The sequence below is a fragment of the Choloepus didactylus genome, chromosome 14, assembly GCF_015220235.1.
Source record: "Choloepus didactylus isolate mChoDid1 chromosome 14, mChoDid1.pri, whole genome shotgun sequence".
NCBI lineage: Eukaryota > Metazoa > Chordata > Mammalia > Pilosa > Megalonychidae > Choloepus > Choloepus didactylus.
Genome location: NC_051320.1, coordinates 99,632,315 through 99,915,781, shown reverse-complemented (window position 1 = coordinate 99,915,781; position 283,467 = coordinate 99,632,315). Strand labels below are relative to the sequence as shown.

Genomic DNA, 283,467 nt, shown 5'->3' with positions numbered 1-283,467 from the left:
CCTGGAGACGGTCTCAGATAGCTCCGACTTGTCCCCCATGCTGCTGCCGGAATCATACTTTGGAACAACCTTAGGACCAGGCTGTTCCCCCCAGCCCTCGGTTTCCAGGCAGGGGAAGTTATTTTAGAGGCGCACCTTGCCTTCTCCACCTCCCTCAACTCATTTCTCTGCAAGGCAGGAAGAGATCATCTGAGTTTAGAGAAGGAACTGGGAATGTATGGCTTGGGCTCTTCTGGACTTCTTTCCCCTTCAGATCTGCCTGCCTGCAGACGTCCTGAGTTAGCGGTCAGCCTGTGAACGGGTGGGTCAGTCTTCTAAGGATGATTAGCTGGGCCTTTTGGCTGCAGATCCAAAATCATGGTCTCTAAGTGGCTTTATCGGTAATAATGATACTTAAAAAACAAAACAAAACAAAACAAAACCTCTATGTGCCTGAATTCTTGTGTGTTTCCTATATGCAGACTGGAAATGCAAGTCCACCATGTACCTCACACAGCTGGTGAGGAAAGACAGATCCTTGTCCACTTTGTGCAGTGGCTCTCCCTTGGTTAACGTTTCCTAGTGGATGTCTGGCCCCTCCAACCACCCTTCCTGACTGGGGGAGGGGGTGGAAAGAAGGGCCCGAATCTTCCTCCCCAGCATTTCCCAAGAGGTAGGTGTGTTTGGCATAAATGTAAGGAATGAGAATAAGAGTCTGCCCTGACCCCCGGTCCATATTGCTCTGTGTCCCCTTGCTTGTTTTGGATGTTGGTCTCAGTGGACATGGCAGTTATTTTACAGATTTGGATGGTCTGGTGTGGAGATGTTTTTTAAATTGGGAAATTTACACATAAATCATAATTGAAGAAATGGGATAGAGTAAGCTTTCTTAGGGAAAAATGTAGAGTATGATAAGGAGAAAGCTCAGGGCAGATGTGGGTAGATGAAAAGGAGGTTGAAAAAGGTCAGCAGAAGCGAGTGAATTTGTTGTAGTATCATTGAAGAAAAGGAAATAGAGTATTTCAAGAAGGATGGGGAGTTCATTGTGTCAAATGCTGCTGAAAAATAAGGTGAAAAGTAAAACATGCTACAAAGTTGTAGAAAGAGGGAAGTCATTAGTGTAGGGAACCAGCTCTGCCATGGTGCCCTGAGAACCGTGCACATGTCCACATGGGCTGCGTAGACAAGCCTTCATTGCCTTGCTGAAGTTGGAATTGGCTTCTCCACAGCAGAGACCCATTTCCTGTGGCTCATCTCATTCTGGTTCATCTTGTGGGACTAGTGACACAGGGAGCTGACACCATGCTGATCCTGCATGTTCTGTTTGAATACAGATTGGTATCCTTTGGGCTCATTGTCTCCTTACTGATCAAATCCATGAAAAAGTGGCAAGGCAACCCAGAAGCTATGAAAGTGACAGTTGCGGCTTTGCTAGCTGTTCTAGTTTGCTAATGCTGCCAGAATGCAAAACACCAGAAATGGATTGGCTTTTATAAAAGGGGGTTTATTTGGTTACACAGTTAGTCTTAAGGTCGTAAAGTGTCCAAGGTAATACATCAGCAATCAGGTATCTTCACTGGAGGATGGCCAATGGCATCCAGAAAACCTCTGTTAGCTTGGAAGGCACGTGGCTGGAGGCTGCTCCAAAGTTCTGGTTTCAAAATGGCTTTCTCCCAGGACATTCCTCTCTAGGCTGCAGTTCCTCAAAAATGTCACTATTAGTTGCTCTTGGGGCATTTTTCGTCTCACAGCTTCTCTGGAGCAGAAGTCTGCTTTCACGGCTGTCTTCAGACTGTCCCGTCATCTGCAGCTCCTCTCTCAGTTCCTGTGCATTCTTCAAAGTGTCCCTCTTGGCTGTAGCTCCTCTTCAAAATGTCACTCACAGCTGCACTGAGTTCCCTCTGCCCATCAGCTCATTTTTATGGCTCCACTGATCAAGGCCCACCCTAAATCGGTGGGGCCACACCTCCATGGAAATATCCAATCAGAGTCATCACCCACATCTGGGTGGGGCGTATCTCCAAAGAAACACTCAAGGAAATCTAATCAAAACTGATAACGCCTGCCAACACAAGATTACATCAAAGATAATGGTGTTTGGGGGACAAAATACATTCAGACTGGCACACTAGCACTCTGGTACTACTTTAGGTCTGCTTGACTCCTTGACAATTGTTAACCCTATGAATAGGAGGTATATCACTTCAGGAATGCTTTCAGCCACAAATCACAATGTGTTATATGCTCATTGTAGGAGATATGAAAAGAAAAAGAAAATTAGAAAATTGAATATTCTGCAACATCAGAAGTAGTGGTCTGTATATCCTTCTAGTCGTGTATATTTTCACTCACGCACTCACCAAGTGTTTACAGTGATTTCCTGGAACTCTTTTTCTGATGGGCACAGATACCCACATATACAATGGAGATCACCTCATAGATATGATGTTGAGTCCATTTTTACATATTATTTCATAAGCATTTCCTGCTGCCAGTAAAACTATTTTTAAAACCACAATTATAGCTGCACAATGTTCAACTGAGTGGAGAGAAGACAATTGCTTTACCTATTTCTCCATTGTAAAAATCTTAGGTGTTTCCTGAATTTTTCCATTTATAAGTAACTAGGTATTTCCCAAATTTTGCCCATTATAATAAATTCTGAGAAGGAAGATGGTCCCACCCCTCAAGACGGCAGAGTGAGACACTCCAGGGCTCCAATTCCCCATAGAATCTGTGTACAGCAAGCAGAAACTGACAGAAAGAACTTTCTGAAAGCTCCAGAAAACAGTTAAAGAATTGCAGTAATAGGGCAAGCATCAAATCAAGAAAGGGTGTTGCAGAGTAGGTTAGGGCTAGGGCTAGGAACCCCTGTGACTGAACCCGGCAGCCAGCAGGTACTCTCCCCCAACGGAAGTGGCGGGGGTGGTGGTGAACCGGTGAGAAGCAAGGAAGGGAGACATGCCACACTGTCACCAGGAGCCCCTCCCACACCCCAAACAGCGGGACACAAGGCAGGCAGGGAGCCGGCAGGCACGGCCCACGCTGGCAGGGCCCACGCTCAACCTGCGTGGTACCCTCGATCGGATTCCCTGCCTGCCTGCTCAGGGCCGGCATCATGGCCCCAGGCCAGGCATTCCCCGGAGCAAATGGAGATCTGATGCACTGATGGGTTCCCCACCCGGTTTGGACTCCGCCCACCACACCGAAGGTCTGGGAAGACCTCCTCAAGAGCGCCACCTGCTTGTAGGTTGGGGATCTTCACTCCTGCCAGCTGTGCCTCAAGAGCGCCACTTGCTGGTAGGATTGGGAAACTGCACTCAAGCAAACCAAATTATATATAAATGCCCAAATAATTCTGCACTTCCCCAAATAACCCTATCAAGACAAGGAAATGCCCCAAAGCCAAAGAAAATTACAAAGCACTCAAAGGCTCTAGAAGATATAGACAAGCCAAATGAACAAATTAAAAAGTGCAAGAGACAAAAAATTTGGAGCAATTAGTTAAAAAAGTGCAAACCAATCTTCAAAACAACTTCAACGATATGGCTAAAGACACAAAAGAAATCAAGAAGACTCTACAAAGGCATAAAAAAGAATTTGAAAGAGTAAACTAAAAAAAAAAAAATAGCAGATCTTATGGAAATAAAAGACACTGTGGATCAAATTAAAAATATACCAGAGACACACAATAGTAGATTTGAAGAGGCAGAAGAAAAGGTAAGTGAACTTGAGGACAGCATGATTGAATGCCAGCACACCAAAGAACAAATGGGGGAAAAAAAAATTTGAAAAATTAAAAATTTGAAACAGATCTCAGGGAAATGATGAAGCAAACAAATATAAATCACTGGTGTCCCAGAAGGAGAAGAAAAGGGTAAAGGGCTAGGAAGAGTGTTTCAAGACATAGTGGGGAAAACTTCTCAAGCCTTCTAAATGACATAAACATGCAACTAAGATGCAAAACAAAACCCAAATAGAATAAATCCAAATAAACCTACTCTGAGACATATACTGATTAGATTGTCAAATGCTGAAGAGGAGAAACTTCTGAAAGAACCAAGAGAGAAGTGATTCACCACATACAAGGAAAACAACATAAGACTAAGTACTGACAAATCAGTGGGCACCATGCAGACACGAAGACATATTCAAGTTTCTGAAATCTTATGACATATTTAAGATTCTGAAAGAGAAAAATTGCCAAGCAAGAATTCTTTATCCAGCAAAGCTCTCCTTCAAAATTGAGGGAGAGTTTAAAATTTTCACAGACAAACAAATGCTGAGAGTATTTGTTAACAAGAGACGTGCCCTCACTGCAAGAAATATTAAAGGGAGCTCTGCCAGCTGAGAAAAAAAAGAGAGAAAGGTCTGGATAGAAATACAGAACTGAAGAGTATTAGTGAGAGTAACTTAAAGGGAAAAAAGAGAGAGGGAAAAAATAATAGATCTAAAAACTAAAAACCAAAAGACAAGATGGCTGGTTCAAGAACTCCCTTCCCAGTAACAACTTTGAATGTGAATGGATTAAACTCTCCAATAAAAAGATACAGACTGCTAGAATGGTTTAAAAAGTATGACCCATCAATATGCTGTACAAGAGACTCATCTTAGACCCTGTGACACAAAGAGACTGAAAGTGAAAGTATGCAAAAAAAAAAAAAATCCTAATCCTCAGCAGACACATTCTGCAGTCATAGGAATAGTGAAAGGAAAATTTGGCCCTAATTTCTCCATTACTAAACAATGGAGATTTCCCTTAGGGGATCATACCGCACAATATACTGAATTTGCTGTCAAAGGACAAAGGGCCAATTTTAATAGTTCCTCTAAATCAAGGGCTATAAATTTTCTGTAACTGAGACAATGGGGAGCGCTCTCTGATTTTATGTCCAGCTACATCTGGAGAAGGAGGGGCTACCAGGCTTGGTAATATATCAATTAATTTTTACATTGTTGACTTGTTCCTTTTACTTTACATGTTCCTTGTAGTAAAAATGTGTTAAAGGTGAAGTCTTGTCTTGAGTGCTCTTTACTTTTAAACTATCGTCTGCCCGTTTACTCTTTTTTTTTTTAATCATCATTTTATTGAGATATATTCACATACCACGCAGTCATACAAAACAAATCGTACTTTCGATTGTTTACAGTACCATTACATAGTTGTACATTCATCACCTAAATCAATCCCTGACACCTTCATTAGCACACACACAAAAATAACAAGAATAATAATTAGAGTGAAAAAGAGCAATTGAAGTAAAAAAGAACACTGGGTACCTTTGTCTGTTTGTTTCCTTCCCCTATTTTTCTACTCATCCATCCATAAACTAGACAAGTGGAGTGTGGTCCTTATGGCTTTCCCAATCCCATTGTCACCCCTCATAAGCTACATTTTTATACAACTGTCTTCGAGATTCATGGGTTCTGGGTTGTAGTTTGATAGTTTCAGGTATCCACCACCAGCTACCCCAATTCTTTAGAACCTAAAAAGGGTTGTCTAAAGTGTGCGTAAGAGTGCCCTCCAGAGTGACCTCTCGGCTCGTTTTGGAATCGCTCTGCCACTGAAGCTTATTTCATTTCCTTTCACATCCCTCTTTTGGTCAAGAAGATGTTCTCTGTCCCACGATGCCAGGTCTACATTCCTCCCCGGGAGTCATATTCCACGTTGCCAGGGAGATTCACTCCCCTGGGTGTCTGATCCCACGTAGGGGGGAGGGCAGTGATTTCACCTTTCAAGTTGGCTTAGCCAGAGAGAGAGGGCCACATCTGAGCAACAAAGAGGCATTCAGGAGGAGACTCTTAGGCACAAATATAGGGAGGCCTAGCCTCTCCTTTGCAGCAACCGTCTTCCCAAGGGTAAAACTTATGGTAGAGGGCTCAACCCATCAAACCACCAGTCCCCTATGTCTGTGGTCATGTTAGCAACCATGGAGGTGGGTTAGGCGAATACCCCTGCACTCTCCACAGGCTCCTCAAGGGGGCACTACATCTTTTTTTTTTCCTTGTTTTTCTTTCTTTTTTTTTTTTTTTACTTTCCCTTCTTTTTTATTTTTTTTTTTTTTACTGTTATCTACTTTATTTTTTTTTTAAATCATCATTTTATTGAGATATATTCACATACCACGCAGTCATACAAAACAAATTGTACTTTCGATTGTTTACAGTACCATTACATAGTTGTACATTCATCACCTAAATCAATCCCTGACACCTTCATTAGCACACACACAAAAATAACAAGAATAATAATTAGAGTGAAAAAGAGCAATTGAAGTAAAAAAGAACACTGGGTACCTTTGTCTGTCTGTTTCCCTCCCCTACTTTTCTACACATCCATCCATAAACTAGACAAAGTGGTGTTTGGTCCTTATGGCTTTCCCAATCCCATTGTCACCCCTCATAAGCTACATTTTTATACAACTGTCTTCGAGATTCATGGGTTCTGGGTTGTAGTTTGATAGTTTCAGGTATCCACCACCAGCTACCCCAATTCTTTAGAACCTAAAAAGGGTTGTCTAAAGTGTGCATAAGAGTGCCCACCAGAGTGACCTCTCGGCTCCTTTTGGAATCTCTCTGCCACTGAAGCTTATTTCATTTCCTTTCACATCCCCCTTTTGGTCAAGAAGATGTTCTCCGTCCCACGGTGCCAGGTCTACATTCCTCCCTGGGAGTCATATTCCACGTTGCCAGGGAGATTCACTTCCCTGGGTGTCTGATCCCACGTAGGGGGGAGGGCAGTGATTTCACCTTTCAAGTTGGCTTAGCCAGAGAGAGAGGGCCACATCTGAGCAACAAAGAGGCATTCAGGAGGAGACTCTTAGGCACAAATACAGGGAGGCCTAGCCTCTCCTTTGCAGCAACCGTCTTCCCAAGGGTAAAACTTATGGTAGAGGGCTCAACCCATCAAACCACCAGTCCCCTATGTCTGTGGTCATGTTAGCAACCATGGAGGTGGGGTAGGCGAATACCCCTGCATTCTCCACAGGCTCCTCAAGGGGGCACTACATCTTTTTTTTTTTTTTTTTTAACTTTCCCTTCTTTTTTAAATCAACTGTATGAAAAAAAAAGTTAAAAAGAAAACAAACATACAATAAAAGAACATTTCAAAGAGACCATAACAAGGGAGTAAGAAAAAGACAACTAACCTAAGATAACTGCTTAACTTCCAACATGTTCCTACTTTACCCCAAGAAAGTTACATAATATAGCAACATTACTGTGAACTTGTTCCTACTATATCCATCAGAAATTAACAGACCATAGTCATTTCTGGGCATCCCCAGAACGTTAAATAGCTTATCTGTTCTTCTTGGATTATTGTTCCCCCTTCCTTAATTGCTCTCTACTGCTAGTTCCTCTACATTCTACATTATAAACCATTTGTTTTACATTTTTCAAAGTTCACATTAGTGGTAGCATATAATATTTCTCTTTTTGTGCCTGGCTTATTTCGCTCAGCGTTATGTCTTCAAGGTTCATCCATGTTGTCATATGTTTCACGAGATCGTTCCTTCTTACTGCCACGTAGTATTCCATCGTGTGTATATACCACATTTTATTTATCCACTCATCTGTTGAAGGACATTTGGGTTGTTTCCATCTCTTGGCAATTGTGAATAATGCTGCTATGAACATTGGCGTGCAGATATCTGTTCGTGTCACTGCTTTCCGATCTTCCGGGTATATACCGAGAAGTGCAATCCCTGGATCGAATGGTAGCTCTATATCTAATTTTCTAAGGAACTGCCAGACTGACTTCCAGAGTGGCTGAACCATTATACAGTCCCACCAACAATGAATAAGAGTTCCAATTTCTCCACATCCCCTCCAGCATTTGTAGTTTCCTGTTTGTTTAATGGCAGCCATTCTAACCGGTGTTAGATGGTATCTCATTGTGGCCTTAATTTGCATCTCTCTAATAGCTAGTGAAGCTGAAAATTTTTGCATGTGTTTCTTGGCCATTTGTATTTCCTCTTCAGAGAACTGTCTCTTCATATCTTTTGCCCATTTTCTAATTGGGCTGTCTGTACTATTGTCATTGAGTTGTAGGATTTCTTTGTATATGCAAGATATCAGTCTTTTGTCAGATACATGGTTTCCAAAAATTTTTTCCCATTGAGTTGGCTGCCTCTTTAACTTTTTGAGAAATTCCTTTGAAGTGCAGAAACTTTTAAGCTTGAGGAGTTCCCATTTATCTATTTTCTCTTTTGTTGCTTGTGATTTGGGTGTAAAGTCTAGGAAGTGGCCGCCTAATACAAGGTCTTGAAGATGTTTTCCTACATTATCTTCTAGGAGTTTTATGGTACTTTCTTTTATATTGAGATCTTTCGTCCACTTTGAGTTAATTTTTGTGTAGGGGGTGAGGTAGGGGTCCTCTTTCATTCTTTTGGATATGGATATCCAACTCTCCCAGCCCCATTTGTTGAAAAGACCATTATGACTCAGTTCAGTGACTTTGGGGGCCTTATCAAAGATCAGTCAGCCATAGATCTGAGGGTCTATCTCTGAATTCTCAATTCGATTCCATTGATCTATATGTCTGTCTTTGTGCCAGTACCATGCTGTTTTGGCAACTGTGGCTTTATAATAAGCTTCAAAGTCAGGGAGTGTAAGTCCTCCCACTTCGTTTTTCTGTTTTAGAGTGTCTTTAGCAATTCGAGGCATCTTCCCTTTCCAAATAAATTTGATAACTAGCTTTTCCAAGTCTGCAAAGTAGGTTGTTGGAATTTTGATTGGGATTGCATTGAATCTGTAGATGAGTTTGCGTAGAATTGACATCTTAATGACATTTAGCCTTCCTATCCATGAACATGGAATATTTTTCCATATTTTAAGGTCCCCTTCTATTTCTTTTAGTAGAGTTATGTAGTTTTCTTTGTATAGGTCTTTCACATCTTTGGTTAAGTTTATTCCTAGGTACTTGATTTTTTTAGTTGCTATTGAAAATGGTATCTTTTTCTTGAGTGTCTCTTCAGTTTGTTCATTTCTAGCATATAGAAACATTACTGACTTATGTGCATTAATCTTGTATCCCGCTACTTTGCTAAATTTGTTTATTAGCTCTAGTAGCTGTATCGTCGATTTCTCAGGGTTTTCTAGATATAAGATCATATCATGTGCAAACAATGACAGTTTTACTTCTTCTTTTCCAATTTGGATGCCTTTTATTTCTTTGTCTTGCCGGATTGCCCTGGCTAGCACTTCCAGCACAATGTTGAATAACAGTGGTGACAGCGGACATCCTTGTCTTGTTCCTGATCTTAGAGGGAAGGCTTTCAGTCTCTCACCATTGAGTACCATGCTGGCTGTGGGTTTCTCATATATGCTCTTTATCATGTTGAGGAAGTTTCCTTCAATTCCTACCTTTTGAAGTGTTTTTATCAAAAACGGATGTTGGATTTTGTCAAATGCTGGCATCTATTGAGATGATCAATTGATTTTTCCCTTTTGACTTGTTAATGTGTTGTAATACATTGATTGTTTTTCTTATGTTGAACCATCCTTGCATGCCTGGAATGAACCCCACTTGGTCATGGTGTATGATTTTTTAATGTGTCTTTGGATTCGATTTGCAAGTATTTTGTTGAGGATTTTTGCATCTATATTCATTAGGGAGATTGGCCGGTAGTTTTCCTTTTTTGTAGCATCTTTGCCTGGTTTTGGTATTAGATTGATGTTAGCTTCATAGAATGAGTTAGGTAGTGTTCCATTTTCTTCAATGTTTTGAAAGAGTTTGAGTAAGATTGGTGTCAGTTCTTTCTGGAAAGTTTGGTAGAATTCCCCTGTGAAGCCATCAGGCCCTGGGCATTTATTTGTGGGAAGATTTTTGATGACTGATTGGATCTCTTTGCTTGTGATGGGTTGGTTGAGGTGTTCTATTTCTTCTCTGGTCGGTCTAGGTTGTTCATATGTTTCCAGGAAATTGTCCATTTCTTCTACATTGTCCAGTTTGTTGCCATACAGTTGTTCATAATATCCTCTTATAATTTTTTAAATTTCTTCAGGATCTGCAGTTATGTCACCTTTTTCATTCATTATTTTGTTTATATGGGTCTTCTCTCTTTTTGATTTTGTCAGTCTAGCTAGGGGCTTGTCAATCTTGTTGATCTTCTCAAAGAACCAACTTTTGGTGATATTTATCCTCTCTATTGTTTTTTTGTTCTCTATGTCATTTATTTCTGCTTTAATCCTTGTTATTTCTTTTCTTCTACTTGGTTTAGGATTGGTTTGCTGTTCATTTTCTAGCTTCTTCAGTTGATCCATTAGTTCTTTGATTTTGGCTCTTTCTTCCTTTTTAATATATGCGTTTAGTGCTATAAATTTCCCCCTGAGCACTGCTTTTGCTGCATCCCATAGGTTTTGGTATGTTGTGTTCTCATTTTCATTCATCTCTATATATTCAGCAATTTCTCTTGCTATTTCTTCTTTAACCCACTGATTGTTTAGGAGTGTGTTGTTTAACCTCCAGGTATTTGTGAATTTTCTAAGTCTCTGATGGTTATTGACTTCTAATTGTATTCCATTGTGGTCAGAGAATGTGCTTTGAATAATTTCAATCTTTTTAAATTTATTGAGGCTTGTTTTATGTCCCAGCATATGATCTATTCTGGAGAAAGTTCCCTGAGCACTAGAAAAGTATGTGTATCCTGGTGATTTGGGATGTAATGTCCTGTATATGTCTGTTAAATCTAATTCATTTATCAGATTGTTCAGGTTTTCAATTTCCTTATTGGTCTTCTGTCTGGTTGATCTATCTATAGGAGAGAGTGATGTGTTGCAGTCTCCCACAATTATTGTGGAAACATCAATTGCTTCCTTTAGTTTTGCCAGTGTTTCTCTCATGTATTTTGTGGCACCTTGATTGGGTGCATAGACATTTACGATTGTTATTTCTTCTTGCTGAATTGCCCCTTTTATTAGTATGTAGTGGCCTTCTTTGTCTCTCAAAACATCCCTGCATTTGAAGTCTATTTTATCTGAGATTAATATTGCTACACCTGCTTTCTTTTGGCTGTAGCTTGCATGAAATATTTTTTTCCATCCTTTCACTTTCAGTTTCTTCGTGTCCCTGTGTCTAAGATGAGTCTCTTGTATGCAACATATTGATGGTTCATTTTTTTTTGATCCATTCTGCGAATCTATATCTTTTAATTGGGGAGTTTAATCCATTTACATTCAACGTTATAACCGTGAAGGCATTTCTTGAATCGGCCATCTTATCCTTTGGTTTATGTTTGTCATATTTTTCCCCTCTCTCTATTAATATCCTTTATTGTACCCATACCGAATCTCTTTAGTACTGAACCTTTCTCCAAGTCTCTCTGTCCTTTCTTTGTTTCTCTGTCTGTAGGGCTCCCTTTAGTATCTCCAGTAGGGCAGGTCTCTTGTTAGCAAATTCTCTCAGCATTTGTTTGTCTGTGAAAAATTTAAGCTCTCCCTCAAATTTGAAGGAGAGCTTTGCTGGATAAAGTATTCTTGGTTGAAAATTTTTCTCACTCAGAATTTTAAATATATCGTGCCACTGCCTTCTCGCCTCCATGGTAGCTGCTGAGTAGTCACTACTTAGTCTTATGCTGTTTCCTTTGTATGTGGTGAATTGCTTTTCTCTTGCTGCTTTCAGAACTTGCTCCTTCTCTTCTGTGTTTGACAGTGTGATCAGTATATGTCTCAGAGTGGGTTTATTTGGATTTATTCTATTTGGGGTTCGCTGAGCATTTATGATTTGTGTATTTATGTTGTTTAGAAGATTTGGGAAGTTTTCCCCAACAATTTCTTTGAATACTCTTCCTAGACCTTTACCCTTTTCTTCCCCTTCTGGTACACCAATGAGTCTTATATTTGGATGTTTCATATTATCTATCATATCCCTGAGGTCCATTTCGATTTTTTCAATTTTTTCCCCATTCTTTCTTTTATGCTTTCATTTTCCATTCTGTCATCTTCCAGGTCACTGATTCATTGTTCAACTTCCTCTAGTCTTGTACTATGAGTGTCCAGAATCTTTTTAATTTGGTCAACAGTTTCTTTAATTTCCATAAGATCATCCATTTTTTTATTTAGTCTTGCAATGTCTTCTTTATGCTCTTCTAGGGTCTTCTTGATTTCCTTTGTCTCCTGTACTATGGTCTCATTGTTCATCTTTAGTTCTTTGAGTAGCTGCTCTAGGTGCTGTGTCTCTTCTGATCTTTTGATTTGGGTGCTTGGACTTGGGTTATCCATATCGTCTGGTTTTTTCATATGCTTTATAATTTTCTGTTGTTTTTGGCCTCGTGGCATTTGCTGAACTTGATAGGGTTCTTTTAGGATTTGTAGACCAATTGAAGTCCTTATCTCTAATTTATCAGATCTACAGCTTCATGAAGAACACTTTCTCTAACTAACCAGCAGCTGGCGTCCACGAGCCACCTGTTCTCCCCAAGCCAGTTCTGCCCTGCTTAGCCTTTTTGGTGAGTGGGGGAGTGAGTCTTGTGGGGTCCAATTGGTGTACCAAGCTTGCGTGTGTAGTTGGTGTTGCCTGCCCTGTATGTGGGGCGTGTTTCTGGGCAGTCAGGGAGCGGGGGGTGGCTCTAACAATCAAATCTCCCTGGTGATCCTAGAGTTTTAAAGCTGCTGCAATAGTCTAATCCTTCAGTTCAGTCCTGCCACAGTTTGTCTCTGCCACTGACCCACAAGTCCTTGGTATTGGCGTATGGCTCCTGAGACTTGCAAGTGGGCCCCTCTTCCAGGCCGTGCACCCCGGGTCCTCTGTTGAGGGATGACTGTGCTATGTCACAGGTGAGTGCCGTCCCCCCAGGGCAGTTCTGGGCTGCTGGGCTGTGTAGGGAGGCTCCCAGTCTGCTGAAATGATGGCTGAATGGGGCTTTGTTAATTCACACTGCTCTACGTTCCCAACTCTGGGACAATCAGCTGAGGTTGCAGGGAAGGCTAATGTCCACGCCCAGTTTTGTGGTGTGTGCCTGTTATTTGAAGCACTTCCGTCACACTGGGTTGTCTGGGGCAGTTCTGGGCTATGGGGCTGGCGACGGGCAGGAGTGTTTCCTGTCCACCAGGATGATGGCTGTGAGCGGACACCCCCCTTTTCTTGGGAAGTTGTGGTGTTTAGTGAATTTTCTCAGCCACTGGATTATTGTGTTTTGTCTCAGAGCTCTCCTAGTTCTGCTCTTGACTTGACCTGCCCAAATTGCAGGTCTTTGAAGCTTTCTGTATTGGGCTTCTTAGAGTAATTGTTTTAGAAAAAGAAAAAAGGATTAAAAAAAAAAAAAAAAAAAAAAGGCCCTCCTCAGAGATCTAATGGGTTATTGAAATGCTAAGAGACAAAGCAACCAGGGCCATTAAGGAAAGGTCCACAGGGCAGAGAGATCAGCTTTTCTTCGGGATTTGCATATGCGCCACAGGGCCTGAGCTCAGGTCTGAGCTCTGCCCTTCCCCCTTCTATGTTCACCAGAACTCCAAAAATCCTCCGCTTTTATTTTGGAGTTTTTCGTGTTGTTTTTTTTCTCTATGCCTGTCTCCTCTCTGTTGGGCTGGCTGCTCTCAGATTCTCTGGTGTCTGGTCTCTGTCTATCTATGGTTGGAGTTTGGATCAGCAGAGTGAGTTTCCAATAAGGGCTGCCACTGCAGTTCTCCCTTCTCCTTCCCGGAGCTGACAGCCCCTCCTCCCATGGGACTGAGCCTGGCAGGGAGGGGCGCGGGTCCCCTGGCCGCAAAAACTTACAGATTTCACTGATCTCAGCAGTTCCACGTTTTCATGAGTGTTGTATGAAGTATGCCCAAAGTCAGATTGCTCTGTGGTGTCCAGTCCACGCAGTTCCTGGCTTTCTACCTACTTTCCTGGAGGAGTAACTAAAACATACAGCTCACCAGTCTGCCATCTTGCCCCGCTAACCTCTCACTTTCCTCCACCAGGAGAGTGGCTGCTGCAACAGCCCAAACACATTTAGGGTACCCTCTAGAGACAGGGCCCAAAATTTTAGAAAAGAAGGCTACAGGTCTCTTGGCCTCCCCAGGATGAAGGCTGTTCCTTCACCCACTGTAACAAACAGGCAGAAAGGCCCCTTGAGGGAGGGAAGGGCCAGAACAGGAGCCCACACTGGCACCAGCACCAGTCTGAGCACCCTCAAAGCCTCCATCTCCCCCTCCCTCCACTCCAATCCACCAGGTTCCTTTTCCAACAGTTCCTGGCACAGCCCCCTAGCTCCAGACACACAAGAGTCCACCCAAAATCTACAGCACTCCACCAATCCCAGAAACCTCCCCAGCCCCCCCTTCTTTCTTTAAACTCGGGGACTCCCTTTTGAAATGACCACGTTTCCCACAGTGATAGCACCATGCAAAGGTTTGTGTTCTCTTCCCTTCTTCTTTTCAACTGGTTCTGACTACTTCCTTATCTCACCTCTGTTTGCCTCTTCCCTGCTTTATCCCTAATCTTTCCTTTGACCGTGTGGTCAACTGCACTCATCATGACCTTGGCTTTCTGCTTCTGTTTTTTCTCCTCCCTTCTTACAAACACTTTCTGAGACTCTTTTAATAACTCCTTCAATGGCTTATTTAGCCATCCATTCATTTTCTGGATCTTTTTCTGAATATCAAGCCAAGACCCCTTCACATAGCTGATTTTTAACATTCCCTGGGCCACAGGGTCATCAGGTTCATTCCTGAGTACGTCCTCTGAAAGGGCATAGGGGCTCAGTGGGGTTCTGTTCCCTTACATTTCTCTGCTCAAGAGTTTTTGGAAATGGAAAATTTCATATAACTTTTTTTTTTTACAGTGTGCCAATCCCTTCCCTAACAGTTGGTGGGTCATCTCCGGTGGAACGGTTGGCACTGATTGGCTTTTTGGCTCCCCAGGGGCTTGAGGAGGTTCTACTGGGCTCTCTGGGTTTAGCAGTTCCTGCCCTTGGAGGGGAGGGGGAACATAGGAGGAAGGAGGTTTAATAAAGGATCCCAGGCTTTAGTTTCTAAAGATTCAGTCTCTGGGTCTGGAGTTTTAACTTTCATGGGGTAAAAACTGGTCTCTTTTCCCTGCAGCCAGGACATGGCATAGTTAGATTCCTCCTTAGAAAAAGGTTTCTTTTTATTAACATAAAGTGCAAGGTTGGCACAGAGTCAATCCTCATCTGCCCCACATTTTGGCCAGAATACATTGGGTGGCAAAATGCTTTCTTTTTTTTCCCAAACATAATGATATTTGATCACTTTCTTTTTATCCTTTCCCTTGGTTTGATCACTATTGGATCAATGTTTCAACATCCTCTCCAATGGACTATTTGGAGGAATGTCCCTGGGGGACCCTACAGGTACTCCCTTTTCTTTTTCCCCAGCCAGCTGATTGCCTCTATTCCCAATTCTGAGTCTTGTCTGAGCATCTTTCCCTCAGAACAGCCTCAGACTCATCAGAATGTCCCAATCACCAATGCAATACATAATAGTCCTTTTTTTCCTTACCTTGGTCTATGCACAGAGTTACCTGGTCACTGCAAGGCACATTTTTTCCTTCTCCTTTTTTGTCCACAATTGGCAAACCTATGCATCTGATTGCAGGTCTCACCAGGAGCCAGAGGCAGGCCCCCAACAACGGAGTCCAAGACCACTCAAACAGTGTGGCACACCTTCCCTTCTTCCATCCCAGGGGTCCCCCTTGATGCCTTGGATCCCAGACAAGCCCCCAAATTGTTAGAAATGGTGTACCTGGAAGAAAACAAAGGCTTACCCAATTGTGGAGGAGAAAATAAATTTATTATCATTCTTGCAAGAGTAGGTGCATGACCAAAAGAAAATGAAATGGTCATTGCACCAAAGGAAAGTAGCACAATTTATTTCCAAAGCCTAACATGCAGGTCCCTCCCCTGATTCCCTGTTGACTGGGTACTCCAGAGGTTACAGTTTATCTGAGAGAGCTGACTGACCCACCTTTGATTGCCCCTCATATTCTTTCACATTTCAGTGACCTTGGTTGTTACTGGCATTAACTCTAGGCTGATGTCAGAGGCCCTTTCTTTCCCTCCTATCGCAGAGTCAGTTTGTGCTAGTTGTGTTTAGCTTCTTTTTCCCCTATTCCACATCACCTTTATGTGAAAACTAAACTTAACACTTTTCTTACAAGACCTGTATCCTTCCTTTCTAAAATTGTAGGCCCTGTCTCTGGCGGATAACCTGGATGTGTCTGGGCTGGTGAAACCTCAAGAGCCCTATAATCTTCCAAACAGAGCAGCAGCAACAGAGATGATAACATGTTTCAGATTGGGAAAATGAGGTATGTCAGTGTTCAAGACTTTAAAGGGAAAGTCCTAATTGACATTAGAGAATATTGGATGGATCCAGAAGGTGAAATGAAACCAGGAAGAAAAGGTATTTCCTTAAATCCCAAGCAATGGAGTCAGCTGAAGGAACAGATTTCTGACATTGATGATGCAGTAAGAAAACTGTAAAATCAGAGCCATATAAAACCTGTACTGTTCTAATTGTTTTGATCTTTTTACATTGGCTTTTCTTTTCTAAACATTGTTTTTCAAGCTATCAGTGAAACTGTCAAAATGTTAGTTATCTTAGTATGGCACTTGTAATTAAAATAATATATGGGAACTACAATCATGAATTTTACTGTATTAAATATTAGGAGGTATAGTTTGATAAACAATACGGCTCTTATGAAAACTGAGCAAGTATATAGTGTTCTGTGTAGTTGTTACCTTATTGTTTAGTCTGAAGAAAACAATGGCTTAGATGTCTGATTTGCTTTCACTTATTAAATATATTCACCATGGGGATGATGTCTATAAAATCAGATATTGTTAAATTAGACTAGGATTTAATAAAAATTATGAAAGCTCACTGGCCTAACATTTTATTTTATAACATTGAGTATGGATTATACATAGCCAGAGATTTCATTGAGCTTTACTGTCATAGCAGGGAATGCCAGTTTTTAGGGGAAAGAGCATATCTTTGTGGGTTTTGGGGAGGTTTTGGTTTTTTCATTTTGTTTTGTTTTGTTTTGTATTTTGTTGTTTTTGTTTGTTTGTTTGTCTGGTCTTTCCTTCAGTAGACTTGGTTATTTTGCAGTTAATCTACTGGACAATGGCATTCTAGACTTGATGTCTACATTAAATTCTTAATCTTTTTTGAGTGTAGGAAAGAATATGAGAACTGGGATAAAAGAAGAAACAAATGAACTTGTACTGATAAGAAAGGATAAGGAACTTTTGTTTTCTGTTTAAACTTTATCTTCTTAGGATTTCTCCCAGAAGGAAAGCTCAGCATTTTGAAATCAGTATCATACTTACCTTGTAATGCCCAAATGAATTAAATTAATGCCACTACTCAGGTTTTGTCCTTAAACATATATACTCAGAAGCAGGGATTTCTAATGGGTTTTCCTTCTTTGTCTTTTAAAGTATGAGCAACATTTGACCAATTTCCATTTCTCTTGCATTTTATTTAAAGAACAAATACTGAACAAGAAAAGCTCTTTAAAATTTGATTATTGTCTTTTGCTCTGCTTCATAAATGACTATGAACTTCTTTTGAAGAATACCTCCTACCTCATTAGCTAGGCAAGGTGCTGCAATGATAAACTTATTCTACATAATTTGTTTAGAAAAAGAGTTAAGAAAAAGCAAAAGAAAGTACATCCTCGCTTGGCTATTGGGAGAAAAGAGAAAGAATTGAGTATTAAGTGTTTCTGAGAGAAGTATGGTGTTAGAAGAGTACTATAAAAGATGGAAATTTTTTAAAAGTGCTGAATAAACTTATGTATGTCTCCTGAAATTCTTTGCAGCCCACTTTCTATGGAAATTAATGCAGTGAATAGCTCAATGTTGTTTTTTTAAAATACACTTTCATTGAGATATATTCACATACAATACAATCATCCATGGTGTACAATCAACTGTTCACAGTACCATCATATAGTTGTGTATTCATCACCCCAATCTATTTTTGGACATTTTCCTTATACCAGAAAGAATAAAAATAAGGATAAAAATAAAAGTAAAAAGGAATGCCCAAATCATCCCCCCATCCCACCATATTTTTCATTTAGTTTTTGTGCCCATTTTTCTACTCCACCATCCACACATCCATGAATAAAGGAAGTGTGATCCACAAGGTTTTCACAATCACACTGTCACCCCTTGTAAGCTACATAGCTATACAATCATCTTTGAGTCAAGGCTACTGGGTTGGATTGTGATAGTTTCAGGTATTCTAGCTCTTCCAATACACTAAAACCTAAAAGGAATATCTATATAGCACATAAGAATGCCAACCAGAGTGACCTCTTGATTCCATTTGAAATCTTTCAGTCACTGAAACTTTATTTTGTTTCATTTTGGTTCCCCCTTTTGGTCAAGAAGATGTTCTCAATCCCATGATGCTGGGTCCAGGTTCATCCCTGGGAGTCATATCCTGCATTGCCAAGGAGATTTACTCCCCTAGGAGTCAGGTCCCATGTAGGGAGGAGAGGTCAGTGAGTTCACCTGCCAAGTTGGCTTAGCTAAAGAGAGAGGGCCACATCTGAGCAACAAAGAGGTACTCAGGGGGAGACTCTTGGGCTCAATTATAAGCAGGTTTAGCCTCTCCTTTGCAGCAGCGAGCTTCATAAGGGCAAGCCCCAAGATAGAGGTCTCAGATGTCAATCCTCAATGTTTGTGGGAACATCAGCAACAACCCAGGTGAAGAAGTCCAACACTTCCACATTTCCGCCAGCTCCTCAGGGGGGCCTTGTATATATATTTTCATTCTATGCCCAAATTACTTTGGGATGTGTTATTTCACACTAACATGTGCAAACCTACCAGATCTTACTTCCTATTCAAAATTCCATGTAATTATGGTGTTTGAACAAGCTGACTGCACAAGTTAAATTGTTTAGTGTACTACAGAAAATATAGATCCTGCACCAAATAAACATCTCTTCCCCTGGTCTCACACAGAAGTTGAAGTTTTAAAACACAGTCAGTATTACCCTTTACCCTTTGGCCAAATTTGCCTCATTCCTAACCAGATCTGCTTCATTCATATCTCTAACTGAAGTCTGGACTCTTTTTCAGCTTTTTAAACAGTTGCTGTAAGTGCTAATACTGACTTTTTTTTAATGTGGTGTTTTTCCAGATAAATTCTAGAGATAAACATTTACATAGTCACAAAATGTAATTCTATAATTGTGGAATGCCTATATGCTTTGTTTTGTACATCTTTCACAGAGATTTCAATGAATCTAATACTACCATCTGTGAATATTTTAAATGTTGAAATAAAAATAAGAAGTGTGAAAAAGAGAAAAGAAAAGTGGTGTCAACATTATCAGGAAGGGAGCAGCATCTGACTGTTGTTCTTAAAGAGGCTGTTCCAGTTTGCTGATGCTACCATTATGCAAAACACAAGAAAAGGATTGGCTTTTATACAGGGGGTTTATTTGGTTACAAAGTTACAGTCTTATGGCCATGAAAATGTCCAAATAAAGGCATTAACAATAGGATACTGTTCTAGTTTGCTAATGCTGCTGGAATGCAAAACACCAGAGATGAATAGGCTTTTATAGAAGCAGGTTTATTTGGTTACACAGTTACAGTCTTAAGGCCATAAAGTGTCCAAGGTAACACATCAGCAATAGGGTACCTTTGCTGGAGGATGGCCAATGGTGTCCAGAAAACCTCTGTTAGCTGGAAAGGCATGTGGCTGGTATCTGCTCCAAAGTTGTGGTTTCAAAATGGCTTTCTCCCAGGATGTTCCTCTCTAGGCTGCAGTTCCTCAAAAATGTCACTGTTAGTTGCACTTGGAATATTTTTCCTCTCTCAGCTTCTCTGGAGCAAGAGTCAGCTTTCAATGGCCATCTTCAAATTGTCTCTCATTTGCAGCTCCTGTGCTTTCTTCAAAGTGTCCCTCTTGGCTGTAGTTCCTTTTCAAAACGTCATGCATAGCTGCACCCCATGAGTTCCCTCTGCCCATCAGCTTATTTATATGGCTCCACTGATCAAGGCCCACCCTGAATGGGTGGGGCCATGCCTCCATGGAAATATCTCATCAGAGTTATCACCTATAGTTGGTTGGGACGCATTTCCATGCAAATGTAATCAGCACCAAAACATCTGCCCTCCAAGACTGCATCAAAGAATATGGCTTTTTCTGGGGGACATAATACATTCAAACTGTCACATTCCACCCCCTGGACCCCAGAAAAACATATTCTTTCCAAATACAAAATACGTTCATCCCATCACAATATCACAAAAACTTTTTCTCATTTCAGTAACAATAGTTAAGTAGAAGAGTCCATCAAAATCAATTATAGGTGTGGTCAGTCCTAAGGCATAATTATCCTTTAGCTGTGGATCTGTAAACTTAGAACAAGTTATGTGCTTCCAATATACAAAGGGGGGACAGTCATAGGATAAATGTTCCCACTGCCATAAGGAGAAACAGTAAGGAAAATGGGGTTAACAGGATCTATACAGTTCCCAAAACCCACAGGACAAACTCCATTAGATTTCAAAGTCTGAGAGTCATTAACAGAATGATGTTGCATCCTTGGGGCTTGAGAGAGCGGGAGTCTAACCCTTCCTAAGGGCGTCTGTGGCAGCCCTTTCCTCTCCAAACACTGGGGTGAGTTCTCCAACATGTCCACACATTGGGAAGACCACCATCTTGGCCCCACCCTCCTCAAACATCAGGGCAGCTCCCGGATTCCCTTCCATCTCCAGGGCACATGCTCAACCCCTTCAGAACAGTGTGGTGGCAGCCAGGCTCTCCCCAATTCCCTGGGAATGTGCTCCACCCTCTTTGGGGCTTGGGGTTGCAGAACATTTCCTGAGCATAGAGGCAGAAGGCCCGCCCTCGACCTCCAGGGCAAACTCACCCTTTCCATGCGTGTGGGCCACTCCGCTCTCCCAGCCTGAGACCTCTTGACTCCAGACCTCAACCTCCACGGCTCTGTCTTTGAAGAAAATTTTCCTTCAGTTTGTTCCTTGTCTGTCTCCTCCAGTCCAGACCAGCAATGGCTCTGTCTATAAAGATCTTGCAAAAATTCTGTTGGCTTCACATGAAGAACACAGGGGTCAAAGCCATCAGACAATAGGACTTTCCACAAATCCTTTCTGCTTAACTCCTTTTCCAATCTTAGCTTGTACTGAAATGGCGGCCGAGTTCCATGTTTGGTTACATCCTCATGTTGGGCTGCAGCTTCTGGGATTCCACCCCCTGGAAGCCTGTAATTTTCCAAGCCATCATCTTCTGGTTTCTTTGAACCCAAGAGTTCAGTTCTGAGTTTATCTCTCTCTGTTCGCATTTTACTATAAGCTGCAAGGAGAAGCCTGGGTGCATCCTCCACACATAGTCTGGAGATCTCCTCAGCTAAGTATTCCAGGTTGCCACTTTTAAATTCTTCCTTCCACCTGACACCAGGACTCAATTTTGCCAAATTCTCTGCCACCTTGAAACAAGGATCACCTTTCTTCCAGTTTGCAACAACACATTCATCATTTCTGTTCAAGGCCTTGTCAGAAATATCTTTAGAGTCCATATTTCCACAAACAGTCTCTTCAAAGCAGTTTAGGCCTTTTCTATCAAACTCCTCAGAATTCTTCCAGAATCTTTCCCTTATCCATTTAAAAAGCCACACTAACATGTTTGGTATTTACACACTCAGCAGCAAAAGCACCCCACTTCCAGTATCAAAATCTGTTCTAGTTTGCTAATGCTGCTGGGATGCAAAACACCAGACATGGATTGGCTTTTATAAAGGGGGTTTATTTGGTTACACAGTTACAGTCTTAAGGCCATAAAGTGTCCAAGTAACACATCAGCAATCAGGTACCTTTGCTGGAGGATGGCCAATGGCGTCCGGAAAACCTCTGTTAGCTGGGAAGGAACATGGCTGGTGTCTGCTCCAAAGTTGTAGTTTCAAAATGCCTTTCTCCCAGGATGTTCCTCTCTAGGCTGCCGTTCCTCAAAAATGTCACTGTTAGTCGCACTTGGGATATTTTTCCTCTCTCAGCTTCTCTGGAGCAAGAGTCTGCTTTCAATGGCCATCTTCAAACTTTCTCTCATTTGCAGCTCCTGTGCTTTCTTCAAAGTGTCCCTCTTGGCTGTAGCTCCTTTTCAAAATGTCACGCATAGCTGCACCCCATGAGTCCCTCTGCCCATCAGCTTATTTATATGGCTCCACTGATCAAGGCCCACCCTGAATGGGTGGGGCCATGCCTCCATGGAAATATCTCATCAGAGTTATCACCTACAGTTGGGTGGGGTGCATTTCCATGCAAATCTAATCAGCACCAAAATGTCTGCCCCACAAGACTGCATCAAAGAATATGGTCTTTTCTGGGGGACACAATATATTCAAACTGGCACAGATACCTTCACTGAAGTACACCGATGACATTTGGAAAACTTCTGTTAGCTGGGAAGGCATGTGGCTGGTGTCTGCTTGCTCCTAGGTTGCATTTCAAAATGGTGTTCTCCAAAATGTCTCTCTAAACTGCAGCAGTGTCTGGGCCTGTGTGTCACTTTTTAAGGTACTCCAGTAAATCTATCAAGACCCATACCTCCATGGAAATAATCTCATCAAAGTTATTGCCCACAGTTAGATGGGTCACATCTCCATGGAAAAAACCTAATCCAAAGATTCCAACCTAATCAACACTAACAGATCTGCCCCCACAAGATTGCATTAAAGAACATGGCATTTTGGGGGACATAATACATCCAAACTGGCACAAAGGCTGTTGCCTCTGGGTTTTAGGCCTTGTATTGGATAGGAACACCCTCATGGATTTAAGTTTCTAGAGATAAACTTAGTGAGTGATGGGGACCTAAGTATTTTGGGACCACTGTTGGGCACGGCATTTGGGGTATCTAGCTGGAGCTTGCATGAGTGAAACCTCAAGGATAGCCTCTTGACTCTTTGTAATCTCTCAGCTACTGTACCCTTATGTGGTTACCTTTCTTTCACCCATTTTTGTCAAGAAGGTATTTTCAATCTCTAGATGCCAGGACCAGGCTTGTTCCTGGGATTCATGTCCTGTGTTGCCAGGGAGGTTCACTCCCCTGGGAGTCATGTCCCACATAAGGGGGAGGTGAAATATGTATTTTCCAATTTCAGCTCAGAGAGAGAAAGGCCACATCTGAGCAACAGAAGAGGTTCTCTGGAGATGTCTCTTAGGCATAATTATAGGAAAGCTAGTGTGCCAGTTTGAATGTATTATGTCCCCCAAAATGACATTATCTTTGATGTAATCTTGTGTGGACAGATGTATCAGTGTTGATTAGATTGTAATTCTGGACTTCCAGTGGGTGGAACCCCAGAAGCTACAGCCCAACATGAGGATTTAACCAAACGTGGAACCCAACTGCCATTCCAGTACAAGCCAAAATGGGAGATGGAGTTATCCAGAAAGGATTTGTGGAAAGTCCTATTGTCTGACAGCTTTGACCCCTGTGTGCTTCATGTGATGCCAACAAAATATTTGTGAGATCTTTATAGATGGAACTTCTGCTGGTCTGGACTGGAGGAGACAGACAAGGAACAAATTGAAGGAAAATTTCTTCAAAGACAGAGCCATGGAGGTTGAGCTCTGGAGTCAAGAGGTCTCAGGCTGGGAGAGCAGAGTGGTCCATATGCATGGAAAGGGTGAGTTTGCCCCGGAGGTTGAGGGTGGGCCTTCCACTTCAATGTTCAGGAAACTTGCCACCTCAGGCCTCAAAGAGAGTGGAGCACATTCTCAGGGGACTGGGGAGAGCCTGGCCACCACCCCATTGATCTGAAGGGGTTGAGCATGTGCCCTGGAGATGGAAGAGAATCTGGGTGATGCGCCAATGTTTGAGGAGGGTGGGGCCAAGACGGTGGTCTCCCCAATGTGTGGATATGTTGGAGCACTCACCCCAGTGTTCGGACAGAAAAGGGCTGCTGCAAAGGCCCTTAGGAAGAGTTAGACTCTCACTCTCTCAAGCCCCAAGGATACAATGTTGTTCTGTTAATGACTCTCAGACTTTGAAATCTAATGGAGCTTGCCCTGTGGGTTTTAGGAACTGTTTTGGTCCTGTTAACCTTGTTTTCCTTTCAGTTTCTCCTTATGGCAATGGGAATGTTTACCCTGTGACTGTCCCTCTTTTGTATGTTGACAGTACATAACTTGTTCTAAGTTTCACAGGTCCACAGCTAGATGGGAATTATGTCTTAGGATAGAACATGTCTGTAACTGATTTTAATGGGATCTTGTACTTAACTATTGTTACTGAAATTATTTAAGTTTCTGTGATATTGTTGTGGGATGAATGTATTTGTATATGGAAATCTCATGTCATTTTGGGGTCCAGGGGGTGGAATGTGGCATTTTGAGTGTATTATGTCTCCCAAAATGCCATTATCTTTGATGTAATCTTGTATGTGCAGACATATCAGTGTTGATTAGATTGTAATTCTTTGAGTGTTTCCATGGAGATATGCCCCACCCAACTGTGGGTGATGACTTTGATTGGGTAGTTTCCATGGAGGTGTTACCCCACCCATTCAGCATGGGCCTTGATTAGTTTACTAGAGCACTATATAAGCTCAGACAGAAGGAGCAAGCTTTCTACAGCCAAGAGGGACACTTTGAAGAATGCATGTAAGCTGAGAGAGGCTGAAGCTTACAGAGACATTTTGGAGATGGCCTTTGAAAGCAGACTTTTGCTCCTGAGAAGCTAAGAGAGGACAAATGCCCCAAGAGCAACTGAGGGTGACATTTTGGAGAGAAGCTGAAGCCTAGAGAGGAACTCCCTGGGAGAAAGCCATTTTGAAACCAGAACTCTGGAGCAGATGCCAGCCACATGTCTTCTCAGCTAACAGAGGTTTTCCAGATGCCATTGGCCATTCTCCAGTGAAGGTACCCGATTGTTGATGTGTTACCTTGGACACTTTATGGCTTCAAGACTGTAACTGTGTAACCAAATAAACCCCCTTGTATAAAAGACAATCCATTTCTGGTGTTTTGCATTCTGGCAGCATTAGCAAACTAGAACAGCTAGCCTCCCATTTACAGCCCTAAGTTTCACAAGAGCAAGCCTCAACTTTGAGGGCTTGACCTATTAGGCAGGGGGTTCCTAATTTCACATAGCATATATTCTGTTCAAGATAAACAATCAGTGTCTAACATTATCTTCCCTTAGTTGTACAATCATCATCACTCTCAATTTTAAGCAATTATCATAACATAAAACATCCCAGAGCTCTTGTGTTTACTCTATGACTGTCCCTCCTTTGTATGTTGACAGTACATAACTTGTTCTAAGTTTCACAGGTCCACAGCTAGATGGGAATTATGTCTTAGGACAGAACATGTCTGTAACTGTAATTATTTTTATAATTATTTTTAATTATTCATCATTGGTATTAGTGTACTGCTGGTAAGATATTCCTGTTAAAGATAGTCTATAATATGTAATGGGTGGTTTTTCAATATGCCACTCTGTTGTTAACGCTTTGCACCAGTGTCAGACCTTAGAAGTATATCGTACAAAAAGTTATTTATATTTGTAGTGCTACTCTGTGGGTACCTGCCTTTAAACAACCCCTTCCAATCACGTTCACCTTCAGTGTGGCAGACACTTATGATCCCATTAATGAACCATAATCACACCTGTCCATTCCTATACCTTTAGGTTCACCCTCACTATCATGTCTGTGCCTATTAGATTACCATTCCCCCATCACTAGTTTCTGTTTGTCTCTGTTTATTCTACATTATAAGGCACTGATTTTCCATTGTTCTGGGAGCTCACATTAGTGGTGACATGCAATATCTCCCCTTTTGCGTCTGGCTTATTTCACTCAGCATTATGTCTTCAAGGTTCATCTATGTTGTCATTTGTTTCAGGACTTTTTTTCCTTCTTACTGCTGCATAATATCCGTCATATGTATATACCACATTTTGTTTATCCACTCATCTGTTGAAAGACACTTGAATTATTTCCATCTCTTGGCAATTGTGAACAATGCTGCTATGAACATTGGTGTGCAAATGTCTGTGACACTGCTTTTGGATCTTTTGGGTATACACGGAGAAGTGAAACTACTGGATCATAAGGTACCTTGTTATCTAGTTTTCTGAGAAACTGCCAAACTGTCTTAAACAGTGGCTGTACAATTATACACTCCCACCAGCAATGAATAAGAGTTCCAACTTCTCCACATCCTCTCCAGTATTTGTTTAATGGCAGCCATTCTTACTAGTATGAGATGATATCTCATTGTGGTCTTGATTGGCATTTCCCTAATAGTTACAGTGAATAGGAACATGTTTTCATGTGTTTTTTAGCCACTTGTATTTCCTTTTTGGAAAAAAAGTCTTTTTATATCTTTTGCCCATTTTATAATTGGGCTTTTTGTACTACCACCATTGAGTTGTAGGATTTCTTCATATATGCAAGATATCAGTCTCTTATCAGATATATTTTCTCCCATTGAGCTGGCTGCCTCTTCACCTTTTTTTAAATTTTAAAATGTAACATATTATACATAGAAGTGATAATTTTCCACGTGCAATTTAACAAGTAGTTAGAGAGCAAATTTCAAAGAACATTATGGGTTACAGTTCCACAGTTTCAGTTATTTCCTTAATGTGAAATATAACATATATACAAAAAGTAAATATTTCAAAGTATGACTTAACAAGAGTTTATATAGGAAATTTCCAAAGTTGTTATGAATTATAGTACCACAGTTTCAGTTATTTCCTTATTGTGAAATATAACATATATACAAAAAAGTGAAAGCTTTCAAATTACAAGTAACTATAGAACAAATTCCAAAGGATGCTATGTATTACAGTTCCACCATTTCAATTCTTTCCTTCTAGCTATTCTAACACCCTAGCAACTATGAAAAAGAAAATTACATAAAGATTCAGTATCCATAATCCTGTGTTAAATTCCATCTGACAAGATGGATACCTCTTCCTATAGTTGATACCCCTTCCTATAGTTGAATCACTTTTCCATCTTCAGGGATGTCTAGGCAGTGCCAACCGTAACCTGCTCATGTTGAAAATGGGTGTCAACATTATGAGAAAAGAGAACCAATCTAGTTGATGTTCTTGAAGAGGCTATTGCCTCAGGATTTGGGGACATAGCTGGCATAGTAGTTGTCTGAAAGATTTAAATTTCTGAAGAATAAACTTAGTGACTGAAACTTTTATAGAGTCTCAGATAAGGATCTTGGTGTTCTTAAATTTTTCAGGACTACTGTTGACTTGGGCTTATCATACTGTGGTCATTTGGCATGTCTAGCTGAAGCTTGCATAGCAGTAACCTCCAGGACAGCCTCTTGACTCTATCTAATACTCTTAGCCACTGAAACCTTATTTTGTTGGTTTCCTTTTCCTCCTTTTGATCAAAAGGCATTCTCAACCCCTCAATGCTAGGGTCAGGGTCATTCCTGGAATCTGTCCCACATAGCCAGGGAGACTCATTCATCTGGGGGGTGGGGTCCTGTACCATGTTGTGGGGAGGGTGATGAATTTATTTGTAGGGTTAGGATTAGAGAAAGAAAGTCCACATTTGAACAACAAAAAAGATTCTCTGAGGTGACTCCTAGGCATAATTATAGGTGGGCTTATCCTCCCCTTTACAACCATAATTTTCACTCAAGCAAGCCTCAAGATCGAGGGCTTGACTTAAAAACTATGGGGTTCCTAAGTTCATATAGCATATGTTATGTCCACGATAATCCATCCATATCTCATGTCATTATCACTTAGTTTTACTCATCACTCTCCATTTTAAACAATTCTCATGACCAAAACATTTCATACTCTTGTCAGCCCTTAATTATTTGTCCCTAGAATTTGTTTTGTACTAGTATGCTATTTCTATTAATTATAGTCCCTAGTATTCAACATGCATATTTTCCCGTATACCCTTATGTTGTCCATCTCTGTGCTAGTGTCATACCTTATCAGTATATCATGCAAGCACCTGTCTATAATTGTGATGCTGATCTGTGGGAAACATGCCTTTAAACAACCCTTTTCAATCCTGTTCACCTTCAACACAACTCTGATACCTATAATCCCATAAACAATCATCATCCCTATCCATTACTATACCTTTGAATTCACCATTGTTAATGTATCCGAGCATGTTAGATTATCATTTGCTCTCACTAGCTACTGTCTATCACTAGGTCCCCCATATTTTATATTATAGGACATTGGTTTTACATTGTTTAGAGAGTTCATAGAAGTGGTAACATACAATATCTCTCCTTTTGTGTCTGACTTATTTCCCTCATCATTATATCATCAAAGTTTGTCCATGCTGCCATATATTTCAGGACCTTCTTCCTTCTTATTGCTGCATAGTTTCCCATTGTATGTATATACCACATTTTGTTTATCCACTCATCTGTTGAAGACACTTAGATTGTTTCCATCTCTTGGCAATTGTGAACAATGCTGCTATGAACATCGGTGTACAAATGTCTGTTCATGTCACTGTTTTCAAACCTTCTGGGTATATATCAAGAAGTGGAATCACCAGATCATAGGGTAATTCAATATCTAGTTTACTGAGAAACTGCCAAACTGTCTTCCACAGTGGATGTATCATCATACATTCCCAACAGCAATGAATAAGAGTTACAATTTATCCTCATCCTCTCCAGCATTTATTGTTTCCTATTTGTTCAATAGCAGCCATTCTTATTGGTGTGAGATGGTATCTCATTGTGGTTTTGGTTTGCATTTCCATAGTAGCTAGTGAAGATGAACATTTTTTCATGTGTTTTTTAGCTATTTGTATTTCCTCTTCAGAAAAATACCTTTTCATATCTTTTGCCCATTTAATAATTGGTTTTTTTTTGTACTACTGTTGTTGCATTGTAGGATTTCATTATATATATATATCAGTCTCTTATCAATATCTGGTTTCCAAATATTTTCTCCACTTGAGTTGGCTACCTCTTCACCTTTTTGACAAAGTTTTTTGAGATGCAGAAGCTTTTGATTTTGAGGAGTTCCCATTTATCAGATTTTTCTTTTGTTGCTTGTGCTTTGGGTATAAGGTCTAAGAAGCTACCTTATAACATTAGGTCTTGAAGATGTTTCCCTACATTATCTTCTAAGTGTTTTATGGTACTGCCTTTTATATTGAGGTCATTGATCCAATTTGAGTTAATTTTTGTTTAGGATGTGAGATAGGGACTCTCTTTCATTCTTCTGGATATGGATATCGGGTTTTCCCATCCCATTTTTTGAAGACTGTTCTGTCCAAGTTCAGTGGATATGGGGACTTAAAGAATCAGTCAACCATAGATCTGGGAGGTCTGTTTCTGCAGCCTTGATTCAATTCCATTGATCAATATGTCTGTCTTTGTGACACTACCATGCTCTTTTGACTACTATGGCTTGATAGTAGGCCTCAAAGTCAGGAAGTGTAGTGTAAGTCTTCCCTCTTTGTTCTTCCTTTTCAGAATGTTTTTAGCAATTTGAGACCCCTTTCCCTTCCAAAAATAAATTTGAAAACTAGCTTTTCCAAGTCTGCAAATTAGGTTGTTGGGATTTTGATAGGAATTGTGTTGAATCTGTTTATCAGTTTGGGTAGATTTGACATCCTAATGACATTTAGCCTTCCTATCCATGAACACAATCTTTCCACCTATTTAGGTCCCTTTTTATTTCTTTTGGTAAAATGTTGTAATTTTCTGTGTAGAGGTCTTTTACATTCTTTGTTAAGTTTATTCTTGGGTACCTGATTTTTTTTTAGTTGCTATTGTGAATGGAATTTTTTCTTGAGTGTCTCTTCTGTTAGGTCATTTCTAGTATATAGGAATATTACTGACTTATGTGCATTAATCTTGTATCCCACATGTGCCAGTTTGTATATATTACATCCCCCAGAAAAAGCCATGTTGTTTGATGTAATCTTGTGGGGGAAGTTTGATTAATCTTTTTGATTAGGGTGTAACCTCTTGATTGGATGTTTCCATGGAGATGTGACCCACCCATCTGTGGGTAATAACTTTGGTTAGGTTATTTCTGTGGAGATATAGATCCCACCCATTCAGAATGGGTCTTGATTTAATCACTGGAGTCTTATAAAAGAGCTCACAAACAGAAGGACTGCAAAGCAGCTGAGAGTGACATTTTGGAGAGCAGATCAGAAAGACATTTTGGAGATGGCTGCTGAAAGCAGACTGTTGCTGAAACTTTGGAGATGGTAGCCCAGAGTTTGCTCCAGAGAAGCTAAGAGAGGACAAAATGCCCTAAGAGCAACATTTTGAAGAATGCACAGGAGCTGACAGAGGAGCTGGAACACAACCTGGGATCAGCAGACACCAGCCATGCACCTTCCAGCTAACAGAGGTTTTCTGGATGTCATTGGCCTTCCTTTGGTGAAGGTATACTAGTGTTGATGTCTTAATGTGGACATTTTCATGGCCTTCAGACTGTAATTTTGTAACCAAATAAATCCCCTTTATAAAATCCAATCCATTTCTGGTATTTTGCATAATGGCAACATTAGCAAACCAGAACAGATTTTGGTGCCAAAGACGTGGGGTTCTGCTGCTGCTGAGTTTGCAAATACCAAACATGTTGGAATGGCTTTTTAAATTGATAAGGGAAAGATTCTGGAAGAATTTTGAGGAGCCTGATAGAAAATGCCTAGACTGCTTTGAAGAGACTGTTTGTGGAAATATGGACTCTAAAGATACTTCCAATGAGGCATTGAGCAGAAATGTTGAATGTGTTTTTGCAGACTGGAAGAAAGGTGATCTTTGTTTTAAAGTGGCAGAGAATTTGGTAAAATTGTGTCCTGGATAGGGATAGAAGGCAGAACTTGAAAGTGATGAGCTCCAAATTATATCTGAAAGATATAGCCTGGTTTTTCCTTACAGCTCATGTTAAATGTGAAAGGAAAGAGACAAGCCAAAAACTGAACTCTTGGGTACAAAGAAATCAGAAATTGATAGTTTGGAAAATTCTGGGCTTCCAGAAAGTGAGACTGCAGAGGCTACAGCCTCACATGAGGATATAACCAAACATGGAAACCAACCACCTTTTTAGTACAAGCCAGGATTGGAGATGGAGTTATCCAGAAAGGATTATGGAAAGTCCTATTGTCTGATGGCTTTGAACCTTGTAAACTGCATGCCAAGCCTACAAATTTTTTGTGAGATCTGTATAGACAGAATTACAGCCTGTCTGGACTGGTGGGGATGGAAAGGGACAAATTGAAGGAAAAATTTCTTCAAAGACAGAACCATGGAAATTGAGGTCTGGAGTCAAGGAATCTTGGGCAAGGAGAGCAGAACAGCCCATGCAAGTGGAAAGGGTGCGTTTGCCCTGGAATCAGACTGTGAGACTCCCACCTCAGTGTTCAGGAAGAGTGCTGCCACCCCAGGACTCAGAGAGGGTGGAGCACATTCCTCGGGAATTGGGGAGAGCCTGGCCACCACCCCATTGTTCTGAATGGGTTGATTGTGTGCCCTGGAGACAGAAGAGAGTCCAATTGCCGCCCCAATGTTTGAGGAGGGTGGAGCTGAGAAGGTGGTCTTCCCAATGCGTGAATATGTGGGAGCACTCACCCCAGCATTTGGAGAGAAAAGAGCTGCTGCATAAGCCTTTGGAAAGTGAGGGACTCCCTCCCTCTCAAGCCTGTAGGATACAACGTCATGTTATAAGTGACACAGACTTTGAAATCTAATGGAGTTTGCCCTGAGGGTTTTAGGAACTGTTTTGGTCTCTTGAACCCTGTTTTCCTTTTGGTTTCTCCCTATGGCAATGAGAATATTTATCCTATGACTGTCCCTCCTTTGTATATTGGAAGAGATAACTTGCTGTAAGTTTCACAAGTCCACAGCCAGAGGAGAAATTTGCCTTAGGACAGACCATGCCTGTAAATGATTTTGATGGGATCTTACACTTAACTATTGTTAGTGAAATGATTGAAGTTTTTGTGATATTATGATGGGATTTATGTGTTTTGTGTATGGAAAGATCACATTTTTCTGGGGTCCAGGGGGTGTAATGTGCCAGTTTGTATATATTATGTCCCCCAGAAAAAGTCATGTTCTTTGATGCAATCTTGTGGAGGTAGATTGATTAATCTTTTTGATTATGGTGTGACTTATTGATTGGATGCTTCCATGGAGATCTGACCCACCCAACTGTGGGTAATACCTTTGGTTAGATTATTTTCATGGAGATATGGACCCACCCATTCATGGGGGGGTTTATTTAATTACTGGAGTCCTATAAAAGAGCTCACAAACAGAAGGACCTCAGAGCAGCTAAGAGTGACATTTTGGAGAACAGCTGAGAAAGACAATTTGGGAAAGGCTGCTGAACGCACACTGTTGCTGAAACTTTGGAGATGCTAGCCCAGAGTTTGCTCCAGAGAAGCTAAGAGAGGACAAATTCCCCAAGAGCAACATTTTAAAGAGTGCACAGGAGCTGAGAGAGGAGCTGGAACAAACCTGGGATCAGGAGATGCCAGCCACATGCCTTCCCAGCTAACAGAGGGTTTCCAGATGCCATTGGCCTCCTTTGGTGAAAGTATACTCATGTTGATGTCTAATTTGGACATTTTCATGGCCTTCAGGCTGTAAATTTGTAACCAAATAAACCCCCTTTATAAAATCCAATCCATTTCTGGTATTTTGCCTAATGGCAGAATTAACAAAGCAGAATACCACCACTTTGCTAAATCTGTTGATTAGCTCAAGTTGTTCTGTCATCAATTTCTCAGGATTTTCCAAATATATGATCATATCTTCTTCAAATAATGACGGTTTTCCTTCTTCTTTTCCAATTTGGATGCCTTGTATTTCTTTGTCTTTCTGGATTGCTCTAGCTAGAACTTTTAGCACAATGTTGAATAATAGGGTGACAACGGGCATGCTTGTCTTGTTTCCAATTTTAGAGGGAAGGCTTTCAGGCTATCACCATTGAGTACTATGCTGGCTGTGTGTTTTCATATATGGCCTTTATCATATTGAGGAAATTTCCTTCAATTCCTACCTTTTGAAGTGTTTTATCAAAAAAAGAGATGCTGAATTTTGTCAAATGCTTTTGCAACATGTATTGAGTTGATCATTTGGTTTTTTCCTTTTGATTTGTTATGTGTTGTATTACATTGATTGATTTTCTTATGTTGAACCCTCCTTGCATGCCTGGAATGAACCCCACTAGGTCATGGTGTATAATTCTTTTAATGTGCCTTTGGATTCAATTTGCAAGTATTTTGTTCAGGATTTTTGCATCTATATTCATTAGGGAGATGGGCCTATAGTTTTCCTTTTTTGTAATATCTTTACCTGGTTTTGGTATCAGAGTGATACTATAAAATGAGTTAGGTAGTGTTCCTTTTTCTTCAGTTTTTTGAAAAAGTTTGAGCAGGGATGGTGTCTGTTCTTTATGGAAAGTTTGGTAAGTTTCTGCTGTGAAGCCAACTGTTCAGGGACTTTTATTTGTAGGTAGATTTTTGATGACTGATTGAATCTCTTTGCTTGTGATTGGTTTGTTGAGGTCTTCTATTTCTTCTTGGGTCACTCTAGATTGTTCATATGTTTCCAGGACACTGTCCATTTCCTCTAAATTGTCTAGCTTGTTGGTATACAGTTGTTCATAGTATCCTTTTATGGTTTTTTTTTTTTCTTCAGGATCCATAAGAATTATCCCACTTTCATTTCTGATTCTGTTTATTTTGGTCTTCTCTCTTTTTGACTCTGTCAGTCTAGTTAAGGGTCTGTCAATCTTGTTGATCTTCTCAAATAATCAACTTTGGGTTTTATTTATTCTTTCTATTGTTTTTTTCTTCTCCAGCACATTTATTTCTGCTTTAATCTTTGTTATTTCATTTCTACTACTTGCTTTAGGGTTAGTTTGCTGATCATTCTCTAACCTCTTCAGTTGTTCAGTTAGGTCTTTGGTTTTAGCTCTTTCTTGCTTTCTGATGCATGCATTTAGAGTTATAAATTTCCCTCTCAGCACCACCTTTGCTACATCCCAGAGGTTTTGATATGTTGTGTTCTCATTTTCATTCATCTTTAGATATTTACCTGTTTCTGTCACATTTTTTCTTTGATCCACTGGTTGTATAGGAGTGTGTATATATTTGTGAAAAATCTGGTTCTTTGGTGGTTATTTCTAGTTGCATTCCATTATGGTCAGAGAATGTGCTTTGAATGATTTCAATCTTTCAAAATTTATTAAGGCTTGTTTTGTGTCCCAGCATATAATCTATCATGGAGAATGTTCCATGGGTGCCAGAGAAGAATGTGTATCCTGGTACTTTGGGATGTAACAATCTGTATATGTCTGTTAAGTCTAATTCATTTATCATATTCTTTAGGTTCTCAGTTTCCTTACTGATTTTCTGTCTAGTTGTTCTATCTACAGAAAACAGTTGTGTATTGAAGTCTCCCACTATTATTGTAGACATGTCTATTGCTCCTTTCAGTTTAGCCAATGTTTGTCTCATGTACTTTGGAGCTCCTTGATTGGGTGCATAAAGACTTATGATTATTATTTCTTCTTGGTGAATTGTCCCTTTCTATTAATATATAGTGTCCTTCTTTGTCTCTTATGACATCTTTGCATTTAAAGTCTATTTTATCTCAAATTACTATTGCTACCCCTGCTTTCTTTTGTCTGTGGCTTGCATGGAATATATTTTCCATCACTTCACTTTCAGTCTCTTTGTGTCTCAGGGTCAAAGATGAGTCTCTTGTAAACAGCATATTGATGGGTCATACTTTTTAATCCATTCTATCAGTCTGTATCTTTTAATTGGAGAGTTTAATCCATTCACATTCAAGGTTATTACTTGAAGGGAACCCTTGAGCCAATCATCTTATCCTTTGGTTTTTAGTTGTCATATCTTTTTTCACCCACTTTTTTTCCTTTACGTTACCCTTATCAATACACTTCAGTTCTGTGCCCTTCTCCAAACCTCTCTCTCCTATCTTTTTTTCTCAGCTGGTAGAGCACCCTTTAGTGTTTCTTGCAGGGCAGGTCTCTTGTTAACAAATTCTCTCAGCATTTGTTTGTCTGTGAAAATTTTAAACTCTCCCTCAATTTTGAAGGAGAATTTTGCTGGATAAAGAATTCTTGGCTGGCAATTTTTCTCTTTCAGAATCTTAAATATGTCATACCACTGCCTTCTCACCTCCATGGTGCCTGCTGAGTTGTCAGAATTTAGTCTTAACTTGTTTCCTTTGTATGTGCTGACTTTCTTCTCTCTTGCTGCTTTCAGAACTTTCTCCTTCTCTTCAGCATTTGACAATCTGATCAGTATATGCCTTGGAGTGGGTTTATTTGGATTTATTCTATTTGGGGTTCATTGGGCATTTTTGATTTGCATATTCATGTTGCTTAGAAGGGTTGGGAAGTTTTCCCCAACTGTATCTTGAAACACTTTTCCCACCCCTTTACTCTTCTCTTCTACTGGGACACAAATGTTTCTTATATTTGTTCACTTCATGTTGCCCATCTTTTCCCTGAGATCCATTTCAAAATTTTTTATTATTTTCACCATTTGTTCCTTTGTGCATTCACATTCAATTTCCCTGTCCTGTAGTTCACCTATTCTTTCTTCTGTTGCTTCGATTCTGCTGTTGTGTATCTTTAGTATATTTTTAGTTTTATCAAAAATATCTTTTATTTCTGTAAAGTCTACTATTTTTTATTTACTCTTTCAAGTTCTTCTTTGTGCTCTTCTAGAGTCTTCTTGATTTCCTTTTTGTCTTTAGCTATTTCATTGAAGTTGGAGATTTGTGTGCAGTTTCTTTAATTAATTGCTCCAAATTCTGTGTCTCCTCTGGCTTTTTAATTTTTTTCATTTGGCATGTCCATGTCTTCTTGAGTCTTCAGGTGTTTTATGATTTTCTATTGGCTTCAGGGCATTTGCTTGTCTTATAAGGTTATTTTCAGAAGTGCAGGATTATTTGAGTATTTATATATAATTTGGTAGAGCTACAACTTGCTCAAGTGCACTTTCCCTATCCTTCCAGCAGGTGGCACTCTTGAGCCACCTCTTTACTCTCAAGCCAGCCTCCCCTGAACTTCTCCTGTGCACTGGGGACCACCTACTCTGAGGGTGCAATGTGGGCCCTGTGCAGTTCATCAGTGAGTCCACTCAAGGGCACCTTCCAGCTCAAGCATGCTCTGCTTCCTTCCTGCCATGCACCCATGAGCCTCTGTGGTGTGGGAGGGGCTCCTGATACATCTGTATGGTACCCTCTCCCATCCCCACTTCTTGCCAGTGCACACCCAGATTTCCATGGGGGGAGAGTAAATGCTGCCTCCTGGGTTCCCTCTTGGGAGCCCCTGCCATATGGCTGTGGAGGATCACCTCCCCAGCTAACTGTCAAGCTAGGTGTATGGGGGTGGAGAGCTGCTGATCACTCCATTGCCCAGCAGCCATCTCACCACTGCTGGCCTAGGGAGGCAGTTCTGGCCAAACTCAACCTGTCCCTCGAGGAGCAGTCACTCCACATTTTTGTCCACATCCCCAGCATGTACTGTAGGGGTCCCTCTGTGGACAATCACACCCCAAATCTGCAGTCTGGGCATCATCCAGCCCCTCTCTCATTCCTTTCATGGAGGAAGAGGCCACTTCACCTCACCCATTCTGCTATCTTTGCAGAAGTCATATCATTTGGTTTCTTCTTTTGTTTTGTTTTCTTTGGGGGGGGGGCTTACAATTTAGTGAGGGAATATTGGCACTAAACAAATGTCAGGTGATAATAAGTGCTACAAAGAAAAACAAAGCAGGGAAAGGGTGGAATGTGGCAGAGCTGCTATTTTATATAGCATGGTTAACACAGACAACACTGCAGTGACTGGTTAGTTCATAATGCTTTTCAGTAATTTGGTTTTATTGTGAAGTTTTAGAAAGTTCAAAATAGTTCAAATTCAATATTATAAACCAAAGATCAATCTGATAATTGACATAAAGCAAAATTTAAGGTCAAAATTATGAGTTTATTTTAATTAATTAATTGGTTTCCAAAATGAAAATCCACTCTGAAGTGGGGGTTGGGAAATACTTTTGATGAGTTTTTTGCTCTATTTACTGAAACCTGCATTGGGATATGTAGTGTGAAGGAGAACAGACCCTTTCATGTTCTGCATTCTCCCCCAGGAAGCCCTTTTATGGCTTCAAACCCTCTTCCCATCAGCAAGAGGACAGTCAGCACTTGTGCCAGGGAGTGGGTGGATGCTTTTTTTTTTTTTTTTTTTTTTTTTTTTTTTAATTTTTGGGTAAAAATATATTTCCCCCTGCTTTAGATCTTGGCACTGTTGATATATGCATAGATTACCTGTCCGCCACTCTCCTACCTTAACAGACACCACATTACTGAGCATGGTTGCTGAGTGATTACTTTCATACTTGAAAAAGTGATATGCTTCACATTAATACAATTATTTTAGTTTTCTTAAAAAAGACAAGTGTCTAACATGCAGCTTACATATATGACAATTCTGCATTAACACAGAAAGTAGATTACACAAGTTTTAGAAAACACATTGGTTATTTTCAAACAGCAAAATGACAATGATCTACAGCTACAGTTTAAGGCATATCAGCATATTTAAAAATTAATAGACAAAGTTCTAATGCTGTTCACAGCTTAATTTTCAATTTATTTTAAAAATTCCCTTCATACCTACATACAATCTAGACTTTGTAGGTCAAAATTTCTACTAAAGAGTCATCATATACATGTCCTGTAAATGGAACCAGGACTTTCAGAAGTTGAGACTTGACAGTTTCAGACGGTCGCAAATGGCAAAATAAAGAATTTGAATGGACACTTTCTGTAGGACCACACAGAGACAGTATGACGTGGATTGGTAAATAGCTGAAAAATCTGATGCAGCAGTTTGTATGTGAAACACTCATGGGTACGTCAAGAAAGTGAGGAAACCAAGTCCATTTGAGATGCATAAGATATGGACAATAAATGTTATTGCTGGTGAGATTACAAAGCATAGAAGGATGATAAGTAACCTATGCCCAGTGTTACATTAAATGATTCCCCCAGTTGGACAAGATCTTGGTGAATTAATAGAGTCTAAGCTGGGAAAACATAGTCTCTGAACAGCCAATAAATTCTCAAAGGGCTTTTCCATCACATCTGACAGCACATAAAATTGTTAGTGATCGCTAAACTAAACTCCTGAAGAAGTAAAAAGATGGTCATTACGGTTGAAAAAAAGATGGGAGAGACCAGTTGGAGTGGTCTGGTGCACACACACACACACACACACACACACACAAAGAGAAAGAGATGACCACTGATACCAGTTAGCATGAGGGAGAGACCTTGAAACTAAGATCACCAAAAAATTAAGCAGGGATGATTTTTGATTTTCTCTAGTGGAAGGTAGTAGTTTCTCATTCTGGCTTTTATCAACATTATCAGAACCAAGGACTTGATGTAATATCCACTGATGTCCAAAAACACAGGCTGAGATTAGTAATTTCTGATTGTCTACATTGATAGTAAAGGGTAACATGAATTTTTGTGGTTCTTGTGAAAGATATAAATGTAGCCATTTAAAATATATTTATAGTTGTCATTACCTTCCTACCCAACTCAAAAAGAATGAAAGAAAAAATCCATCCATCCCATTTGTTTTTCCTAATTAAAAAAAATCAGAAAGATCTCAAAGATATCTTACTACTGTACTTACATGCAGAGGCGAAAGCACATCCAATTAGACTGAGGGGATCATTTATTCCGTGCAGAGCCAAGGACTACTGTGAAAAAAGGCATAGATACAGAAAGAAAAGAGAAGAGCAGCAATAACAAACTAAATAGGGCTAGGGAAAGGTGGTAAAAAAAAACTGCAGAAGCAATACGTCGGGGAAAAAAAGGCTCTGTATCTTTCTTTTGACTTTTTATTCCCTGACTCTCCATATGTTTTACTTTATTTTGAAAATTTTAATGCAAAAAAAAAAAAATCCAATCAATAATCTTGGAATTAAAAAGTCGTTGGATACCTTTCACTGCTAGGCTCATTTTAATAAGGTTTTAGTGATGCAGAAACTATTTAAAATTGTATTTTCTCTTACTTGGCACCAAAATGCTAACACAAGCAGTGGTGGGAACAAGCACATGACATGAGTATTCAGGCTTTTGTCTGGTGCATGGTGGTGAGCAAATTAAGCCGATGGTTAGAAATCAGCATGCCATCTCAGCTTTGGCTGCTCCGCAGCTAGCCTCAAGACTCGAATCATTAAACAAACAAGCAAACAGACAAAAACACTTAGTCCAGTAGCTCCTAAACCTGTCTTTCTATCATTACTGCTAACTTAGTTTGGGCTTCAATAACTGATTTCCTAACTTAGCCTAATTAAGACCAAATCAGTTCATGGAAGACCATTCCTTCTTTCTCCTAAGAATATGACTGAGGACAAAAAGGAAAAAAATCCTTGTTGGAACCAATGGAAGACTTACTAATTGGAAAAAAAAAAAGTGTGAGAGTGAGTGTTTACTTGATATATGACTAGTGATGGTCAGAAAGAAGTTGCAGGGATGAATCATTGGGTCATGAGAAATATCCTTTCAAGTAAGAAACAGGAGACTACAGAGTTAGAAAGCTGGGAGAATTTTGTTAGTAGAGAGAGTAAAAAAATCAAGATGAGGATAAGCATCAGAAAGGAATGGTACAGAAAACAGATTAAATACACGTAATTTTTCTATGCAAAATACACGTAATTTTTCTATGCAAATTAGGCACACAGTTCACATCGTGGTATATAGGATACTCTCACCCTCACTGCTGAGGCTTTGGGGCATCAGCTCAATGGGCCTTGGACAGAGAGAGCAGGTGAAGCTAGTCGTGGATTCCAAGATAACTGGATTTGAGAAACCAATTGTTCTATTTCTTCTTCCCTTTATCGCCAAATATTGAAGGGAACTAAGTAAGGAAGCCAGATGTAAAGTTGAATTTCTACTTTCCTGATTCATGCGTTTGTGTTCTGTTCTTCCCCATTTTCCCCTCAAACTTGTGCTGCAGATGACACACAGTTTATAACAAATTTTCTACTTGAAGCATTTCTGGAAATTTTCTCCTCTTCGTTAGTTAAAAATTTTATTAGAAGTTGTACTTATATCCTGGAATCAGTTATTAGACCCTCCCCACCCAACTCACTGAGAACAAATTTAGGTGTATTTATGAACAATTATCTTAGGTAGAAAATAGGTTGAGAAAACCATCATCCTTTGTAGAAGGGTGTATGGTCCAAACTTTGAGATCACTATCTGTGAAACAAACAAGGTTGCACTGATAAAAGTGAACATAATCATAAGTTTTCTGTGACAGTCCTCCCACTCCAACTTGGCCAGGATTTGAGAGATAGGTGTTCAGATGCAGTTTAAAACCATCAAGAGGAAACAGTCTGAACAGACCCACAATTCCAGGCCAAATAATATTATTGATTAAAATGAAAAATTCATATAATGCTTACCCACAGTTCTGCCTATACACAAATCTACCTTAGTTTGGGGTAATGTGGAGAAGAGACAGGGTGAGTTCACGGATTTTGCGATCACTGAGATGAATAATCAAGACAATGCAAGATGTTGTCATGGCTGTTCTGGTTTTTAGTTGAGTGCTGAGGTGGTGAGAAGTTTTCGCGTCAGACGTACACAAAGCATTTCAACCTCCTTTCCTCAGTCCAAAGCAACATACAAGTAACAGGCATGCTTCCTGCTGCCATTCTGAACAGGCATAACAGACAAACCATTTGCTTTCTAGAAACAAAGTCCAGCTGCACATAGCTTTTGCTGTCATTCCCTTGTTCTACCATTTTCCACCACCCAACAACATTCAGTAAAATGAGTTAATAGTTATTGGTGTTTGAGGAAGAGTAAAAAAAATAAAAATAAAAATAAAAGGACACAGATGGCAAAGACACAATATTACTGCAAAAGCAGGTGAATGCGGGAACATCCTTGGCTTGCCAGGCTTTATGTGAAGCTTGCATTTTTCTTATCCTTGTCTTTCTTGGTTTGCTGGGCCCCAGACTGCTGGGCCTGGGACTGTAGTAATTGAGCTGCTGCTTTCTTCTTCTGGAAATTGTTCACCTCTTCCTCAAGCTCCTTCTTTTTGTCTTCCACTTTCTTCTTCTCTTCTTGGTGTGTCCGCTTTAGGAGGTCAAACTTCTCATGAAGCTCTTTCTCTGCCTCTTTGAGTTCAGCTTCTTTCTCTTTCACTCTCATAACAAACATTTGTCTCATTTCTTCTTCTTTCTTCTGAAGTTCTCCCAAGAATTCATTCCGCTTTGCTTCATATGTTTCCTGAAGACTGAAGGGCTTGCTGTCAGGATCAGTGTCTTTGAAGCCCATCTCCTCGAGCTTACAGTGCCGATACAGTTCATAGTGGCGGGTGTGAGTCTGTTCCCGCAAATCTTCCATGTTCACTCGGATCAGCATCTCCCGGAGTTTCACAAAATCACAATGGTTTTCATTCTCAACCTGCACCACACCCCAGGGGTACTGCCTGGCTTTTGCCATCTTGTTGCCAATCTTCACCTCTTCTGTGCTGCCAACCACTGCAAATGGGAGATGGACACTCATTGTTGCATTAATCTCTGCCACCGTTTCTTCATCTGTGGGGAACTGATATATCTGGACACCATTGCTGACTAGTTCACTCATGATCTTGCTCTTGAATTTGTGTAATTCATTCTTGGCAATGGTATCAGCTTTTGCAATTATTGGAATGATGTTCACCTTACTGTCCAGCTTTTTCATGGTGACCAGGTCCAGGGACTTGAGTGAATGTCCTGTAGGGGCGATGAAGTAGAGGCAGGCATGGATCCTTGTATCGTGGTAGTTGAAGAGAGAACGTTTGATCTTCAATTCCTCTTGCAGGTAGGCCTCAAATTGGGCATCAATGTACTCCACTATTGGCTTATAGCTGTCATCTTTATTTATCTGGTCTCCAAATCCCACGGTGTCAACAATGGTTAACTTCAGCCGTACATTGCTCTCCTGAAGTTCATAACTTCTGGCTTTTAACCGCACACCTGGTTCATTGTGAGAAGCCGGGTCACTTTCAAATTTGGTGTTGAATAAAGTGTCCATTAGTGTGGATTTGCCAATACCTGTCTCACCAACACACAGGATGTTAAAACAGAATCCTTGAGAAGTAGACTTGTTGACCAGCTGGTCAGGGAGACTGTCAAATCCAACATGGCCAGAAAGGGACAAGTTTCGAAGATCTTCATTAGAGGGTCTTCCCACCGCCACGGCCATCGCGGCTGCGGCTCCGGCTCCGACTGCACCCGGGTGCTTTCGGCGGACACAGACTGCTACTCTGGCTCCGGCTCGCCTCCCCCGCGCCTTTCTTGCGGCTGCGCTCTGCTGGCGGCCGGCTCGCGCTCCCAGCCAGCGGCATCTGCTCCCCCCACGCCACCGCCCCTCCCGCTTTATCGGGTGGATGCTTTTTAAGTGCTACTGAGATCTCAACACAAACCTGTGAAGTCACTCAACTTTAAAATATTTACTTGTCATGGTCAACATTGTCCACATTTTCTGACTCCTTCCTTGATCTTCACCAGCCTCAGAAAGCAAGCCTGTCTCATACATTGTGATTTGGGGTAGAAGATTAAGCCTATCTTCATCAAAGATGGACTTTTTTTTTTCCATTTCTGTTGCTTGTTCTTTTGGTTAATGTATAATTTCCAAGATGAGAAGGGGCAATATTGAGTGTAGTCTACCATTCAAAATCCAGAAGTTGTGGAATATTTTACATTTTTACATTTACCAAGCTACTGTTTTTATCTTATACACAAAAATCACTTTCTATAATGGTACTAATCAATGAGGCCAAGTTTTTAAAAACATGTCATTTTATGGGTGAGGAAGCAAGCTCAGAGAGATTCAGTAACTTTTCCAAGGTCACACTGCTAGGAAGTGACAGCACCACCTTGTCATGCCTGGTGGTACAGCCCCCTCCTGCCCAGAGCTCACACTCTTGGCTGACACTGAGCTGGCTCATGAAAATCATGAATCTTCTCCACATGGACAGCAGTTAAGAAAGGACCGGCCTTCTGCAGTTGGTGTTCATTAGACTAGAATGTAGGATTTTAGATTTATTTCTATTGAATTGACCACACTACCTCATTCTCAGTTGTATTGGGACATTTAACTGAATGAGGCTCTAAAATAGTTACTGAAGTTGGACAGGCTAGCATAGTAAAGAACATTGATGTTGTAGCATGAAAGCAGCCAGGTGCAGTACAGAGGCAAATGGGCGTGGCTGTGTCCCAATAGAAGCCTACTTTTGCACACTGAAATTTGAATTTTATATAATTTTCAAATGTCACAAAATATTCGTTTGTTTTTTTCCCCAACTACTGAAAAATGTAAAAGCCATCCTTACTTTACTTCTTTTTTTATGCATGTCTTTATTTTATTACTCATCTACCCATACACTGGATAAAGGGAGTGTCAGTCACAAGGTTTTTATGATCACACAGTCACATGATAAAAGCTATATAGTTATGCTATCATTGTCAAAGTTTATGTCTACTGGATTACAGTTCAGCAATTTCAGGTATTTCCTTTGGCTATTCTATTACAATAGAAACTAAAAAGAAATATCTATATAATGAGTCAGTAGTCATAATCATTTGTTAAATCCTAATTGCTCAGTTACACCTCCTCCCTCTCATTTGATCATTCTCTCAATCTTCAGAGATACCTGCGCAATGACCATTTTAATTCTTCTTGCTGAAAAGGGGTGATGACCTTATGGGGTAGAGGAATGAAACTGATTTGTGTTCTTGGAGAGACTGGTACCTCTGGGTTTCAGGGCTTATCTGGCATAGGAAAAATCTGAAGGCCTAAAATTTCTGGAAAAATAAAGCTTACTAAGTAACATTTTTAGAGTCTTAGATAAAGCTCAGGGTATTCTTTAGAGTTTTCAGGAATACTGTTGATTGGGGCTTGGTATACTGTGGCAATTTGTAATATCTGGCTGAAGCTTGCATAAGAGTAACTTCTGGAATGGCCTTTTTATTCTATTTGAACTCTCTAAGTCACTGAAACTTTATTTTGTTTATTTTCCCCCACCTTGGTTAAGATGGCATTCTCAATCCTATGATGCCAGGGCCAGACTCATATCTGGGAGTCATGTCCCATGTTTCCAGGGAGACTTACACTCCTGGCAGTCATATCACATATGGGGCATTCTTACTTCTTAGGCTGTATAAAAGCAGGTGACTGGATTTAGCCCACAGGCTAAACCAACCCCTGACCTAAGACCTTGTCAATCTAATAAAAGAATCCAGGTGCTGAATCAGAATTAGCTTGGAATCCTATAGGTCCCTTTTGGGCTGGACTTCAGTTGCTGAAAGGGGAAAGAAAGAAGCATATCCAGGGCAGAATCCAGAATTTTCAAAATAGTCTTGATAACCTTCTACCCTTTTGTCCTGATCATTATCCAAAAAGTGGCTGGGAGATGATTCTTTTCTGGGGACAGCTGCATTCAGTGAATGAACTGCCTCACTAAGGTATGTGGACCAGGAAGGGGCAAAGGAGGGAGAGTCAGAAATATTTGTAAGCTGATTTTTGAAGTGGCCCTTTCAATCCTCAACAGAAGCAGATGCCTGCAGATGGTAGGTAGTGTCGAATGTCCGTCAAGCACCTTCCTTATTGTTCCCTTGAGTTAAGGAGCAGCAGCTGGCAGTGAATCTGATCCACTGCTGGGTTTAGCAGCCCAACCACATGCCCTAAAGTCAGAACTCATGTGACAGGTCCTGAACCGTTCTGCTGTGCCTGAGACCATCAGCAATAGCTCCCGAACTCCCCTAGGACATGTGTAAATGCACCGACCATCACAGCTTTATCAACCTGATGCAAATTCATAAGCGTCTCCTGAACCTGAGCAGCCTTGGGTTAAGCTATGTATGGCAACTGAAGTGGCATCTATGAGTCTGCCTTTGGGGCTTAACCAAACCAGTGTGGTGGCTATCCAAATCAAGTGTCACAAATCCTGAACTGGAGAAAGCTGTGCCCTCTAGGGTTATATTTCTGTGTGGAGGAAATGGGCTACAAAGTGTCTTCCCAGCAGGGATGGGAGTGCTTCTGGCCCAAATATGCCCCTACAATCACTGACAATAATGCCAATGAGCACCAGGCGTTGTATGGGTTGTAATGGACAACAGACGGGCCTTAGACCACATGCTGCTATCTGAAGACCTACTGGTCCCCCTGAATGTGATCATAGTTGGATGAGTCAGGACCTGTGATGAGTGGCAGACCCAAGTGAAAGTTGGAGTTTAGCCAAGAAGGCATCAGGCCAAGTGGTGAGTTTTTGGAAGAGGTGATCTGGCTTGGGGCCCAAGCATCTCTGCATATTATTGCTGTGTGTACCAATGCAAGGCCCTGACCATTCCTTAGCTGGACCATTTCACAAGCTTATGTTGGCAGCAGGCAACCTTGAGGGATGAGGTAATATCCCTCACCCCATGGATACAGAGACGACTTGCTCACTGCTCAGTATAAAAGCAGTGAGTCCCCCAGGTTCAGTGTTCTTTTGCTATGACCTAAACCTGCCACACGCATAGCACCCATCCAGGCCCCTCTATGTTGCCCTGTGGGACTTCGTGGGATGTGAGGGGAATCTATGTGACTGCGCTAACACCTTGACTCCCATTTCTGCCTTGTATCTTCAACCAGCATCCAGGAAACAGCAATTGTCTTGTAAAAAGGGGGAAATATCAGACATTTCACTTAGGCTGAGTTTTGAGGTAATTTGTTATGCAGCAAATAATAGCACATGTCCTAACCTCTCTGAGAGGCATCTTCTCGAAAAGCTGGGAGACTCGAACAATACTAAATGGGTCATCTGGCCCAGAAGTCTGAATGTGAGTTGGGGTTTAGCTGGAAAATGCTGGCTTGGGTGGTGTGGTGGTTTGAAGCTGTATGTACCCCAGAAAAATGTTCTTAGATCTAATCCATTCCTGAGTGTGAACCCATTGTAAGCAGGACCTTTTGATGAGGTTACTGCAATTAAGGTGTGGCCCAGCCCAAGCAGGATCTTAATCTTATTATTGGAGTCCTTTATAAATGGAATGAATGCAGAGAGAGAAAGCCAGGGAAGCAAGAAGCTAAACATCAATAGAGCCTGGAAGAAAAGGGAGACCAGGAGTTGCTGCCATGTGCCTTTTCATGTGACAAACTAAGGTGCAAGATTTGCCAGCAGCCAGCCCCAGAACACCAGTCTTCAGACTATGGTGATCAGAACACTACCTTAATTTGGACTTTTTCTCTGTTTCAAACTTTAAGCAAATACATCCCCATTGTTTCACACAACCATTTCGTGGTATTTGCTTGAGCAGCTTGGCCTCAGGCTTGTTGGTGTGGGAGTAGGAGGGGAAAGGGAGCATGATGCAATGGATTACACATTCATTCCAGTGTTTACTCTCTGCCAGGCTCAGGAAGAGGTTTTCTCATACACTATTTTAAAATAACTACCCTATAGGGATGCATACTTTCAGATAAGTGGTCTCTGAATTTCAGGGAAGGCAAGTGATGTCCCAGGGTCAAACAGCATGTTCCTGAATCCCAGGTGTGGCTTCAAAGACCATTATCATGATACCAGGGTTGTTTTTCTGCAGTGAGCAGCCAAGAATATGCTCAGTAAATGACAACCACGTTGATAACGCACTTTGCCAGCCCAGCCTTGTGCTGCAGGTATTGCAGGACTGCACCTCTGCTGAGGAATCTGATAATGAAGACGCTGACTCTTTCCTTCTACTTAAGGATCAGATAACTGTGGAGACTAGCTGGTCTCATACCACCTGAAGCCTTCTGTTCTGATAGTGAAGAACCAGTTATTCCTTCTGATATAGAAGCCTACTTAACAGAGCCTTTACCCCCAAACACCCAAGTACAATTTTCAAATAATAGAAAATGGAAAGGTTTTACTATAACTGGGACAGATGATTCATGTCCTTCAAATCTATATTAGAGGATTGCACCAAGGAGAGGCTAAACAGGTCCAAGCAGAAAAGGAGGATGTGAGGGACATATGATGTAATGACTAGACTAATTCTAGAATGAAACAAGAAAACTATACTAGTAAGTTAGAATAGTAACCTCTCTTCTAATTTTTTAAGTAAAAGGTGTGTTATATTACTCTTACAGTAGTCAGACCTGAAAGAAATATTTTCAGTAAAGTTTCGCAAACATTCAAGGTTAAGCTTGAATCTCTGGTAGTGCTGTAAATAACCTCCTTTGTTATTCATCACTCATAATTCACCATACGCAACTCGCCACCTGAAGTTGAGCTGTAGTTTACAACCTGTAGTTCATCACCCATGGTTCAAACATAAAAATAGAATATGATTTAACTGAATGTATCCTATATCAAAGTTTCTATAAATACATTGTAACTTATGCTGGGGGGGGGGACTTCTGATCTCATATCCAGCTGTGCCTGGAAGGGGCACAAGTCCCCATGCTTGGTAATGTATCAACTTATTTTTACATTATAAACTTGTTCCTTTAACCCTATGTGCTCCTTTAGTAAATATGTGTTGAATTTGAATTCTTGTCTTGAGTGCTCTTTACTTTTAAACTACTGTCTGTCCCCATACTCTTATTTGAGTAGGAGGGTACTTGAAGCTCAAACCAACTGAATCATGACCTGATAAGGCTCAGTCCTTTTCTAACAGAGATCACAGCTTTCAGGTGTAGAGACAAACCTGTGACACTTGCTTCTCAAGAGGCCTTTGGACCTAGGTGGCTGTACCTCTGGGTTGCTCCAATGTGGGGAGAGTTTTAAAGAAAAGGAGTTAAGTGAAGATAAGACAAGGAAATTCTAGGCAGTCCTTTCTAGACTTCCTCTTATGTAAGCTACTAAACTGCCCTATTGTTCAAACAAGTTTGAGTAACTTCTTTTAACCTACTCAGAGCTCAACAGTATTTCTCACACCAGGAGTCTTCTTTCGGGGATCTCAAAACTTTACAGATGGCACCCTGAAGTGAGGGGCACAGGCTGTATTGAATGGAATAAGGTCTAACATATTGGCAAATAAACAATTTGTATTAACTTGGATATTCTCTTTCTTTAGAGAGCAATAATGAATCTTTCCCAACATTCTAAATTCTTATCAGTATAAATGATCTCATATGAAATAACCAAGGCTGTAAATTTATTCACATTTATACACATTTATAAATGTAAATGGTCTATTCCATGTGAATTTTCTGATGTTGAGTAAGTCTTGAACTCCGATTAAAAGCTTTCCCACATTCATTACATTTATAAGGTTTCTCTCCAGTGTGAATTCTCTGATGTATAATTAGGTGTGAGCGCCACCTGAATATTTTCTCACATTCATTACATTTATGCAGTTTCTTTACAGTATTAACCTTTTTACGGCTCACAAAGGTTGAACCTTCCAGGGTATTCCCATATTCATAATACCACTGGGCTCTTGTGTGAATTCTCTGGTGTTCAATAAGATAGGAACTCCGACTAAATGCTTTCCCACATTCACTACATTCATAGGGTTTCACTCCAGCATGAATGATCTGGTGTTGGAAAAGAGTTGAATTCTGACTGAAGGCTTTCCCACATTCATTACATTTATACGGTCTCTCTCCAGTGTGAATCCTTTGATGTATTGTAAGTTGTGTACTCATACTGAAAGCTTTCCCGCATTCGAGGCATTCATAGGGCTTCTCTCCTTTATGGATCCTCTGATGGTAAATTAGGCTGGAGCTCTGACTAAAGGCTTTTCCACAGTCATTACATGAATAAGGTTTCTCTCCAGTGTGAATTCTCTGATGCTGAATAAGGTGTGACCCCTGGACAAAGCCTTTCCCACACTCATCACATTTAAATGGTTTTTCTCCAGTGTGAGTTCTTTGATGGCGAATAAGCCGTGAGCTACAACCAAAGGCTTTTGTACATTTGTTACATTTGTAAGGTTTTTCTCCAGTATGAATTAGCTGATGTTGACTAAGGCGAGAGCTCCACCTAAAAGCTTTCCCACACACATCACATTTAAATGGTTTCTCTATACCATGGATTCTTTGATGTGCAACAAGGTTTGGATTATCTGAGGTTCTTGAGATTTGAGATTTCTCCCCAGTGTGCATTCTCTGATGTTGAGCTAAAGTTGAGCTCTGGCTGAAGGCCTTCCCACATTCCTTACACATGTAGGGCCTCTCTCCAGTGTGAGTTCGCTGATGCCTGATCAGCTGTGATTGTTGACTGAAGGCTTTACCACACTCACGACAACCATAGGGCCTCTCTCCTGTATGAATTCTCTGATGATGGATGAGGCTTGAGCTCTGACCAAAGGCTTTTCCACATTCCTCACACCTGTATGGTTTCTCTCCAGTATGAATTCTTTGATGCTGAATAAGTTTTGAGCTCAGGCGGAAGGCTTTTCCACATTCAATGCATTTAAATGGTTTCTCTCCAGTGTGGATTCTCTGATGTTGATGAAGCTGTGAGCACAACCTGAAGACTTTTCCACATTCCTCACATTCATATGGTTTATCTCCATGGCAATTAGTTTGAAGTTTCCCCTGTAAGCAATGAGGCAATTTTTTTTGGCAATCTTGACATTGGTTAGGTTTCTTCTGTGTACTAATTTTCCAATGCAGAGCAATATCTGAAGTGGATCTGAAACATCTGCCACACATATCACAATTCTGGGATATCTCTTCTATAGCATCTCTCTGATTTTTACTAAATTTACAATCCAGGCTGCCACTGGTCACAAAGTCATTACATTTCTGGGAATTCTCCTTGGTAAAGGTCTTCTTGTGAGTCACAGTCCCTTTATTTAAACAGTTTTTGTGGAAGAGAGAGTTCATCATTTTTGGCCCAGGAGAACTGCTCCAATTACTGTCTGACCAGAACTCAGACTCCCCAGTATCTCCAAAGCCAAAACTTTGAGGAAAATCCTGTAGGGGGATTTTGATCATCATTCCAAGTGATTCTGGTTTTAGAATATCCATGTCTTCACAAGCCTGTTCATTACCAGTCTTAATCATGGAACCTGAAATAAACAGAAAATAGAATTACTCCTTATTCTGTGTGCTCAAAGAAAAAGACTACTGGAGGTGGGTGGGGAGGGGGTGGGTCATCACTGGGGGAAATGGGTTCCCCTCCCATGACAGACTGCATCAAGCTATACCCAAGTGGAAACACACAAGAAATCAACACCTTGGATGGTTCTCAAAATCTGGCTTCACTCGTCAATGATTAAGTGCATACATTGTGTACTAGCAGACTGCTAAAGTGAGGAGAACCCTATAATGAAGGCAAAGTGAAAACAGCCAAAGTAGGCCTAAGAGGGTGGGAGTTCTACCAAGAGAAAGGATTAGACTAAGGTCAGAGGTCCAAACACCCAAAGGAAGTGAGAGATGTCAGATGGAGTGGGAGAGCAGGAAGGAAAGGAGGAGGGAATGAGGAGGTAATGAGAAAGACGGAGGCTGAACAGCTACAGGGAGATTTGTAAGGGGTATGCCCAAAAGAGTGCTGGGTACTTGGGGTCAACCCCCATCTGAGCAGCCCTGGTGACAATTACTCATTTAAGTGGGGTTCTCTGACCATGACCCCAGGCCTGAACCCTATGCTTCCTCTCTAGTTGCCTCCAAGACCTACTCCCTCTCAACTTACACCTCATCACAACCCTCACTAGCCTGCCCCTTAGCTTCCAAGTAGCCACATCCCACTAAACCACACTGACTTCTCTTTCCTTTGGCCTTCAAGTTTCTGAAGAGGTCTACCTACTTCTACCTGTCCCCCATGAGGCCTTCCTGCTATCTACTTTCCTTCTGGACTCTCCAAATAATTGCCAGCTTCTTTCCTACTGTGCAACCTCAGAGACCATCTCTGCTCAACACTGGCTCAACTCTATCCCTACAGTGAAATCCAGGAGCCTAGTTACAAGAGCTTCAACCTCTCTGTTTCTGCTACCATGGACCATGGCCTACTCCTAAACTTCAGTGGCTGGGTCTCATGTGATTTGCAATCTCCCTCTCCATCCTGGAATGTCTCTTTGTGAGGAAAGAAGCTACCATTTACTAAGCATCTTTTATGTATAAGGAACAGTTCCTGGGTATGCCTCAATTAATCTTTACAACATCCCAATGAGGTCAGTAATAGTAGTATTCCCATTCCACAGATAAGGAGACTGTGGCTCAAAGAGGTTAAGCAGCTTGCCCACGTCATACAACTAAAGAGGGAATCAGTCAGAACCCAGGCCTATCTATCTCCCAAACTTCTGCCAGCTCAGACCTCCTGTTACATGAAGTAACCTGCACCCCAAAGCAGTGCTGACTGAAGTATTAGTAAGTCACAAATCCACTAGACTATTCTGAAATTTCTCCCTCATGGTGATTGCCTGTAACTAGAAGATGCTTAGATTAGGATTTAAAGTTGTTACCTCCTAACTAAGAAGCGTGAAACCAGAACTGCTCTCTTCTGTCAAACAATACCTTGCAACTGCTGTCATCTGGTCCTCTCAGTAATGCAACTTTGGTGGCCACCACCTCTCCTGACATAGAACCAGCTACAGACCTGCTTCTTTGCTGCCAGACTTTTACAACTGACTGGTTCTCCACAGCCCTTGGAGTTGTCATGCCTCAGTTCACACATATCCTCACATCCTTCTGTCCCCCAACAGACCAGCACAGCCTATTTCCTTCTGTCTCTACTTATCAAGAACAGCCCCACCACTCAGGCTGGGCTCTGGCCAGTTTCTCTGACACAGTGGTTCCTCAGAGGCCTGTGATTTAAGCCCAAGGTTCTCATTTCTTCCCTGGAGCACAAAAACTTTTCTCCAGCAAGCCTTGGATAACCTCTGAGAAGAGGCAAGCATATATTTAAAAAACAAAAATCTCATTATGGAAATGGTTTTCCTTCAGAGAGAGGGCACATGTCCTTACCACAAAGCAAAGGCAGACTGAGGCCACTCTTTCTGGGACAGGTCTCTCCCAGGCATGCTAGGAACCACCCAGCACGGGTTTTGAAAGTAGGCAAGGGTACAGTGAGGGGACCACTGCAGACCCAGTCGTCCTCCCCAACTGGGGACCAACATGGCTTAACTGATCTATTTCCATGGATATATGCAACTTGGAGTTTCACTTCCTGTACCAGCCATGTGCAAATGACATGACTGGGCATTTTTTTCTCCATACATTCTAGTTTATATTAGTGTATATTTTGATCTAAGATGTCAAACTTTTGCACTGTGAGCACCAGGGGTGGTAGACCGCAGCTCTAGGTCTGCACTGAAAACTTTTTACATTGTTGCTTTATCACAGGTACCACTTCATATAAACCCAATGAACATCTAATTTTGCTTTCCTGCAATGGTGCACTTTTTCAACCTTGAAAAAATTGGGGACTGGCTTGTTTATAGCTTTACCCCCTTCCCAGAGAGGATGAGAAATGAGTCTGAATAAGAAGGCAGTAGAGAAGGTGGCAGGGACCAGGCCAGTAGAGCAGGGCAGGTGGGGCTGTGGTCAAAATCCCCTATGGGAGGTGGGGCTCCCGACCCTCTCCTCTTCACAGCAGACCCAGCCTTTACCGGCTAGCTGTGGCACCTACACTGTAAACAAGGGGTGTGTGTGTGAAGAAGCTGCAGCAGAATCAGCAGAGCCTAAGTTTTAAAGGTCCCTTTGGGCCCTGCCAAGCCCCATGGGGATGTGTGTATGGAAGGAAGAGCACAGCTCTCACTTTTCACAATTCTGGATTGTCCTACTACACGTCCAGATGGCTCTACAAGATGACAGCATCTCTGCAGGCCAGGCCCTGCCCTGCTTCAGTAGGGACATGTGGACATGGCAGCCAGAGGAGAGGGGTATTCCTGTCTGCTACTAAGACGGCTGCAAACCCATCTCAGGGCTGAAACTAGGCAATATGGGGAGGCCTCAGAGCAAAGCACTTGGACAGGGCAGGAGGCAACTGCATCTCTGACAGGGGCTAAGGAAAGGACACCACCTTGTATAACAAACGCCCCTGGAGGCAACCAGCGTCCAGAGAAGTTCTGGAGGGAGCTGTTGGGTGGGGGTTTGTATCAGGGGGATGGTTGCCTAAGGGAAGGCTGCAAAGAGCCAAATTCAACAACAAATGTGCTTCACTTATATGAGTATAAAGTATTAGTAAAAATGAAAAATTGAACAAAACATGGTATGACTTCAAATAAAATTCCCTCTGCCAAAATGCAGGTGTTTTGGGTCCTTGTTTTCTCCAGATCAGTCTTGAACCCCACAACTCGTCTGTTCCCTCCAACAGGTCTGCTGCTGCCTCCCTGATGATGTGCCCAGAGCCCAGCCTGAGACCCCAAGGGTGGCCACTGGTATCCGCCTCCAGGGTTGGCCTCCAGCCTCCTCCTGCTGCAAGGCAGCAACACCTTGCACGGCCCCGCCCCCAACAGCAGCACTGGGGGCCCTGTCTTAGGTGCAGTATCTCTGAACCCCTCTTCATCCTCTCCTGCCTAGTGGGGTTCTGTATAGTGCTGTCTTGAGGGCTCAGGGCCTGAGTCTCACCTGTCTGGGAGGTCCTTGGCATCTCTCTCCCTTCTGCTCCTTGCAGGTCCAGAACCCACGGCTCCTGCCCCTGTTCCAGCCGGGATATCAGCTCAGGCTTGAAGGCCAGGAAGCCTGCTGTGGGGGCTGGCAGAGAAGGAGACGGAGTGTTGGCATAGTGGGGTACATCAGTGTTCAACCTCCCCACTGGTTCCAGGTGTAAAGGGGTGGGGGCGGTGCTTGGGCACACAAGTACCCCCTCTCCAAATCAGGCCAGCCCCTGAGACTGGACAGCGAGGGACAACTGCACTCCCAGTCATTTCCCTGTCCACAGCAGGGCCACTACCCCAAGGGGCCCATCATCAAAAGAGTCTGCTCTAACCCTGAGGACTCAGGGGTGAGAGAAGGCCAGGCCCACTGCCAGCTTCACTCAGCAGACAGGACTGCCACCTCAGCACAGGAACGGGAACACTCTAAAAGGAAGGGGTGGTTAAAGACATGACAAAAACAACCACAAAAATAAACTGATGAAGCATGTTTTAAATCAGAAGGCGCTTGGTGCAAGTCCCCACTGGTCACCTCCCCATCTGGGGCCGGTGCAGTCCTTCTGGAGCTTGTTGGCGCCCACCTGGGCTTGGCACCACCTACCTTCCTGGTACCACTAGCCCCCATGCTGTGGCTCACTCTGGAGGTTATTCTTATGCAATTATATAAACATCCCTTTTTAGGTTTTAGTGTATTGGAACAGCTGGAAGGAAATACCTGAAACTGTTGAACTGCAACCCAGTAGCCTTGATTCCTGAAGACGATTGTGTAACTATATAGCTTACACTGTGTGACTGTGATTATGAAAACTTTGTAGCTTCCACTCCCTTTATACAGTGTATGGACAGACGAATAGAAAAATGAGGACAAAAAGTAAATGAATAGGGAGAGACGGAGGGTATGGGATGTTGTGGGTGTTCTTTTTTACTTCAACTTTTTTCTTATTCTTTTTTGTGTATGGTAACTAAAATGTTCAAAAATCAATTGTGGTGATGAAAGCACAACTATATTAATAGTACTGTGAACAACTGACTGTACAACATGGATGACAGTATGGTATGTGAATATCTCAATAAAATTGAATTTAAAAAAATTATGTGAAAGATTTATCCTATTACCCATAAAGGGGTAAGTGGACCTTTAAAAAGACGAGAAACGGGACCTGCCCTGCCAGGTGTTGAGATACTACAAAACCAAGTGAAAAAGAGAAGTAGGGACTAGCCGATGAGAGAGATTCAGGGACGAACACAGAGCACACAAACATCCATACTCCTCAATGGGAAAAGGACGCACTGCTCAGTAGATGATGATCAGGAAATGGCTCAGCATGGAGGCAAAAACAAAACAGTATTCTCTCTAACTCCACACACCAATGTGGATCCCCAATCAAAATGTGAAAGACACTGTAAAGTTCAAAGGAGAAAACGTAGGCCATCTTGATGACCTGGAGTAGGGAAGATTCTCTCTAACTCCACACACCAATGTGGGTCCCCAATCAAAATGTGGAAGACACTGTAAAGTTCAAAGGAGAAAACGTAGGCCATCTTGATGACCTGGAGTAGGGAAGATTCTCTCTAACTCCACACACCAATGTGGGTCCCCAATCAAAATGTGGAAGACACACTGTAAAGTTCAAAGGAGAAAACGTAGGTCATCTTGATGACCTGGAGTAGGGAAGATTCTCTCTAACTCCACACACCAATGTGGATCCCCAATCAAAATGTGGAAGACACTGTAAAGTTCAAAGGAGAAAACGCAGGCCATCTTGATGACCTGGAGTAGGGAAGAACTTTTAAATAAAACTTCAAAGGCACAACCCTTGGTGGGGGGAGGGGGTAATCAATTACATTAAAATCCGATATCAAGAAGTTAACACAAGAAATGGAAGAAGATATTTACAATTCACAAAATCCCGGAGGTATGATCATGTTTGATGTATTCTAAGACAAGCTTTTAAATAACACTTTCGTATCCCTGAACTTGGGATGCACCTTGGAATGGATGTTTTCTCACAGCTGTCATCCTTGCCTGCAGAGGTGTGAATCCAGTCACAGCTGCTCATGTCACAGCTTTGGTCGAGTCATGTGCATTGTTGGTGCAACACAGTGAGTTTAACCACTCCTTACGATGCCTCCAAAAAGCATATCCCAAGACTTGGTACAGAAGCAGGAAGTTACCACATAAGCAGAAGGCCACGGCAGAAGAGCAGCAGTCCTAACTTTGAGATTAGAGAAGTAAACTGTGTGCCGCTGGAGAAGGGACCACAATTCCAGACACTGGCAAATCAGGAAGTGCACGTTTGCAAGGCCTGAGAAAGTGGGACAGGTGCTAAGGGATGAAGCTGGGCAAGAAAGCTCAAGCACCAAACCACACTGGAAGAAAGGAAACCTCAACACTCTTAAGAAAGGTGGCCTCCTCATGTCCCAGTGGCCTGCAGGACACAGTCACGAGGAAAAGCAGACACAGACCACTCTGACCCGAAGTGTAACTAACTCCCTAGAGCATGGGAAGAAATGTCAGGAAAACCCCAACCACTTATTTCTTGTACCTTTTCCTTTCTATTTGAGCGACACATAACAAACACCTAAACGAGTCTAAACGAGAACTTTAAAAAGTATAATAAAAAAACTTATATAAGAAAATATTGTGGTGAAGTATAATTGCCAGCATTCTACCTTTCTTAATGGTCCACAAACTAATGATGAGTTTTACCAATCTGCATATTATCTGACTAAACCTAACATAAGGAATAATATAAGAACACCATCAAATCAACAGGAAACAGCAGCCTCAGTAGAAAATGGACAAAGGCTCTGAGCAGACATTTTACGGAAGAAACCAGCAGGCTTGAAACAAGAGTGTCAAAAGCTTAGTAGTAACCAGAGAAATCCAAACTCAAACCACAGTAGGCTCCCCCTTTACACTTATTTGAGTGGCAAAGCATTATCAAGCTGGCCGGTGCCAATGTGGCCAAACGGAAGGGTGCTGGAGGGCCCTTCATCCCAGGAGAGGTGCCTGGATCAGCATCCTGGGAAGCACCCACAGACCAAGGACCTCCCTGCCTACCCCAGAACCTAGAAACCCCACCTGATCCTCCAGCCCAGACACTCTCAGGGGCCAGGAAGATCGTGGGACCACAGAGCCAACTGGGCAGAGGGCTCGGGGGCAGGCAGGAGCAGCGCAGTGCAGAGCAGGTAAGACACCTTTTGATGGTTACCTGAGCATTCCAAGCAACAGGCACATCTTGCCAGAACACAAACAAAAAGGCAGACATTAAGCACACCCAAGTGGCTGCCTATGGTGGTGATGGTAGGGGGGAACGGGAAAGACAGCAGGACAGACGAGGCGAAGTGCATCTGATAGTCCCGTGTATCTGCGCACAGTGGTCCCAGGGACATCTCTGCTGCCCCTTGATTTGGTTCTACAACCATTTCCTCAGATCCCATGAGCCAATGATTTCTCTTCCTTTGTCTAAGCTACTTCAGATTAATTTATTAGCCTATCCAAAAAGGAGGCTTTACTAGCTCCCACAATTCCACTCACCCCATGGGGATTACATCACATGTCATGTGCAAAGCACAGGTCTGACTGGCACATGGTACCCCTGCCAGCCCAGCTCTGGACCATAGCTCCCACCCTGCGGGTGGCCACACAGAGCACAAGGACTCACAGGCCAAGGCCTCACTTAGGTCATGAGGGCCTGAGCACCCCCAGCCCCTGGTACAGGCCTGGGTGGGCTGGGTGCTGACTGGTGATGGGAAGAGGGTCCCAAGGTACAGCCTCACCTAGCCCGGCCACGCTGCTGTGGTTCTCCAGCATCACCTCCCTGTAGAGGGCTCTCTGGCCAGGGTCCAGACACTGCCACTCCTCCCGCGAGAAGTGCACAGCCACATCACCAAACGTCACGGCCTCCTGCAAAAACACACATCAGCACCCCATGGAGAGCTGGTGCCAGCCTCATTCTGCATAGCCACAGGGCCTCTCATGCAGGTGTACCACAGGGTGAGGCAAGGTGGTTGCAACCCCTTTGGCACTAAAATCCTGAGGAAGGCAGCCAGGGGCCAGGGGAGGGGGGACCCAGCCCATGTCTATGGCACAGACCCTCCTCCACCCCCAAGAGCCTCGGGTTGGTCTGGAGAGGGGTATGCTTGCTTTCTTAGGGATAGGAGCAAAGGGGGCATGCCTGCAGGGTTTGGGCCCAGGGCCCAGGGTGTAGGGTAGGATGGAGGCAGAGGGCCTCACGGAACAAGGGCAGAACCCAATCAGGTTTCCTACCATGAGGCTGGGTGGGCGTCCACGTGTCTTGGCCACAACCCCTGCTGACAGTTATGAAAGAAAAGAGAGATCAGGGCCCTGGAGACCATCAACTTCCAGTATAATCAACAGGTACTGTTTTCTCCATTCCTTTACCCCCAATTCCAGATGTTCTCTGGCAGGGACGTGGTCTCATTCATCTTCCTGTGTGTGTGTGACACCCCACAAACATGTAATGTTGCCATATGGCAGGCACTCAACCAAAGCTACGGGAGTGAATAAAAGGACAACGACTCTGTCCTCACAAAGCAGTCTGGAGCAAAGGATTCAATAATCATAGAAATAAACACAAATCTGTAACCATGTGTGTACAGGGGACTATGACAGCATTTATAGCAGGAAGGTGACTTAGTGTGATGTGTCACCTCCCTAAGGATGTGATCAGACCTACAGGCTGAACAAAGGTGATGGAGATGGGGAAAGTGCTCCAGGAAATAGGAACAGCACTGCAAAGTGCCTGAAGCAAGGAGGCTTGGGGTTGAACTTAGTCTGTGTGGCTAGATCACAGGCAGCAGGGGAAGCAGGGAGTAGCTGGAGGCTGCAGTAGACAGAAGCCACAGTGATGGGCTATAGGGAGGGCTGGGTACAGGAATTCCAGGAATCAAGAAAGCTGCAGGTGGAGGCCAGTCACAGAACCAGAAGAGCTCAAGGAACTCCTCCCTCCCCCCCACATACACTACGTAAACTCCAGGCTCCAGCCAAAGCGCCCACCAAAGCCATCAGATCCTTGAAAGGGACACCGAGACTGCACCAGTTCCAGAGCTGTGATATGATATGGACCACCCACCTCAATGGAACCAATGACCCAGGCCGGCCCCCCCGGGAAAGCCTTGGGAGGTCAGAATGAGGAGTAAGAAGAGGCTTCCTTGGGGCGCTTACAGCTCAGAAAGCGGCGCCAGCACCGGGCAGTAGTGGGGCAGGCCCTGTGCAGCAGCCAGAATTCAAAGGCACAGAAACGCGCGTGGAAACCGCCTACTCCACCCAAGACTCCGCCCTTTTTGCACCGTCACAAATTCTAGGCCTTCAAGAAGCAATAGGTGAGGAAAAGAGGACCCTAAGACAGGGTGAAATGAAGGCCGCGGCTGGTGCCCGCCTAGCTCAGGCCTCAGGGCCCCGGAGCCGACCACCTCCCCGCCAGGCGCTCAGGGCCCCTCCAGGCCCGCCCGCGCCCGGGGAAAGCCGGGGGAGGACATGGGAGAAGGGGGTCCTCGGGCGGGGAGGAAAGGCCCAGGGCGCGCGGGGGGTGGGAGGCCCGGGAGGCCGGCGGCCACTAAGCCCGAGGGCGGGAAGCAGCGGATCCCTCGGACTGGCCACCGCGCCCGCCGCCCCGACTCACCCTCCCAGAGGAGCGCCAGAGGCTCGCGAGCGCTCGACGACGGCGGAAACGGGCCTCGGACGCCCGCCCCCGCCCTACGGACTTCCGGCTGCTCTGGGCCGCTGGAAGGGTGGCCGTCTCTGTGGTTTCCCATCCCGCCGCCCGGGCACAGAGGACGGGGCGGAGCCAGAGCCAGGGGAGGAGCTCAGAGCCTTGGGGGCGGGGCCAGAGCCCTGGCAGGCTGGACCCCGCCCCGCGTCTGCAGGAGCCCACCAGCGCGAGGCCGGGGCGGGATCCCGGGTCGCCCTGGCCGTCCGGAGACGTTGGTTCCCCACATCCGACCGGGTTCCCGGCACGGCACAACCCGTCAGCTTCTCTGAATCAAAAAACACATGTTGTGTGCCTAAGAGCCTCCTCCCGAATGCCTCTTTGTTGCTCAGATGTGGCCTCTCTCTCTGGCTAAGCCAACTTGAAAGGTGAAATCACTGCCCTCCCCGCTACGTGGGATCAGATACCCAGGGGAGTGAATCTCCCTGGCAACGTAGAATATGACTCCCGGGGAGGAATGCAGACCTGGCATCGTGGGACGGAGAACATCTTCTTGACCAAAAGGGGGATGTGAAAGGAAATGAAATGAGCTTCAGTGGCAGAGAGATTCCAAAAGGAGCCAAGAGGTCACTCTGGTGGGCACTCTTACGCACACTTTAGACAACCCTTTTTAGGTTCTAAAGAATTGGGGTAGCTGGTGTTGCAGGGGAAAGGCAGGGACAAACGACGTGGAAGCCCATCTTGGCCTTCAGGGTGTCCAAGAGGGTGGGCGGCCCTGCCGAGGGGCTTCTGATCCATCCATCCTTCCTCAGGCAGGCGCTGGATGTGCTGTCATCCCAGAGGAGAGAAGCCCTAGGTGACTTCTCTGGGGCTTTTGATGCTCAGACCCTAGTCCAGGGTTAACCTGGACTTTTGTGTTCCTGGAGCTGTGGGAAGGCAATGTGAGCCTCAGGGCTGACAGGAAGGCAAGGCATCACCTGGGTGGATGACCTCAGGGTCTGGAGCTGACACAGTACAAGAGGCTTCAGCAACTGAAGTGATGGTCCCTGGGTTTTGTCCCCTTTTGCATGTGTCGCTTCCTGGAAGGGCAAATAGCCAGAGCTCCCAGAGAAGCAGGGGTAACTAACCCAAGGAGAGGTCCCAGCAGGTGACACAGGATACAGCCCCTCTTCTGTCTCTTGCAGAGAACTCATGGACATCTGTGCTGGGGAAGCAGAGAGCTGAGAGGCCATCTGCAGAAGCCCCTGGAGCCCTCTAGGACCCAGCATGCCGGCCCAGTGTGACCGATTTGCCACCTTCCATTTGTGCTCAGGTCAGAGACTGGGCACTGGTGTGGGGAGGGTCAGCAGCCCAGGCTCAGCCACGTCCCCCACCTCTGAGTCTCTGCCCAAGGAAGGGAATGTCACAGGATAATCTCTCTACTGAGGAATCTGATGATGAGGACGCGGCCTCTTTCTCTCCACGCTGCTCTCATAGACCACCTGATGCTTTCCGTTCTCATAGTGAAGAACCAGCTATTCCTTCTGATACAGAAGCATATTTAACAGAATTTTTACCTAAAAACACTCAAGTACAATTTCCAAATGATGAAAAGTGGAAAGGCCTCACTATAATAACTGGGACAGATGATTCATACCCTTCAAGTCCCATATTAGAAAATTATACTGAAGAAGCTAAACAGTTAAAAGAACTGTGAATATTTTCAAGAAAGCAGAACAGCTTCTCAACCTTCTTAGATAGATAACATGTAATCACCTGGTTCTCTGTGAGAACAGGATGGGCTGCAGCTGTTACTTTAATCATAGAGAAATCATAAATAATGTAGCAAGGTTGAATATAGTCCAATCAAATGTATGTTTATCAATATGATGTGATGGCCAAACTAATCAATAGAATAAAATGAATAAAACTATATTAACAAGTTAGAAACAAGTAATAGAAATCTCTTTTCTAATTTTTAGTCTTTATACAAGTAAAATTATGTTATATTGCTCTTACAGAAATCATAGCTTAATTAGTAAAAATATTATCAGTAGAGTTTTATGGGCATTCAAGGCTAAGTCTCTAACAACGTGGATACCCTCCTTTGAACCACTTGTGGATCAAGATGTTTTGCTTTGTGAGTCATTAGTGTTCACAAAGCATCATTTAATGTAAAAATAGAATATGACTTAATTATGGTTACTCTAAATCAAGAAGCTATAAATTCTCTGTAACTGAGACAAGGGGGAGCTCTCTGATCTCATGTGCAGCTGCGTCTGGAGGAGTAGGGGCTCCCAGGCTTGGTAATGTATAAAGTAATTTTTACATTATAAACTTGTTCCTTTTACCTTAAATGCTCCTTTTAGTACAAATGTGTTGAAGTTGAATTCTTGTCTTGAGTGCTCTTTATTTTTCAATTATTGTCTGTCCCTAGAATCTTATTTGAGTGGGGGGTCACTTGATGAAGCACAAAACCACTGAATCAGACCTGATGAGGCTTCAGCCTTTTCTAACAGAGATCACGGGTTTGACACGTAGAGACGAACACGTGACAGGAGCCCCCACGCCCCCACAAGGCTGGCACATTGCAGGTCACTGGATGCTGTCCCCTGCAGGTGTCTGTGGCAGTGAGGATGTGGCCAGGCCACTGCCACTGCAGGAGGGAGCAGGTTGTCCTTGCTCTGTGTCTCATCAGGGAGGGTGCCAGCAGCATTGATCAGATTTCTGAGCTGTTCTCCTTTGACCACAGAGTGGACTGTCCCTCGTGGAGTTTCAGGAGGGTCAGCCATGCAGTATGGGCTTTGCTAGTCAATTCTCACAAGGTTAATGTCACATTTTACTGGGAGTCTGTGGTGGTTTGGAGCTGTTATGTACCCTGGAAAAGGCCATGTTCTTTTAATCCATCCCTGTGGGTGCAGACCTGTTGTGGGTAGGACCTCTTGATTAGGTTGTTTCACTTGAGTTGTGACCCACCCCATTCAAGGTAGATCTTAATCCCCTTACTGGAGTCCTTTATAAGAGGATAAAGGACACACAGAAAACTCCCAGAGAGCTCAGAGAAGCTGAGAGATGAAACCAGAAGGTCACAGAGAGAAAAGCCCTGGAGAAGCCAAGAGAGGACCTGCAAGCCGAGAGAGAAGGCCACTGGAACCAGAAGCTGAAAGCAACAAAACCCAGGAGTGCAGGTCCAGCAGATGCCGCCATGCGCCTTCCCAGGTGACAGCGGTGAGTCCCGGATGCCAGCAGCCTGTCGTCAGAGTCCAGGCATCGTCTTGTTGATGCCGTGAGTTGGATAGTTTCAGGGTCTTAGAACTGTAAATCGTAAGTTAATAAATCCCCACTGTAAAAGCCAACCCATTTCTGGTATGTTGCGTCCCAGCAGCTTTAGCAAACCAAAACAGAGTCTCACTGTAGCCGAACACACTGACCCTGGAGCCCAGGCTGCCTTTTGCTGGAAGCGTGTTCTCTTCATGTGGACTGTGGGGAGCTTCATGCGCTGCTGCCCATTTTGGTCTGTCTTCAGCTTGAATCCACTGCCTGTTACTTTTTCAGTCTAAATGCAGAAATCTTCGTACATTCAGCAAGTGCTTTTTTTAAAATGTAATTTTATTGAAATATATTCACATTCCATTCAGTCACCCAAGCATACAATCAGTAGTTCACAGTATTATCATACAGTTGTGCATTCATCTCCACAATCAATTTTTGAACATTTTCATACATCCCTAGGTGTGGAAAACAGAGCCTGAAGTTTCTCCTCTCCTTCCCACATACTTGAGGCGGGGGCCTGGAATGCTGGGCTCCTGCCGAGATAGAGCACTGTCACAGCACATCTCGTTGAAGTATGCGTGGACGTGAGAATGCAGCTGGGGAACGGGTTTTCTGTTATTGTCCTCGAGAATAAGATAAGACCCATTTTGCAGACAGATGTAAACAACCATGTGAAAATGTCTACGTGCACAGTAAAGCATTGCTGTACCCTTAAAGCATGATAAAAAGGGTCTTGGAAAGGGGACTCACACACTCACCCGACAGGCAGTGTGTCCCCTGCTCTCAAAGATATTTTTGTCTCTAATCTTAATTTCTGCGTCACCCCCAGCAACACCTAGGAGTCATGTCCCACGTGGGGGGAGGGCAGTAAGTTCACCTGCTGAGTGGGCTTAGCGAGAGAGGCCACATCTGAGCAACAAAAGGTGTTCTCTGAGGGTAACCCTTAGGCACCATCATAAGTAGGTTTAGCCTCTCCTTTGCAGCAAAAAGCTTCACAAGGGCAAGTGCCAAGACCAAGGGCTCGGCCTACTAAACTAGTAGTCCCCAATGCAGCAAGCACTTTTGAAAGCCATGTATGTACGAGTAACAGTGGATATAGCAGTGGCCCAAATCCACATAGGTGGGTGTGTGAGCTGTTGGGTGGCACTAAGGCCAAGGCTGGGGGGTGGGCAGAGCTGGGGTGCTGTAACTCTAAACCACTGCCCACACTGGTACTGAGCTTCAGGGTTGGAATCAGCTCTGCACAGCAGGGCTGTGTGGCCCTGGGACAGTTGACTTACGTCTCCTGAGTTTTAATTTCCTCCCCTGTAAAATGAGATGAAAGTCATACTCGCCTGATAGGGCTGGGTGAGGATGGAAGGCAGTGGTGTGTGTGAAGGGCTCAGCGCGGCAGCTGCTGAGCAGTGAGCACGCAGTTCCGCTCGCTGTGCTGACTTGGAGCAACCTTCCTGCCCGATTGGCATAGTGTGGAATCCTAGTGATTATCCGTGCTCTCTCGCTCTGCTCCCAGGTTTCTCCTCATCTGCAGATTTGGGCAATGGGAACTTTCTGAGTCTTCACCTGGGTAAATGATGACAGTTACTGAGCAGATCAGGGCTGAGGACGGTCCTGAAGCAAGCCCGGGGTCCTCTTTGTAGTCTCGTCCTCCTCCTCGTCCCACTGTCATCCCCCAGAATGGGGGGTTGCCCTGCACAGGCCTCTGTCCCTCCGTCTCTGCGTCCTCACGTGCTGGTTGGGATGGTCACAGCGGTGCCTGCCCCTGGGGCTGTCAGGGTTCCCTGCGGTTATCTCTGCGGGGTGCTAGGCCTGGGCCCAGCAGGCCGCCCTCCTTGCAGGGCTGCACAAAGGTCAGTGGAGAGGGTGAGTGCTGTGCAGGGCTGCGTTCCACGTTTCTCTGCACATAAAGACATTGTGACTTTGTCAGATGCCTCGTAGAAATCAAGGAACAGTGTGGGAAAATAAGCACGGGCTGCTCTTCTTAGACCTGTGTCGCGAAAGGAGAGATGAACAAGTCACGTTGGCAGTGCTGAGGGGACACTGGGCCTGGTGGAGGTGGGAGCCGGGACAGCCGACGGAGCAGGGACGCAGGGACACAGGGACAGTGGAGTCAAGAGCAAAGGGGGTGGTTTTAGGAAGAGAAGAGGAAACAGGTGAAAATGCAGAGGTTTCTGTGGGCTTGTGTGGGGGCTGTTGGAGGTCATAGGAGGGAAGTGAAGAGAATTTGGCTGCATGGTCTCTTCCTCCTCAGGAGGACGGGCGGAGACGGCCGCCTGTCCTGAGGGGCCTGGGGCATGGTTGGTGGGCACTGGACGGCGGAAGGTCAACCAGGACGCAGTATAGCTGCTCTGATGTTCTTCCCTGAAGCTCCCCAAACTTTCAAGCTTAGGGCAAAGGCAGCAGCGTGACTGGTGACTCCGTTTACAGGCAGCACCAAGCCCAGGAGCACCAGGAAATCTCTGAGCCGTCATCCTGCAGTTACAGGGAGGCCATTCTGGCTGGTGGTGGCTCCTCAGAAATAAGCACAGCTCTTACAGAACGTTGAACAACCCGAGAACCAGACGCTGCCCCAGATAGAACTTCCTGATGAGAGCGGCCCAGATGCTTCAGAAGCAGCCAGAGGCGGGAGGTGTGCAGGTCAAGGCTGTGTCCACAAGGCGGGCGAGAAGGTCCTTCCACATCAGTGCTCTCCAGGGTGGGGCAGGAGGCCACGACGCCCCCTCTCAGCAGCGCACGGCTGCCAAAGTGTCAATGTCACGGGAAGATTTTTGTAAAACAAAACTACCTTTGATTCTGTGAAAACAGTCAAGGATATATTATGGGGTAGAATGCAAAATTGCATGAGATTGACAGAAAGAAACATGTCACACTGCAGTTTATTCAAGGTTTCATCCTCAGTCCCCACGGGGTACCTTTCGATTCTGCCTGTCTTTGGTGGAGAGTTTTGGGAAACATCTACTTTCTAAGCAGCAAAATGACTTAAAAGAGTTTCGGCACTGGCCAGTGAAGTGTTGTTCGGCTTTACAGTGAGGGTCGCGGGCTGGGGGCTCTGGCTGCATTCTGGAGGCTCTGGGAGGGATGGACTGTGAGGAGGTGCTGCAGGGAAAGGCCCAGGCTGGGCCTAGAAGACAAAAGGGGACCCAGGGAGGTCCAGTGCTTGCTTAGAGCTGTGATGGAGTCTGCTGTGTGAGCCGAAAATTCTCAGAGGGCAAATGGCTGAAGGTCGGGGGTTAACTGGGAGGGGATGGAGCCTTGAGGACCACGCTCTCTCTCTGCCGGTGTGCGTGGAAGGGGTGACAGGCCTCCTGGAGGGGATTGTAAGCCTTCTCCATGCACCACTCAGAGCACCCCGGAGGTGACTGCTGTGGGCCATGCCGAGAGAGGAGCTCCCGTTGCCCCTTCTTCGCTATCGTGGGGGTCTTTGCCCCTCTCCGGCACTCACTTGCTCAGTTTTGGGCATATCTCCTGCTTTTCTTACCAGTGCATCTCCTGCTTGCATGACCTTTGCCTTCTACCCTTTTAGGTTTTTAAATGAGTTGTTTGGGTTTGCTAGAGCTGCCGGGATGCAACATACCAGAAATGTCTCATGGGAAGGCACATGCCAGTGTCTGCTTCCCCTTTGCTCCTGGGTTTTGTTGCTTTCACTCCTGGTTCCAGTGGCCTCCTCTCTGAGCCTCTGTGGGGCCTCTCTTAGCTTCTCTGGGGCTTTTCTCTGTGAGCTTCTGTTAATTTCATCTCTTGCTTCTCTGGGGCTTCTCTGAGCTCTGTGGGGCTTTTTGCTTGTCCTTTATCCTCTCATAAAGAACTCCAGTAAAAGGATTAAGACCCACCTTGAATGGGGTGGGTCACGTCTCAGTTGAAATAACCTAATCAAAAGGTCCCACCCACAACAGGTCTGCCCCCACAGGAATGGTTTAAAAGAACACAGTCTTTTCTGGGGTACATAACAGCTCCAAGCCACCACAGTCCTCCCTTTGGACTCCAAAAAGATATGTTCTTTCCATATGCAAAATACATTCATTGTTGGAGGAATGAAAATGTTCTAAAATTGATTGTGGTGAGGAAGCACAGCTATACAATGGTTCTGTGAACAATTGATTGTACACTGTAAGTGACTGCATGGTATGTGAATATATCTCAATAAAACTGAATTAAAAAATAAAAAATATATTCATTCCATCACAATATCACAAAGGCTTAAATCATTTCAATTTGCAGTATTAAGTACAAAGTCTCATCAAAATCAGTTACAGATGTGGTCTGTCCTGGGGCAAAGTTCCCCTTAGGCTATGGACCTGTGAAACTCATAGCAAGTTATTTGCCTCCAATATACAAAGGAAGGACAGTCATAGAGTGATCATTTCCATTTCCATAGGGAGAAGCAGAATGGAAAACAGAGGTCACTGGAACAGTTCCCAAAACCTGCAGGACATACTTCATTAGATTCCCAGGTGTTGAGTCATCTCTAGGATGCTGTCTTCTCCTTGGGGCTTGATAGGGCAGCAGCCCCATTCTTTCCAAAGGCTCATGCAGTGGCCCTGCCCTCTACAAACACTGGGGGAGAGGCCGTGCTCTTGGCTCCACCCTCTTCAATCACTGGGTTAGAAGCCAAAGTCTAGGCCCCACCCTCCTCAAGCATTGGGGTGGGGTCAGACTCCGCCATCTCCAGGAACAGGCTCAGCCCCCTCAGAACAGGGGGTGGCAGCCAGACTCTGCCCAGTCCCCTGGGAATGTGCTCCACCCTCTCTGAAGCCCAGGGCAGCAGTCCTCCTCCTGAACAGTGGCATGGCCAAGCTCTCCTCAGTCCCCCGGGCATCTGAGAGCTCTGGGGTGGTAACATTCTTCCTGAACAACAGGACGGAGGCAAGTTGCAGGGCACACTCACCCTCTCAGCCTACATGGGTGGGTCTGCTCTCCTGGCCTGACGCATAGTTGCTTCAGACCTAAGCTTCCATGGTTCTGTGTTTGAAGTCATTTTTCCTTAAATCTGTCCCCTTTCTGTCTCTTTTAGTCCAGACTGGCAGTGGTTCCATTCATACAGATCTCAAAACAAACTTACTGGTTTTGAAGTCACAACCATCAGACAATAGGACTTTCCACAAATCCTTTCTTGATAACTCCATCTCCAATCCTGACTTGATCTGAATGGCTGACTGTTTCCATATTCAATTAAATCATCACATGGGAAACTATTCTCTGGGGACTCACTTTCCAGAAGCTCAGAACTTTCCAAACCATCAATTTCTGGTTCCTTTGTACCCAGGAATTTGGCTCTCAGCATATCCCTTTCCTCTCGCATTTTACTATAAGCTGCAAGGAGAATCCAGGCTGCATTTTCCACGTTTAGTTTGGAAATTTCCTCAGCTAAATATCCAAGTTCATCACTTTCAAATTCTGCCTTCCATCCTACACTAAGACTCAATTTGCCAAATTCTCTGCCACTTTCAAACAAGGATTGTCTTTGTTCCAGTTTGCAATGACACACTCATCATTTCTGTTTAAGTCCTCATTGGAAGTACCTTTAGCATCCATATTTCTACCAACAGTCTCTTCAGAGCAATCCAGGCCTTATCTATCAAGCTCCTCACAATTTTTTCAGAATCTTCCTCATACCCATTTATAAAGGTGCTCCAGAATTTTTGGTATTTGCATCTTGCAGTGCCCCAATTCTCAGTATCAAAATCTGTTTCTGTTTGCTAAAGCCACTGGAATGCAATATACCAGAAATGGGTTGGGTTTTACAATGGGGATTTATTAACTTACAATTTACAGTTCTTAGACTGTGAAAATGTCCAACTCATGGCATCAACAGGATGATACCTGGACTCTGAAGACAGGCTGCTGGCATCTGGGACACTTCTGTCACATGGGAAGGCACATGGCTGGCATCTGCTAATCCTTTGCTCCCAGGTTTCATTGCTTTCAGCTTCTAGTTCCAGTGGCCTCCTCTGAGCCTCTGTGGGACCTCTTCTAGCTTCTCTGGGGCTTTTCTCTATAAGCTTCTCTTAATTTCATCTTTCAGCTTCTCTGGGGTCTTCTCTGAGCTCTCTGGGGTTTTTCTGTGTGTCCTTTATCCTCTTATAAAGGACTCCATTAAGGAGATTAAGACCCACCTTGAATGGTCTGGTCACATCTCAATTGAAATAACCTAATCAACAGGTCCCACCCACAATAGGTCTGCACACACAGGAACAGATTAAAAGAACATGGCCTTTACTGGGGTACATAACAGCTTCAAACCACCACACCAATTTTTATTAATTTTCATAAAATTTAACCTTGTTTACTTTAAAAATGAAAATACTATATTTCTGACAGGTGGTACCCTTACATAGTAACATTGGAAAATGTAAAAAGGGTACACAGAAAAAAGTCTTCCTTGCAGCCCCTGTCTCTGCCACCCACTTGCCCTCCCAGGGGCAGCCATTGTTCTCAGTTACTTGTCTGTCTTTTCAGAGGTGTTCCATGAGGCCAGCAGTGCAGAATGTGCACTAAACCCTGTTCAAAGAGCTTTTACAAAGGTAATGCTCTTAGACTTGAATGTCAGTGCTCTTATTTCCGCTTTACAGTTTCTTTTTTTTTTTTTTCAGTAAAGAAAGCAGGCAATGTTTTATATTTGTTTATTTTTCAGTTTCTGAGATGCAAGTTGAAAATGAACAGTTTTATGAAAAACAATGTGTGAAGGTATGGAATTAGGAGTATTAATAGAAATTATCCTAAAAGCTATTTCTCAGGATCTTTGTGTCAGAGAAACTTATAAATACGAAGGGACTTCAGAGGGAAACTCAACTTAGCTAATTTCAAGGGGATCCTTTTCTCTGGAGAAGTATCTTGGCCAATTGATCATGGCCTTCAAGAAAATGCAGAGGAGATACAACCCAGGAATGCAATAAATTTGAGATAAATTTCAGTCTGGATTCAAGACTTGTTAGATATCAAAGAAATTGTATAGAAAAGAGAGTCCAGGTACCATCCTGTTGATGCCATGAGTTGGACATTTTCACAGTCTAAGAACTGTAAATTGTAAGTTAATAAATCCCCATTGTATATCCCCATATATACTTATATGTGGGGAAATCTTCAAGCACAGTTTAGATTTATTTTATGTCAGAGAATTGATAGAAAGCTTGTGGAATTCAATAGTGTAGAATAAAGCCACAAGTCTGTAATTAGGGTTTACATCTGAAAATCCATAGTGGAGAGAATCCTTACACATGCGATGGATATGGGAAATGCCTCATCTGAGCTCAAACCTTAATCATCAAGGAGACTCCATAGAGGAGAGAAAACCTATAAAAATGGTTTGAATATGGCAAATCCTTCAGTCACAGAGCAGATCTTGTTAAACAGGAGATAATTCACACAAGAGAGAACTACAGATGTAACCAGTGTTGTAAGACCTTTAAATAGGGCTTACTTCTTATGGTGCATCAGAGAATTCATACTAGGGAGAAACTCTATCAATGTCATAAAGGTGGAATAAAAGCCTCTTTTGGAGCTCAGCCTTTATTCGGCATCAGACTATTCATACTGGAATAATGTGATGAATGTGGGAAAGCCTTCAGCCTAAACTAACAACCTGTTAGACACCAGAGGACTCACACTGGAGAGAAACTCCATCAATGCCATAAATGTGGGAAAGTCTTTGCTCAAAGTTCACTACTTATTTGACATCAGAGTACACATAGAGGAGGAAAAAAACTGTAAATGGAGTGAATGCTCAAAAGGCTTCAGTCAGAGAGCGAATCTTATTCAGCACCAGAGAATTCATACTGGCAAGAAACCCCATGAATGTTATGGATGTGGGAGGGACTTTGGTTGGAGTTCATGATTCATTCAACATCAGAATACTCCTACAGGTGAGAAATCTTACAAATGTAAGGACTGTGGCAAAGTTTTTAGTTGGAACGCAAACATTTTCAGCTTTGGAGAATTCACACTAGGAGAAACCCTATGGGTGTTGAGTGTGGCAAAGCTTTAGTCGGAGCTCTTGCCTGGGGGGAAACCCTACCACTGTCATGAGTGTGGAAAATGCTTCATTCAAAGTTCATTGCTAACCCAGCAGGAGAGCATTCACTTTGGAGAGAAACCCAATAAATGTCTGAACTATGGGAAAGCCTGTAGTCATAAAGACCAGAGGCTTCATCCTGAAAGAGTTGATGTTAAAGGAACACCTTTAAATCTCTTGAATATGGAAAAACAAAAGCTAAGATGGTGCTCATGGTTATTGCATCCCAGGGAATTCATGCGTGAGAGAGACCCCAGGATTATCCTGGGAAAAGTGTCAATATTTCCTGGAAATGTGGTAGTGGTGTGTTGCAGGATAATATCTCCACTGAGGAATCTCGTAATGAAGATGCTGCCTCCTTCCCTCCAGGTAAGGATCAGATGCTGCTCTCATAGACCTCCTGGAGCTTTCTGTTCTGATAGTAAAGAACCAGTTATTCCTTCTGATATAGAAGCATATTTAACAGAACTTTCACCCCAAAACACACAAATACAATTTCCAAATGATAAAAAAGTGGAAAGGCCTTAGTATAATAACTGAGACAGATGATTCATATCCTTTGAGCCCTATTTTAGAAGATTGTTCTGAGGGAGAAGCTAAACTTGCCCAAGTTAAAAAGGAGAAAATGAGGGACATGATGTAATTGCTAAAGTAACTATTGAATGAAATAAGAAAACTATAGTAATAAGTTTAAGATAAGTAATAGTAATCTCTCTTCTAATTTTTAGTTTTTGTATAAGTAAAAAGTATGTTATATTGCTCTTACAGAAGTCATAGCTTACTTAGAAATATTTTCAGTAAACTCTTGCAGACATTCAAGGTTAAGTTTGAATCTCTGATGAAGCTGTGAGTACCCTCCTTTGATCTTGATTTACTCATGGTTCACCCTGCGTGGTTCACCATCCATCATTCACCACTTATAGTTCAAATGTAAAAATAGAATATGACTTAACTGAATGTGCTCTAAATCAGAAGTGCTATAAATACTCTGTACCTGAGACAAGGGGGAGCTCTCTGATCTCATGTCCAGCTGCATCTGGAGGAGTGGGGGCTCCCAGGCTTGATAATGTATCAATTAATTTTTACACTGTAAACATGTTCCTGTTACCTTAAATGCTCCTTTAGTAAAAATGTGTTAAAGGTGAATTATTGTCCTGAGTGAACTTTATTTTTAAACTATTGTCTGTCCCTATACTCTTAATTGAGTGGGAGGTCACTTGATGGAGCCCAAACTGACTGAATCAGACCTGATAAGTCTCAGGCCTTTTCTAATGGAGATCACAGGTTTGAGGTGTAAAGAGATGAACCTGTGACAGGTATCAATCTCATGGCCTCAGCTCAGAGGACTTCAACTTGGCCAATTTAGCAAGCCTAAATACAGGTGTGGGAATTTCTCTGCTACCACCTTACACCTACTTCAGGGTCACCTTCCCTTTGAATCTGAAAGTTCTGGTGGCATTGGGAGAAGAGCACATATGAGTAATTGGGCAGAACCCAAGCAAAGTCTTGTGCAAAGAAGGGGTGACACCCCTGAGGAGTCTCTGAGCAGAGTTCTCTGCTACCAAAGGAGGCAGAGGCTTCACAGTCAAGTGAAGGCTGGGCAGTTAGGTTGTGTTGATTCAAGTTGTTGTAGCCCTCGGGCACTCACAGTTCCCTTTGGGGTGCTTCACCAGGCCTCTCCCTTCTTGGAATACATCCCTGGGATCAGTTCCCTGGATTGTAGTATCCCACCAGGTTCCCACTCCACTCCCACCTTGTTCCCTCTTCCAAGTTCTGTCTCAGTGCCCTTCCCTATTGCCTCTATATCCTACCCTCCAACAAAACTACACAGCAATAACAAAAATCCATTCTCTTCTTCTGCCACATCAGACACTTTTAGCAAATGTTAAAGACCAGAGAATCTTAAGAATGGTCCAAAGCTTAAATTAGACTTGCCAACTTTGTATTTGATTATAGTAACCCTGAGGGAAAAATCTATTTCCATTTAGAATTTCCTGCAAAGTTATTAAAGCCTTCTTAACCACGAGCCATCCATGGCCTTTGGCAATAGCCTGGCTGTTAAATAAAACTTTGTCTTTGGTTGATGGTGTGTTTATATGTAGTGAAGCTTCATTTTTCACCTAGTCTATCCAACATAGCTGAAAACTCAGTGAAGTTGAGCTGGGGGCCCAGATGGTGGGGTAGCTCTTAGTGGTTGAGAGCAAGGGCTTTAAACCAGTCAGACCTTGGATGTGAGTCCTGCTCTGCTGCTCACAATCTGAGTGACCTTGAGCAAATAAGGTAACTTCTCTAGATAATAGCACATATTTTCTAAGGGGTCACACAGGTTAAATAAGGAAGGCTGTTACAGTGTTTGGACCTGTGCTCAGCACATGGGAAGTCCTTCCTGTGAGTTGTTGAGGAAAAGGTAAAGTTTAGGGGATATTTTAGGGTATTACCTCCTGCTAGGATGCCACCTTGAGAATCACTTCTTTTCCCTTGAGATTCCCAAAGGCAGGTGTGTCAATAAAGTTCCACCTTGTTACAAACTAGGTCAGCACCTGACACCCCGGTGCAGAGCTCTGATAAAGTGGGACTTGCTTGCAGGGCTTGGGCCTGAAGCTCAAAGGGGACTTCCCGCCACCCTGTTGCTGCCATCCAAACCCTGGAATCTGCTAATGTGTAACTGAATGGATGAAGGATCTAAGAGCTGCAGAGTCATCCAGGGGAAATCTCTGCATTCTTTTGCTCACCTGGTTGCATGGAAGAGGAGCAAAAGAGATCCCATAGGGAATATGGTGACTCTGACCCAAGGATTTGGGTCTGTCTCCACTTACCCACTAGATTCAGTGGAAGAGAAGTACAACAGAGGGAGCCTGGTTTATCTGGTGTTCCGGTTTGCTAGAGCTGCCATTATGCAAAATACCAAAAATGGATTGGCTTTTATGAAGGGGATTTATTAGGTTGCAAATCTACAGTTCTAAGGCCATTAAAGTGTCCAAAGTAAGGCATCAACAAGAGGATACCTTCAATGAAGAAAGGCTGATGGCATCCAGAACACCTCGGTCAGCTGGGCAGGCACATGGCTAGCATCCACTGGTCCTTTGCTCCTGGGTTGCGTTTCAAAATGGCTTTCTTCAAAATGTCTCTGGGCTTCTGTCTGTCTTAGCTTCTCTCTCTCAGCTCCTGTGCATCCTTGCTTGTTTCTCTCTAAGCATCTGGGGGTCCTCTCTTGGCTCCTCTGGGGAAAACTCTGGGCTTCATCTCTTAGCTTAGCATTTCCAGACATCTTTCTGTATGCATCTCCCAGTGTCTCAAGTGTCTGGGTCTGTGTGGGCTCTCAGCTCTCTTAAGGACTCCAGTGAACTAATCAAGACCCATCCTGAATGGGCGGTGTCACACCTCCTTGGAAATAATCTAATCAAAAGGTCTCACCCACAGTTGGGTGGATCACATCTCTACAAAAACAACCTAATCAAAAGGTCCCACCCACAATAAGTCCCCATCCTCATGGCCCTTCCTGGGGACATCGTTTCCCCCAGAAGCTGTGTGTGCCTCCATGACCTTGTGCCAGGGCAGAGAAATCTCAGGGTCAGTTCTCCCCACTCATGTTTCACACAGAATTTCCCAAATCCTCTTTACTTTTGGCTTTGTAGTCAGTAAGTCCCTGAGGACTGAAGCACCTGGTGACAGGTCCTTTTCCTAAATTATGTTGTATATAAGCAGCCAGCTTGTTATTAACTGCTGGACCCAAGCAGCTAGCCGCAAGGAAGCTGTGAATTTCCATCAGGCTGCACTTGGGTGGTGTTTCCTGCTCTCCTGATGACTGGAGGCAGAGTCAGCAACATCAATGGTGCCAAGGATGGTTCCTAAGTCACCATCAGCATTCCACCACCACTGGGAGGGCACAAGGATGGGATGGGGGAGAAGACAAGGAACCGAGTGGAGGTATGGGGTGCAGGGCCTACCCTTGGGGAGGGAGTACAACTCATGTCCCCTGCAGAGAGCAGGAATGTGGCGTTGAGTCGGAGGGAGCACAATCCACAAGACTGTCCTCACTTCTGACACCGATTACAAGGTTGGAGTTCCCAAGACTCAGTAATTCTCTAAAGTTCTCACAGAGCCCATGAAAGCCATTACACTCACAGGCTTCAGCTCATTGCAGGGAAAGGACACCAGGGAAGAGAGCACAGGCGAGAGTCCAGGAAAAGTACCAAATGCAGAACTTCCATCGTCCGCTCCCAGTGGAGTCAGCCCAGTGTTTCCCAGTGTCACGGGTTGGTCTCTTTACACCTCAAACCCGTGATCCCCGTTAGGAAAGGCCTGAGCCTCATCAGGTCTGATTCAGTCGGTTTGTGCTTCAAGTGACCTCCCACTCAATCACGAGTATAGGGGCAGACAGTAGTTTAAAAGTAAAGAGCACTCGAGACAAGAATTCACCTTTAACACATTTTTACTAAAAGGAGCACTTTAGGTAAAAGGAACAAGTTTACAATGTGAAAATTACTTGATACATTACCAAGCCTGGGAGCCCCCACTCCTCCTGATGCAGCTGGACACGAGTTCAGAGTTCCCTCTTGTCACAGTTACAGAGAATTTATAGTGTCTTGGTTTAGAGTAACCATAATTAAGTCATATGCCATTTTTACATTAAATGATGCTTCGTGAACACAAATGTCTCACAAAGCGAAGCATCTTGATCCATGAGTGGTTCAAGATCAAAGGAAGGTGTCCTCATTACCAGAGACGTAGCCTTGAATGCCTGTAAAACTCTACTGATAATATTTTTACTAATTAAGCTATGATTTCTGTAAGAGCAATATAACATACTTTTACTTGTATAAAAATTAGAATAGAGATTACTATTACTTGTCTTTAATAGTTTTTTTCATTTTATTCTATTGATTAGTATAGCCATTACATCATATTGATAAACACACATTTGATTAGGACTGTATTCAGCCTTGCTACATTATTTATAACTTATCTATGATGAAAGTAACAGCTGCAGCCCATCCTGTTCTCACAGAGGACCAGGTGATTACATGTTCTCTATATCTAAGAAGGTTGAGAGGGCCGTTCTGCTTTCCTGAAAATATTCACAGCTTTTTAAACTGTTTAGCTTTTCATTCAGCATAATTTGCTAATATGGGACTTGAAGGGTATGAATCATCTGTCCTGGTTGTTATAGTGAGGCCTTTCCACTTTTTATCATTTGGAAATTGTACTTGAGTGTTTTGGGGTAAAAGTTCTGTTAAATGTGCTTCTGTGTCAGAAGGAATAGCTGGTTCTTCTCCATCAGAACAGAAAGCACCAGGTGGTCTGTGAGAGCAGCGTGGAGAGGAGGCCGTGTCCTCACTGTCAGGTTCCTCAGTGGAGAGATTACCCTGCGATACCAACTACGGTGACAACACACACAGAGTATTGCCAAGCAGAGAGCTCCCTGAAGCCCTGGTGTCCAGCATCTTCAGTCCTTCACGTAGGCGCATTGGCTGTCCACGCAGCTGATCTCAGCTTCCAGCCACTGAGGAGGTCAAGGTGCTACCACATGACCCGAAGCCGCCACCTAAATCGAGTTGTTACTATCTGGCTGGTCCAAGGCCTCCCCGGTAAACACAGACGCTCCTATCAGGCGTGACCTTCCGGGGGCTTGGGGAGCACCTCCCAGAAGCCAAGGGCAAAGGCAAGACCTTTTCTGGGTAAGGTTAAATTCTTTACTACACAGGAAGGCATAGGGAGAACTCCTGGACAGTCCTAAAGGATCTTTCCTATCGCACCCCAGACAACCAGACTTCTTTTCACATTCTTTTGTCTGGGGTCTTAGACTGAGGATGGCTGAAAGGCCAAGTGTTCATTCTCACACATGTTGTTTGAGAAAGCGGTTGCTGGCAGTGACCATGAAGAGGTGAAAGTGAGGAGCACTGGCGTAACACGAGCACAGCAAGCAGGTGTGGAAAAAGACATTCTGTCTCAGGACACGGGCAAACGCAAGGAAGAATGCCTTGGCCAAGCAAGAGAAGGCCGCCTGCTCCTGTTTCGTCCTCCCAATCTCTGGCCTCTGTGCCTCTGCGCCAGCAGCCTGACTGGAGTGGACCACGGGGCACATTCATGTCCTCGAGCTCCCAGCTGGGTTGGACCGAGGCGCAGCCCTGGCAGGAGACTGGAGGGAGGATATTTATTTATTAACTTTTTATTTTGAAATAGCTTCAAATTTACAATATAGTTGCAAAAATAAAACAAACCACATCCAGAGAAATCCAAGATACACATCCCATACCCAGGTCCACCAATTTTAATGTTTTGCCACATTTGCCATATTACTTTTTCTATCCATTTGTCAATCCATCTATCTACTTAACATCTGAGAGTAGGTTGTACACATCATGCTCCTTGAACACGTAATTCCATGTGCATTTCCTAAGAACAAGAATACTCACTGATGTAACCACATTAAGTACAGTTATCAAGTACAAGAAATTTAACACTGATATAAGGCTTACAGTCTATGTCCCAGTTTTTTCAAATCCCAAAAATGCTCCAGTGGGACTGTTCTTGCAGGGGAGGCATTCGGCCCCTGGGCTGCCTCCTTGTAAGGTCACTGTGGGTGGGTTGTGTCCTGCCACTGGAGCACTTGCCCTCTCCCTGTGGCTCCTTACACAACCTTCTCCCTGCCCGTCGCTGTTCTCCTCCCGGCGTCCCTGCGGGCCTCAGGCTGGTACCATCTGTGGTGCTGACTCCCGGTTCCCACAGCAGCCCGCAGGGTTCCCTCCCCGCTGTGCTGTCTTTGAAACTAGTCGTCCTGGAATTACCCAGTTGGAGTCTGTTGTCCATTTCTTGTTGGTATCCTGACAAGACACTGTTCATGACAGAACACAGCAGAGCAACGTTCAGTGGCGCTGGCTGAACAGAGGGTTAGCAACTTGGTAGATCTTCTGTGGACTGCCAGTTCTTTGCCCATTTTTTTTTTTTTTTTTTGGCAAAAATTTTTCCCCCAAATTTCAAGAGATACTTCCTCTAACATTTGTCTTGCAAATATTTTTTTCCCAGGTAATAATTTTAAAAATTTGTGTTGAAAATAAAAATTAAGAAATTGAACATATTTCTCTTTAGGTGGTCTTGTTCAGGAAACCTCCCCAATGCTGAGAATATAAATTTTCACTTGTATATTTTGTTACTGTTAAAATTATTTGGAACACATCAGTGTAAAGAATGAAGTGGGAATCCAACTTCTCCAGTAGCAGCCAGTTGTCCCATTTATTTCTACAGTAACTTATATTTCTGTTGCTAATTTGAAATCCTGTTTTCAGAGATCTTTAAAACTCATAGCAACTCCCTTAAAGAAGATGAACCACTTACTGCTTCCTCTTCCTGCTAAGCACAACTTATTAATAAATGACTTCTGACAAACTTTGTTTTTTTTCTTATACAGTGGTACCAACACAGGAATAGGTTGATGGAAACAGATCCAAGAATACACAGGTTTGGACATAACAAAGGCCCTGAGCTCTCGCTCTCCTCTCCGTGGGTGTCTCCCACCGCGCCCCGAGGCTGCTCCCCGGGTGGCACCAGGTGAAGCCCCTGCAGGTCCCAGGCCCCCATCTGTGCACCCACTTACCTCGGCCCCGACTCGTCCTGCCCCTGCCCCCGCCTGCCCTCCTGTTCCTCTCCCGCCCTCATCCATCCCTACAGATTTGGGGACCTCCGTTCTGCCCTGGAACAGGGAAAAACCTTTCAGCACCTCCAGGGAGATGAGGCTAGGAATCCTCCCCGGGGCCTTTGCTGCCTTTAACACAAAACAAACAAAAAAAGCAGGTGCTGCCGGAGTACGTCCAGGCGGGGGAGCCTCTTACCTGAGCCAGCAGTTCTAAACAAACGGTCAAAGCCGGGGAATCAAAAAGCAATACTTGCTGTGTGCGTTCAAATTGACCTTAAAGCGCATCAGTGGACTTTGTTCGTGACGACCTTCTGATGCAGATCAGAAGCCACCTGAGTCCCAGTCCACTGACCCTTGCTCCTCATCGTCTTGCCAAAACCACCCTCGCCAGTGTGATTCACTTCACTTTCTTCAAAGTTGAGAGAAAGCTTTAAATCACCTTCGAGGTCATGTCAGTGCAGGATCCTTCTACGTTTTCCAGTTTCTCCTAATCTTTACAGTTTACAACTAATTTGACAGTAACTCATTTTGATAATTCCTTTGAGTCCTCCCAGAGGGCAACTTAATTTTCGGAGACTAATAATTTCACCCTCATGTTTAATCATTTCACCCAGCACTTAGGGGAAAACAATTTTATTTAATTGGCACTTGCAGGCTTGGGATGGACTCGTGAGCCTGGCAGCAGACACAGAACCAGGGGAGCAAACCAGCTGGGTTGCAGTCGGCTCATCTGAAGATGGAGACCCATTTCCTGGCTAACCCAGCAGGTGAGAGGGTTAAAAGATGTTCGACTGGTTAACAAGCCCCTAACTCGCCCACACCAGCGGCTCTCGCCCTAGGCCACTCGGCAGCACGTGGGAGACCAAGGCAGCTTGGGGCAGAGGCCAGAGGCTTTGCAAAACCCCATCCTCTGAGGACCAGCAACTAAACCTTTAGGACTCTGGCCCTTGAGTCTACAGGGACGACCTAAAGCGCCCGCTGCGGCCTCCTGTGCTGAGTGGGGCGGGCAGTGGGGGCCCTGTGCAGTCGTCACAGAGAACGAGGTGTCCTGTGGGCACCTGCATGGAAGGACACTGTCACATGCTGGGTAGAAAAGCAAAGTTGCAAAAAGTTGTATTCAGGGTTCCACCAAGAAGCAGAACCAGGAGACGCTGGTCTCCCAGCCTCGGGCAGCCACACCACTTTTAAAGGCCTCCAACTGATGGTGGATAATCTCCCTTTGACCAACTTCAAGTCAACTCTGAGGGACGTCAATCACAGGACACATGGGCTTGTGCTTGGAGAAGCGGCCCCGCGCTGTCAGAGAATCTCCCTAGGCGCCCACACGACTGGAAACGCGAGAAAGGGAGTTCTGGGGCTGTGGCTCGGCCGAGCCGAGAGAACACAACACATGGAGGAAAATCCTGCCTGTAAAAAGAAACATGGATATTGAACATGTTTGTAAATACAGAGAACATCTGGAGTGAGACACCCCAAACTGTTGACAAGGCCACGTCTGGGAGGGGCCTTCATTTCCTATTTCTATACTGTTTGAGGGTGTTTTGGATTTTGTTTGTTTTTTGACTATCAATCTTCAGTCAAAAAAAAAATATGTACAAGAACATGTTATAAGATCTGGAGTGGGGAAGGCTTTTCTAATCATATCAGGACATTTTCACTACAGGAGCAACTCATTTTTTATATTAAAAATTATATAACAAAAAGCACTGAAAGAACTGGGGGAAATGTTTGTAAAACATAATTTCCTCAATTCCAAGATGCAGTTTTCTTTTCCAGCCCCTCCCCCCAAAAAAAACCCCTGTGATTCCTATCACAATTGAGGAAACGGATATTAGGGAAAAGAGACTGGAATCCTAGACATATAAAGAGATCTTACAAACCCAGTAAAAACAGGCACAGGACATTTACACTGAATTCACTCGTCAAAAGGTCAAGAAATGCAAATTAAAACAAACTGCTAGTTTTCATGATTAATGAAACGAGTTTGCACACCAACATCTAACCCTAATCCCTCAACAGCAGGACGTGCTCGAGAACCCAGAGATTCTCCCATGCCCTCCTTGCAAAGATCCAGCTACACTGCTGACCTGACAAGAATGCTTTGTGCAGCCATCACGTGGTTTCAACCCCTACCCCCTTTCCTTTACCTACAGAAACCTGGACTCACATCCTATCTTTGAACTGGTTTGGGGATTTCCCCCAGCTCCTTGCCAGTGCACCTGCAATAACATCACCTTCTCACTGAGAGATGTATTTCTTCTCTGTAGCGCCACAGCGGAAACACTGTGCTTGCGGGATCCAAAGCACCACCCCCGGTGCCCCTGACCGGGAAGCCCACTTGCAAACCCAAGGAAGTCACCAGATTCATCCCCCGGTGCGCACGCAGCGTCTACAGGGGTGTCAGCCACAAACAAAACAGGAGACATACACGGACTGGTGTCCAATCGTAAGGTACAGATTTCCCAGCAAAGCATAATTCTGATTCTGTAAGATAAATATCCATACATGTACGCTAGAGACTAAGAAAATACACCCGAACATCAACAGCACCTGCCCCTGGAGAATGGGATAAAGGGAATTTTTTTATGTTTCTTCCTTATAAATTTCTTCATTTTATAAATGTTATACAATAATACTCTATTTAGGAAGAAAAACATGTTACTTTAAAAATAAATTTAAAGATAAGCTCTGGGCTAGGCAGCTTCCTTTCTGGTGCAAGTTTCATAGAAGACTCGAGCTGCAGCAGAATCTGTCCATGCTTGCGGGCTGCCAGAGGGGAGGTCCTGATGGTGAGGAGGGGCTGCCCACATTCCTGACGCCTCACGGCTTGCTCGGCTGAGCTCACAGAATGCTGGATGCTCAGACCCCTTCCTGGTCCAGAGCAGGGAGACCTGGGGGCATATCGGAAGGGTCTCCCACATGGGGAGGTCTGTCCCCGCTAAGCAGCCTCTGCTCACAGGCCCAGAGCCGCAGCGTCCTGGGTGAGTGCAGGTCCCTGCTGGCATGGCCCTGCCCGCTGGGGGCTCCTGCAGTGATGCCCTGCTTAGCCAGGGCCACGGGGAGTGTGGGCCAGCTTGTGCCAGGGCAGCCACCACCAGTCCACCTGGCCCGGCTCACCCACACACCACACTGGAGGGGCTGCAGGGGGCTTTATCCTTGTGCTCCCCCCACTACCGGGGAGCTGGACTCAAAATGGTTTGTCACTTCCGTTCTTCTTCCCTTCCAGACAAGGTCTGGTCCTCTTGGCCAATCTTAAAAACAAACAAATGAAGGAACAACAACAAAGCATCATCACAAGTCAATATTTGGAAAAACAAATATTTTTGAAGAAGACAACAAAACCCATGCTCAGCCCATCCCCACTGTGTACATGGACCTCAGTGTGCGTCTCCAGCCTGGTTGAGTTGGGTTAGAAACTGGAACCCTGTGTGTGTCCCGGCTCAGCCTTGCTCCTCCTCTCCCTTGGGCTTGGGATGTAGACGAGTCCCAGGGGCTCTGGACTCAAGCCTTTTATACCGTCCTTCCCTCAGGCCACGTGGCCACCGCCACCAACCCTGGGGAGACCCTCCTGGGCCACCCTCCCACACCCAGACTTCTGCGTCCTGGGAGCCCCTGGGTGGGGTAGGCTCTCTGCCCGGCTGTCACGTCAGCGGGGAGCCCAGAGGGGTACCCTCCTGCACTCCTGGCTGTGCACTTTCTGGTGCTGGATCAGTGCAGACAGCCGGCTGCAGGCTTTGCCGCAGGCCCTGCACCGGTACGGCTTCTCGCCACTGTGGAGCCGGTAGTGCTCACTGAGGGTGTAACTCCGACGAAATGCCTTGCCACACTCTGTGCACTCGAAGGGCTTCTCCTTGGTGTGGGTTTTCTGGTGCAGAGTGAGGTTGGACTTGCGACTGAAGGCTCTGCCGCATTCCCAACACGCGAACGGCTTCTCGCCCGTGTGCAGCCTCTGGTGCAGCAAGAGCAGGGAGTTGTGTTTGAAGGGTTTCTGGCACACGGTGCACTTGTAGGGCTTGTCCCCTGTGGGGGTCTTCTGGGCTTGCCCAAGCAGAGGGCTCTGGCTGTTTCCCTGGGGTTGCTCCTCGGCATGCAGCTTGTGATGCTTCACCAGCGAGGACCCCCGGATGAAGCACTGCCCGCATCGCAGGCACTTGTAGGGCTTCTCACCGCTGTGGAGGCGGCCATGCTCATTCAGGGTGAACCTGCGGCAAAAGGCCTTCCCGCACTCACCGCACTCATAGGCCTTCTCGCCCGAGTGGAATTTCTGGTGCTGCAGCAGCCGGGAACTTCGGCTGAAGGCTTTCCCACAGGCACTGCACTCGAAGGGCCTCTCCTGGGTGTGGATCCTGTGGTGTGCGATCAACTGCGTGCTCTGCCGGAAGGTCTTCCCGCACTCGCTGCACTGGAAGGGCTTCTCCTCGGTGTGGATGAGCTGGTGCCTAAGCAGGATCGAGCTCTGCTTGAAGGCTTTCCCGCACTCGGTACACTGGAAGGGCTTGGCCCCTGTGTGGATGATCTGGTGCCTGAGCAGGAGTGAATTGTACTTGAAGGCCTTGCCGCATGCGCACTGATAGACTCTCTCCGCTGCCGTGTCCAGGCCAGCCGTGCCGTGGGCTGCACTCAGATGGGTCGCTTGGCCAGCCCACCCTACACCACAGCGGCTGCCGGGTGTGCTCAGGCCCTGCCCCAGGGAGCTGAGGAGTCGCTCGCCCACCAGGGCCTTGGGACTGCTGTTACTTTCAGGTAACTCAGGGTCACCCCTGGGGAGGCCCCGCAAAACAGTGCCTGATGATCCCACTGGCTTGGAGCATTCCCTCTTCAGAGAAGACTCCTTGAGCCCAGCCTCCACTCGGGAACCTGAAACAATGAACAGAAAATGGAAGGATGTTCTTGTCTCCACACTCACAAATGCAACTCACTGACATGAAGACGGAAACTTCCTGCCAGAGGACAGAGCTTTGAAAAACTCTCAGAAGAATACTCAAACAAAGGGAAGAAACAGGGAGAATAAGGGCGTGGCACTGTGGGGGGCCAACTTGGGAGGGTAGGGAGAACCACGGCAGGGGGAAAGGTAGGGGGTGCCCAGGGGCAGGGCTATGGGGCCGACGTCTCCCCTCTGCCTCCAAGCACCCACAGCACTTCACTCAGCAAACAGGCAGGAGCCCTGCCAGGGCCCCAGGGACTTGCAGGCCGCAGCCCTCTCCCAAGAGCTCCGGGGACAGTTTCCACAGCCCTGAGTGCAGTCCCTGGCCCACTGGCCTTGTGGAACCAGGTAAATAAAAAGTCTCCAGGGTCCCGCCCTGCCAATGCTCCTCAAGCATCCGCTGCCCCCAAAGACCAGCCCAACACCATGGGTGCCAGGATGGAGCATCAGAAGGGTTTGCTCTTATACAAGTTAGCCTTGGATGACCTTGGACTTCACCAGCAAGGTTTTTGTAGGAAACTGGGTCCTGTCATGAGGAGCCGAACACACATCCCCTGTCCCAGAGCGAGGCCCAGGCTGGCCTCCAGGAGCCTGTGGGAGCTGCATGCAGCCCGAGGCCCAGCCCCACAGGGCGTCCTGCACCGAGCCACAGCCATGGTCACTCTGGGTCTCGTGCTCACCTGGGCAGGGGCTGGCCTTGGTCCCTCTCCCCTCAGCCACCTGCAGAATCAAGGCTCCCGGCTCCTCCCCTTGCTCTAGAAGAGAGATCAGGGCTGGTTTGGAGATGAGAAAGCCTGTGTGCAGAGGAGAGCAGCACGGTCAGGGCAGCGGGAGGGAAGAGGATGGCCAGCTGCCTGGCCAGGGCCCCAGGGGATGTGGGCAGGACATGAGGGCTCAGGGGCACTAAGTCTTCCAGAAGGAAGGAGCTGGCTGAGGGGGAGGAGGAGAGGCTCTTCCCCTGGAGAAGCAGGAAGCTGGGCAGCAGGTACCCGTGGGGGGCAGGGAGGCACTCCCTGAGGGAGCCAGGGCCTCCAGCTTCCCCTCTAAGCAAGCTGCACGTCCCACTAAACAGGAAGCAGCTCCTGGCCTGGGGCCAGGGCGGTGGGGGCTTTGAGGCAGGATCGACCCTAGGTCCCAACTCAGGGTAGCACTTCCCAGCACCGGGACCGGCCACGGACAGCGCTCACCCAGGGAGGCCACATTCCCGTAGTTCTCCAACATCACGTCCCGGTAGAGCGCCCGCTGGTCAGGAACCAGGCAATTCCACTCTATCCTCGTGAAGTACACGGCCACATCCTCAAATACGACAGCCTCCTGCAAGCATACCCTGCTGTCCTAGGGATGACCAGTGGCCTGGGAACGCTCGGCGTCCCGCTGGGCTCTGGGGCTCAAGGCCTGCCCCTGCAGGTAACTGTTATACCCCTAGGTACCAGGAGACTCCCCAGTACTCCCCAGGGTGATGGTCTTGCCTCAATAGGGACCCCAGGGAGAGCGCAAGTCAATGGGGAGAAGCGAGGCCACGGGTGGGGTGAGGGCCTCAAGTTGGCCCAGCCCTTCTCCTCAGGCCACCAAGGATGTGGGGAGGGGGCAGCCCAGGGATGCTGGGGGCGGAGGCAGTGGCCGGGTCTGCAGGACCTGTGTGTGGGGGGGTGTCAAAGGCAGCCTCCTGGGAAGGGCATTTACCTGGGGAGGGGAGAGCTCACCTGGAGTCTGGATGTCGGGCACTCAACCGCCATTCCAGGGCAGCCGTCCTGGGGGGAGGGCAGTTAGTGCTGAGTGAACATACAGCTCAGGAGTGGGAGATGCCCAGGCCTCAGCCCCCTGCCCTGGCTACCTCTGCAGGGGCCACTGGGGTCCAGAGGAGAGCAGGAAGGGCCAGACACTAGCCTCCCAGTCACCCCCCGCACCCAAGGCCTGCATTCCACACTGCGCTGCTCCTCTCCTGATTCTTGCTGGAATGTCTTCTTTCCAAGATCACCTTATTTAAAATCGCTGCCCCCACCCCAGAATCCCCTGGCCTCATTCCTGGCTTTATTTTTGCCCACAGCACCTACCAACTCCTGTCACTTGTTATCTGTCTCCCCTCAGGAGGTCAGGCCCTCAGTCTGCATTGTTCAAGGCTGCATCCTAAAAGGAGTGAACGGACCTGTGAGGCAGTTACCTGCAACCGGTAAACCCATTTTGTAGGAAGTCAGAAAACATTCCTGCTGAGTTACTAAATGCAACAAACAGACTATAAAAACAGCGAGCACAGGACTTTTGCTTATGAAAATAAACACACACCATAATCAGATGAAATCCTGGCAGCACACACACCCCTGCGTTAACAGCAGTTCTTTAGAGGTTAGAGAATTACTGGCAATTTTTGTTTTTCTGATTTTTTTAAGACTTTATTTATTTATAACTACATTATTATCTTTGCGATTGGGGAAATGTTATTTAAAAACCAATGAACACCAGGCAGTCTTGTCTTGTGCCTCCCTTAACTGGTGCTTGTTATCTGTGTTTGAGGGAAAGCCCCTGGGGCCACCCTTCTCCGTGGGGATCGAGCCCCCACTTTGTAGAGTATTCTCCTAAAGCCTACAGGCAGGGGCAGTGTGGCCACCTGGTGACATGTGAGGGAACACTGGCTGTGAGGTCATCTGTGCGGCTGGGAGATCTGAACATGACCACCCCTATCAGCGCCCTGGGGGGCGTCTGTCTGGACAGCCTGTGGGCAGGACCCACCTGGGCTGTGGCTGCTGCACCTGCCGACAGACCCGTTGATCTCCCCAACTTGAGGCAACTCGGGCATCTCAGGTTGGAGGCTGCGGGAACGACCTGGACTCACCCCTTACCCCTCCACGTACCACCCTCCCCTGTGGTAAGAACTGCCGCCCTGGGACAGGGAGCGGCGGAGTTGGGATGACTTACTTTTGTTAACTCGCACGTCAGGGGATATCATGTCCTCAGCGAAGGGCTGCCTGGTTAGAGCCAAAGAAACTGTGTTTAGCCCTACCGTTGGAACCAGCTGTCTTCAATCAGATGAAAACAGGGCTGAGTTAAAACGAATGGAGCAGGGGATTTGCCAGTGGAAAATAACAACAGATCAAGTTCCAACACATGGCACTGGGAGAGAAAATAACAGGGGTGTGGGGAGGGCTAATTCTGAGGGAGGTTCTGGGAGGGAGATACCGTTTAATCCAGGCCAGGAGGACCAAGGGCACCACTCCCTCACTTCTGCCCTTGCTCCCCGCGTTCCACACGCTGCCATGGCCACTCCCGGCTCCAGGCCTTGACACCCTGATCCCTTCGCCTGGCAGGTCCTCAGGAACCCGCAAAGCCGGCTCCCTCCCAGCCTAAGGTCACCTGAGAGGCTTCCCTGACCACCCGCGGCTACTACTAATCCCTCACTGCTCACGGTTCTGGCCCCTTGGTTTGTTTCCTCCGAAGCCTTGTGGCTGTCGAGAATGCCGTGCTTACCTGCTCACCGCCGTCTCTCCTCTGTGGTAGCACAGTCCCCGGAGGACAGCGAGGGGCCCGTCCTCTGCGGTATCCGCAGCACCAGAAGAGCTCTCAGGACAGTCAGCTCAGCAGCTTCTCGCGGAACGACTACTGTTCAGCGACTAAGCCCAGGGGCGGGAAACACCAGGGTACAGCGTGAGAGCGAGAGCGCGTCGGCCTGGCCGTTTTTCTCGCGGGAACCGGGGAGCTGGGGAGTCTACAGCCGGCACCTGCTGCTCCCGCGCTGGGGGAGGCCTCGGGGGCTGTAAACTGGACAAGCCGGGTCCTCCCAGCGGGAGCCGCCACCTCGCCGGGCCTGGCTCCCCCGGGCACGCAGGGTTTGGGGCGGCGGCCTTCACACCTCCCACCGCAGCCGGCGGGGGTCCCAGACTCGGGACCCACAACGGGGGCGTGGGACGCGCCTTCGGCGGCCATGACCCTCCGCCCGGCCGGGAGCCGCAGAAGAGAGGGGCTCTGCGAGGCGCGGGCCGCCGCCTCCGCCGCACCGGACCGGAACGCCGCGGCCCTCCCCGGGGCCCGCCCCTCGGCCGCGACCACCAACCCCGCGCCGCCGCCCGGGTCCTCGGGCTCCGGCCCGCCCCCGGAAGCGGGCTGCGCCTCCGTGCCGCTCTAGGACGCTCGGAGGAGCGAGCGCCTCGATAGCGCCCCCTTGCCTGTCCCCCAGCAGCCGGCGACCTTTGGCGGGACTATCGCGAGAGCAGCTGAGGGGCGGGGCGCGCGGGGAAGGGGTCCCGCGTGGACTCCAGCGCCGCCCCGCCCCGCCTCTGGGGTCACAGCTGCGCATGTGCGGCCTTGCGGGGGTGGGACTGCGCGCGGCGGTCTGGGGCGGGGGCGCGGGGTTTGGGTCGGGCGTGTGGACGCCGCTGCCCCAGCCGGTGAGTCCCTGCGCCGTCAGAGCTGCTCCTGAGCCCCCGACTTCGAGACCCCGAGGAAGGGGCCGCGGGGCGCGCCGGGCACCCGGGTTCCCCGGCCTCAGGGCGGTCCGGAGCGGTGCTCCCCGGGGGGCGCTGCCCAAGCGCGGGCCTGGACGCGGAGGCCGAGTCGGCCGTAGAGGCAAAGCAGACTCGTTCTGGAGACTGGAGGAAGGGCCAGGGAAGCCCAGGGAAGCCACGCGAACTTCCAGGACCGTTCGAGGCCGCCAGTTCCGAGGCCCCTTTCTCCCTGCCCGTGTTGGTTTGTGGAGAGGGCCAGGACTTCTCCCCTCCCTTTCTTTAACTTTTTACTTTGAAATCATAAAAAAATCACAGAAAATTGCAAAGATGATACAGCGTGGTCCCATGTGCCCATTTCCACTTTCCCCCTTACTTTCCCCTTCTGATAAAAGCCCCTCCACAGTGGTGTCTTTCAAGGTTTTCTGACAATCGCAGTAAAAAAGAATGCTCTACTTTATGACCCAGCACACACACATCCATATTTATATATAAATGCTATGTATGTCGTTTTTAAAAGCTTTCAAAGAACGATTTACTCTTATGACATGGGATGCAATCTCAAATGTTTTTCTTTTTTTCATTATCCAAAAAAGTGCCTAAAAACCCATGAAATGGAGTTCACAGCTTACTAATGGGTTGCAACCTGGAATTGGAAAAACTGCTCCAGCATTATAGCTTGCAAAGTTAGAAATTTATATTTGATACTTAATGTGTGGCCCATTTTTTTCTGAGGTTTTTCTCGAAGTTGAGTTTTTGGAAGCCTAGCATTTGCATACAACTTTATATTGTTCAATATGATTTTTCAGATGTTAACTAATGTTACGCATACCTCCTGGAAAGAACACTTACATATACATTTCAGTCCTCATGACCCAACTTTAAGATGGACTGAAAAATGTAGTCTACAATGGAAGCAATGTGTGAGCTAAAAATCAAGATTCTGGGGCAAGATGGCAGCATAGGAGTGGAAGCTAAGTAGTCCCCCGGGAACAACTACAAAAAACCAGAAACAACAAGTAAATAATCCAGAATAACTGCGGGGGGACAAACGAGACCATCCACTCACCATACACCAACCTGAATTGGGAGGAATGCCCGAGAACACAGCATAAAATCTGTAAAACCTGCAGAACCAAGTCGTGAGACCCCCTCCCCCATAGCCTGAGCTGCAAAGCTCTCTCCCAGCAAGCAAATATAGCTCAGCCGAGCTCCAACTGGGGTTTTAAGTACCAAGTGTGAACTGCTCACTACAGGTACGCATCCCCAAAAACAGACAGAGGCTTTGGGTGACGACTGACCTGGGAGAGCCAGAGGGTCGCCTTGGACTGGGTCTGAAGGGGACTGTTTCTTTTTTGGCTCACTGGAGAAAGCCCCAGTCATTTTCAGTTTCCAGGGCTGTGACTCAGGGAAGGGTGGAGACAGCACAAGCAGAGAGCAAGACCACTGAAATGCTAATGACCTCCACCTGGAGGGTCAGTCTTCTCTAGGAGGAAAGGGGTGGGGCCCTTTCCATTCAGAACCAGACCCCAGAGCCTGGGGGAACATGGCCACACCTCCTCACACCAGTCAAGAATTATAGGCTAACAGGCATCACCTGCTGGGCAGAAAAGCACAGTGACCTGAGGCATCAAAGGGTGGAGCAATTTTCTAAGACACACCCGCAGGGAAACCAGATACTGAATATTTCTTCCCTCTGGGACCTGAGCCTGTTCTGGTCTGGGAAAACCTGATTTGGATAACCAGGGAAACCATGCCTAGACAACAGAAAATTAAAACCTACACTAAGAAAAACAAAGTTATGGCCCAGTCAAAGGAACAAACGTACACTTCAACTGAGATACAGGAATTTAAACAACTAATGCTAAATCAGTTCAAAAAGTTTAGAGAAGATATTGCAAAAGAGATAGAGGCTGTAAAGGAAGCACTGGACATGTATACGGCAGAAATCAAAAGTTCAAAAAAACAACTAGAAGAATCTATGGAAATGAAAGGCACAACACAAGAGATGAAAGACACAATGGAAACATACAACAGCAGATCTCAAGAGGCAGAAGAAAACACCCAGGAACTGGAGAACCAAACACCTGAAAGCCTACACGCAAAGGAGCAGATGGAGAAAAGAACGAAAAAATATGAGCAACGTCTCCGGGAACTCAAGGATGAAACAAAGTACAATAATGTATGTATCATTGGTGTCCCAGAAGGAGAAGAGAAGGGAAAGGGGGCAGAAGCAATAATAGAGGAAATAATTAATGAAAATTTCTCATCTCTTATGAAAGACATAAAATTACAGATCCAAGAAGCGCAGCGTACTCCAAACAGAAGAGATATGAATAGGCCTACGCCAAGACACTTAATAATCAGATTATCAAGTGTCAAAGACAAAGAGAGAATCCTGAAAGCAGCAAGAGAAAAGCAATCCATTACATACAAAGGAAGCTTCATAAGACTATGTGCGGATCTCTCAGCAGAAACCATGGAGGCAAGAAGGAAGTGGTGTGATATATTTAAGATACTGAAAGAGAAAAACCGCCAACCAAGAATCCTGTATCCAGCAAAGCTGTCCTTCAAATATGAGGGAGATCTCAGAATATTTTCTGACAAACAGACAATGAGAGACTTTGTGAACAAGACACCTGTCCTACAGGAAATACTAAAGGGAGCACTACAGGGTGATAAGAAGACAGGAGTGTGTGGTTTGGAACACAATTTTAGGAGATGGTAGCACAACAATGTAAGTACACTGAACAAAGGTAACTATGAATACGGTTGAGAGAGGAAGATGGGGAGCATGTGAGACACCACAAGAAAGAAGGAAAGATAACGACTGGGACTGTGTAACTTGGTGAAATCTAGCGTATTCAACAATTGTGATAAAATGTACAAATATGTTCTTTTACGAGGGAGAGCAAGCAAATGTCAACCTTGCAAAGTGTTAAAAATGGGGAGGCATTGGGGGAGGGATGCAATCAGCATAAACTAGAGACTGTAACTAATAGAATCATTGTATTATGCTTCCTTTAATGTAACAAAGGTGATATACCAAGGTGAATGCACATAAGAGGGGGGGATAGGGGAGGCATGTTAGACACTTGACATTGGTGGTATTGTCTGATTCTTTATTCTACTTTGATTTAAGGTTATTTTTCCTTTTGCTGCCTCCTAGCTGTCATTTTTTTTTTTTTTCCTCTTTCTTTTGCCTCTCTACCTTCTTTGACTCTCCCTCCTGCCTTGTGGAAGAAATGTAGATGCTCTTGCTTAGTATGAGCAGAATGTTCAATTAGGATGAACTTAAATGTTTGGAAATGAACAGGGGTGTCGGTAGCAAGATGTGAGAATAACTAACAGCGCCGAATGGTGTGTGAATGAAGTGGAAAGGGGAAGCTCAGAGTCATATATGTCACCAGAAGGAAAGCTGGAGGTCAAAAGATGGGAATGTATAAAACTGAATCCTATGGTGGGCAATGTCCATGATCAACTGTACAAATACTAGAAATCACTTCCATGAACCAGAACAAATGTATGACAATACAATTAGAAGTTAAAAATAGAGGGGCATATAGGGAAGAACTATATACCTATTACAAACTATATACTACAGTTAGTAGTATTTCAACACTTTTTCATAAACAGTAACAAATGTACTATATCAATACTAGGAGTCAACAATTGAGGGGGGTTGGTTAGGGATGGGGAGGTTTAGAGTTTCCTTTTCTTTTTTTCTTTTTTCATGTTTCACTTTATTTCTTGTCTGGAGTAATGAAAAGTTTCTAAAAATTGAACAAAAATTAAGTGTGATGGATGCACAGCTGTATGAGGGTACCCAGGGGCAAGTGATTGTACACTTCGGATCTTTGGATAATTGTATGGTATCTGAACAATCTCAATAAAAATGAAAAAAAAATCAAGATTCTTATTGCTGAAGAAGGCAAGAGTAGCTATTGGGAAGGGAACCAATCTTTTCCTCCTGCCACACTACACAAATATGAAAAAGAAACTGGGGTAGCAGTTTTAGTATCAGTCAGATAGAAATTAAGGCAAAAAACTATAAAGGATTAAGGGCATAAAAGGAAGTTATAACAACCAAAAACATACATGCATTTAATAACACAGCCTCAAAACACTGAAAGCGAGAGGGGACTGTGGGAAGTTGGGCGGGGGGTGGGGAGTAGGAATCTCCAGGAATCAGCCCCTCCACCAAAACAACTATTGAACTCGAAAAAACTCTGGAGTCTACTGCAACACTGCAGCAGTCACGGAAGAGCAGGAGGAAGAGGCTGGTAAATTGTAAATACTGGTGAATTTCTCTCTGTGCAGTGGCTACCACCCCCCACCACCACCACCTAGCCATGGCAGGCAGTGTGGGAGAAAGCAGTGGGAGAAGTGACTTGTCACATACAAGGGGTCCCCAATAAGACTAAGAGTGGATTTCTCATCAGAAACCATGGAGGTCAGAATACGGGAAAAAAAAAAGCCTGTCAACCAAGAAGCCTATATCTGGCATAAGTATCTTTCAAAAATGAAGGCGAAATTAAGGCACCTACAGATAAAAGCTGAAAGAGTTCATTACCAGAAGACCTGCCTTACAAAAAAAAATGCTGTAGGGAGTCCTTCAGGCTGAATTACAGGGACACCAGATAATAATTCAAAGTCATAAGAAGAAATGAAGAAAACTGGTAAAGGTAATTACATAGGTACAGGCGTACCTCAGAGCTATCGTGGGTTTGGTTGCAGACCATTGCAATAAAGTGAATACACAATGAAGCAAGTCATGAATATTTTGTTTCCCTAGTGCATATAAAAGTTCACACTATACTGTAGTCCCTTAATTGTGCAACAGCAATATGTCTTTAAAAAAAGTACATACCCTAATTTAAAAATACTTTATTACTAAAAAATGCTTGTGCAAAGCAGCAGGATAAAGAATTAGAAACCATCAATGAGGAATACTGAAACTTGGACATACCAGACACAGACTTTAAAAATTGTCCTAATTATGCTCAAAGAGCTAAAGGAAAACATGGACAAAGAACTAAAGGAAATTAGGAAAATGGTAGTTTAATACAAAGAGAATGTCGATAAAGAGATAGGAATTATGAAAAGGAACCAAACAGAGCTGAAGATCACAGTAACAGAAATATAAAATTCCTTGATAGGATCAACAGCAGATAGGACCTGGCAGAAGGAAAAATTGGTGAAATAAGGCAATTGAAATTATTTAGTCTGAGGAGCAGAAAGACAAAAGAACAAAGAAAAGTGAACAGAACCTGAGAGACCTGGGGACACCATCAAGCATACCAATGCATGCTTTGTGGGACTCCCAGGAGAAGAAAGATAGAAAGGGACAGAGAGAATATTTGAAAAAATAATAGCTGAAAACTTACCAAAATTGATGAAAGACATGAATATACACATCCAAACAGGATGTGATGGTTAAGTTCATATGTTAATTTGTCCAGGTGTCCATTTGTTTAGTCAAGCAAGCACTGGCCTAATTATTACTGTGAGGATATTTCACATCAGGAAGTTGACTGCATCTATGGCTGATGACATCTACAATCAACTAAGGAGATCGCCTTCAATAATGAGAGAAGTCTCATCCAATCAGTTGAAAGCCTTAAAAGGAGAAGTGAAGATTTCAACAGTCAGAAGAGAAAATTTCCATCTCTACTTCAGCCAGCCAGCTTCTCCTGGGGAATTCATAAAAACCTTCATCAGAGTTCCCAGCTTAAACAGCCTGCCCTATGGAATTTGGACTAGCCCATCCCCACAGTTGCATGAAACAATTCTTACAAAAATCTCATGTTTACATTCTATCTATCTATCTATCTATCTATCTATCTATCTACTGTTGGTTATATGTTCCTAGAGAACCCCGGCTAATACACAGGATAAACCCAAACAGATCCACATGGAGACATATGACAATTAAACTGTCAATGCCAAAGATAAAGCGAGAATTGTGAGAGTCACAAGAGAGAGGCAACATGCCACGTACACAGAGCCTCAATAAAGCTAAGTGCTGATCTCTTATCAGAAACCGCAGAGGCAAGAAGGCAGTGAGATGTCATGTTTAGGTGCTGAAAGGACAATATTACCAAACAAGAATTCTGTATCTCCAAACTATCTTTAAAAATTGAGGGAGAGATTAAGATATTGCTAGATAAACAAAAGCTGAAGAAGTTTGTTAGCATTTGACTGGCCCTATGAGAAATGTTAAGGGGAGTACTTCAGGTTGAAAGGAAAGGATCTCTAGGCAATAGAGTGAAATTCTGTGGGGCAATGAAGATGTCCAGTAAAGGTAATGGCATGGGTTATATTTGCAAAGTCGGTACTATTTTATTGTTGGTTTGTAAGCCCACTTTTTACTTTCTACAGGATCTAAAAAGCAAATGCATAAAAAGTAATGATAAATTAAAGGTTCTGCACTTATAATGTATAAATATGTTACTTGTGACAAGCTAGACATGAAGGTGGGGGTGAAGCGGTATGGGAACATGGTGTGGGTATGCTATCAAAGTTCAGTTGGTATCAAACTAAATGAGACTGTTACAGATTTAGGATGTGAAATTTAAACCCCGTGGTTACCACAAAGAAAATATTGGCAAATATGCACAGAAAAGAAATGAGAAGGGATTCTAAAGAGTTCATATAAAAGTGGGCAAAAGACTTGAATAGACATTACTTCAAAGATACACAAATAAGCACATGAAAAGAAGCTCAGTATCATTAATCATTAGGGACATGCAAATCAAAAGCACTGAAATTTCTCCCCACACCCATTGGAATGAGTATTATTTTAAAACAACAACAGAAAGTAGCAAGTGCCGGCCAGGACGAGAACAGACATACAGACGGGGACAGATGTACTCAGGCTCCTTGCTGGTGGAAATGCAAATCGGTTCAGGGGCTTGGGAAATAGCCTGGGGGGTCCTCAGAAAGTTAAACACGGAACTGCCCTATGTCCTGGCAATCCCAGTCCTATTTATATACCCCAAAGAATCGAAAGCAGGACTTGGACAGACATTTATACACCAATGTTCTCAGCAGCATTATTCACAATAGCTAAATGTGGAAGCAACTGCAAGGTCCATCAGCAGGTGACTGGATAAATACAGTGTGGCCCATCCATGCAATGGAGTGTTACTCAGCCATGAAAAGGAATGAAGTGCTGGTACATGCTACAACATGGATGGCCCTGGACGACATCATGTTGACTACAAAAAGTCATTCCACTTATTTGAAATTGCTAGAATACGTAAATTCATAGAGATAGAAGGTAGAATACATGTTACTAGGGTGGGGGAGGTGGGAAAAGAGGACGTCAGTGCATAATGGATGCAGGGTGTCTGGGGTGACGGGCGACTTGTGGTAGTGGATGGTGGTGAGGGTAGCAATACTGTGTACGTGATTAATCACACTGAATTTTATGTTTGGGAGTGGTTGCAATGGGAAGGTTTATATTGTATATATGCTTCCATAATTTAAAAAAAAGAGGGAGAGATTAAAGAGACAATAACAACTAAAGTCAATACATGATTCTGATTGGATCTAATAATGGAGGAGAAAAGCCCCAAAAGAACACTTTTAGGACATAGGAAATAATTGGAGTATAGAATGTAAACTTTATATCAATGTTAAATTTCTCTAATTTAATATACTTAAGTTGTGTGTGTAAGTGAATATCCTTTTTCTTAGGAAATATACATGAAAGTATTAAGTGTTCAAGGAGCATGCTTAATACAACTTACTCTCAAATGTTTAGAAAAATAGATAAATTCGTAGAAAGATAGAATGATAAGGCAAATGTGGCAAGACATTAAAAGTTGGTGGATCTGGGTATCTGGGTGGGGTGTATGTTGAAATTCTCTATATAGGTTTTGTATTATATTTGGAGTTCTTTGTAAAGGGTTTGTAATAATTTGAAATTATTTCAAACTAAAAGGTTAAAAAAATATAATGGCACAAACAAGGAAATAGACACCATAAGTGAAAGCCTATCAAGCATCAGAGACCCCAGATAATGGAATATACAAAAAGCATCATGTAAGTATGTTTTGCATACTTCAAGAAGAGTCTGAAACATCTGAGAAAAGAACAACTCAATTTGAGAAAGAACCAGATGAACTGAGAAATAGAATTAAAATTAAAAACCCAGTTGATGCTTTGTTGCTCAGATGTGGCCCTCTCTCTCTGGCTAAGCCAACTTGAAAGGTGAAATCACTGCCCTCCCCCCTACGTGGGATCAGACACCCAGGGAAGTGAATCTCCCTGGCAACGTGGAATATGACTCCCAGGGAGGAATGTAGACCTGGCACCGTGGGACGGAGAACATCTTCTTGACCAAAAGGGGGATGTGAAAGGAAATGAAATAAGCTTCAGTGGCAGAGAGATTCCAAAAGGAGCCGAGAGGTCACTCTGGTGGGCACTCTTATACACACTTTAGACAACCCTTTTTAGGTTCTAAAGAATTGGGGTAGCTGGTGGTGGGTACCTGAAACTATCAAACTACAACCCAGAACCCATGAATCTCGAAGACAGTTGTATAAAAATGTAGCTTATGAGGGGTGACAATGGGATTGGGAAAGCCATAAGGACCAAACACCACTTTGTCTAGTTTATGGATGGATGTGTAGAAAAGTAGGGGAAGGAAACAAACAGACAAAGGTACCCAGTGTTCTTTTTTACTTCAATTGCTCTTTTTCACTCCAATTATTATTCTTGTTATTTTTGTGTGTGTGCTAATGAAGGTGTCAGGGATTGATTTAGGTGATGAATGTACAACTATGTAATGGTACTGTAAACAATCGAAAGTACAATTTGTTTTGTATGACTGCGTGGTATGTGAATATATCTCAATAAAATGATGATTAAAAAAAAAAAAAAAAAAAAAAAAAAAAAAAAAAAACCCAGTTGATGGATTTAAGAGATTAGTCCCAATAACAGAGATGTAAAAACATGAATCTCAGAATCAAAGAAATGCAACAGGGTTGCGTAAGAGTTGCTGAAGTGGACACTGTGTGGACCACGTTCTTCAATCTTCTTCAGCCTCAAGACAAACGAGGTCTTGGAAGTGGCCCATCATGTACCCATACAAAATTCCCTGGCTGCCAGTGCATGTTTGACAGATTGGCTGAGCAAAATAAAAGTATTAATACTGTTTTTGTGGATAACAAATCCAAGGAAGCATGGATTATTAGAAACCACTGGTTGCTTGTGGTAACTGTTACTACTACCAAAGAAGTAGCCAAAACCAACCTTACTGAGCAACCTCACTGGGGTGTGAGGCTGGCCCCAGACAGCCTTCTCTGTGCTGAGCCCTCCTGCTCACACCTTAGCTCTGGGCCTCCCCACCCACCAAGTGGGAAAGGCTGAAGCAGGACAAACAAAACTGGCCTAACCAGGATTCCGCTCCAGAGATCCTCCCGCTTCTGGCACCAGTCCTATGCGGTGATTTGCCCTGTGTCTCTCCCCTTCTTGCTGAGTGTTTTCAACAGTGTGGTGTCCTGGTCTCGGGCAGCCCGCTTCATTGGCATGTGAAGCTGCCACTGCAAGGAGGAGTTTCCTGCAGAGCAGCTTGATGTGGCCGCCCCATAGGAGTCAGGGACCAGGGATGGGACCTCAGTGAGGGTGCTCCAGGTGCTGGCTTCTGGTCACCTCGGACATGCCCCTCGGTGCACTCAGGACAGCTCCTGTGCCCCCTCTCTTGGTTCTTTCTCCCTCCCTGGGGTCCTGCTCTTTCAGTCAATAGATATCAAATTTCTGTCAACAAATAACCTGGTTAGCTGTACCAGGATGCAGTCAGGTCCAGGGGGGAGCGGGACGGGGCACGGAATGCTTAAATACAATGCTGGCCCTGTGTGGATGGGGAAGCACATGGAGGCACATGGATGCAGACTGGGAGGGTGAAGGTGGGTCAAATGGCTTCCTGGAGGACCTGGGCAAAGACAGAGGGGAGGGCAACCCCAGGTGGTGGGAGCTGCATGGGCAAAGGTCAGGAGGGAAGCGAGCATGTGCTGGGGCCCTCACAGGGAGCTAAGGAGCTGAGCCACAGCTCTCAGCAACATGGAGGGGAGGGCACTGGTCAGGACCCCTTACCTTGTTTGAGTGACTGCACATCCCAGTCCACAACTGCCACCTCCAGGTGAGCCTGACTCACAGGCTGAGGGCACAGACACCCCTGGGAAGCAAGGCCCCATGGGAGCAGGGCATCCTGGTCTCACCATAGACCATGACATTGACCATTTAAGGGACTCATCTGGTTCCTGACCTAATTCAGTGTCAGCGAGGCCCTGGACGCATGCCCTGAGGTGGGCCTGGTCTGCCAGCTTCTAGCTGCATCCCAGGGCCTAGAGTGGGGGACTGGCTGCCTCCCAACCAGTCACATCCCATCCTGGGGACCCATAGGACCATCTCAAGGACTCTATAGTCCACGTCTCCAAGCACAGTTCCCAGTTCTGTCCCTCTGGACCTTGGGGTCTATTGCCAGCTGACCCAGAACTCCTCACCCCACCCCAAGGAGGTCCAGCTCTGCCCTGAAGCTCTTGAGCCCTGTACCAGTTTGAATGTATTATGTCCCCCAAAACACCATTACCTCTGATGCAGTTTTGTGTGGGCAGATGTATTAGTGCTGACTAGGTTGTAATTCTTTGATTGAGTGTTTCCATGGAAATACGACCCACCCAACTGTAGGTGATAACTCTGATTGGATAGTTTCCATGGATGTGCCGCCCCAGCCATTCAGCATGCGCCTTGATTAGTTTACTAGAGCACTATATAAGCTCAGACAGGAGCGAGCTGGCTACAGCCAAGAGGGACACTTTGAAGAATGCACACAAGCTGAGAGAGGAGTTGCAACTTACAGAGATATTTTGGAAATGGCCTTTGAAAGCAGATTTCTGCTCCAGAGAAGCTAAGAGAGGACAAACGCTCCGTTCCGCAAGCCCGGCCGCCCCAGGGCGCCTGCGGGGCGACCACAGCGGCGAGGGAGGACGTCGGGAGGGCCGCGGAGGACTACACTTCCCAGCGTGCACCGCTCGACGGCGGGCCGCAGCGTCCGCCCCGGAAGGTAAAGCGACCCGAAAGCCCCGCCCCGGAAGATAAGGCGGCTCGAGGGCGTCGCGTTTCCTTTTTCGGCCGCGCTTGTTAACAGGTAGGACGTGCTGGTTGCGCTGGGGCCCAGCCAGTATCTGCGGTCATCCGCCGCCATCCGCTGCCATCCGCCGCCGTCCGCTGCACCCGGGCCCGGGAGGGTCCAGACCGATTGTCTTAAGAGGGCTCCGCGGTGCACTCCTGGGGCTGGGGGCCCGGAGGGGCCGAGGGATGAGGGAGCCGGACTGGCGGGGGTGCCCGGCCCTCCCGCGAGCTGACTGTGAGCCCCCTTCCCTCCAGGCCCGCCGCCATGGGCCGCGTGATCCGTGGGCAGAGGAAGGGCGCGGGCTCCGTGTTCCGAGCGCACGTGAAACACCGCAAGGGCGCCGCGCGCCTGCGCGCCGTGGACTTCGCCGAGCGGCACGGCTACATTAAGGGCATCGTGAAGGTGCGGGGCGTCGGCCGGGGCCGGGCGGGCGGCGGGGGCGGGCCGCCGCGCCGGGACCTCGCGCTCACAACGCCTCGGCCCGCAGGACATCATCCACGACCCGGGCCGCGGCGCACCTCTCGCCAAGGTGGTCTTCCGGGACCCATATCGGTTTAAGAAGCGGACGGAACTGTTCATCGCCGCCGAGGGCATCCACACGGGCCAGTTCGTGTACTGCGGCAAGAAGGGTGAGTGGTGAATGCGAAGGACGGACTGAGTGTGGGGGCACTGGGGGCTGCCTCGGGAGGTTACTTCCCTAAGCCGGGGGGAGGAGCATTCCGGGCACAGGCCTCACCCGGGGAGCTCTAGCAGACTGGGCGTTGGGTGCGTCCCTGGACATCCACCTAGAGCGTGTGAGTTTGCATTGCTTTCCTTGCTCTTCGGCTGTTAAGATGGTTTGCAGTGCTGCCGTGACCACCCTGTGCTCCTTCCCTTGCAGCCCAGCTCAATATCGGTAATGTGCTCCCCGTGGGCACCATGCCCGAGGGTACCATCGTGTGCTGCCTGGAGGAGAAGCCTGGTGACCGGGGCAAACTAGCCCGGGCCTCCGGGAACTATGCCACTGTCATTTCCCACAACCCTGAGACCAAGAAGACCCGGGTGAAGCTGCCCTCAGGCTCCAAGAAGGTCATTTCCTCAGCGAACAGAGCTGTGGTTGGTGAGTGATGGCTGGTGGGTGGGCAGACTGAGCCTCCGCATAAATCAGTCGCTAGATCTGGGCCCTGGAATCCATGTGACTGCCACTTTGTGAGTTCCATTTCTCTTGTCTGTGGGTTCTGTGACTGAGCACTAGTGGAATCAGTCATCTTATCTGGAAAGTGGGCACAGTAGTAGCTGCTTCCCAGCTTCTTTGGAGTTGGATTAGACAGTGGGATTAACCACCCTGTGGTTGACTTGTTACACGCATGTTTGCACTCTGAGGTGTTTCTGTGATTCCTGCAATTACATCCAGCTGGTGAACAGCTTTTTCAGAGAAAACAGGGTCAGAGGTTGTGAGTTGCTCTACAAGTAAGTAGAAAAACCAGGATTTGAACTGAGGATTGTCTGTTCACCTTGCTGTTGTTGGGCAATGCTTTCAAATCCCTGTGCCACCCCAACCATGTCTGGAGGAGGCTCTGAAGGGCTAGAGGCTTGCTTGCTTGGTGGGATTGGAGGCCGAGGATGCAGCACCCTGCGCCTGGCACAGGGTCGAGTTGTGGCAGGCCTGGGATAGCTGCCCTGTGGGGGATTTGGAAATTGAGTGACTTAGTGTCTCAAATGACTAGGGGAGTGCTAAGAATGAAAGCTTTCCTGGGGTGCTTTGGAGTCTGTTTGGTACCACAGATAATGGGGTGAGGGCCTGGCACAGTTGCTCGGGGGAACATGACAGCTTACCACTGAGGCGCTTGGGGAACAGTGTGTATTTCGGTGGGCAAGGACCCAGCTGGGGAGCTCTGGATAATGGGGAGGGACCTGAGGTGCCTGCTCTCCCTTCAGGTGTGGTGGCTGGGGGTGGCCGCATTGACAAACCCATCCTGAAGGCTGGCCGTGCCTACCACAAGTACAAGGCAAAGAGGAATTGCTGGCCTCGCGTCCGGGGTGTGGCCATGAACGTAAGTAGCCCAGCAGTGGGGTTTGAGGCATATGGGGTACAGGCACTTTCCACTCATGGAAGGTGAATGATTTGTAGCTGGAGGCCATAGGTGATGGTTTGTATGTCTCAGACCAGTCTGTCCTGCCTCTGAGCCACTGGTAGTCCTGGGAGCCCCTGGGTCCTTGGCACATGGAGTCACCCCCCACTAATGCCACTGCTCTCTGCCTGCAGCCTGTGGAACATCCCTTCGGAGGTGGCAACCACCAGCACATTGGCAAGCCCTCCACCATCCGCAGAGACGCTCCTGCTGGCCGCAAAGTGGGTCTCATCGCTGCCCGTCGGACTGGGCGACTCCGGGGAACCAAGACTGTGCAGGAGAAAGAGAACTAGGGCTGATGGCTTTAATAAAGATTATTCTACCATTGAGCTATTAGCGGTGCATGCCCATGGTTTCAGAGGGAAGGTCCTGCGGGGTGGCCCATGGAGGTCACGTGCAGTGAGAAGATGGAGATTCCCGGGAATGGCAGATTGGAACGTCCACAGCTGAAGGGCTAGAGCCTTGCTTGTTTGGTGGGATGGGAGGCCGAGGATGCAGCACCCTGCGCCTGGCACCACAGGACTCTGGGTCTGCGAGTTGTCTGGGTTGGCTCAGCTTTCCCATTGCCCAGGCTTGGCGCTTATTTCCTGGCTCTCCAAATTGTGTGCTACCTTCTCAAGTGTTCCTGCAAGGTCACAGCCTGAAGGTGCGTCACTTGAGAGCAAAGTGGGACATCCTTATTACAGCAAGGAAGGGCAGGCCTTGGTCTGCGCAGAGCTGGTCCCCCATGCTGGGTGTGGTGGGGTCAGTGGTCACTGCCATGTTGAGTCCCAGTCCTGTGTACCTTCCTCTCTAGGTTGGGCCTGTTCTGCAAGCCTAATACATGAAATTCAAGTCGGTAATTATGGTTATGGGGGTTTCCAGGTCCCCCAAACATGCTGGGACCACCTGACTGCTTTGTTGAACAAACAAAAGAATGAAGTCTTGAGGGCTACCTGCCTGCCCAAAACCCCAGATTCCACCACAGCTGCAGGTAGGTACCCTTAGCAGCCCTGCATGGGCATCTGTTCTCCAGGGTCTCTTGTGGCCTCACACGACCTTGAGCATTATGGAGAGCTCTGGAAAGGAGTAAATTGCCAACAGCAGTGTCTACTCACCTGGCCTTGCTAGCAGCCAGCCTGTGGAGGACGTGCAAGCTGGAGATTCCTTCCTGGCAGGGTCTCTGCGACCAGGCCGCTGCACCAGCCTGATCTTCATGCATGAGGACTGCTGTCGGGTGTTTATGGGATGTGCAGTAACGGGCAGGTCCTTGGCAGGTGGACAGGGCCTTTATGTGGTACCAGGTAGGCTCTTTGCTCTCAGGGTTCCTTCCCATGAATGGTACATACTTTGCCCAGTGGTTCTGGCTCCAATCTTGCCATCCTGCTGGTGGGGTCCCCACCTGCCCCTGGGCTCTCAGCCCACCCCAAGCAGGGCTGGGACCTCATCCTGACCAGGGCTGGCCCCATCATTTGAGTTTGGAAGTAAAGGCAGGAGGGGCATCTACCAAAATTGTGTGTTGGGGAAGTTCTAGACTGGGTTGCCTCAGCCATGGGCTGCCATTGTTTCCCTCTGGGCAAAGTGGGCTGGGGACTTGGGCAAGCGACAGCCATCAGGGAGGGCTTGCTCCAGGAGCAACCCAGATGCATAAGGAGGCTGAGGCAGAGCCAGGAGCAGCCTCAGTGGATGCAGGATGGGATGCAACAGACTGCACACCTATGGAGCTTTGCCTTGCACCTTCGGGTGGAGGGAAAATACAGGTGAAAGTGTGTTTATGACTTTTTTTCCCCTCTGGGTGTAAAGCTCATGCTCATTCTGGCTCGAATTCATTGAGTGGCTAAGGAACTTGAGCTTCCTCCAACTTTGTTTTCATAATTTTGTAAGCTCCAGTGCCTATACTGGATTTTCAACTTTTGGAAAATATGGAAAAGTTCACAGAGGAAAACCACCCCACAAAATCCCCAGGTGGCCACCACTAATGTTTTGGATTGTTTTTTTCAGTATCTTTGTTCAGTTTATTATCTGTATAACTGTCTTGTATGTCTTGGCTCCTTGGATATGTGACAGGTCAACATTCAGACTTACTCCCAAGACCATGGGTATCAACTCTTCCCCTATTAGTGTTGCTAAAAACAACCCTGGGAGGGTCAGCTGGGTTTGGCCCAGCACTCCTACAGAGCTGGACACCACCCCTCAGTGTGGCCCTGTGGCTAGTCCGGGGTGGCGTGGTGAGACCTCCCAGCCACCAGCTAGCAGGAGCCTCTGGCTGGATTCAGGGCCTGGCCTGTTTGGCATCACAGGGCTGAGGGGACCCCTGGAGCCACTGGAGGTGAGACAGCTGGGGATAGACCTGAGCTCTCACGGGTACACAGCGCTCCCTTAAAAACCCTTTCACGGGTGGAGTAGGGGGCAATGGAGTAAACTCTAAAGCAGGGTTTGTGGACCAGAGCATCTTTCGCTTCTCCTGGGTGAGCACGTGGTCTTGAGGAAGGGTGGGGTTTCTGCGGCCTTTCCCTGTAAAGGCAAGGGACTATTGGTTAGTCTTGTGCCTCCAATTGCTCATTAAGGGGAGATTTTCCCCGAAAAAGAGTTAGTGTGAATTGCTCATCTTCAAGTTGGCCACCAAAGCCTCTGTTGCCTCTGTTCAGAGGTCTCGGGGTCCTGGCTACACTGCACCTGGCGGCAGCGGTCCCGACTTAAACGGCATTGCTCTTGACCTTTCCCCGAGGACCTACCGGGAGGACCTACCCGGAGCATGTCAGGCCAACCATCGAGATGCTGAGTCTTCCCGCGGCCCAGAGCGGCTCGGGCGGGTCCTGTCAGGACGGGGGCTCGGCCTTACCTCACTTCCGGCCAGGTTCCGATTGGCGGGGCAGGCGAGGCTGGGCAGGCGGCCGCTCCTCTGCGCCGCTCAGGTGAGTGTGGGCCCCACTGGGCCGGGGGCGCCTCCGGTACCCTCTCCGTAGAAAGAGCTCGGCTTCCCGTCGCCCGCGGGTCCAGCGTCTGCTGTGTTCCGGTCACCAGCCCCTGTTCCGGGGGTTCCAGGACAGCCCCCGTCCCCGCTCGTCTCTCCCTCACCTGCCTCCGGCTGGTTAACGCAGCACACGCGCGCGCACCTGCACTCACGCACACACCGACGCACTCGCTGTGCCTCCGCGCCCTGCAGGTGCTGCCCCTCTGCTTGCCTCGAGCACTCAGGTGGCGCCGCCTCCGCCCTCCGAGCCCGCCCGCCCCGCAGCCCGGCGGCGCGTTTGGTTCTTCCCTTAGGGGCCTTCTTCCACGGTCCGAAATTTTATTTGCCCCGTGGTTTTGGGGGTTTTAATATAAAAATTTAAAAAGTTTTTAAAGAATATTTTATTTAAAAAGTCAAATACTGAGACCGAGTGAACAAACACGAGTAAATGTGTTCCCATTTTGCCACATTTGTTTCAAGCCTTTGTTTTTTGTTTGTTTTGTTTTTCTAGAGAAAAAACAATTACTGGTAAGTTGACTCAGGTCCCGTTTGCCTCCCCAGAGATAACCCCTACTCTGACCAATATCCTTTCAGCTCACTTTCTTACACCTTTGTTTTTGTCTTTAGAAAATCCACACTTAGCGTTTTTGTTCAACCTCGTGTTCTTGACATTGATGTGGTTCATTCCTTTGAATCCCTGTGACTCCAGTTCGCTTGCCCCTTACTCTGACAACGGACCCTGAGGTGGTTGCTTTTTCTTCTTGTATGTCGGCATATGCCACGACCGTCTTGTGTGTCTCCTTGTTTGCTTTAGCAGGCGTTCCTATAGGGCACATACCTAGAAATAGGATTCCTGAGTCAGAAGTATGCGGGGTTTCGGCTCCACCGGGGCTGCAAACGGATTTCTAGGGTGACTGGTTGCATTCTGACAGTCTTCATGTTTCCTCCTGTTCTCAAAAATATTCAGTCTCTGGGGAAAGAAGGCCTACAACACGGTTTTAACTTGCTGTTCTCTAATTCATAATGACATGGAAAATCTTTTCTGATGTTTGTTGGACTCTGGATTTCTTTATATATGATTTACCAGTTCATATCCTTTGTCCATTTGTTTTTTTGAGTAATTTGTCTTTTTCTTCATTTTTTTGTATTCATTATATATTCTGTTACATGTTGCAGATATCTTCTTTCACTCTACACTTTTTAACTTTGTTGTGACTTTTACAGGATTTTCAAAACAAAATTTTTGATGGCATCAAACAACCTTTTCCTTTATGGACTGTACTTTTAATACATTATTTTCTTATAATAATTGCAGACTTTTTTTTAACATTTAGGTCTTTAACCCGCTTGAAATCTATTTTTGCTTACTGTAGGAGGCAAGGATCTAATTTTATTTTATTTTTCCTATGGAATACAAGTTGTATGAATATCATTTATTGAAAATTGCCACTAACATTGTAGATATGTCATCATGGATGACCCTGTTCCGTTATCCTTTTTTCCTAGGCCAGTGCTTCTCTTTTCATCACCATAGCCTTATTACAAACCTTGATTTCTGGTAGGGCAATCCCCCGCTTCCTTTAGTTCTGTTTTTGGCATTGTCTTTGTTGAATCATTTTTCTTTCATGTGATATTGGGAGTCATTTTGGGCAAGTTTCATATGTCCTCTTGAAATTTTGATTGTAATTGCACTGAATTAATAGACTAATTTAGGGAGAGTTGACATCTTTGTGGTACTAGGTCTTCACATCGTTGAATACTGCTGTTTCTCCATTTATTAAGGTCTTTTTAAAGCCTTTCAATACAGTTTTGTAATTCTGTCTATAAAGTATTTGCATAGTTTTTGTAGCTGTTGTGAATGCCATTTTTTGGTTGTGCATTGCTAGTATATTGAAGCAGTATTGATTATTCATTGTTGACCTTGTACATGGGAATCCTGTTGAAGTCTTATCATCCCAATAATGGGTTGATACTCTTGGATTTTCTATGTAGACAATCTTGTTATTCTCAAACAATGGCTATTTTTTCTCTTCCCCTCAGATCCTTACACCTCATATGTCATTTTTGGTGTCTTACTGCATTTGTTTGGATTGTTGGTTAGTGCGGACCAGCGGCAGGGAGGGGAGTCTGTCTTATTCTTGACTCCTGTGGGAATGCTTCTAATATGTCACCATCCAATATGATGTTTAGTATCGATTTCTGATAATAGCCTTTATCAAATTAAGAATGTAACTTTCTATTCCTAGTTTAAGATTTTTAGATAGTGGATGTCAATTCATTTTTAGTCTCTATATACATAGTAAATTACATTTATGTATTTGAATTGCTCATGTTTTTTAACTAAGCTTTATTCACATACCATACAATCATCCAAAGTATATAATCCATTGACCACATTATCATCATATAGTTATTCATTTTTTTAAACATTTTCCTTGTACCAGGAAAAGTGAAAGCAAGAATAAAAAAAAACAAGAGTAAAAAAAGAACACCCAAATTGTGCCCCCCCATTCTTCCTTTGTTTTTTTTTTTTTTTTTTTTTTTTGGCCCCCGTTTTTCTACTCATCCATCCATGCACTGGACAAGGGAGTGTGATCCACATGGGTTTCCCAATCACATTGTCACCCCTCATAAGCTACATTGTTATATACTTATGTTTTATTAAGGATTTTTACATCTATGTTCATCAAATGAGGTTGGCTTCTAATTTCCTGTATTTTCCTTGTCTAGTTTTATTAACATCAGAAAATGAATTGGGAAGCATTTGCTATTTTGTTGTTGTTCTGGAACAACTTGAATAAAGATAGGATTATATTTATTGAAGGATTTGTAAAATCTCCCCCATAAAATTATCTGGGCTGTCTACCTCTTAGCTAGGAGAGATCTTTTACTAATTCAGTTTATTTAATGGTTATTGATCTAGTCAGGTTTTTATTTATTCCTGAGTCTATTGTCTGTGTTACCTATTTTAAATTGTTTTTATTGTTATTTATAGTATTATTGTTTTTAAGTCTCTGTGTAATGGGTTCTTAGGACCCCATTACACTCTTAGCAAGTGTGTGGTTTGTATATTTATCTCCCCCAGAAAAAGCCATATTCTTTAATGCATTCTTTTGGGGGGGCAGACTTATTAGTGTGGATTGGGTTGGAACCTATCGCTTCAGTGTCCATGGAGATGCACCCCACCCAACTGTGGGTGATAACTCTGACTGGATAATTTCCACGGAGGCGTGGCCCTGCCCATTCAGCGTGGGCCTTGATTAGTTTACTAGAGCACTATATAAGCTCAGACAGAAGGAGCTCACAGCTGGCTGGGAGTTGAGAGACATTTTGAAGATGGCGGTCAGAAGCTGATGCAGATATTTTGGAGAATGCCATTTTGAAACACAACCTGGGGTCAAGCAGACGGCAGCCACATGCCTTCCCAGCTAACAGAGGTTTTCCAGATGCCAATGGCCTTTCTGCAGTGAAGGTACCCTTTGTTGATGGACACTTTATGGCCTTAGGACTGTAACTGTGTAACCCAATAAACCCCCTTTATAAAAGCCAGTCCATCTCTGGTATTTTGCATTGAGGCAGCATTAGCAAACTAAAACAGCGAGGGGCCCAAAGAGCTTTTCTTCATGTGTGTTATATCTGTCAAGATTTAGTATATTAGAAATTAAGATAGAAAATTTTTTGTATGTTTTTTTAATGGTTTTGCCTATGAACCCTTCCCCCCCTGCAATTTTATTGAGATATATTCACATACCATACGTCATCCACAGTGTACAATCAGTTGTTCAAAGTATCATTATATAGTTGTATATTCATCACCACAATCAGCCCTTGAAAACATTCATTACTCCCCCCCACCCAAAATAAAATTAAGAATAAAAGGAAAAAGAAAAGTAAAAAAGAACACCCAAAACATCCCATACCCCAATCCCCTCCTATTATTCATTTATATTTTGTCCCCATTTCTCTACTCATCTGCCCATACACTGGATAAAGGGAGTGTGAGTCACAGGGTTTTCATAATCACATGGTCACGCCATATAAGCTATGTGGTTACATGATCATCTTCAAGAATCAAGGCTACTGGGTTGCAGTTCAACAGTTTCAGGTATTTCCTTCTAGCTATTCCAATACACTAAAACCTAAAAAGGGATATCTATATACTGCATAAGAATAGCCTCCAGAGTGACCTCTCGACTCCGTTTGAAATCTCCCAGTCACTGAAACTTTATTTTGTTTCATTTCTCTTTCCCCTTTTGAAGACAGAAAATTTTAAAGCCCAAGAATAAACCACACAGAGTCTGTTCAGCGCCATCATGTGTCATGGAGCTTTGGGGCACTCCATTGTGTAGTTGCGAGAGAACAAGAGTGAAGGAGCAGCAACATGTTAATTAGGAGAACAGGCCCCAGCGCACAGAGCCCCGGGGGTCCCTGGGCCACATCTGAGCTTCAGGGCTTCATGGTATCTGAAGTTAGGTCCCCTTTTTTGTTCCTAATAGTATTTGCTTTGCCAACTCTTTTCCTCCTTGCTTGGACTTGCCAAATGTTTGTATACTCTATTAGCATTTTTTAAGAACCAATGTTTAGATTATCTGGTTCTTTAAATTATTTTTATTTTTTTCATCTTCTTTCCTTGTATTATCTTCTTATACTGTTTCTAGTTTCTTGTCGAATGTTTAGATAATTTTTTTTTCAGTCTATCATTAAAATTCTTGCAGTAAGGCTATACATTTTCCCTCAAGTAGACTTTGTTCCATTTTCACGTTAGTTTCCATTTCTTTGTTTTGTGGTAGAGGTATTTTTCTTATCATATATTTCTACTATGACAGTACTATGGTTAGAGAATATTTTACCAAATGAAATTAGCCTTGGGAATTTGTTGCTACTTCCTTTGTTGCATGGTACGTGGTTACTTTTTGCAATATTCAGTAAGCATCTTGAAAAAATGTGTATTCTCCATATTTTAGGTGCAGGATTTGCTACTCAGTCCACTCATTTCTGAGGGAAGTGGTAACAATCCCTCATTCCAGAGGAGGATGTGCCAGTTCCTTTGGAAGTTCAGTTAGCTTTGGCTTTATACATTTTGAGGGTTTGTTGTTAGGTACATTCATGTTGATAAGTATTATAGCTTTTTGGTGGATCTCTCCTTTTATTTATATGGAATGTCTGTCTTTATTCCTATTAATGATTTTTGCTTTAAATTCTGTTTTGACTGGTGTTAGTGTTGCTAAACCGCATGCTGCAATGTGTCTGAAATTCGCAAACACCATGCTGAGCGGTAGAATCTGGCACAGAGGAGTGTGGACTGCATAACCCTCTGCATGAAGTTCAGAACAGGCACAGCTGGTGTGCTGGGGGTTGCCTTGAGGGTGCAGGGGCTTCAGGGTGTCTGCGAGCTGATCTGTTCTCTTTCTTGATGTGAGTGCTGATTATGCGTGCAGTTTGTGATTGTCCTTCAGACTGTACCCTTAGGAGTTGTCTCTTTCTGCAAAAATGTCATAATGATAAAAAGCTTAAAGAATACAAGGAAAGGTATGTAGCTGCAACGGCTTTATTTGTGTGTCTGCTCTCTTTGTTTACTCATATTCAGCTTTTCTGTGTTGTTATATTTTAGGTTAAATAGCTGCATTTTGTGTATCTGAAAGTCTTGTGCTTCTAATAGGTGAGTTTAATCCTTTTATATATATTCCCCTACTCAGACATTTGGACTTGTTTGTACTACTCTGTGCTTTTTATATCTTCCTGAATGGGATACTGTCTTCACCTGCCGGGAGGAGGTGGGGCAGCCTGTGGGGCCACCCCCTGAGCAGTGGGGCTGGGGGGGGGAAGCCTGAGGCAGGGAGCAGCGTCCTGTGCCTGGGGGACCGCTGGTGCCCACTGTGGGATGGGCACTGGGAGCAGCAGTGGCAGGGAGATGGGCCCAGGGTCAGTCGTGACAGGGGGGGCCAGCGATGGGCAGGGCCGTTTACAGCCGCACAAGGGGGCCAAGCCGTGGACCAAGGAGGCCAGGTTGGGCCACCACGCGTTCCTTTCTCTCCCCTCAGCACCTGAGTGACTGGGTCCTGCCCACCACCCACGGGAAGCCCAGGGCACGGGGCAATGGCAGCCGAACTCCCGTCTGCCCGGCCCCAGGTGAGCATCTGTCCTCCCTGGGAGTTGTGAGGTCTCAGCTGAGGGCTCCTGTGCCAAGCATCTCAGCTCTGGGGCGACGCTGGGTCTTCCCCACCTACTCCCAAGCCGGCCTCTGTGTGGGACCCAGCCTGGCTCAGCAGCAGGAGGGTTAGGTTACCCCCTGGGCCATGGTGAGTTTCGTGTCTGCAAGGTCCCCCTGTGCAACTGCTCCCGGCCCACCGCCTCTGGCCGCTCTGCTCCAGGGACCCACCCTGGGCCTGACCCAGGCTTCCAGCAGGGTTCTGTCGTTCCAGGCCTTGGTGACCTTTGAGGACGTGGCTGTGCTCCTCTCCCGGGAGGAGTGGGGCCGTCTGGGCCCTCCTCAGCGGGGCCTCTACAGGGACGTGATGCTGGAGACCTATGGGAACCTGGTCTCTCTGGGTAAGGCCCCTCTCCAGGACTCAGCTCCCTGCATAGCCCTGGGGACTGAGGCTCAGCTGAGGCTGGGCTCAGAGGCTCCCCCTCGCCTGGGCCCAGAGACTGGCGGTTCTGACCTTGGTCCTGGGCAGGCCTGGTCAGCACAAAGGCTGGGAGCCCTCCCCGAGTCAGACCCCCTTTCCTCCCAGCTCCTGGAAGAATCGGCTTCCCTGTCCCAGGCCCGGGGTGGATCCCTCTCCTGGGGGAGTTTCCCTGTCCTGGTTCAGGAAGCCCCTTGAGCTCTTATGCCTTGTTCTCAGATCTTCCTCTTTGTGATCATCCCTAGCCCAGTCTCGAACCCCTCTAGAGGGTGTCCAGACTTCCTGGGTCTTCCCATGGCATCGCCCCTCTGTGTGCCTGGGCTTCCCCTCTCAGCTGCCACTTGCAGACCTCATTGCTGGACTGTGCTCGGTTCAGCCATGTGTCCTTGGTACCAACCCCCAGACCCTGTCTGCTTCCCAGGAGCGGGACTCACAGGTCCTAAACCTGCAGTGATCTCGCATTTGGAGCGAGGGGATGAGCCGTGGGTCCTGGACACACAAGGTGCTGAGGGGAAAGAACGACTGCGAATCGACAGCTCAGGTGAGTGAGGGGGCGCTTCAGTCGTTGAATGAGCACTTGTTGGAGTTTGAGGTGTTTGGGGAACAACGTGTCAGTCCAGCACAGGAGGCCTGAGACGGGCATGTGGTTATGGAGACCATTCCTGCCTGCTCTGCTCTGCTAAATTAACCCACCTGATGATCAGGTACCGTTATGGGGTCAGCTCCTTTTGGGCACTATCTTTGTCACAGCTGTACACAAACATTGCTTATTAGCAGGGGTGTAGTGACTCCAGGCTCGCTGTTGTGTTGCCCACTTTTCGGTACACACTGGTCTCCGTCACTGTTCTCGGTGGCCATGTGCTGGTGCCCGCTCCTGAGCGCCAACCTGGAGGTTGATCTGGGGTTTCCACTGTCCCGCACGGTTCTGATGATCATGGTGTACACCTGTCTGATACTGTCCCAGGAGGGGACTGCTGGCTCAAAGGACTTGAATTTTTCTTTTGTAGATTTGTTTATTCAAATATAAATACTTACAGAAGTGGCACCAACCCTAAGTTTACAGCTCAGTGAATTTTTACAGATAGCCATTTTCAGATCAGGAAATGGAATGTTTCCAGCTCTCCAGGAGCCCCTGTGCCTCCTCCCACCCCTTCTCTCCACTCCTCCCAGGGCCCCTCTTCCTGATCCTCTCACTACAGGTTTGCATCACCCACTTTGGATCTTGTGTCTGGACGCATGTCTGTCTTCTTTCACTCATCACTGTGAGATTCCTCCGTGTTGCCGTGGGCAGCAGCAGTTTGTTCTGTCCTGTTGTTGTATTGTGGGAATATGCTGCGATTTCTTTTCTAGTTTACTTGTGGAGACATTCGGTTGTTCCCAGTTTGGACTGTTGTGCATCAACTGCTGTGACGTTCTTGTGCATGTGTGTCTCTTGGTGCACAGAGTACACTTCTGTTAGGTGTATACCCAGCAGTGGAGTCACTGGTCGTAGGCCATGCACAGAATCAGCATTAAACGATGTTGCCAAACAGCTTTCCAAAGTGGTGGGTCCAGCCTGCAGAGAGCAAGCTGCATCTGCAGCACATTCTGGCCAGTTGTCTTTTTTTTTTTTTCCCTCTCTTTTTCTTTTTTACCCAGTCTGGTGGATATGCTGTGGGTAGCAACCTGTACTTTCCCTTTTTTTCTTTTTTTCAATGAATTTGTGTAGTCTATTTATTTCATATAAATTAGATCATGCAATATTTGTCCTTTAGTGTCTTGTTTATTTCACTCAACGTGTCTTCAAGGTTCATCCATGTTGTAGCAGGTATCAAAACCTCATTCCTTTTTACAGCTGAATAATATTCCATTGTATGTCTATACCACATTGCCTCTATCCACTCATCCATTGATGGACACTTGGGTTGCTTCCACCTGTTGGTTATTGTAAATAATGCCCCTATGAACATTGGTGTGCAAATAACTATTTGAGTTTTGGCTTTCAATTCTTTTGGGTATATACCTAGTGGGATTGCTGGATCATATGGTAATTATTTTTAACTTTGAGGAACCGCCAAACTGTTTTCCACAGTGGCTGCACCATTCAACATTCCCACCAGCAATGTACGAGGGTTCTTATGTCTTCACATCCTTGCTGAAACTTATTTTGAGTTTTTAAAATAATAGCCATCCTAGTGGGTGTGAAGGGTATTCATTGTAGTTTTAATTTGCATTTCTTTAATGGCTAATGATGTTGAGCATGTTTTCAAATAATTATTGGCCATTTGAATGTCTTCTTTGGAGAAATGTCTATTCAAATCCTTGCTAGTTTTTAAAATTGGGTTGTTTGTCTTTTTGTTGGTCAGTTGTAGGAGTTCTTTATATATCTGGATATGAAACATTTATCAGTTATGTAGTTTCCAAATATTTTCTCCCATTCTGAGCTTGTCTTTTCACTTTCTTGATAACGTGCTTTGATGCACAAAAGTTTTTAATTTTGATGAAATCCATTTTATCTATTTTTTATTTGGTTGCTTGTGCTTTTGGTATAAAATCTAAAAATCCATTTCCTACTGCAAGGTCCTAATGATATTTCCTTATGCTTCCTTGTAAGAGTTTCATGATATTAGCTCTTATATATAGGTTGCTGATCCATTTGGAATTAGTTTTTGTGTATGGTGTGAGGTAGGTGTCCACATTCATTCTTTTGCCTGTGGATTTCCAGTTATCCCAGCCCCGTGTGTTGAAGAGACCGCTCTTTCCCATTGAGTGGGATTCGGCACCTTTGTCGAAAATAACTGACAAATGGCCATAGATGGATATTTTTCTCTGAACTCCCAATTCTGTTCTATTGTTCTGTATGTCTGTCCTTATGCTATTTTGATTACTGCAGCTTTGAAATAACTTTTGAAATCAGAAAGTGTGTGAGTCCTTCAACTTTGTTCTTGACTATCTGTGATTGCATATGAACTTGAACATCAGCTTTTCCATTTCTGCAAAAAAGGCTGCTGGAATTCTCATAGGGATTGCATTGAATTTGTAGATCACTTTAGGTGGAATTGGTATCTTAACAATAATAAGTCTTCCATTATGGGATGTTTTTCCATTTATTTAGGTTGTCTTTAATTTCTTTCAGCAACGTTCTATAGTTTTCAGTGTACCAGTCTTTCACCTCCTTGGTTAAATTTTATTTCTAGATATTTTATTCTTTTAGATATCATTGTAAATGGAATTGTTTTCTTGATTTCCTTTTCAGATTGTTCATTACTGGTGTATAGAAACCCAACTGCCTTCTGTGTGTTTTCTTGTATCCTGCAACTTTCCTGAAATCATTTATTAGTTCCCATAGCTTTCCTGTGAATTATTTGGGATTTCCTATATATAGGATCATGCCATCTGCAAATAGGGATAATTTGACATCTTCCTTTCCAATTGGGATGGATTTTCTTTCTTTCTCTTGCCTGATTGCTCTGGCTACAACTTTCAGTATGATGTTGAATATCAGTGGTGAAAGTGGACATCCTTGTCTTGTTCCTGATCTTAGGAGGAAAGCGTTTATGTTTGTTGTGGGTTTTTCATAAGTGTCCTTTATCTGGTTGAGAAAGTTTCCTTCTGTTCCTACTTTCTGAATGTTTGGATGTTGGGTTTTGTCAAGTGTCTTTTCTGCATCAATTGAGATGATCATGTGTTTTTTTCCTTCATTCTATTAATGTGGTGTATTACACTGATTGGTTTTCTTCTGTTGAACCATCCTTGCTTTCCTGGAATAAATCTCAGTTGGTCATGGTTTATAATCCTTTTAACATACTGTTAGATTCAGTTTGCCAGTATTTTGTTGAGGGTTTTTGCATCTATATTTATTTATAAGGGATATTGGCCTGTAATTTTCTTTCCTTGTGCTGCCTTTACCTGGCTTTGGTATCAGGGTAATGCTGGCCTCATATAATGAGTTAGGAAGTAATCCTTTACCTTTTTTTTTTTTTTTTAATATTCATTTTATTGAGATGTAGTCACAAAAATATGGAACGCTTCACGAATTTGCGTGTCATCCTTACACATGCTAATCTTCTCTGTATCGTTCCAATTTTAGTATATGTGCTGCCGAAGCAAGCACAATCCTTTACCTTTTAAAATCCTTTGCTTTTTAAATTGGATTGTCTTTTTGTTGTTGAGGCATTTTTAAAATATATTTGGAATCTTAAGCCTTTATCAGAGATATGGTTTCCAAATATTTTCTTCCATTCTGTAGCTTGAATTTTTAGTTTCTTGATATGTCCTTCCATGCACAAAAGTTTTAAATTTTGATGAAGTCAATTTATTGTTTCTTTTGTTGTGCATGCTTTTGTTCTAAAGTCTAGGAATCCATTGCCTAATACAAGGTCCTAAAGATGTTTCCCTTTGTTGTCTTCTAGGAGTTTTATAGTTTCAATTCTTATATTTAGGTCATTGATCCATTTTGAGTTAATATTATGTGTGGTGTGAGGTAGGGGTCCACTTTTATTCTGTTGTATGTGTATATCCAGTTTTCCCAGTACCATTTGTTGAAGAAATTCTTCTTTACCTACTCAGTGGCCTTGGCACCCTTACCAGAAATCGGTTGGCTGTAGATGTGAGGGTTTAATTCTGAACTCTCAATTCTATTCCATTGCCCTATATGTCAGTCCTTGTGCTGGTCACCCCCTGCTTTCATCTGCACTTCTCTGAGGACTGAGGTGGTTCAGCACCTTTCTGTATGCTAATTGGCCATTTGCACCAGAGGGGCGGATTGGAGGGGTGATGGGCAGGACCCTTCAGGACTGGGAAGGGAGCAGTGAATGACAGTAGCAGTTGTACAGCTGCCTCTTTTAGACTTATTTTGCTGGGTGCTGGGCTGAGTGCTTTAGGGTCATTTTGTTGTTTAATTCCATTCTATTCTTAGAACAGAGCTATAAAGTAGTGGCTGGCATGACCTCTATTTTTCAGATGGGGGAACTGAGGCTTAGGGAGGTGGGTAAGTTGCTGTAGGTCACTCAGCTGGCAAGGGGGGGCTCCTGGCATCGGTTTCTGAGGGGCCACACACAGGTATCTTCCTGGGAGTTTGTCACTCTCTGTCCTCTTGGGAGTCGCCACCTTGGAAGAGCTTGGATTTGTGTGCTGAGTCAAGGAAGGGAGGAATGGAGGTTTGAGGGCATTATGAAACATTCTTTATGAGTATCTTGAGTTTGAAATGCTGATGGCTTACCCAGCTGGTCCGTCACATGCTCATGGGAGTGGATGTGACCAGCTAGGGAGAACATAGGAGGCCCCTGGACCTTAAAAGAGTAGAGGCACCCCAGGCCTATGCATGCTTCTGCCCCTTCTACAGGGTTGGCATTTTCTTTGGCCCTCTACTGGGAAGGCCAGTGGTTTTCCTCCCATGGTTTTGGGGGTGGATTAGCTGTTGTTAGGCAGCTTTAGATTCACTTGGCCTTAGTTTCTTTGTTTCCTCCTTGCTCTGGTTTCCATGGTGCTGTGAAGCTTCCATCTTCTGTCCTTTTGGCAATGGTGAGGGCAGCCTCCTACACTGAGTCAGTCAAGTTTTATGGGCAGAAGGCAGAAAGGAAGATCAGGGGTGAGTGATAGAAGGGCACGAATGGAAATGGTCAATCTGGGTTTAAATCCTTGCACTGCTGCATAAATCCTTGCACTGCTGCATAACTGGCCCTGGGTGAGGTCCTAAGTCTCTCACCTCCAAGCTCTCATCTCTGTAAGACTATTGCAGCTTTGGAGATGACCAAGTTGGTACTAGGTTGTAGACACCATCTTCTAACATTCCTCCAGAGTCAGAATAGGTGACCCTGCGATATTCTGTTTGTTGTTTCAGATCATGGAACCAGAACTGAGATCAATGAATTGACTTCACAGGAGATGTTTGATGGGAAAGAACTGGACCGACTCAGGGGGTCTGTTCCCCGGGTACCTGAGGTGAGAGAAGCCCATGACCATGTTGGGGAGCCACAGGAGTGCCCAGACAAGCCAGTGAGGCAGAGAGGCCCCAGGCCAGTCATGGTGACTGGTGAGGAGAGCGACTGGGAGCCTGGAGGAAGCCTCAGGAATGGGTCAAGTCCTAATCTGGATCAGAGACCTCACAAATGTGATATATGTGAGCAGAGTTTTGAACAGAGATCATACCTCAACAACCATAAGCGCGTACACAAGTCAAAAAAAACAGATACAGTTCACGGTTCTGGGGAAATTTGCAGTGCAAATGTAATTGTTAATGAAGAACACAAAATTCCTATTGGGAAAAAATTGCATTATTGTAGTTACTGCAGGAAAACTTTCAGGTACAGTGCTAACCTTGTCAAGCATCAGAGGCTTCACAGTGAAGAGAAGCCCTACAAGTGTGATGAGTGTGGAAAAGCCTTCAGCCAGAGCTGCGAGTTCATCAATCACCGGAGGATACACTCTGGGGAGATCCCCTACAGGTGTGATGAGTGTGGGAAAACATTCAATAGGAGGCCCAACCTCATGAAGCATCAGAGAATTCACACTGGGGAAAAGCCCTACAAGTGTGGTGAGTGTGGGAAGCATTTTAGTGCCTACTCTTCCCTTATTTATCACCAGAGAATCCACACTGGAGAGAAACCCTATAAATGTAATGACTGTGGGAAAGCCTTCAGTGATAGCTCAATCCTTATCCGACATCGTCGAACTCACACTGGAGAGAAGCCATTTGAGTGTAAAGAATGTGGCAAAGGCTTTACCCAGAGTTCTAACCTTATCCAACATCAGAGAATTCATACTGGAGAGAAACCCTACAAATGTAACGAATGCGAGAAAGCCTTCATCCAAAAAACCAAACTGGTCGAACATCAGAGAAGCCACACTGGAGAAAAGCCCTATGAATGTAATGACTGTGGCAAAGTCTTCAGCCAGAGCACACATCTTATTCAGCATCAGAGAATCCACACTGGCGAGAAGCCCTACAAGTGCAGTGAGTGTGGGAAGGCCTTTCACAACAGTTCCAGACTTATTCACCATCAGAGATCACATCACGGAGAGAAGCCGTACAAATGCTCCGACTGCAAGAAAGCCTTCAGCCAGAGCACTTATCTCATACAGCACCAGAGAATCCACACTGGTGAGAAGCCCTACAGGTGCAGTGAGTGTGGGAAGGCCTTCCGGCACAGCTCCAATGTTTTCCAGCATCAGAGGATTCACCTCCGGGAAGACTTCTCCATGTGAGAGCAGAGGCGAGCCCATGAGTGCCGAGTCCTACTGTGTGCTTCCTCCCAGGCTCCTCTGCACTGCCCACCTCCCTTTATTTATTGTTCACACAGTGTTGCCACAGGGTGAAAGGGCATTTCTCCTTAATTAAACCTCTTTTCTTAACCCAAAAGCAGTGCATGTTCATTTTAGAGAAACAGAGGAAGTGGAGCAAAAAAGAGAAGCTTCTGTAATGTCTTTACTTAGAAAAGAAAAAGGAATTCACCACTGTTGTTTTGGTATATGTTTCCTTCCAGACCCATTGAAGAACATTTTAAAATGAAAATACTGTTAGGCCTGTGATCACAGCACCTTAGCGCTTCAAATTTGCTAGTTCCTCAATGTCAGAAAACTCACTGGAGAGAATTCGCATATTTCATATTTTTATGTGTTGTAAATTTTTAAAAATTAACGTATCATTTATACTTTTCTATGTTAATTAGCAACATAATTTCTTTCCAGTTGACATTTTAGTTCATAAAACTTAGCATTTGGACATATATTATTTCTTAGTGATGAATTTCAAGTCTTTAGCTTACTCTTTTAAATTATGTTTGTAAGATAAACATTTTTAGGGATATTGATGCATATATCCAAATGTTTTCTGTAATGTACAAATACATAATGACACCAGCACTAATTCATTGGAAAACCGTTTATCGAGGACATCCTGCCTATCAGGATGCAAAGCTGAGTCAAGCTGTGTGGACAGTCTGATTTTCACCCCACCTCCCCACACTGGATGTTGTGATCTTAACCTCTGTTTGCTAATTGTGTAGACACGACTCTACAGCTGGTATTGCATTTGCCTGTCTCTGATTCTTTGGCAAGCTTGTACCCCTCTCTTCACGTCCTTTGCCCTGTCACTGCTTGTGGCCCTGGTGCTTTTTCGTTGGGTTGTTTGATAACCGTGCTCAGGTGTCTCTTCGCTCCATCAGTGTGGATGCCCCGAGTCAGTGGCATCCCCGGGGACTATGGCTTCCTTGAGGTGAGCTTCTCATGCTTTCCTGCTCGCCTGGAGAGGACGGCTGGAGAAGTGAAGAGAAAGTGGTGTGGAGGGGAAAATGCAGCCTGAAGAACCATATTTATATATAGCTAGGAAAGGAAAAATATGCTGGTTATTTTCATAATGTAAGCCACAGAAAATATGGTTTGACAAAGCGTTCTTGGGTGTTGGGGTTTGCCTCAGAAGGGCTGGGAGTACCTGTTGGTGGTATGCTATTATAGTGGCTGAGCATCCTGCTCACCCAAGGACTAGGATGGATGAGGGAGGGAGCACGGTCAAATGGCCCCATTGGTTCTAGATGTTTCCATTGGGCTCTTCTGGCTTTTCAAGGTCATGACCATCTTCTCAGTCACTGGCGGCTGACTCCTTACAGTTGCCCCAGTGTGCTCTCAGCTCATGGGATGTGGAACCAGACCGATGTGAGCTTGCCGAGGACAGAGGGTCTCTGGGAGCCATGCCGTCATCCCAGACCATGGGCTGCTTGCTGATTCCGGTGCCCGGGATGCCGTGGGTGAAGCAGCAGAGTTGGGGAGGCCTCTGGAGTCAGAGTCAGACCGCGGCCTCCTAAGTGAGACTTGACTCAGTATCCCCGTGTAAAACGGAGTAAATGGCACCCACCAGACCCACCCTGGAGAGTGTGGAAAGAGGTACTGTTTGCAGCGGTGTGCAGGCGTGGTTACATGTCTTTTGGTTTGTGTGGCTGGCACACAAGGGACCCACGCAGGGCGTCAGGTCCGTATCAGAGGGTGGCCTCCGCCCTGTCCCAGCCGGTCCCTGCTTTAGCACCCACAGACCTCTGCTCCCAGCTTTTCCCTGCACTCGCCTGGGCCGCCAGCGCCGCGCGCTGAGCCTCCCCAGGCATCGTTGGGGTCGTGGGTTTGGGCGCGGGGGGGCTTGTGCGGCCGCCCTGGCGGGGGTGGGGGCACCGGGCGGGGAAGGGGCCTTCCGGAAACGGGGAGGGGGCGTCGGCGCGGCCTCGGCTGTGCGACCTGGTATAACCCGTGGGCCTCCTCCGCCGTGTTTCCGTCTGACTTGGTAAGGTTTGCGGTTTTTCTTTTTTTCATGAAACCACGTGTTTAATTCAGTAGCTAGTTTTCCCATTTTACTTTTTCTAATTTTGTGATTATTTCCGTGTCCTTCCTGGTTTCCTTCTGTGACCCCCACCCCGACCCCCAGACTGGTGCTGCCCCCGGGCTGGTGAACACCTTTTGCTCCGACCCGGCGGCCGCCCCCGGGCGCCCCTCCGTCCGCTGCACTTCGGGCTTTGCTGTGGCTCCGGGGGCGCTTCTGGGGGGGGGGCGCTCCGGGCCGGCGGCTGGAAGTGGGGACGCGGGGTCCGGGAGGTCGTCCCTGGGGCTCCTCCCGCCCGTGGGCCCACCCCCACGTCCTTTCCGCGCCCTCTCCTGCTCCACCCCCGGCAACTGCCCCTTCGGGGCCCCCTCCTTCGACTCCAGGCCGGGGGTCGCGGGCCCCGCACCCTCCTCCTGCCCTGACGCGCCCGGCCCCCGCCCCGCAGTCAGGGCATCTTCCTGAGCCAAACCTGGCCCTGCCCCTCGCGAACCCTCCCGACTCGCCAAGGCCTCTGGGACGGGGTCTCAGCGCCCTGCTTGGCCTTCAGGCCTGGGCTCTGCCCCAGCGGTTCGTGCACCTGACCCTTCAGCGCCGTGGGCGCCCACCTGCCTTCGGAAAGACCCCAGGCTCTTTCCCAGCCCCAGGCTTCTGCAGCCACCATCTCTGGCCTGAGAACCAGCCCTGGACGCCAGGGGGTGGGGCCATCTTTGTAAGCCCGCCCTCCACGGTGTCCACAGCTCATGGAAGCTGAGGTGATTTGCCTCTTCACCTGTGACAGTTATTCCTGTCCCGTGTTAGTCTAGGGAAGGATGAGGGCACTTTTTAGGAAGATCAGGGAGTTAGGAATAACTGCTGCAATACAGTTGTCCAATAATGGAGCTAAAGGGTTCAGAACAAGAGAGTGGGCTCAGCTCATCAACCAGGGTTGTGTTCACAGTAAGGCACCTGAAGGACAAGGAGCAGGCTTGGTTACAGCTTGCTATAAAAGAGGTGGTTTCTCCTGCTGTGATGCAAACCCACTGCGAAGTGCAGCATCCATCTCAGCATCCCTGCATCGCTTCCACTGGACTTACGGGAAAGGGAAACCAACGCAAATAGGCTGATGCTCGCTGCGCTTTCTGTGCCATAAGTAATAAAGTTTTGCCTCTGACCCAGGAGTTTTGTGTCTTCTGGAGCATCCATAAAGCACAGCAGCCTAGCTTGTTAGTTTGCAAGTAGAGTAAAATTGAATTCCAGACTGGACAACAAGCAGCTCATCATGGGACCCCTGAGGAGAGGCTGACCAGCTGCAGGGCAGCTGGGGGAGCCTGTGCTGCACTGGGGTTCCAGGGACATCCCTGTGCCAACCCTCCAGCCCAGCAGCAGCCCAGAGGCGGGCACAGGAAGTTCTGGGTTACCAGGCACTCAGCTGTGTCCCGGGTGCTGGGCTGGGCCTCCTGCGGTGATTTCACATACTCTTCGCAGTAGCCCGTTAACACAGATGGCATGACTCTCATCTACAAATGAGAACCTGGGGCTCAGGGAGGATAGTGACTTGCCTGATGTCACAGAGCACTTTGAGGCAGGGCTGGGCTCTGTCTGACTTTTGATCACCTCACCTGCCTCTATCAGCTCTGGGAACATTTAAATGCAGAAACAAAATGTGCTCCAATTTTCACACAGCTGAGCCAGGGCAGAGACACCCCCCCCCCCAACCCCCATACAATATGCTGCTCCTACCCCACAAGTCCAACTCCCAGGCAAAACCCTCCTGGCCTCCATCACCAGCCCCTCTGCCCACTGAGCGGCATTTGGTGGCCTGAGCTTGCTCAGCCTGTCTCCAAAAGTGCTCCTGTTTTCAGAGCTGCTACTAGGTGGCTTGGCACTTGCCAAGCCAAGTCCTGATGTACTGTCATCTTCCTTCAGAGAAGGGACAGGTTGTGCCACTGTGTCCCCACACTTGTCACAGGCTGGACAGAGCAGAGGCCATCTTGTGGCCCCAAAGCTTGGTTAGAAAAAATAGGAGTTAAGATTTGTCAAGAGGAAAACTTGAGAGACAAATTACACGTAGCTATTTGACCTACTTTTGTTCAGTAATTTTGTTACCTGAGGAGAAAGGATTGTATTGATAAATTATCAGCAATGCAAGGAAGTACCCATTTTCCCTGGGCATTACGGGATAATCTTCACTGACTGATGAGGAAGTGAAACATTTTTGTTTTTGGATTGGCACACTTGAGCATTTTCCAGGTTTTCCTGGTTGTATTTTCCCTTGTTGGGAATTGCCTGTTCATATCCTATGGTATTTGATTTGTAGGCGGCCTTTGTGCTAGGGCATACTGACCTGCCTTCAGCCACAAACATTTGCTCCAGTCATTGCTTTTTCATTTGAAAATGGCAGATTACACACAATACACAAAAATAAATTCCAGATGGTCTAAAATGTATTCAAAAATCATAGAAAAACTTCAAGAGAACCAAAGATTAAATTCTTGGTAGCTGTAAGGAGAGAGGGAATAAAAAGATTTAAATACTTAAAATATAAAGACTTATGAATAAAAAATTAAAATCCAAAGTAAGTGTGGAATGTTGCTGATAAATCAGAGGTGGGAGGGAATGGCTGAGCTGGCTGTTGCTGGGCTGAGGGATATCCGTCCAATGCCATTTCCCAGCAGGGCAGATGGCCCACAGGTCCTGGAAGGGCACATGCTGCCTCCTGCTCCTTGAAGAAGTGAGTGGCGAGGAGGAGGGACACTACAGTTTACTTCCTGGCCCTGTTCCTATCTGAGCCTGCTCACCAAAGGCTCAATGACAGCCCTAGACAGCAAGAGAAGGCAGAATGATATTAAGCACACTCTGTTTAAGAAGGCAGGAAAGTGAACTCTGCATTTTGGGAAAATTTTCCTGCAAACCACTTGGAATCAACCTTAGTTACTGGATTTAGTAACGAATGAATGACTTGTACTATGTAACTTAAGGCATCGTTTGATACACAAGTATCCTGTGTATTGAGTCGAATCCACTCATTCTGATGGACTGTTTTGTCTCTTACTCTAAGGCTCCATAGGATGTAGATTTTTGTAGCCTAAGTTGTGGTGGGCTGTGAGGACCAGCCACTGATTCAGATGCTAGCTGTGGATTCCACCCAGGAAGGGTTTCTGGCTTTCCTTTTAGGGGGAATTTATGAGATAACACCTCACCGACCTCACATCCTCTCTGAAGTAACATCTCAGAGAAGTCAGCCACTGTCTGAGGAAAACTTGAGTAACCTCATCTCCCTTCTACAAAAACATCTGAAGTTAGTTCATCTCCTTTTTGAAGTAACACCTCAATAACCAGCCTTTCTTTAAAGTAGTGCCAGAGTCATGTCAGCTCCCCTCCTGAACTAAAACCTCAGTGACCTCATGTCCTCCGTAAGTAGCATTCGGCGACCTTATCTCCACTCTGAAGAAACACATTGTGTTTCAGCTTCTCGTTGAAGTAACACCTCAGTGGCCAGTTACTCCCTGATAATGCCTGTTCAGCCAGCCCGGTTTCTGAGGTAAACCTCAATTTCAGTATCTCCTCTTTGAGGCCACAACTCAGTGACTGCAGCGCCTCTCCGAGGGAACGCCTGTGATCCCGTGTCCTTCCTGAGCACACTCACTGTCTCACGTCCTCCTGAACACACACCTCAGACTCAGCTCCTCTGTGGAGTAATTCCTAGGCTTTGTCAGCTTCCCTTTTGAAGTAAATCTCAACGTTCTTATTTCCTCCCTGACATACAACCTCAACGTCACCTCCTCTCTGAAGTAACATCCATTTCAAGTCCTCTCTCAATTACATTTAATGATCACATATCCCCTCACAAGAAACACCTTGTGTCCCAGACTCTGAAGTAATGCCTCAGTCATGTCAGCTCTCACTCTGTATAAAACATTACTGCTCTTACCTCTTCTCCGCAAGGGCACCTCAGTGATCTTAGCTCATCTCTAAAGTAAAACTCAGTCATTTCAGGTCCTTTAAGATAATTCTTCAGTGTCCAAAGCTAGTTGTTTGTGAGCAGAAAGACTTAGGTAATGGAAATATAAATAAGAATGTTTAGCATAATAAACTGAAAATATTTTCATATTTAAATAACATATACAAAAGGAGTGCTTTCTGTGTTTTATATTTTCTTGCAAATCCTTTTTCCCTTTAAGAAGCTGAAAATCTTGCCATCTGACTTAACCACTTTAGTGTTATAGTGGCATTTTTGTACGAAACAGTCTATTCAGTTTACTTATTAATTCAATACACATTCATTGAGTGCCTGCTGGGTGCAGCGGATTCAATGTCTGCCAATCACTATTTGCGGACCAAGACACCAGTTTAGTGAAATACTTTTCCCTGAAATCTGTTAGAAAACACTTTGAAATACATAAATGCTAAATTTTGTGTGTAAAATTTAGTTATATCTTCATCATCACATGAAGTTTTCAAGCACTCTGAAGTTCTCTATTGCCAACAGATTTAATGTTTTATGTGCTGCCAATTCTTGTGACTACCCTAACAAACCTGTGGGTTGCAAATAAGAAAATTCTAAGCATGTTTCAAAGAGGAATATTTTTGTTAAGACCCCTATTACCTCTTCTTCATGTGCATTGTATTTAAGACTTTTTTTTAAGGCACTTTTCCACTGTATGTCTGCATTCCCATTGGAAATGTGTTTAGCTTTAGAAAACATTTTGCTGAAACATAAATTTAGCCTTACAATTAAGTGCTTCTCGCAGCAGGTGATCAAAGAAAAGAGCAACTGATAGGACCTGTTAGAGTAACCGATGTCTGGACCATTCCTGACGTTTCTCTCTGACAATACCTTCGGGCCTTGAGTGTTCTTTTCTCCCAAGTGCTATTCCATAAACATGAGGGTTCACCAATTGCCTAATTATGCAGTAACAGTTGCTCTGAGACAGCCAACTGCCCACAAAAAGAAAACTGGTGAAAAACAAATTTGAATTACTTATAAAATAACTTTCTTCCCACGTTCATATTTGATGAAAAGACGTACCTGGTGTGCCAGTTTGAATGTATTATGTCCCCCAAAGCCATTATCTTTGATGTAATCTTGTGTGGGCAGACTTATTGGTGTTGAATAGATTGTAATTCTATTGATTGTTTCCATGGAGATGTGACTACCCAACTGTAAATAACTCTGATTGGATGATTTCCATGGAGGTGTGGCCCCACCCATTCAGCGTGGTCCTTGATTAGTTCACTAGGGCACTATATAAGCTCAGACAGAAGGGGCGAGCTTGCTATAGCCAAGAGGGACACTTTGAAGAAAGCACAGGAGCTGAGAGAGGAGCTGAAGATGAGAGACAGTTTGAAGATGGCTGTTGAAAGCAGACTCTTGCTCTGGAGAAGCTAAGAGAGGACACACACCCCAAGAGCAACTAAGAGTGACATTGTTGAGGAACTGCAGCCTAGAGAGGAATGTCCTGGAAGAAAGCCATTTTGAACCCAGAACTCCAGAGCAGACATCAGCCACATGCCTTTCCAGCTAACAGAGGTTTTCCAGACACCACTGGCCATCCTCCAGTGAAGGTACCTGATTCTTGATGACTTACCTTGGACATTTATGGCCTTAAGACTAACTTTGTAACCAATTAACCCCACTTTATAAAAGCTGATCCATTTCTGGTATTTTGCATTCCAGCAGCATTAGCAAACTAGTACACCTGGGAAGCAGGTGTCCACCCACTCAATTTTTCAGACATTTTGAAAAGATGACAATTATGTTAACTAGATGGGTAAACTTCTATACTCATAAGTTATGAATCTCTCATAATGGGGGATTTAAACATAATTAAAAAGACATTGCCCTCTAAAATTTTCCTTACATCTCTTAAGAGTGGTCTTGGTCCTGAATATACAGTGTTATTCTCTATGTTTAAAAGGATGATCCAGACATGCGAAGTAACTAGTTAATGCATAAGGCGACTCTACCTAGCTATCTCACATCTACTTAAAATTGATTTTTAAAAAGTTTTAGGTCAGCAAATATTATGCAGCTTTGCTCCTTCTAGTGCAAGAAACTGCAGGCTAGATCAGTAGTTCAACAGCCAAAAGTCACAAAGTAGTCATTGTGCATGTTACATTTCTTTAAACTATAAAACAAATTCCAATTTCTATGTACTTATTCATTGTGACAGTATTACTAAACAGATAAGGATGGGAATATTTTGTTATACCATGTATAGTGAATGTATTGTACTATGTCTGTGAAAACTGTGCTTTAAATTATATTTTCATATATTTTGTTGGAGATGGAGCACCTAAGTTTGAAACAGAGATTTTTTTTAACTGAAGGCAACTTAATAAAAATTCCTGTCAAGAAAAGCTGCTTATAAATGTAAATGAAATCACACTTGAAAGTGCCTCTGACCACCCACCCCCCAAAAAAGCTAATGTGCCATCTTACCTCAGTGTCATGAAACTACTATTACTGAGGCAAAACCTCAATAATGTCCACTTTTCTGAGGCATCACCTTAGTGATTCTCTGATGTAACTGGTCTGTAGTCCTTTCTGAAGTAACACCTCAGTAATCTGATTTCTCCTAAGTGACACTTCGGTCATCTTATCTCCCCTTTGAAATATTACTTGTTCAATCCCAGCTCCTCCTCAAATAATACTTCAATGATTTCAGCTCCTCTCTAATGTACCACAATGAGCTACCTCTTCCTTGGAATTAAAATCACCATTTTTTCTGCTTTTGTTAATATCTCAGTAATCTCAGCTCTTTTCTGAAGAAACACATCAGTGATCCCAGCTTCTCTTAAGAAACATCTTAGTCATCGTCTTTACCCTGTAGTAACTTCTCAGTGACCTCCATCTCTCTGAAGTAACACTCAGTCATATCACTCCTAGGAGTAAAACCTTATTGCTAGTAGCTCTTCTGAAGTAATGCCTCAGTGATACAAGTCCTACTGGTGTAACTTATATCTCATCTCCCTCTGAGGCAATACCTCAATGATGCAGCTCCTCAGCACTTCAGTGAGCCCAGCCCTTCACTGAAAGATGGCCTCAGTCACTTCATCATACTCTGAAGTATCTCCTCTTATTTCATATTCCCTGAATTATTACTTAGTGATTGCATCCCCCCTCTGAAGACACAATTTCTATTTCAGCTCCTCTCTGGAGTAAGACATCACTGATGAGCAGTCATCACACATCCTTTGTGAAGTTAAGTCTGTGATTTCATCTCCCCTCTGACAATCACCCGTTTCAGCTCCTCTTTGAAGGAACACCTCAATGATCACCTGGTCTCTGAGATAATGCCTCAGTTATGTCAGCCTTCATTTGAAAATATCAGTGATTTTATCTCCTCCAACACCTCAGTGATCTCAGTTCATCTCTGAAGCAGTATCACTCTTACCTCATATCCTCTCAGAGCACAAGAGCCATCTTATTTCACCTGTGAGATAACAACTCAGTGCTTTCAGCTCATTTCTGAAGAACAACTCAGTGATGTCAGGTCCTTTCAAACAATTCTTCAGTGTGATAAGCTAATGTGATGTAATAACTCAGAGTTCCCAAACCACTGTGCAGGACACCAAGTATTCAGCACTTTTCTCAAGTATCACCTCAGTCATCTCAGCTCCTCTCTCAAGGACCAGTGATCTCAGCTGCATTTGAAGATCTCAGTCATCTCCATCCTCTCTGAAGTAACGTCTGTGCTGGTTTGAAGCTGTTATGTACCCCAGAAGTGGCCATGTTCTTTTAATCCATTCCGTGGATGCAGACCTGTTGTGTGTGGAACCTTCTGGTTAGGTTATTTCAATTTGAGGTGTGGGTCTTAATCCTTTTACTGAAGTCCTTTGTGAGAGGATGAAGGAAAAAGGTGGGACAACTTAGAAAAAGCCCCCAGAGAAGCTGAGAGACAAAAACACCACCACAGAAGCTGAGAGAGCCACCGAAGCCAGCAGCTGAAAGCAACAAAACCTGGGGGAGAAGGAGCAGCAGATGCCAGTCATGTGCCTTCCCGTGTGACAGAGGTGTCCCAGATGTGGCAGCCTCTCTTCAGAGAAGGTATCCTCCTGATGATGCTTTAATTTGGACATTTGCTTGGTCTTAGAACTGTAAATTGTAAATTATTAAATCCCCATTGTAAAAGCCAACCCATTTCTGGTATATTGCATTCCAGCAGCTTTAGCAAACCAAAACACAGTCCGTCATCTCATCTGCCCTGACAAACACCTTATATTTCAACTTGTATCTGAGGTAACACATCAGTGATAAACTGCTCTCTGAAGTATTGCTTCAGTTATGACAGTGCTTCTTTTGAAGCAAAATCTCAGTGATCTTATCTCCTCTCTGGAACAGTTCAGTGATCTCAGATCCACACTCAGGTATAACCACAGATATCTCAGGTCCTCCAGGAAGTGACACCTCAGTTATGAAGGTAATCCTTTAATAATCTTATGCCACCTGTGAAATAACACCTCAGTGATCTCGGCTCATTTCTGAAATGATCTCAGGTCCTTAAAGCAATTCCTCAGTGTCATAAGCTACCGTAACACCTCAGTGTTCCTAAGACACTCTGTGGCAACATCTCAGTAATATCCACTATTCTAATGTACTACCTTAATGATATCAACTTCTCTGAAAAACTGGTCTGTAGTCCTTTTTGAAATAATACCTCAGTAAACTTAATTTCTCCTAATTAATACCTCAGTCATGTTATCTTTTCTTTGAAGTATTACCTCAGCAATCACAGTTCTCTCAAATAAAATGCCAATGATCTGTACTTCTAACACTTCAGTGCTCTCAGCTCATTTCTGAAGTAAACCTCAATGACTTCAAGTCCTTAAAGCAATTCTTCAGCGTCATAAGCTGATATAATGTAGCACCTCAGCATCCCTAAACCACTCTGTGGCAACACCTCAGTAATCTCCACTTTTCTGAGGTACTTAGTATCAGCTCCTCTGACATAACTGGTCTGGAGGTCTTTTATGAAATATTACCTCAGTAACTTGATTTGTTCTACATAACATCTCAGTCATTTTATCTTTGAAGTATTAACTCAGCAATCATAGTTCTCTCAAATAACACATCAACGATGGGCTTGTTAAAAACTCAGTGATCCCAGCTTCTCTTTGGAATCATGTCATTCTATCTCCTCCCCCACCTCCTCCCACTGTAGCACCTCAGTGACATCATGTTGTGTCTGAAATAACACTCAGAGATATCAGTCTCTCTGAATACTGTAGTCATCTTCGCTCCTCTTTGAGCAAACACATCAATGATCTCAAGTATTTCTGAAGGAAGACCTCACTCATCTCACATCTTCTCTGAAGTAACAGTACATGATCTCATCCGCCTTCTGATGGAGCTGTTTCACTTTGTCTCTGAAGCAACTCCTGCCTCTGAAATATTGCTTCAGTTATGAAAGTGCTCCTTTTGAAGCAAAATCTTAGTGACCTTCTCTCTGTAACAGCTCAGCGTTCTCAGGTCATTACATTTATCTCCTGTCCTCTCTGAAGTGACAGCTCAGTTATTTCATTAACTCTGAGGTTATCCTTTAATAAACTTATGTCACCTGTGAGATAAAACCTCAGTGATTTCAGGTTCTTTTTAAGACAAATCTTCAGTGTCATAAGCTGTGATGTAATACCTCAGTTTCATAAATTACGCTGTGGCAACACCTTGGCAATCTCTACTTTTCTTAGGTATCGCCTTGGCAATATCAGCTTCTCTGATATAAGTGGTCTGTAGTCTTTGCTGAAATAATACCTCAATAAACTTGATTTCTCATCAGTAACAGGTCAGTCATCTTACCTTTTTTTTTTTTTTTTTTTGAAGTATACCCTCACTTATCAGTTTTCTCAAGTAATACCTCAGTGATCTGTGCTCCTGTTAAGTAACACCTCAGCAATATCAGCTCCAATCTGAAGTAGTATCAGCAATTCCAGCTTTTCTTAAGAAACACTTCATTCATCTTACCTCCCCTGTAAAACCTCAGTGATTTCATGTTGTCTTTTAAGTAACAGTGATCTCAGCTCCTTTCTAAGGAATACTCCAGTGATCTCAGCTATTTTGAAGGAACATCTCAGTCTCTCACACCCTCTGAAATAACACCTCAGTGATCAGCTGCTCTCTGAAGCCATGTGTCTTCTCAACTCCATTTCTCACATAAAACTTCAGTTTTCATATTTCCTCTCAGTATTCTTAGCTATTCTATGAATACTTAGTGATCTTATCTCCTCATTGAAGAAACATCAGTTCTTTTTTTTCCTTGTATCAACACCATTAATCTCTCCTCCGTCAGTAGGAACCCTCAATAAGCTCCCTTCTGAAAGAACAAGTTAGTAATCATATCTCCTCCTCAAAGAAACACCTCAGCGATTTCTTTTGCTCCTGAAGTAACATTCAGTAAATGATTGCCCCTTCTGAAGTAACACCTCCATCTCAGCTCATCTTGAATTAAGAACTAAGTTGTTGTGAACTCTTCTGAAATAACACCTCAGTGATTTCTGCTTTTTCATTAATGTCTTCAAATGGAGGTTGTTCTAGTTTGCTAATGCTGCCAGAATGCAAAACACCAGAAATGGATTGGCTTTTATAAAAGGGGGTTTATTTGGTTACACAGTTACAGTCTTAAGGCCATAAAGTGTCCAAGGTAACACATCAGTAATCGGGTACCTTCACTGGAGGATGGCCAATGGCGTCCGGAAAACCTCTGTTAGCTGGGAAGGCACGTGGCTGGCATCTGCTCCAAAGTTCTGGTTTCAAAATGCCTTTCTCCCAGGACGTTCCTCTCTAGGCTGCAGTTCCTCAAAAATGTCACTCGTAGTTGCACTTGGGATATTTGTCCTCTCTCAGCTTCTCTGGACCAAGAGCCTGCTTTCAATGGCCATCTTCAAACTGTCTCTCATCTGCAGCTCCTGTGCTTTCTTCAAAGTGTCCCTCTTGGCTGTAGCTCCTCTTCAAAATGTCACTCTCAGCTGCACTGACTTCCTTCTGTTTGTCAGCTCATTTATATGGTTCCAGTGATTTAATTTAGACCCACCCTGAATGGGCAGGGCCACACCTCCATGCAAATTATCCAATCAGAGTCACCACCCACAGTTGGGTGGGGCGCATTTCCATGCAAACAACCTAATCCAAACATTCCAACTTAATCCCCACTAATACATCTGTCCCCACAAGATTACATCAAAGAACATGGCTTTTTCTGGGGGACATAATATATACAAACCAGTACAGAGGTGAATGCAAACTCTGTCTGAAACTTAGCATGCAGTCCCTCATTTTTTCCTTATACTGATAACTCAATTTTTTTCAAAAGAGGAAAACAAAAGCATTGTATTTTTTTACCAGTAGTCAACATTTTAGCAGAAGCAAAAGAAACCTGAATCTCATGCAGTATCTGCTTCCTCTCCGTCTGGACATTATCAGAAATGGCTTTGTTATAAATTCAGTTTAAAGGACTGTATTTCTTAAAACAGAACAAATCATTTTGAACACATTAAACACAAAATTTTAATTGCCATTAAGCCAGATTCATCACAATATATGGAAAAGGGTACTAGACTCTCTTGAATATAAGAATAAAATATTTAAAAAACCCAACCCTCAAATAGAAGAACAGAACAGTAAAGACAATTAAAAAAAGAGCTATTGGAATTTCAGAGAATTTGGTTGTTTATAATGTATGCACTAACTTACTCTCTTTTGTAACATTTTATGAAAAACAATTAAGGCATAGAGAGGACCCACTTGGTATAGCAACTCTGAGATCTGGGGCTTTCGGGATGGGGCTGTCCTCCTATGACCACATAGGGACCCACATGGTCTCTACGATGCAGGGACTGTAGGTCATAGGGGCAGTTTTGAGGAAAAAAAAATTAATTTCCACTACAAAGTTTAAACATCCCCTCTAAGTTTGAATAAAGTTAAAGCACCAGATAAAGGGTATTCTAGATTTACCCTGTTTCTTCCTAATGTGTATTTAGACTTTCTTCATTTTTTATACTAAATAGATAGCTTTACACATTTAGGATTTCCAGTCATTTACAGAACAATTGATAACTATATTTTATATCACTTTATACACAAAGCACTTTAGTGTTTTAACACGATACTAAAAATAGCCACAATTCTATTTTAAGTGCAGTAATTAGAATGGTCTAATTCATTATATTTAGGAAAAGCATGAAATGTTCCAAGCAAAAAGTTTTATTTGGAATGTAAAAAATTTATCATGACCATAGTCCTTATGCCTTAATGTTCCTTAGTTACTCTGAATAAACCCTCTGAAGTTAAATAATTGTGACTAAATCTTTACCAAAATTCACTACAATATTATGGTTATGCTCCAATATAATTTTGAGATGTAGGGAAAAAACAGGCATCACTGAAGTATTTTAATAGGAAGAACATGCCCAATGTGTGTCAATGGAATTATTCTTTGATACCAAATCACAACAGAAGAGCTTTCTGGCGAGTTAACAGAAGGTTCTCCCGGGTTGAAGGTTTCTCACGGTCCTGTGTGCAGTTTCCGGCGTGGCTTCCTCTCTTGGCAGCCGAGGGTCACAGCTTCTTGTGCACTTTCTGGTGCTGGATCAGGTGCCCGTGCTGGTTGAAGGCACGCCCACATTCCCCACACTCATAGGGCTTCTCGCCCGTGTGAATCCGCTGATGCTGGATGAGCACTGAATACTGACTGAAGGCCTTTCCACAGCTGTTGCACTCATAGGGCTTCTCGCCTGTGTGGGTCCTTAGGTGCACAATCAGAGTTGCTTTCAGGCTGAAGGCTTTGCCACATTCTGTGCACTCAAAAGGCTTCTCACCTGTATGAATTCTCTCATGCTGAATCAGAGATCTGCGTGCACTGAAGGCATGCCCACATTCGCTGCACACGTAGGGCTTCTCCCCGGTGTGGATCCTCTGGTGTTGAATCAGGTGTGAATGCTGAACAAAGGCCTTCCCACATTCATAGCATTCATAGGGCTTCTCTTCAGTGTGAATTCGCTCATGGTTCATTAAGGTGGATCGGTGGCTGAAGGTCTTCCCACACTCACTGCACTCGTAAGGCTTCTCCCCAGTGTGCACGTTGTGATGTTGAATAAGGACCGAGCGGTCACTGAAGGCCTTCCCACACTCACTACAGGTGTAAGGCTTCTCTCCAGTGTGGATTCTTTGATGCTGGATGAGTGTCCTCTTCACACTGAAGGTTTTCCCACACTCACTGCACTCATGAGGCTTCTCTCCAGTGTGCACCCTCTGATGGCTCCGCAGGACGGTGCTGTGGTTGAAGGCTTTCCCACACAATGTGCACACATATGGCCTTTCTCCAGTGTGGATCCGCTGGTGCTGAATAAGATGTGAGAGCTGAGTGAAGGCTTTCCGACATTCGAGACATTCATGGGGCTTCTCTCCTGTGTGTATTTTATGATGCTGAGCTAGATCTGAGCTCACTCTAAAGGCTTTCCCACACTCATTACACTCATAGGGTTTCTCTCCTGTGTGAATTCTCCTGTGTTTACTGAGGACTGAGCTCTGGCTGAAGGCTTTCCCACATATGCCACACACATAGGGCTTCTCTCCAGTGTGGATTCGCTGATGTTGAAGGAGATGGGAGCTCCGACCAAAGGATTTCCCACACTCAATGCACCTGTAGGGTTTATCTCCATGAGGAATCACTGGGTGCTGAGTTGGTGGTGCATTGTGGCTCAAGACCTGAACCTCTTGATGGCCAACTGGGTTTGAACCCAGACAGAAGCTTTGATCATTACATTCTTGATCAATCTTTCCCATGGGAGTTTTTCCCAGAACCACTGCTATTTCCTCTGAAATTAATGGCTTCAGACTCAAATCCCTATTTTGTTTCTTGCCTTTGGTTTCATATTCTGAAACAAAGTGAAAGTGGAAATGTTAACACCACTCAGATAGCAGAGCAAGCCAACCCTTAACTAGCTTTGCTGATGAAGGGGCTGCTGGCAAGGATGTGGTTCCTTGAATACATGTAACTGTGTGAGGAAGCGAAGGGCACGGAAAAACCCCAACTGTCTTAGTCAACTAGAAATGGGAAGGTAACATGCATCCAAACAGGAACACACTGAGGATAATAGCACAGTGTGGGTATGGCGCAAACCCTAGTTCGAATGCATGGCATGGGGGTGGGGAGGCACGAGCAGCAGCCAGGTAAGAGCTCATTGACTCCCTGGAGTCTTGTGTGTGGGCTCGCTTCCAGAGGCCATTTTGGAGTGGGAAATGCTAGGACCACAAGCATGATCCTGGGGAAACTGCACAGCCACAAAGTCTGGCCTCGGAGTGGAGGGAGGTGCAAGCTCTCATTGGAAATCAGGAATGGAAGCTTTCCGTGTGAATTGAATATTTCCCTAAAATCACTAGGAGCAGAGAGGTTTAGCATGAATGACCACATCAGCCTCAGTTACCATCTCCAGATGCACCTGTGCTGCTTCTTTCACATCTTTGGCTGCTGGTAAAGACATCTTTGTTTGTTTATCACTGCCACTTTCTTAGCATTTTAATGAAATTTTTCCCAGAAAATGATTTGCTTTACTGTGTGTGTGTGTGTGTGTGTGTGTGTGTGTGTGTGTGTGTGTATGCTGGGACCTCTCCTTTGAGGAAGATAATTTAGTGTGGAGACAGCAGTAGCTGAGCCAAGACTGGAGAAGAGAGAAATGATGGGAATCTGTTGCCAAGTTTAGAGCAGAGATGAGGCCTGCATGGGAGTGGTAGTGTGGATACAGAGCAGGGCTGCAACAGAGACATTTTCACAGTAAAGTCAAGGGGCTCTATGGGCTGTGTGTGAAGTCAGACAGAGCTAAGGATGATTGTTTTTACATCTCAGAGACTGAGCTGTTGAGATTACAGGATGCTGCTCAGAAGTCAAGAATGATGAGGGGAACAGATACTGTTTATGGAGGATGGGCTGTGATCTTCATAAAGCCACACAATATATGGAACTAGGCCCAAGGGTCAGGACTAAAAGGAGTAAGAGGCTGACTCTCTAGGACAGCAGGAAATGTAGCTAGGCCCTTTGAATCTTCCTGAAAGCAAAGAATCCACGGGCCTCCTCTGCAGGATAGGACAATGGCCTCAGCACACCAATCCCACCCTCACTGCTGTCACCACTGCCTTTCCAAAGCCCTGTGTTAGGAGCAGCACTAAAACAAAAAAGTTGTATTGTCATGTTACTGTTGCAGAAGACGGTCATGGGAAAGCCTCTCTTTTCTCCTGTTAAAGGGAGCACAAACCCAGGGAACGAGTCAGGCACCTATCAACAACCCATGGGGGAACCCCAACATTGCACACTCTAACCCAGAGACACTCAGGGGTCAGGGGCTAGTGCAGGATCAAAGTGTGTGTCCGAGGTGACTACTTCCCTGTTCCTTCTGTTTGCTTCCATGCTCACGGGCTCCACTGGTACACCCCTCACTCCTCATTCCACAGGAGGAATGACTTAATTGACTGGCTTGTCTGGGTAAGAACTGGGCATTCTCAGCTCAGCCTCTCTTATCTTGGGAGCCAGTCTGGTCCCAGTAAGCCCACACTCTCCTCTGCTCCTCCACGTTCAAAGGCCTACAGAGGTAGGCCCCCAACATGGGGAGTCTGTGGTGGTCCCTCACTGCCTGATGGTGGTATGTCTGCCTGATTCTGTAGAGTATCAGGAAGCCAATTTGAATGGCAATAAATTACATTTCCCCAATGGTGCTTCATCTGTACTAAGGGTATTTTCATGTCATACCAGTCTTACTTTCTAATTGGTCCAGAACTTGGTTGGTTAGTGCTGAGTAATAGGTCTCCTCAACCCCCAACAAAGGCATTTGAAAAATAATAGAATGAGAATTCCATACCCAATTCCAGGGAACCTTCTAAGATGGGCACAAACATCCAAGAAGTGTCTTCTAATTAAAGTGTTTTGAAGACGACCAATAAATAAAACGTGTGCTTGATTTGATCTGTGAGGTCTTTTGATAGCCAAGGAATGGTTATCTTGGAAGGACTAAGACAAGCCAAATGCTAACACTTCTTGCAAAAGGATGGAGGCAGCTGCAGACTGTAGCAAGCCATCAGCAGATTCATCTGGGAAAGAGGTGGGTGTGGGAAGGGGAGACTTCCTCAGGGATGCTCTCAGGGATGCCCTCCAGAAATAACACTGAGGATGTGGTAACTCAGAGGCCAGAGTCCCATTCCAGGTCTGATTAACCAGCCAGTTCCCTGAGATTTGCTATCCCCACTCTCACTCTGAGCTTCTCGACATGAGGACACCGATTTTCACAGCCCCAACTGCTCTCCAGGGCTCAGGTGGGCCCTCTGCCCTCTACCAGACCTCTCCCTGAGATGTCCCACCAGAATCTCCAATTCAAGAGTCCAAAATAAATCTTTGGCTCTTCTCCTAGAATGAGCACCTCTTCAGGATCAGGATGGGGGCTTCTCTGTTGATTCTTCATCTTCCTCTTTTCCCACATCTACATCCAAGCCCTTGCTCCTATCACCAGACAACCATTCCACAGCTCACTGTTGCCAATTCAGTTGACGTTCTCCTCAGTGTTACCCGGTCACTCAGAGGCACTGAATTACTTCTCACTGTGACCAACAGAGGCACACGATGCCACGGGCACACTAACCAACCCAGCCGCATCACCCATGTCCCCTTTACGTATACATTGACCTCTTTCCCCCAGGAGGCAGAGCTGGACAAAGCATCATTCCCACCCTAGCAACCAGGAGCCAGATAATCTACAAAATGCAAAGTACCTAAAGCAGGCAAAACAACTTTCTACTGTACGTTCATCAACAATAACGGTTTCTTGCAATGTCTTCGTAAGCTTTTGATAACACAGTAACACTGGCCTCACAGAATGAGTTCACAAGTGTTCTCTCCAGCATTCTGGAAGGATGTGTAAGAACCAACATTATTCCCCCCTTAAATGCTCGGCAGAGTTCACCAGAGAAGTCATCCATGACTGGTGTTTTCTTGTGTGTGAGACTTTTAACTACAAGCTCAGTTTACTGAGCTAATTTAGAACTAATTCAGGTTATCTGTTTCTTCTTCAGGGAGCTTCAGTGTCTTACGTCTCTCAAGAAATTATCCATTTTCACCTCAGTTACCAAATTGGAGAACAACTGGTCATAATTCTCCTTCTATACCTGTAGAATCTGTAGTCACGTCACCTCTTTCATTCCTGGGATCGGAAATTTACATCTTTTCTCTGATCACTTTGACTAGGTTTATCAATTTTATTGATCTTTTCAAAAGAACCCTTTTGGGTATCAAGGGTTTCCTCCCTATGACCTTGTTTTCCATTCCACTGACTTCCGCTGTCAAGCTTATTACCCCCTTTCTTCTGCTAACTTTGGATTTCACTCGAGCTTTTCTAGTTTCTTATGCTGAAAGCTGAGGCCACTGATTTGAGACCTTATTTTCTAATACAGGTGTTTTAACGCTATATAAAAATCTCTAAGTACTGCTTTAGCTGTATAGCACAAATTTTGATATGCTGTATTTATATTTTCTCAGTTCAATATTTCTTTTAATTTTTGGCCCATGAATTATTTAGAATGATTTCTAATTTCCAACTATTTGGGGATTTTTCCAGAGCTTTCTATTATTGATTTCTAATTTAATTCCATTGTGGACAGAGAGCATACTTTATTTGACTTGACTCTTTTTAAACTCATTGAGGGCTTTTGTTTTTTTCTTTTTCCTTTTTTGAATGGTCCACAATATTTTCTATCTGTCTAGGCCAATCCAATGTTCCATGTGCACCTGACAAGACTGTATATTCTGTTGTTGGGTGAAGGGTTCTATAAATGCCAATCAAGTTGGGTTGTTTGATGTTCAAATTTAATGTATCTTTGATGATTTTTTTCCTACTTCGTCTATCAATTATTGAGAATAGTTTGGAAATATGACCATAATCATGAATTGTCTATTACTCCTCGAGATTCCATCAGTTTTTATTTCATGTACTTTGAAGTTCTATAATTAGATGCATAAATGCTTAATATTGTTATATTCTCTTGAATAATTGACCCCTTTGTCATTACGACTTTCTTTACCTTTGGTAATATTCTTTGCTCTGAAATCTATTTGTCTGATATCAAAATAGCCATTTTAGCTTTCTTTGCTAGCAATCAGAGCTAGAACAAATTTTTCCATCATTTTATTTTTAATGTATTTTTGTCTTTATACTTAAAGAGCATTTCTTGTAGGCCACATATAGTTGGGTATTTGTTTTTTTTAAATCCAATCTGACAATCTCTGCTTTTAAATGACGTGTTTAGCCCATCTGCATATGGTCAGAACAAGCATATTATCCTGCTATTTCTTTCGTATTTGTTCCATTTGTTCTTTGTTCCTCGTTCTACTCTGGACCACATAAAGTGATGTACATTAGTGGTTATGATTCCCATCTCACTGCTGACTAACGAGGGAAGAACTTTCTCATGTTTACCGGCCATGTGGTTTTCTCTTCTCTCAGGAAATTGTTCAAGGTTTTTGTTCACTTTTCTTGTTGGGTATTTCTACATCTTTTATTCTCTTCAGAGCAGTTTACTTATTACTTATATACTATACTGATAAATTGATACAGCAATTATTTAACAGGTTATTAAAAAAAAAAAACACCTGAATCATCATGTTTAATAAAATTATAGATCTTAAAGTTATACTATGAGTTTTTTAAACTTGCAGACAAGTTTTAGTTCTTTGTTTTGTGACTTATAAGCTCATCTTCACAGAATAAAGCCTGAAGGCCAAAGAAATAATTACTCATTTGCACTGAAAACTATCTTTTCTATTATTTGAAGCTTCCTGAATGGATGACTTCTGAACTGATGCCAAAGTAACAAGACGAGCAAGATGACTTCAATGGTAAATAAGAAACAGATTGTACAAGATGTTACTCATATCAATCATTCATAGCATAAAAGCCACTTATGACTATCTGCTAGGCAGATTCAAGCTTCTTGTAAACCCTGGCAAGGCGTGCACCTGCCCTGCCATCTCACATCCACGCTGTGCAAGGGCATGGCTTCAGCGAAGAATCACTCGCTTTCAGAATAACGGCTTTAGTTGTTTTAAGTATCTGATAGGGAAGTGTATTTCATGTGTGATAAATAAAGGGAAAAAAGCAATTTCACTGAAATAAAATTTTAATTAAAAAACCCCTCCCTAGTATTTTGGAGAGATCATGTATATCATATAAGGATGACACACAGTTTCAGAGTGCACCAGGGAATATCTTCACATTCTAGTGGAACACGATACACCTTCAGGGACTATACTGGATTAAAAAGAAGTTGAAACATGCACTTAACCCATGGACAAAATAAACTGTCTTGGTATGTACAAGCTATACAAATGTGTAGTGCTATCACATTTAAAGTTTGCAAAAGGAACATACAGTTGAAGTGACAACAAAGCACTTATCTTGAGAGTGGAAAAATCCTTTCATTTGCTGTTACAACACATAAATAATTGCAATTCACTGAATGGAACACAGCAAGGGCAGGTGGGTGGGTGCAAACACTTATTCATCCTCAGGTGCCTCTGGGACGCGGCACTGGCTTTAATGCCACACAGCCCCAGGCTGCCTCTGTTTAAATGCACATCGCTGACCAAAAGGCAAAAAGCACACTCCAGATGTCCCCGCCACGGCCTGAGCATGAGACAGAGCAACCAACCAGCTACCTCTGTGCAAAAACTTCCTCTCTATCTCCAACCCATCACGCTGGTGGAGACATTTCACAAACACTTCTGCATCAAATTTGAATGGCTCTCGTCTAAGACGTCTCTTGGTCAGGTAAGACTTCAGACAGCCACCACAGAGCCCACTGTCTGGTTCCGCAGCAGCAAAATGTGCCCCGTATTTTCTCAACCATTACAGCTGCAAACAGTTCAAAGCTATCAGTGTAAGATTCCCACGACGTAATATGGTAATGTTCCTTCTTTTACGTTCATTGGAAAATTAAACTCTTCTGAGGCTGGCATATTCACTGTTCCTCTAAGAAAAAGGTCTCTCTGGATATCCGACTTTGCAGGCCAGTTAAGAGGTGGACTGTCTGTCTACACATCATTAAGAAACAAGTTGCTGCTTTCAAGTCTAAAACTGTGGCACCCAAGAGCAGAATCCAGTAGAGGAACTACCATGTGCACCCAGTGACCTGTGCTGGGCCCGGGCCCGGGCCCTGCCGATGGAGGCTTTCCTGAAGCTCAGTGTCACTTCCCTGCAGCTGGATGCTCTCTGCCTGAAGCAAGTGCTGAATGCTGCTTCTGGGGTTGGATTATCTGTATCTTCTGTCATCTTCCCTTTTATAATTTTCTCTACAAAGGTCTTGCACATCTTTTGTTGATAAAATTCTCAGTACTTTATATTTCTAATGTTGTATTGCTGTAACATTATCTGTTTTTTAAATTTACACCTCTGTTGCTGATTAACAGAAATACAAGTTATTTTTCCCCTCCTGGCTATTTTAGTAAGAGAAAGACTACACACAGAAGTTCAGGTATAGTGTGTGTTTTTTTTTTTTCATACTGGAAAACTGGTTGAGAATAGGTCATATAGAACAATTGTTACCGTTGGCTGATTTGAGTGGAATTAAGTCTGTTTCCAACCAGTTTTTCATTTGAGAAAAGACACTACAATTGATTTTTCACCCAGTCACGTTAAAAATTTCTTGTTAACTTTAATAAATCTTCTGGGAATTCTTTTGGGTTTTCTAAGTATACAATCACATAAACTGCAAATAACTTTTCCTTTTCCTTTCCAGCTCTTATTGCCTTAGTTTTGTTGCACTTTTCGGTTTTTTTCCTTAATTCACATGTGGGACACATGGTTCAATGTTAATCAGATATGAAGTTACGTTCTCCTGCCTTGTTCTCAATCTCAAACAGTACACTTTCAGCACTTCATCAGTAAGTCTCATGGTAAGACGTTTCCCTTCTACACTTAGCATGCTTCGTATTTTTCTAAATCAATCACATAACCCCCTGAATGTGCCATAAGAATAGGGACCTGCCTAATCAGGTGTTGTCCCTCTGGGCAGGACAGAGTCAGTACATCTGTGATCAGGACCCGTTCCTGTGCCTCAGCTGCCCTCAGCCTGGCTCTGGACACTGCCTTCTTCTGCCCAACTCTACTGCTCACCCATTTTCAGGGCTGCGTCCTCCAACGCACGGGCTCCTTGCCCAGCAGCCCTCCGGCCCACGGCTCCAGCACACCCAGCTTGGGCCTGCCTTTGCCAGGGAAGGCCTGACAAGGTCTCATACCTCATGGGGGCCACCCACAGTGGTGTCCATCAGCAGCTCAATCTCACTCCTACACAGGAGTGAGGGGCTGGGCAAAGGGGGTCTTCGCCCAGGCTGCCCCGCTCACTCACCGGAGTGGTCATTCCACGGGTGCTTGTGCTCATCAGCCGCCTGTGCATCCAGGACCCATGGCTCTTCTCCTCGCTCCAGCTGGGAGATCACATCAGGCTTGGATCCTGGAAGTCCTGCTCAGGGGAAGGGAAGCCCTTTCAATAACCCACACCAAGTCTCCCAACCTCCCCCAACCTGCATGTGGGGATACAAAGATGGACAAAGTGCCCTGGAGACGAGCACCCACTGGGAGGCCAACAGGGGAATTCATGCCTGATAGGTGCAAATGCCAGGGAGCCCAGGAGTCTATGGCCCACCAGCCCCTGGGAGGCCCCAACCCCACCCCCCTCCGGCCTTGCCCCCTGCTCCCTCCCAGCACAGATGCACCCGGAGTGCACACCCCACACACAGGCCCGGCTCACTGCACAGATGCACATGGAGTACACACCCCACACACAGGCCCGGCTCACTGCACAAATGCACACAGAGTGCACACCCCATGCACAGGCCCGGCTCACTGCACAGATGCACCCGGAGTACACACCCCACACACAGGCCCGGCTCACTGCACAAATGCACACAGAGTGCACACCCCATGCACAGGCCCAGCTCACTGCACAGATGCACACAGAGTACACACCCCACGCACGGGCCTGGCTCACTGCACAGATGCACATAGAGCGCACACCCCACACACAGGCCCGGCTCACTGCCGCCCCTGGGGGCCTCACCGAGTGCAACCACATTCCCGTAGGTCTCCATCATCACGTGCCGATAGAGGCCCCTCTGTGCGGGACCCAGGCGGGCCCATTCCTCCTGGGAGAGGAGCACGGCCACGTCCTCGAAGGTTACTGAGGCCTGGAACGACAAGGGCCGCTCTAGGGTGGCACAAAGCCTTCCACCCTCGCAATGGGGAGTAGATGTCAACAGGTACAGCAGAGGGAGTAGTCTGGTGGGCTGAGAGCTGGGGCTGAATGAAGGGGAGGGGCCTGGCAGGATCCAGGGGTCCCACGTGTGAGAAGACTGGGAGGAGCCTGCTGGCCACAGGGGCTCTGGGCTGCACTGGCTGTGGGGACACTTACCTGGGGTCCTGCCGGTGGCAGGAGCCTGGCTGCTGCCATGGCCAGGTCTCCCGGGGCCTCTGAAGATGATGAAAAGCCAAGAAGCAGGTGGGGCTGAGGGAGAGGAAGGAGCACATGAGGGCCCAGCTTTGCTCCTTGCAACCCCAACTTCCTGGGGGGCCTCAGGGGGGAGGGGGTCTCTGGTCCCTTTGGGCAGGTAGTTGGCAAGGGGCACGGCAGGGCAGGGCCTCTCACACCCCTGCCGCACCCCCAGCTCCCTGGCCCCCATGGACTCTGAGCCCGTGGTCCCAGGAGCTGTGTCCAGGCACGAACGACAGGCGGTCCTCAGGCCTGCTCTGGCCAGCGCCGCCCAGGAAGGTCATGTTTACTGTGCCCAGGGGCTTGGGGGCAGCAAGCGCAGGTATCCCTTCAGACACCTGTGGACACACATGTACCCGCTGGACCCTGGGGCCCCAGGACCCCGGGACTCTCCTCTCCACTTTTGGATGAGGCTGGAGAGGCTCAGGCCATTGGCCATGGCTCACCGCTGGCCCATCTCATCCCGCTAGCCAGGAGTCCACAAGATGCCACCAGGGCAGGGTCGGGATGGCGCTGGCCTCCACTTCTGCTCAAGGCCCGGAGGCATGGCCTGCTGCTCCCTCAGGGCACGGACTAAAAATTTGGGACCAATAATGGCCTTGGGGGGAAAGTCCAGACCCTGAGTGGCCTCCGCCCAAGACCCCTGGTGAGCCTGAGTTGGGGCTTCTCTGTCGACTAGGGTTCCAATTTCAGGTCACTGGAGGCACCACAGCGACCCCCCAGCCCTGCAGGGCATGAGAAACTGCCAGAGTCCAGAGAGCCCCAGCCGGCCCCCCACCCGCCTCGCTCACTGCTGCCCGGGGTTCTGCTCCCCACGACCGGACTGGGAGCTCACGCTCACCTGACCAGTGTATGCAGAGCCTGTGCCCGGTGCACGTATGAATGAGAGACAACCTGCTTTTGACTTAAAGGTGCCACTTCACAGAAAAAGTGTATCCGTTTGTAGCAACCTAACATGCCTGGCTCCTGCACCTTAAACATATGATGAAATGCTGTAAAATGAGGAAAATGTGACAAAACTCCAAGATAAAAGTGTACAATGCACACCACTAAGCACAATATGGTACAAATCTCACAAAATAGCACCGTGAAAGGAAGCGGGCACCATGTGGCTCCATTTACACAAAGTTCGGGAAAAGGCACCACTAATCGAGGTGATCAGGTCTGAGGGGTCTTATGCCAAGGGGTTTCCTTTGAGAAGATGCAGATGCATTAAACTTCAAAAAAAGACTCTACGTGAAACAAAAGCTCATGTGGTAGAACTCGTGGAGGACGCGAGGTAATGGCAACAAGCCGAGCAGGCCCCGCGTGAGAGCCGGCGGCCGATGGCCCCGCAGGGGCGCAGGCAGCAGAGGAGGGCGGCGGCCGCGGTCGGGATGAGCCCTGGGTGGCGTCCCAGGGTCTGTGGACAGGAGAAGCCAAGGGTGACCCAGGGATTTGGCCAAAGCCACTGGAAAGACCTGCTGACAAAGGGACAGGGACGCTGCGGCGGGCAGCCTCTGGGGAGGCACCTGGGCTTCGGGTTCAGACAAGCCGCGGCGTCTGTCACACCCAAACTGCCAGGGACGGGGGCGCTGGGAACCGCCCCGGTGCATCTGTCCAAGGAAGACGGGTGCCTGAGGGCTCCGCGGCGGCAGGACCAGAAAGCCACAGGGCGGCTCGAGGACACACCGGCCTCTGCGCGCTCTCAGCGGGGACCTGGGTGACCACAGGGTTTGTCAGACACCTCAAGAGCGCGTGGGGCGCTCACGATGCGGGTGTGGCGGCCGCCCCGGGACGGGCCTGGGAGGAAGTCGGCCGACACCGCAGCCGCCTTCTTTGACTTATAAAACATCACAGACATGCCTGTTTGCACAGACAATTTTCAGAAAGATACACAAAAAACTTCTAGCGGCAGCTCCCTCTGAGGAGGAGGATGGGGACTTGGGGGTGGAGAGACCAAGGCTCAGCTTCCCCCATCCCTGCATTTTCCCCAAATCTCAGTTCCCTCCAAACCTGTGTGCGTTTGAGTGTTTCAGGGCAATGGAATCCCAATTAGATTTCCTACAGGTCTTATAAAGGAATGAATGAAACTATCTTAAAATTCACGTGAAGAATCAGTGCTGGTGAACAGCCAAGACTGGGATTTGCGAGAACAGGGTGGGACCCGCATCCCCAGCCCGCAGCCATCCTGGGGAAGGGCAGAGAACCCACACACAGTCCCGCACGCGTGAGCTGAAGAGGTGACAAAGGCGGCAAACTGCTAGCCAGTGGGAAACCGACGGTTTCTTTACTAACCTGTGCTGGCGCAAGCAGCTGCCCAGATGGGACACACAATAATAAACTTCAGGTAAGGTTAAGCATAAGTGTAACGTGGTCCCATGGCTGCCACTGACCATGCGGCCGCCCCCTCGCCCACCTTCGCAAGGCCCAGCTGTCCTGCGGCCGCACCCAGTCTCTCCTCCTGTGGGGCCATCAGCACACAGACCTGCTGTGTCTCAGCTTCACTCCACCCACCTTCAGGTCTCCGACAATCTGCATGTGGCCAAAGCCAGGGCAATCCCCAGTCCTGGCCCACTGTGGGCAGCAGGGGCAGGTCAGTCACCCCCTCCTGCAGCCGTCTCCCCACCAGGTCTCCCAGGCACTGCTCCTGAGCAGAGTCCGCTGCTGGGGGGCCTTCCCCACGCGCCACTCCCCCCACCCAGGTGCACGGGCCGCCCACCACCAACCTTCCTGGTGAGGGACCCTGACCTCCGGTGAACGTCCACCCCTGATCTCTCTGGAACCCAGAGACGGACGGTCTTCCACGCCACGAGGCAACCATGCTTGTGGCAGAAGTGACCCCGGGCACCTGAGTGACCACAACCATGAGGGTGCAGCTCGCCTCCCAGCTGCTTCTCACCTGTGTCCTCAGCCACCCTGGAGCCAGTCTGAATGCTGAGCTGAACAGAAGGCGCCTTTGGGTGCTGTGGGCTCCTGCGCCCAACCTGCAACTCCCCATCTCCGTGCTGGCGCATCCGGGAGGGTGACAGCCCCCAGCCTGCACTGCTCCTGCCCTCAGTCAACCCTCCTCTGCTCAGAGGCCCTCCCAGGGCCACGCCCTTGAGACCCACTTGGACCCTGACCTTCCTCAGATCCTGGTGGAGTAGCCCCGCGCCACTCCCTGCCCAGCCTGCAGCCCTCACTCCACTCCCTGGTCTGTTTTCTGTGCCCCCGACACCGCAGACAAGTCCTGTCCACCCAGCTCCTGCTGCACCATCAGGCCCAGACTAAGCTCAGAGAGCAGCAGAGGGCTGAATGTTTGTTGACTGAATGAATGAAAGTAAGGGGCAATGAGGTCACAGTCTAGACCCTTAACAGCAACATGTAAAGAGTGATGGCAGCTTCTGCTGGCAGGGATGGGGCACAGATTCTCTCATACATTCCTTTTCGGATGCACCCTGGTGTGGAGAGCCGCTTCCCGGGTTGGGGCCTAGTGAACGAGCCGCGACCTGCTCTAGAGTTAGGGCCTGTTGGACATGCCGAGACCTGCTCTCGAGTTACCCCCGCCCATCGAGTGAGCCAAGATGGCGCCTGCATCCCGTTTCCGCATATGACGCTTAGGGCGGCGGCTGCCTGCTAGCCTATTGTACACGCTTACGTAGTGCCTGCACATTGGTTGTAACTATCGTATATAAGAAAGTGCCCGCGCTAGCCTCGGAGAGACAGCCCACAGGGAGCCGTGCCTGACGGCCGCATAGAGGTTGTTCTCCCGCGGGGTGTAGGGCCTCGTGTGGAATATGTAACAGAGAAAGTTTTCTTCCTGGCTCCAGTAAAAGGCTTGCATTCACTGCCGCTGTGTGCCTCAAGTGTCAGTTTGTCTGTGTCTCTCCCTCTTTCCCTCTGTTCTCCTTGCCGGCCGAGGACAGGACGCGTGGGACCGAGCGGGAGGGCGCCGGACAAGTGGTGGCCCGTACGGGGAATTCGAACACTCGACCAAGCTCTGACCAGCTGAGCTGGTGGTGGACAGCGGACTTCCTGCGCCCGGCCAGCGCGAGAAGGTGAGTGCTCCTTTTACGTGAGAGTCAGGGCCCGTGGATTCTCAGGCGGTCCCGGGGACTCGGAAGAGCTCTCCGAGTGGTTGAAAGTACAGTGCCGACTGCAAGCATGGGGCAGTCTGAAAGTTTATCTTTGTTAGCTAAAAGTACAGTGCCGACTGCAAGCATGGGGCAGTCTGAAAGTTTACCCTTGTTAGCTCCTTTAAAAGCCCTCCTGAAGCAGAGGGGTATTTCAGTTAGGAAAAGCTCCCTACAGAAGTTTCTTAATGATGTTGAAATTTTTGCCCCCTGGTTTCCCTCCTCCGGCAGCCTCGGTCTGCCTTCTTGGCTAAAGTTTGGTCACGATATAGATTGGGCGCGTCGGACTAACGTTTGTCTGAATCCACCTTTAGTCCCTATATGGGAGACCGTTCGCGCGATCCTTGAACTGGGGGTTGGCCGCGAGCCACCCGGGAGGCGAGAGTGTGTGCAGCGGTCCAGGTACTTAGAGGAAGAGAGAGCCGGCGAGAAAGGGTGTACTGGATGCAGATGGGAGCTCCCACCTGGGCAATGTTTCCTTGACATTGAGAGCACACTGCTGGGGGCAGCCACGTTCTTGGAGTTGTGTTCCGTGTGTTGCTTGGGAAACTCTCCTTTCTTACGGTGGGCATTTCGATGCTGTTGACTGGAATGGATGCATTCATGTTGTGGTGCTGCTTTGAGGAAAGACTGCATGGTTTTGTTCTCGGGGAAACATAGTTCATGATGACAACCATATAGAAGAGGTGCTGAGTATATAAATTATATAAACAAAAATTTGATCTGGACAAAGGAGCCACGTCTTTCAGTTTGCTGTTGAATTGTACTATTAAGAAAATTTCCTATACTAGTAAATAAAACAGTATTTGTCTGCTCATACTTTTGACTCCATGTAAGACTGGTCGGGTGCGGTGGTGAGAAGGGGGGAGGGAGTGGAGCAGGGAGATCGGTCTGTGGCTAACTGTGAACAATCGATTGAGATGACTCACTGCCTTCGGACTGTCTATTTGCATAAGAGAAGGAAATGTCCTGATAAAGAGTTTGAGGTCTTGCTTTCCAGAGAGATGATTTAGAATTGTCTTTAAAACATAACATAAAACAAAACAAAAACCTCATTTTACTATCACAGTGCAAATCATTTCCATAACATGCACTGGAAAGTTTTTCCCTGATGGATTGTCTTTAGAGTTTAAAGGAATCTTATCATATAGCTGCATGCACTCTGTACTAAAATGGTGAACTCTTTTAATTTACAGATCTTTGTTTGCTGATAATTTTATTTTGCAGCGGCATAAAAATTTAAGATTGTGGATTAAAAGAAACTCTATAAGGTGGAAAAGGAAAAATTTGCTCTGAAATAATATTAATTTGATTTAGAAGCATTTAAAATCTTTAGGAGACATAACAATTCGAATCAGGGCTCTGGTTCAAATATGATTTTGATATAAAGCACATGGTGAGCTTTCTGTTTGAAAACAACCCTGTGTTGCTCCACCATTACTTAGGTTTTAAAGCTATAATTAAAGGCCTTAGCCATGCCCCAGATTTTACGCTGGCCATCTTGTAATTTCACAAGTATCCAAAATTAAGCTCCCCTTAATAATAACCTTTCCAGGGTAGAAGTCTCTCCCTGAGAAAAATGTTTTTCTTTTCTCTTCCAGCGCATCAATAACTCGTGCTATAACCCATCCGGAGACATCCAGTCCGCACACAACCGGAAGTGGAAAGCAGTCCTGCTTACAGGGTCCTATACCACAGTGAGGAAGACTTCTTCCTCCGCCTGGAAACAACTGCAGTTCCTGCCAAGCTGCAAAAGCGAGAACCCATCACCGCCCTCACGGTTGCCACCCTCCTAGGTCTTGCAGGCGCTGGTACCGGGATTGCTGCATTAGCCAGTCACAGTCTCGCCCTAACTCATCTCCGGGCTGCTGTCGACGAGGACATCCGTCACCTACAAGACGCTATTTCCCATCTTAAAAATTCTATTAATTCCCTCTCTGAGGTGGTGCTCCAAAACCGCCGAGGCCTCGATCTTCTGCTCCTCAAAGAGGGAGGCCTCTGTGCCGCCCTAGGGGAAGAGTGTTGTGTGTATGCCAATACCACAGGTCTTGCAGAGAACAGTCTAAAGAAGGTCCGGGAAGGACTGGAAAAACGTAAAAGAGATCGTGAGGCTGCCAGTTATTGGTCCAGTTTCTTCGCTCCCGTCCTCCCATATATCCTTCCCTTTCTTGGCCCCCTAATAATAATTATTCTAGCTCTTGCTTTAGGACCATGCATCATTCGCAGAATCGTCCAACTTGTGAGGAAGCAGACCAGTGCTATCTTTTACCAGCAACTCGCCACCTCTGATGACCACTGCTCCGGAGGACCAGCCAATCCTCCGCGACCCCGTCGCCATCGGTCGGCTCGACGGCCACGAGGCTTTTCTCGGTCGCAAAAGCATCGCACCGACGCCGCGCTCCGGCTTCTCTGAACTGTTGGACTTTGAACCTCCCTCCGCCTGTGACTCCTTCGCTTAGCCTGCAGCAGCAAAGCCATGGACAATCGCCTGAGCGCCTTGCCAGCGTTGAGCCCCCACCTTGCTGAACTACAGTTAACCCCTTTACTCCCCCTCACATGGACAGCCAGCCCTAGACTGATCGATCCCCTTCGGGGTGGGGCACTCTGGGGCAGGGTTCGCGGCAGAGTCCATAGTCATATCCCGGATTTAGCTGATAGTTCCAGCAGTCTCAAATTTTGTCTCAGGCGAGTCTCGTAGGCGGGAGCCCGGTGACGGCCGCACGGGGCTCTGGCCATTGCACAGAGACGCCTAGTGACGCCTTTGACGCTGGATGCCACTCTCCTGTCCCAACTATCACTACCCAGTTACAAGGCAAAGTCCGGTAGGGAGAGTCACGTCGTTTCCAGCTCACGGGCTCTCCGGTCTCTATATGAGGTAAGCATTCTGGTCGGTGCCAGAGGTTCTGCCGTGAAATGGCAGGGGCCTAGTCCAGACTCCCCAAAGCACCAAAACATGTAGTGGGTCACTCGAGCCCACGGGAGTACACTCATCAATGGAGACACTGGGTGAAATATATAAAAAAGGGGGAGATGTGGAGAGCCGCTTCCCGGGTTGGGGCCTAGTGAACGAGCCGCGACCTGCTCTAGAGTTAGGGCCTGTTGGACATGCCGAGACCTGCTCTCGAGTTACCCCCGCCCATCGAGTGAGCCAAGATGGCGCCTGCATCCCGTTTCCGCATATGACGCTTAGGGCGGCGGCTGCCTGCTAGCCTATTGTACACGCTTACGTAGTGCCTGCACATTGGTTGTAACTATCGTATATAAGAAAGTGCCCGCGCTAGCCTCGGAGAGACAGCCCACAGGGAGCCGTGCCTGACGGCCGCATAGAGGTTGTTCTCCCGCGGGGTGTAGGGCCTCGTGTGGAATATGTAACAGAGAAAGTTTTCTTCCTGGCTCCAGTAAAAGGCTTGCATTCACTGCCGCTGTGTGCCTCAAGTGTCAGTTTGTCTGTGTCTCTCCCTCTTTCCCTCTGTTCTCCTTGCCGGCCGAGGACAGGACGCGTGGGACCGAGCGGGTGGGACCGAGCGGGAGGGCGCCGGACACCCTGGGACTTGTGCCTCCTGGGGGGGGGGGTACAGACGATGACAAGGCTGGAGGCAAAGCAACAACCACCGTGGTCCTTCCCCATGCAGGCGACACACGCACCAGAGGACGGCCAGTGCTGTGCTGGGCAGCCCAGATGGCCTAACGAAAAGACCACCACTGGTCCTCTCCTACACACGCCCCCAAACTCATTAAGGCTGCAACCCGCTCCCCGCCAACAGGGAGCTAAGGCCCTGGCCACCTCTGATGGTGACCGGGGACTACGAGGTGGGTGCAGGGAGTGCTGAGAGCTACCGGCACGGAGTTGGACACTGCGGGACTCGATTCCACTACCACACGGGGAAAAGCCAAGGCTAACACCAGGCTGCCAACGTGAGTGAGAGACATGGATGCGGAGGGCACAGCAAAACCAAGGGGCCCCTTCCAGATCAGGTTCCCAACTCGAGGGAAAGCAGAGCATCAGATCTCGACCTAGGGGTCCCCTTCGTATATTGCCAAGTGAAAAAAGTGTATCACAAACGATGGTTGTATTTTGCTAAAGTGAACAAAACAAACAAATCTCAAAAGCAGCATTAGCTAGATATTAATTTTTCTTTCCTTGGACTCTGGTCTTAAGGCCTGGGTCTCCTGGAACAAGCCTGTGACACACGTAAAATGCAAAACACAAAACTCAAACCTAAACCCCAGCCACCGAGAAAGGCAGGAGAAACAGCCGTCTGGGACAGCCTGGGACAGCTTTCCAACAAGACCCCCCACCCCCATTCGGACGCTGAACTCCAGACTTTGCTCTGGAAGAACGCAGCTCTTCCAACAGTGTCCAGAAAACAAAGGGGGAAGCAAGCACACTTTTTACAAAATGAAAGATGGAACCATAACAAGCCCTGTAGAGACGCCCACTCCCAGGGGCCGGGAAACGGAGTCTGTGCAGCTGTCCCCCAAGAGCCGCCGCCCACCTCACAGATCTGCAAATGGGCACAGCACCCGCCCAGGGCCCAGCTGTGGCTGGGTCAGCTGCAGTGCGAAGGGGTCATGCTTCAGATCAGGAATTTCGCTTTTGGAAACATCCCCGAGGAATGACCCAAAACAAGATAGTCCATAAATGCTCACAGCAGCATGGTCACTCCGGAGAAAACTAGGCAGGGCACACGCTGCCAGGGGACACGGCCCTCGTGTGTGCTGCGACAGGGGCGTCTGCAAACAGGCACACGTGGAGAGGACAGAAAAGGAACCACAGTGACACAAACGGCTTAGAACTGAAGGTCTCTTTTTTTTTTGCTTTGTAACTGAAACCTTAGAAGCCTATCACCTGTCAGAATCACTGGCAGCCTTGAGGTGATGGGCAGGCCTGGCCGTCCTCTCAGAGCTTCCAGCGCAGGCAACATGCAGCCTGGCCCCGGGCCTGGTGTGGCCGCTCACAGAGCCTCTCCCAGGCGGCCACCGCACCCCATGGCTCTGCTGCCGAAAGCCCTGCCCACTCCTGAAGCCCCCAGCTCCCACCCTCCAGGTGGAAGCACCTTCAGGAGTAAATGATCAGAAATACATGCACCTCAAAATGATACCCTCCTATCCACCAGCAACACTTAGTCAGAAAACAGAAGGGATTCACAATGGCCCCAAAAGAAACCAGGTCCAAATACCCTTTAGAGATGTGCAGGATCCCTACGAAGAAAACTACACAACTTGAAGGTCAAGAAAAGACAATACGAATGACACAGAAGCCAGGTCTCAAAAAGAAGACACTTTATGCACAACATTAACATGTTTCTTACTCAAGGGTGGGGGTGAGTTAGGACCAAATTAATCTTACATTCACCTGGGAGAATAAACACAGGAACACCTCCAAGAAGACCCTGAGAAAGAAGACAAGTGGGGGCTCAACCAGCCACAGAGCTCCGTGAACTGCAGGGCCAGGAACGCAGCTCCAGGAGCACAGAGCGGGCCAAGTCCACAAAAACACAAGCACTCAGTAAGGGGTGCTGGAACCAGGGGTTAACTATTCAGGAAAAAAATAAAATTAGATTTTCATATAAAGCTCAACAAATCTCCCAGAAAAAAGAGCAAAGACAAAGAGATAAAAGGCACAGCAGGGAAAAAACCCAGATCTCATCCTATACCATATACTGAAAGTTTAATGGGTTTAAGGGTTAAGTTTTTAAAATCCCATTATAAAAAGAACTTGGATAAAAATACAAGTAAATTTCTATTATTATTTTAGGGTGGGTGGGCCTTTTTAAGCAAAATACCAAAGTAGAAAGCCTAGGGGCAGAAATCCACAGATCTGCCACGTTTAAATCAAAACCTCACGTACATCTAAGCCACCACAAGCTCCAGGAATGGTTTCAAAGACACGTAAGAATTTAGTATTTGGCAAAGGAGGTTTTTCAGATCAATGAAAAGATGAATTATTCAACAGATAGAACGAGAAATGGCTATGATTTAGGAAAAAAAAAGAAGCTGGATTCCAACCTTGCCCACACTAAAACAAACTCCAGATGGATTAATCATTTTAAAATAACAGAGAAAATCAAGAGTTTATTTTTAAAATAATCTCAGAGTGAGGAAGGCCTGTTTAGACATAGCACAAAGTCCAAAAGCCTTAGGGGAAAATATCTCACTGTACCAAACTTAAAATCTTCTATCTCAAAAACCAATAAACAAAAAAACCCAACCCAAACCAAAACACCATAATTGGAGCCAAACGACAAACTGGGAAAAAATATTTTTAACATATATGGAAGAATTCTCATTTCCTTAAGTTACACTTTTATTACCCAAATCTCTAAGGAAAACAACATCAAGTGGGCGAAGACTACGAACTGGCAAGTCACAAAGGAAACCAATGGCGAACCAACCTTCACCGCCACTCGGGAACCGGTACTCAGCCGACCCCAGCGGACTGCGGGGCGGGACGCCTCGGCGGCGGGGACCCGGGGGCGACGGTTACGTTTCCCTGACATGCCTGCATTTTAAGAAATACCATATTTTCTATTAAAAAAAAAATTCCATCTCAAAAAAAGCAAGTGATGAGCCGTGCGTAAACTCCGTGACGGCGAGCTGGTCTCAGCCGGGAGCCAAGGGCGCTCGCGAGCGAGGAAAAGGCGGCCACGAGCAGCGCGGGACGCTCGGCCCGGAGAGGGGGCGCCGGCTGGGCCCCGCGGGCGGACGCAGACCCCCGCCCTCCCGCCGAGACCCCGAGCTCCGGCCCGGCGCGCCGCGAGCCCACCCCGGCAGCCTGGAGCCCGCCGCGCGACGCGGCCACGGAGGACGCGCCAGCTCGGGGGCCGCCGGGAGAGGGTCCGGCCGCCGCGCCCACCCGCGCCCCCAACTCACCGGCCACGCCACAGCCTCTCCCGCGACGCGACGACCTCCCGCAGCCCAGACAAAGGGTCGCCCCGCCCCGCAGGGCAGCCGCCAATCCCCAGGGGCCACGCCCCCTCCGGCGGCGCCCGGCCCGCCAATCCTGGAGCGCGACGGCTCCCAGCCAGGCACGAGCCCCGCCTCCCCGGCTGCGCGTTTCTTCCTCACTGGCGGCCCCACGACCACCGAGAGCCGAGGCCTCCGCGGCGGCTAGAGAGGCCACAGCTCAGGCTACGCAGCCGCCCGCCCTGGGCGCCCGGCTCGCCGGCACCTGCTGCAGCGTCCCGCGGACACCCGACTGCCCGGCCGCGCGGTCCGGTGTCGTCGGCTCTGCCGACAGGCCGAGCCCTTTCCCACCTCTGCGCGTTTGCTGTCGCCGTTACCCGGACCTTCCCCGCTGCTCACCTCCTGTGAGCCTCCTTCGTTTTCAGAGCATCCCCAGCTCGTCCTGCTTGATGACCCGTGTGTCGTGTTAGGCGTTTTTTCCGCCCCCCGGAAGGTCAGAGCCCCGGTCTCGGGCTCCTTGCTTTGTGGACAGCGTCGACTGGACGATGACCGGCCCGGCCGTCCGCTCGTCTGTGGCGTTTGTGGACTTGCGGTGTGAGCGAGTGTGCGTGTTTTAAACCATGCTACTTAAAAGAACGAGTCAGTTACCCCTTAGGAAGGCGTGCCCGCCGGACGCCCCACGCCTCCGTGCTTGGTTAAGAGATTCTCCCAGTGCCCCCAATGCTTTGGGCAAAGATGTTTTCTGTTCATTCCGTTAAACACTAGGCCACGTTGTCAGTTTACAAAAATAAAATTATATATATATGTAAAGACATACAAGTTAATCGTGATATATTCAAACTGCACATCCCCTTCCCAGTTGAAAATTACTGTTGTTCCAATAATGACTGAGCACTTTACTGAGTCAACTTGGTCGTTTGTCATTAACTCACACTGGAGAAGTCCTAGAAATATATCAAATGTGGATAGGATAAATTTTATCACATTTAAAAAACCCAGAATAAACAAGGTCGAAAAAGACAGCCTTCAAATTCGGAAAAATATTTGTAACTCATATTATGGCAAAAAGGTAAATTTTCTTCAAATATAAATTTCTGCTAGTCATTAAGAAAAAATAAGCAAACTATGAACAACTCACAGGAGAGGAAATACAAATGACTTTTAAAACACCACATATAAAAAGGAAATGCAAATCAAATCTGTCCTAAGCCCTTATTTTGTTCCCTCATTTGTCCCTAGGACCTGGAGGAGGGCCTGGCGCCTAGCACGTGGTAAATGTTGAATGAAGGGATGGAGAATGAATCGCACCGATGACAGGCGCACTGTAGGGGAAATGGACAATCCCAAACACCCCTAGATGGCTTGCAAATCTGAACAACTTCTAGGGACACAAATCAGCATTATCCATCTAAATTTATAAAGGACACCCCTTTTAGGAATCTACCCCACGGACACCACCGTACGTGGAAAATGACCCATGCAGCCTGTTTGTTCTGCCACGCGGGTGTGCAGGACGCGCGGCGCGTGAAGTACGCTGGGTCCGAGTCCGGCTCTAGATGCAGGGACTAAAGCAGCGGCGGCAGCAGGCCTCGTGCGCTCGCATCCCAGTGCGGAAACAAGCACGCGAGCAAGCGCCGTGCGCGGACGGGAAGGCAGAGCAGGGCAGGGGCGCCGAGGGGCGCGCGACTCCGAACACCGCGAGGCCGCCGGCCGCGCCCACCCCGCGCGCCTGCGCACGCGGCCCCGCGGCTCTGCGGTCTCTCTCGGGCTAGAGCGGCTGCGCGGGGCGGGCCGCGGCGCTGGTCCCGGTGGGCGGCGCTGCCTGTGCTCAGACCCAGCTGCCTGGAGACCCGCCGGAGCCCGGGCCCCCGCCTGGCCGTCAGCGCCTGACACCCCCGCAGCCGCCCTCACCTGGGCCGACCGCCCACCCGAGCCCCCCTTCCTGGCCTCTCATTAGCTCCCTTATTCTTTGCGCCCTTGTCCTTTCCCACTGGGCATGCATTTTTAATGTACGGTGTGAGGTGGGGTCTAACTCCTGCCTCCCCCCCGAGTGTAACTGCATTTTATCCCAGCACCATTATTGATTAGTCTTCTTAGTCGTGTACACGAGCCTCTTTCCACACGCTCGTCTGCACATGCACACGCCCACTTCTCACACTTTTCTGTTCTGTTCCACTAAAGGAGTAGTTCTACACACAATTCTCAAATGCCTGTGGGCTAAACGTTGCCCTAAGACTGTTTGGATCTGGTACCTCTTTTTGGGGAGTAGATCTTTGACAACCTTTCCTCAAAGGTTAATGGGCTTTTCAGATTTTCTGTCTGTTCTTCAATCCGTTTTGGTAGAAACAATTTATTTCGGATTTTTTAAATTTATAGGCAATAAATTGTACATAATATCTTTAAAATACTTTAAAATATCCTCTGAATGTGTAGTTTTGTCCTCTTCTTAGATTTAATGTTGCTTATCTGTATTTTTCCTCCTTTTTTTTCTTGATCAGATTAAGCACAGCGTTTTACTGGTAACGTGTCAAAGCTTTTTTCCCTAAATAAATATTTTTAAAAAGTAATGTTTTCCTACTTTTTCTGTTTCCTTTGGCTTTATATTATGGAAAATTTCAAAGATACATAGAGAGAGAAAGTAGCCTAATGAACCCCATGTGCCCATTAAGCAATGTAAACAATCATTGATACATAGCCAATCTCTTTTCATTTATTTCCCAACCCAGTTACATCCCTCCCCAATCCCATGACCGGGGGTCATTTCATTTATAAGTATTTCAGTATCTGTCTGTAAAACATAGGAGCCCTTTTAAAAAAAAATTATAAAGCCATTATCACACCTGGATATTAACTATTATCCCTTATTATCATCAAATATACAGTCAATATTCAGATTCTCCCATTTGTCTAATGATTATCTTTTGCAGTTGGCTGTGTCGATCAATATTTAAGCCAGATACATACAGTGCATTTGGTTGTTAGGTCTCTCAAATCTCTTAATCTATAAGCGCCCCTCCTCCACCTCTTTTTTTTTTTTTTGTTCTCTCATTACAATTTCTTTATTTAAGCCAGGCCATGCATCTTGAAGAATTTTGCTGTTTTCTTTCTTGTGGTGTCCTGTCCCTAGCATTTCCTGCAAACTGGTAGAGACAGAACCATCATCTAATTAGGTTCAGTTTGGGGGATGGTTCCAGCGAGATCACTGCTTAGATGCATTATTTCATTAGGGGTTGCAAGAGTATTGGTGTCCATTCTGCAGCTGTGGGAATAGTTCTTCAAAGACAAACATCTCCTTATCAATTGTTTGGTTACCCTGAGTATCGTCCCTACTAGAAAGGTGGGTTAAATACTGAATTATTTCCTTTATTTACCAACTTTCAGAATAATGAGTTGTTTCCTTAGCATTCTCAAGAGGTGACCAAAAAGTACTTTCCTTTTTTTCTACTGTCATTTTCAATTCAAAGATTTTAATATATTTGATTTGTATAATATATTTGATATGTACCCTGTCTTGGCCAGTGTGATCCTCATTAAGTTGGCCTCCGAGTCTTTTCTGTTTTAACTTTTTATTTTGAGAAAGTTTCAAAGTTACAGGACAGTTTAAAAAATAATACAAACCCCATACAAAGAACTCCAACATACCCCACAACCCAAGATACCCAGACCCACCAATTTTAACGTTTTTCTACCTTTGCCATATGTATGAATAAATGTTATGTATGTAAGTATCTATCTATCTTCTGAACACTGGAGAGCTGGTTGCACACATCATACTCTGAGAACACAAAATACCTCCATGTACATTTCCTACAAACAAGGATATTCATTTATGTAGTCACCTTAAGTACTGTAACCAAGCTCAAGAAATTTAATGTTGATATAAAGCTTACACTTTATATTCCAATTTTTTTCTTATGTCCTTTTGATCCTTTTTTCCTCTATTCTTAGATCCCATCCAATATCATGTATTGTACTTAACTGTCATCTCTTTAATTTCTCTTTCATTTTTTTAAATTGTGAAAACATATAAACAACATAAATCTTCCCAACCCAACCTCCCAAGCATACCATTCAGGGGATTAATCACATTCACAATGTTGCAGTCCCTTCCCCACCACGGGAAAGTTACTAGACCCTTCCCTTCACCCACAACAGAAAGCTACTCATTTTGCATTAACTCCCCAATGCCCCTGCCCCCCACCCCTAGTAACCTGCGCTCTACTTTCTGTCTTTATGAGTTAGCATATTCTGTGCTCATGGATAAGAAGAATAGACATCATTAAGATATCAATACTACCCACAGCAATTTACAGACTTAATACAATCTTAATCAAAATTCCTACAAACTTTTTTGCAATAACAGAAAAGCTAATCACCAAATTCTCATGGTAGAGCAAATAGCCAAAACCATCTTGAAAAAGAAGACAAAGCTGGAGGACTCACACTTCCTGACTTCAAAACTTATTACAAAGTTGGCACAAGGACAGACCTACGGACCAATGGAATAGAGCACAGAAATAATCCCATACATCTATGGCCAACAGAATTTTTTAATCATATTTTAAAATTGTAGAATATAACATATATACATAGAAGTGACAACTATCTGAGTGCAATTTAACAAGTAGTTAGAGAGCAAATTTCAAAGAATATTATAGGTTACATTTCCACAGTCTCAGTTATTTCCTTATTATGAAATATAACACATATACAAAATGGTGATAGCTTTCAAATTACAATTTACCAAGTAGCTATAGAACAAATTTCATAGGATGCTATGTGTTAGAGTTCTACCATTTAAATTCTTTCCTTCTAGCTATCCTAATACCCAAGCAACAAAGAAAAAGAAAATTACATAAAGATTCAGTATTCGTAATCCTTTGTTGAATTCCCTCTTGTCTGTTGCTCCCCCTTCCTCTAGTTTAATCAATTTCCCGATCTTCAGGGATGTCTATGCAGTGACCACCCTAACTTGTTCATGTTGAAAAGGGGTGTCAACTTTATGAACAAAGGGAACACATCTAGTTGATGTTTTTGAAGAGGCTGTTTCCTCTGGGTTTTTGGGACTTAGAAGGCATAGGAGTTCTCTGGAGGATTTAAGTTTCTGAAGAATAAACTTAGTGACTGAAACTTTTATAAAGTCTCAGATAGGGATCTGTGTATTCTTTAAGGTTTTCAGGACTACTGTTGACTTGGGTTTATCATACGGTGGCCATTTGGCATATCTAGGTGAAGCTTGCATAGGAAAACCTCCAGGACAGCCTCTTGACTCTATTTGAATTCTCTAATCCACTGAAACTTTATTTTGTTGCCTTTCTTTTCCCCCTTTTGGTCAAAAAGTCATTCTGACTCCCTCGATGCCAGGGTCAGGCTCATTCCCAGAATCCGTGTCCCACATCCCCAGGAAGCCTCATTCATCTTGGAGGTCCTGTCCCACATCAGGGGGAGGGGGATGAATTTATTTGCAGAGTTAGGCTTAGAGAGAGAAAGTCCACTTTTAAGCAACAAAAGAGGTTCTCTGGAGGTGATTCCTAGGTATAATTATTGGTGGGCTTAGCCTCCTCTGGCCAATTGATTTTTGACAAGGGAGCTAAGCCCATTCAATGGGGAGATAATAATCTATTCATGGTGCTGGGAAAACTGGTTATCCACATGCAAAAGAATGAAAGTGGACTCCTACCTCACACCATATAGAAAAATTAACTCAAAATGAATCAATGATCTAAATATAAGAGTTTAATCTATAAAACTTTTAGAGGAGGAGAGCTGGGGCAAGAAGGTGGAGTGGTGAGGTGTAGGTTTTAGTTTCTCCTCCAGGGCAGCAGGCAGAAAGCCAAGAACCGTGTGAACGAGACACCACAGAGCAATATGACTTTGGGCATATTTCATACAATACTCATGAATGCATGGAACAGCTGTGATTGTTGAAATTTCAGGGGACCTAGGAGGGCATGGCTTGGTAGACGGACCCACTCGCAAGTCCCAGGGGCCATACGCCAATAACCAAGGACTTGTGGGTCAGAGGCAGAGACAAACTGTAATGAGACTGAACTGAAGGATTAGACAATTGTAACAGCTTTAAATCTCCAGGAACACCTGAGAGATTTGATTATAAAAGCTGTCTCCCTCCTGAACCACTCAGACACACGCCCCACATTCAGGGTGAGAAGCACCAACTACACATGCAAACCTGGTGCACCAATTGGACCCCACAAGACTCACATCCCCACACACCACAAAGATAAAATTGGGGAGAACTAGCTTGAGGGGACTAGGTGGCTCATGGACACCACCTGCTGGTTAGAGAAAGTGTACTCCACCAAGCTGTAATCTGACAAATGAGATAAGTGTTTGAATCAGCCAACATATCCTAAAAGAACCCTATAAAGTTAAGCAAATGCTAAGAGGCCAAAAACAACAGAAAATTTGGAAGCATATGATAAGACCAGACGATATGGAGAACCCAAACCCAAACACCCAAATCAAAAGATCAGAGGAGACACAGTACTTGGAGTAATTGATCAAAGAACTAAAGACAAACAACGAGAGCATGGAACAGGATATAAAGGACATGAAGAAGAGCATGGCACAGGATATAAAGGACATGAAGAAGACCCTAGAAGAGCATAAAGAGGAAATTGCAAGAGTAAATTTAAAAATAGATGGTCTTATGGAAATAAAAGAACCTGTTGACCAAATTAAAAAGACTCTGGATACTCATAGTACAAGACTAGAGGAAGCTTGAACATCGAATCAGTGACCTTGAGGATGACAGAATGGAAAATGAAAGAACAGAAGAAAGAATGGGGAAAAAAATAAAAAAATCAAACTGAACCTCAGGGATATGATAGATAATATAAAACGTCCAAATATAAGACTCATTGGTGTTCCAGAAGGGGAAGTGAAGGTTAAAAGTCCAAGAAGAGAATTCAAAGAAATTGTTGGGGAAAACTTCCCAAATCTTCTAAACAACATAAATACAGTAACCCATAAATGCCCAGTGAACTCAAAATAGAATAAATCCAAATAAACCCACTCCAGGACATATTCTGATCAGAATGCCAAATACTGAAGAGAAGGAGCAAGTTCTGAAAGCAGCAAGAGGAAAACAATTCACCACTTAAAAGGAAACAGCATAAGACTAGGTAGTGACTACTCAGCAGCCACCATGGAGGCAAGAAGGCAGTGGCATGATATATTTAAAATTCTGAGAGAGAAAAATTACCAACCAAGAATTCTTTATCCAACAAAACTCTCCTTCAAATTTGAGGGAGAGGTTAAATTTTTCTCAGACAAACAAATGCTGAGAGAATTTGCTAACAAGAGACCTGCCCTACTTGAGATACTAAAGGGAGTCCTATCCACAGAGAAACAAAGAAAGGAGAGAGAGATATGGAGAAAGGTTCAGTACTAAAGAGATTCAGTATGGGTACATTAAAAGACATTAAGAGAGAGAGGGAAAAAATATATCTGACAAACAAACCAAAGGATAGGATGACTGATTCAAGAAATGCCTTCACAGGAATAACATTGAATGCAAATGGATTAAACTCCCCAATTAAAAGATATAGATTGGTATAATGGATCAAAAAAAATGAACCATCAATATGTTGCATATAAGAGACTCATCTTAGACATAGGGACACAAAGAAATAGAAAGTGAAAGGATGGAAAAAATATTCCATGCAAGCTACAGCCAAAAGAAAGCAGGAGTAGCAATATTAATCTCAGATAAAATAGACTTGAAATGCAAGTTATGAGAGACAAATAAGGCCACTGTATGCTAATAAAAGGGACAATTCAACAAGAAGAAATAACAGTCATAAATGTCTATGCACCCAATCAAGGTGCCACAAAATACATGAGACAAACACTGGCAAAACCAAAGGAAGTATTTGATGTTTCAACAGTAACTGTGGGAGACTTCAATACACCACTCTCTCCTATGCATAGATCAACCAGACACAAGACCAATAAGGAAATTGAAAACCTAAACAATCTGATAAATGAATTAGATTTAACAGACATATATAGAACATTACATCCCAAATCACCAGGATACACATTCTTCTCTAGTGCTCATGGAACTTTCTCCAGAATAGATCATATGCTGAGACATAAAACAAGCTTCAATAAATTAAAAAATATTGAAATTATGCAAAGCACATTTTCTGACCTCAATGGAATACAATTAGAAGTCAATAACCATCAGAAACTTAGAAAATTCACAAATACCTGGAGGTTAAACAACACAACCCTAAACAATCAGTGGGTTGAAGAAATAGCAGGAGAAATTGTTAAATATATAGAGATGAATGAAAATGAGAACACAACATTTCAAAACCTATGGGATGCAGCAAAAACACTACTGAGGGGGAAATTTATAGCACTAAATTCAAATATCAAAAAAGAAGAAAGAGCTAAAATCAAAGAACTAATGGAGCAAATGAAGAAGCTAGAAAATGAACAGCAAACCAATCCTAAATCAAGTATGAGAAAAGAAATAAGAAGGATTAAAGCAGAAATAAATGACATAGAGAACAAAAAAACAATAGAATAACACCAGAAGTTGGTTCTTTGAGAAGACCAACAAGATTGACAAGCCCCTAGCTAGACTGATAAAATAAAAAAGAGAGAAGACCCATATAAACAAAATAATGAATGAGAAAGATGTCATTACTGCAGATCCTGAAGGAATTAAAAACATTAAAAGAGGATACTATGAACAACTGTATGCCAACAAACTGGATAATGTAGAGGAAATGGACAATTTCCTGGAAACATATGAACAACCTAGACTGACCAGAAAAGAAATAGAAGACCTCAACCAAACAATCACAAGCAAAGAGATCTAATCAATCATCAAAAAGCTTCCCACAAATAAATGCCCAGGGCCAGATGGCTTCACAGGGGAATTCTACCAAACTTTCCAAAAAGAACTGACACCAATCTTACTTAAACTCTTTCAAAACATTGAAGAAAATGGAACACTACCTAACTCATTTTATGAAGCTAAGATCAATTTAATACCAAAACCAGGCAAAGATGCTACAAAAAAGGAAAAATACAGGCCAATCTCCCTAATGAACATAGATGCAAAAATTCTCAACAAAATATTTGCAAATCGAATCCAAGGACACATTAAAAAAATCATACACCATGACCAAGTGGGGTTCATTCCAGGCATGCAAGGATGGTTCAACATAAGAAAATCAATCAATATATTTCAGCAAATTAACAAATCAAAAGAGAAAAATCAAATGATCATCTCAACAGATGCTGAAAAAGCATTCAACAAAATCCAACATCCCTTTCTGATAAAAACACTTCAAAAGGTAGGAATTGAAGGAAACTTCCTCAATATGATAAAGAGCATATATGAAAAACCCACAGCCAGCATAGTACTCAATGGTGAGAGACTGAAAGCCTTCCGTCTAAGATCAGGAATGACACAAGGGTGCCCACTGTCATCACTATTATTCAACATTGGGCTAGAAGTGCTAGCCAGGGCAATCCAGAAAGACAAAGAAAGAAAAGGCATCCAAATTGGAAAAGAAGAAGTAAAACTGTCATTATTTGTAGATGATATGATCTTATATCTGGAAAACTCTGAGAAATCAATGATACAGCTACTAGAGCTAATAAACAAATTTAGCAAAGTAGTGGGATACAAGATTAATGAACATAAGTCAGTAATGTTTCTATATGCTAGAAATGAACAATGTGAAGAGACACTCAAGAAAAAGATACCATTTTCAACAGCAACCAAAAAGATCAAGTACCTAGGAATAAACTTGACCAAAGATGTAAAAGACCTATACAAAGAAAACTACATAACTCTACTACAAGAAATAGAAGGGGACCTTAAAAGTAGGAAAAATATTCCATGTTCATGGATAGGAAGGCTAAATGTCATTGAGATATTAGTTCTACCCAAACTCATCTACAGATTCAATGCAATCCCAATCAAAATTCCAACAACCTACTCTGCACCTTGGAAAAGATAGTTAACAAATTTATTTGGAAAGGGAAGATGCCTCAAATTGCTAAAAACACTCTAAAAAGGAAAAAAGAAGTGGGAGGACTTACACTCCCTGACTTTGAAGCTTATTATAAAGCCACAGTATCCAAAACAGCGTGGTACTGGCACAAAGATAGACATATAGATCAATGGAATCAAATTGAGAATTCAGAGATAGTCCCCCAGATCTATGGCTGATGGATCTTTGATAAGGCCCCCAAAGCCACTGAACTGGGACATAACACTCTTTTCAACAAATGGGGCTGGGAGAGTTGGATATCCATATCCAAAAGAATGAAAGAGGACCCCTACCTCACACCCTACACAAAAAATTAACTCAAAGTGGAACAAGATCTCAATATAAAAGACAGTACCATAAAATTCCTAGAAGATAATGTAGGGAAACAGCTTCAAGACCTTGTATTAGGCGGCCACTTCCTAGACCTTACACCCAAAGCACAAGCAACAAAAGAAAAAATAGATAAATGGGAACTCCTCAAGCTTAGAAGTTTCTGTACCTCAAAGGAATTTGTCAAAAAGGTAAAGAGGCAGCCAACTCAATGGGAACAATTTTTTGGAAACCATGTATTTGACAAAAGACTGATATCTTGCATATATAAAGAAATCCTACAACTCAATGACAATAGTACAGACAGCTCAATTATAAAATGGGCAAAAGATATGAAAAGACAGTTCTCTGAAGAGGAAAGACAAATGGCCAAGAAACACATGAAAAAAATGATCAGCCTTACTAGCTATTAGAGAGATGCAAATTAAGACCACAATGAGATACCATCTCACACCGGTTAGAATGGCTGCCATAAAACAAACAGGAAACTACAAATGCTGGAGGGGATGTGGAGAAATTGGAACTCTTATTCATTGTTGGTGGGACTGTATAATTGTTCAGCCACCCTGGAAGTCAGTCTGGCAGTTCCTTAGAAAACTAGATATAAAGTTACCCTTTGATCCAGTGATTGCACTTCTCGGTATATATCTGGAAGATCTGAAAGCAGTGACACGAACAGATATCTGCACGCCAATGTTCATAGCAGCATTATTCACAATTGCCCAGAGATGGAAACAACCCAAATGTCCTTCAACAGATGAGTGGATAAATAAAATGTGGTACATACACACAATGGAATACTACGCGGCAGTAAGAAGGAACGATCTTGTGAAACATATGACAACATGGATGAACCTTGAAGACATAACGCTGAGCGAAATAAGCCAGGCACAAAAAGAGAAATATTATATGCTACCACTAATGTGAACTTTGAAAAATGTAAAGTAGATGGTTTATAATGTAGAATGTAGGGGAACTAGCGATAGAGAGCAATTAATGGAGGGGGAATGATAACCCAATAAGAACAGATAAGCTATTGTGGGTAAATGTAATGTTCTGGAAATGCCTAGAAATGACAATGGTTTGTTAATTTCTGATGGGTATGGTAGGAACAAGTTCATAGAAATGTTGCTATATTAGGTTATTTTCTTGGGGTAGAGTAGGAACATGTTGGAAGTAAAGTAGTTATTTTAGGTTAGTTGTCTTTTTCTTACTCCCTTGTTATGTTATGGTTTGTTTGAAATGTTTTTTTACTGTATTTTTTTTATTTTTTTCTGATATAGTTAATTAAAAAAAGATTTAATTACAAAAAATGAAAAATATATGCAGAGCCCCCTTGAAGAGCTGGCGGAGAATTCAAAGATGTTGGGCTTCCCCACCTCGATGGTTGCTGATGTGCTCACAGACATAGGGGATGGTGGTTTGATGGGCTGAGCCCTCTACCATGGGACTTGCCCTTGGCAAAACTGTTGCTGCAAAAGAGAGGCTAGGCCTGCCTATAACTGTGCCTAAGAGCCTCCTCCAGGATGCCTCTTTGTTGCTCAGATGTGGCCTCTCTCTCTCTAGCTAAGCCAACTTGGCAGGTGAAATCACTGCCCTCCCCCTACGTGGGATCTGACACCCAGAGTGGGTGAATCTCCCTGACAACATGAAATAGGACTCCTGGGAGGAATCTAGACCCAGCATCATGGGATGGAGAATATCTTCTTGACCAAAAGGGGGATGTGAAAGGAAATGAAATAAGTTTCAGTGGCTGAGAGATTCCAAAAGTAGCTGAGAGGTCACTCTGGTGGGCACTCTTATGCACAACACAGACAACCCTTTTTAGGTTCTAATGAATTGGAATAGCTAGCAGTAAATACCTGAAACTATCAAACTACAACCCAGAACCCATGAATCTTGAAGACAATTGTATAAAAATGTAGCTTATGAGGGTTGACAATGTGATTGGGAAAGCCATAAGGACCACACTCCACTTTGTCTAGTTTATGGATGGATGAGTAGAAAAATGAGGGGGAAAAAAAACCACCCAGTGTTCTTTTTTACTTCAATTGTTCCTTTTCACTTTAATTTTTTATTCTCATTATTTGTGTGTGTGTGGTAATGAAAATGTTCAAAAATTAATTTTGGTGATGACAACACAAGTATATAATGGTACTGTGAACAACTGAATTTATGCTTTGTATGACTGCATGGTATGTGAATATATCTCAATAAAAATGAATTAAAAAAAAAACTTTTAGAGGAGGGAAAGCACAGAGAAATAACTTCAGGACATTTTATTAGGCAATCAAGTCTTAGATTTTCACTGAAGGTACAAGCAACAAAAGAAAAGAACAGATAAACTGGACTTCATCAAAATCAAATCTTTTGTTCATCTAAAGACATAATCAAGAAAGTGAAAAGACAACCAATAGAATGGGAGAAGATATCTGGAAACAATATACAATAAGCATTTAATATCTAGAATATATAAAGAAATCCTACAACTCAACAACAAAAAGACAAACAACCAATTAAAAAGTGGGCAAAAGACTTGAAAAGATATATCTTCAAAGAAGATACATAAATGGCCAGTAAACACATGAAAAGATGCTCAACCTAGCTCATTAGCCATTAGGGAAATGCAAATCAAAACCAAAAGATGTCACCTCACACCCACTAGAATGGCTATTATTAAAACATTGAAAAGTAAGTGCTGGGGAGGACGTGGAGAAATAGGAACCCTTGTATATTGTTGGCAGGAATGGAAAATGGTATAGCTGCTGCGGAAAAGAGATTGGAGTTTCCTCAAAAAGTTAAACATAAAAGAATTGAAAGCAGAGAAATGGACAGATATTTTTACACCAATGTTTATGGCAGTGTTATTCATAATAACCAAAAGGTGGACGCAATCTAATTGTCCATCAGCATAAGAACGGGGAAACAAAACGTGGTGTATACACACAGTGGGATATTACTAAGTGGAATGAATTTCTGATACATGCCACTACAAGGATGAATGCTGAAGACATCATGTTGAGTGAAATAGGTCAGACAGAGATTCTATGATTCCACTTACATAAAATAGTTAGAATATGCAAATGTTGAGAAACCTGGCTTCTCTTCTTACATGTGTCTTCTTCCAGATGAACTTTAGGATAATTTGGATGAGTTTCCAACTTTTTTTCTATTAAGTTTTTGATTGGGGATGAATTGAATTTTTAGATCAATTTAGGAAATGATACGAACTCATGGTTTTTACTATATTGATAGGTATGGAAGTTGATATGAGATGGTATGTATGCATAAATAGACATATATTTCCTGGCTGTCTGCAAGAGGCCCTGGAAGCAATGACACCTCCAGTTGCAATTAGCACCACTAGCACCCAGATCTTGGCTTTTAAAAAATGAGCTTGGAACATCTTGGCCAGAAACTTAAGGAAGTGCTAAAAAAATGATGGAGATGTCAAGAGGACATGGGAGCCAGCTTGAACAGGCTCCCATTGGCTAAACCTGGGACAATCTCAGCATCAAAATAAATGATAGTAATATATTATTACCCATTGAATGAATAGGAATTGATGGGTTGATGTTATATAAATAAATGAATTAGTAAATGAGGATGAAGGAAAAGCTCTTCCTTTTAGTGAAATATTAACTGATAAATGCAAAAAGAATAATGGATCCAAAACAGTGGGCAAAAATTTGAGGAGAAACAGGTTATTTACATAGATACAAAGTATCACTCCAGAAAATACTTAATAATTAAATAAGAGAAACAGTAACTTTACAGCAGAGAAACCTAGCAGTCATTATTTTAACCAAGTGATAAAGATGAACATAACCAGGAAGGGACAAAATAGCATCAAGAACCCCATGGTAGAACTTTGAATAGGAAGTGAGATACGGTAGGTTAGTATAGGCTGGAGTGAAATAGTGACACATCCTAGAGTAATTTGGGCAGATAATAAAAAATGTATTTTCAGCCTCCCCCTCCCCAGACCCAAGGATCTGGGGGAAGGTGCGGATGTGTTGGACATCCTCACCTGGACTGGTGTTGATGTTGTCACAAACATTGGGACTGGCGGTTTGATGTGCTGAGCCCTTGAGCATGGGACTTGCCCTTATGAAGCTCATTACCACAAAGGAGAGTCTAAACTTGTATGTAATGGTGCCTAAGAGTCTCCCCCTGAGTAACTCTTTGTTGCTCAGATGTGGCCCTCTCTCTCTCTAACTGAGCCATCTCGACAGGTGAACTCGCTGCCCTCCCCCCTACGTGGGACCCGACTCCCAGAGGTGTAAATCTCCCCGGCAACGCAGAGTATGACTCCCGGAGATGAATGTGGACCCGGCATCGTGGGACTGAGAGTATCTTCTTGACCAAAAGGGGGATGCAAAATGAGACGAAATAGTTTCAGTGGCTGAGAGATTCCAAATGGAGTCGAGAGGTCACTCTGGTGGACATTCTTATGCACTATATAGATAACATGCCTTAGGTTTTAATGTATTGGAATAGCTAGAAGTAAATACCTGAAACTACCAAACTCCAACCCATTAGTCTGGACTCCTGAAGACAATTATATAATAATGTAGATTACAAGGGGTGACAGTGTGATTGTGAAGACCTTGTGGATCACAGCCCCTTTATCTAGTGTATGGATGAGTAGAAAAATGGGGATAGAAACTAAAGGACAAATGGGGTGGGATGGGGGGATGATTTGGGTGTTCTTTTTTCACTTTTATTTTTTATTCTTGTTCTGGTTCTTTCTGATGTAAGGAAAATGTTCAGAGATAGATTGTGGTGATGAACGCATAACTATGTTATCATACTGTGGAGAGTGGATTGTATATCATGGATGATTGTATGGTGTGTGAATGTATTTCAATAAAACTGAATTTAATTAAAAAAAAAAAAAAAAGAACCCCATGGTATAACACACCAAGGACATATCTCTTCTGTGGTTCCTCCCAAAATCACATAGCCTTAATCTATCAGGGAACATTGGACAAATCCAAGTTGAGAGGCATTCTACAAAATAACTGGTCTGTACTTTTCAAAAATGTCAATGTCATGAAAGACAAAGACTGAGAAAGTATTTCAAACTGAAGGAGACCAAAGCGACATGACAACCAAATATGTGTGATCTCAATTTGTGTGTATATATATATATATATACAATAAGGAAATAACTGAAATTGTGGAACTGTAACCTATAACATTCTTTGAAATTTACTAACTACTTGTTTTTGTTTTTTATTGTGGACTTTAACATATATATAATGCTGATAACTTTCAAGTACAATTTCACAAGTTGTTAGAGACCAAATTTCAAAGAACGTCATGGGTCACAATTCCATAACTTCAGCCATTTCCATTACTGTAAAATATAACATACAGAAAGCTGTCAACCCTCAATGTACAGCTCAACAAGCAGTTACATAGATAATTTCAAAAACTGTTATGGGTTACAGTCTCAGTCCCTTCCCTTTTAGACAATACAAGGTATCTACAGAAAGGTGAAGACCTTCAAGGCACCATTTAATGAGCACCTATAAAGCAAATCCCAAAGGATGCTACAGGCTTCAGTTCCACCATGTCATTTACCTCCTTCCAGCCATTCCAACACCCCAGCATCGTTACATAGTTTCAGTATTCATAGACCTTTGTTAAATTTTACATTGTTTGTTGCTACCCCTTCCTATCACTTAATGTCTTTCTCCGTCTTCAGGGGCGTCTAGTCAGTGAGCACCCTAACTTGTTCATATTAAAGGGGGCGCATCAACGAATGGGGAAGGGGGCTGCATCTGATTATTGATCTCTGGGTTTTAGGACTTGTCTGGTATAGGAACACTCTGGTGGATTTAAGTTTCTGAAAGATAAAACAGTGAGTAAATCTTTCATAGAATCTCAGGTAGGGACCTAGGTGTTTGGGTACTACTTTTGCTAAGGGCATGGCACACTGTGGCCATTTGGGATGTGCAGCTGGAGCTTGCATAAGAGAAACCTCCAGGAGAGCCTCTCGACTCTATTTGGGATCTCTTAGCCACTGTGACTTTAGCTGGTTACCATTCTTTTTTCCCCCTTTTGGTCAAGTAGGCATTTTCAATCCCTCACTGCCAGAGCCAGGCTCACTCCTGGGAGTCATGTTCCATGTTGCCAGGGAGATTCATTCCCCTGGGAGCATGTCCCTCATGGGTGGGGGAGGTTAATGAATTTATTTGCTGAGTTGGGCTTAGAGAGAGAAAGGACACATCTGAGTAACAAAAGGGGTTCCCTGGAGGTGCCTCTTAGGCATAATTATAGAAAGGCTCAGCCTCCTACTTACAACCCTAAATTTCAAAAGAGTAAGCCTCAAGTCAAGGGCTTGATTTATTATATAGTGAGTTCCTAACTTCACTTAATCTATATTTTATCTCAAGATAAACAGTTTCTCACATTATTTTCACTTTGTTGTACAATCATCACTCTCAACTTTAAACAATTATCATAACATTATACATCCCAGAGCTCTTATCAGTTGCTAATTATTCATCCCTAGTTTTAGTGTAGAGTTGGTAAGATATTCCTATTAAATATAATCTTTAATTTGTAATGGGTAGTTTTTCCATACCACTCTGCTGTTAACCCTCTGCACCAATGCCATAACTTATATCATGCTAAAACTTATTTAAGTTTGTGGTACTACTCTGTGGGTAACATGCCTTTAAACAATCATTTACAAACATGTTCACCTTTAATGCATCACTGATACTTATAATCCCATTAACAAACCACAGTCACACCTGGCCATTCCCATCTCATTAAGATCACACTCATTATTATATCTGATATTTATCATTCCCCCTTCACTAGCTTCTATTTCTAGTCTTCTGTATTCTACACTTATAAGACACTTATTTTACATTTTTTACAGAGTTCACATTAGTGGTAACATACAATATCTCTCCTTTTGTGTCTGGCTTATTTCACTCAGCATTATGTCTTCAAGGTTCATCCATGTTGTTATATATTTCACAACCTCATTCCTTCTAACTGCTGCATAGTATTCCATCATGTGTGTATAACACATTTTGTTTATCCACTCATCTGTTGAAGGACATTTCAATTGTTCTGATCTCTTGGCAATTGTGAACAATGCTGCTATGAACATTGTTGTGCAAGTATCTGTTCGAGTCACTGTTTTCCTATCTTCTGGGTATATACCAAGAAGTGCAGTTGCTGGATCATAGGGTAACTCGATATCTAGTTTTCTAAGGAACCACCAAACTGCCTTCCAGAGTGGCTGCACTATTATACAGTCCCACCAGCAGTGAATAAGATTTCCAGTTGCTGCAGGATAATATCTCTACTGAGGGACTTGATAGTGAAGACCCTGACTCCTTCTCTCTATGCTGCTCTCATACACCACCTGATGTTTTCTGTTCTGACAGTGAAGAACCAGTTAATCCTTCTGATACAGAAGCATATTTAACAGAACTTTAACCTAAAAATACTCAAGCATAATTTCCAAATGATGAAAAGTGGAAAGGCCTCACTATAATAACTGGGACAGATGATTCATACCCTTTAAGTCCCATATTAGAAAATTATACTGAAGGAGGAGTTAAACAATTTAAAAAAAGCTGTGAATATTTTCAAGGAAGCAGAGAGGCCCTCCCAACCTTCTCAGATATAGATAACATGTAATCACCTGGTCCTCTGTGAGAACAGGATGGGCTGCAGCTGTTATTTAATCATAGAGAAATCATAAATAATGTGGCAAGGTTGAATACAGTCCAATCAAATTTATGTTTATAAATATGATGTAACGGCTAAACTAATCATAGAATAAAATAAAATAAATCTATATTAACAAGTTAGACACAAGTGATAGTAATCTCTTCTAATTTTTATACAAGGAAAAGTATGGTACATTGCTCTTACAGAAACCATAGCTTAATTGGTAAACATATTATCAGTAGAGTTTTGTAGGCATTCAAGGCTAAGTCTCTGATAATGTGGATACTCTTCTTTGATCTTGAACAACTCATGGGTTGAGATACTTCACATCATGAGAATTCATTTTCATGAAGCATCACTTAATGTAAAAATATCATATGACTTAATTAAAGTTATTCTCTGTAACTCAAACAAGAGAGAGCTCTCTGCTCTCATGTCCAGCTGCATCTGGAGGAATGGGGGCTCCCAGGCTTGGTAATGTATCAATTAATTTTTACATTGTAAACTTGTTCCTTTTACCTTAAGTGCTCCTTTAGTAAAAATGTGTTAAAGGTGAATTCTTGTCTTGAGTACTTTATAGTTTTAAACTATTCTCTATCCCTATAGTCTTAATTAAGTGGGAGGTTACTTGATGAAACCCAAACCCATTGAATCATGACCTGATAAGGCTCAGGCCTTTTCTAATGGAGATCATAGGTTTGAGGTGTAAAGAGGTGAAACCATGACAAAATTCCTCCACAACCTCTCCAGCATTTGTAGTTTCCTGTTTGTTTAATGGCAGCCATTTTATTGGTGTGAGATATCTCACTGTGGTCTTGATTTATATCTCCCTAACAGCTAGTGAAGATGAAAATTTTTTCATGCATTTTTAGCCATTTGTATTTCCTTTTCAGAGAAATGTCTTTTCATATCTTTTGCCCATTTTATAACTGGGCTCTTTGTACTATTGTTGTTGAGTTGTAGGAGTTCTTTATATATGCAAGATATCAGTCTCTTACCAGATGCATGGTTTCCAAATATTTTCTCCCATTGAGTTGTCTGCTTCTTTACCTTTTTGACAAATTCCTTTGAGGTACAGAAGGTTTTGATTTTAAGGAGTTGCCATTTATCTATTTTTTTTTCTCTCTCATTGCTTGTACTTTGGGTGTAAGGTCTAAGAAGCTACCTCCTATTACTAGGTCTCGAAGATATTTCCCTACATTACCTTCTAGGAGTTTTATGGTACTGTCTCTTATATTGAAGTCTTTCATCAACTTTGAGTTAATTTTTGTATAGGATGTGAATTAGGGGTCCTCTTTCATTCTTTTGGATATAGATATCCAGTTCTCCAAGCCCCATTTGTTGAAGAGACTGTTCTGTCCCAGTTCAGTGGATTTGGGGGCCTTATAAAAAATCAGACAACCACAGATCTAGGGGTCCAAATTCTCAATTCAATATGTTTATCTTTGTACCATTACCATGCTGTTTTGACTACTGTGGCTTTATAGTAAGCTTCAAAGTCAGGAAGTGTAAGTCCTCCCACTTCATTTTTCTTTTTTAGAGTGTTTTTAGCAATTTGAAGCATCATTCCCTTCTAAATAAATTTGATAACTATCTTTCCCAAGTCTGCAAAGTAGGTTGTTGTAATTTTGATTGGAATTGCATTGAATCTGTAGATGAGTTTGGGTGGGATTGACCTCGTAATGATGTTTAGCCTTCCTATCCATGAACATGGAATATCTTTCCATCTCTATGGGTCCTCTTTTATTTCTTTCAGTAAAGTTATGTAATTTTCTGTGTAGAGGTCTTTTACACCCTTGGTTAAATTTATTTGTAGGTACTTGATTTTTTAAGTTGCTATTGAGAATGGAATCTTTGTCTTGAGTGTCTCCTCAGGTCATTTGTAGTGTACAGGAACATTACTGACTTATGTGCATTAATCTCGTATCCTGCCACTTTGCTGATTTTTTTTATTAGCTCAAGTAGCTATGTCATCGACTTCTCAGAATTTTCCAAATATAAGATCATATCATCTGCAAATAATGGCAGTTTTACTTCTTCCTTTCCAATTTGGGTGCCTTTTATTTCTTTGTCTTGCTGGATTGCACTGGCTAGCACTTCTAGCCCAATGTTGAATAATAGTGGTGACAGTGGGCATCCTTGTCTCATTCCTGATCTTAGAGGGAAGGCTTTCTGTCTCTCACCATTGAGTACTATGCTGGCTGTGGGTTTTTCATATATGCCCTTTATCATATTGAGGAAGTTTCCTTCAACCTTTTGAACTGTTTTTATCAAAAACAGATGCTGAATTTTTTAAATGTTTTTTTCAGCTTCTATTGAGATAATCATTTGATTTTTCTCTTTCAATTTTTAAATTTTGTATTACATTGATTGATTTTCTTATCCCTTGTATGCCTGGGATGAACCCCACTTGTCCATGCTGTATGTCTTTTTTAATGTGTCTTTGGATTCAATTTGCAAGAATTTTGTTGAGAATTTTTGCATCTATATTCATTAGTGAGATTGGCCTGTAGTTTTCCTTTCTTGTAGCAACTTCATCTGGTTTTGGTATTAAAGTGATGTTGGCTTCATAAAATGAGTTAGATAGTGTTCCATTTTCTTCAATTTTTTTTGAAAGAGTTTAAGTAGGAATGGTGTCAGTTCTTTTTGGAAAGTTTGGTAGAATTCCTATGTGAAGCCATTTGGCCTTGGGCTTTTAATTGTGGGAAGCTTTCTGATGACTGATTGGATCTCTTTGCTTGTGACTGGTTTGTTGAGATTTTCTATTTACTCTCTGGTCAGTCTAGGTTGTTCATGTTGTTCCAGGAAATTGTCCATTTCCTCTAAATTGTATAGTTTGTTGGAATACATTTGTTCCTAGTATCCTCTTATGATTTTTTAAAAATTCTTCAGAAGATGCAATGATGTTCCCCCTCTCATTTCTTATTTTGTTTATTTGGGTCTTCTCTCTTTTTAACTTTGTCAGTCTAGCTAAGGGTTTATCAATCTTCTTGACTTTCTCAAAGAACCAACTTTTGGTTTTATTTATTCTTTTTTTTTTTTTTTTGTTCTCCATATCATTTATTTCTGCTTTAATCCTTGTTATTTATTTTCTTCTATTTGCTTTAGGATTAGTTCGCTGATCATTTTCTAGCTCCTTCAATTGTTCCATTAGTTCTTTGATTTTAGCCCTTTCTTCCTTTTTAATGTACGCATTTACAGCTATAAATTTCCCCCTCAATACTGCCTTCACTGTATTCCATAAGTTTTGATATGTTGTGTTCTCATTTTCATTCATCTCTAGATATTTAGCAATTTCTCTTGCTATTTCTTCTTTGACCCACTGATTGTTTAGGAGTGTGTTGTTTAAGCTCCAGATATTTGTGAACATTCTAGATCTCTGATGGTTATTGACTTCTAGTTGTATTCCATTGTGGTCATAGAATGTGCTTCGAATAATTTTAATCTTTTTAAGTTTATTGAGTCTTGTTTTATGCCCCAGTATATGATCTATCTTGGAGAAAGGTCCATGAGCACTAGAGAATAATATATATCCTGGTAATTTGGAATATAATGCTTTATATATGTCTATTAAGTCTAATTCAGTTATCACGTTATTTAGGATCTCAATTTCCTTATTGGTCCTCTGTCTGGTTGATCTATCTACAGTGGAGAATGGTGTATTGAAGTCTCCCACAATTATTCTGGAAACACCTATTGCTTCCCTCAGTTTTGCCAATGTTTGTCTCACATACTTTGGAGCACCTGGACTGGGTGCATAAACATTTATCATTTTTATTTCTTTCTGGTGAATTGTCCCTTTTATTTGTATACTGTGTCCTTCTTTGTCTCTTATGACATCCTTGCATTTAAAGTCTATTTTATCTGAAATCAGTGTTGCTACCCCTGCTTTCTTTTGGCTGTAGCCTGTATGAAATATTTTTTTCCATCCTTTCACTTTCAGTTTCTTTGTATCACTGGGTTTAAGATGAGTCTCTTGTAAACAACATATTGATGGTTCATATTTTAAAATCCATTCTGTCAATCTATATCTTTTTTTTTTTAATCATCATTTTATTGAGATATATTCACATACCACGCAGTCATACAAAACAAATTGTACTTTCGATTGTTTACAGTACCATTACATAGTTGTACATTCATCACCTAAATCAATCCCTGACACCTTCATTAGCAGACACACAAAAATAACAAGAATAATAATTAGAGTGAAAAAGAGCAATTGAAGTAAAAAAGAACACTGGGTACCCCTGTCTGTTTGTTTGCTTCCCCTACTTTTCTACACATCCATCCATAAACTAGACAAAGTGGAGTTTGGTCCTTATGGCATTCCCAATCCCACTGTCACCCCTCATAAGCTACATTTTTATACAACTGTCTTCGAGATTCATGGGTTCTGGGTTGTAGTTTAATAGTTTCAGGTATCCACCACCAGCTACCCCAATTCTTTAGAACCTAAAAAAGGTTGTCTAAAGTGTGCGTAAGAGTGCCCACCAGAGTGATCTCTCGGCTCGTTTTGGAATCTCTCTGCCACTGAAGCTTATTTCATTTCCTTTCACATCCCCCTTTTGGTCAAGAAGATGTTCTCCATCCCACGATGCCGGGTCTACATTCCTCCCCGGGAGTCATATTCCATGTTGCCAGGGAGATTCACTTCCCTGGGTGTCTGATCCCACGTAGGGGGGAGGGCAGTGATTTCACCTTTCAAGTTGGCTTAGCCAGAGAGAGAGGGCCACATCTGAGCAACAAAGAGGCATTCAGGAGGAGACTCTTAGGCACAAATACAGGGAGGCCTAGCCTCTCCTTTGCAGCAACCGTCTTCCCAAGGGTAAAACTTATGGTAGAGGGCTCAACCCATCAAACCACCAGTCCCCTATGTCTGTGGTCATGTTAGCAACCATGTAGGTGGGGTTGGCGAATACCCCTGCATTCTCCACAGGCTCCTCAAGGGGGCACTACAACTTTTTTTTTTTTTTTCCTTGTTTGTCTTTTTTCTTTTTTTTTTTTTTTTAACTTTCCCTTCTTTTTTAAATCAACTGTATGAAAAAAAAAGTTAAAAAGAAAACAAACATACAATAAAAGAACATTTCAAAGAGACCATAACAAGGGAGTAAGAAAAAGACAACTAACCTAAGATAACTGCTTAACTTCCAACATGTTCCTACTTTACCCCAAGAAAGTTACATAATATAGCAACATTTCAGTGAACTTGTTCCTACTACATCCATCAGAAATTAACAGACCATAGTCATTTCTGGGCATCCCCAGAACGTTAAATAGCTTATCTGTTCTTCTTGGATTATTGTTCCCCCTTCCTTAATTGCTCTCTACTGCTAGTTCCCCTACATTCTACATTATAAACCATTTGTTTTACATTTTTCAAAGTTCACATTAGTGGTAGCATATAATATTTCTCTTTTTGTGCCTGGCTTAGTTCGCTCAGCATTATGTCTTCAAGGTTCATCCATGTTGTCATATGTTTCACCAGATCGTTCCTTCTTACTGCCGCGTAGTATTCCATCGTGTGTATATACCACATTTTATTTATCCACTCATCTGTTGAAGGACATTTGGGTTGTTTCCATCTCTTGGCAATTGTGAATAATGCTGCTATGAACATTGGCGTGCAGATATCTGTTCGTGTCACTGCTTTCCGATCTTCCGGGTATATACCGAGAAGTGCAATCGCTGGATCGAATGGTAGCTCTATATCTAATTTTCTAAGGAACTGCCAGACTGACTTCCAGAGTGGCTGAACCATTATACAGTCCCACCAACAATGAATAAGAGTTCCAATTTCTCCACATCCCCTCCAGCATTTGTAGTTTCCTGTTTGTTTAATGGCAGCCATTCTAACCAGTGTTAGATGGTATCTCATTGTGGTCTTAATTTGCATCTCTCTAATAGCTAGTGAAGCTGAACATTTTTTCATGTGTTTCTTGGCCATTTGTATTTCCTCTTCAGAGAACTGTCTTTTCATATCTTTTGCCCATTTTATAATTGGGCTGTCTGTACTATTGTCATTGAGTTGTAGGATTTCTTTGTATATGCAAGATATCAGTCTTTTGTCAGATACATGGTTTCCAAAATTTTTTTCCCATTGAGTTGGCTGCCTCTTTACCTTTTTGAGAAATTCCTTTGAGGTGCAGAAACTTCTAAGCTTGAGGAGTTCCCATTTATCTATTTTCTCTTTTGTTGCTTGTGCTTTGGGTGTAAAGTCTAGGAAGTGGCCTCCTAATACAAGGTCTTGAAGATGTTTTCCTACATTATCTTCTAGGAGTTTTATGGTACTTTCTTTTATATTCAGATCTTTGGTCCATTTTGAGTTAATTTTTGTGTAGGGGGTGAGGTAGGGGTCCTCTTTCATTCTTTTGGATATGGATATCCAACTCTCCCAGCCCCATTTGTTGAAAAGACCATTATGGCTCAGTTCGGTGACTTTGGGGGCCTTATCAAAGATCAGTCGGCCATAGATCTGAGGGTCTATCTCTGAATTCTCAATTCGATTCCATTGATCTATATGTCTATCTTTGTGCCAGTACCATGCTGTTTTGGCAACTGTGGCTTTATAATAAGCTTCAAAGTCAGGGAGTGTAAGTCCTCCCACTTCGTTTTTCTTTTTTAGAGTGTCTTTAGCAATTCGAGGCATCTTCCCTTTCCAAATAAATTTGATAACTAGCTTTTCCAAGTCTGCAAAGTAGGTTGTTGGAATTTTGATTGGGATTGCATTGAATCTGTAGATGAGTTTGGGTAGAATTGACATCTTAATGACATTTAGCCTTCCTATCCATGAACATGGAATATTTTTCCATCTTTTAAGGTCCCCTTCTATTTCTTTTAGTAGAGTTATGTAGTTTTCTTTGTATAGGTCTTTTACATCTTTGGTTAAGTTTATTCCTAGGTACTTGATTTTTTTAGTTGCTATTGAAAATGGTATCTTTTTCTTGAGTGTCTCTTCAGTTTGTTCATTTCTAGCATATAGGAACATTACTGACTTATGTGCATTAATCTTGTATCCCGCTACTTTGCTAAATTTGTTTATTAGCTCTAGTAGGTGTATCGTTGATTTCTCAGGGTTTTCTAGATATAAGATCATATCATCTGCAAACAATGACAGTTTTACTTCTTCTTTTCCAATTTGGATGCCTTTTATTTCTTTGTCTTGCCGGATTGCCCTGGCTAGCACTTCCAGCACAATGTTGAATAACAGTGGTGACAGCGGGCATCCTTGTCTTGTTCCTGATCTTAGAGGGAAGGCTTTCAGTCTCTCACCATTGAGTACTATGCTGGCTGTGGGTTTTTCATATATGCTCTTTATCATGTTGAGGAAGTTTCCTTCAATTCCTACCTTTTGAAGTGTTTTTATCAAAAAGGGATGTTGGATTTTGTCAAATGCTTTTTCAGCATCTATTGAGATGATCAATTGATTTTTCCCTTTCGAGTTTTTAATGTGTTGTAATACATTGATTGTTTTTCTTATGTTGAACCATCCTTGCATGCCTGGAATGAACCCCACTTGGTCATGGTGTATGATTTTTTTAATGTGTCTTTGGATTCGATTTGCAAGTATTTTGTTGAGGATTTTTGCATCTATATTCATTAGGGAGATTGGCCGGTAGTTTTCCTTTTTTGTAGCATCTTTGCCTGGTTTTGGTATTAGATTGATGTTAGCTTCATAAAATGAGTTAGGTAGTGTTCCATTTTTTTCAATGTTTTGAAAGAGTTTGAGTAAGATTGGTGTCAGTTCTTTCTGGAAAGTTTGGTAGAATTCCCCTGTGAAGCCATCTGGCCCTGGGCATTTATTTGTGGGAAGATTTTTGATGACTGATTGGATCTCTTTGCTTGTGATGGGTTGGTTGAGGTCTTCTATTTCTTCTCTGGTCAGTCTAGGTTGTTCATATGTTTCCAGGAAATTGTCCATTTCTTCTACATTATCCAGTTTGTTGCCATACAGTTGTTCATAATATCCTCTTATAATTTTTTTAATTTCTTCAGGATCTGCAGTTATGTCACCTTTTTCATTCATTATTTTGTTTATATGGGTCTTCTCTCTTTTTGATTTTGTCAGTCTAGCTAGGGGCTTGTCAATCTTGTTGATCTTCTCAAAGAACCAACTTTTGGTGATATTTATCCTTTCTATTGTTTTTTTGTTCTCTATGTCATTTATTTCTGCTTTAATCCTTGTTATTTCTTTTCTTGTACTCGGTTTAGGATTGGTTTGCTGTTCATTTTCTAGCTTCTTCAGTTGATCCATTAGTTCTTTGATTTTGGCTCTTTCTTCCTTTTTAATATATGCGTTTAGTGCTATAAATTTCCCCCTTAGCACTGCTTTTGCTGCATCCCATAGGTTTTGGTATGTTGTGTTCTCATTTTCATTCGTCTCTATATATTTAGCAATTTCTCTTGCTATTTCTTCTTTAACCCACTGATTGTTTAGGAGTGTGTTGTTTAACCTCCAGGTATTTGTGCATTTTCTAAGTCTCTGATGGTTATTGACTTCTAATTGTATTCCATTGTGGTCAGAGAATGTGCTTTGAATAATTTCAATCTTTTTAAATTTATTGAGGCTTGTTTTATGTCCCAGCATATGATCTATTCTGGAGAAAGTTCCGTGAGCACTAGAAAAGTATGTGTATCCTGGTGATTTGGGATGTAATGTCCTGTAGATGTCTGTTAAATCTAATTCATTTATCAGATTGTGTAGGTTTTCAATTTCCTTATTGGTCTTCTGTCTGGTTGATCTATCTATAGGAGAGAGTGATGTGTTGAAGTCTCCCACAATTATTGTGGAAACATCAATTGCTTCCTTTAGTTTTGCCAATGTTTCTCTCATGTATTTTGTGGCACCTTGATTGGGTGCATAGACATTTACGATTGTTATTTCTTCTTGCTGAATTGCCCCTTTTATTAGTATGTAGTGGCCTTCTTTGTCTCTCAAAACATCCCTGCATTTGAAGTCTATTTTATCTGAGATTAATATTGCTACACCTGCTTTCTTTTGGCTGTAGCTTGCATGAAATATTTTTTTCCATCCTTTCACTTTCAGTTTCTTTGTGTCCCTGTGTCTAAGATGAGTCTCTTGTATGCAACATATTGATGGTTCATTTTTTTTTATCCATTCTGCGAATCTATATCTTTTAATTGGGGAGTTTAATCCATTTACATTCAACGTTAAAACCGTGAAGGCATTTCTTGAATCGGCCATCTTATCTTTTGGATTATGTTTGCCATATTTTTCCCTCTCTGTATTAATATCCTTTATTGTACCCATACCGAATCTCTTTAGTACTGAACCTTTCTCCAAGTCTCTCTGTCCTGTCTTTGTTTCTCTGTCTGTAGGGCTCCCTTTAGTATCTCCAGTAGGGCAGGTCTCTTGTTAGCAAATTCCCTCAGCATTTCTTTGTCTGTGAAAAATTTAAGCTCTCCCTCAAATTTGAAGGAGAGCTTTGCTGGATAAAGTATTCTTGGCTGGAAATTCCTCTCACTCAGAATTTTAAATATATCGTGCCACTGCCTTCTTGCCTCCATGGTGGCTCCTGAGTAGTCACTACTTAGTCTTATGCTGTTTCCTTTGTATGTGGTGAATTGCTTTTCTCTTGCTGCTTTCAGAACTTGCTCCTTCTCTTCTATGTTTGACAGTGTGATCAGTATATGTCTCGGAGTGGGTTTTTTTGGATTTATTCTATTTGGAGTTCGCTGAGCATTTATGATTTGTGTATTTATGTTGTTTAGAAGATTTGGGAAGTTTTCCCCAACAATTTCTTTGAATACTCTTCCTAGACCTTTACCCTTTTCTTCCCCTTCTGGGACACCAATGAGTCTTATATTCGGACGTTTCATATTATCTATCATATCCCTGAGGTCCATTTCGAGTTTTTCAATTTTTTTCCCCATTCTTTCTTTTATGCTTTCATTTTCCATTCTGTCATCTTCCAGGTCACTGATTCATTGTTCAACTTCCTCTAGTCTTGTACTATGAGTGTCCAGAATCTTTTTAATTTGGTCAACAGTTTCTTTAATTTCCATAAGATCATCCATTTTTTTATTTAGTCTTGCAATGTCTTCTTTATGCTCTTCTAGGGTCTTCTTGATTTCCTTCATATCCCGTACTATGGTCTCATTGTTCATCTTTAGTTCTTTGAGTAGCTGCTCTAGGTGCTGTGTCTCTTCTGGTCTTTTGATTTGGGTGCTTGGGCTTGGGTTATCCATATCGTCTGGTTTTTTCATATGCTTTATAATTTTCTGTTGTTTTTGGCCTCGTGGCATTTGCTGAACTTGATAGGGTTCTTTTAGGGTTTGTAGACCAGTTGAAGTCCTTATCTCTAATTTATCAGATCTACAGCTTCGTGTAGTACACTTTCTCTAACTAACCAGCAGGTGGCGTCCACGAGCCACCTGTTCTCCACAAGCCAGATCTCCCCTGCTTAGCCTTTTTGGTGAGTGGGGGAGTGAGTCTTGTGGGACCCAATTGGTGTACCAAGCTTGCGTGTGTAGTTGGTGTTGCCTGCCCTGTATGTGGGGCGTGTTTCTGGGCAGTCGGGGAGGGGGGGTGGCCCTAACAATCAAATCTCCCTGATGATCCTAGAGTTTTAAAGCTGCTGCAATAGTCTAATCCTTCAGTTCAGTCCTGCCACAGTTTGTCTCTGCCACTGACCCACAAGTCTTTGGTATTGGCGTATGGCTCCTGAGACTTGCAAGTGGGCCCCTCTTCCAGGCTGTGCACCCCGGGTCCTCTGTTGAGGGATGACTGTGCTATGTCACAGGTGAGTGCTGTCCCCCCAGGGCAGTTCTGGGCTGCTGGGCTGTGTTGGGAGGCTCCCAGTCTGCTCAAATGATGGCTGAATGGGGCTCTGTTAATTCACACTGCTCCCCCTTCCCAGCTCTGGGACATTCAGCTGAGGTTGCAGGGAAGGCTAATGTCCACGCCCAGTTTTGTGGTGTGTGCCTGTTATTTGAAGCACTTCCGTCACACTGGGTTGTCTGGGGCAGCTCTGGGCTATGGGGCTGGCGATGGGCAGGAGTGTTTCCTGTCCACCAGGATGGTGGCTGTGAGCGGACACCCCCCTTTTCTTGGGAAGTTGTGTTGTTTAGTGAATTTTCTCAGCCACTGGATTATTGCCTTTTGTCTCAGAGCTCTCTTAGTTCTGCTCTTGACTTGACGTGCCCAAATTTCAATTCTTTGAAGCTTTCTGTATTGAGCTTCTTAGAGTAATTGTTTTAGAAAAAGCAAAAAGGATTTAAAAAAAAAAAAAAAAACAAAAAACAAAAAACAAAAAAAAACGGCCCTCCTCAGAGATCTAATGGGTTATTGAAATGCTAATAGACAAAGCAACCAGGGCCATTAAGGAAAGGTGCACAGGGCAGAGAGATCAGCTTTGCTTCGGGATTTGCATATGCGCCTCAAGGCCTGATCTCCGCCCTTCCCCTTTCTGTGTTCACCAGAACTCCAAAAATCCTCTGCTTTTATTTTGGAGTTTTTCGTGTTGTTTTTTTTCTATGCCTGTCTCCTCTCTGCTGGGCTGGCTGCTCTCAGAGTCTCTGGTGTCTGGTCTCAGTCTATCTATGGTTGGAGTTTGAATCAGTAGAATGAGTTTCCGATAAGAGCAGCCACTGCAATTCTCCCTTCTCCTTCCCGGAGCTGACAGCCCCTCCTCCCCCGGGACTGAGCCTGGCAGGGAGGGGCGCGGGTCCCCTGGCCGCAAAAACTTACAGATTTCGCTGATCTCAGCAGTTCCACGTTTTCATGAGTGTTGTATGAAGTATGCCCAAAGAGAGATTGCTCTGTGGTGTCCAGTCCACGCAGCTCCTGGCTTTTTACCTACTTTCCTGGAGGAGTAACTAAAACATACAGCTCACCAGTCTGCCATCTTGCCCCGCCTCCAATCTATATCTTTTAATTCAGGTACTTAGTCCATTCACATTCAGTATTACTACTGTGAGGGAAGTTCTTGAATCAGCCATCTTATCCTTGGTTTTTATTTGTCAGATGTATTTTTTACCCTCTCTCTATTTCCTTTAATGTACCCCTACTAAGACTCTTCAGTTCTGTGCCCTTCTCCAGACCTCTCTATCCTTTCTTTTATTTTCTCAGCCAGTAGAGCTCCCTTTAGCATTTCTGGTAGGGCAGTTCTCTTGTTAGCAAATTCTCATAGCATTTGTTTGTCTGTGAAAATTTTAAGCTCTCCTTCAATTTTGAAGGAGAATTTTGATGGATAAAGAATTCTTGGCTGGCAATTTTTCTGTTTCAGAACTTTTAATATGTCATACCACTTGCCTTCTCGCCTCCATGATGCCTGCTGAGTAGTCACTACTTAAGTCTTATATTGTTTCTTTTGTATGTGGTGAATTGCTTCTCTTTTGCTGTATTCACAACTTTCTCCTTCTCTTCAGCATTTGACAACCTGATCTGTATATGTCTTGGAGTGTGTTATTTGGATTTATTCTATTTGGAGTTCATTGGGCATCTCTAACCTACATATTTATGTCACATAGAAGGATTGGGAAGTTTTCCCCAACAATGTCTTTGAATACTCTTCTTAGCCTTTTACTCTTCTCTTCCCCTTCTGGAACACCAGTGATTCTTATATTTCTTCACTTCATGTTGCCCATCATTTCCCTGAGCTCCATTTAAAATTTTTATTTTTTTCACATTTTTTCTTTGGTGCTTTCACTTTCTATCACCGTATCTTTGAGTTCAGTAATTTTTTCCTCCACCTCTTTAAATCTGGTGTTGTGTCTCATGCATATTTTTAATCTGATCAGCAGTATCTTTTATTTCCATAAGATCTGCTATTTTTAAATTTACTCTTGCAAATTCTTCTTTATCTCTTCTAGGTTCTTCTTCATGCCCTTTATTTCCTGAGCCATGACATTGATGTTTTTGTGTACTTCTTTGATTAATTGCTCCAAGTTCTGTGTCTCCTGTGCCTTTTTAATTTGGATGTTTAGGTTATCCATATCTTCTGGTTTCTTCATATGCTTTATAGTTTTCTGTTGTTTTCAGCCTCTTGGCATTTGCTTCTCTTGATAGGGTTCTTTTAGGATATGTAGGATTATTTGAACATTTATCTATAATTTGGTAGACCCACAGCTTGGTGGAGTGCTTTCCCCGACTTACCAGCAGATGGCACCCTGAGCCACCTCTTACACTCAAGCCAGCTCTCCCCAGCTTCATCTATGCACTGAATGGGAGTCCAAACCACATGGAGGTCTAATCAATGCAGCAAATTTCCATGTGCACTGGGGGCTGCCAGCCCTGTGGGTAGACAGCACGCCCTGTGCAGTTTGGCAGGGAGTCCACCCAGGACACAATGGTCCTGACCATTCCTGTGGCTGTAGGTGTGGTACTTTGGGGCTGCAGAGCTGCACATCTCACCTTTCAGCTCAGATGTCCCACAGTGCCTCTCTGCCACGGGCCCATGCATCCCTGGGATTGGGGGAGGGCACCTGGCACTTCCGTGTGGCACCCCTGCCTCAGGGCTGTGCACACTGTGGGCTTCCATGGAGGAAGAGTGGACACTGTCACAAGCCTGCTGAATCCCAAATTCCATCAAGAAAGCTCTCAGCCACGGGGCTGTGAAGGGTTGTCTCCCAGCCAGATGCAAAGATGGCTGAATGGGGCATGGAAAGCTGCCTTTCTGCCTCTGTCTGCCTGCTCCAACCTCTAGTCCCTAGCACAGGAGCTCTTGGCCACAGGTTTGCAAAGGGTTATCACCCACACCAGGTACTCAGGAGGGTGCCTGGGATGTGGAAGGCTGCTCCCCTCTGCACTTGTCCGCCGGCTCCAACCGCTCATTCCCCAGTGGCATTCTGGGCTGAACACTCACCTGTCTTGAATGCTGTCTTTTGGTTTCTCCAAGTACACACTCGCTATGGGTATAGAAGTCTCTGTCCAGCTCGTGGAACCCTGAACCTGCTCTTCCGGAGCACTTTCTGTCCTGTATCTAGTGTTTTTCATGGAGGAGAATTTTGCTGTCTCTCCTAATCTGCCATCTTGGATCTCCTAACTAGTTGTTCAATCATACTTTGAAAGTTATCACTTTCTTATATATGTATTTCAGAATAAAGAAAAATGTGTGATCTCAGAATGGATCCTGTACCAGAATATTTTTTTAAATTGCTATACATGACATTACTAGGACAACTGGAAAACATTAATAACTTTTCAGATTACAGTTTGTAATTAATGATAAATTTCTGGCTTTGATAATTATTTTGTGGTTATTAAAGGCATGTCCTTGTTCTTAGAAAGCACATACTAATGTACTGAGGGTTAAAAGCACATCAGGTCTAAAATTTACTCTAAATAGTTCAGGAAAATTGTATGTATCTATATCTATAGAGAGGGAGAGAGAGAGAAAGAAAATGCTAAAGCCAATGTGGTAAAATGTTAACAATTTTTAACAATTAGGGAACCTGAGTGAAGGGATATGGGTGTTCTCTGTACTTATCTAACAAATTTCCTGAATGAATTTCAAGATAAAAAAAATGGACATCTGTCATTTGAGACTACTCAGAATCTCATGAAACCTCATCCATATTTTGGAAGCACTCTACAGCCTTTCCAACATAGAATCCACAAACCACATTTCCTGGCCTCCCTTGGTGCTAGGGGCAGGCATGAGTTGGTCCCAGCATTCAGATGCACTGCCAAGAGATTCATTCAAAAACAGTTAACCAGAGAGAGTGCAACATGCACTTACTGGCTAGGGTCATGTGACAACCATGAAATTCCCAAGTCAGCTGTAGCTCTCTTGACAGGACAGTTCTGAAAACTCAGCCCTGAACATGTTTCTTCGATTCTCCTAGTGACTCTGTGAGATACCTACATTCTGTTGACAATAACGATAATATCTAGCACAGCATGCCATGTACCATGCACAGTTTTATTTACTTTACAAATATCACCTCATTTACTCTTCACAAAACCTCTGACTACAGCTAAGAAGTCAGGTCAACACAGGTTGTGTCTCCCCCGAGGACCCACTGTGTTTTGGGGGGTGGGGTGTAGGAAGGATGTATCCTCTGGCTATGGGAACTCCCCAAGAACCACTCACCTGTGCACTGGAGGCCACTCCCTACAACAGGTCACAAAACACACCCTTAACCCCTGCAGAGTTCAGAGCCACAGGGTAAGTCAAGCCCACCAATAATCACCTAAGGTCACAGGGGTGGTGTCCTAAGGCAGGGGTCAGCAAATGTTTCCTGTAACAGGCCACATGTTATCTACCACAGCTACGCAACTCTGCTGTGTGACTGCAGAATGAGACAATACATAAATATTTGCATTCCAACATAACTTTATTAACTAAAACAGATGGATCAGATTTGGCTTGTGGCCATAGTTTGCTGACTCCTGTCCTATGACACCTCCAGGTCAAGACCTGTTGCTTGGCATCCAGGAGCCTCCCTGGTGATAGTGTTAAGTCTGCTGAGTACCAACTGCTCTGGGGAGAGGAGAACAGCTTGCTGAATGGATGGATCTGGGAGAAGAGCAAACGTGGAAGTTAGTGGGGAAGAGAATGAGGTGCCTGGAGAGAGCATTCCCCTGAACGGCTGACAGGCAAGACTGTTGTGTACTTTTACCCTGAGAGAGATCTGACTTTTGCCCTCTGCTATGAGGAGGTGATCCCTAGGACCCAGGAATGTCAAGGCTGAGAGGAGTGTCTTTGAGGCCTTGAATCACACTGGATTGTCCAACGTGATTTAGGATGGGGGATGGCCACATCAGTCTTTTGGCAGGGTCTAGTCATACCAGAAAGAGCAACAATATGACATTCAGAGGGGGTTTTGGGGTGATACGGTATCAGCTGATCTGAAGACTGAGATCAGCCACATGGAGCCCAGTGAACATTTCCAACACTGAGGCTTGGGTGAGCTCCCCTGGTTGGCAATACCGCTTCATAAGATACACTGACCTGAGAAAGTGATGCTGTCCTAACTCCAAGGAGAGAGGATAGTGGGAACTCCACGTTTGGCACCTATACCTGTACTTTGCCGTATGCATTTCTTCCCTTGGCTGATTTTAATCTGTATCCTTTCCCTCGAAATAAACTGTAACTGTGAACATAACAGTTTTCAGTGAATTCTGAGTCCTTCTAGTGATTTATTGAATTGGGGGGAGGTTTGTTTCAGAACCCCTCGAGCTTGCAATTGGGTGTTAGCAGTGAGGGTGCTCTAATAAGGACCAGCTCCCCCTAGACTTTGTAATTGGCTCTCACAACTATAAAGAACACAAACTGTATGCATAACTGTATAGCTGCCCTGAGCGAGGCCAGGGGAGCTGAATCGCAGCAGAGTGGCAAGGATGAGAAAGCACAAATCTGCACAAAGGAAAGGGAGGGAGGTAAGTGTGGCATAAGGCCTAAAACTAAGGTTCAGTATTACGTGTTGACCTGAAATCTGGTAAAATCAGAAGGGTACTGAGCACTGTAACAAGTTCCCCTCCCCACTCTACCACTAAAGATAAACTCCCCTAGTCAAACAACTCTCCGTATCAAATGGACCAGGAGTAGCATCTATTTATCCCCGAGCAGTGTTTCCCTCCCAACCTGTGTAATTATTCAGACCAGCCAACCACATCCTCCCACAGGAACTAGGGGCACCCCACCCTCTTGTTACCATAAAGCCTGCCTTCCACAGCCCCTGGCTGTTCACTCTGCTCGAGTACATGTGACTAATAAACTGTTGTTAATCTCATATGCCCAGTGTAGGGAGTTGTGTGTTCAGTCACCCCCTTAATGCTAGGGCAAGAACCCCCTTCTCTCCAACAGTGAGGGAGTCTCAGGTCCAAATTATGGAATGAGAAAGACCAGAAAAAGCCCAAGGAATCTGGTGGTTACAAGTATGAGCCATCTTTGGGGGAGAGTGACAGAGCAAAGAAACCCAAAAAACTTTTTGACTTCATTTTATGTAAACAGAATATTAATTACAGCCATTTACAAAGGACTTACTAATAATTAATTACCAAACAAAAGCAAATGTCCATTTACTTTTTTGGTAAATTTTGATTACAGAATACACTCTATTCCTCAAATACTCAGCCTTCATAAGCCTTTTCCCCTAAGAAATGTGGCAGTCTCCTCACAAATTGTCTAAAAAAGAAAAAAAAAAAAAAAAAATTAGAGGTCACATGAAACACTGATCAATGACAGTGGTAATACAAGTGGTGGGAGCTTGTAAAGAAAGTTTCAAAGGAGGGTCCTGGGCTTTTAGGATGGTTGGCATGAGGATGGAGGAGTAGTGAGTGACTCCGGGTTTCAAGTCTGAGAAGTGGGTAAGGCTGAGACATCCACCAGAGAGGAGCTGGACAGGAAACCACACTACAATTTCATTCTCAGTGGTCCAACATGCTATTCCCTGGTGTGAATCAACTGGTGTTTAATCAGCTTTGACCGTTGGCTGAAGGCTTTCCCACAAGTTGTGCAGTCATAGGGCTTCACTCCTGTGTGAATCCTCTGGTGCTGGATAAGGACGGAGCGCTGACTGAAGGATTTTCCACACTCACTGCATTTATAGGGCCTCTCACCAGTGTGGATTATCTGATGCTGAATAAGATGTGAACTCTGGCTGAAGCCCTTCCCACATTCAATGCATGTGTAAGGTTTCTCTCCAGTATGAACTTTCTGATGGTGAATGAGATTTGAGCTTCGGTTGAAGGCTTTACCACATTGGTTACATTCATGGGGTTTTAACCCATTATGAATTCTCTGATGCTGAATTAGGGTTGAACTCTGGCTAAAGGTTTTTCCACATTCAGTACACTCATAGGGTTTCTCTCCAGTGTGAACTCGCTGGTGTAGAATAAGGTTGGAGCTGCGACCAAAGGTTTTTCCACATTCGCGGCACTCGTATGGCTTGTCGCCTGTGTGCACCCCCTGGTGCTGAATGAGGGCCGAGCTGTGGCTGAAGGCCTTCCCACAGACGCTACACTCGTATGGCTTCTCTCCGGTGTGGATTATCTGGTGCTTTCTGAGCACTGAACTGTAACTAAACGCTTTTCCACACACATTACACACATGAGGCTTTTCTCCGGTGTGAATTCTCTGATGCTGAATAAGGCTTGAACTCTGACTAAATGCTTTCCCACAGTCACTGCATTTATAAGGTTTCTCTCCAGTGTGAACCCTGTGATGCTTAATGAGGTTTGAGACACGACTGAATGGTTTGCCACAATCATTACATTCATAAGGTTTTTCTCCAGTGTGAACTCTGTGGTGCTTACGCAGATGCGCGCTCTGGCTAAAGGCTTTTCCACATTCGTTACATTCAAAAGGCTTTTCACCTGTGTGAATCCTGTGGTGTTTAATGAGGTTTGAGCTCCGCCTGAAGGCCTTTCCACATTCATTGCACACATATGGTTTCTCTCCAGAATGAATTCTTTGATGTTGTATAAGGTTTGAGCTCCGCCTAAATGCCTTCCCACATTCATTGCAATCATAGGGTTTCTCAATCATGTGAGACTTTTGATGCTTTTTAAGACTTGAGTTCTGGCAGAAGGCTTTTCCACATTCATTACATACATAAGGCTTCTCTCCACTATGGTTCATCTGATGTCTAATAAGGTTTGAATGCACAATGAAGGCTTTCCCGCATTCACTGCACTGGTAGGGTTTCTTACTCACATGAGATCTTCGATGATTTTTAAGAACTGAGTCCTGGCTGAGGGGTTTTCCACATTCATTACATGTAAGTGACTTCTCTCCAGTGTGGGTTATCTGATGCTGAAGATCAGGGCTTCTTCTGAAGGTTTTTCCGCACTCATTACAGATAAATGGGCTTTCACCTATGTGAACTCCCTCATGGCTAGTGAGGTCAATATTATACAATGGAAAGTTTTGGCTGCACGTATCATACATATGTGGCCTCTCTTCTGTAGGAATTCTCTGATATGTCATCAGATTGGGGCTCAGTCGGAAGCTTCTCTCAAAACCATTACAGTCCAAACCTTTCTCTCCTGCAGGAGTTTCCTTGAAGAACACTGTTCCTGGTATGAATTCCCCCTCACGACAGAGGGATTTCACCAGTCTTTTGCCTTCAGGCATTCCCCAGTCTCTTTCTAAGATGTCACAACAGAGTTCTCCAAGCTTGGAAGTCTGGGAAGCATCGCCAGTATAATTTTCCATTTCTGTCTGTGATTCCAAATCCATAGGAACTTCTTCCTTCTGAAGGAACCCTGTGTCCTCAGTCCTGGTGTCATAATCTGAAATAATAAAATGAAGTCACTTGAAAGGAGCTGCTGTAACAGGAACAGGAAAATACAAAGAAAACAAGTTTGCAGAGCTAGCTCAGCCTTGGGCTCACCTTCTGTGTTGAAAGTTAAGGACGCATGGGACTCACTGGGGTGGGAGATGTTCCTGGATCATGTAAGGGGATGAAGGAAGGCTGGAAGGCTGGGAGAACTGGGCAGGCATGGGACCTGAGGAGAGAGACCTCTCGATTAACTCTCAACCCACCCTTCCCAGAATTCTCAGGCTCAGGAAATGCACCTGCAGTTTCTTCTGCTTCAGGCCCAAATCCTAGGAACCCTCGGATTCCCACTTAACCCACAGCTGGATCATCGGTATATCCCATTGGCTCTACCTTGGAATGTGTCCCCAATCCAGGAACTTCTCCCCTCCCCACCCCTCCCATCTGTACAAGGAACATGTTACATGCCTTGCATTACGTTGTTACATAGTCTATGGTTCACATTGCATGCCTTAAGTTTCTCAGACCTAAGTTTCATTTTGTTTTACATTTTTTACTGTGGTAAAACATACACAACATAACACTTGGCATTTTAACCATTTTTAAAGGCACAATTCAGTGGCATTAATTACATACATCCCAATGTGTTACCTTCACCTCTATTTCCAAAATTTTCATCACCCCAAACTCTGTCCCCATTAAGAATTAACTCCCATTCCCCTCCCCCAACTCCTGATGACCTCATAATCCACTTTTGTCTCTATGGATATGCTTACTCTAGATATTCCACATAAGTGGAATGATTCAATATGACTAAATAATTTTCCGTTATATGTACAAACATTTTGTTCATGTATTCATCTGCTGAAGGACACTTGGGTTGCTTCCTCCTTTCAGATATTGTGAATAATGCTGCTATGAATATTGGTGTACAAGTATCTGAGTTCCTGTTTTCAATTTTTTTGGGTATCCACCTAGATGTAGAATTACCTGGATCATATGCTAATTCTATATTTAACTTTTTGAGAAACCAAACTGTTTTCCACATTTTACATTCTCACCAGCAATGTAAGAGCATCCTAGTTCCTCTGCATCCTTGCAACACTTGTTATTTTCAAGTTTGTTTTTTTTTAAATTATAGCTATCCTAAGTAGATATGAAGTGATGTATATATTTTTTTTATTTGCATTTCCCTAATGACTAATGATGTTGACCATTTTTTCATGTGCTTATTGGCCAACTGCATATCTTCTTTGGAAAAATGTCCATCTAAGTCCTTTGCACATTTAAAAAAAATTTTTTTTGGTTGAGTTGTAGTTCTTTGTACAGTCTGTATATTAAGCCTTTAGAAGAAATATTTTCAACTATTTTCTCCCAATTCTGTGGGTTGCCTTTTCATGCACAAGTTTTTCATTTTAATGATGTCTAATTTATCTATTTTTCTTTTGTTGTCTGTGCTTTTGGTGTCATTTAATAAATCACTGCCAACTCCATATTGATGAAAATTTGCCTCTAAGTTTTCTTCGGAGTTTTAGTTTTCTCTCTTACATTCAGATCTTTGATCCATTTCAAGTTAATTTTCGTACGTGGTTTAAGATAAGGGTTCAACTTCCTTCTTTTGTTTGGAGATAAGTTTTCCCAGCACCATTTTTTGAAGAGGCTGTTTGTTCCCCATTGAACGGTCTTGGCACCCTTGTCAAAAATTAAATGATCAAAGATGTGAGGATTTATTTATATCTCAATTCTATCCCACTGTTCTATATGTCTATGCTCATGTCACAGGAGTTGATTACTGTAGCTTTGTAGTAAGCTTTGAAATTGGAAAGTGTGGGCCCTCCCACTTTGTTCTTTTTCATGACTGTATTGGCTAACCTGGGTCCCTTGAAAACGTTTATGAATTTTAGGATAGGTTTTTCTCTTTCTGTAAAAACACAATGAGATTTTGATAGGTATCACACTGAATTGGTATGTCACTTTGGTACTACTGTTATCTTAACAATATTGTCTTCCAATCCATGGCCATGAGATATTTCCATTATTTAGGAAATTTTCCTTCCTCTTTAATTTTTGAAAGAAAAGTATTAGAAGAATTAGTGTTAATACTTCTTTAGAAGTTTGTTAGAATTTACCATCTTGACCTGGACCTTTCTTTGTCGGGAGGTTTTTGATTACTGATTCAATACCCTTACATGTCATAGTTCTGGTCAGAGTTTCTATTTCTTAATGAGTTAGTTTTGGAAGTTTGTGTTTCTAGGAATTTGTCCATTTCATCTGATTATTAAATTTGTTGGTATACATTTGTGCACAGTATTCTCTTTTCATTTCTATAAAGTTGGTAGCAATATTCCCTTTCATTTCTGGTTTTAGTATTTTGAGTCTCCTCTCCTTTTTTTAGTCAATCTAACCAAAGGTTTGTTGATTTTGTTGACCTTTTCAAAGAACCAATGCTTCTTTAATTGAATTTCCCAGGTTTTTCTATTCTCTATTTCATTTATTCCTGTCCTAATCCTTACCATTCATTTTCTTCTGCTAGCTTTGAATTTAGTTCACTATTTTTTTTCGAGTTTTTCAAGGTTCCCACTTACATCATTGATTTAAGATCTTTTTTAACATTGGCATTTACTGCTATAAAATTCCCTTTGAACATTGCATTTCTCCATCCCATACTATTTCTGGTACACTGTGTTTTCATTTTCATTCACCCCTAAGTATTTTCTAATTTCCTTTGTGATTTTTTTGACCCATCTATTATTTAAAAGCATGTTAATTTCCACACATCTTAAGTTTTCCAGTTTTCTTTGTTATTGCTTTCTTGCTTAATTCTACTGTGGTTGAAAAAATTACTTTGACTTCAATCTTTAAAAAAATATTGATTTATTTTGTGGTCTAATAGACTATCCTGGAGAATGTTCTATGTGCGCCTGAGAAGAATGTGTCTTCATTCTGCTGTTGACTATCCTGAAAACAATGTTCTGTTTATGTCTGTTAGGTCTAACTGGTTTGCAGTATTGCTGAAGCCCTCTAGTTCCTTACTGATCCTTCAGTCTGCTTTTCTATCCATTACTGAAAATGGAGGTACTGAAGTCTCCAACTATTACACAACTGCCCGTTTCTCCCTTTAATTCTGTCAATGTTTGCTTCATCTATTTTGGGGCTCTGTTGTGAGTTGCATATATGTTCATAATTCCCTTATCTCCTTGATGAAATGAACCTTTTGCCAATATATAATGCTCTTCTTTATCTCCTGTAGCTTTTTTTTGATGAATTACTTTGTGTAATAAGACAGCTACCCCAGTTCTTGTCTAGTTACTATCTGCATGGAGTATCTTTTCCCATCCTTTAACTTCAAACCTCATTCTGTTATTGTATCTAAAATGAGTTTCTTGAAGACAGCATATAGATGAATGTTTTGTTTTTAAAATATACATTCTCCCCTACCTCAGACCTTACACAAAAATTACCTCAAAGTGGATCAAAGATCTCAATATAAAAGAAAGTACCATAAAACTCCTAGAAGATAATGTAGGGAAATATCTTCAAGACCTTGTATTAGGCAGCCACTTCCTAGACCTTACACCCAAAGCACAAGCAACAAAAGAAAACATAGATAAATGGGAACTCCTCAAGCTTAGAAGTTTCTGTACCTCAAAGGAATTTGTCAAAAAGGTGAAGAGACAGCCAACTCAATGGGAAAAAATTTTTGGAAACCATGTATCTGACAAAAGACTGATATCTTGCACATATAAAGAAATCCTACAACTCAATGACAATAGTACAGACAGCCCAATTATAAAATGGGCAAAAGATATGAAAAGACAGTTTTCCGAAGAGGAAAGACAAATGGCCAAGAAACACATGAAAAAATGATCAGCCTCACTAGCTATTAGAGAGATGCAAATTAAGACCACAATGAGATACCATCTCACACCAATTCGAATGGCTGCCATTAAACAGGAAACTACAAATGCTGGAGAGGATGTGGAGAAGTTGGAACTCTTATTCATTGTTGGTGGGACTGTCTGGAAGCCAATCTGGCAGTTCCTTAGAAAACTAGATATAGAGTTACCCTTTGATGCAGCAATTGCACTTCTTGGTATATACCCGGAAAATCGGAAAGTAGTGACAAGAACAGATATCTGCACACCAATGTTCATAGCAGCATTATTCACAATTGCCAAGAGACGGAAACAACCCAAATGTCCTTCAACAGATGAGTGGACAAATAAAATGTGGTATATGCACAAAATGGAATACTATGTGGCAGTAAGAAGGAACGATGTCGTGAAACATACGACAACATGGATGAACCGTGAAGACATATGCTGAGTGAAATAAGCCAGGCACAAAAAGAGAAATATATGCTACCACTAATGTGAACATTAGAAAATGTAAAATAAATGGTTTATAACACAGAATGTAGGGGAACTAGCAACAGAGAGCAATTAATGAAAGGGGAATGATAACCCAATAAGAACAGGTAAGTATTGTGTGTAAATTTAACATTCTGGGAATGCCCAGAAATGACTATGGTTTGTTAATTTCTGATGGGTATGGTAGGAACAAGTTCACAGAAATGTTGCTACATTATTTTCCTGGGTAGAGTACGAACATGTTGGAAGTAAAGTAGTTATTTTAGGTTAGTTGTCTTTTTCTTACTCCCTTGTTATGTTATGGTTTGTTTGAAATGTTTTTTTACTCTATGTTTTTATTTTTATTTTTTTGATACAGTTAATTTAAAAAAAATGAAAAAAGACATGCAGATCCCCCTTGAGGAGCTGTGTGTGGTAATGAAAATGTTGGTGATGCACTATATATTGGTACTGTGAACTGAGTGTATGCTTTGTATGACTACATGGTATGTGAATATATCTCAATAAAAATGAACCCCACCTCGATGGTTGCTGATGTGCTCACAGACATGGGGGACTGGTGGTTTGATGGGTTGAGCCCTCTACCACGGAACTTACCCTTGGCAAGACTGTTGCTGCAAAGAAGAGGCTAGGCCTGCCTCTAATTGTGCCTAAGAGCCTCCTCCCGTATGCCTCTTTGCTGCTCAGATGCAGCCCTCTGTCTCTAGCTAAGCCAACTTGGCAGATGAAATCCCTGCCCTCCCCCCTACGTGGGATCAGACACCCAGAGGGGGCGAATCTCCCTGGCAACGTGAAATATGACACCTGGGGAGGACTCCAGACCTGGCATTGTGGGATGGAGAACATCTTCTTGACCAAAAGGGGGATGTGAAAGTTTCAGTGGCTGAGAGATTCCAAAAGGAGCCAAGAGGTCACTCTGGTGGGCAAATGTACGCACAATATAGACAACAATGAATTGGAATAGCTAGCAGTAAATACCTGAAACTCAAACTACAATCCAGAACCCATGAATCTTGAAGACGATTGTATAAAAATGTACCTTATGAGGGGTGACAATGTGATTGGGAAAGCCACGTGGATCACACTCCCCTGTCTAGTTTATGGATGGATGAGTAGAAAAATGGGGGAAGGAAAAAAAAAAGGCACCCAGTGTTCTTTTTTACTTTAATTGTTCCTTTTCACTTTAATTTTTATTCTTATTATTTTTGTGTGTGGTAATGAAAATATTCAAAAATTAATTTTGGTGATGAATGCACAACTATATAATGGTACTATGAACAACTCAATGCACACTTTGTATGACTGCATGGTATGTGAATATAGCTCAATAAAAATGAATTTTAAAAAAACAAAATCCAAAAAAAATAAAATAAAATATACATTCTGCTGATCTCCCCTTTTGTTTAAAATAATTACTGATAAGGAAGGATTTACTTCTGCCATTTAGCTATTTGTTTTCTGTATGTCTTATATGTTTGTTTCTTAATTACTCCATAGCTACTTTTTAATATTTAGTTGTTATTTGCAGTGGGCCATTTTAATTCCCTTCTTTCCTTTTGTGTGTATATTTGTTAATTTTTTAATGGTTACCTTACTGGCAGTTTTTTTTTTATCACTTTAATATGTCATCCCACTGCCTTCTGGGCTCCATGGTTTCTAATGAGAAATCGGCTATTGGTTTTATTGAGGATCTCTTATGCATGATTAGTCACCTCTTGCTTGGTGCTTTCAGGAGTCTCTCTTTTGTCTTTCAACAATTTGAGTATAATGTATCTCAGTTTAGATCTCTTTCAGTTTGTGCAGTTTTGAGTTCATTGAGCTGCTTGGATGTGTAGATTTATGGAGTTTTCAGCCATTGTTTCTTCAAATATTCTTCTCCAATCTCCCATCCCCCCTGCCTCTTCTCCTTTTGGGACTCCCACAATGTGTATGTTGGCATGCTTGATGGTGTCCCATCAGTCCCTTAGGCTCTCTTCACTTTTCATTCTTTTTTCCTTCTACTCCTCTAGCCTGGATAATTTCAATTGTCCTATCAAGTTTGCTGATTCTTTCTTCTGTCCACTTGCATCTGCTGTTCAATTCTTCTAATGAACTTTTTGCTTCAGATATTGTATTTTTCAAGTCAAGAATTTCTATTTGTTTCCTTTTAACAATTTATATCCCTTTATTGATTTTCTCATTTTGTTCAAGCATCATTTCCCTAGTTTCCTTTAGTCCTTTGTCCATGATTTCCTTTAGCTCTTTGAACACATTTAAAACAGTTGATTTATAGTCTTTTCCTAGTAAGTCCAATGTCTGGGCTTCCTCAGGGACAATTTTGATTTTTTCCTTTAATTGGGCCATACTTTCCTAATCCTTTGTACGTTTTGTGAATTTCTGTTGTAATCTCATTGAAATATAACAGGGTGACTCGGAAAATGAGATTCTTCACTTTCCACAGGGTTTGCTGTTTGCTTGATTGTGGAAGGCTTAGCTTGTGTTCGGCCAGGGTTTTGACAAGATTTCCTTGAATATCAGGAGCTAAAAAAACAAAAACAAAAAAACAACAAAAAACCTTGTTCCATCTCTGTTGAACTAGTCTGCGCTGGAACACTCCTTTAATACTGTGCTGGTTTCAATGTATTATGTTCTTTGATGCAATCTTGTGGGGCAGACATACTAGTGGGGATTAAGTTGGAATGTTTGGATTAGGTTGTTTGCATGGAAATGCGCCCCACCCAACTGTAGGTGATAATTCTGATGAGATATTTCCATGGAGGCATGGCCCCACCCATTCAGGGTGGGCCTTGATCAGTGGAGCCATATAAATGAGCTGATGGGCAGAGGGAACTCAGTGCAGCTGAGAGTGACACTTTGAAGAGGAGCTACAGCCAAGAGGGACACTTTGAAGAACACACTGGAACTGAGAGAGGAGCTTCAGCTTACAGAGACATTTTGGAAAAGGCCTTTGAAAGAAGACTTTTGCTCCAGAGGGGCTAGGAGAGGAGGAACGCCCCAAGAGCAACTAAGAGTGACATTTTTGAGGAACTGAAACCTAGAGAGGAACGTCCTGGGAGGAAGCCATTTTGAAACCAGAACTTGGAGCAGACGCCAGCCACTTGCCTTCCCGGCTAACAGAGGTTTTCTGGACACCACTGGCCATCCTCCAGTGAAGGTACCTGATTGTTGATTTGTTACCTAGGACACTTTATGGCCTTAAGACTGTAACTGTGTAACCATATAAACCCTTTTCATAAAAGCCAATCCATTTCTGGTGTTTTGCATTCTGGCAGCATTAGCAAACTATAACAAATACTCAGCCAGGCTATTTACAACTCTGCCTCAGGCTTCTTTCCTGCTTGCACAGAGCCTAGATAGTCAGTGGTGAAAGTTTAGGGTCTCCTCAGGTCTTTTCTGAGCATGCATCATACCCTGGGCATTTGTATGGCTTTCTAAATAAATAGGCACTTTTCAATGCCCTAATTTTCCAAAGAAACTCTCTCCCTGGCTTTTCTTCCCAAGCCCTAGGTGGTCTATTTTACGTCTCAACTGCCATCTTTTACCTCTGGCAGTTGCAGGTTTTTGGATCACCTTACAATATTTTTGAGCAATGCCCACTTGCTTTCCCATCCTGAGTGGGCTCTGAGTTAGGTAAAACAGAGACAAATCAGACCTACTTTTATTCACAGTGCCAGCTAATGAAATTCCAGCCTCAGCCTTAGAAGTCGCCTGTGTTGAAAGGTTGGCCCTTTGCTGGCAGGTGCTAAGAGGACTGTGCCCTTCAGAGAAGCAAAGGTAGTTCCAATAGCATGGTGGGCAAAGAACCACACAGAAGCATCATCTGACTCCCCTGTGCAGCAGGGATTTGTGAAATGCCCCTCTGTTTGCAGAGGAGCATTCAGAGACTGCTGCTATGTCCTGTAAAATGTACTTTTTTCCACCTAATACCTCCAATTCTGACCGGTGTCTTGCTGGACAACTTCTTGCACCAGTAACAGTGCTTATGTTGGTGTGACCGTCTTTCTGAAGGCAGAAATACATGTAAGACTCCTTGTCAAGACAGAAGAGGAGCTTCGGCACCTCCTCTTCTCTCTTCACACCTGAAGGAACCGTGAAATGTTTGCTCCCATGGACTCCTAGGCCATGCCACCTTTTCTTGCCTGGATATGAAGTAGATTACCTGGTCTTGCAACTTCCCCTCCTTGTTCAGCCTACTGACATCAGATCCTACCACTCTCAATGCACTCAGGGCACTTCAAAGTTCTCCCAGGGCCTCCAAGTCTCATGTGGTCCAGGAGGTCCCTGGACCTCACCTGCACTGCTCTTGCCATCTCACTTCCTGAACACAATGGACACACTCACCTTAGCCTGGACTGCCTGTCCCTCACCTGGAATGCTCTCTGCAGATTATGCTCATGCTCCCTCCTTCCCTTCTGCCAGGTCTCTGCTCTAGTGCACGCACTGGAGGCCTTCCCTGACCATCCCACACAAACGCCAACTCCTCCTCCCCAACCCTTCCCTCCCTCCCCTCCTCTTCCTCGCTGTTTTCTACACTGCACTGAAACAGGAGCAGGGACTCTGCATGCCCGAACCTACTAACTCCTCATCGGGCAGCGATCAGTGATAATGGGTGAAGGACGCCCCTTCCTCTCCAATTCCTTAGCCTCCTCAGGCCCGGTCACCCTCTGACCTGGGCCTTTCAATTCAGGCTGGAAACACCTCTCCCTGTCTGGGAATTCTATAATCTTCCATCACAACAGCATTCTATCTATCTCTTTGTCTCTGGTGTAGATACCTCTGTTCCCTGAAGAGCTGCCAGAATGATCTAGACGCAGATCAGACCTGGCCACATGCTCAGTCCTTCAGCCGTATCCACTCCGTTAGAGGACCAGTTCATGAGCCCACCATACTTTCTGCCTCATCCTTGGTAACACTTCAAGCTCTGGTCATCCTGCCCCAGATATGCTGTGTTCTATGGCACCTCCAGCCTGTCCCCTTTGGTCAGAACATCCTCCTGCAAACTCCTCGCATCCTGAAGTCTGAGGTCAGGACAGGTTGAGCTGGGAAATGAAGGGGTGATGGGACCAGCTAGGAAGGCTACAGTGGGAAACAAGGGACCAATGGCTTGGGACTCATGCCCACCCATCCCACTGGTGGGAGACTCCAACCTAGGAGCCCATCACCATCCTCCGTCTGCATGTAGACTAGGGACCAGATGGGGACTGATGAAGGCTAGGTGACTCTATAGACAGGAGTTGGCGAAGTTTTTCTACAAAGGGCCAGAGAGCACCTATTTTAGGCTTTGTGGCTGTAAGGTCTCTGTCACAGTCTTCTTTGTTTAACAATCATTCTTAGCTTGCAGGCTCCTGATTTATACATGATGTCACTGGTGTGGACCAAGAGATGCTGAGTGGGTAACTGAGAGAAGTGGGTAGATCCGCAAGATGACCAGTCACAACTCAGAGACACACAGGACAGTAGAGAGGAAGGGGCTGTCGTCCAGGGTATTCTGGCCTGAGCCACCGTTTGGATGGAAGAGCCTTTACTGAGATGGGACACAAAAATGAATACTGTTGGTGAGAACACGGAAGACCATGAGTTCTTGTTAAATTTGAACTTGTTAAATTTGATGTAACTCTTCTCTGCAACACAGAGCTGTGAGAATAAAATAGAAGTCCCTCCTTTTAAAAAAGAAATATGAAATCAGAAATATAGTTTTCCTTTAAGAAAAATACTTAAAAAGTCAGTAAAATTTGGGTTTAATGGCAAAGGGAAAGGTTTAAGAGCAAATATACTTGCTTGCCCTGTACTTGCTGCCCCTACGACTGACAACCAACCAGAGAAAAGGGTGAGGACTCCGAGCCCTTCTAGAAAAAAATAAACCTTTTAAATTTTCCTGATAGGAAATACTCATTAAGGACCCTTAAGATTAGTGGCTTCTGGGTTTGTGAAACAAGCTGAGGTAACTACCCAAGTCATGCAACCATGCTCCTGAGAGAGATACTGAGACCCTGGCAGAGCACGGGCTCACCCAGCGCCTCACCCAGGCTGCCTGCCCTGCGCACCCCAAGAAGCCCTCAGGGCATCTCTTGCTCCCGCTCACTCCCTATCTGACACATGGCTTTTTCAACACAAGCCACTGTCAGCCTGTTCTTTATGGAATGCAAATCCTGGACTCTCCTGTCCCCTCATCACTCTGCCCAGCGCCCCTGCAGCAGCCCTTGGCTGACCAGTTAACATCCTGCCTCTGCTCCGGTCGTCGGCAGGCCCATTTCCCAGGACACACTTGGGACCTCCTCAGGTCTCTTTTCCCCCACCCCTGCTCAGCATCTGTTCCTCTCTGTTCTGTTTAGCACACCAAGGACTGCCCCTCACCACCTCTGCCTTTAGCCCTGCCCTTCCCTGCTCTGTGCAGGGTCTGATCTGTCCTCCACCCCCCAATGTTCTGTTCACACTTAATTAAGTGTGTCCTCTTACAAAACAGCCGCTGTTAGATCAAGGCAAGGAGAGCCAACTCTCTAGCCACCCTGATCACTGCTCAGAGGTCCAGGTGGAGGCAAATTGGTGACAGATCTTCAGAAAGGACTTTTGGCAAGATTCTGAAGGGGGTGGGAGAGGCCAGGCAGTGTGAATGCAGCCAGGAGGGAGCAGAGCCAAGGCCCCAGTGGTCTGGACTGTGGGACAAAGCAAAGGACCCCACGGCCAGGCCACTGACTTCCTCTCTGACACCCAGCCTTGGCCCCTTGGGTTCACAAGGCACTGTCCCCAAGGACGACAGACGCTTCCAGGGGTAAGCACAGGGTGACAGACACCATCTCCCTGGAATGAGGGTACAGAGAGGTACAGTACCTGGATGCTGATGGTGAGGGTGGATGGCTCCTGGCACAGCATCGTGGCTGCAGAGGGAACCAAGGAATGCAGATCCAGGGTAGGCGGCAGCAGGCACGTCACTCACACAGGCCTGGGAAGCAGGGGTTCCAGGGCAGGGCCCCAGTCCTGTCAGCTCCATGTCTGCTTCCGTGGGCTGAGCTCTGAGGCTGGGCATGGCCAGGGCCTGGAGACCAGCAGGGATGCATATGAGCTTGCAGGAGCCAGCTCCCAGGACCAGGCCTCCCATCGGGCAGGGGTCTTCTCTTCTACCTGGTAGCCTGAGACCTGAGGAGGGCCTGTGCCATCTGCCCCGAACCTGGACCCAAGGGGAGGGATAGCCAGTCACATGGACAAATTAGCAAACCAGGCCACGGGCAGGAAGGGAGAAGCTTACCCCGTAACACAGTGAGCCCACAGAGCCCAGCAGGCACCTCTCCGGAAGGGCCCAGTCCCAGCCCTGCCAGGAGGAGAATGGCCCCCACAGAGCCTGCATCCCTGCTGGGCACACGCCCATTACACATCATCCTTGATGCTCACAGCAACCTGCACAGAACACATCCAACCCTCCTTGTAGGGGAGGAGGCAACAGCTCCAAAGACAGCAGCCAGGGCTGGTCCTGGGCCACAAGCATGGTCACACGGTGCCACCTGCCAATCCCAGTGGTCAAATCTGACGGAGTCGTGCCTTACTGGTGGCTTCTACACTGGGTACCTCCATCTCCACCCTCCTGGGCTGCCCTGCCACCACACCAGCTCTCTCTCAGCTCCTAGGAGAATCCTCATCTTGCTCTTCGTGTTGGCACCTCAGAGTTCCCTTCTGCATCCACACGGGCTGCCTGATCTCATCCAGTCCCAAGGCGTAAGCACCCCTTTTCCTGTGATATACCCAAGCTTGTATCTCCAGTCCCGACCATTCCCTCTGGACACGCTGGGCTCCTCGTGTGAAATCAGTTACTAATTCTCTATTTAACTGTATAAATCCACCATGCCCTGCCCAGCGGCCCAGCCAGGAGTGGGGCTTAAAACCCTTTACCTCCCACACCTACACCATTGGCAGCTTTCACTGACCACCCTCCATTCCTACCATTTCCCTGGCCATGGCCCTGTCACCTAGGCAACCACAACAGCTGCCTCCCTGGCATCCCTGCTGCCCTCACCCCTGACCATCATCCCCCAAATGCAGAGGGAATGTATCAGGTCCTTACAACCCTCCAAAGCCCCTCATCTCTGAGTACACTCCCTGCTCTACTCTCCTCTTTCTCTTAGCTCCACACACACTCAGTCTCTAAACACCAGCTGAGCTCCTTTCTGCCCAGGACTTCATACCAGCTAAGCCCACCAGTCCTCCTCAGCCACTCTCCTAAGACACCCTCGCCCAGCCCTCCCAGCCCCGTGTCGCTCTGGAAACTGGGTCTCTGACTAGCATTTGGAGCCAGTGCTGTCACTGAGAGTGAGGACCTTGCCTGCTGTTTTTACCCCACAACTTTGGGGAGGCATCCAATGTTTGCTGCACAAGGCGGGGAGGTGGGAGCCAGCCTGGGAGCCTCTGTGGGGGTCATGGGGCCGGGGCGCTGTGAATTTGAAGGGTGGTGGCAGAACCTTCTTAGATCTTGGACAGTTAAGGGAGCCAGAGTCTTTCAGAGCACATGGATTGGAAAGGGGTAGGAACTGCCAGCAGAAGCCTGCCTAGACACTGCCTGCTGACCTAAGGACTGGATCTGCCCTCTTGGACTACCATTTTTTTCAGTGTTTCCTGAGCACCTGACCAGTGCCCTTGAGGCTCCTAGTGGGAGACAGATCGCAGCGGCATGCAACAGTGAGGGAGCTGGACGGAAATAGACAGGTACAGTTGGGGCCCAGAGCCCTGGGCAGAGGAGCATTTTAAATAGGACTGTCAGGATAGACCTCACTGAGAAATGAGGGCGGATGGAGTCAGACAGACACTGGGAAAGTATGAGGGTAGGGGTGGCGAGGCAGCAGGAGGCCAGGGTGGTGGAATGAAGGGGCGGGGTAAAGCTGAGAGCTGCCAGGTCGGGTCCACAGCCCCCAGACCCATGGTGAGGGTGCACCTGCACTCTAAGAATGGAGGCTTGGAGCAGGGCACACACTGTGCAGATGCATGTCCTAAGCTGAGAGGCTACCCACGTCCTCCACTGACTTTCCTAGTGGTGGAGACGTGGCTCACAGACTGGAGAGGGCTCTCCTGCTTCTACCGGCCTCACCTGCTGCCTCATCTGAGAGGAAGGAACCTTTGCTCCACTTTGGATGGAGGTAAGAGTTGAGGGGGGATGTTACAAGGAAGTGGTGGAGATGTAGTCAAGGGGCTCTTGAGAGGGGACCAAGGTGAAGCAGCTTCTCTGCAAAAGGGTGACAGAGGACAGTGTGGGCATCCAGGTGATGGTGTGTGTTGCCCACAGGACCCAGGGTGCTCAGGGAAGGGGTCTGCTGGGGCTGCTGGACTGAGATCCTGCAAGGACCAGGCAGTGGTGGTCTGAGGAGGTCAGAGGCCAGGTGTGGGGACAAAACCCGTGGGAAAAGGTGAGGATGCAAGGCTGGGGCCCCACTTAATAAGGATGAGACACAAAGGAAACTTCAGACAAGCCTGGAGAGACATGGGAGAGAGCAGGGCTCTCAGAAGCAGGCTCACAGAGAGACAGACCACGAAGGGCCTCAGCAGCCCAACACAGGTGAGGCATGGGCTACGTTTCCATGTCAGGAGAGGCAGAACTAAGAAAAAGTCTCAGGAAGATTAACCCCACGGGGTGCTCAGAGGGTTGGCGCGAGATGAAATTCAAAGCAGGGAGAGCACTGAGCAAGGTGCCTGCCCATGCAGAGACCAAGATCAGGAACGTGGGCTGTGGGAACAGAGGCACAGGAGCAGGTGTGTGCCGTCCCGAGGACACCAGTGTGGCCGTCAGTGACTGTGTCAATGCCCTGACAGTGCAGAGCTCAATTTATGTGGTGGGGGGAACTGTTTTCACTGCCCCCCATCCAAGCGAACACTCAGTTGTTTGTAATAGTCATTCAATAAATTTTTTTAAAAAATACTTTGTCATTACTGTTATCCCAATTTCTAATTGACCATTTCAGAATACTCTAGGCTTACACAAGCAAATATGTACATTTTTTTTTTTTTTTTTAGCATTAATTTTAGAGAATGACGTTCCTAATTAAACCTTGAATTTCTCACCTTGTTATGCGGGATTTTGGGTCCACCTCAGGACACTTTTGTGGTAGGCAGAATGCCTCTCTCCCCACGCCCACATCCACATCTTAGTCCCTGGAACCTGGGGATACGTTACCCTACAAGGCAAAAGAGATTTTGCAGAAGGAATTATAGTTATCTACCTGGCTGGACCCAATCCAATCACATGCGCCCTTAAAAGTAGAGGTGACGGGGCTGAAAAGACGTAGCAGAGGGAAGGATTCATGCAGATGCTAGCTCTAAAATGCAGGGGCAACAAGCAAGGACCGAGAGAAGCCTCTAGGAGCTACGCGGGCCCCGGCCAGGAACTGGATTCTGCGAGCAGCCTGAACGCCCTGGATGCAGATTCTCCCGGCGAACCGGAAAGACCAGCAGGCTGCTGTACGCCCACGGGTCCCGACCCCGTCTGCCTCCCCGGAGCCTCCCCGGCAGGGCACTTCTCACCCCGCTCCGGGCGGCCCTGACGCTCGCCGCCAATGCCGGGACCCCCTTCCGCCACCCTAGCCCCCGGCCCGGGAGCACCCGCTCAGCCGCACACCGGCCCCGCCGCCCGGGTCCGCTCCCCACACCGCCCTACCCGGCCCCGCGGGGTCCCCAGGGCCGCGCCCGCGCGAACTCACCGCCTACCCGCCTCCGAGCCAGGGCGACGCGGCCCTGGGCGGGGGGACGGGGGCCCCAACCCCGGAAGTCCCGCCCCTGCCGGGTCGGCGCGGCCGCTCTAGGCGGCTCCGGCCCAGGGAACTTGGTGGTTCCGTCCCGCGACGTCCGCCCAGCGAGCCCGGGGCCGCCCGGGTTCCTGCCGCCCAGCAAGGAGGCAGCCGGACAGCAACAATAGTGGAATCTGTTAGAAATACAGCGAGGACTAGAAGGAAATACCCAGGTAGCGGGAGATCCCGAACAGATGAAGCTTGACAGAAACATAAGGACGCACATGCCAGAACCAAACCATTCAATTAATAAGTGATTTGACAGACATGGAAAAACTGACACATTTGGGGCAATGTCCATGGAGCATTCACAAAAATTGATCATACACTTGGACATAAACAATACAACTATTTTAAGGTACGTATTTCATATGCAGAATAAACTATCAAAACTAGAAATACCTAATAAAAAGTTAACCAAAAAAACCTTAACTGTTGAAATTTAAGAAGTACTGTCTAGATAACCTTTGAATTAAAAATGACATTTGTCAGAAAATTACTATTTATAAAGCAATGAAAAGCAAAGCACTTCATTCAGTGTAAAGTGTGCTCAGAAAACAATATATAACCTTACACACTTTTTTGTTATTAAAGAAAACCAAAGTATTTATCTTAAGCAGTTAGGAAAAAGACCAACAGAATTTCTATGCACCAGCAGTAATCAACCAGATAATATAACAAAAAATAAAATGTCCTGCATAATTGCAACAAAAAAAATTGGAGAAGTTAACAAGGAATACTCAAGACTTCTGGCAGAAAAACTTTGAAACTAATAAAGGACATGGAAGATGATCTGAGTAAATAAATATTTCTTGCTCTTGGATGGGATGACAATATTCTAAAGACATAAATTTTCCCCAACTTAATTTATAAATTCACTGCAATCCAATCAAAGTTCTACTTGGAATCTTTAGGCTACAGTACAATGTATATGGAAAAATAAAAGTCAGTGAATAGCTAAATCAACTTTAAAAAGAAAAAAATGGAGGACATGCTACCACTGTTGGTCCAAAAATTAACAAACAGCAAAAGCAACAGAACAAAGAGCTTAGGGTCAGACTGTTGTACGCATATTCTCCTTTCCTCTCACGGGGAGTGACCGGGTTGAACGGCGGCTTCCCCGAGGCCACGTCCAGGCGCCGGCGGCCGCCCCCAGGGCGTTCTACCCGCCGCTGCCGCCCTCGGCAGCCGGACGCAAGGCCCCTGCCCGGAGGTCCCGCCACTGCAGGCCGAGCCGCGCGTCCACACACCCGACGCCCGAGGTGAAGGCGGAGAAGGGAGCCCCGCGGCCGTGCTCAGAGCCTGCGGGCCCCGTCGCGGCCCGGGGCGGCAGCGGGCTTGTTTCCGCCCGCCAGGCGCGCACGAGGGGCCGCGTCCGGGAGCAGAGGCAGGCACAGGGGTTCCAGGGGACAGGGGCGGGCAGGGCGCAGAGGGACCGGCTTCCCCGCGAGGGGTCGGAGCCCAGGAGGCCCCGCGCTTGGTGCGCTGCTGCGCGGGCCCCACGATGCGGCCAAGAACGCGGGGTGTGCGGGAGGGGCGCGGGCGGGACCTCCCGGCTGCTCAGGCTGCACCCCCTTCTCAGGCGGCCGTGGGGGGCCAGGGGAAGCTCTGCCAGCCTGCAGGGCCCCCTTGCAGACTTCTGGGCAGCACAGATGACAGGCCTCAGGCGGAGGTGGGGACCCCCCTTGTGCCTTCCACCCTTGCCTGAGGCTGCCCTCCTCTAGCCAGGGTCGCTCGGGGGGGGACTTTGCTGAAAGTTTCTGTCTCACCTAACAGACCACATGGTGGTCGTCCTCCTGAAGCTGGCAGGACCACAGGCCCTTTCACCTTGTTGCAGCCCACGAGGGCCATGTCAGTCCAGAGGCCAAAGAAGACAATGAGCATTTTCTGATACATAAACCTTTATTCAGGGCTTACTTACAGGGTGAGAAGTCTTGGAGAGATCATGACGGCTCTCTCAGGCCGTGCAGGCATTGCATTCACAGGGAAGTCCACCGGGCAATGCAGAGGACAGAAAGCCATTTAAGACAAAGGCCTTCCTAAGGGTGGGGGGAGCATAGATGCAGGAACAGGTCACTCTGACCTAAGGGTGGTGCAGGAAGGTCTAGAATAACACTTGAACAATTACATTTTGCCCTTTTTGTGAGACTAAGACCCTCTCACCTCCTGCCTGCTTCCCATAAAGTTACATTTTAAGGTCAATTTACCCTTTTTCTCTTTACTGGCTTACAAAAACAATAAACATTAGCTGCCTAGGTCGCGCAGAAGGCTGTGCACCGAAGATCTGCAGGCCTCTTTTGCTCAGGCCACAGGCTGCCACACGCCTTACAGCTCCACTCTCCCCAGAGCGTGGCCACCATCTGCATTGGCCAAGGTGGTGCATGGCCATGGCCTGTCTCGGTCACGGGAGAGGAAAGTGTGAGGCCTGGAGGAAACCCTGAGAGGGCACACAAAGACATATTCATTCTGCCACAGTCCACATGCTTCACTGCAACACAGCTCATGGGCACATGCTCAGCTAAACTCCATTTCTTTAAAGGAAGGGAGAACCAGAAGATAGTGAGGGACAATGAGCAGGCTCTGCACATCTACCTACAGATTTTAGAAAAATACTTCAGAGAAAATAACATAAATATAAAACCAGAAAACAAAAAACATCAGGGAATATAAGAGGCATAAAAATCATAAAGAAGTTTTATGAAAATACAGTGAAAATCCACAGTAATGTACCCAGAGAGAAGCACATGTGCTAGGATGAAACTGGTTGTTGGCCCCCATCTTCTGCCCAGACCCTCTTCTCAAATGCAGCTGAAGTTCTTGTCTGGGGTGGGAGTGGTGAGAAGCCACCAACTCCAGACCATTTGGGAGTTTCTCAGTCTGGTCGATGGCTGTTGTATACACTCCCACTACATTTGCCTTTGTGCTTTTTGTGACAGCTCACACTGACAGAAATACATTGCTTTTCATTAATCTTTTTTCATAAGCTTTGCAATAAAATTATTTAATTCTTGGACTTACTGGTGGGAAGGTGGGGTTTTTATTGTAACATGTAAAAGACAGAGCTCTATTAAATTTAATGAGTGTAAAGAGAAAAGGGAAACAACTGCAACTAAGAATGGGGCCATGAGAAGAGCTCTGAGTTGCTTCTCACAGGACAGGACTAACGGGATCCTGAACCCTGAGGCCCTCCATTAACTGGTGGACTGCAACAACCACCACCACAAAGGCAACCTGGTGAGAGCAATAAATGAGGAGGAAATGAGGGAGTGACAGAAAAAACTAGTCAACTCCACTCTGCCGTAACTCTGGGCCTTGCAGGTTTGCGACCATTTAACTATCCTAAACTTTCACAAAACAGAGAATTTCAGAAGACCTGGGAGTCACCACGTCTGAGGTCTCCAATTGAACTTCAAGTTGGGGGAATCAAATAAAAAGATGACTAGGCAATAATATTAAGTCTGTAATAAAGATCAGGCATTACTCTTTGCAGGCTTTCAGGGCTCTGTAAGTCTGACTCTCCCTGTAGGAGAGGAAGGATAGCTCCCTGGGCCCTGGATCTGGGAATGGAGGCAGGTGAAGAGACAAGAGTAGAGCAAGGGTGAGCTGTGCGCCCCCCCACCCCACCTCCCCTCCAGGTGGAAGTGTTCATCATGTGACTTCCTTATTGCAGGGGATTTACAAGCCACCAGCACCTCCTTTTTTGGTGGCTCTACTATGTGTTTTTTTAAATTAAATATTCAGTTTTATTGAGATACATTCACATATCATACAGTCATCCTCGTTGTATAATCAGCTGTTCACAGCACCATCATATAGTTATGCATTCATCACCCCAATCTATTTTTGAACATTTTCCTTACACCAGAAAGAATAAGAGTAAAAAATAAAAGTAAAAATGAACACCCAAATCATACCCCCCATCACTCCCTATTTTTCATTTAGTTTTTGTCACCATTTTTCTACTCATCCATCCATACACTGGATAAAAGGGAGTGTGATCCACAGGGTTTTCACAATCACACCGTCACCCATTGTAAGCTATATTGTTACACAGTCATCTTTCAGAGTCAAGGCTACTGGGTTGGAGTTTGATAGTTTCAGGTATTTACTTCTAGCTATTCCAATGCATTAAAACCTAAAAAATGTTATCTATATCGTCCTAGTTTGCTAATGCTGCAGAATGCAAAACACCAGAGATGGACTGGCTTTTATAAAAAGGGGGTTTATTTGGCTATACAGTTACAGTCTTAAGGCCATAAAGTGTCCAAGGTAACACATCAGCAACTGGGTACCTTCACTGGAGGATGGCCAATGGTGTCCGGAAAACCTCTGTTAGCTGGGAAGGCACGTGGCTGGCGTCTGCTCCAAAGTTCTGGTTTCAAAATGGCTTTCTCCGAGGACATTCCTCTCTAGCAAGCTTGCTCTTCTTCAAAACGTCACTCACAGCTGCACTCCCTTCCAGTCTCTTTGAGTCAGCATGTTTTATATGGCTCCACTGATCAAGGCCCACCCTGAATGGGTGGGGTCACACCTCCATGGGAGTATCCCACCAAAGTCACCACCCATAGCTGGGTGGGGCACATTCCAAGCAAATCTAACCAGCACCAAAACATCTGTCCCACAAGACCACAAAGATAATGGCATTTGGGGGACACAATACATTCAAACCGGCACATATATAGTGTGTAAGAATGTCCATCAGGGTGGCCTCTCGACTCCATTTGAAATCTCGCAGCCACTGAAACTTTATTTCATTTCACTTTTCATCCCCCTTTTGGGCAAGAAGATATTCTCAATCCCATGATGCTGGGTCCAGATTCATTCCCAGGAGTCATATCCTGTATTGCCAGGGAGATTTACACCCCTGGGAGTCAAGTCCCATGTAGAGGGGAGGGCAGTGAGTTCACCCGCCAAGTTGGCTTAGTTAGAGAGAGAGGGCCACATCTGAGCAAAAAAGAGGTACTCAGGGGGAGACTCTTAGACACAATTATAAGCAGGTTTAGTCTCTCCTTTGCAGTAACAAGCTTCATAAGAGCAAGTCCCAAAATAGAGGGCTCAGCATACCAAAGCATCAGTCCTCAATGTTTGTGAGAACGTCAGCAACAATCCAGGTGAGGAAGTCCATCATTTCCGTATTTCCCCCCAGCTCCTCATGGGGGCCCTGCATATATATGATTTTATTCTCTGCCCAAATTACTTTGGGATGTGTTGCTATTTCACTCTAACCTCTACAAACCTGCCAGATCTCACTTCCTATTCAAAGTTCCACCTAATTATGGTGTTTGAACAAACTGTAGAAGTTATATTGTTTAGAAAATATAGATCCTGCACCAAATAAACATCTCTTCCCTTGGTCTCACATGGAAGTTGAAGTTTTAAAACACAGTCAGTTTCGACCTGTACCCTTTGGCCCAATTTGCCTTAGTCTTAACCAGATCTGTTTCATTCATATCTCTAATTGAAGTCTGGGCTCTTTCTCAGCTTTTTTTTTTTTTTTTTTTGACGGTTGCTGTATGCGCTAATACTAACATTCATATCTACTGAGCTCTAGCTCTGAGTTTCAGGTGTCACACAGATACCCAAAGTTCCAGGGATCAATCAGGTTATAAGCAAAGGTATCAGCATCTGAGAGTTTGGAGACAGTCATTACAATTCAGGAACAGATGTGACTGCTGTACGAGCTTACACTCTAGGGACTGTTACAGTAATTGCTCCCCTGATAGGCTGTGCTCTAAGATTCAAACCTGAGTCTACACATTGTAGTTAGTCCATATTGGTGAGGCATTATAGTGTTTGCCTTTGTTTCTGGCATAGTTCACTCAAAATGGTGTCTATAGGATCCATTCACCTCATTGTGTGTCTCACAGCTTCACTTCTCATAGTTGCTCAATATCCCATTGTACGCATACACCACAGTTCACCATTCTGTTCCCCAGTCGATGTACACTCAGGCCACCTCCACCCATTGCAAATCATGAATATTGCCTCCATAAATACCATCTACTATGTTTTTTACTTTTTCTTCCTCCAGTGGCTCTACTCAGCATCTCCATGACATTAACCTGGAGGACATGGAGAAAATGTGGACTCATTTGGCACCTTTCTTTGCATTTTCTTCTATGGGCTGAGAGGCATCCAAAATGAGCCCCAGAAACACTGTACTCTCATCACAAGTTGCAGGAATCACTTGTCTGTGTGAGCAGTGACAGTCCACAAAAGAGACACCAGGCCTCTACTAAGCATATGAAGATAACAGGAGCACTTTAACCCTCGCAGACCACCAGTTCCCACTGGAGACAAGATCATGTGCATTGACATAAAACATGGCCAGAAAGAGGCATCAAGATCACTTATCCAAAAAGGGACATCATAGACATGAAAACAAGGCCAAAATCTCAGGTGTGATCTTTCAGGCAATTGAAAAATCTCACCTGGGCTGCTGCCGGCCCAGGTATGGGTGGTGGGGATGGCCAGCGGGTGCTACCCAAGTCCCTGCTCCAGATGCCCCAGCCACTGCAGCCTCGGCAGGTGAATGTGGCTGGGGAGGGGGCGTTGCCTGGAGTGGGGCCTCACCCTTGGGGGCCAGGAGACTCCTGGACCCCCAGCCCAGCTTCCAACAGAGAGATTGCAAAAAACCGAGTCTTGCTTCAGGGTTGATGAACCCTGGGACAGCTTTTGGCTTTTATTACTTCTTTCTTTCTTCCCCTGAGAATTTCATTTTATTTTTATCCATTTTTGCCAACCTGCTTGTTTGGCTTTATTTTTCTAGAGTGAATTGTAGAGTGACTTAGCTGTTTTCTTTTTTGTTTAGAGTGATTTTGTCTGCTTCCTAAGTTACTTCCCTTTTCTTTCAATTTTAAATTCATTTCTAGCCTCCTTTTGGGGGTGTTGGGGGGGGTGTTGGGGTAATGTTTCTTTTACATCAAAGCAGCTTTGATAATTCTTGATAAAGCAAACAAAACTTGCAAAAGGAGGGGAAGAAAGGGCACATTTTTGCTTGGCAATTTCTGAAATGAAGAAACTTTCAAATTTCTTTTTTATTTTTCCACTTAGAAATGTCCTAATACCAGTGCCCTGTCGGCACTCTGCCCTTCTCTGAGAGGGACAACAGGGGAAATGGCCACATGGCTGCTGCCGGCCCAGGCTGAGGGATGTGGCCATGTTCTTCAGCCAGGATGAGTGGGGGACCTGGACCCTGCCCAGAGAGCCCTGTACTGGGGGAGGGGGGGATGTTGGAGAACTACAGCAGCCTGGTCTCACTGGGAATTCCATTTTCCAAACCAAAGTTCATCTCCCAGTTACAGCAGGGGGAAGATCCCTGGATGGTGGAAAAAGTTCCTCAAGGCCCATGTCCAGGACAGGAGAGCTTGATTGGAACCACAGTTTCTGAAGAAGAAAATGGGGAAATGATAATGAAAAAATTCATAGATCATGGTCCTTTTCAGTTCAAGTTGGGGAAAACCTACATATATGAGGGCACATTAGAGAAACAACAAGGCAAAAAGAACAAACCTTTCACTAAAGTCTTCGTTACCATCAAAAAAACTTACATGAAGGAAAAGAGCTTTAAAGGTATTGAATTTGGGAAAACTCTTGGTCTAAAATCATCACTTATTAGAAAATCCAAAGCTGTTTCCAGAGGATGGAAACCCTATTTACAGCAGTATTCAATTCTACTTAAACATCTAGGAATCAACACAGTGTGTAAATGTTAGAAATGTAATGTTTGTGGGAAAATCTTCTTCCTCCACAGTTCTTCCCTGAGTAAACATCAGAGAATCCATACTGGAGAGAAGCTCTATAAATGTAAGGAATGCAGGAAAGCTTTCAGCCAAAGCTCATCCCTAACTCAGCACCTGAGAGTTCATACTGGAGAGAAACCGTACATATGTAGGGAATGTGGAAAAGCCTTCAGCTTCAGCACATCTCTTACTGGACATCACAGAATGCATACTGGAGACAGGCCCTATAAATGCAATGTATGTGGAAAAACATTTAAAGGTAGTTCATCCCTTAATAATCATCAGAGGATTCATACTGGAGAAAAGCCCTATTAGTGTAATGAATGTGGAAGAGCCTTTAGTCAGTACTCATCTCTTAGTCAACATCATAGAATTCATACTGGAGAGAAACCACACGAATGTAGTCAATGTGGAAAAGCTTTGACTCAATATTACGGCTAAGTAGATATCATAGAATTCATACTAGAGAGAAACCCTTTCGTTGTACTGATTGTGGAAAAGTATTCAGTTACCACTCAGCCCTTATCAGAGAATACACACTGCTGAGAAACTTTATGTGTGTAAAGAATGTGGGAAAGCCTTTAGCCAAAGTTCAGCTCTTATACAGCATCAAAGAATTCACACTGGAGAGAAACCATACAAATGTAATGAATGTGGGAAAGCTTTCTACTGGATTTCACAGCTTAATATACATCACAGAATTCATACTGGAGAGAAACCATATAACTGTAAAGAATGTGGAAAAGCCTTCAGTTCCCACTCAGCAGTTAATACACATAAAAAAATTCATAGTGGAGAGAAACCTTATAAATGTAATGACTGTGAAAAAGCCTTCAACCAAAGCTCAGCTCTAGTTCAACATCAGAAAATTCATACTGGAGAGAAACCATTTAACTGTAAAGTATGTGGGAAAGTCTTCAGACAGAGTTCATCTCTTGTGACACATATGAGAATTCATATGGGAGAAAAGCCTTATAAATGTAAAGAATGTGGGAAAGCTTTTAGTCAGAGCTCATCCCTTACTAATCATCAGAGGACTCATACTGGAAAGAAACTGTATAAATAAGAGTGCATGTGGAAAATTTTTCAACTGAAGTTCATTCTGTATGGAGTACCAATTCATCCTGGCAAGAAGGTGATGAAGTGTAATCAGTTATGGGGAAAACATCAAAATATTGACCTCATCAAACAGCAGAGACTTAATGAGACAAGGTAGCCTTGGGAATATTTGGAAGTGTTTATAAAATTTTTTAATATATATCCTAAGTTTAAATTGGTATATTCCTTACTGACTGTAATATTGAGAATTTGTTAGATCAAAGGGACAGTATTCTTTTGTTTTCTCCCCAGTGATGTACAACAACAACCAGCTTATATAAGCATCTTTGGGAAGCATTCTAATTTATTAAAAAGTACAGCCATGAAATCCAGACTTCAGATAAACATTGAAATCTATTTTTGTAAACTTAAACTTAAGTGTTATGCCAACCAGATATACTTAAGAGACTGGAGAGGAAATTGTATGCAAGTGACCTGTAGCTACCTCATTCTCACTGATTTTTTTTCATAGTCAAAGGCACATTCTGTACTTGGTTAACATGTTTGTGTTCTTTCTTCTCTGCTCTCTAAGCCTGTGCCAGTTTGAATATATTGTGTCCCCCAAACGCCATTATTTTTGATGTAATCTTGTGTGGGCAGACATTATCAGTGTTGATTAGATTGTAATTATTTGAGTGTTTCTTTGGAATGCACCCCACCCAGCTGTGGGTGATGACCCTGATTCAATAATTTCCATGGAGGTGTTGCTCCACCCATTCAGGGTGGGTCTAAGTTGATCAGTGGAGCCATATAAATGAGCTGACATAACAGAAGGAACTCAGTGCAGCTGAGAGTGAACTTTCAAAGAGGAGCTACAGCCAAGAGGGAAGAAAGCACAGGCGCTGCCTATGAGAGACAGTTGGAAGACGGCCATTGAAAGCAGACTTGCTCCGGAGAAGCGAAGAAAGGACAAATACCCCAAGTGCAACTAAGAGTGACATTTTTGAGGAACTGCAGCCTAGAGAGGAACATCCTGGGAGAAAGCCATTTTGAAACCAGAACTTTGGAGCAGATGCCAGCCATGTGCCTTCCCAGCTAACAGAGGTTTTCTGGACACCATTGGCCATCCTCCAGTGAAGGTACCCGATTGCTGATGTGTTACCTTGGACACTTTATGGCCTTAAGACTGTAACTGTGTAACCAAATAAACCCCCTTTATAAAAGCCAATCCATATCTGGTGTTTTGCATTCTGGCAACATTAGCAAACTAGAACAGATTTTGGTACCAGGAGTGGGGTGCTTTTGCTGCTGAGTTTGCAAATACCAAACATGTTGGAATGGCTTTTTAAATGGATAAGGGGAATATTCTGGAAGAATTGTGAGGGGCTTGACAGAAAACTGCTTTGAAAAGACTGTTTGTGGAAATATGGACTCTAAAGATACTTCTGATGAGGACTTGAACAGAAATGACTGTGTTGTTGTGAATTGGAAGAGAGGTGATCCTTGTTTTAAAGTGGCAGAGAATTTGGCAAAGTTGAGTCCTGGTGTCAGATGGAAGGAAGAATTTGAAAGTGACAACCTGGAATACTTAGCTGAGGAGATCTCCAGACTACATGTGAAGGATGTACCCTGGCTTCTCCTTGCAGCTTGTGGTATAATGCAAGCAGAGAGAGATAAACTCAGAACTGAACTCTTGGGTTCAAAGAAACCAGAAGCTGATGGCTTGGAAAATTACAGGCTTCCAGGGTGTGGAATCCTAGAAGCTACAGCCCAACATGAGGATGTAACCAAACATGGAACCCAGCTGCCATTACAGTACAAGCCAAGATTGGAGATGGAGTTATGGAGAAAGGATTTGTGGAAAGTCCTATTGTCTGACAGCTTTGACCCCTGTGTGCTTCTTGTGAATCCAACAGAATTTTTTCAAGATCTTTATAGACAGAGCCTTTGCCAGTCTGGACTGGAGGAGACAGACAAGGAACAAATAGAAGGAAAAATTTCTTCAAAGACAGAGCCATGGAGGTTGAGGTCTGGAGTCAAGAGGTCTTGGGCTGGGAAAGCAGAGCAGCCCAGATGCATGGAAAGGGTGAGTTTGCCCTGGAGGTCGAGGGCAGGCCTTCTGCCTCGATTCTCAGGAAATGTTCTGCAACCCCAAGCCACAAAGAGGGTTGAGCACATTCCCAGGGAACTGGGGAGAGCCTGGCTGCCACCACACTGTTCTGAAGGGGTTGAGCATGTGCCCCTGAGATGGAAGGGAATCCGGGTGCTTCCCTGATGTTTGAGGAGGGTGGGGCCGAGAAGGTGGTCTCCCCAATGTGTGAATATGTTGGAGCACTCACCCAAGCATTTGGAGAGGAAAGGGCTGCCGCAAAGGCCCTTAGGAAGGGTCAGATTCCCACTCTCTCAAGCCCCAAGGATGCAACATCATTCTGTTAATGACTCTCAGACTTTGAAATCTAATGGAGTTTGTCCTGCAGGTTTTAGAAACTGGCTTGGTCCTTTTACCCCCGTTTCCCTTACTGTTTCTCCTTATGACAATGGGAATGTTTATCCTATGAATGTCCCTCCTTTGTATATTGGACGCACATAAGTTGTTCTAAGTTCACAGATCCACAGCTAAAGGAGAATTATGCCTTTGGACTGACCATGCCTATAATTGATTTTGATGGGATCTTGTACTTAACTATTATTGCTGAAATGATTTAAGTTTCTGTGATAGTGTTGTGGGATGAATGTATTTTGTGTATGGAAAGATAATGTCATTTTGGCGTCCAGGGGTGGAATGTGTCAGTTTGAATATATTGTGTCCCCCAAACGCCATTATCTTTGATATAATCTTGTGTAGGCAGATGTTAGCAGTGTTGATTAGATTGTAATTCTTTGAGTGTTTCTTTGGAATGCAGCCCACTCAGCTGTGGGTGATGACCCTGATTCGATAATTTCCATGGAGGTGTTGCTCCGCCCATTCAGGGTGGGTCTAAGTTGATCATTGGAGCCATATAAATGAGCTGACATAATAGAAGGAACTCAGTGCAGCTGAGAGTGGACTTTTGAAGAGGAGCTACAGCCAAGATGGACGCTTTGAAGAAAGCACAGGAGCTGCAGATGAGAGACAGCTGGAAGATGGCCATTGAAAGCAGACTTTTGCTCTGGAGAAGCTAAGAAAGGACAAATACCCCAACTGCAACTAAGAGTGACATTTTTGAGGAACTGCAGCCTAGAGAGGAACATCGTGGGGGAAAGCCATTTTGAAGCCAGAACTTTGGAGCAGGCGCCAGCTACATGCCTTCCCAGCTAACAGAGGTTTTCTGGACACCATTGGCATCCTCCAGTGAAGGTACTCGATTGCTGATGTGTTACCTTGGACACTTTATGGCCTTAAGACTGTAACTGTGTAACCAGATAAACCCCCTTTATAAAAGCCAATCCATATCTGGTGTTTTGCATTCCGGCAGCATTAGCAAACTAGAACAAAGCCATTCATCAGAAAGAAAAGAAAGTCATTATATCAATGTTTGTGTATCAGTAGTTCATTTCTCAACTGGTTACTGAGTTTTAGTCTATGGTATGGTATGTTTGGTTAAAAAATCACCAACTGAAGAATATCAGGGTCGTTTCCAGTTGTTTTTTTTTTTTTTTTTTTTTTAGCTATTATGAATAAAGTTGCTCTAAATATTCATGTACCAAAAAAAAAAAAAAAAAAGACTTTACCTGGCAGGACTCATGGGGGAAAGCTGATGTCCCCACAGCAGTCAGCCCACAGCTCCTGCACTGCAGCCTCTGGAGGGAGTTGCATCCAAAGGCTCAGGCCTCCTGCGGCCCACCATGCTCCATGCATATCAGCATTCGTAGCCCCGGCACCTCTACTCAGAGACCTCCTTTGCAGGGTCAGGGGCTCAGCTGAGACACTGTTGTCATCGGCCCATCTCTTTAAACCTCAAACCTGTGAGCTCTGCTAGAAAAGGCCTGAGCCTTATCGGGTCATGATTCAGTGGGTTTGTGCTTCATCAAGTGACCTCCCACTCAATTAAGAGTACAGGGACAGACAACAGTTTAAAAGTAAAGAGCACTCAAGACAAGAATTCAACTTCAACACATTTGTACTAAAAGGAGCACTTAAGGTAAAAGGAACAGGTTTACAATGTAAAAATTAATTGATACATTACCAAGCCTGGGAGCCCCAACTCCTCCAGACACAGCTGGACGGGAGATCAGAGAGCTCCCCCTTGTCTCAGTTACAGAGAATTTATAGCACTTTTAAGATACAGTCAATCAAATCTTATTTCCATTTTTATATTTAATGATGCTTTGTGAACGCAAATGACTTCCGAAGCAAAGTGTCTTGATCCACAAGTGGTTCAAGGTCAAAGGAGGGTGTCCGCAACATTATTAGAAACTTAGCCTTGAATGCCGGTAAAACTCTACCAATAATATTTTTACTAATTAAGCTATGACTTCTGTAAGAGTAATATAACATACTGTTACTTATATAAAATTTAAAAATTAGAAAAGAGATTACTATTACTTGTTTCTAACTTGTTGATATAGTTTTCTCCTTTTATTTCATGATTAGTTTAGCCATTACATCATATTGATAAACACACATTTGATTAGGACTGTATTCAACCTTGCTACATTATTTATAACTTATCTATGATTAAAGTAACAGCTGCAGCCCATCCTGTTCTCACAGAGGACCAGGTGATTACATGTTCTCTATATCTAAGGAGGTTGAGAGGGCCTTTCTGCTTTCTTGAAAACATTCATAGCTTTTTTTTTTTTAATTGTTTAGCTTCTCCTTCATCTTCTAATATAGGACTTGAAGGACATGAATCATCTGTCCCAGTTATGATAGTAAGACCTTTCCACTTTTTATCACTTGGAAATTGTACTTGAGTGTTTTTAGGTAAAGTTCTGTTAAAAATATGCTTCAGTGTTGAAGGAATAACTGGTTCTTCACCATCAGAACAGAAAGCACCAGGTGGTCTATGAGAGCAGCGTGGAGAGGAGGCAGTGTCCTCATTGTCAGGTTCCTCAGTGGACACATTATCCTGCGATGCTGTTCAGGCATTTCTGCCGAGACACCTTTTTGGAGGACCCTGAAGACACTCGTCCCCACTTCGATGCACTATTCAGTCTTTTCCACTTCAGCCCTCCTAAAACGGCAGGAGCCTTTTGTTCCTGATCGGTGAGATGGTCCCTCACCCACCACCATCAGTACCAATATATCTGACTCTCCCCCAGAGCTGTTCTGTGGGGTAAATGGAACACTGGGGGGCTGGTGCCGTTTCTTGTTTAGCCTCCTGCTTATACTATCTCAGTAAGTGAATAAAGCCTTGACTGTTACTTTCAGTCTGGCCTGTTGTCTGAATTGACTATCTCAACACCTGGCAGCTTTCAGTTATTTCTGTGACAAAATCTCCCTACAGATATTTTCCTTTTGTTCAAACATGAGTGCCACTCCACACTACTGCCCAGATGGTACCAACAGGTTCGACAGTGTCCCCGCCAGTCACAGGCTGGAGGTTGTGTGGGCAAGTGAGTGACGAATAATGATGATGGAAGTACCCCCTTTCCTTCCCACTAGTGGGGTCACACTTTCCCCTCTTCACTGGTTTTCCTCCTTCCCCACACACTCAAACTCCAAACTTCTCCTCATTTTCCTGCAGGTGTCAAGTGGTTGCACGACGAACTTCCCGTCCTTGCAGGGTGCGCAACCCCTTTGCCCTGCAGTCACCTCCAAGCCAGGCTCCATGTGGAGCCTCTTCCCTTCCTGAAGTGACCCCTCAGTGGGGAGAGTTCACTGTGGGGTTCAAACTTGCTTCCAAGCAGAAGAACCCGCAGACAATGGCAGCTCTTTAGGCAGCACGTTCTTTCTCCCTTGGACTTGCCACATCTATCAGCTGATCCACTCAAACAGCAGCCCGAAGGCCCAGCCCCTAACCACCCCCAGCTCCGTGTCCACCGGACAGTGGTTGGGTCTTCTAACGTTCAAACCAGTTTTCTGGGAAATGATCTTATCCCTGAACACTGTCAGAGCTGACCCATCCTGTGCCGGGTGGGAGGGTGAGCAAGGCGATCCAGGCCGTGGATCAGTCACCAGTTCTCCATCTCGGAAGGCAGCCTCTCTCAGAGCCTGGAAAGCGAGCTGAGTGCTCTTGAAGATGGGTGACACATGGAGATTTCTTTCCCAAGCCTGACCATAGTATGCTCTCCTTCCACTCCGCATTTGCTAAGCCCTAACCCACAGACAGAGCCAGGAGGTCTGCCTTCCCTGCTGCTCCAGAGCCCATTGCATGGGGACAGGAAAGAGCAGAAGGTGGCTGACTGTCTCTTTTTGTTAAGGATAAGTTAGGAATTGGGGGGCAATGCTCATCTCCCCAGCCTCCATCGGGAATGGAGCAAGTAGAAGCCTTTCTCCACCAAAGGGTTCAGGGTCACGGGGATTGCCCCTTACCCTTCAGAACTCAGGGCTTCAAGACCCCTAAAACCCAGCTCCATTTTTGGAATACATCAAATTTCTTAGCTCTTCATGTTCCTGGGGGCTGAGTGGGAAATTTTCGAATAACCCCAAGCAGTCCACCCCACGGCTGTGGACAGGTCAGTAGAACAATGGAGCAGGGGTGAAGGCTGGTGAGTCCAGGTCTTGAGGTATGTTCTCTAACGGCTCTTCCGGTTTTTTTTTTTAAAGCCCATGTTCCTTTTATGTATTTGTTTTAAAAAGGCAGTTTTCAGATAGACAAATGAAGGCATTAACACCAGAATGCACAAGCAAACACGTGCATCAGTAAGTGAAAATGGGCAAGAAAAAAAAAAGTTTGTGGAAATACCCTCTGTTCCTAAGACCTTTTCTTCTGAGCTTGCTTAACTGAGCATGCATAGAAAACACTGACTTTTGTCCTTTAGACGGCTTTTGAGGCACTAGGAACAGAAGTCATCTTCCTCGGTACCAGGATTAACCAGGACAGGGAAACATCGGCAGCAAATCAAATGCGAGAGGTCCTTCAGTAAGGCAGATCCAGCCTAAAACCCACTCTGCCACGCATGGACAGCTCCATAATCAGCCAGTGAGACCAGCAGTCAAACCTCCCCACTTCCGTCCCGCCTCTCGCCTCCCAGGCCCACGGCATCTCCCTAAGGCTCAGATCAGGAAGACAGATTTGGGCCTGGCCTGTCTCCGTGCAGGTGGACCTGGCATCAAAGCTCTCTTCTCACACACCGACCCCTGCGCGCCCTGGGCGAGGAGCCGCCCTGGGTAACACTGGCACCGCGTGAGTCTCATTTACAGTTCGGGGCCAGCTGGGGTGCGGCCATCACTGCGCGCAGCTGAGAGGCGAGGACGCCGGCCCAGGGGCATGGACCCGTGCTCAAAGCCACCGGCAGTCAGGGCTTCCCTCCTGCAGGTCCGTCCTTCCCACGGAGGGCGCGCGCGGGCCCGCCCGACCCCACTACCGCGCCGAGGCTGCCCCGCGGAGTCACCGAGGACCCCGGCCGCGCCCAGGCGCCACCCATACCGGAAGTGAAGCTGCTGGGTCCGGAAGGCCCGCCCCATCTGAGCACCGGCCAGCCCTGGGGCTTCTCTAGGCAGCTCGGAGGACTCTGCCTTGGGTACTCGCCGTGTCGCCTTTCTTCCTCCCACTGGGGACAGCGTAGCTTCGGTGGCTTCCCCAGCTGGTAGCCTAGGTTTAGGTGGGTTATCACCCGCTAGTCCAGTCCAGCTCAAAACTTAAAATATCCATCCGATAAAAGGTCCTCTGTAATGGTAGCCTTTTTTTTTTTTCTTTTTTTAAATGCAATTTTATTGAGATATATTCACATACCATATAATCCATCCAAAGTGTACAGTCAGTGGCTCACAGTGTCATCATATAGTTGTCCATTCATCACCACAATCGACTTTAGAACATTTTCATTACTCCAAAATAAATAAATAAATAAAAAGGAATACCCAAAACATCCTATGCCTTTTATCTGCCCCCCCCCACCCCGTTATTTTGTTTTTGTCTTTATTTTATTACTTATCTGCCCATACATGCACTGGATAAAGGGACCATCAGTCACAGTTTTTTCACAGTCACACAGTCACATGATAAAAGCTGTATAGCCATATATACAATCATTGTCAAGGATCAGGGCTACTGGTCAGTTTCAGGTATTTTCTTCTAGCTATTCTTGCATTAGAAACTAAAAAGGAATCTCTATATACTGCATAAGAATAACCTTCAGAATAACCTCTCAATTCTATTTGAAGTCTCTTAGCCACTGAAACTTTGTTTTGTTTAATTTCTTTCTCCCCTTTTGCTTAGAATGCATTCTCAGTCCCACGATGCCAGGACCAGGCTCATCCCCGGGAGTCATGTCCCACTTAGAGGGGAGGGTAGTGAGTTTATTTGCAAGAGTTGGCTTAAAGAGAGAGAGGCCACATCTGAGAAACAAAAGAGATTTTCTGAGGGTAACTCTTCAGCATAATTATAAATAGGCTTAGCTTTTCTGTAGTGGTAGCCTTTTAAATGTGACCTTAAAGCTGCAAGCAAGCTGTGGCTCTGAGCGTGAGTCTCACAGAGGAGCGCTGGGTCAAGTCTGCACCCAGAGCCAGCAGGCTTTCACCTTCCACCCCAGGCCTGGAGGTGCCATGCCCCAGGTATCACAGAGGATGTGAGTCCTAAAGGAATCCTACAGGAAGCAGGAAATAACTGAGAGAGGAACTAATGAAGTTCTCCAGACCCCTGTCTCTTGTTACCCAAGATGATTATCTTTCTTTGTCTCTAATGTGTATAACAGCCAATTGAAAAATCACTATGGGGAGGCAGATTTGGGAAGTTTCGCCGCTGTCCCGCTGGCATAAATAAACCTCCTTTTCTGCCACAGGACAGTGTGCCTGCACATTAAGCTGAGCAACTAATCCAGATTTGTGGGTGGGGGGTGGGGGGTTGTGCTCATCTACACTTCCTCCCCCTTGCTCTAGGGACGTCTGTCTGTCCGTATGTGTTGCTCTGGCCCTACTCCAGCATTGGGGTGGGGGCTTTGCCCCTTGATCACTTGCCCTTCCTCAAATAGTTCCTGGATTCTGAGTTGGGGCAGGGAGGCAAATGTCTCTTACCTGGCCACTGTTGTGCACTGCTCCTTGAGGTTTGGTTGTCACTGCCTCTCTGGTTACACTGAAAGGCCGTCATGTTGCTTGTCACGCTACTCCGTGCCACGTCTCTGGCGAGGGGCACATGGGTGAGTTCTGAGGGGCCTCTCCCCCTACTCTGTGTTATTCCCTCTGCAATACAGCAAGAGCTCAGTGTCGTCCAACCATCAGAGGTCACACCCTCAGCTCTCGGGGCTGGAGTCCTTTGGCAGGCCTCGTTTTGTCTGGGGCCCTGGAACGACATTTCAGAACCTAAGGTTTCCACAGGGGCAGCTGAGCCTGGAAAACTCTGTCCTGAATCAAACAGTGAGGATATAGGCTGCGCATGGTCAACACCCCCAGCCTCTCTCTGTGATCCTTGGGCCCATCTCCCTTTCTCGCAGGCACCCCAATCTCTGTGTGTGAAACTCTGAGGATCCCCTTTGGGAAAGGGGGGCAGTGGCTTCCTCAGCTGGTACTGCACTTCCCTCAAGGCCGCCAACAAGTTTGATGGCTCCCTCCCATCTCCATTCCCCATTTGCTTAGTGACCAGTGATAGGTATAGCAAGCAGGGCTCCTTCTACTGTCTCAGAAAGACCTCTGGTTCCACTGGTTGGAGTCACTTTTTAGAACCTGTGACACTTGGCTTCTCTTTGTTCTCATCTTTGGGCCTGGGACCTCAATTCCGGAAAAAGCCCCACTCGTCATCCAGTACATGTTTAGCTCCATCTCATGTGGACTTCGTTTTCCTTTCTGAAGGGGACTATGAAAGCCTCCTTCTGACGGACAGGAGTCTGGGGCCCTTGAGCCCCTCTCTCGTGTCCTCCCTTCCCCATAGAAGGTGGAGTTTCCTGGCTGGATGCTGGGATAGCTCCATTCTGAGAGCCTGTTCACCCCCCAGGATGCTGTAGTCTATGCCTCAGTCTCTAGCCACACACTCTACCCCCACTGAGGGTAGGCTGTGCTGTAGAGATTACCATGTTTCTCTCCCTACTGGACTGGGAGAGCATTGGCGGCCCCAAAGGGCTTTCATCTTGTGTCCCAAGAGCCATCCATGGTCAGGGTTTAGCACATAGCAGGTACTTAATAAACGTTAGTGATTGAGTGAACTATTGAATGAAAGAGATCTGAAGGGTGTGTAGAGAATGTGAGAAGACAAGGACTGAGATGGGATTTCAAGCCAGACCATAGGGTTCTAGGACCTGTGTACCTAACTCCAACACTGCTTCAGAAGAAGGAATGGCAAATTACTTAAGAAATGAGAGGAAGGTCACACCTAAATGCCTGCAGATTCATATCACAAGAAATGAAAATGTAGAAATTAGCTTGGACTGAGAAAGTAAAAATTTCTACCCATCAAGGCAGGAGGACAGACAGATATAGATAAAACCGGCTGCAGAGTTAGCAGGAAACATTACTCCCAAGATGACACCTTTCCCCTTTACAATGACTATTGCTTCTTTACTCACTGAGAACTTTGTTTTCTAAAATCATAGACTGTCAGAAACTTTGCTCTTTGAAACATCAGAATGAAACATCCTATCACTGCCTACAGGCACAAAGTCACTTTGACACAGAGAAACTTCCTTAATTTCCAACCCAGGTGAAGAGCTTCAGAGAAGGAATTTTTGAACACAACATTCCACATCTATCATAACTTTGTGATTTCCAAGGAAACAGGAGCCGGAGTCCATTTCACAGTTCAGACCTGATGTTAATCCTTTGTACACCACCTTGCTTTACTGTGGGCCTGTCAGAACACTGATCCATTTAGTCTTCACCTAAACTCCACGCTTTCCCCAAGATATATAATTTCTTTTATTCAATGAAACATCCTTCACCTCCTTAGGTGTTCAGTTTCCATCATTGCAACAAACCAAAAACTCCAAGAATGCCCAGGAATCAGAAATCCCAGGCCTTACAGATGATAAGGCAGAATCAGAAAATAATAAAATTGCTTTAAAGTCTGTGTAAGGGGTAGTAGACCCCCAGGTCTCTTTACCTACCTTTAAGGCAACCTTCCTTGCCCCATCCTGGCAGAAAATTGGTAGTCTACACTCTGGACGGTTTGAACCAGAGAGATTCAGAACTCAGACACCTGGCACAGCGGAAGCTAGGCTCAAGCTCCAGGACTAAAAACTGCTAAGTGAGGGTCCAAGTGACAGTTGGACCACAGAAAGCTACCAGCAGCCGAGCACATAGCCCTCAGGAGAGATACTGGAGGGATCAAAGGAAAGAACCAAGAGGGCAGAGAGGAAAGATCTATAGATGCAGACTGGCCCCTTCCCAACAAAAATTAAAAGCTTTCAGGTTACCCTGTCAGCCTCCAGCTAACAATCCCTGCCAATGCTCAGAGATTCTGATACACTTGGTTTTGCTTTTTTCCATTTAAACAGACAGCCAAGGATGACAAAATATTTGAGAAAATTTTTGAAAGGGTCCTGGAGGAAACCTGGGACATGCAATAGTGGGTTCTCTGGCTGACACAGCCTAGGGAATGTATCTTCACCTGTGTTCAAGAGCTCGGGCTGTTATCAGAACAGGGGGCTGCCAAAAGGTGCTGCTGGGCAGGTAAAGCAAAGGCCAGTGTAGGATTATGCTCTGAGGCAGTCATCCATATTTTAAATCTAGCCCTCTACCTTCCAGGCCATGGTAGGGTAGCTTTTCCCCAGAGCCAGTGACTTGCTTTGGTTGATGAAAGCCAAAGTTTCAAGAGCCAGTATGCCATCTCTAGGTCCCCCTTTCCTGATTTCCCCAGCCTGAATCTCTGAGTGACTACAATGAACAGAGCTCACCCCTTCCTATTGCCTTTCGTTTTCCCCTTTTGGTAAAAAAGGCATTCTTAACCCCTTGATGCCAGGGTCAGGCTTCTTGCCACAATCCATGTCCCATATCACCAGGAAGACTCATTCACCTGGGGACTCCTGTCTCACGTCGGGTAGAGGGTGATGAATTTATTTGCAGAGTTGGGCTTAGAGAGAGAAAGCCCACATTTGAGCAACAAAAGAGGTTCCTTGGAGGTGACTCTTAGGCATAATAATAGTTGAGCTTAGCTTCCCCTTTACAACCATAAGTTTCACAAGAGCAAGCCTCAATTTCGAGGGCTTGATTTATAAAGTAGGGGTTCCTAAGTTCACATAGCATATGTTATATCCACGATAATCCATCCATACCTCACATTATCGTCACTTAATTGTATAATGCTCATCACCCTCCATTTTAAACAATTCCCATAACCCAAAACACCCCATAGCTCTTTTCAGCCCTTAAATTATTTGTCCCTAGTATTTGTGTGGTACTAGTAAGGTATTCCTATTAATTATAGTCCATAGTATGCAATAGGTAGATTTTTCCCATACACCATTCTGTTGTCAACTCTCTGTCACACCTTAGAAGTATATCATGCAAACACCTGCCTGTAATTGTAGTGCTTCTCTGTGGGATATAAGCCCTTAAACAACCTCTTTCAAACTTATTCACCTTGAATGCAGCCCTGTTACTTAATCCAATTAACAAACAATCATCCATTCTCAAACTTCTATCACTAGGTCTCCAATATTCTATATTATAAGACATTGATTTTATGTTGTTCAGGGAGTTCATATTAGTGATAAAGATACAATATCTCTCCTCTTGTGTCTTACTTATTTCACTCAGCATTATAACTTCAAGGATAATCCATGTTTCCATATGTTTCAGGATCTTATTCCTTCTTATTGCTGCATGGTATTCCATTGTATGTATATACCGTATTTTGTTTATCCACTTGTCTGTTGAAGGACCCTTGGATTGTTTCCATCTCTTGGCAATTGTGAACAGTGCTGCTATGAGCTTCGGTGTGCAAATGTCTTTTCATGCCACTGCTTTCAGTGGAAGTGGAATTGCCGGATCATAGTGTAATTCGATATCTATTTTTCTGAGAAACTGCCAAAATGTCTTCCACAGCAGCTGTACCATTATACATTCCCACCAGCAATGAATAAGAGTTCCAATTTCTCCACATCCTCTCTAGCATTTATAGTTTCCTGTTTGTTTAATGGCAGCCATTCTTATTGGTATGAGATGATATCTCATTGTGGTTTTAATTTGCATTTCCCTAATAGCTAATGAAGGTGAACATTTTTTCAAGTGTTTTTTAGCCATTTATATTACCTCTTTGGAAAAATGCCTTTACATATCTTTTGCGAATTTTATAATTGGGCTGTTTGTACTACTGTCGTTGAGTTGTAGGGTTTCTTTATATATGCAGGATATCAGTCTCTTATCAGATATATGGTTTCCAAATATTTTCTCCCGTTGAGTTGGCTGCCTCTTCACCTTTTTGACAAAGTCTTTTGAGGCATAGAATCTTTTGATTTTGAGGAGTTCCCATTTATTTTTTTCTTTTGTTGCTTGTGCTTAGGGTGTAAGGTCTAAGAAGGTAGCTCCTATTACGAGGTCTTGAAGATGTTTCCCTATATTATCTTCTACGAGTTTTATTGTGCTGTCTCTTATCTTGAGGCTTTTGATCCACTTTGAGTTCATTTTTGAGGTAGTGGTTCTCTTTCATTCTTTTGGTTATGGACATACAGTTCTCCCAGCACCGTTTGTTGAAGAGACTGTTCTGTCCCAATTCAGTGGATTTGGGGGCCTTAAAAAAATCAATAGACCATAGATCTGGGGGTCTATTTCTAATTCTCAATTTGATTCCATCAATCAATATTGTCTACTTTTGTGCCAATACCATGCTGTTTTGACTACTGTGGTTTATTGGAATTGCATTGAATCTGTAGATCATTCTGGGTAGAATTGGCTGGCATCTTAACTACATTTAGCCTTCCTATCCATGAGCACAGAACATCTTTCCCCCATTTAAGTCCTTTTTAATTTCTTTTAGTAAAGTTTTTTTTTAATTTTCTGTGTAGAGGTCTTTTACATCATTGGTTAAGTTTATGTCTAGGTACTTGAAATTTTTTTTTTTTTTTTTTTTTTTTTTGCTATTGTGAATGGAATTTTTTTTATTGCCTCTTCAGTTAGGTCATTACTAGTGTATAGGAAAATTACTGACTTATTTGCATTAATCTTGTACCCTGCCATTCTGCTGAACTTGTACGTTAGTTCAAATAGCTTTGTCATTGATTTCACAGGATTTTCCAAATGTGCAATAATATCATCTGCAAATAATGGCAGTTTTCTTGCTTGCCAATTTGGATACCTTTTATTTCTTTGTCTTGTGGAATTGCTCTGGCCAGAAATCTTAGCACAATATTGAATAACAGTGGTGACAGTGGGCATCCTTGTCTCACTTCTGATCTTAGGGGGAAGGCTTTCAGCCTCTCACCATGGAGTACTATGCTGGCTGTGGATTTTCCAGATATGCCCCTTATCATATTGAGGAAGTTTCCTTCAATTCCTACTTTTTGAAAGGTTTTTACAAAAAGGGATGCTGAATTTTTTCAAATGCCTTTTCAACATCTATCAAAGTGATCACTTGATTTTTCCCCTTCAATTTTTAATGTGTTGTATTTTATTGATTGATTTTCTTATGTTGAACCATCCTTGCATGCCAGGAATGAACCGCACTTGGTCATGGTGCATAGCTCTTTTAACGTGTCTTTGGATTAGATATGCAACTATTTTGTTTAGGATTTTTGCATCTATATTCATTAAGGAGATTGGCCTATAGTTTTCCTCTTTGCAGTATCTTTATCTGGTTTTGTATTAGAGTGATACTAGTTTCATAAAATGAGTTAGGTAGTGTTCCTTTTTCTTTAATTTTTTGAAAGAGTTTGATCAGGAATCATGTCAATTCTTTTTGGAAAGTTTGGTAAATTTCCCCTGCGAAGCCATCTGGCCCTGGGCTTTTATTTGTAGGTAGATTTCTGATGACTAATTGGAACACTTTGCTTGTGATTGGTTTGTTGAGATCTTCTATTTCTTCTTGGGTCAGTCTGTTTTGTTCATGTGTTTCCAGGAAATTGTCCATTTTCTCTAAATTGTCTAGCTTGTTGGCATACAATTGTTCATAGTATTCTCTAATGAATTTTTTTTTTATTTCTTCAGGATCCATGTTAATTATGCTGTTGTCATATCTAATTCTGTTTATTTGGGTCTTCTCTCTTTTTGACTTTGTCAATCTAGTTAAGGTCTATCAATCTTGTTGATCTTCTCAAAGAACCAACTTTTGTTTTTATTTATTCTCTCTATTGTTTTTGTTCTCCAGCTCATTTATTTCTGCTTTAATCTTTGTTATTTCTTTTCTTCTATGCTGAGGGCTAACCTCAGCAATGGTCAGGGTCCTGATGGGGGGGCTGGAGTCGGCGAAGGAAGGAGACGGACACCTTGTTGTGTCCGGGTACGAAGATGGAATCTCCGACCAAGCAGAGCATCAGAGCTTTATTTTTATAATTCTCTGTAACATACGCACTAGCACTCAGGCATACAATACTGGAATATTTTGGCTAAATCTCAGGCATTATTTATTCTTACACAGTGATCAATGGGCCAGCAGGGACAGACCCCCTGGAGCGCAGCAAGACACAGTGTTCCGGGCACAGACATAGCAGTTCCTGTTATTTAGCACCAAGCAACCTATAACTATTTTTTGTGTTCATGTTTTTGACTCTGTTAATCATTACCTTTTTGTTTCTTCTAGCTAACTCTTTCAAAGCTTGGGAAGGGGGATTTTGAGCAGAAAGGGTGACCTATTGTCTTCTAAGAAAGGAGCAGGCATTGCCACTACGCTGAAGCTAATGCAGGGTAAGCCGCTGGCTCATTAATGCAGCTAGGTGTGGGAGCATTCCACCACCACAGAGCCCAGAAGACGCCAAATGGGAAAAAGAGACAGTATGAATATAAGAAACAGCAGCAAGAAGCAAATTCCTTTTAGGCAGGAGTCATAGGCGCCACTCGGTGCTCCGCCTTGCGGAACGGTCACCGCGACATGTACTGAAGGCCCAGGGACCGTCCACTAGGCCGACCGCCGGGTGCTGAATTGGCTGCCCACACTTCTACTTGCTTTAGGTTAGTTTGCTGATCATTCTCTTGCCTCTTAAGTTGTTCAGTTAGGTCTTTGGGTTTAGCTTTTTCTTGCTTTTTGATATATGCTTTTAGAGCCATAAATTTCCCTCTCAGCATTACCATCTCTGCATTCCATGTTTTGATATGTTGTGCTCTCATTTTCATTTGTCTCTAAATATTTACCTATTTCTCTTGCAAGTTCTTCTTTGACCCACTGGTTGTTTAGGAGTGTGTTGTTTAACCTCCATATATTTGTGCAAGATCTAGTTCTTTAGTGGTTATTGATTTCTAGTTGCATTTCATTATGGTCAAAGTATGTGCTTTGAATAATTTCAATCTTTTAAAAATGATTAAGACTTGTTTTGTGCCCTAGTGTATGACCTGTCCTGGATAATGCTCCATGGGCATCAGAGAAGAATGTATAGCCTGGTACTTTGGGATGCAAAGATCTGTATATGTCTAAGTCTAATTCACTTATCATATTGTTTAGGTTCTCAATTTCCTTATTGGTCCTCTGTCTAGTTGTTCTCTTTATAGAAGATAGTGGTGTATTGAAGTTTCCAACTATTATTGTAGATGTGTCTCTTGGTCCCTTCCGTTTAGCCAATGTTTGTCTCGGTATTTTGGAGCTCCTTGATTGGGTGCATAAACATTTATAATTGTTATTTCTTCTTGGTGAATTGTCCCTTTTTATTAATATATGGTGTCTTCTTTGTCTCTTAAGACATCTTTGCATTTAAAGTCTATTTTGTCTGATATTAGTATAGCTCCCCCTGATTTCCTTTGGTTGTAGTCTGTGTGGAATATTTTTTTCCATCCTTTCACTTTCAGTTTCTGTGTCACAGGGTCTAAGATGAGCATCTTGTAAACAGCATATCACTGGGTCACATTTTATAATCCATTTGCATTCAAACTTATTACTGTGAAGGGATTTCTTGAACCAGCCATCTTATCCTTTGGTTTTTAGTTGTCAAATCTATTTTCCCCCTCTCTCTTTTTCCCTTTAAGTTACCCTTCCTAATACTCTTCAGTTTTGTTTTCTTCCCCAGACTTCTCTCTCCTTTCTTTTTTCCTCAGCTTGTAGAGCTCCATTTAGTGTTTCTTGTAGGGCAGATCTTTTGTTAACAAATTCTCTCAGCATTTGTTTGTGAAAATTTTAAACTCTTCCTCAAATTTGAAGGAGAGCTTTGCTGGATAAAGAATTCTTGGCTGGCAATTTTTCTCATTCAGAATCTTATATATGTTATACCACTGCCTTCTCACCTACATAGTGCCTGCTGAGTTGTCAGAACTTAGTCTTATGTTGTTTCCCTTGTATATGGTGAATTGCTTCTCTCTTGCTGCATTCACAACTTTCTCCTTCTCTTCAGCATTTGACAATCTGATCAGTATATATCTTGAAGTGGGTTTATTTGGATTTATTCTAGTTGGAGTTCATTTGCATCTTTGATTTGCCTATTTATGTTGTTTAGAAGGGTTGGGAAGTTCTCCCCAACTATGTCTTGAAACACTCTTCCTAGCCCTTTACCCTTTTCTTCTCCTTCTGGGACACCAATGATTCTTATATTTGTGTGCTTCATGTTGTCCATCATTTCCCTGAAATCATTTCAAGTTTTTAAAAAATTTTCACCATTTGTTCTTTTGTGCATTCACATTCAATTTTCTGTCCTCTAGTTGACCTATTCTTTTCTCTGCCTCTTCAAATCTGCTGTTGTGTGTCTCTAGTATATTTTTAATTTGATCAACAGTATCTTTTATTTCCATAAGATCTGCTATTTATAATTTACTCTTTCAAATACTTCTTCATGCTCTTGTAGAATCTTCTTGCTGTCCTTTGTCTTTAGCCATTTCACTGAAGTTGTTTTGGAGATTTGTGTGAACTTCTTTAATTCATTGCTCCAAATTTTTGTCTCCTCTAGCTTTTTAATTTGCTCATTTGGCTTGTCCACATCTTCTAGATTCTTCAAGTGCTTTAAGATTTTCTGTTGGCTTTAGGGCATTTGCTTCTCTTGGTAAGGTTATTTTTGGAAATGAAGGGTTAGTTGAGCATTTATATATAATTTGGCCAAGTTACAGCTTGTGGAAGTTCATTTTCCCAATCCTAGCAGCAGGTAACACTCTTAAGTCAGTTTTCCTCTAATTTCTCCTGTGTTCTGGGTGGAGTCCAAACTGGGTGGGGAAACAATAGGTGAACCAGTTCTCCATGTGCACTGGGGACTGCCTGCCCTGCAGGTGCAATCTGGGCCCTGTGCACTTCAGCAGGGGGGAGTCTGCTCAAGGGCACCTGCCAGCTCCAACATGCCCTGCTCCCTGTCTGCTGTGTGCCCACAAGCCTCTGGGTGTGGGAGGACCCTCTGATGCTTCCATATGGCACCCTTTCCTGTCCCCACTTCTTGATGGAGCACACCTCAGACTTCTGTAGGAAGGGGGAGAGTAATTGCTGCCTCCTGGTTCCCTCATGGGAGCTCATGGCCATATAACTGTGGAGGATCACCTCCCCAGCTAATTAATAAGGTGGGTGCATTGTAGTGGAGAGCTACTGCTCACTTGCTCAGTGGCTGTCTTGCCACTGCTGGCCCTGGGAGGCAGCCCTGGCCAAACAAATTCACCCTGTCCCTTGAAGCAGAGTCTCTCTGTGTTTTTGTCCATGTCCCCATAACATACTGTTGGGGTCCCACTGTGGCCAGTCACATCCCAAAACCATGGTCCCAGGCATCCTCTGGCCCCTCTCTAGTTTCTTTCATGGAGGAGAAGCTTGCTTTGCCTCCCCACTCTGCCATCTTCCCAGAAGTTCTGAGTGTTAATTTTTGTAGACCCCCTTTGGAATCTAAACTCTTGTCTTAGAATAGTGCATCCAGTAGGCTGGGTTAGAGGACAATTGGCCATGTAAATTTGACTTATTTACACTCATGAGGCCACTGGTGCTGTGAGAATCCTACTTATGTTATGAAAATCATTTGTGCATTGGTGCCAGTGGGCCCATTTGATATGTAGGTTGGATGGTGTTGGGTCTTCCCAGTTGGTGGCATGCTGGGTGCAGGTGGATGAAGAGCAACAGCCAGCATCTCCTCTGTTTCATCCCTGGGTACAGTTTTAGGATTTGCTGCTTATTGTTTGAGCATTCCTGGGCTTGCATGGTGAGGCCTTGTGGGTTGGTAAGTGAGCCTATGGCCCATGCAGCCAGCAAAAATACTAAAACCCGGGACCAGTGTGGACATTGACATTAAGCCAGTCAGCCAGGACCAGCTTCTGAGGCTGCTACTTGTATCACGACAGCCAGACTTGGTGTTTTTGCCCCTCACTGAGAGGTTGCCTAATGCTTTCTCTCAGGGCTTGTCCATGTTGTATTTATCAGCTTGGTTTATCAGCTGTGTGTGATGTCTTATATGAGTAATGGGCACTCATGGCAGGGTAAAACGAAGTCATTATTTTGATGTGACTTGTATCTACCAAACATAGCTTTTCTTTACCTTTAAAGGTGACCCAAACTATTTCACTGCTGCGTTGGGGCATGATAATCTCCACTTCCTCGTGGCTCTGGCAGTGATGGGAAGTGGTCCCGTGTAATTAGTATGGCAATGGGAGAAAGGCTTATCCCCACCTGCGGTCGTAGTTGATTCGTCTGGGGGGAGGGTGGCGGCCGGTTGCTAAATCCTAGGCTCTCAGGACTGCTCGGAGGATACCGGCGGCGGGGGCTCTTTCCCGGAGGCGAGGGCGAGGCGGGGGACTTGGCCAGGTCCCCGGCGGTGGCGTGCAAAGTATGGAGGGCGGCGAAAAAGGAACAGGCGGGACACGTTTCTTTTAGGGTAAAGAAGCCAAGAGAGTTTATTAGGGGAGAGTACAAGCTTATATCGGGCGGTTTAGAGGGCGGGGTAGCTGTAGAGGTTAAAGGCTTGGATTGGTTCTGAGAGGGCGCGGAGGTTGTTTGAAAAGGGGCGGGAGTTGCTCCGGTAACGGGGAGTGGGCGGGCGAGGTAAAGGGGGCGGTTTTTTCCGGCAAGCTTCCCCTGACGGTTTTACTTTGGGGTGAGGAAATGGGGCCTGCATTCGGCTCCACTTTCTCAGGCCCGGGGGGGCCGTGGAGGGCGCTACCACCCGTGCCCCACTACCTTTCCTAGGGGCTGATCAGTTCCCCTGGCCCAGGCCCGCCAAGTTGGAACTCGATAACAGTGTCCCGCATTTCCCCCTTCTTTTCTAATTAGAGGAAGAAGCTTACCGGAGAGATCCGCCAGGGGATGAGGGAAAGGGGAGGTGGGGGAAGGGATAGGGGTAGATGGTAGTCAGAGAGGCTGGAGCTCGACGTTGGTGCAGCGCCCGGGCGTTCAAGAGGGGCCTCGCTGCTTGCGGGATGGACGAGGGTGGCGACGCTGCGGAGGGTCAGCTTCTTCAGTGGAGGCAAGTTGTTGATACTGGACTTGCACAAATGATGAAAAGACAGCATTGGCTTGGTTCTTAGCAAGCTGGACAATTCTGCGGATAATGCAGGGCCCTAGGGTGAGAGCTAGAATAATCATTAGTAGGGGGCCGAGGAGAGGGAGGAGGTAAGGGAGGAGGGGGGTAAAGATGTGGGACCAATAGCTGGTGGCTTCACGGTCCCTTTTGCACTGTTCCAGTCCCTCTCGGACCTTGTTTAGGCTGTCCTCGGCGAGACCTGTGGAATTGGCATATACACAGCATTCTTCTCCTAGGGCGGCGCAGAGGCCTCCTTCTTTGAGGAGGAGAAGGTCGAGACCTCGGCGGTTTTGGAGCACGACCTCAGAGAGGGAATTGACAGAATTTTTAAGATGGGAAATAGCGTCTTGTAGGTGACGAATGTCCTCGTCAACAGCCGCCCGGAGGTGAGTTAGGGCGGAGCCTTGACTGGCTAATGCAGCGATTCCGGTGCCAGCGCCTGCAAGACCTAGGAGGGAGGCGATCGTGAGGGCGGTGATGGGTTCTCGCTTTTGCAGGGGGGCAGGAGCTGCAGTTCTTTCCAGACGGAGGAAGAAGTCTTCCTCGCTGTGGTATAGGACCCTAGGGATGAGGACAATTAGGAGGCAAGTTTCATGAGTTGTATTGAGGGTTTGCACATTAAGGCAGGGGGTAAGTCCTGTAGAGGAGCAGAGCCATTGGGAGGAGTTGTGGGGAATAAGAAACTTGGCATAGCTGCTGGGAGATGAGTAGTTGGCACAAGCTGTGAGGTTGGGAGAGTTACTTGAGCGAGGGCGGATGCACTTTCCTGTAAAGGAGACTGAATGAAAGGTTAGGGGGACGGCAGAGGTATTCCAATTGCATTCCGAGGGGCTGTCCTCTGTGTTTTCTGAAAAGGAGAGGTTGGAGGCAACTGGCTCATACAGGGGGGAGGAAGTGGAGAGGCAAAGCCAACAAGAGGAGGTAAGATTGGGGTTGGAGGAATTCACTGAGGTGAAGGCCGCTTGGATAAGGTCGAGGAGGGGAGAGGAGTAACGAGAGGGGGGCAGAAAAGGTTGGGGTGGTGGTGTTGGCGATGCGTTGTTTGCAGCTGAGGTGCGGCTGGAGAGCTGTGGAAAAAGGGGGTTAATGACTTGGTTGGGACCTATGCCAGAGGGTGTTTTTAATGCAGTATTTTGGCATGGTTGGCTTACAGCCTCCTTTTTTATGAGAATAAGTGATCCTCGGTCGGCTCCTTTCTCATAGATTCTGAAGCCCCAAGTTCGACCGAGTAACCAGGAGGGATCAGTGGGGAGCTGCACTGTAAGATTAAGATGTGTGCAGGATCCCTCGCTTTCTTGGCCGAGCCAGTTAACTGTAGGGAGTTTGCACCCTGGAGGGGCCCACCTTAAGGTAAGGTATTGATTAGGAACAGGAGGCTTCCAATTAGTGGCTAATGTTTCACACCCCCAGTATGCACAGTAGTACTCGTTGGGGGAATTGCAGTACGATTTTCCAGGATTTGAGGACGGGCACATGTAATATTGGGCCTGGGGATCACTTACCTTTCGAGCGCAGGTTTCTTCGACTCTGGAGACAAAGGTGGCGAAAGGCTCACTCGGCTCCTGGAAGAGCTTGGTGAATTTATTAGGCCGACAGGCGGAACAGTTGGTAAACGCTCGTAAGGCGATTCCCCAAAGGATAGGCCAAAAGGTGGCAGGTGCATTAATATAAGCAGATGCATTTATAAACGCTCCCGTGCCCAAGTAGGCTTCGGGGTGATAATAGACTCCAGTGGCTGCGTCTTGCTCGCTTTGCTTAGCTGCTTCTGCCTGGAAGTGAGCACGCCAATCAACGAACTGGCCGGGGTTAAGGATGGTACAGGCAAGCGAGGCCCAGTCTTGGGGGAGGCAAAAGTCCATGGCGAGATCCTGCAGTAATTGGGAAGCGTATGGGCTACCTAACCCGTCCTCCCTGACGGCCCTGCGAAGCTGCTTGATAGTATCTGAGTCAATGGGATACCAGTCGTACGGTTTCTGTGGGGTGGGGGTAAGGTTAAGAGGAAAGCAGCGAAAAGCACGAGAGAAAGGAGGACGCGCTTGCAGAGGGCCTGGCACAGGGGTGGGGGCAGGGGCAGCGTTGCCCCAAGGGTTGCCTTGAGGTGTAGAAGGCAGCCAGGGGTTGTTAGTCGGCAGGGCGGGAGGAGCGGCGGCAGCTGCCGGTAGCGGCTCCGAGGGGGAGCTCGCCGGAGGGGGAGGCGGAAGTGGGAGGCCCCAAGCGTCGCAAGAGGGCGGTGCGGTAGGCGTGGCTAAGACACAAGATGGCGGACCAGCCCCGCCCTGTGAAAGGGCGGGGCCTAAGGCGTAAGATGGTGGACTAACTCCGCCCTGTGAAAGGGCGGGGCCTAAGGCGTAAGATGGCGGACTAGCTCCGCCCTGTGAAAGGGCGGGGCCTAAGGCGTAAGATGGTGGACTAACTCCGCCCTGTGAAAGGGCGGGGCCTAAGGCGTAAGATGGCGGACTAGCTCCGCCCTGTGAAAGGGCGGGGTAAAGCACATGCGGTTTCCGGCCCGGCTTAGGGCTGACGTCATCACTAGAGCACTTCCTCCCCTCAGTGGAAGAAGAAGGAGGAAGTTCGCCATTTTGGAGAGACTCGGTACCGCCTCGTCCCTGGGGGGTGACCTCGAGCACGCCGCCAATTCGCTCGACCAAGGACCCTGTGCCCGAACCGCGATCCGCATCGGTCCCACCGTCCGAATCTGTCGATTGAGTCGACAGGGCCCCCCCGGATCCAATGGGGCCTCGACCAGGGGGGAGGGAGCCCTGAAGGCAGGAGCGGACGGCCATCAAGGTGGGGAGCAAGCCGGGAGGGAAGCGCCCGCCCCCATGCTCCACGGCGCTGGTGACCCGACCAACAAGGCGATCACAAGTGACGGGGCCCCAAAGATGGCAAGTGGTGAGCCACGGGCCAAAGGGCAGCAGGAGGTCCCAGCACACCCGCAGCTGCCGGACAGACACCCCGCAACGACGTGCGTCCAGAAGACCCGCCAGAGCCCGGACCCGAGGCGCCCGGCGCGCGGACAGACGACCACCCACAGCGGAGGGGAAAAGAGGGGGGGGCCGTCCACCGAGCAAGAAGAACGAGGCAAACCGCGGCCGCGAAGCTGAAGAAGACGATGAGAACAGAAAGCAGGACCCCCCGGCAACGGGAACAGTCCGGGGGGGGGCGGCCACGGCGAGGCACACCGCGCCGAACAGAGAAACGAAGACACAGAGGACCACACCAAGGTAATGGAGGGGTAGAGGGAGGATGTTAGGAGGAATGGGGGGATATAGGAAGAGAAGACGAAAGGTAGTCGGTGGCAATAGCCGGGTTAATACGGGAAAGGAGGAGCGGCCCGGGCGCGGAGCGGCGAGGGAGAGGCGGCTCCGGACATGGAGCGGCGAGGGAGAGGCGGTTCCGCGGGGCTGCGAGGGAGAGGCGGCTCCGGACGTGGTGAAAGCTACTGGAGGAAGAGTGTTAGGAGGAATGGGGGGACATAGGAAGAGAAGACGAAAGGTAGTCGGGGGCAAGAGCCAGGTTAATGCGGGAAAGGAAGAGCGGCCCGGGCGCGGAGCGGCATGGGAGAGGCGGCTCCGGACGTGGAGCGGCGAGGGAGAGGCGGCCCTTACCTTGCAGGCGAGGAGAAGGGGAGTGGGAGAGGCGTCCGGGTGAGCGGGTGGTTTTACTGGACCACTGCGTGGAGAGGACTTTTAATCCCAGGGTCGTGGGTTCGAGCCCCACGTTGGGCGCCAGTTGCGGTCGTAGTTGATTCGTCTGGGGGGGGGTGGCGGCCGGTTGCTAAATCCTAGGCTCTCAGGACTGCTTGGAGGGTACCAGCGGAGGGGGCTCTTTCCCGGAGGCGAGGGCGAGGCGGGGGACTTGGCCAGGTCCCCGGCGGTGGCGTGCAAAGTATGGAGGGCGGCGAAAAAGGAACAGGCGGGACACGTTTCTTTTAGGGTAAAGAAGCCAAGAGAGTTTATTAGGGGAGAGTACAAGCTTATATCGGGCGGTTTAGAGGGCGGGGTAGCTGTAGAGGTTAAAGGCTTGGATTGGTTCTGAGAGGGCGCGGAGATTGTTTGAAAAGGGGCGGGAGTTGCTCCGGTAACGGGGAGTGGGCGGGCGAGGTAAAGGGGGCGGTTTTCTCCAGCAAGCTTCCCCTGACGGTTTTACTTTGGGGTGAGGAAATGGGGCCTGCATTCGGCTCCACTTTCTCAGGCCCGGGGGGCCGTGGAGGGCGCTACCACCCGTGCCCCACTACCTTTCCTAGGGGCTGATCAGTTCCCCTGGCCCAGGCCCGCCAAGTTGGAACTCGATAACAGTGTCCCGCACCCACCCCTGTGGAACATGACTCATCTATGGGATGCCAGTGTTTGGTTTTGGAGCATAAGTCACAGCCTTTAGTAAATACATTGGCCAGTGATGGACCCAGAGGTGATCCCTTTCCAAGTGCACACTCCACCAGGGTGGGGGAGCGTCTGAGGCCTGAGGAGGTGCTGTGGGCCCAGACCACCAGTTGGTAGGGGAAGCTTGGGGAGCCTGAGTGGACAGTCTCTGAGGAACCTGCAGGATATGCTGTGTAGGAATGAATTTTAGGTAATTGACAATGTCTTTGAACTGTTACTCTGATGTGGTGAATCAAGAATGTGTGGAAATTGGTGAGGCTGCAAGATGTTTCCAAACGTGGAGCCTCTCACAAGAGTTTTCCTTGAATGAGAACATTATTGTGTTTCCATTGGGCTGACCTCCCTGCCAGCTCTTTGTCACCACCCAAGAATCAGTGAGGATTCAGGGGTCGGGCAACTTACAGCTCAGAGCATCCTGGAGGGCTCACTGGACTGCTTCCAGCCTGCCAACTGCGCAAACCCTGACCAGCCGTCTCGGGTTAGTGGGGTGCTTGAGGCCAGAAACCCACAGGGAGCCATTTTTGCCATGCTTAGTCCAAAGTCTCCAAGACGCATATTTGGAGGTAGCCAAGGCCTCTAATCCAAAATCTATTCTTGATGGGACAAGGGGCATGGCTTGTAAATGGTTTACTGTGCTGATTCCAATGCACATTTTTGGGCTGTCTCCAGTGGAAAGAGGCAGATGTTCATGTGATTTTGTACATGGGCAGTAATGAGAGTGAGAAATGTGGGATGTGTTACCTCTGGAATGTGAATGATCTTAAGAGGGGTTTGCACGTCTTCACAGCTGAGGTTGGCTTGAGTTTGATGGTGGTGGGAATCTGCCTGCCCCTAGATGACCAGGTGAGGCCCAAGAACTTGACAGAGTTTGACGGCCTTTGTATTTTAGGGGGGTGCTACTGTCCAGCCTCATTTCCGTAAATGATGTGTGAGTGTGGCTAGGCCGTCTCAGAGGCTCTCTTTAGAGTTGCCCCTTAATCAGATGCCAGTTATATAGTTCCAGTATTAAGCAGTTTTTTAAAGACCATTTGTTAAAGTCTTGGCAACAGCAGTTAGGAATTTATTTTGCTTTTTTTTTTTGAAGATATTGGCACAGAGTAAAACATGTTGGCCCAGTGAGTCACACGCTACTGTGTGTATCTTCATTAGTTAGGTGATGTTAGGAATAGGAGCTTTGATGGGCAGGTCTCGTGCATTAACTTGGTATAATTGGCAGCTAACTGTCCTTCATTGGTGGAGGCTTTTAGAACTCACTCAACAGGGTTACTGTACGGGGAGAATGTGGGTGTAATGACTCCTTCTTTGAAGAAATCTTGGATAACAGGCTGGAGCCCCACAGTGCCTTGTTTTAGGCAATAGTACGGTGTGTATCACCTTGAGTGACAGGAGCAATCCCATGGTGGTCCACCACGGGAGCCAAAGATTTTATCTTATTCCAGGCAACATGTTAAAGCATCAAAACCCATAGTGGGGAAAGTGAGAACAAAAGGTGACACTGCCAGGGGTAGCCATTTAATAAGAATTATTCCAAGAGTCACAACTCCCAGGGGGCAGGGGCCTGAGCCTTTGATATGCAGGAGGGGGACCCTCCATGGGAGGGGTGTGTGGCCCCTGGAGGTTGGCAGCCTGGACCTGACAAGCAGGATCTGTGATTCTGTGTCTCTCTTATGACCTGGCAATAGTTCCACCCAGTCCAAAGCTGCGAGTATAGTATGAGCCATGCCAATAAAGTTAAGCAAGTCTGCCTGGTAATTTCAGGGGGGTGATGGGGTCCCTGTAAGAAAATTTTCCATGGCTGGTGTCAAAGCAGTCTCCTCAGGGTTGGAGATGAACTCCAGGTCTCTTGTTTGGATGAGTAAAGAAATGCTGTCTATTGTATCATCCCAATCTTTCTACGTAAAAAATGGGCCTCATCAATTGTCTGCCAGTTGATTTCTGCCTTGAACACCTGCTACGGAAGAGCATGTCAGGAGCAGAAGGGGCTGGGAGCCTTTAGTGATACTAGCTGCTCTGGTTTGCTGATGCTGCCATTATACAAAATACTAGAAACTGATTGGCTTTTACAAGGGGTTTATTTTGTTACAAAGTTACAGTCTTAAGTCCATAAAAGTGTCCAAGCTAAGGCATCAGCAACAGGGTCCCTTCACAGAAGAATGGCCAATGGCATCTGGAACACCTCTGTTTGGGAAGACACGAGGCTGGCATCTTCTTCCTTTGCTCCCAGGTTGTGTTTCAAAATGGCTTTCTCCCAGGATATTTCTCTCCAGGCATCAGGGGTATTCTCTTAGTCTTCCCAGGAAAACTCTGGCATAGCAAAACATCTACTTTCAATGGCCACTTTCAAAATGTTTCTCTTGGCTGCAGCCACTCTCCAAAATGTCACTCTTAGCTGCTCATTTATGTGTCTCCAGTGATTTAATTCAGACCCACCCTGAATGGGTGGGGTAACACCTCCATGAAATTATCCAATCAAAGTTCTTGCCCATAGTTGATTGACTCACATCTCCATGGAAACACTCAATCAAAAGGTTCCAACCTAATCAACACTAGTATGTCTGCCCCCACAAGACTGCATTAAAGAACATGGCATTTTGGGGGACATAATACATCCAAACTGGCACACTAGCCAATCGTCTTACTTTGGGGGGATGAGTGGCAACTTGGATCCCATTAAAAAGTCTCAGCAAACCACAATTGCATGGAACTTGGAATAGGAAGTGAGATACGGTAGGTTAGTATAAGCTGGAGTGAAATAGTGACACATCCTAGAGTAATTTGGGCAGATAATAAAAAATATATTTACAGCCTCCCCCTCCCCAGCCCCAAGGATCTGGGGGAAGATGCGGAAGTGTTGGACATCCTCACCTGGACTGGTGTTGATGTTGTCACAAACATTGGGACTGGCGGTTTGATGTGCTGAGCCCTCAAGCATGGGACTTGCCCTTATGAAGCTCATTACCACAAAGGAGAGTCTAAAGTTGTATGTAATGGTGCCTAAGAGTCTCCCCCTGAGTACCTCTTTGTTGCTCAGATGTGGCCCTCTCTCTCTCTAACTGAGCCATCTCGACAGGTGAACTCGCTGCCCTCCCCCCTACATGGGACCCGACTCCCAGGGGTGTAAATCTCCCTGGCAACGCAGAGTATGACTCCTGGGGATGAATGTGGATCTGGCATCGTGGGACTGAGAGTGTCTTCTTGACCAAAAGGGGGATGCAAAATGAGACGAAATAGTTTCAGTGGCTGAGAGATTCCAAATGGAGTCGAGAGGTCGCTCTGGTGGACATTCTTATGCACTATATAGATAACACCTCTTAGGCTTTAATGTATTGGAATAGCTAGAAGTAAATACCTGAAACTACCAAACTCCAACCCAGCAGTCTGGACTCCTGAAGACAATTATATAATAATGTAGATTACAAGGGGTGACAGTGTGATTGTGAAGACCTTGTGGATCACACCCCCTTTATCTAGTGTATGGATGAGTGGAGGAATGGGGATAAAAACTAAAGGACAAATGGGGTGGGATGGGGGGATGATTTGGATTTTTTTTTCACTTTATTTTTTATTCTTGTTCTGGTTCTTTCTGATGTAAGGAAAATGTTCAGAGATAGATTGTGGTGATGAACGCATAACTCTGTTATCATACTGTGGACAGTGGATTGTATATCATGGATGATTGTATGGTGTGTGAATGTATTTCAATAAAACTGAATTTTAAAAAAAAATACTCTCAGCAACCAATTTGCCCCTTACTCTTTGTCTCCTTGAACAAAATCTTTAAGCATGGTTTGAATCTCGAATCAAGTAAAATTTGGGGGCCCTGCTTGAACTTATGTGTGGTGGTGGGAAAGATCTGTGGTTTCTGTCAAGGGAGATCTATGATTCCCAGTGACTGGGCTTGTAGCCAACCATCTTGCTCTCTCTAGGGAGTCCCAGTTGACCTCATCCAGGTTGGGGTGTGTTTTACTAGTGTGATGGCAGCAAGGTCACTAAGCATAGCCCCTAGACCATGGGAGTGCAATGTCAGGGCTTTGGCATGCTGAAAATAAACAGCACTGAGTAGCTCACTGCGTGGGAGACCCATTTTTTTAAACAACTTAGAAACTTCCTCTGATATCTTAGGGGGTGCTGGCACAATATGCCCAGGCTCCTTCCTTTTTGCCCAATTCTCCTTAGCCATCTCATGCCAAGGGTAAGATCTTCTATATCCCAAGGGGCTGGGGGACAAAGAGTCACAGCAGTGGAGATAGCAGCAGACCAAGCAGCACTGTTGTTTGTGGGGTGCCATTGTGCTTTCCATGGAGGGGTACGTACCCCTCAAACTAGGGGCAGGTTTAGGACCTGGATGTGCTTCTGTAGACACAGTGGTTGGAGCCTCCCACGGCAGCCTCCCAGCTGCTGTGGTCCAGGAACCAGGAGGGCAGCAGCCCTAGTCCCCTCACTTGTGAGTCACAGCTTGGGGCAGCTTCTACTGTCTGTTGGAATCATGTTCATTATTTGGCCAATGTTGCTCAGTGTTGGTGTCACCCTAAGCCAGTCGTTCTCATTCAGGGGAGTGCTTGAAGTCCCCTGTACTAGGGCTGGTTGTCTGGCACTCCTGGGGAGGACTCAGATCCATAGGACTGCCAGTTTGGGGTGGGAAGCTCATGCAACCCCCAGCAGAGGAAACAGGAAGCAGTGTAAAGCAGTATGGACCCACATCAACAAGCCATGGACCCCTCCCAGATGGAATTAGCTATCCAGGAGAGCAAGGCACAGTCAAGAGCAGCCAAAAGGCTTTAAGCCTCATTTCCCATGGTCATGCCCAACACACCCTTCTCACTGCATCACTTGTTTTGAACTAGTTAAGCTGGATTTTAAATTTGGGTCCAGGTGGAGATCAGGTGTGATACAAAGGGAAACTGAGGCCATAATGTATGAGAAAAGATAGTTTGTCACTCACAGGTCCAGAGGGAGAGGGGTTGATGAGAAGCACAATTGGCTTGGTGGTGGGGTGGGGTGTGGTTCAACCAGCAGGTGGGGAGCACAAAAGGAGAGCAAGAGGGACCTGTGGGCTTGTGTCATTACTGTGGTCAAGGGACGGAGGTTAGTAGATTTCCTGCAGGATTCAAGGGTTCGTTAGTTGAAAGCAAAGGTATTCAAAAAAGGAAAAGGACTGGGAGTTCAAGTACAGTGGGGATGTTTAGCTTATCACTTGGAACCAGCTGTGGGTTTGGGGTGAGGTGTATGAGTGGTGTGAGTAGTGGCTGCAGATGCAGGTTTGAATTCTGAAGTTTTTTTTTATGCCCCAGGGCTGGAAAACTGCTTATTAACTAGGTTATAGGTCAGTATGAAGGCAAGCGGCTCACCCAAAGTGAGACGGATGCTGAGGCAACCTGCAAAAGTTTTTTATAGTTATGACAATGGCTAGGTCTTTTCTCTGGACTGCCCCTGGGTGTCTGCTGCTGGTAGAACTCACTATCTGGCCTCTTTCTCTTAGAAGGTCAGGGCACATCGGGCCTTGGTGACCCAACCCGCCACTGGCTCTCACTGCTGCTGCAGCAGAGCTCACCAGGACCTGCCACGTCACGCAGCTCCGTCTTGGCTTCTGCTACATGCGCATTCTTGCCTTGCCCTGGATGCACGGGAGTTCACGTGGCTCAGGAGCAAATCTCCAGCCCTTCCCGTCTGCCTTGCTGCTTTCTGCCAAGGAGCTGCACCACAGCCCACTGCCGAATGGGGAAGGTGTTCAACTTGCCCAAGGGAAAAAGGATGAAGTGCGGGACATGATGTAATGGCTGAACTAATTATAGAATGAAATAAGAAAACTATACTAAATTAGATACAAGTAATAGCAATCTTTTCTAATTTTTAGTTTTTATGTAAGTAAAAGGTATGTTATATTGCTCTTACAGAAGCCATAGCTTAATTAGTAGAAATATTTCCAGTAGAGTTTTGTAGACATTCAAGGTTAAGTCTCTGGTAATGCTGTGAATCCCCTCCGTTGTTCTAGACTCAATAGTGGTTCACCACTTGTGGTCAAATGTAAAAATAGAATAAGATTTAATTAAATGTACTCTAAATCAAAAGTACCATAAATACTCTAACTCAGACAAGAGGGAGCTCTTTGCTCTCTGTTCTAGTTTGCTAATGCTGCTGGAAGGCAGAACACCAGAGATGAATTGGCTTTTATAAAAGGGGGTTTATTTGGCTACACAGTTACAGTCTTAAGGCCATAAAGCGTCCAAGGTAACACATCAGCAATCAGGTACCTTCACTGGAGGATGGCCAATGGTGTCCAGAAAACCTCTGTTAGCTGGGAAGGCACGTGGCTGGCGTCTGCTCCAAAGTTCTGGTTTCAAAATGCCTTCCTCCCAGGACGTTCCTCTCTAGGCTGCAGTTCCTCAAAAATGTCACTCTCAGTTGCACTTGGGGTATTTGTCCTCTCTCAGCTTCTCTGGAGCAAGAGTCTGCTTTCAGTAGCTGTCTTCAAACTGTCTCTCATCTGCAGCTCCTGTGCTTTCTTCAAAGTGTCCCTCTTGGCTGTAGCTCCTCTTCAAAACATCACTCACAGCTGCACTGAGTTCCCTCTGCCCATCAGCCCATCTATATGGCTCCACTGATGAAGGCCCATCCTGAATGGGTGGTACCACACCTCCAAGGAAACATCTCATCAGAGTTATCACCTACAGTTGGGTGGGGCGCATTTCCATGCAAATCTAATCAGCACCAAAATGTCTGCCCCACAAGACTGCACCAAAGAACATGGCCTTTTCTGGGGGACACAGTACATTCAAGCCAGCACACTCTCACACTCAGTTGCCTCTGGGAAGGGCAGGCACCCCCAGCCTTGGTAATGGATCAATTTATTTTTACATTGTAAACTTTCTCCTTTTACTTTAAGTGCTCCTTCATTAAAAATGTGTTAAAGGTGAAGCCTTGTCTTGAGTGCTCTTTACTTTTAAACTGTTGTCTGTCCCTAGACTTTTCTTTGAGTAGGAGGTCACTTGATGAAGCCCAAACTGACTGAATAATGACCTGCTAAAGCTCAGGCCTTTTCTAACAGAGATCACAGATTTGAGGTGTAAAGAGTTGAACCCATGATAGGTGTGAATCCACTTGTAAATAGGACCTTTAAAGATGTGACTAGGTAAGGTGTGCCCAAACTGAAAGAGCATGAGCCTTAATCCAATGACTGAAGCCCTTACAAGCCAAGGAAACTGGACATGGAAGGAGAAGTTATGGGCAGCAGCCAGAGCTGGAAGTCAGTGGAACCTGGAAGAGAAAGAAGATGCTGTCATGTGCATTGCCATGTGACTGAAAAGCCAAAGAACCCTCAAAATTGCTGGCCAGTCACAGGAGACTGATCTGGGAGGAAGCAAGTTTTCTAGCCAATAAATTCCTGTTGTTACGCCAATCCATTTTATGGGATTTGTTTTAGCAGCGGAGAAAATTAAACAAACAAACAAACAAAAAAGCCTTAAAAAGTTAGACACTACAGCTTGGAAAACCCTAAACGTTGAACAGATTGAAGTATGCAGACACTAAACCTGACAGTTACCAAGCCTGTGAAGAAATATGGAACATAAAAAAACATCAAAATAAAAATGAATGTAGGCGGCTCAAAACTATATAAAAATATACTCATTTGTGTAGGACAAGCGAGGCAGAAGGCAACATGCGAAGGGTCAGCATTCAGTGAAGGGATGACAAACCCACGTCACTCAGGCTGCTACTCGCACCCTTGCCCGTGGCAGACACCAGCGGCGGCTCGAGCCTCCTCCGACCGAGCGTGGCCCCCTGCCCCGGGCAGCCCCTAGCAACCGACTGGGTTTTGTATATCAAACTAAATCTATCACTCATCATTGGGCTGACAGGATTGGGGAGCTTTTTTTCTCTTTAAAATGGCCTTAAGGTTTATAAATTATTGTCTAAAAATAAACAAAGAACCAAGGCCAGACCTTGAGAAGTTCTTGAAGTGTTAATATACTGGAATGAGTAAATGTGGCAGGTATCTACCCCTCATCATGCCATACAAGCAAACATACACACACTCAGAAAGAACAGACGAGTTATTTAAACATTAAATAAATGCATTGCTGAGTCCAAAATCTTGTAGTATACTGGAATTGTTAAAGTTGAAAGGACCAACAATATCAAATGTTGGCTAGATGTAGAACAAATTCTCATAAATGGCAGATGGGAGTAAAACTTGGTACAACCACTTTGGAAAACTATTTATCAATATTTACTAAAGCTAAACCTTCATATATCCTATAACCCAGCAATTCAGCTCCTGGATATATAACAAACCTGAATAAATGCCTATATCCACAAAAGACATGTAGAAGAATGTTCATTGCAACACTATTTATAATAGCCCTGAACATTGACAACAGAATGGATAATTATAATTACTGTCATATACTCAGACGAGGACTACTATACAGTGAACAGAAGAATACAGCAGGAAATTAAAATTGTAAAGATGAGCCTTCTATCGTAAGGAGAGAAAAGATATCATATGGAGAACTTACAGCTGAGGAAACAGTTAATAGAACAATCAGTACATATATTTAAAGTAAATATAAGTAATACCCTCAGAACTAGAGGAAGGAATTATAGCCATGTAATAGGAATAAAGAATTATGAAAAATAATTAGAGACTTTAGAGAATATAGATAGAAGGCTAGATAGATAGAAAGATAGATAGATAGACAGACAGACATTTGTTCAAATAAACTCAGTAGATAGGCTGAAGGGCAAAACTGACACACCACCAGAGTAAATTAATACCACTTTCACCACTGCTATTCAATATTGTACTGGAAGTTCTAACCAGAGCAAATAGTCAAGAAAAAAAAACCATCCAAATTGAAAATGGGGGTAGTAAAACTATCTCTATTTGCAGATGACATGATCCTTTATATAGAAAATCCCAAAGAATCCACAAGAAAACAAGTAGAGGTAATAAAAAAATTCAGCAAATTTTCAAGGTTAATCAAGCAAAAATCAGCTGTGTTTCTATACATTAGTAATGAATGATTTGAAATGAAAATTAAGAAAAGAATTCCATTTATAATAGAACCTAAAAGAAGAAAATATCTAGGAATAAATTTAACCAAGGAAGTGAAAGGCTTGTACACTGAAAACTGAAAAGCACTGCTGAAAGAAATTAAAGCCTTCAATAAATGGCAAGATAGCTGATGTTCATGGGTGGGAAGATAATACTGTAAAGCAATACCCAAAGCAATCTACAGATTCCATGCAATCCTTATCACATTCCAGGAGACTTTTTTGCAGAAATGGAAAAGCCAATACTTAAATACATATGGAATCACAAGAGACCCCAAATAATATAATTCTTGAAAAAGAACAAAGTTGGAGAACTCACAGTTCCCTATTTCAAAACTTACTACAAAGCTACAGTAATCAAAACAGTGTGATATTGGTACAAAAACATACATGTAGACCAATGGAGTAGACTTGAGAGTCTAGAAATGAAACCACATATCTGTGGCCAACTGGTTTTTGACAAGATACAAAATATATTAAATGGGGAAAGAACAGTCTTTTCAACAAATGGTATTGGGAAAATTGGATAGCTGCATGTGAAAGAATGAAGTTGGACCCCTACCTCACACCATATTTAAAAATTGACTCACAATGGAACAAGTACTTCAACATAAGAGCTAAAACTGTAGAATTCTTAGAATAAAATAGAGGAAACTTCCATGACCTTTGAATTGGCAATGATTTCTTAGCTATGACACCAAAAGCATGAGCAACAAAAGAAAAAATAGGTAAACGAATTTCATGAAAATTAAAAGCTTTTATGTAAAAGTCATTATCAAAAAATGAAAAGACAACATATGGAATGGGAGAACATACTTGTAAATCATATATCTGATAAGGGTTTAATATACAGACTAGCACCTAAAAGAAGAAAATATAAATAACTGCTACAACAACAAAAAGGCAAAGCAACCAAACAATCGGGCAAAGGACTTGAGGAGACATTTTTCCAAGAAGATACACAATGACCAATAAGCATCTTAGTGCTTGTCAGGGAAATACAAATCAAAACCACAGTGAGATACCACTTCATACCCACTGGGATAAATATTATTTTTAAAAATGGAAAAGAACAAGTGTTGGCAAGAATGCAAAGGAGTTGGAACCCTTGTACGTTGCTAGTGGTAATGTAAAACGGTTCCACAACTGTGGAAAACAGTTTGCCATTTCCTCAAAAAGTTAAACATAGAATTACCAAATGACCCTGAAATTCTGCTTCTAGGTATATATCCCAAAGAACTGAAGCAGGGACTTGAACAGATACTTGTATGCCAGTGTTCATACTGGCACTATTCATGATAGCCAAAAGGTGGAAACAATGCACATGTCCACCAACAGACGAATGGGTGAACAAAATGTGGCATATGCATGCAGTGGAATATTATTCAGCCATAAAAAGGAATGGAATTCTGATTCATGCCATATCATGGATGAACCTTGAAAGCATTATGTTGAGTGAAATAAGCCAGATGCAAAAGAACAAATATTATATGATTTCACTTATACAAAATATCTAAAATAAGCAAATTAAAAGTGACGGAAAGTAGATTAGAGGTTACCAGGGGCTAGAGGAGCAGGAATGGAGAGTTATTGCTTAAAAGGTAGTTTTGGCTTGTGGTCATGAAAAAGTCTTAGTAATGGACGTTGGTGATAGTAATGCACCATTGTGAATGTAATTAACACCACTGAAGTGTACACTTAAAAATGGTTAAAACAGGAAATTTTGTGTTAGATATATATTAGCATGATAAAAAATGTTAAAGGAAAAACACAGATTCAATTAGTGACTCTGGGGAGAACTGGGTGTCTAAAAGTTGGGAGCGCAGCTTTCTAATGATATGAAAAATATGTTAAGAGATGTTTAGGATAGATCTAAAGGTGGCAAATATCTGCCTAAAGGGAGTTCCACAGAGACAGAGCAGAGAGAATGTAGGAGAGACAATGTTTGAAGAAATAAAGGTCAAAAATTCTTGAGAATGAAAGGAAAACCTAAGTGCTTACATTAAGAAGACTCACTAAGTTTCTTCGTGGTATGTTTCTCAGAGGCTCTTACTGAGTCACTTCATGGTGAATCTCTGGACACATCATGGTGAAAATACAGAAATCCTGAGGGGAAAAAAGAAAACTCAAAACCTGTCAAAAAGAAAGAAAAAAAACATTACCTGTAAAAAAATAAGAAAAAGATCAGCATTAGACTGCAATATCTTCAAAGTGCTGGAGAAAAACAATTTTGAATCTATAATTCTACAGTTAGACAAACTATCCTACAAATGAGAAGTTAAAGTTATGAACTCATACATTTCTGTGCATTCGTATTTCTTCCCATGCTTGTTACCATAAGAAAGTAACTGATATGCATTCTATGATGCTGAAAAGTGAAAGGCTTTTCCATATTTGCTATACTAAGTTATGGATTCTCTGATGTTGAATTAAGTGTGCTGGCTGAAGGTTTCCTCTCACTGCATCCATAAGGCTTTACTCCATTGTGAGGTCTCTGATGGGAAATGAGAAGGCACCATCTCAAACATCATAGGTGTACATCACACTTACAGGATTGCTCTCCAGTATGAATTTTCTGATATCAGATGAGGTATGATTCTGGATAAAGCCTTTCCCACAATTACATTGATAAGGTTTCCCCCAGTATGAATTCTTCTATGCTCAGTTAGTGTGGCCTTTTGTTTGAAGGTCTTTTCATATTCATTACATTTATAAGAATTCTCACTAGGATATACTCATGCTGTATGACGATAAGAGATTTGGGTAAAGCTTTTACCATATTCCTTATTCATGCATGGCTCTTTTCTGGTGTGAGTTCTACATGTTGAATAAGAGCTAAGTGATTACCAAACGTTTCCCCACATTCATTACATTTATAACATTTGGCGATAAGTAGGATGAATATGCACGGAAGGGGTTCCCACATGCATTACACCCCCCTTGTCCCAACCCTTATAAACCACCCTGCCACCCCCTGCTTTTGCAGACCGCTAACCTCCATCTTTCCTGCCCACCATCACCTTGAAACCATAACTCCTATAAGTAAATCCTATTAAACTCGTCTCTGACTCTGTGCCTGGTGTGTTCTTTGTCCTGGGGCTAAGCTGGGTTGTGACAAAGAGTAACTAAAGAGATAATGACAATGAAATACAATACATGATCCTGGATAGGATCTAAGAATGGAGAAGAAAAGGCTCAAAAGCACATTATTGGGACATAGGAAAAAATTGGAATAAAGACTAAGCTCTACAGCAATGTCAAATTTCTTGAACTATTTCTTAAGTGAATATCCTTTTTCTTGGGAAATATACATGGAAGTAGTCCGTGTCATGGAGTACAATGTGTGCAACCTGGTCTCCAATGTTGACAATACATGCTGAAAGACAGATGGACTGATAGTGGCATAGAAAGAATGACCTGGCAAATGTGGGAAAACGTGATCGTGGTGGACTTGGGTACCTGCGGGGACGGAGTTCTTTGTGTGGGGTTTGTTTTAATTTTGCAATTGTGCTACAAGTTTGAAATAATTTCATAAAAAAGGTTTAAAACAAAAAACACTGCTATGAGCATCTTCATTTTTATAACTTTATTTCCTTGGCAAAGATTCTTAGATGTAGAATTTCTTGCTTAGACGATGTAGGTGTTTAGGCTCTTCCTGTAGAGCTTGTCTTTTCAAGAAAACTGCGTTAACCACACTCCCACGTCTAAAACGCCACGCACTCCCCCGCACTCAACAGCACGACTCATGCAGCAAATCTGCTTCGTGTTTGCTTTAAACTTTCAGATATTCTCCTGGTTGATCTCCTCACCCCGAGAATTGAACTTCTGGTGTAATTCTAGCAAAGCGTGCAGTACCTCGAGCCTTACGTTGGGGCCCCAAGAGATTCCTAGGCTTCACTTAATTTTTCCTTCCCTTAATTTGTCGTCGCCCCCACGCCGCCCCTTCAATTTTACCCAGAGCTGGTTTTAACCACGTTTAATTCGAACATCCAGAACCACAGAATCGGTCTGAGCGAGGCGGACGGGACGCAGAGCTGAACCGGGCAGAGAAGTCGCGGCCCCGGAGACCGGAGACCACAGGCGCGGGGCCCGAGTCCGCCGAAGCACTCCCGTGGTCCTAGAGCAGCCAGGATGCCGCCCAGGGGGCGGGGACTCAGGGCTCGGACTTCCGGATCCGCTTCCGGTTCGTGTCACTCTCCGCCGCTCCAGACGCCTGCGCAGGCGGGGGTTCCCTTCCGGCGAGTGAGCGGGGCAGGCCGCGCGTGCGCAGCTCGGCCAGGCCCGCCCGAGGCCCTCCCGCGTGCGAAGCGGCTTCGCTCCCACCTCTGACGGAGCGCCCGGGTGCTGGGGTCGGAGGGATCCCGCGCGGGGCGCAGCCTGCGGCCCGGGGGACGGGAAGAAGCGAGTGACCCAGGCCGACGGGAAGGCGCCGCGGGGAAAGTGGGGGCGCTGGAGGGGAGAGGCGGGCGGGGCCCTGGGGACGGCGTGGGTCCCCGCGGGGCGCCCTGGGGCGGGGGCGGCCGTGCCGAGCTTCAGCCGAGGGACCGCCCGCCCCCCGCCCCCCGCCTCGAGCGCACGCGGGGTGAGGAGGAAGACGACGGCGGGGCCCGAGCCTGGCCCTGTCCCAAGTGTCCTGGGGAGCCGCCGGGGCAGCGCTGCGGACCGCGGGGGGTTGGAGGGGGGTCGGGTGATGGACGAACGCGATGAAGGGCCTTCAGCGTGGGAAGGTAGGTGAGAGGGGAGGCAGAGCTGAGAGTCGGGGGCAGGTTCTGCTTTGCTGGGAGCCTGCCCTGCCCTCTTGCACCCTCGAGGGCCCTGCGGGGGAGTGCCTGCGGTAGCTCCGGGCTGCCCCATCTGCCCAGGGCTGCACAATGACCTTCCTGGCACAATCTCACACCTTTTTGCAGCCCCAGGAGGCCACACCTGGGATGGATTTTGGCAGATCTGGCCCTTCACTTGGCCAGTCCTGCACGCCCCTTAAGCCCTGGAAATTAATAGAATGATTTAATGGCTGCCACAGCGGGGCTGAGCTCGGCTCCCCTCCCCACTTAGGGTAAATTGGGGGAAGCCCCGGGCCAGGGTCCCTAATTGAGGTCTCCTGTCTTCCCTTTCGGGATCCTACCAGGCACCGGCCCTGCTCAGAGGCAGCTGCACCCCCTGGGATGCCAGCCCAGCCCCCGTGACCAGGGCTCCAGATGAGTCTGCTTTCCTCCCTGCCCCGTCAGCCAGCAGGTGTAAAGCCGGGGAACCGTAGAACCCCAAAGAAAGGGTTATGGGCTCTGGACACATTCCTCTCTTCAGGAAGAGCCCCTGGGGGTCAGTGGCATCCCGAGGGCTGAAGCAGTTGGGCAGGCTGGTGGTGCACAGTGCTTACTGACTGCCCCAGGCTCTGTGGCCTGCCCACCCAGGGAACCAGCTTCTACTACAAGCCTTGGTGCAGTCCAGTGGACTGGGCTGCGAGACAGCAGTTCCAGAAAGGGGCACTGCTAACCTTCCAGGATGTGGCTGGGTACTTCTGCCAGGTGGAGGGGCAGCAGCTGGGCCCACAGCAATGGGTGCCCTACTGGGATGTGCTGCTGGAGAACTATGGGAACATGGCCTCGTTGGGGGAGGGCTCTGCACCTGTCCTCCTGTGGTTCCCAGTGGGGGCCTCTGGGGGTCTTGGTGGGGCTGCTTGGGCACTTTGGAGCTAAAGAAGAGGGTCTTTCCTGTTGTCCCCAGCCACCGGTTAGGTCTCTGCAGAAGGGACCAGACCAACGTCTTCATATTCCCCATGAAAGAGCCTGCCTTGCTCCCCAGTTCTGGGAACTCCATTCCCAGATGCCACTGGCCCTACAGGTGCCCTCTGTGGGTGGGGGAACCAAAGAGGGGGGTTTCCTTCTGCACTCATACTCAGCCCTCGTCTACCTCCCCCCCCAAACCCACACACCCACCCATGCCCACCTACACCCTCACTCCCACACACCCACGTGCCGTAACAGCTCACCCGGTGCCCTTACCTCGGACAGGAGTCCCTGTTCCTAAGTCAGAGCCGATGTCCCAGCTGGGGCAAGGAAGCAGCTGTGGGGCCTGCATCTTCTGGGAGCTGAGGAGCTGCAGGACAGGTGAGGGTGGTAGGGGGCTAGTCCCAGAAGAGGCTCGGAGGAGGGGCTGGTCGGGTGATGGAGCTCACTTCCATGGGCTCCTCCAGGGACAGTCTTAGACTGACACAAGCGCCATGTTTACATATAGGCATGTACACCTGCTCTCAAAAGCTTTGTCTCGCTGGTTTATTTCCTGTGCTTATAAAAAACTTAGTTCTTCTGATAGTTGGGGAACTTACGTTTTTGTATTAGTGCCTAACTTTATAATTGTATCTGTGTAACGCTTTCATTCTCTTTAAACAATAACTATTCGTTCCCTACTGGGTTCACCTATAAAATAAACTTGTATTCCTCCATCCAATTGCTGTCTCCCCCACTTCCCAATTTTGGTCAATTATATTCTTTTTTCTAATTAAAAATTTTTTTTTTTATGTTTACGTTTGAAGAAGTGTGTTGAACACACTTCCACTTGATCTGTCAGTTCTAAGTGTTATCTTTGACTCCCAGCTATTGAGACAATCAGTAAACTTGTTCTACCATCCCTTTTTCTCCCCATTTCCCTCCCTCCTGTTTCTAGTTGATTGTATTGTTTTTCATTGTCAGAGCATATAGTACTTCATCATCTATGCCCCATTTTTGTTACTGCCTTAGATCAGCAGTTAAGTATATTGATCGTTTAACCCTGGTTCTTTGGCCAAAATTTTCTCCATCATCTCTTGGTTGGCTAGGGTTTACGTTCTAGAAATTTAGTCAGAAAGGCTCTGTGGATAATATATACAAAATTCTAATATAAGCATTTAACGTTATAAATTTTCTCTTGAGCATACCTGCATCCCACAAATTTTGAGGTGTTGTTTTTTCACATTTAGTTCAAAATATTTCCTTAATTTTCTTGTGATTTCTTTAATCCCGACATGTAGTATTGAATTTCCAAATAGTTGGTATTTTCCTAGTTATCATATTAGTAATTTCTAATTAAATTCCTTTGTGGTGAGAGAAAATACTCTGTATGATTTCATTGTTTTTATATTTATTGGCTTTTGTTTTATAACCCACAAAATGGGTTCTGTTGATACATGTGCCATGGGTGATTGGTGGTGGTCACACATTCTGTGTCTGCTGATTTTTTCTCTAGCTTTTCTGTCAGATGCTGAGGAGGGATGTAAAAATCTCTAACCTGATTGTGAAATTGTCCATTCCTTCCTTTAATTCTTTCAGTGTTCGCTTCCTGTATTTTAAAGTTTTGTTATTGTGCACATGCACATTTATGATTATCATTATAAAGGGTTCCTTTTTATCTCTGGTAGTACATTTTGTTAAGTATGTTTTATTCTGATATTAACATAGCAACTCCAGCTTTCTTATGCTTGTTGTTTCCATCATTTAATTTCAACCTATCTGACCCTTTATACTTAAAATGTCTCTCTTGTAAACAGCATAAAATTGGGTCTTGTTTTTTAACCATTCTGACAGTCTTATCTTTTAATTGAAGTGTTTAATTCATTAATGTTTAATGTAATTATTGATATGACTCAGAGATGCTCTTGTAAATCATATTGTATTTTTTATTTTACATTTGTCTCCTATTTTTTCTGTTCCTCTATTCCTCTTTACTGCCTTTATTTGGATTATTTGGTCTCCATGAGTTGGGATGGAGCTGGGCATCCAGGGAAGGAAGCCAAAGTGGTCAGAATTCAAAAGGAGCAGAAGAAAACTGTAAAAAAAGAAACAAACCACCCACTAGAAAAAAATTTAATATCAACCAAGAGTTAGTAAGTATTAAAAATACCTACACTCAGAAATTTTAAAACTGAGAATCAAAATGAATCTCGCACATGTGGAGACAATAGGAAGAAATGCAATATGAGATTGAATGCAGTTAGGACATTAAAGAAAAAGCCATCTCAGAAATGAAGAATAAATTACAATGTGTTTAAAGACCAGATACAAATGAAAACTTAAAAGGGACACCGAAGGACAGCAGAAAAACAACCAAGAGAATAAAAATGAAATGAAGTAAAATGGTAAGACAGAAAGTGGCTAAAATGGAATATAGGCAAAGAAGGCCCAACATTGCAAACTGAGAGTCACCAAAGAAGAAAAACAAAATGGTGGAATAAAACTAATGTTTAAAGGTGTAATACTAGAAGGTGTTCCAGAAATAAGAGAAAACCTAAATTCACACATAGGAAGGGCCTACTGTGACTCTGAAAACTCACCTGGAAGACTCATCTCCAACACTCCGATGAAACTGTCAGATTTTGAAGAATAGAATTTCTCCAGGCTGCCAGGCAACAAGATCAAGTTACTTTTAAGGATAAGAGACTTAAACTGGCATTAAGCTTACCAAGAATAATGAGCAAAGGAAGGCAACAGTGGAGCAGTATTTTCAAGAAAGACAAGGAAAGAAAGTTAATGTCAAGGATTTTATATCCAGTTAAGGTTAAAATTCATAAGGGAATAATATGAATAACTTTACACCAATACATTTGAAAACTAAGAAGGAAGAAATTGAGACACAGAGAGGCTAAGAAACATACTTAAGGTCACACAGCTGGTAAGGGACAACATGAGAGTCTAACCCAGCTAGTCTGGCTCCACAAGCTGTTCTTTTATTGCCTCCCAACAAAAAGAAAAGATACAGATTTTTAAATGGAAGAAATAGCTACTTATTTGTAGATGATGTAATTAGTCATAGAGAAAATTCAAGAGGATCTATACATTAGAATTGATAGATGATAGCAACAAAGTTGCTGGATACTAAATCAATGCCCAAAATAATATACAAAAATAACATTCCTACTAGTTCAAAAATGCAAAAATGTATCATAATAGAACAAACCCATAAGTTACCTAGGTATACACATCACAAAAGATAAAAACTTAACACAAAAGTTATAAACACTACTGAATAACATAAATAAAGACCTGGAAAAAAGCAAGAGACTACATTATGTTCATGGATTATAGGCCTTCGTTATAAAGATGTCAATTTCCTCTATATTTATATGTATATATGAAATTTATAGTTTCCAATTAATTAAATATGATTTATGCTATCACTGAAAATCTAAAAGTTCCTACAGTATTTCCATGTTGTTGAATTTGTCAAGCTGATCCTAAAATTCATATGCTAAAACAAAGGATGAAGAATAGGATAATTTTGAAGGAAAACAAGGTGAGGGTGTTTGTCCTACCAGGAATCAAAATTTATTGAGATAGAATGGTTTTGGTAAAAGGATAGAAAAATAGGTCAAGGGGATTTAATGTGGGTGCAGAAAGAAACCCCTGCATATATGGAAATGGTCTGTGACAGAATGACACTACAAACCAATGAAGAGGGTGGACTGTACAACAAATGGTGCTGGGACAATTGTTATCCATACCTCATACAATATAAATTAACTCAATGTGGATTAAAAGCATAAGTGTGTAAAGCAAAAGTTTAAAACTATTAGAAGAAAATATGGGGAAAAATATGACCTTTGGATTGGGAAGCATATTTTAGCTAATAATATAAAAAGCACAAACAACATGTACAAAAAAGACTGATGGATTTGGCTACATTAAATTTTAAACTAATAAGGGTTTTGACTGGAAAAGGGCACAATGCTATGTGTCTGTAAAATGTATCTATTTACATACGTTAACATCTATTATAAATCTAGAAAACATAACATTGGGTAGTGAATGTGCCAGTTGCTGACTCGTATGATAAAATTTATTTGAAAATTTAAATTTCAAAGCAATGTTATATAGTATGGGGACACAAATATGTCATAAAATCATTTCAAAAACTTGAATGAGAATGATAAACAGTGACTTCATGATCAGTATTTCCTCAGCTAAAGAAAGAAGAATGGGTATTCAGGGGAGTACAGACTTTTACAGTGTGTTCTATTTCTAAATGAAAGGAAATGAAGAAAGGGAAGAAAAAAGATCTGAAACAAATGCAACATAGTATTAAGATCTAATAAAGCTAACTATGAATAAATAGAAGTTTATATTGTTCTCTTATCTGTTTGAAATAGAATATTTTGTAAATGGCAGATTTGAAGCAAAACCAAGTGGAATGTTTAGAAATAAAAAAATATAGTCATTGATAATAGGAATAGATGGAGCTTCCTCAACCTGATGAAGGGCACCTAAGGAAGACACACTGCTAACATCATGCTCAATGATGAAAGACTAAGTGCTTCCCCTGAAGATTAGGAAGGAAACAAAAATGTCTCCTCTCACCACTTGTATTCAACATTATACTGGAGGTTAGACATGGCAATTAGGCAAGAAAAAGAAATAAAATGCACTCAGGTTGGAAAGAAAGAAGCAAAATTATTTATATTTGCAGATGGCATTATCTTGTATATAGAAAATCTCAAGGACTCCACTAAAAACCTGCCAGAACTAGTTGAATTCAGGAAGGTTTCAAGATAAAAAACCAATATATAAAAATCAATTGTATTTCTATACATTAGCAATAAACATTTCAAAAATAAAATTAAGGAGAAAATGCACTTATAATAGCATAGAAATATATAGGCATAAATTTACAGTGCAAGAAGTACAGGACATACACTACAACTATAAAACATAATTGAAAAAATTTAAAGAATATCAAAAACCATGGATCAGTTCACACATCTGAAGACTTAATTTTGTAAGATGACAGTATTCCCCAGATTGATCATTAGAGTCAATGCAATCCCTATAAATATCCCACCTGGTGTTTTTGCAGAAATTGATGAACTGATCCTAAAAATTCATATGGAAATGCAAGGGACCCGTAATACCCAAAAAATCCTGAAAAATAATAAAGTTCTAAGTCTCACACTTCCCAATTTCAAAACTTATTACAATGCTACATTAATCAAGACAATGTGATACTGTCATAAAGGTAGATATATGGATCTATGGAATAGAATTGAGACTCTAGAAATAAATTATTATATTTATGGTCAATTGATTTTCAGTAAGATTGCCAAGACAGTTTAATGGTAACAATATTCTTTTCAACAAATGGGTCTGGAGCAACTGGATATCCACGTATTAAAAAAATGAAATTGGACCCCTACTTAACACTAAACATAAAAATTAGCTAGAAGTGGATCACAGGCCTAAATGTAAGAGCTAAAACTATAAAACTCTTAGAAAACAACAAAGCAATAAAATTTCATGACCTAGGGCTAGGCAGTGTTTTCTTAGATATGACACCAAGAGCCCAAATGACAAAAGGAAAAATAGGTAAATTGGGCTATATCAAAATTAAGAACCTTTTGATGATAGCATCAAGAAAAGGGAAATATCCACAGAAGGGAGAAAATATTTTCAAGCCATATATCTGATAAGGGATAATCAGGTCAATAATCAAAAGACAAACTCAATTTTAAACTATAAAGGACAGAGGATTCAGAATGCTTGTTGACCAAAAGTGGGGAAAGAAAGGCAACAAAATAAGGTTTTAGTAGCTGAGAGAATTCAAATAGAGTCAGGAGGTTGTCCTGGAGGTTACTCCTATGCAAGGCTCACCTAGATATGCCAAATAATCACAATATGAGAGGCCCAAGTCAACAGTAGTCCCAAAAACCTGGATCCTTATCTGAGGCTCTATAAAGGTTTCACTCACTAAGATTATTTGTGAAACTTAGATCCTTCAGAGTTCTCCCATGCCAGCTAAGACCCCAAATCCAGAAACAACAGCCTCTTCAAGAACTTCAACCAGATGTGTCCCCTTTGCTCATAAAGTTGACACCCCTATTCAACATGAACAGGTTAGGGTGGTCACTGCCTAGACATCCCTGAAGATTGGGAAAGTGATTGAACTAGAGGAAGGGAGAGCAACAGACAAGAGGGAATTTAACAGAGGATTATGAATACTGAATATTTATATAATTTTCTTTTTCTTAGTTGTTAGGGTATTAGAATAGTTAGAAGGAAAGAATTTAAATGGTGGAACTGTAACACATAACATCCTTTGAAATTTGTTCTATAGCTACTTGTTAAATGGTAACTGGAAAGCTATATGTTTTTGTACGTATGTTGTATTTCACAATAAGGACATAACTGAAACTATGGTACTAAAACTCATAATAACTTTGGAAATTTCCTGTATAACTACTTGTTAAATCATACTTTGAAAGATATTATCTTATTGTATATGTGTTATATTTCATAATAAGGAAATAGCTGAAACTGTGGAATGGTAACATAATATTCTTTGAAATTTGCTCTCTACTTGTGAAATTGCACTTGGAAAGTTGACACTTCTATTTATATATGTTATATTTTACAATAAAAACATATCAAGGACATGAGAAGATTCTCAGTATCATTGTTTATTAGAGAAATGCAGATCAAAACCACTGTGAAATAACCATTTCACACCTGCTAGTTTGGCTATTATAAAACAACAGACAAAATGTGTTGATGAGGATGTAGAGAAATTAGAACCTACCTACGTTACTGGCAGGAATGTAAAATGGTTCAGCACTGTGGAAAACAGTTTGGTGGGCCCTTAAAAAGTTAAACATATGTTTTGGTTGGCTAAAGCTGCTGAAATGGAATATATCAGAAATGGATTGGCTTTCAACAGTGGAGATTTATTAGCTTACAAGTTAGAATTCTAAGACCATGAAAATAACCAAATTAAGGATACCTTCTCTGAAGAAAGGCAGCCGGCATCTGGGACACCTCTGCCACTTGGGAAGGTACATGGCTGGTGTCTGCTGGTTCTTCTCTCCCAGGTTTCATTGCTTTCAGCTTGTAGCTTCAGTGGGGCTCTCGGCTCCTGTGGGTGTGTACTTGGTCTAAGCTTCTGTGCAGCTTCTCTTCATTTCATCCCTCTTAAAGACTCCAGTAAAAGGATTAAGACCCACCTTGAATGGGCTGGTCACATCTCAGTTGAGGGAACCTAACCAAAAGGTCCCACCTACAACAGGTCTGCACCCACAGGAATGGATGAGAAGAACATGGCCTTTTCTGGGGGACATTGAAGCCTTCAAACTGCCACAGCACCACTAAATATCCCAGACTGCCTTGCAGTTAGATCGGAGCCATGGGACTGTGTTCTGGCCAATGAAATGTAGGAAGGTGTGATTGTACCACTTAGGGTCCCCGAATACATCCACTGACATTTCCAGCTCTTGTGTGCCTTGTTGCAGCAATCTTGGAAGACTAATGTTCCAGACGGTAGTGCAGCTGTAAAATGGGGGAAACATGGGTTGCCTGCTCTGCTTGGAGCAGAGCCACTGCGGAGTCCTACATTACCCACATTGGACTTTGTAGGAATAAGAAATAAACTTTTAGGGTGTGAAGGCATGTAGATGTGAGGATTTATTTGTTAACCTCAGCATAGCCTATCCTAACCTAATTCAATTGCCATTTTTTTCAGATACAATATGCACATTTTTTTCACATTTTGATATCCCTGAAATAGTGATTGATCAAGACTGAAGTCAAGTTCTTACAATGAAAATTTGCATTTCCTGCTGCTGATGACCTGGGGGCTCTACCAACCTGAGACTCCTTTAAATCAAAACAGCCTTACTGAATATAATTTACATACCTTAAGACACACCCCTTGTAAGTATATAGATCAATGATCATTAGTAAGTTTAAACAGTTTTGCAGCCACCGTCAAAATCCAGTCTGAGAATAGTTCCATCACCCCAGAATGCTCTCTCGTGCCCATTTGCAGTCAGCCCTGATCCCACCCTCATCTCTAGGTAACTACTGATATGTTCTCTATCTCTATATATTGAGTTTTCGTAATATAAATTTTTTATAAGAGAAGTTGTAGGTTTACAGAAAAATCATGCAGTAAATAGTTTCATAATATCCCCCTAGTAACACATTGCGTTAGTATGACACCTTTATTACAGTTAATGGAAGAATATTATTATAAGTGTACTACTAACTGTAGTACATAGTTTACATTAAGGTTCACTTTGTTGTACAGTCCTGTTTTTCAAAAAATTATTCTTGTAACATATATAATTTAAAATTTCCCCCTTTTAATCACATTCAAGTATATAGTTGAGTGCTAGTAATTACATTCACAATGTAGTGCTACCATCACCACAAACTACCACTACCAAAACTACTATATCACAACTACCAAAACTAATATATCACCCCTAAACAGAAATTCTATACCAATTAAGCATTAACTCCCCCATTCTCTACCCCACCCTAGTCCCTGGTAACTTGTATTCTAATTTCTGATTCTACAAATTTGCTTATTCTAATTATTTCATATCAGTGAGATCAGACAATATTTGTTATTTTATATCTGGCTTATTTCACCCAACATGATGTCTTCAAGGTTCATCTATGTTGTCACATGTATCAGAATTTCATTCTTTTTATGGCTGAATAATATTCCATTATATGGATAGACCACAATTTGTTGTGGTGCTATATACCAACAATTTGTTGCTGTTATGCATAGTGTTGCTCTGAACACTCTTATACAAGTCTTTTTGTAGCCATATTTTAATTTCTCTTGGGTAGATAGTTTTCTAGGAGTAAAATTGCTGAGTCATATTGTAAGTGTTCGATTAACATTTTAGGAAACTGGCAGATCATTTTCCAAAATGGTTGTAGCATTTTACATTCTCATGGGTAAATTATGAGGGTTATCATCTCCCCCAAAACTTGGTCTTGTCAGTCTTTTTTATTTATAGCCTTCTAGTATGTTGTTCTTTCTGATGCTACTATAAATTGGATTGTCTTCTTAATTCACATTTAGTTTGCTTATTACTAGTGTATAGAAATGCAGTTGATTTTCGCACATTGATTTTTGACATTTCCTTTCATTCTGAAGGAGTTCTTTAGTATTTCTTATAGGACATATCTGCTAGCAACAAATTCTCACAGTTTTTTTGGGGAATGCACTTACTTCACCTTAATTTTGAGAAATAGTTTAACTGGATATGGAATTCCTGGTAGACTGTTTTTTTGTTTATTTGTTTCTACACTTCAAATATGTTATTGCAGTGCCTTCTGGCCTCCATTTTTTCTGATAAAAGTCAATTGTTGATAATTTTGTTTTTCCACTGTATGTGATAAATCATTATTCTCCTGTGGCATTCAAGATTTTCCCTTTCTTGTTTGGGATTCAACAGTTTACCAATGATGCGTTTAGATGTGTATCTCTTTGTGTTTTTCCTCATTGGGGTTCAATGAGTTTCTTGAATCCATCAATTGTTTTGTTTTGTTTTAACCAAATTTGGGGATTTTTTAGCCTTTATGTCTTCAAATATTTTTTTCTCCTTCTTTCTTTCTCTCTTCTTCTGGGACTTCCATTACATATACATTAGTGCACTTGACATTGCTTACTGGTCTTGGAGGTTCTTTTTCATTTTTTGATGCAGCATGTCTCTGAACTTCATTCCTTCTTTTAGCTGAATAATATCCCACTGTGTGTAGGTCCCATGTTTTGTTTATTCATCTTTTCATAGATACTTGGGTTGTGAATCATGCCATGATGAACATTTGTGAACAAGTATCTGTGTGTCTGTTTTCAGTTTCTTTGGGTCTATACCCAGAAGTGGAATTGCTAGGTTTCATAACTATCAAAATATTTTGTGTTCTGTCTCAGCATCTGTCGTACATTGGTGGGGCCAGTTGCCTCTACACCGTCATGGCTTTGGTTTCCCATTGTGTCACATCTGAACTCCACCCAGACCCGAATTTAAAATCCAATTTAACTAATTAAAAGCACCTGATCATATTGCAATTCTCCACTTAACCTTTTGAGGACCTGCTACACTGCAGTTTTTTCCTCTTAATGCCACAAAGATAATCTGAGCTTTGACTAGTTTTGAACACAATGTACGTTTAGGAAAAGCTTGGTAAGCTGTTTGATAAATCTTTTTCAACAACTGATACAATCCTTAAAATCATCATTGTACATCGACTATTTTGTAAAATACATGGTTAGTTGTCTGAACCTTGTTTCAGAAGCATTCAGAAAATGTTCTATGCAGCTGGTCAATTTAGCAAACTAACTTAGAATTTAGATTATTAATTGATTCATTTTACCTTTTCACAGTTTCTATTTTACTAATTAGTCCATTGGTATGGAAGTGCACACATTCCTCATTGCCCCGATAGAATCCATTTCTGACTCTGTGTTGGAGAGCAGATTTTCAGGTAGCAGAAGCTACACTCCATTACTTGCAATAGGGAAAAGAAGAGCAGATTCCTAGTTCATCTTATTCACATTCTTCAGCCTTGTGTGGTTTAAAAATCTCTCAAGCCACTCTGGGCTTGCTTCAAAACCCAGCTTTTCATGGAAGCACCTTCCTCTCCATAGCCTTCTTCACAGCTTCAAAGATGTGCATTGTCTGCTGCATCAGTGTGGTGCCCAGCAACACAGCATGCAGGCCAGGACCCTGGTCCACCACATACAGAAATAGGAGGCCATGCCTGAGTAGCACAGTGGAGCTTTCCAGAATAAGCAATGTTGATAATTTGTCATTATTTTCTCATGCATAGGAAAAAAAAAAAAAAAAACTGTGGGAGGGAGGGGAGAGCATATGGATGGGCAAACCTCTGTTAGACATTCACCACTCTCAGTGCTTCATCACTTCTGACTTCTGTTCTGATGCATGGGCCCTTCTCAGCCTCATAGGCTCATCTGCTTTCTGCATAGGCTTTCCCACTTTCCTGGGAGACAGAGTCATTAACAGTGTGGGGGTAGAGGACAGTGATAAAGCACAAACCATTAAACAGCTTGAGAAAGAGCCAGGCTCCTCCTGGAAGAACTGCTGGGCTACAGTGGCCTTGAGCCTCTCCTGTCTGGCCTGGACTCCCTTCTGGGCTGACCTGAGACTCAACTGCGGATGCTGAGTCTGATACTGAATTGTGGGTAAGCATTGTTTGTGTGTGACTTGATTTTTTTTTTTTTTTTTAACATTCAGAGTACAATTTAACAAGTAGCTAGCAAATATCAAAGAATGTTTAGGGTTTCAGTTCACACTTTCAGTTATTTCTTTATTGGAAGTATAATATATATATACAGAAATGTGATAACTTTCGAAGTACGATTTAACAAGTAGCTACAGAGCAAATTTCAAAGAATGTTATATGTTGCAGTTCCACCATGCCAGTTATTTCCTTCTAGCTATTCTAGTACATGGGTAAGGATTTTGGAAGTCACTGGATGAAACAGAAAGTGAGAGCACAGAGAGTGACCAGAGCAGTCAGTTGGCTGTATCAACTGGATGTTAGCTGTGCATGAGTGTAGATCCCACAAAAGAGCTGCAGATTGCTCCTTTACATGGAAACTCTTTAAGCTCACTTGAGAGAAATGCAAATTAAAACCACAGTCAGATTCCACACCTCCACTGTATGGGCAAGGAGCTAACAGTCTGACAACTCGTATTTGAGGATACAGGTGTCTCAGGCCTGCTGCTGGTGGTGTCATTGGTGGAGTCATTGGTACAACCTGGTGGAAGTCAGTTTGGCAATGTCTATCCATGCTGAAACAGCCAGGCCCTTGGCCCAGCAATCCCACTCCCAGAAACTATGTGTGTGCAAAACTATGTGTGCATAAGGGTAGCCACTGAAACATATTTGTGATAGGAAAAGATTAGAAATAACATGAAAGGCCATCAGCATGGAACTATTCAGTAACACATGGACAGGCACTGCACGGCTTCTGGTGTGCAGGTGTCTGTGTAGTGCGGGTCTTGTAGGAATGCATTTTTGAATATGTCTGAATCTTGTCTGTGTGCACCTTGTGTGTATGTATGTGTTATCTGTGTGCAGCTTGTGTGTACACTAATATCTTACTGCATGGGTCTCATACGTGTCCCTGCACCTTGTATATGTGTGTGCATCTCACAGGCTAGGCTGTGTCTGGAGGGATGCGCCCAACACAGGTGAGGAGAATGAAGTGGGGGGTGCTTGCTTTTCACCCTGTGCGCCTTTGCACCTTTTAAATTTTGTAGCATGTGTTCATATTAACTAGTCCAACAATTATAAAATTTAAAGCTTTTAAAGAAAGAAAGAAAGAGCATGGAGCCACAAAGAAGGCCCTCATCCCATGACCTCTCCCCTGTCCTGTGGCCTGTGCAGGAGGCGCTACCCCTCTGCAGCTTCTCTGCAGCATCAGCCATGGAGGGCCTTGCCCGCCACTCAGCTGGAGCCGGCATCAGTACAGTGGCTGATGGAGTGGCTGACAGTGACCCAGCTCAGGAGTTTCTATCCAGCAAAGCTGCAAGACCCCAGCTAGAGGTGTGCTGGGCACGACACTCAGGCCATGGCCTGACTGCAAACTGTCCTCACGAGGACCTGCTCACCTCAGCCAGCCCTGGGTCCCCTCAGGGAGGGAGGGAGGGAGGCGCAGAGTCGGACGTACCCAGTGGTCAGTGGGCAGGAGAGGCCTCAGCCCTCCCTTATGTCTGCAGAGCAGAGGGTGACAGCCCTGGACACGCTCCTGCAGGAACAACAACCCCAGCCAGTCACCCAGCCCTGAGTGACAGTGCCATTTCCCTGAAGCCCCCACATGAGGCATGACAACTGATCTGGAGCTCCCAAGGGCAGAGAAGCCCTGGTCTCTTGACAGACGGGACATGGGCCTCCCCAGGACTTGTCTCTGGGGCTTCAACAAGAGTTTTCAGTCAAGGCCTTAACCCTTGACCACTGACTTCGCACCTACAGAGGAAGCCAGGCACAGAGACAAAGAATGTAAAGAAAAGTCATTCCCAGAAGACATTGGAGGTGCTTGAAGTTGCCTGTACATTGACAAGTCCTCAAACTCCAATACACCTTCTTTCCTCTGAAAGCACTGGGTCTCTTTCTGCCTCTCTTTCCCAGTCACTGGAAAACTGCCCAATGCACAGGGAAGCCACAGATGTGCCTGCAGAATAGAAATGCAGAGAAGCACAACTAAATAAGCATTTTCTCATGTGGGGGTGCGGAGGGGCAGCACAATAAGGCAAGGAAAGCCACTTGCACTGCTCTGGCTCTCATGACATCAAGTTCTCCCACACATTCAGCCTTGTTGGACCTCTCTACCGTCCCCTGAAAGGGAGGGGTCGGGTTGTCACACCCATTGTACAGATAAAGACAGAAAAATCTTCTGAGTAGGTTACTGGCGAAGCCTGTCTTTTCACTCTTCCCATGCCTCCACAGGGGTCCAGACCCTGCCATCCAGACTGACCTTCCCCCAAGATGTGGATGATCCACTCATGCCAGGGACCATCAAGAGAAGCTGCTTTACTCCTGCCATTGCAGATTGAACTGCAGGCGAGAGACTTAAAAATTCTGGATGATATGGAGACATTTCCAGCAAAATATAAAATACTAAAATTAACCCAAAGTAGAAAATTTGAATTAACTAATTATCAAAGAAAGACATTAGAGAGGTAATTAAATAGTTACCATGAAGAAAATCTCAAGGACCAGATGGCTTCCCAGCTGTTCTCTCACCAAGCTTCAGAGATCAGAACATTTGAAAGTTGTTTACGATATGCCAGGCTACATAATGTATAAAACAGCCAGTTCTTTTTCTAAAATCAGAATGACCCATCCCTTCAAAATGATAAAGACAGCTCATGGACTCCATAGATCAGATCTCTTATGTATATCAGAGGTGCAGACAATCATAAATAAAATATTAACAAAAAGAGTCAAGCAGCATATCAAAAGAATAATATAATATGACCAAGTATGGTTTATTTCAGGAATACAAGCATGACCTAACAGCATTGTAATTCATCAGCTCAACAAATTACAGGTGAAATAAAAGCATTTTAGCTATATATGATGTCACTTGATAAAATTATAGGAGCCATTCCAAGTAAAATTTCAATGGAAATGAGAATAAATGAAAATGATTTAAATATACCAAAAGCTATTAACCAAAAACCAAGAGTAATTCTTGCCAGAGCAATTAGACAAGAAAAAGAAACAAAAGGCATCTAAGTTGAAAAGGAAGAAGTAAAACTTGTGCTATTTGCAGATGATATTATCCTATATGCAGAAAATCCTGAAAAATCCACAACAAAAATCCTAGAGCTAAAAAAATGAATTCAGCAAAGTGGGAGGTGCAAGATCAACACCCCAAATATCAGTAGAGTTTCTATACAAGTAATAAACAATTGTGAGAAGAAATCAAGAAAAAATTCCATTCACAATAGCAACTAAAACAATCAAATATCTAGGAATAAATGTAACCAAGTGCTCTAGTTTGCTAATGCTGCCAGAATGCAAAACACAATAAATGGATTGGCTTTTATAAAAGGGGGTTTATTTGGTTACACAGTTACAATCTTAAGGCCATAAAGTGTCCAAGGCAACACATCAGCAATCAGGTACCTTCACTGGAGGATGGCCAATGGTGTCCGGAAAACCTCTGTTAGCTGGGAAGGCATGTGGCTGGCATCTGCTCCAAAGTTCTGGTTTCAAAATGGCTTTCTCCCAGGACGTTCCTCTCCAGGCTGCAGTTCCTCAAAAATGTCACTCTTAGTTGCACTTGGGGTATTTGTCCTCTCCCAGCTTCTCCGGAGCAAGAGTCTGCTTCCAATGGCTGTCTTCAAAATGTCTTTCATCTGCAGCTCCTGTGCTTTCTTCCAAGTGTCCCTCTTGGCTATAGCAAGCTTGCTCCTTCTGTCTGTCAGCTCATTTATATGGCTCCAGGGACTCAACTTAGACCCACCCCAAATGGGTGAAGCAACACCTCCATAGAAATTATCCAATCAGAGTTATCACCCACAGCTGGGTGGGGTGCATCTCCAAAGAAACACTCAAAGAATTACAATCTACTCAACACTGATAATGTCTGCCCACACAAGATTACATCAAAGATAATGGCATTTGGGGGACACAATATATTCAAACTGGCACACCAAGGTTATAAAGGACTTGTACTCAGAAAACTACAAAACAAAACATTGCTAAAAAGAAACCAAATAAAACCTAAATAAATGGAAGAACATTCCATGTTCATGGGTTAGAAGACAAAATTTCCTAAAGATGTCATTACTGCCCAAAGCAATTTATAGATTCAGTTCAATCCCTGTCAAAATTACAACGTTCTTTGCAGAAATGTAAAAGACAGCCATCAAATTTATATGGAAGACTAAGGGGCCCCAAGTAGCTAAAGTTCCCGAAAAGAATGAAGTTGGAGGACTCACACTTCCTGATCTTAAAACTTATTACAAAGCCACAGTAATCAAAACAGCATGGCACTGGCACAAGAACAGATATATAGACTAATGGAATTGAATTGAGAGCTCAGAAATCAATCCCTATATTTATCGCTGACTGATTTTGACAAGGTAGCAAAGACCACTCAATTGGGAAAGAACAGTCTGTTCTGTATTGCTAATGCTGCCTTATGTAAAATACCAGAAATGGATTGGCTTTTATAAAGGGCATTTATTTGGTTACACAGTTACAGTGTTAAGGCCATAAACTGTCCAAGGTAAGGCATCAACCATAGGGTATCTTCACTGGAGAAAGGCCATTGGCATCTGGAAAACCTTTGTTAGCTAGGAAGGCATGTGGCTGGTGTCTGCTTGCTCCCAGGTTGTGTTTCAAAATGGCATTCTCCAAAATGTCAGCAAAAGTCTGCTTTCAACAGCTATCTTCAAAATGTCTCTCAGCTGCAGCTGCTCTTCAAAATGTCATTCTCAGTTGCTCTGGGGTCCTTCTGTCTGTGAATTCCTTTATATGATTCCAATGATCCAATTAACACCCACCCTGAATGGGCGGGGTAACACCTCCATGGAAATTATCCAATCAGACGTTTCACTCACAGTTGACTGAGTCACATCGCCATGGAAACACTTGATCAAAGAGTTCCAACCTAATCAACACTAACACATCTGCCCCCACAAGATTGCATCAAAGAACATGGTGTTTTGGGGGACATAATACATCCAAACTGGCACATAGTCTCTTACAGAAATGATGCTGGGAAAACCGGATCTCCATTTGAAAAAAAAAAAAAAAGGATCCCCTACCTCACACCACACACAAAAATCAAATCAAAATAGATCAAAGATGGAGATCCAGGATGGCAGATTAGCAGAGACAGAGCAAAATTCTCCTCCATGAACAACACTAGATAAAGGACAGAAAGAGCCCCAGAACAGCAGTTCCAGGGATCCACTGGCTGGGCAGGGACTTCTACACCCACAGTAAGTGTCTACCTGGAGAAACCAAGAGGCTGCATTTATAGATGGCTTAGTGTTCAGCCCAGAATGCCGTCAGGAAACAGGAAGCTGGAGCCAGCTGATACTGGGAGAGGAATAGTCTTCCACACCTTGGGCACCCTCCTCAGTACCTGATGTGGGTGATAACCCTTCACAGACCCTCCACCAAGAGCCCTCACGCCAGGGACTGGCCATTGGAGCAGGCAATCATGGAAGGGGGTGGCATTCCATACCCTGTGAACACATCTTTGTAGCTGGCTGGGAGATAATGCTTCACAGCCCCACAGCTGAGAGCTTCCTTGAGGGAATTCGGGATTTGGCAGGCTTCTGACAGCATCCAATATTCCTCCACCTGGAAACCCATGGTGTGCACAGTGTAGAGGCAGGGGTGCCCCACAGAAGTGCCAGGAGCCCTCCTCTAATCCCAGGGACTCATGGGCATCCGGCATAAAGGGATGGTGGAGCATTTGAACTGGAAGGTAAGACACACAGCTCTGCAGCCCCAGAGTACTTCACCCACAGCCCCAGAAATGGCTGGGACCACTGTGTCCTGGATCAGACTCTTTGTCAAACTGTACAGGGCATGCCCCCCACCCACAGGGCTGGCAGTCCCCACTGCACATGGAAAATTGGTGCACTGATTGGACTTCTGCATGATTTGGAAACCCACTCAGGGCATAGATGAAGTTGGGGAGAACTGGCTTGAGGGTAAAGATGGTTCAGGAGTGTCATCTGCTGGGAGGTCAGGGAAAGTGCACTCCACCAAGCTGTAGCTCTGTCAAATTATAGATATTCAAATAAGCATGTATATTTTAAAAGAGAACTGTCAAGATAAGCAAATGCCAAGAGGCCACAAACTACATAAAATTATAAAGCATATGAAGAAACCAGAAGATATGGATAACCAAAATATCAAAATTAAAAAGCCAGAGGAGACACAGAACTAGGAGCAATTAATCAAAGAAGTACTCACAAACATCAGTATCATTGCTCAGGATATAACAGACATGAAGAAGACCCTAGAAGAGCATAAAGAAGAATTTGCAAGAGTAAATTTTTAAAAAATAGCAGTTCTTATGGAAATAAAAATACTGTTGATCAAATTAAAAATATTCTTGAGACAGCAGATTTGTAGAGATAGAGGAATGAATTAGTGAACTCAAGGACAGAGTGATGGATTGTGAAAGCACAAAAGAACAAACGGTGAAAAAAATCAAAATTTTGAAATGGATCTCAGGGAAATGATGGACAACATGAAGCAAACAAATGTAAGAATCATTGGTACAAATGTAAGAATCATTGGTGCTCCAGAAGGGGAAGAGAAAAGGGCTAGGAGAGTATTTGAAGAAACTGTTGAGGAAAACTTCCCAACCCTTCTAAATGACATAAATATGCAAATCCAAGATGCCTAACGAACTCCAAACAGAATAAATCCAAACAAACCCAGTCCAAGACATATGATGATCAGATTGTCAAATGCTGAGAAGAGGGAGAAAGTTCTGAAAGCAACGAGAGAAACAATTTGCCATCTACAAGGGAAACAACATAAGACTAAGTATTGACTACTCAGTGGGCACCATGGAGGTGAGAAGGCAGTGGTATGACATATTTAAACTTCTGAAAGAGAAAAATTTGCCAGCCAAGAACTCTTTACCCAGCAAAGCTCTCCTTCAAAATTGAGAGAGAGCTTAAAATTTTCATAAACACTGACAGAATTTGTTAACAAGAGACCTGCCCTGCAAGAAATACTAAAGGGAGCTCTACCAGCTGAGAAAAAAAGAAAGGATAGAGAGTTCTGGAGAAGGGCACAGAACTGAGTAGTTTTAGTAAGGGTACCTTAAAGGAAATAAAGGGGGTGGGGGATGCATTTGACAAACAAAAACCAAAGGACAAGGTGGCTGATTGAAGAACTGCCTTCACAGTAATAACATTGAATGTGAATGGGTTAAAGTCCCCAATTAAAAGATATAGATTGGCAGAATGGATTAAAAAATATGAAACATCAATATGTTGTTTACGAGAGACTCATCTTACACTCAGTGACAAAAAGAAGTTGAAAGTGAATGGATAGAAAAAAATATTCCATGAAAGCTACAGCCCAAAGAAAGCAGGGATAGCAATATAATTTCAGATAAAATAGACTTTAAATGCAAGGATGTCATAAAAGATAAAGAAGGACACTATATACTAATAAAAGGAACAATTCACCAAGAAGAAATAACAATCATAAATTTTTTCATGCACACACTCAAGCTGCTCCTAAGTACATGAGAAAAAACTGGCAAAACTGAAGAAAGCAATAGATGTTTCCACAATAATTGTGGGAGACTTCAATACCTCACCCTTTTCTATAGATAGATCAGCCAGACAGAGGACCAATAAGGACATTGAGATCCTAAACAATGTGATAAACAATGTGATAACTCTTAATGTAATTAAGAGTTAGACTTAATAGATGTATATAGAGCATTACATCCCAAATTAGCAGAATATACATTCTTCTCTAGTGCTCGTGGAACTTTCTCCAGAATAGATCATATGCTGGGGCATAAAACAAGCCTCAGTAAATTAAAAAAGTTTGAAATTATTCAAAGCACATTCTCTGACCACAATGGAATACAACTAGAAGTCAATAACCATCAAAGATCTAGAAATATCTGCAGGTTAAACAGCACACTCCCAAACAGTCCACAGGTCAAAGAAGAAATTGCAAGAGAAATTGCTAAACATCTAGAGATGAATGAAAATGAGAACACAACATATCAAAACTTACGGGATGCAGTGAAGGTGGTGTTGAAGGGGAAATGTATAGTTCTAAATGCATACATTAAAAAGGAAGATAGAGCTAAAATCAAAGAAGTAATGGAACAACTTAAAAAGCTAGGAAATGACCAACAAACTGATCCCAAAGCAAGAAGAAGAGATAAATAACAAGGATTAAAGCAGAAATAAATGATATGGAGAACAAAATAAAAAAAACAATAGAGAGTAAAAATAAAACCAAAAGTTGGTTCTTTGAGAAGATCAACAAGATTGACAAACCCTTAGCTAGAATGACAAAGTAAAAAGAGAGAAGACCCAAGTAAACAAAATAATAAATGAGAGGGAGACTTTACCGTGGGTGCCAAAGAAATTTAAAAATTCATAAGAAGATACCCTGAACAACTGTATGCCAACAAACTACATAATTTAGAGGAGATAGATAATTTCCTGGAAACATATGAACAACGTAGACTGACCAGAGAAGAATAGAAACCTCAACAACCCAATCACAAGCAAAGAGATCCATTCAGTTATCAAAAAGCTTCCCACAAATAAAAGCCCAGGGACAGAAGGATTCACAGGGGTATTCTACCAAACTTTACAAAAAGAAGTGACTCCAATCCTACTTAAGTTCTTTCAAAAAATTGAAGAAAATGGAACACTACCCAACTCATTTTATGAAGCCAACATTACTCTAATACCAAAACCAGATAAATATGCTACAAGAAAGGAAAACTACAGGGCAATCTCCTTAATGAATGTAGATGCAAAAATTCTCAATAAATGACTTGCAAATCAAATCCAAAGACACATTAAAAAATCATACACCATGACCCAGTGGGGTTCATTCCACGCATGCAAGGGTGGTTCAACATAAGAAAATCAATGTAATACAACATATTAACAAATCAAAAGGGAAAAATCAAATGATCACCTCAATAGATGCTGAAAAAGCATTTGACGAAATTCAGCATCGTTTTTTGATAAAAGCACTTCAAAAGGTACGAAGTGAAGGAAATGTCCTCAATATGATAAAGGGCATATATGAAAAACCCACAGTCAGCACAGTACTCAATGTCAAGAACTGAACACCTTCCTTCTAAGATCAGGAAGGAGACAAGGATGCCCCCTGTTACCACTATTATTCAACATTGTGCTACAAGTTCTAGACAAAGCAATCTGGCAAGACAAAGAAATAAAAGGCATCCAAATTGGAAAGGAAGAAGTAAAAATGTCATTATTTGCAGATGATATGGTCTTATATTTGGAGAACCCTGAGAAGTTGATGACACAGATACTTGAGCTAATAAACAAATTCAGTAAGGTGGCAGGATGCAAGATTAATGCACATAAGTCAGTAATGTCCCTAAACATTAGAAATGACCGAACTGAAGTGACACCCCCAAAGAAAAAGATTCCATTCTCAATAGCAACTAAAATAATCAACTACCTAGCAATAAACTTAACCATTTCTACATAGAAAATTACATAACTTTACCAAAAGGAATAAAAGGGGACCTAAAGAGATGGAAAGATATTCTGTGTTCATGGATAGGAAGGCTAAACGTTGCTAAGATGTCAATCCTACCCAAACTGAACTACAGATTCAATGCAATTCCAATCAAAATTCCAACAACATACTTTACAGACTTGGAAAAGCTAGTTATCAAATTTATTTGGAAGGGAAAGATGCCTTGAATTGCTAAAAACATTCTGCAAAAGAAAAATGAAGTGGGAGGACTTACACTTCCTGACTTTGAAGCCTCTTATAAAGCCATGATAGTCAAAACAGTATGGTAATAGCACAAAGATAGATACATTGAATCAGTGGAACCGAATTGAGAATTCAGAAATAGACCCCCAGATCTACGGTCAACTAATTTTTGATAAGTCCCCTGTGCCAGTTTGAATGTATTATGTCCCCCCCAAATGCCATCATCTTTGATGTAATCTTGTGTGGGCAGACCTGTCAGTGTTAATTAGATTGTAATTCTTTGAGTGTTTCCATGGAGATGTGCCCCACCCAACTGTGGGTGATGACTCTGATTGGATAATTTCCATGGAGGTGTTGGCCCACCCATTCAGGGTGGGTCTGAATTAAATTACTGGAGCACTATATAAGATCAGACAGAAGGAGCAAGCTGCTACATCTAAGAGGGACACTTTGAAGAAAGCACAGGAGCTGCAGATGAGAGAGAGTTTGAAGACAGCTGTTGAAAGCAGACTCTTGCTCCGGAGAAGCTGGGAGAGGACAAATACCCCAAGTGCAACTAAGAGTGACATTTTTGAGGAACTGTACCCTAGAGAGGAATGTCCTGGGAGAAAGCCATTTTGAAACCAGAACTTTGGAGAAGACACCAGCCACATGCCTTCCCAGCTAACAGAGGTTTTCCAGACACCATTGGCCATCCTCAAGTGAAGGTACTCCAGTGTTACCTTGGACACTTTATGACCTTAAGACTGTAACTGTGTAGCCAAATAAACCCCCTTTTATAAAAACCAATCCATTTCTAGTGTTTTGCATTCTGGTAGCATTGGCAGACTAGAATATCCCCCAAAGCCATTGAACTGCGACAAAACAGTCTCTTCAACAAATGGGGCTGGGTTTACTGGATATCCATATCCAAAAGAAACCCCCTACCTCACACCCTATATAAAAATTAACTCAAAGTGGATTAAAGACCTCAATTTAAGGTACACTACCATAAAACTCCTAGAAGATAATGTAGGGAAACATCTCCAAGACCTTGCATTATGAGTTTCCTTCTTGGACATTATACCCAAGCACAAGCAACAAAAGAAGAAATAGATGAATGGAAACTCCTCAAAATTAAAATATTCTGTTCCTCAAAGAATTTGTCAAAAGGTGAAGAGGCATCCAACTCAATGGGAGGAAATATTTGGAAACCATGTATCCAATAAGAGACTGATACCTTGTATATATAAGGAAATCCTACAACTCAATGACAATAGTACAAATAGCTCAATTATAAAATGGGCAAATGTTATGAAAAGATATTTCTCTGAAGAGAAAATACAAATGGCTACAAAACACATGGAAAAATGTTCATCTTCACTAGCTATTAGGTAGATGCAAATCAAGACCACAATGAGATATCATCTGACACCAATTAGAATGGCTGCCAGTAAACAGCAAGGATGTGGAGAAATTGGAACTCTTATTCATTGGTGGTGGGACTCTATAATGGTACAGACACTCTGGAAGACAATTTGGCATTTCCTCAGAAAACTAGATATTGAGTTATCCTACGTTCCAACAATTTCACTTCTTGGTATTTACCTGGAAGATCTGAAAGTAGTGACACAAACAGATACTTGCACACTGATGTTCATAGTGGCATTCTTCACAATTGCCAAGAGATGGAAACAATCCAAATGTCCTTCAACAGATGAGTGGATAAACAAAATGTGGTATATACACACGATAGAATACTATGCAGCTGTAAGAAGGAAGGCAGTCATGAAACATATGACAATGTGGATGAATCTAGAACACATATAATGCTGAGTGAAATAAACCAGACACAAAAGGAGAGATATTGTATGTTACCACTAATGTGAACTCCATGAAAACTGTAAAATAAGTGTCTTATAATGTATAATATAGGGAACTAGATAGTGAGAAGCTAGCAAAGAGGGAACAGTAATCTAATATGCATAGATATGATAATGACTGTGATCTTAACGTTATGGGAATGGTCAGGTGTGACTATGGCTCGTTAATGGGATAAGTATCAGTGACGTGTTGAAGGTGAACATGTTCGTAAATAGTAGTTTAAAGGCATGTGACCCACAGAGCAGCACCACAAACCTAAATAAGGGTTAGCATGATATGCTTATACAGCATGACACTGGTGTAGAGGGTTAACAGAGTGATTTGGAAAAACTACCCATTATGTATTAATGAGTATATTTAATAGAAATATCTTACCAGCACTACACTAATACTAGGGATGAATAATTAGCAGCTGATAAAAGCTGTGGGATGTATTATGTTATGATAATTGTTTAAAGTTGAGAGTGATGATGATCGTACAAACTAAGTGAAGATAACATAAGAAACTGACCATTTATCTTGGGATAGAATATATATTAAGAGAAGTTAGGAACTCACTACATAATAAATCAAGCCCTTGACTTGAGGCTTGCTCTTTTGAAATTTTAGAGTTGTAAATAGTAGGCTGAGCCCTCCTATAATTATGCCTAAGGGGCACCTCCAGGGAGCCTCTTTTGTTGCTCAGATGTGGCCTTTGTCTCTCTAAGCCCAACTCAGCAAATAAATGCATTAACCTCCCCCACGAAGGACATGACTCCCAGGGGAATGAATCTCCCTGGTGACATGAGACATAACGCCCAGGAATGAGCCGGGCCCTGGCAGTGAGGGATTGAAAATGCCTACTGGACCTAAAGGGGGAGGAAAAGAAAGGTAACAAGATGTGGTCACAGTGCCTGAGAGATCCCAAATAGAGTCGAGAGGCTGTCCTGGAGGTTTCTCTTATGCAAGCTCCAGCTACACATCCCAAATGGCCACAGTGTGCCATGCCCTTACCAAATACCTAGGTCCCTACCTGAGATTCCATAAAAGATGCACTCACTAAGTTTTATCTTTTAGAAACTTAAATCCACCAGAGTGTTCCTATACCAGACAAGTCCTAAAACCCAGAGGCAACAGCCTGTTTAAGATCCACTGCCAGATGTGGCCCCTTCCCCATGCTGTCGACACCCCCTTTCAACGTGAACAAGTTAGGGTGCTTACTGTCTTGATACCCCTAAAGTTGGAGAAAGAGATTAAGTGAGAGTAAGGGGTAGCATCAAACAAAATAAGATTTAACAAATGTCTATGAATACTGAAACTTTATATAATCATAGATTTTTTTGGATGCTGGGGTGTTGGAATGGCTGGAAGGAGGTAAATGACATGGTAGAAGTGAAGCCTATAGCATTCTTTGGGATTTGCTCTATAGCTGCTCATTGAATTGCACCTTGAAGGTCTTCACCTTTCTATATAGACCTTGTATTGCACAATAAGGAAAGAACTGAAACTGTAACCCGTAACAATTTTTGAAATTACCTGTATGACTGCTTGTTGAGCTGTACATCGAGAAATGATGCCTTTCTATATGTATGTTAAATTTTACAATAATGGAAACGGCTGAAGTTGTGGCACTGTGACCCATGACGTACTTTGAAATTTGCTCTCTAACTACTTGTGAAATCCAACATTGAAAGTTATCACTGTTATGTATACATGTTAAAGTTCACAGTAAAAAAATAAATCAAATACTTTAATATAAGAGCCAGAAAAACTTTTGTGCTTCAAAGGACTTTATCATGGAAGTAAAATGACAAACTACACAATGAAAGAAAATATTTGGAATCCATATATCTGATAAAGGTTTAATATCCAGAGTACATAAAGGAATCCTTCAGTTTAACAAAAAGACAAACAATCCAATTTTTTAAATGGGCAAAGGATTTAAATATGGGCAAAAGATTTAATAGTCATCTTTCCAAATGGCCAAAAAACACATGATAATATGCTCAAAAATTATTTGCCACCAGTGAAATGCAAATCAAAACCACAATGAGATACTATTTCACACCTATTAGAATGACTGCTATTAAAAAAATAGAAAATAACAAGTGTTGTGAAGATGTGGAGAAATAGAAACACTCATTCATTGCTGGTGGGAATGTAAAATGGTGCAGTGGCTGTGGAAGACAGTTTGGCGGTTTCCCAGAGAGCTAACAGAACTACCATATAACTCAGCAATTCCACTACTAGGTATATACCCTAAAGAATTGAAAGCAGGGACTCATACAGATATTTTAACACCAATGTTCATAGCAGCATTATTCATAATTGCCAAAAGATGGAAGCAACCAAACTGTCCATCAACCAATGAATGGATAAACAAATGTGGTACTTAAATCCAACGGAATATGTTTCAACTGTAAAAAGGAGTGAAGTCATGATGCATGTGACAACATGGATGTACCTTGAAGATATAATCTGAAATGAGCCAGACACGAAAGGACATATATTGTATTATCTCCCTGATTTGATATCATTAGAATAAGAAAACTCACAGAGTCAGAATCTGGAATATAGGTTATCAGGGGATGGGGTAGGGATGGGAAGTGGGAAATTAAAGCTTAAAATGTAGAGAGTTCCTATTAGGAATGAAAGAAATGTTTAGATAAGGGATGGTGGTGATGGTAATCAACATTGTGAATGCAATTAACAGCACTGAAATATATATCTGAAAATGGTTAAAAAGGGGAAATGTTCGAGTGTATATATGGTCATAGAATAAAAATTGAAATAAAAACATGGAACTACACTACACAGTGAACCTTACGTTAAACCATGGACTTATTTTATGCATGATTGTTCTGTAAACCGACAGCTTCTCTTATAAAAAAGAAAAGAGGAAGAGTAAGCATCACTTTATGGAGTGAAATGTTAAAGCCATTTACATTAAAATCAGGATGAAGGAAAAGACACCAACTTGTACAATTTTTGTTCAATGCTGTTTGGTAATTCTTACAAAAACAAAAAGAAAAATAATTAATATATGTTGATAAAAAGAGACCATCTTTTTTGATGATGATATGAGTGTCTACCTAGAAAACAATATCAGAATCAATATGTGTTGGTGTTCCAGTTTGCTAATGTTGTCGTTATGCAAAATATCAGACATGGATTGGCTTTTATAAAGGGGATTTATTAAGTTACAAATTTATAGTTCTACAGCCATATAAGTGTCCAAACCAAGGCATAAACATGGGTATACCTTCACTGGAGAAAGGCCACCGGCATCCAGAAAATGTTTTAGCTGGGAAGGCACATGGCTGGCATTTCTTTGCTCCCGGATTGCATTTCAAAATGGTGTTTTCCAAAATGTCTAAAGTCAGGGGTCCACATCTCCAAGCATCTCTGAGCTAAGCCAGCAAGCGTCTGGGTCTGTGCCAGAGTTTTTTAAGGGACTCCAATAAATAATCAAGACCCTCAATAAAAGGGGGGGCCACGCCTCCATGGAAAGAATCTAATCAAAAGTTTCATCTACAGTTGGGTGAGTCACATCTCCATGATTTGATTAAAGTTCATGGCTTTTTGTGGGGAACATAATATATCCAAATCAGCACAGATGGATACAAGATAAGTATGAAAAACTAAATCAATTTCCTCTATAGTATTAATAATCAACTTCAAATGGAAATGAGAAAACAGTTTATAAATACCAGCAACAAAAACTATACAATACTTTAAAAATTATCAAGGAGCAGTAAATCATAAACTGTGAAATCATATTAAAAGACATAAAACAAGATCTGAAGAATAATACGATGTCAATATTCTTGGATGGGGAGACAATATAGTAGATAGGAAATTCTCCCCAAATATATCAAATATGTGTATAATGAATATAATTCTAATTCACAACCCAATGGTTATATTTTTTTAAATGGTATGGTTAACTTAAAGTATATATGGGAGAATAAATTTTCAGGAATAGCCAAGAAAATTATGAAGGATCAGGAGGGGAAGTTTGCCTTTCAGATAGTAAACTATCCTCTAAATCCCGTGAAAACAAAGCGGTATGGAATTGGCATAGAAATAGACAGACAGATAAGAGGGTAAAAGGGAGAACCTGGAAATAGATCTTGATGGAGAGGAGAAGGTGCTCCTTCACCCTTCTGGGTGGAATCGTGTCTCCCACAAAGAACCCCAGTCCTGTGGGTGTGAACTTATTTGTAAACAGGATCTTCCAAGATCCTACTAGTTAAAATGAAGCCAAACTGATTCCTTAGTCCTGTATCTCAGCCCGGTCCCTGAGTGGATCCTGCCGTCTCCACCCCGCGCGCTGCACCTGCCACCAGCGTCCCACACCTGGCTTGGTGCAGGGGCCTCGGACTTGCTCTTCTTCACTCAACACAACGACCAGAAAACTCCCTTTAAGACAGAGTCCAGTCACATCCTCGCCAAGACCTTCGCCCCCCGCCCACGCCGTCTCGGGCCACAGCGGCCGCTCCCCGCGCTGCGGCTCATTCGCGGGGCCTCGCCTGGTTCCCACACTTCCCAGGCACGTTCCTGCCCCAGTTCCCGCGCACTTCCGGTACGCCCCTTCACTCCTCCACTTCCTGTTTGAACAACACAAATGACCCCTTGTGGGTAAAGCTCTCCTCCGCTTCTCTGACGGGCTCCCTATCTCCCTTCTCCGCTTGCCCTTCCCGGTTGCGCTCCGCTCCACAGGACATTACGACATTACGGGATCTAGCGTTTATTTACTGGGTTGAGGAGCGGCCCCGAGGGGCGTGGCTCTGCGGGGGCGTGGTCCCGGGAGGCGAGGCCCCCAGAGGGGCGTGGCTCTGTGGGGTGTGGTCCAGGGGGGCGTGGTCCTGAAGGACGTGCCTCCGGAAGAACAGTCACGAGGGAGGCGGGGCCTCCGGGTCATGGTCCCGAGGGGCGTGGTCCTCAGGGGCGGGGTTCCGGGAGACGAGGCCCGGAGAGCTCTTGGTTCCCAGCGTGTCTGGTCCCGGGAGGCGCGGACCGGGAGGGCGGGCGTCGGCCCGGGAGCGCGGTGGCCAGCGGCGCGTGTGGCCCAGGGCCGACCCGTGAGGCCGAAGCCACGAACACGCGTCGGGCGAGCCCCGCGGAGGCCGGAGGGCGATGGTGGCGCCTGGCGGGCCCCGGCACCTCCCCGACGGCGCCCGGTCCTCGTGGCCCCGGGTCTTGGGGCTCGGTCCGAGGAGAGGGGTCCCTGCGGGGACGGGCGGGAGACCGCTGGGAGGCGACCGGCCCGCCGTGGCCGCGTGCAGCGGAGGGGCAGGGAGGGGCGCTGGGGCGCGGCGCCGCGGGCGGGTCCCCGCGCGGTCACCCCCTGGGCCGTCGGGGAGCTGCGGAGGCCTCGGAATCGTGGCGGCCCTCTGGGCAGCTTGCTACGCTGGGACCGTGGTGCTGAGGGATCTAGGGGGGCTTGGGGAGAGGGCATGCTCGCCTCTGGCCCCGACGCCAGTCTCCCGCCTTGGCCTGGTCTGGCGAACTCCTGGTCGTCCCGCATTCCCCGAGGTCGATCCATCTGCGCGGGCCGCCTGGTACCCTTGTTTCAGCGTTGGGTCCGGCTGCCCTTCGTGTTCCGCGGAGGGCCCGCTCCCCCGTCAGTTCCCTCCACGCCGCCTTGTTCCTTCCCTCCCATAACGCACACGCTAAGGTGCTGCACACGTGTTCTGGAAACGTTTGGTTCCTTGTGTGGTGTGGTGTGTGTGATTTTAATTTACATGTTTGCTATAAACTTCAGGTTAATTTTTTACACAGCCCTTTGTTTTCCAGATCTACTCCTGCTCTATGTACATCTGGTTCTTTGTTTTTAACTGCTGCATAATATTTTAAAGTATGGGTCCACTGTGTTTTATTTATCCATCTTCTACTGATAGCTAATTTGCCTCCCACTCCCGGTTCCTTGCAAATAGTGATGTGCTGAATATCTTTTTTCCATTTATTGAGATATAGTCACACAACACAAACCATCCAAAATATACAATCACTGCATACATCCCCATGATCAATTTTAGAACATTTTCATTATTCCCAAATAGAAATGAGAATAAAAAGCAAAACCTAAATCCTCCCATACCCCTTATTCCCCCCACCATGGTTGACCCATAGTATTGGCGTAAATAAATTTGTTACTGTTGATGAAAGAATATTGAAATATTACTGTTAACTATAGTCCGTAGCTTGCAATAGCTGTGTTTTCCCCATATACCCCTCCATTATTATTATCATTATTTTACGTTTGTGGTTCATGCAAGAACTTATTTACATTTATTTGTAGTGTTAATCGGTGATACACACGACTTTACACAACTAGTTTCAATCAATTTCACCTACAATATGGCACTATTACTTATAATCCCAATAAGGAGCTACCATTACCTCTATCCATTCCCAAATGAATATCTTTTTACTGGTCTGTTATGGACCAGTGTGAAAATTCCCCTGGATCATCTACCTAAGAATGGGGTTGCTGGCCATGGGACACCCGCATGCTGAATTTCACCAAATACTGCCAGGTTGCCCCTTGGAGTGTGTGGATCCGTTTACCTTCCCAGGAGCACTGTGTGGGAGCCCCCATTTGGGGACACCCTCACAACTGTTTACTATCGCATGAGTTTCTTGTTTTTGCCCATCTGATGTGTCCAAAGAGGTGCACCACTGCCCTTT

The 283,467-nt window shown here is 44.3% G+C and overlaps 7 protein-coding genes, 1 long non-coding RNA gene and 1 pseudogene across 29 annotated transcripts; 2 read left to right on the top strand and 7 right to left on the bottom strand.

The window, feature by feature from the left end:
- Positions 1–39,682: 39,682 nt before the first annotated feature.
- Positions 39,683–42,344, bottom strand: LOC119508710 (septin-11-like). Its single transcript, XM_037802411.1, has one exon. The coding sequence runs from the start codon at positions 42,228–42,230 to the stop codon at positions 40,941–40,943; it is 1,290 nt and encodes a 429-aa protein (XP_037658339.1). The 5' UTR covers positions 42,231–42,344; the 3' UTR covers positions 39,683–40,940.
- Positions 42,345–48,117: 5,773 nt separating this feature from the next.
- ZNF7 (zinc finger protein 7) lies at positions 48,118–59,259 on the bottom strand. 9 transcript variants are annotated; one of them, XM_037802387.1, is made up of 5 exons: positions 59,176–59,259; positions 57,801–57,841; positions 57,311–57,437; positions 53,502–53,627; positions 48,118–50,002 (listed from the first exon to the last, which is right to left on the bottom strand). In XM_037802387.1, exons 2-5 carry the CDS (start codon positions 57,801–57,803, stop codon positions 48,177–48,179), a joined length of 2,082 nt encoding a protein of 693 aa, XP_037658315.1. In that variant the 5' UTR covers positions 57,804–57,841; positions 59,176–59,259; the 3' UTR covers positions 48,118–48,176. The 9 variants fall into 9 exon arrangements, with proteins under 9 accessions (XP_037658315.1, XP_037658316.1, XP_037658312.1 ...); XM_037802388.1 differs by lacking the exon at positions 59,176–59,259 and adding an exon at positions 58,719–59,165; XM_037802384.1 differs by lacking the exon at positions 59,176–59,259 and adding an exon at positions 57,936–58,699 and having other exon boundaries at positions 57,801–57,844.
- A 17,353-nt stretch (positions 59,260–76,612) lies between these two features.
- ZNF517 (zinc finger protein 517) lies at positions 76,613–87,089 on the bottom strand. 6 transcript variants are annotated; one of them, XR_005211568.1, is made up of 8 exons: positions 86,479–87,089; positions 85,930–85,979; positions 85,071–85,143; positions 84,720–84,767; positions 84,204–84,330; positions 83,697–83,810; positions 80,452–82,949; positions 76,613–79,499 (listed from the first exon to the last, which is right to left on the bottom strand). XR_005211568.1 is itself a non-coding variant. In XM_037802406.1 (8 exons), exons 5-8 carry the CDS (start codon positions 84,750–84,752, stop codon positions 81,739–81,741), a joined length of 1,485 nt encoding a protein of 494 aa, XP_037658334.1. In that variant the 5' UTR covers positions 84,753–84,767; positions 85,071–85,143; positions 85,930–85,979; positions 86,479–86,621; positions 86,730–87,089; the 3' UTR covers positions 76,613–81,738. The 6 variants fall into 6 exon arrangements, 4 of the variants coding, with proteins under 4 accessions (XP_037658334.1, XP_037658335.1, XP_037658337.1 ...); XR_005211569.1 differs by having other exon boundaries at positions 76,613–80,576; positions 81,210–82,949; XM_037802406.1 differs by having other exon boundaries at positions 76,613–82,949; positions 86,479–86,621; positions 86,730–87,089.
- Positions 87,090–98,495: 11,406 nt separating this feature from the next.
- RPL8 (ribosomal protein L8) lies at positions 98,496–101,029 on the top strand. The gene is made up of 6 exons (XM_037802412.1): positions 98,496–98,604; positions 98,844–98,991; positions 99,077–99,218; positions 99,470–99,688; positions 100,507–100,622; positions 100,835–101,029. The coding sequence occupies exons 2-6, from the start codon at positions 98,854–98,856 to the stop codon at positions 100,991–100,993; spliced, it is 774 nt and encodes a 257-aa protein (XP_037658340.1). The 5' UTR covers positions 98,496–98,604; positions 98,844–98,853; the 3' UTR covers positions 100,994–101,029.
- A 127-nt stretch (positions 101,030–101,156) lies between these two features.
- On the top strand, positions 101,157–117,597 carry ZNF34 (zinc finger protein 34). 3 transcript variants are annotated; one of them, XM_037802404.1, is made up of 7 exons: positions 101,157–101,673; positions 103,408–103,594; positions 109,244–109,291; positions 109,674–109,761; positions 110,055–110,181; positions 110,680–110,799; positions 116,080–117,597. In XM_037802404.1, exons 4-7 carry the CDS (start codon positions 109,729–109,731, stop codon positions 117,441–117,443), a joined length of 1,644 nt encoding a protein of 547 aa, XP_037658332.1. In that variant the 5' UTR covers positions 101,157–101,673; positions 103,408–103,594; positions 109,244–109,291; positions 109,674–109,728; the 3' UTR covers positions 117,444–117,597. The 3 variants fall into 3 exon arrangements, with proteins under 3 accessions (XP_037658332.1, XP_037658333.1, XP_037658331.1); XM_037802405.1 differs by lacking the exons at positions 101,157–101,673; positions 103,408–103,594 and having other exon boundaries at positions 108,337–109,291; XM_037802403.1 differs by lacking the exons at positions 101,157–101,673; positions 103,408–103,594; positions 109,244–109,291 and having other exon boundaries at positions 109,395–110,181.
- Positions 114,252–114,351, bottom strand: LOC119509691 (annotated as a pseudogene).
- Positions 117,598–130,637: 13,040 nt separating the features above from the next.
- On the bottom strand, positions 130,638–154,518 carry ZNF250 (zinc finger protein 250). Of its 4 annotated transcripts, none has more exons than XM_037802402.1 (5): positions 154,500–154,518; positions 141,959–142,051; positions 141,608–141,734; positions 140,897–141,010; positions 130,638–133,392 (listed from the first exon to the last, which is right to left on the bottom strand). In XM_037802402.1, exons 2-5 carry the CDS (start codon positions 141,995–141,997, stop codon positions 132,074–132,076), a joined length of 1,599 nt encoding a protein of 532 aa, XP_037658330.1. In that variant the 5' UTR covers positions 141,998–142,051; positions 154,500–154,518; the 3' UTR covers positions 130,638–132,073. The 4 variants fall into 4 exon arrangements, with proteins under 4 accessions (XP_037658330.1, XP_037658328.1, XP_037658327.1 ...); XM_037802400.1 differs by lacking the exon at positions 154,500–154,518 and adding an exon at positions 153,004–153,062; XM_037802399.1 differs by lacking the exon at positions 154,500–154,518 and adding an exon at positions 152,526–152,939.
- A 33,206-nt stretch (positions 154,519–187,724) lies between these two features.
- ZNF16 (zinc finger protein 16) lies at positions 187,725–205,413 on the bottom strand. Of its 4 annotated transcripts, none has more exons than XM_037802394.1 (4): positions 205,342–205,413; positions 204,707–204,819; positions 201,497–201,701; positions 187,727–190,311 (listed from the first exon to the last, which is right to left on the bottom strand). In XM_037802394.1, the coding sequence occupies exons 3-4, from the start codon at positions 201,690–201,692 to the stop codon at positions 188,462–188,464; spliced, it is 2,046 nt and encodes a 681-aa protein (XP_037658322.1). In that variant the 5' UTR covers positions 201,693–201,701; positions 204,707–204,819; positions 205,342–205,413; the 3' UTR covers positions 187,727–188,461. The 4 variants fall into 4 exon arrangements, with proteins under 4 accessions (XP_037658324.1, XP_037658322.1, XP_037658323.1 ...); XM_037802395.1 differs by lacking the exon at positions 205,342–205,413 and adding an exon at positions 205,299–205,322; XM_037802396.1 differs by lacking the exons at positions 204,707–204,819; positions 205,342–205,413 and adding an exon at positions 204,865–204,935 and having other exon boundaries at positions 187,725–190,311.
- A 40,410-nt stretch (positions 205,414–245,823) lies between these two features.
- LOC119509257 lies at positions 245,824–252,332 on the bottom strand. Its single transcript, XR_005211662.1, has 3 exons — positions 252,161–252,332; positions 250,208–250,339; positions 245,824–246,406 (listed from the first exon to the last, which is right to left on the bottom strand). It is a non-coding gene; the product is annotated as an uncharacterized LOC119509257 (long non-coding RNA).
- Between the last annotated feature and the right edge of the window lie 31,135 nt (positions 252,333–283,467).

Coding starts and splice junctions, on each gene's coding strand:
- LOC119508710 (XM_037802411.1), bottom strand. CDS start 42,230: ATGGCCGTGGCGGTGGGAAGACCCTCTAATGAAGATCTTCGAAACTTG.
- ZNF7 (XM_037802384.1), bottom strand. CDS start 57,975: ATGAGACCACGTCCCTGCCAGAGAACATCTGGAATTGGGG. Junction 57,845..57,935: donor GAGAACATCTGGAATTGGGG/GTAAAGGAATGG, acceptor CATAACTGTCAG/CAGGGGTTGTGGCCAAGACA. Junction 57,438..57,800: donor GACGCCCACCCAGCCTCATG/GTAGGAAACCTG, acceptor GTGTTTTTGCAG/GAGGCCGTGACGTTTGGTGA.
- ZNF517 (XM_037802407.1), bottom strand. CDS start 84,752: ATGGCGGTTGAGTGCCCGACATCCAGACTCCAG. Junction 83,811..84,203: donor CGGGAATGTGGCCTCCCTGG/GTGAGCGCTGTC, acceptor CTCTGCACACAG/GCTTTCTCATCTCCAAACCA. Junction 82,950..83,696: donor CAAGGCCAGCCCCTGCCCAG/GTGAGCACGAGA, acceptor TCATTGTTTCAG/GTTCCCGAGTGGAGGCTGGG.
- RPL8 (XM_037802412.1), top strand. CDS start 98,854: ATGGGCCGCGTGATCCGTGGGCAGAGGAAGGGCGCGGGCTCCGTGTTC. Junction 98,992..99,076: donor ACATTAAGGGCATCGTGAAG/GTGCGGGGCGTC, acceptor CTCGGCCCGCAG/GACATCATCCACGACCCGGG. Junction 100,623..100,834: donor TCCGGGGTGTGGCCATGAAC/GTAAGTAGCCCA, acceptor CTCTGCCTGCAG/CCTGTGGAACATCCCTTCGG.
- ZNF34 (XM_037802403.1), top strand. CDS start 109,929: ATGGTGAGTTTCGTGTCTGCAAGGTCCCCCTGTGCAACTGCTCCCGGC. Junction 110,182..110,679: donor TGGGAACCTGGTCTCTCTGG/GTAAGGCCCCTC, acceptor TCTGCTTCCCAG/GAGCGGGACTCACAGGTCCT. Junction 110,800..116,079: donor ACTGCGAATCGACAGCTCAG/GTGAGTGAGGGG, acceptor TTGTTGTTTCAG/ATCATGGAACCAGAACTGAG.
- ZNF250 (XM_037802399.1), bottom strand. CDS start 152,630: ATGTCAGGGAAACGTAACCGTCGCCCCCGGGTCCCCGCCGCCGAGGCG. Junction 142,052..152,525: donor GTTCCCGAGTGGCGGTGAAG/GTTGGTTCGCCA, acceptor CCTCTCCCTCAG/CCCCACCTGCTTCTTGGCTT. Junction 141,011..141,607: donor CGGGAATGTGGTTGCACTCG/GTGAGGCCCCCA, acceptor TCCCCTGAGCAG/GACTTCCAGGATCCAAGCCT.
- ZNF16 (XM_037802394.1), bottom strand. CDS start 201,692: ATGCCCAGCCTCAGAGCTCAGCCCACGGAAGCAGACATGGAGCTGACA. Junction 190,312..201,496: donor CCCTCACCATCAGCATCCAG/GTACTGTACCTC, acceptor TTATTATTTCAG/ATTATGACACCAGGACTGAG.